We start from the raw sequence: 242,500 nt of genomic DNA on the forward strand, positions 1-242,500 counted from the left end.
AAAACTGCCAAAATGGCGCTCAACCAAAGACACGCTGAGGAGCTTCATCGACCCTTCCTTCCTTTCCTCAGTCTTTCCTTTGGTCTCTTGAGGTCTCCCTAATTTGTTGGAATTGAGATGTTTCTGGGGTTGGTGAAAGATTCTGGTTGGTAACCCGGTGGGTAGTAGATGATGTCTGGTCGGTGCTGGATTTCACTTTCCTTCCTTTTCTTTGATCCTTCCTCAGGTCTCCTGGCAACCTCACGACTCACGGATTCTGAAGTATTCGGTTCAGGTGAACGGTATGGGATTTTTAATAGGTTTTAGGTGGATTAATGAGTACACACTCACATGCACGCACACATGCACACACACACACCCGCACATGCACAAACTCACGCACAAACAAAAAAAAGAAAAAGAGGAAAAAAAGAAAAAAAAGAGCGAGTGCAATGATGATGACATGTCGAATCGGTAAGATTACCAAACTAAAAAAAAATTTTAAAAAAGAAGAAAAGACACGCTTAGGACCGCCCCCTCATTTGAATAACAGAACGTCTGCAGCATGAAATAAATAAATGTCAGAGCAGAGCGTTTTTATTGATTGATTGATTTTTTTTTTGTATTTTTTTTTGTTTGTATTTACTTTTTTATTTATTTATTTAGGGATAAGGAAAGGGAAAAGTTCAAATAAATCATTGATCCCGAATTAATATGACACGAGGCCCATTGTGAGTGTTTGAAAAGCTCTGCTGACAATTTACTTGCATGGGAAGAACAAATGCAATAAATCGGCGGCAAAAGCCAATTTTCAAATGCCGTCAATCACAATTTGATGGTTTGATTTCAAAGACTGCGACATCAATTAATCATTTCAAAGAACACTATGTGCGTCTATAAGACTGATTGAAATGTTTTTTCTTTCAACACCTGGGCCATTTTTATTTATTTATTATGAAATCGGCCCGACAGCCATCATTTTCACGTGACACAGCTCAGTGATTAAATCGCAACCCAGCTGTCTAACTCGCAGCATGAACGAAAGAGCCTCTGAAAGTGTTCCATTTGGTTCGACATTAGAAATAACATTGATCGAGTTTTACTTTGTCAAGCCAAATTGCAAAAAAAAAAAAAAAAAGAAGTCTCGGTTGAAATGCATTGAATTAATAGTGCGGCTGAGGAGAATGAATTTGAAGTTCAGCCCATCAGATTCCATAGAAGTGAAAAATCAGCTGCAGGTGTGAATGCTTTTAAATCCAGGTTCAAACGGTGCTCCTTTCCAAACTTATGATGAAGGTGTTTCAAAGCATTTCAAAATAAATAAATCATGTATGTTCTTTTAGGAATTTGAACTGGCAGCCATTTTGATTGAAGCGCTCCTGTCTGTTTTACTGGATTTGGACTGATTTTGCAAGGCCCACAGAATATTGTGTTCTATTGCTATAAAAACATGGAACCTACCAAAAGAAAGATTACAGTCTCTTCTTTCAGCAGAAAATTATTTTTTTTTTTGTATCTGTTTCCGTTTTGCAGCAATTAGCATTAGAATATAGCTAGGTTTCATCATTATTCACAAATCTGTTGAAAACACTGGCAAAAAGAGCTTGTTGCAACATGGCCCTGGTTGATCTCTTATACTCTGCTGCCACCTGCTGGCCGTTTTTTTAGCAATAACTACCATTGCTTTAAGCGACCTCTTCATGTCGGAAGCTGTATTAAAGCCTTCTGTACGCTCTAGTTTTTGGCAATATTTAAAATAGAGCGTTTTTATACATTTTTGGGAGCAAATGAGTTAATGGTGATGGAGGATAAAGTTGTTTAACTAAACTACTAACTTCCAAGATTGGACACCTTTCCATGTCTCTCCACCCCGGCTTGACCACTTTGATTTTCCTATTTGCCTATTGCACTTGAAACGCTACAAATGCAAATTCAGTCCTCTGATGTCGCGTGTACGCTTCCCTCGCTGCCTACCTTTGGGCACAGGTACACTTTGTGAGCGTTAAGATCTCAATCCTCTTAGCGGAGCCGAACGTACTTGCCGAGTAACGCTGTGTGACGCGTGCGGGTGCGAGCGCAGGAAACTGATCCTCTTAGCGGCCTGGACTTGGCTCGCCCTCAGGAAAGTGTCACCTGAGTTGGTCAACCTGAGAAGCGTGATTGTCTTGTAATCTTCTTCCCACAGCAGCCCAAATTCCCGCCCGCGCGAGCTGAGCCGATCGGGACCGGCGCATAACTGCCGTCTTTCCTCGGTGTGTTGCTCAGTGTGCCGTACCTGGGCTGCAGGCGCTTCAACACGAGGTGCCGGAGCGCCTCTTGGACCAATTAGAGGCAGCCTCCGCCGGGTAGGACTCAGACCTCCTGTTGAGATCTGCCAGGCAGCCCAAACAAAACTGCACAGGCTTCGCCGCAAACACATTATTAAAGCAAGTCAAAGTCGAACCTCTTTGTCTCCTTTTTGCCGCCACATGCGGCTGCCGTGAAGAAAAGCCTGCAGCTTGGGAACATTTCGAGTTGCCCTTCGTGCCAAATGTAACAAAACACGCCCGTCTTCATGCCATCAATTTATTATAAGAATTGTGCCTGACATCTATTACAGCAAAGCATGTCTGCTTATGAAGACAATATGTGGCATTTAATATCTTTCAGTCCTATTTATCTTGAGGGACAGGTTGCCATTACTTAGAAGAAGAAGACTGTAATTATAGTGGGGGGGGGGGCAGGCGATAATTTAAAAAAAAATCATAATGAACTCCTTCAAAACCAAAAACGTATAAATATGTTTTTTAATACTTTGTCCTGCACTCCCAAAAACCTTTTCTATACATTTTTTAAAGATGTTTTGATTTATTTATGCTAGAGCACACAGAAGGCTTTGATTCAGCTCCCGACAAGAAGAGGTCGCTTAAAGCAATGGTAGTTTTTACAAAAACGGCCAGCAGGTGGCAGCAGAATATAAGAGATCAGCCAGGGCCATGTTGCAACAAGCTCTTTTTGCCAGTGTTTTCAACAGGTTTGCGAATAATGACAAAACTTAGCTATATTCTAATGCTAATTGCTGCAAAACGGAAACAGATACAAAAATATTTTTTTTCCTGCTGAAAGAAGAGACTCTAATCTTTCTTTTGGTAGGTTCCGTGTTTTTATAGCAATCGGACACAATATTCTGCGGGCCTTGCAAAATCAGTCCAAATCCAGTCAAACAGCCGGGAGCGAAGAAGGTTGCTTCAGTCAAAATGGCTGCTGGGAATTAATGAGTTAATCGCATGACTTCAATAGTTAACTCACGATTAATCACAAATTTTACATCTGTTCTAAATGTACAATAATTTTCATACTCTTGTTAAAATAAAGTGGGAAAATTGTTAAGCCAAAAGAAATATGGCTGCATCTATTATTCATTGATACAGTAATTTCATAGTCATTCATAAAATTCAGTTAAAATTAAAAAGATGTCCTGTACTGTAAAAAACGAGTGTGATTTTGATTTGTGTTGAGGTCATTTTTTTGCCACCAGATGGCATAATTGCATTTGTAAGACGTTGGTGACAGCTCAGTGCAATTTTCTTTTCATATTGTGTATGTGAATACGGCCCCCGCATTCCAGATGTTTATGTATCTTTATTCCATGACTGCACTTTTTGGGGACCGTCTGACATCACGTTTACGACCAAAGCCCACATAAATCTAAATAAGCAAAATAACAGAACATTCATTGATCAAAAAGTCCTCTGGAAAGAAAAACAAAAAAACATGTTGATGAAGTGCAATAATGTGGCTGCAATCGCAACTGCACCGTCAACACCATTTATTTGCCTTGCATAACATGTCAAATGTCGGTTTTCTTCGACGAAGTCGCGACGTTAGCGCTCTGGTGTGAAGAAAGCAACATTTTCGCTGACACTTAAGGCAAACAAATACATCCGTCGACATCTTTCAGCTCCCAGAAACCTCAAATTGTAAAGCGGCTTGCGCCAACGTTGCCGATCAGACTTTGTGTTTCCAAACGAATGATTTACGGCCCAAAATGTGCGACATTGCGGGAACGTAACGGAGCGGATTGCTGACTTTTTAGTGCAAAAGCGCAGAAGAGGAAGACATTCCTTGAAAGGGAGAAGAAAAACTAGAAGGTGAGTTTTGTTGCATTTATAATGTAGCAATTGTCAATAAAGATTTGAGCTAGGATGGATTTGAGAACGTTTCGTGCGGTAGACATGCTAGGTCATAACAGCAATTTGATTTATTCACATTTTGAGATTTAGGTTTGATAAACTGAATGTTGATTGCTTTTTTGAGTGGATAAGATTTACCCAATTTCAGTGGAATACATGAGATACAAATTTTAAGCAAAAATGTAACGCTATGTCCAGAGACGTACTGGGACTGGAGTTCAACCGACCCTGTTGCGCAACAATTTTGGGCTTGGAATTAACCGGCTGTTTGGAAACTCGAAAATATTTCGATGGCCAATAACGCCCCTGGTCATTTCCATCTGGCAGGTGTGGGAAACTGCCGGCACGCGGGAAACCCTTGATTATTTAATTTGAAAACAAATCAACACATTTTTTTGTTCGTTTTACAAACTCCTCAAAAAATCTTCAAAAAACGCTGATATACGTTTTCCATAAGAAAAACGGATAGAAAAAACAAATACCCCAAAATATATATTTTTAAAGAATTTGTTTTGAAAATATATGAAATGTGAATAGTTTTATGTTGTTATGTCATTATGAACCATTAGATGGCAGACATGTCTTGCACTTTTTTTTTTTTCAGATTTGGAATATTATGCGGAACAGATTAAATTTGGAGTGAGTGAAAAATGCACAAAATAAGTTTTTTCACTTGATGTTGGTTTGCTGTTCAGCAGTTTTGTGCCATCCTTGATTGGTCATTTTTATCCAAGGGAGCCCTTTGCACTCCATCTTTTTTTAATTATTTTTTTATTCACAGTATGTGGTTATTTAGTTGTCGTGTTAGGATAGTAAATGTTTAATACATGCATTGAGAAATGGTTTATGGGAAAAAAATATTTTTTTAAGCACATGTATTTTGTCCATATCTAAAATAGCATTTTTTGTCATACATCTGGTTTGGAAGCTCGTAGACCCCCAAAAAGTCCCGATGAACAATTGTAGCCCACTCCAGCATTGATTGCTTTACACTGCATATTGTGTGAGGACTGCTTTTAAAGCCGTCATCATGCAAACCAAAAAAATGACACGTTAAGTTCAACTCTGCCACTTGCATGGCAAAATAAACTGTCTTCACAGCAGGGGAGGGGGAGTGGGTTGGGGGGTGGGGGTGGGGGGGGGGGGGTCAGCGTTTTGCTGAATGAGTTGAAAAGGTAACTGAAACCTTGGGTGGACAGGCTGACAATAAACAAAGCAAAGGTCAGAAGTTGAATCTTACAGACAGCGAAAAGTGCAGAGAGTCGTACGAAAAGTAATCTTAGCCCGAGAAATGTTTTTGCTATTGGTTGAGTGTTTCCTTACACTTTGCTTGTTATTCATCGTGTAGTCTCAACACCTTTTCTGCTTCTGTGGTGGAAATCACACAATGACTGATACTGATTGCTTTATTTTCTCAGTGTGTACCCAACTCGGGCGTTTGTTATTGCAGAACAGGAGGGTATGCTGGACGGAGGGGCTGCGGGGGGGCCGTGCTGCGCCTGCACAATCTGAACATTCCCTTTCTAATAAGTCCAAATCTGGCATGCAGGGAGTCAAGGTGCAGGGGTCCGAACGCTCGGGGTGACGCTTCAACGGGTTCTGCTGTTAGAACAAAAGGGGCCGCTGCACCTCGGACAACCCTGAACATAAAGAAACACAGTGGTGAACCCGTTTGTAAGGTGATACGTTCTTAAATCGAGGTAACATTTCCCATTGGAATGAATGGAAATTCAATTAATCCGTTCCAACCCCGAAACTATTTATGATATACTTTTCCCCCCTAATTTGAAAATAAGTTAATTAAAATAAGTTAATATTTACTTCACTTTTAAGATATACACTAAACAAGCAAGTGCTTATTATGATTTAACCGTTCAAAATGTTTTTCTTTAGATTTTCTACTTTGTATTTATTTTGCTTTTTAACAAAAAACAATCCATCTTTTTTTCCACAAGAAATCGCCTCAAGGGCCGTGTCAAAAGTGATTTTTAGTAGATGCCGCGGGTGCTAAAATTGGGTTGGTGGTCCACAAATGGGCCCCCAGTTTGCAGTCATGCAGCTATGAGAAGACAAACATTGTAGCAACACATGCAGGCAGACAATATAATACCTACAGGTATAAAATATTTACTGCAGCTTAATGGGTCACTTAGGTGTGAAACTTTTATTTAATTTCCATTACGACCCCCCCAGGAATAAAAAAAACATTTCGCCGGCCCCACTCCCACCCCAACTCTCCCCCGAGACTATAAATAGTATCATTTGTTTAAGAAATTGTACACCTCTGTGAACACCTCTGCTTAAAATGGTGTCCTTAAAGCCTACACATAAAAAAAGCAAAAAAAGAGATATATAGATCTACAGCAAAGAACAATTATTATTTTTTTATTTATAGCATTGTATTTAGCATTATTTTTAGTATATGTAACAGAAAAGGTATGAACTTTGCCTGAAGTAAAAATTAAGAAATGAGAGTGCAACTGCAGTGGATGTGCAATTATACTTTATTCTCGTAGGCCTGCGACAAAAAAAGAAAATAAAAGAAAAAAAGAACCTGAATGGCATGCGTATGCATTTCAAGGGCATGCTTTGAGATACGAGTGTTTTGAGTGTGGTCACAAAACGAAATAAACTCGTAAAAAAAGGCATCACTGTCTTTATTGATGTAGAGCCAATCACACGCACAGAGGCAGCGTTTTTTATTTTCATTATTTTTCAAATGAGGTGCAATTATTTTTTTCTCTCATAAACAACAGGTCGCGCGCATCATAAAACGGAAGGCAAGAGGCGGCTCTTGCCTTCCGGAGCGGATGTCCCTCATGTCTGAACCCCCCCCCGTTTACATTATTCATACGAGGGGAGGGAGTGACTTCTTGGCCTTTTCCCCCCCTCCTGTATAAAAACGACAAGTTGGCGTCCAAGAAAATACAGATGGAGACGGCCAGCCGGCTCGCAGTGCCTGCACCGAGAGCCCAGTCCGACCGCGTCCTGCACTCGTGACAATGCCGGCAATCGGCACCAGCAGCGGCACCGGCGGAGGAAGCGGCGGAAGCGGCGGCGGAGGCGGCGGAAGCATGCCCGCGCTCGGCCTGCTTTGCCTGGCGGCCACGCTGGCCGCCTTGGCGCGGGCCGTGGCGGCCGCGGGGCCGGTGGTCCGCTGCGAACCGTGCGACGCGCTGGCGCTGCTGCAGTGCAAGCCGCTGCCGGGCGACTGCGCCGAGCGGCTGCGGGAGCCCGGGTGCGGCTGCTGCGTGACGTGCGCCCTCGGCCCGGGGCAGGCGTGCGGAGTGTACACGGCGCGCTGCGGATCCGGCTTGACCTGCCAGCAGCGGCCGGGCGGGGAGAGCAGACCGTTGCAAGCTCTGCTGGAGGGACGCGGAGCGTGCGCGAGCGCGAGCGCGAGAAGCGCGAGCGCGAGTAAGAAGCTCGGCGCCGTCCTGCAGGTTCCGGCGCAAAAACAAGGTGAGGGCACCCTAAGCGTCTCCCCTTTTTTGGCTGGCATATGATGTGCAAGTTTGTCATTTGGACTCGCTGGCTTCCTGGAACTGTTTTAGGAGAAAATCACGGAAGACGCAGTGAAATGTAGTCCGTGCTGGTTTGTTTTTGCACCTTGAGCAAATAGCGAGTTAAGAGGGGCACGTTTGACGTTGGCGGGAAGGATTCAACAAAATTCCACAGTCGTTATAAAGTTTCAGTGCACGTTTTTATCAATAATTGCTTTAAAGTTTTGTTAAAAATGATATAGATGAGCTTTTGCGGTTGAGTCATGCTCACCACAGATTTATGCAGTCGATAACACTTTCGGTATAACGTAAATATTGGGCAACATTTTGCTTTTCCGAATAAGACCCTTTAGTTTCCTATTGGACAGAACATTGGTGTGTTCTGTACATTCTATTCGCAAGTAATCTTGGTCTTTTAGTATAGTATATATATATATATATATATATAGTATAGGAAGGACTTGTATGCGCGGCGGCCATCTTACGTTGCCACTCGCGAAATAAGCCGAAATACACTGACTTTTCTGCAGCATTTTCCACATTATTTTCCGTCTCTAATGGCGAAAATGCCACAGTATTTAAATATAAGCCTGGCACGTCGTCCTCCAGAAATACACAAGGTAAATAAACATGGCGACATAGCACAAAAAGAAAGCGACTATTTTATGAGTGTGGCGAGTGACATGAATGTAACGTCTTTTATTGACGGTAAAAAGTGAAAAGCGGAACTGACGTCTTTAAACGGGATTTACGGGAGTAACTCACGGCTTATCCCAAATGTTTGACAAGCTGTAAATTTTGAATATTGACTGCATGCAAACGTAACAGAATGCCAATCGTGCATTTGGGCAAAGCGAACGCTAACGCCGTCGCAAACACCTGCAACCACGTGCTGGTTGATATCGTTGTATGGAATGACATCATCCCCAAATGGCCGCAACGGCATTTTTTTCCCATGTTGGTGCAATCTTCCTCCTCGTGCTATTTGGCGTGAATGAAGACGGCGGTGTTGACGGTGGTGCGATGGCACACATGGCGCCAGCGTGTGAATACGCACACTTGTGTGTTTGGGCACTGCTGACGTCAGGAATCCAAAATCTCCGTGTGCTTTTCTTTGCTTTGGTTCTTCGGTTTGGCTTCAGCAAATGTTTCACCCGGCAGCCAAATTGTCACGCAAACGCATCGGGGCACGCATCCAGCAGTTTGCGTTCACACTCGCACAACACACTCAGCTCGGCTGCTGTTCGCCAGCCGACTAAGTGAAAGCAGCCGGAGACGCGTCGGGAGACGAGGACGTCGTGTCGCGCTCTGCAGGCGTGCGAGGCTTCACCGAACGTAGCCTGACTTTGAAACCTTCCTTTGAAACGACTACCTTACCTTGAAACCCCTAACCCTACTCTCAAACCCACATCCTTATTTGAAACCCTACTTTCAAACCCACATCCTTATTTGAAACCCTACTTTCAAACCCACATCCTTATTTGAAACCCTACTTTCAAACCCACATCCTTATTTGAAACCCTACTCTCAAACCCACATCCTTATTTGAAACCCTACTTTCAAACCCACATCCTTATTTGAAACCCTACTTTCAAACCCTCATCCTTATTTGAAACCCTACTTTCAAACCCACATCCTTATTTGAAACCCTACTTTCAAACCCACATCCTTATTTGAAACCCTACTTTCAAACCCACATCCTTATTTGAAACCCTACTTTCAAACCCACATCCTTATTTGAAACCCTACTTTCAAACCCACATCCTTATTTGAAACCCTACTTTCAAACCCACATCCTTATTTGAAACCCTACTTTCAAACCCACATCCTTATTTGAAACCCTACTTTCAAACCCACATCCTTATTTGAAACCCTACTTTCAAACCCACATCCTTATTTGAAACCCTACTTTCAAACCCACATCCTTATTTGAAACCCTACTTTCAAACCCGCATCCTTATTTGAAACCCTACTTTCAAACCCGCATCCTTATTTGAAACCCTACTTTCAAACCCGCACCCTTATTTGAAACCCTACTTTCAAACCCACATCCTTATTTGAAACCCTACTTTCAAACCCACATCCTTATTTGAAACCCTACTTTCAAACCCACATCCTTATTTGAAACCCTACTCTCAAACCCACATCCTTATTTGAAACCCTACTTTCAAACCCACATCCTTATTTGAAACCCTACTCTCAAACCCACATCCTTATTTGAAACCCTACTTTCAAACCCACATCCTTATTTGAAACCCTACTTTCAAACCCACATCCTTATTTGAAACCCTACTTTCAAACCCACATCCTTATTTGAAACCCTACTTTCAAACCCACATCCTTATTTGAAACCCTACTTTCAAACCCACATCCTTATTTGAAACCCTACTCTCAAACCCACATCCTTATTTGAAACCCTACTTTCAAACCCACATCCTTATTTGAAACCCTACTTTCAAACCCACATCCTTATTTGAAACCCTACTTTCAAACCCTCATCCTTATTTGAAACCCTACTTTCAAACCCACATCCTTATTTGAAACCCTACTTTCAAACCCACATCCTTATTTGAAACCCTACTTTCAAACCCACATCCTTATTTGAAACCCTACTTTCAAACCCACATCCTTATTTGAAACCCTACTTTCAAACCCACATCCTTATTTGAAACCCTACTTTCAAACCCACATCCTTATTTGAAACCCTACTTTCAAACCCACATCCTTATTTGAAACCCTACTTTCAAACCCACATCCTTATTTGAAACCCTACTTTCAAACCCGCATCCTTATTTGAAACCCTACTTTCAAACCCGCATCCTTATTTGAAACCCTACTTTCAAACCCGCATCCTTATTTGAAACCCTACTTTCAAACCCGCACCCTTATTTGAAACCCTACTTTCAAACCCACATCCTTATTTGAAACCCTACTTTCAAACCCACATCCTTATTTGAAACCCTACTTTCAAACCCACATCCTTATTTGAAACCCTACTCTCAAACCCACATCCTTATTTGAAACCCTACTTTCAAACCCACATCCTTATTTGAAACCCTACTCTCAAACCCACATCCTTATTTGAAACCCTACTTTCAAACCCACATCCTTATTTGAAACCCTACTTTCAAACCCACATCCTTATTTGAAACCCTACTTTCAAACCCACATCCTTATTTGAAACCCTACTTTCAAACCCACATCCTTATTTGAAACCCTACTTTCAAACCCACATCCTTATTTGAAACCCTACTCTCAAACCCACATCCTTATTTGAAACCCTACTTTCAAACCCACATCCTTATTTGAAACCCTACTTTCAAACCCACATCCTTATTTGAAACCCTACTCTCAAACCCACATCCTTATTTGAAACCCTACTTTCAAACCCACATCCTTATTTGAAACCCTACTCTCAAACCCACATCCTTATTTGAAACCCTACTTTCAAACCCACATCCTTATTTGAAACCCTACTCTCAAACCCACATCCTTATTTGAAACCCTACTTTCAAACCCACATCCTTATTTGAAACCCTACTTTCAAACCCACATCCTTATTTGAAACCCTACTCTCAAACCCACATCCTTATTTGAAACCCTACTTTCAAACCCACATCCTTATTTGAAACCCTACTTTCAAACCCACATCCTTATTTGAAACCCTACTCTCAAACCCACATCCTTATTTGAAACCCTACTTTCAAACCCACATCCTTATTTGAAACCCTACTTTCAAACCCACATCCTTATTTGAAACCCTACTTTCAAACCCACATCCTTATTTGAAACCCTACTCTCAAACCCACATCCTTATTTGAAACCCTACTTTCAAACCCACATCCTTATTTGAAACCCTACTTTCAAACCCTCATCCTTATTTGAAACCCTACTTTCAAACCCACATCCTTATTTGAAACCCTACTTTCAAACCCACATCCTTATTTGAAACCCTACTTTCAAACCCACATCCTTATTTGAAACCCTACTTTCAAACCCACATCCTTATTTGAAACCCTACTTTCAAACCCACATCCTTATTTGAAACCCTACTTTCAAACCCACATCCTTATTTGAAACCCTACTTTCAAACCCACATCCTTATTTGAAACCCTACTTTCAAACCCACATCCTTATTTGAAACCCTACTTTCAAACCCACATCCTTATTTGAAACCCTACTTTCAAACCCACATCCTTATTTGAAACCCTACTTTCAAACCCGCATCCTTATTTGAAACCCTACTTTCAAACCCGCATCCTTATTTGAAACCCTACTTTCAAACCCGCACCCTTATTTGAAACCCTACTTTCAAACCCACATCCTTATTTGAAACCCTACTTTCAAACCCACATCCTTATTTGAAACCCTACTTTCAAACCCACATCCTTATTTGAAACCCTACTCTCAAACCCACATCCTTATTTGAAACCCTACTTTCAAACCCACATCCTTATTTGAAACCCTACTCTCAAACCCACATCCTTATTTGAAACCCTACTTTCAAACCCACATCCTTATTTGAAACCCTACTTTCAAACCCACATCCTTATTTGAAACCCTACTTTCAAACCCACATCCTTATTTGAAACCCTACTTTCAAACCCACATCCTTATTTGAAACCCTACTTTCAAACCCACATCCTTATTTGAAACCCTACTCTCAAACCCACATCCTTATTTGAAACCCTACTTTCAAACCCACATCCTTATTTGAAACCCTACTTTCAAACCCACATCCTTATTTGAAACCCTACTCTCAAACCCACATCCTTATTTGAAACCCTACTTTCAAACCCACATCCTTATTTGAAACCCTACTCTCAAACCCACATCCTTATTTGAAACCCTACTTTCAAACCCACATCCTTATTTGAAACCCTACTCTCAAACCCACATCCTTATTTGAAACCCTACTTTCAAACCCACATCCTTATTTGAAACCCTACTTTCAAACCCACATCCTTATTTGAAACCCTACTCTCAAACCCACATCCTTATTTGAAACCCTACTTTCAAACCCACATCCTTATTTGAAACCCTACTTTCAAACCCACATCCTTATTTGAAACCCTACTCTCAAACCCACATCCTTATTTGAAACCCTACTTTCAAACCCACATCCTTATTTGAAACCCTACTTTCAAACCCACATCCTTATTTGAAACCCTACTTTCAAACCCACATCCTTATTTGAAACCCTACTTTCAAACCCACATCCTTATTTGAAACCCTACTTTCAAACCCACATCCTTATTTGAAACCCTACTTTCAAACCCACATCCTTATTTGAAACCCTACTTTCAAACCCACATCCTTATTTGAAACCCTACTTTCAAACCCTAATTGGAAAGGGTTAGCGTCCACCGCCACTGCGTTGACGAGGAGGAGGATAATGAGAGGCGCCCTCGATGGTCAAATTGTAAGTGGCACCAAATGTTTTCCATTGCTATCAGTCCCAAACTTTTTTTTCCCCCACAGCCGTCGTCAATCCCGACCGCAGTTTGGGCTGTTTACAAACGCGCCATGACATGAACAGATGGAAGCCGAATGTCTTCCGTTTCCCTTCAAATCATAGCAAAGCATTGTTTGCATTTGTTGCTGTTAACATTGCGGAGCATCTCGAAGGTGTCGTCTCGTCTTGTTGACGGCGATGTCGTCGCACGTTGGCGCGTCTTGTGTTGTTGTTGACGTCCTGCGTTGTTTTTCTGCGTTGTGGGCAGCCTGGCAGATGGCGGCGCTCCGCCGCATCATAAGTTGATCAGGTGGTCAGACAGGAATGGCGGCCGCCAGCCCGCCAGGCCGCCGCCCCGCCGGACCGCCAGGCCGCACCAGCTTCACCTCTTACTTGCTCCTCTGCCACAATTACCACACTAACGACACACTCTGCTTTGAGTTGATGGTTCGAAAATTGCGCATGTGCGTTCCCATCGTTGCTCTGCATCTGCAGACGCTTGGTAAGAACCTCCAAACGGGATGTGTCCAACCCGGTTGGATATGGTACGAATTTCAATTGCATTTTATTTGGATGAATAGGGCTTGCTTCATTTGACCTTTTTTTTTTTTCAATCAGATGACGTCAGCCATACTTTGAGTTGAATCAACATCCTTCTTTGGATTTAACAGATATTTCATGTTGTCTACATGTTTTTACATGTTGTTCAACAAAACCCAAACAATGCCAACAGAACTAAAAGTCACATAAAACTCACTTAGCACCCAAAATAAGGAGAATTTAAAAAAAAGATTTTCTTTGTTTTCCCATGATTTTCAAAGAAATATATTAATAAATATAATAATCATATTATTATTATTAGTGTTATTGCTATTATTATTATTATTATTATTATTATTATTATTATAGAAATGTTCAGGCTTTACAAAAATTATTTTTTTTTTTTTCCTCAATGACGGCCATCTTTATCCCCCATAAAGAGCGGGATGCCGCGGTATAGTTTAAGTGGTAATTTCACCATGCACCACTAGGTGGCAGACATGATACGGCTTAGTAGCACTTGCGCCAGGTCTTATACCATCCTTGAGTACAACATGAGTTGGCGGAATTATTATTATTTTTGCTGATTTAGAATGACATGCAGGACAAAAATAGTACCCCAACTAATATGCAATAATATTAATTATTATTTTGAGTCAGTGGATTTTTGTGAAAATTGTTCTTGCACTTAACGTTGGTTTGCTGTTCAGCAGTTTTGCGCCGTTTTTGAATGTTAATTGCCAGAGAGAGCCCTTTGCACTAGAATTTTTTTTTCTACCAATCATGCATTGAAAACCTGCTACAGCTGCGCTTATTTGAGCAGTAAGTTCTTAACTTACTATTAATAGTCATATTCAAACACTACATTAAAATATCCATCCCAGCCATTTTGGGGCAGTAGGCGGGATTACACCCTGACCTGGTTGCCAAGCAATAGTTCATCAAATTGATGTATGAATTCTTTTCTCATCTCGCCGTCCTTCTTTCTGGCGTGTCCGTCTCCATTTTGAGGTTTCTTCATGAGGGGGACTTTGTCCTTTCCGCCGTCATCCAAGTGCTGGACTTGACTTGGTTTTCTTGAAAATGTGTTGGAGCGTGATTGCACACTTGCTCGATACGTCAAATAACGACGTCAATTAAAAAGGATCTGCGGTGCCTATTTGCCATTTGAGTCACACCAGAACTGTCCAATCAAAACGGGTCTGTGCGGTCCAGTCGCGGGGTTCAGGCTCACTTGTTAATCACTTGACCTTTGTGACGCTCTCTACAAATTTAGGCTCTTGCGTGGCCTTAAGTGTAATGTAGTCCATGCGCGCTCGCTTGGATTGGTCGAGTCAAATGTCAGTCAGTAGTTGGATTGGGTTTGGGAAACACGGTCATGTGACACAAGCTTCTCTGACGAAACAAAATAGATCATGCAGGTACATATTGGATTCTGACCATATGATAACCGTGGGCAAAAATATTGCGGTATTACAGTATTCAAATGACAGCTCTAAAAGGACGTTTTTATTATTATTATTATTATTATTATAATTATTTTATTTTATTTTTTAAAATTTATATATTTTTTTATATTTGGATAAAACATTTTTTTTCAATTGAACACAATCTATTTCATTAGAAAAATAAATTAATTAATAAATAAATGTTAAAATTCTTCTTTCCCATCATTGATGCTATTTTATTTTTATTTTTATAACAGACTCTTGTTCTTGCCATGTTGTCCTTGGGGCTAAGTAGTACCTGCTGGCACATTTTTTTCTTTTTTGTTTATGACACCGCACATTAATCAACAGAGCGAAAAGGCATCTGTGTCCGCAGAGTGTCTCTTTCGTCTTGCTCCATCCTTCCTCCTCCTCCATGTATAACAAAAAAAAAAAAGCTAATCGGAAGCAATTAACTTTTCCGCTACTCTGCTAGCAGCCAACCATATTGAGCCCTACTTAAAAAAGGTTTAACAAACCGAGATTGACACATGCTAAATAACATTCACGTAAAATTCTGTCCTCGCGTTATTGAGTACAATTCATGAAACCATTTCTGATAAGCCTTTTTTTTTTTTTTTTTTTTTTTTTCCTCATGCAGACCACGGTCGAAATCAGGTGGAGGAAGGCCAGGCCAACAAGACGGCCACAATGAGCGCCTTGCCGCCTTCGTCGACTGTCAGAGGGGGGCAGAGTGCAGGTGTGATGGACGCCAGACCTCCGTTACACAACAAGCTGATCAAGAAAGATCAGGACAGGAAGACTCACAGCTACAAGGTGGAGTCGGTGTCCGAGGGAGCCAATACGGATATGCAGAACTTCTCTGTGGAGAGCAAAAGGGAGACCGAGTATGTAAGTCAAACGCAATGCGCGTCACATCTGGAAAACAATAAATAAATACATGCATACACTGTGTTCCCGCGGTTCACTTTTTGCAGTCTTGCTGATTTTTTGGGTGCAATTTTGCATGCATTTTTTTTTTACAGTAATGTATCTATTTTATAAAATGTATAAAGGTTTGAACATTGAAAGGTGACTATGTGGCAGATTAGCAGAAACAAGATTTTACAAAATCATATAATTTTTGTTTTAATTAAATTTTTGTGCGGCACGGTGGCTGACTGGTTAGCACGTCCGCCTCCCAGTGCAAAGGTTGTGAGATCAAGTCCGGGCTTCGGCCTTCCTGGGTGGAGTTTGCATGTTCTCCCCCGTGCTTGCGTGGGTTTTCTCCGGGTACTCCGGTTTCCTCCCACATTCCAAAAACATGCATGGCAGGTGAATTGGACACTCCAAATTGTCCATAGGTGCGATTGTGAGTGTGGTTGTTGGTCTCTGTGTGCCCTGCGATTGGCTGGCAACCAGTACAGGGTGTACCCCGTCTACTGCCCGAAGCCAGCTGGGATAGGCTCCAGCAACCCCCGCGACCCTTGTGAGGACAAGCGGTACAGAAAATGGATGGATGGATGGATGGATGGATATAATTTTTGTCTCGTTTTTGTTCATGAACTAAAACGTCCAATTTTTATGAAATGAAGTACATTTTCCTCTCGTCTTCATTCGTCGACGAAAATGCAGATTGATTTATCCCACTTATTGTTTATTAATGATGGTTTTAGTCTAGTGAAAAATGTGTGTTGACGAAGTTACTTTTGTTTAGTTTTTTTGTTGACGACATTAACACTACCTCTAATTTAGCAAATGTTGGGCCGTTTTTTTTTTTTTTTTTAACGTGTGCACGATGCTGACCCGCGCGCGCGCCACATTTGTCACGTCTGCGCAGGGCCCGTGCCGACGGGAGATGGAAAGCATCCTGAATAGTCTGAAAATCAGCAACGTGCTCAACCCAAGAGGCTTCCGCATTCCCAACTGCGACAGAAGAGGCTTCTATAAGAAAAGACAGGTGAGGGGAAAACACACCTGCAGACATTACAAACGGACCCGCCGCATGCCCCAACACTTCAACGGAATCCTCACGAATTCGTCCCCACCCACCCACGCGTTGCGCAATCCCCCCTTTTTTTGGGGCCGCTCCGGTTGCCCTGACAGCCACATCAACACTATATTATCGGAATGACTCCAACCATGTATTACTCCAGTCGCTGCAGAACGTCTGACTCATGCCTGACAGGAAATGAGGTCGGTCAGGTGTGCGGTGTGGGAGCGTGTGGGGGGTAGGCGCGTAAGAATGCGGTTTGGGAGCGTGTGTGGCACGGTAGATGTGGCGGCAGCGGAATGCGTGGACGGCGCTCGTTTGATGGCCGAGGAGGTGCGGGCTTCTGTCGGTGAGGCAAAAAACAAATGTGGCGGTTGAGTTTTTCTTGTCTGTGGTATCGGCCCGGGCCACCCAAAGTCAACCCGTTTGAAAGCATCGTGGCCAGAAAACAAGGACGCTAAAACATGTGGACGCAAATTGCAGCATTAAGACCCCGCGCTGCTTCTTTCAACTCAACTGGGAAGAAAATTCTGCCGACATCTGAATTTGTCGAATGGAATCGCGAAAACGTCCGAGAGTCGCGCTTGACTTCCGAGTTGTTGTCATTTACAAATATTTTTCCCATAGAATGAATTTGCTCTTGGCTAAAATGCCACCATCTTAAAAACGTGACGAACCCTACACGTAAGATTCATGTTACATTCAAAAGCCGTTTGGAAGTTCTAGTTTCGGCTCCGTCCTTGTCGTTCCACTTGAACCTGGTTCATTGGCACCAACTCACAAAAACAAAACAAAATGTATTCATGTCCCCAAAAGTGAAACAAAAAGGTAAAAAGGACATGTGGAATCCAAAACACACAAGACTTAAAGGTAGCAAACCCCCCAAAAAAATGGGACTGTAATCACAAATGGCAACTGACAGGAAGAGCTCGAGAATCAATGATTTGTCTAAACCAGAACCGGAGAACTAAATACAAGCAAACAGACGAGCCAATCAGGTACACCTGGACAAGACGAGTGGTTGGAGGGAGCTCATTGGTTAACACGAGGGACCAATCAGGCTGACGAGAACAGACGGAAACACAACGTCATCAGCAAGACTTGAATAAGGCACAAGGAAAAATAACAACCAAATGTAACGTAAACAACGAAAACAGACCACGGCAGAGAAAATGACTGAGACTATGACAAGACCAAAAATGATCAAAATCCATATTTAAAAACAATGGTTGCAAAGTTAAAGAACATTCCTTTTCATTTTCTTGCTTGATGATGCGAAGCCTCGTAAAAATACGTGGACTGAGACGGACGGACGGACGTGAAACTGCTTCATTTGGGGCTCAGCCCGTTTATTCTTCGAGGTTTTGAATCATAAAGCACTCCATTCGCTATATATATATATATATTTATATATATATATATATATATATATATATATTTATATATATATACATATATATATATGTATATATATATAAATATATATATATAAATAATGAATAATAATAATAATAATAATAATAATAATAATAATGAATAATGAAATAATGAAGACAAGTCGAATGATCTTATTTAGGCAGTCTTTAAAATGCTATATATCTATAAAATTTAAGTAGAGGACGTTGCCAAATAAGGAAGTCATTTTTTTCCTTTTCAATATTTCCGTAAACACAATCCCAATCCGAAAAAAGGCCGAGTTGCTATCGTAAAGCGGCAAGATCCAAAGATCAAAAGAAGCCACAACGGACTCACGCATCGTACGAACGCGCTCCCGTCCTTTCCCCAAAGTGCGGTTTCATTCTGCTTTGTACAAACAAGAGTCTTCCTTGTCCTTTTGCTGCTTTCTGTCAACAAATATCCAGCAGGAATGTGTCAGCTCTGGTGCGAGCGTACCCGGGTGCCAACTCTTATCGCCCTTTACTTATTCGGAGGCTTGTTGGGGTGTGTGGTGTTAAATCCGTCCAAAGGGGAATGTGTCTTCACGGTGTGCTGCAGATTTATGACCGGAAACTTGCTGAAAAGGAGACCGTGTGAACCGTCTAGGGTGACAACACTGTGAAAAGAAGATTGCACGGGGGGGGGGGGGGGGGGGGGGGGGGCGAAGGGGGGGATTTCTAGGAAAGGTCTGAGCCGAGAAACAACAACAACAAAAAAAAATACAAGCTCCTAACCTTACACACACGGAGGTGGATTGAAGCCACCGAGAAACATTTCAAACTTTTCAAATGTTTTCTTTTTTAGCTTCCAACGCGCATCGCAAATTGCTTGAATTTACTTCATTGTAGTTTACTTTCCTTTTATTTTTTTGGGCTGGGATTTTCATTGCATGTGAAGCAGCTTAAAAATTAAACACGTTTGATAAACGACAGATTTGACAAATGATTCATTTTGGGTTTTTCTGAGCGGCGCTGACCCGGCAAGGAAAAAAAAAAAGTTTTGTAGGTCGGAGCGGGCGGACGTTGTTGCTCTCCTACTAGTACTCAACTCAACCTTATTTATTGAGCGCTAAAAACAACCGTAGCTGCTTGCAAAGTAAAAATCAAGACAATTGAAACGATAAATTAAAACATCAAGATACAATAAAACACTAAAATAATGCTGAGTCAAAAACCAAAGAATAAAAAGAATTCGACAAAAAAATGCTAATATATATTTCAAATTAAAACCATTTGCGAATGAATTTTTTTGCGGGAGGGAACCTAGCGAACTACAAAGTATGACGTGAGTCAAACATTTAAGACAAAAAACCAGCTCAGATTAAATGAAACATGACAAAAAAGACACGATTTAAACACAAAAGGTACTTACCACTCGTAGAAGTCACAGAAATAATCATATCGCTATGACAACAGGCAAGTGTGGCTGTTGTAAACAAATAGGACTTTTTATACACGGTTGTTGTCGCGCGAACTCAACTCTCGACCGTGCACCCCCCGTGCACATTTCCGGACACGGGCATCTCCCGCAACGCACGCGGTGTGAATTGCAATCCGTGCGGCGGCCGTACGGAAAACGCACCGTGGCCGTTCCGCAGTCAGTGCGAATTGGACGTGAGCCGAACCTTAACCCTTTATAAGAACTAACCTTAATTCCCCATTTTTTCTCTCAAGGCTAACCCTAATTGATCTATTTTTCCCAAACCCAATTTCAAATCAATTTTTTTCTTTTTCTCTAAACGAAGCCTAAACGTTGTCATATATCAAATATCTGTAACGACGCCTTCTATTTTCGCAAATCAGCAAATCAGTGGCTGTGCCTACCCGACCCCTCGGGGTAAGGCCTCAATTTACCGAACCTAACCATAACCCCGTATAATCCTAAACGTGGTCCTTTTTGCCCCCCCCCCCCCCAAATAACTTTTTTGTGTGTTCTTGCTGGAGCCACACTTTTTCACTTTTGGGGAAATGAATACATTTTGTTTTGTTTTTGTGAGTTGGTGCCAATGAACCAGGTTCAAGTGGAACGACAAGGACGGAGCCGAAACTAGAACTTCCAACTTGATTATCGAGTGGTTTGCGTTTTCTACGGATCCTTCTACGGCTTTTGAATGTAACATGAATCTTACGTGTAGGGTTCGTCACGTTTTTAAGATTCATTCTATGGGAAAATATTTGTAAATGACAACAACTCGGAAGTCAAGCGCGACTCTCGGACGTTTTCGCGATTCCATTCGACAAATTCAGATGTCGGCAGAATTTTCTTCTCAGTTGAGTTGAAAGAAGCAGCGCGGGGTCTTAATGCTGCAATTTGCGTCCACATGTTTTAGCGTCCTTGTTTTCTGGCCACGATGCTTTCAAACGGGTTGACTTTGGGTGGCCCGGGCCGATACCACAGACAAGAAAAACTCAACCGCCACATTTGTTTTTTGCCTCACCGACAGAAGCCCAAGTGGAAAAAGTGTCACGCAAACAAGTTGCTGGTCTCGCCGCTTTCAATCCAAGTTTGAAGGAAGTGTCAATGTGTGTCTGGTCTGTGCGTCGCTGGTAATCCGAGTGCCTCGGGGAGACGTCTGAGCTGTGTTAGTCTACCTTGGCGAAAGAACAAGCTATTTTTAGCTGCAGTTAAATGAATTGCTTCAGTATCCCAGTTGAGGCCATGCATAGCCGGCGCTGACCCATTCATTACAACCATCAGTCTCTAACTTCCTCTCTTCCTGTCTGACTCCCACGCACGCACGCACGCACGCACGCACGTTTCTCGCCGCTATTGATTCGAGGGAGCAACCATTGCGCCGATGCGTCTTCTATGCGACCGCCCGTGCATTCTTTTTTTGCTTCCGTCGGTCCGTTTCCATTCTTTGCGCTCACGCGGGCCCTTCCGCCCACCTGGCTTTCCCCCGTTCCTTGTTTGGCCCGGAATCAGGGCTTGTGAATGGGACAACAGTTTGCGCAGCTCTCTGTGTACTCGTTCAGGGTTCGTGTGTGTGTGTGTGTTAAGAGGAGGAGGAGGCGGCGGCTTGAGGATGGCAGCCGGGTGCCTGCGTACCCGTATTCTTCCTTCCCTCTTCCCCCCCGCCGAGTCCTGCCAGGGCCCGACATATTGGACATGACTCAGAGGGAAGTGTCTCTCGGTCTCTCCTTTGGTCTCTTGAGGCCTCCCTGATTTTATGTTTTTTGGATTTGTTGGGGTCTGGATGTTTCTTGGGCTGGGGAGGAGTTCTGGTGGGGGGTGTCTGGTCGGTGCTGGATTTTACCTTCCTTGGTTTTCTTTGGTCCCCTCGGGTCTCCTGGTGTTCGGTTTAGGTGAACGGTATGAGATTTTTTCTATTAGGTTTTCTGGTGAGCTAACAAATACACGCACGCACGCACGCACGCACGCACGCACATACACATACTCACCCACACACACACACACACAAAAAAAAAAAAATATATATATATATATATAAAAAAATAATAATAATAAAAATAAAAGAGCAATGATGATGACATTTCCGAATGAACAATACTGAGCTCTTAAAAGAAAAAAAAAGAAAAAAGAAAAAAAAAAGAAAAAAAAAAAGAGGGAAGTGTGCAAATGTATGTAGCAAAACCGCAATAGCTTTATAATAAGCGGTCAACCTTTTAGGGACCCAGACGGCTATTTTAACTCTGTCTCTCTCACATGCTCGGTTCCGTGCCCAGATTTTTAATTGAGCCTTTTGTTCCCTCTCACTGAGCCATGTTGGCTGTTTGTATGGTGGGCTATCATGTAACATTCATGAGTTGAGCAACCAATACCAACATGTCTAAGAATATAATCTACAAACATTTCAATTTGGTTATTCCGTTATTTAATATTCAGCGGGTCAACATTCAGCGTTGTAACACAAGCAGCTTTATATAGAAGCTAAGTTGAAACGTAACATTTTTTTCCCCAAATATTATTTTCTTCACCGTTTAGAGTAGTACTAAACTTTAGACATAATAAGTAATTCCTGAAACCCAAATCTGTTATGCAGTGGAACACAATCTGTTGTAGGGTCTTTTTTAACCACCACACTTTTAAGCCATTTAGGAAAGCCCGTTTCAATGTATCCTCGCAAGTTTCTTAACGTTAAGCCGTTCGTCCACACGATGACCCGGTTTCGGAGCTTGAAAACGATCACTTTTGAAAGCGGGCTGGAACGTACGCGTCCGTCTGGACGCCATATGCAGGATACTCCTCCAGTGATGACGTAACGGTCGCAGCTCGATGACGACGCATTGTCGCAGATTGATGACGTTTGCGTCAACTGAAATGAGACGAGGCTCTTACGAAAGAGGATGTCACGTCATTGCAACGCGTACGAATCCAATCTCGCGCCGCATATAAAAGTAACCTAGGTCGGATTTGAAAAAAAAATGGAATTGAGCCGTTCAAACTGACATAACAAAAAAAATCTAATACATGCCATATATGATCTGATTTTGGTTGCATTTGCCTGCAGTCTGAACGTCGCCATAAACTCGTATCCCGCTGAGGGGCAAACATTTGCAACGCTTGCGAATGTTGATTTCATGTCAGGGTTCATTCAAGTTCGCTAAATATTCGCGTAGAGTTTTAATGTTCTTTACTTGAGCTTCAGGTGATATTTGAACGGAGAACAATTAGACTGCGAGGCAGATGTGCAGACGCGTTACCTTGTTGCTAAGCTTTCAGTCCCTTTGACACAACCAAGCCTGCAGCTGACCCCGATACGTTTCAAAATGCGCATATTGGTCAAATATCATTTATTGCAACCGGAGGTGTCAAATCCAGACCAAGAAAGTAAAAACCCTGCCGAACCGTTTTGGCTTTAGCTTTTACTAAACCGGCAGGTAAACGCGCTCCAGGGGAGCCAAAGCCAAAGCTTTTACTTTCTGGAAGTGAATTTGACACCTCTGATCGCAAAAACAACACTCGTACACAGAGGACGTCTCTATTCTAACAAATTCACTTGACTCACCAGGTCAGGAATTCGGAGGCACTGCTGAACAAATTGTAAGACTGCTGCAGTGGCAAAAGCACAACAAATTTGACTTCACAGGCATAAACCGTCCAAGAAAGATGAAAAACACCTGATTTCAACACCGACCCAGCTGTCAGAGTGGAAAGATTAAAACGTTTAGAGATTCTGACCTGAAATGTTTACACTGTGACAATTGGGTCAATGTTGACATCATTTGGACCCTAAAGTTGGAAGCTCAACAGGGCGCCACTGGCATTTTCTGTCTTTTTGTCTGTGTATTGATACGTACGTACGTACGTACATGTTGTTGACTGGAGCAGTAATGAAAGGATTGCTGGAGACGACTGCTAATAGTTCACAGATGAAGGAGAGCTCGAGTGGAAATCCGAAGGTAGCCAAGCAACAGGGGGATGCGCGCACACACATACGTACTATACTTCCTCTCCCTTCTGTCTCGCTCTTTGGTTTACACACAAACGCACACGCACTCACACACACACACACACACACACACACACATTGAGTGTCATCATTAACCAAGGCAAAGGAACGCAATGTTGAGCTCCTCTTGTCCGCTGGGTCAGGTCTAAAATAGGAGCTGGCTGCAAAAAGTTGAGTGCACCTAACGAGGTTATAGAGGAAAACGGTTGTGGGTTTGGGGGAAGAAGCCCAAAGGAGAGAGAGAAAGAAGAAGATAGAGTGAAACAAAATCAATGATGTTTGTGGAGGGGAAAGAATGGGGCATGTTGGGTGGCGTACTTGCTCCCAGACGGCTGGAGTCGTTGTTGGTTGGGTATTTTAATAGGCCCGCATCTCTATAAAGATGCCTTTGATCGTTGCGCATGTGGACTGCACCAGAAACAGACACCCGGTCGCACTCTAAAGCCTGACTGTGTGCCGCAGTGTCGCTGCACAGCCACTTCGACAAAAAGTACGATCAAAAAATTGGGACTGAATTGACACCCAAAAAAAGTTGGCATAATAGATACAAAGGAATTTAGGGGTGGTGGGTCTATAGCTGATTAAATGACCAAATGCCTAAAACAGTTTTTAAAAATAAAGAAATATTATGAAAGAAATCATATATACAATAACATGTTGGATTCAGGTTTTTTACTTATGCTGGGATTACAGCAAAATGATTTTCACAGTCGCAGACTAAAAACTGGAAGTCAGAAGGAAGTTTTAGAGATTTACTGGAAGTCACAGCACGCTGCCGTCATTGCGATTGTTTAGTGTAAGGTGGTAATCTCAGCTCTTTTAGATCCGTTTTTTCCTAGTCTTGGCCTTACGGCAATATCAAACATGTCAGTCGGTCTTTGCGGTGTTGTGTGACGCAACCAATTGATGAGCTCTAACAAACCCGGAAACTTTGCAAACAATCACAAGAGCGGCACACATGAAGAAGAAGGTCTTTGAGGAGACCGACTTACAGCTGGAGCGCCTACTGGGTGTTTACGAAATGCCAGACGACAAAGCTCCCGGTCTGGACGGTCTCACAGTCGAATTTTATAAAGCTGATTGATACATTTTTACTCGCAACCTGGTTTGACATCATTAATGAAAGTCTGGCCACTGGTTCACTGCCCCTGTCTTGCATGAGGGATGTCATCACACTCTTGCCCAAAAAAGGGAACTTACACATTTGTGTTTCTCCTCTGCATGGACTACAAGAACCTCTCCAAAAGCTTGGCCATTTCCCAGAGAGTCGCTATGGAGTAAGTCATCCACTGGGATCAGATATTCTGTGTGTTCTGCAGGTCGGTGGTAGGCGATAGCTACACGCTAAGATGTTTTGGAGGTTTCTTGCTCAATGGTTAGAAACACTGGTTTGCTCATATTGGATTATGAAGTCACTTTGACTGTGCTGAACACTGCTTTTGTTGGGAGTCCTTGGCACAGTTTGGGGTCAGTGCCGGTTTCATTGCTAAGATCCAGATGTAGTGCTGAACATCAACAGTCGCTTATGTGCTTCTTTGAGGATGCATAGAGGTTATATGGCAAGGTTGTGCTCTGGAACCTTCAGAAAATCGGTTCTCGTGTTTTGTAGCTTGTTTTTAGCGGGGTTTAGAAATAACAATTTCATCTGCTAACGCTGATGATGCTGTTGACCAGAAAGATGTGAATGCAATAGCAGAAATAATTCAAATGTTTTCGTAGTGTCCCCAGCCACGGCGAATGGGAAAAACGAGTGAAGGAACCTGATGTTGAGGAGGAGCTTGAAGGTTCTCTGCGTTAGTCTTGAAAAGTGGCTTTTAACAAAACTGTATTTTCAGACCAATTAATAACCTGGGGTTGGACGCCGCTGCTATTTGAACTGATTTTAAATTTGAAAGTGTGTTTTTAAGTCAAATCAAGATTTCCCAATCCTGTTAAAGACACACGAACTACCATTTTGACATGAATTGCTCCCATGAATGATTGCTTCTTTGTGTTAGCAGTTTTTTAGCTGTTTTGGGCCTCAGCTGTTCCTAATTTAGGATGGATATTGGCCACGGGGATTATAGTGAGCCAGAGTATAGCCAGGTCCAAATAAATGTGTAATTCTCTGTGTACATCATGTTGAGCTCGTAAAGTTGCCACTCTACAAAACCAGGGTCCCTGTGGGCCATTTTATATTGCCGCCGTGGTGCATATGTGTGTGCTTGAGTTTTATGTGTGCAAAGACAGTATAATACAGTACAGTCGCTACCTTGTACAATATATGACGTGTGTCTTTTTACACAAGTGGAAATTGCAAGGGGCCTAGTGGGATGCCATGTGGCCATCGACTTTTGGGAGGCCCCTGTCTCTTAGCGAGCACTTTCTTGAGATGAAGCACCATTTTGGATTGTGCCAGACAAATATGGTCCGGTTGTTGTGAAGGTAAGTTTTCCGAACAAAAAAAAAAAAAAAAAGGTACTCTAATGTTGTTGGAAATGATGGAAGCCAAACTATTTCTGTTCAATCAAGCGGTGCATGCGTCCTTGCTGTATATACAACTTGTGTGCAACAACATGTTGTTTGTTGACATGTGTTTAGGGGAGTGCATGCACACGCCCTCGTGCACTTTCAGGCCATAATCATTTCCAGATGATTTTGAGTGTCTGCCAGACACCAAGAATAGCATCACTGGTTTCCCTGCAACCCTCCGACTGGCCTTGGCAAATATTTTAGTAACGTCGTGTTTACCTTCACACTTTTTCTCTCTCCTTCTCCCTCAACTGCTTCTCATTCCAAGCCCTCAATTTGAAAAATATGGAAAGAGATTTGCACGCTGCTCATGTCGGTCAAAGGCACCGGGTTGCATACGCGCGCAATGATCTTTACACACACATAATCATCTTTCGCAATCCTACAGCGACATCAGTTCCCCGCATTTATTTGCTCTTGTCTTTGTCTTGAGTCGTACAACGTGGTCAAGTAATTAGTCAGTCAAGCTACATCTATTAGTCTCCCTCTAAATTTTAGCCATTCAGCTAACAATTGTATGTCTATGAAATGATAGCCGTTTTCTCTGCGAACAATGACCTTTTGTCTTATTGGACTTCTACTGCAGCTTCGCCTGCTTGGGTCACAGAGGTGCCGCTAAGTTCTTATTAGAATGAACACATCCGCATCTTAAGGACTGATGTCAGGACCAGGATAAATCTTCACTATGCCTAATCTGTTTTCAAAATATTTCTCCTCATACTTCCTTTCTCTCGAGGCTAAAGTTGGAAGTCGGGGCATGTTGCGTAACGCGTCAAATGTCGAAGTGAGGTAACCACCTGCAGTCCGTCTCACTTCGGGCTCTCCTGCGGTCGTCGATGACACGACTGAGACCGAACTGAACTTTTACCGCAAATCTCTTTGCAGTGCCGTCCATCCAAAGGCAGAAGGCGGGGACACTGCTGGTGCGTGGACAAATACGGACAACCCCTGCCGGGCTATGACGGCGGAGATCGGGATGACAAACTGTGTCACCACCGTGAGAGCCAATGACGGGGGGACAGAACTGACCGGATGGGAAGGAAGGAAGGAGAAAGAAGGAATGAAAGGATAGAAAGAAGGGAAAGGGGGTGGAGCTACTGGCGAAGCCACCTGTCCATCGCAACGACCTGTTCTGTGCTAATGGGCTCCTGTGTTCGTTCTCTAGAAAATGATCAAGCTAAAAGCTAAGAAAACTTGGAATGGCGAGAAATTCATCTGCACTATTTTGCTCGGGAGATGGGAGAGAAATGAGGGAATTTTCCACTCACTTTTTAAAGAACTTCTTTGTGACTGTGACCCCAAAAATGCAGCGCCTCCATTTTCAATGCGCGTGTCCGTCTGTGAATGTGCCACCGGTGAGTCTGTCGGCGCTTGTCTTGAAGTGTCGGAGTTTGTTTTCTCAAAAACGTGTTTGTGTAAATACTAATCAGTACATCGCGAAGCGAAGAGCCCCCCCCCCCCCAAGTCCAGGCCCTTGCACCATTCCACAATACAAAAAAAAAAAACGGTCTCAGGGTCCTTTTCGAGGATGTTGACACGGCAGGGCGTGTTCTTCATGTTTAGCAAGCGTCTTCATCACCGCGTCTCGGTCGTCCCCGTTCATGCCGACTGTAGCAGGGAAAGGAACAGATGCAAACCGTGCAGTTATTGTGCCTTAAACCCGACCTTTACCTGCCTTCCTTCCGTGGTTCAAGCTACCTTTTGAGCATTATGTACATCCCTTCGGTGTATATGTGTCGCATGCACGCAGCAGATATAATTAGCAACCGTTATAACAGGCAAAAAATCGACTTTTTTAAGTCAAACATCGCTTGGTGACGGAAATCAAACTCATTCGCTGCCATTGCTGGCTATAGACGACAAAGGTCCATTTTTACTGGGCTGGCAGTACGTGAGTTAACTGCGTGAGACATTCACAACTTCCGGGGTAACGATTAGACTACAATCGAGCATTAACAGCATTGGTGGCAACAGAAAAAGAAGGGTTCGGCGATTGTCAAAGTAGCCGTGGTGAGAAATCCAGGTCCAGAAAGCTGAAACCCTGCCACAGTTATTTTACCTGCCGGTTGTTAAACGGAGCTCGTTTACCTGCCGGGTCAGTCGAAGCACCTCGAGGTCAAACTGTGGCTTTTTTTTTTTTTTTTACTTTCTGGACCTGGATTTCGCACCCCTGCAAAGGAGATCACAAATTCAATGTTCAGGTTTTATCACGCGCCGCCGGTTCCAAATGGTGTTCGCATGTCACAAGGCAGTTGACGGGATCGGTGTGTCCTCTTCTTGTCTGTGGCGACCACCTGCTCATGTCCGTCCATGATCCTTCCCACCTGTCAGTCCCAGCTCACACGCCTTTCGGTCCTCATCCTGTTTCTGCTCCTTGTCCGTCATACCGATCCCTTGAATGGAAACCCTGCCGTCCACATGGGCTTGGTATCGGTGCCTCAATCCTGCTCTGCATCTTTTGTTCGTTTTTGTTTTTACTCGACTCTTCTCTTCCTGTCAGTGAAAAGTGTAACCTGGTGGGAGGCTTGTTTAACCGTTTGAGCCCCCGGTGTGACCGGGTTGCCCCGCCCCCGGTGTGACCGGGTTGCCCCGCCACCGGTGCCGGCCGCCGCTACGCTACAAGCACAAGCACTTAAAGCACTTTAGCTGCAACCTGTGCAAAAAGAAAATTGGGCCTATTTGCATCGGCGTACTTTTCCTTACAGGTAACGTAAGAGAAATCAGTGTGAAATAATGTACTGTAAGTAATAACCCTGGGTGGGGAGGGGGTATAGAGAAGAAGGAGGGGGGGGGGGGACACCATGGAAGCCGCACCAGGACATCTGACAAAGCAAAGGCCCCTTAGAAAAATTCCATTCATTGCAACTATTTTCATAATTGATTGTTGTTGTGTTTTTGTTTTGCTTCTTTGATCAACGTTTGTGTGATGGCATGCCAACAAATCTGTACAAGGTGGACACGGCACCAAACGCTCCCGCGTTAACACAAGCGGCGGGGGGTCCGAGGGAGGAGGCCCGGGTGGTCTCTGAAGAGCTTCCGTCCCGACGCTGTCGCACTTCCTGCGTTCTGAGACTTGAAAAGCGGACGGGGTGCCGATAACGAATGTTGCCCAGTAGCTCGGTAGCACGATTTTGGGCCGCGCACTTCCTGCGGCGGGCAGCAGCGACTTCCACCAGGCCTGTCGGTGCTACGTCGCGTCCGTTCAAAGACTTGATGTGAGGGGAGGAAAACCAGTACAAGTGTTTAAGCTATTTCCTCCCTAATATTTCAAAGTGTGTCTTTTTATATACATATTATTTCCTGGCCACTTCATGTACAGTTCTTAAAAATATGAATTATTTATCTGAAAAGAATTATAAGCGGATCTATTTTCTCGGGAATATGTCAGTCACTCGCCAATTGCACAGCAAACTCAAAACGGTCCTTTTATTTGGGGGAATATAATCACTACTTGATGTTGTATATTTGTAATATCCAGTATCTCTCTGTTGCTCATTATCTTCACTGCCTTTTACGTCTTGCAACTTTCTCAGAAAGTCACTTCTGCCCAAGCCGCCATCTTGCCTCAAAGCTAGGTTCAGACTTCTCAAAAGTCACGTTTAGATTTGGACCTTTTTGCTCACTGGCCTTGTTGAGGATCTCTCAGTTTTCATGTCGGGTTAATTCTCCAAGTTGATTTTGTATTTGCTTCGGTTCAAGCATTTCTTGGTACTAAACTAGAAACCTGACAGGTATCACATTATCCAAGAACGGAACTGGTTTGCTTTGAAATATAATTTGTATTTAATGTCTGTTTTTTGAATAAAAAGTGAACATATTTTAAGATCCCATTTGTAATGTTTGGTTATTTTAATGCACGTTTGGAACGGATGTGACGTCACATCATTAACTGGGTTTTCCACAAACTTAAAGCGGCAGGATCCCCCGCCGTAAGTAAAACCGGCAAACGGCACAACTCAGTGTGATCTTCCAACCAGCAATCCATCCGATTTTTTTTTCTGAATCCATCCGATTTTTTTCCCCTGAATCCATCCGATTGTTTTTTCTGAATCCATCCGATTTTTTTTCCCTGAATCCATCCGATTTTTTTCAGAATACATCCGATTTTTTTTTTGCTGAATCCATCCGATTTTTCCTGAATCCATCCGATTTTTTTACCCTGAATCGATCCGATTTTTTTTATGATTCCATCCTATTTTTTCCTGAATCCATCCTATTTTTTTCTGAATCCATCCGATTTTTTCCCCCTGAATCCATCCGATTTTTTTTTGATTCCGTCCGATTTTTTTTCTGAATCCATCCGATTTTTTTGTCTGAATCCATCCGATTTTTTTTCCCAGAATCCATCCGATTTTTTTTCCTGAATCCATCCGGATTTTTTTTTCTGAATCCATCCGATTTTCTGTGCGCTTATCCTTTTGGACTAACTTTAAATCCATCCACTTGTCGTACTCGCTGATCGCTCGCGCTAAGCTAATCGGTGTATTTTCGAGTCCTCTCTGGCGTGCAAGCGGCTAAACTTTCTTCGTCTGCCGCTGTGACGACGTGAGACGACCTGAAAAAATGAAATATCCAAAACGAAGGGCATTTGAATTTAATGCTCGATAGACTTCCATCACATCCACTCTACATTCTGTATGTCGCGGCACGTCACGTGAAATGTGTGCGTTTCATGTGACTCCCAATCTGAAAATACTCATTCTGCGTTCGTTTTTAACGGCCAATGACGGCTTGTTATAAAGACATCCATCTGCTTTGCATTCCGCCATGATAGCCCTTTCGTAGAGCAGAAAACATTGCCAGGGGCAGCCAATAGCAATCCACATTTGCCTGTCAAGGACGCTATGTCATGGCTCCGCCTCCTGCAGGCCAAGAAGAAGGCAAAAATGTCAGCTTCCGCGGCATCCCGGAATGATATTATAAGCTTGCGTTGGGATCCAATTGGTCTCGCTAAAGCGTATATATTTGTTCCTTTCGACGACCACAGGTACACACTTTAAATTCTGCAAGCAACAAATCTGCCGCTGTTTCCCGTGAATGCAATCAGGCAGCCCTCAGTCTCGGAATGTGTCAATAAGGATAAAGCAAGGGTTCAATTTGTAAAGAATAAAAATAAATCTCTTGGAGCCAGGCGGGCTGGCAGCGGGCACGAGAGGTTAAAGCTAATTCCTGTGCCCGACCAGGGCAAATAGAGCAGGTCAAAAGGTAGCGCGCGGCTGAATGTCCTTGGCAAACGGTCTAAAGTTAGACGAGGACCTCCACTTGAGATCCCCCCCCGATAACACTACACACAAACACCACCCATATAGAACCTGGGGTTAAGTAATGTTTTTATTAAATATATCACCTTTTTTTTCCTTACATGACATCTCAATTACAAAAGTGAGCGAGCAGTTTATTAGTCTCTTTGGAATCGATATCAACAAAATACTCTCCAACAGCAGCATGTAGATCGGAACGGAGGCGCCACTTGAGAACCGCGTCGCGGTTCAACTGCGGGGACTCCTTCTACGTGGTCATGTGTTCGTAATCGGAGAGGAAGAAGAGCAACATACAAGGTATCGGCGGCGGACACATAAACACACTTGAGAGAGGACACATAAATACTGGAGGTAGGTCAATGTTGAAATACCCGTCTGAGCGGAGGTGCGTTAACCGGACGCCAGCCTTGCCTGTCATGTGATCTGCGCCGCGCGGGGGAACCACGGGAAAGCTTTTCTCAGACTACGGCTTGGAATTGTTCAAATCGGACAGTTTTGCAGTCACTCCAGGGAGCTGACGGTGATTCGCGGCAGGTCAGGAAAGACATTTAAATGGCGGCAATGTAAAAAAAAAAAAAAAAAGAAAAGATTGATAGAAAAACAAAACGACAGCAATAATTGACATTTGGACACTCAGTGCTTTCATTCTTGCTTGGTTTGTCACAAACCAAAAAAACCTCCAGACCACTTCAACGGTACAACGAGCTCAACTCAGCTATGGAGTTAGTCGGGGCCAAGATAAATATATACACATTAAACAGCCATTAAAAAAAAAAAAGAACAACAGTAACACAAAAATGTTATAAATACCAATAATAATAATAATAATACACGACAACAAAACAAATTCAACCCAAATGAAATAAATAGAATGAAAAGTAAATGTATCCATATTAAAATCTCCATTCAGAAAAAACAAAAATAGATTCTTTTCCTCTTCTCTTTGGGACAGACGATCGTTTGAGAGGGAACTGGGGGGGCGTGGGGGGGGGGGGGGGGGGCGACGGCAGTCCCATAATGACAGTGTACCTGATTACAACACCACCAAGGACCAGGTCAATAAATAAACAGCTATCAAAATGGAACATCAGTGGCTTGCTTCTTTTTTCTTTGGGAGATTCGCGTCTCTTTTTACGAGCACTCGGAATCCGCCGCCACATCGCTGGAGCCTAAAATCTTCTTGCCGTTCCAGGAGTTCACGCACCAGCATCGCCCCCGTTGGCCGTCCAGAGACGATTCGCACTGCACAAAAAAAAAAGGCATTTCCATTGAGCCGACATGCAGTTTGCGCTCACGCCGCACTGTGATTGACTTAACGGCTGGGATTCTGTTACATTAACGACAAGCGGGTGTCCAACGCGCGGCCTCGGGCCCAAACTCGGCCCGTCGCATCACCTGCTGTGGCCCACCAAAGCAAACCATCTGCGTCAATTTCCATGATCTTTAACGTTGGGTTTTTTGCAAAATGCTTTTTACAAACTTTTACCTTTGACTTCTGATTTCAAAACAAGTTATCCATCAAATTGTGTGTAATAATGTAATAATGATCCACTATCGGCTGCGCTCTTGTAGCCCTTTTAACGATCAGGAACGAGAAATTTGAAGAATAGAAAACATGGAATTTTAAGGAAATATGCTATATTGGGATATGTAGTTCATTCTTTTTAAATGATCTGTCATTGTTTTTTTTTTTTAAATCAAAATTACGAGCGGTACCTGATCTGGTACTTAGATTGGTATGGTGATTACTTGAGTTGAGTACTCGTACTCATATCGGTCTGAAAAAAGTGGTATCCAATATTCCTAATCATTACATATTCATAACAAATTGATGATTACCAGGTTTGAAATCAGAAGTCAAAGATAGTTTGTTTAAATCTTGCTGACCTTACTGTAAAAAATTATTATTATTTTTTTTTTTAATCCTTGCAAATTCTCAAGGTTATTTATTACACATGGAAATTTGAAGAACCGTTGAAGGTTGACGCAGGATTCGCTTCAACAGGCCACGCAAGAAGCTGCGGCGGACCACCAGTTTGCTTCCTGTGGTGCAGAACGTGCCAATACTTAAGACACCATATTTGGCCGGGTCAAAAAGAAAAACCAATAATAATTAATATAATTAACATTGATAGGCTCCAGCGTGACCCTTGCGAGGACAAGCGGTTAAGAAAATGGATGGATAATTAATATGAATAAAAATCATAACATATTTGTGGTACCAACCTGCTTGGGTTTGTAGAGCCCGTGCTTGTCACAGTTGGGGAGGTAGAACCTGGTCAGTTTGTCTCCTAACTTCTGTTGCGACTTGGCAATCTTCTCCAAGGCTCTTTGCAGCTCGATGTGACAAGGCCCCTGCGCGGGAGCAAGCAGGCGACGAGAGGGTTAAACGAAAGCCTGTCGCCGCCCATGCACTTGTCAAACAGGACGCGGGCTCCCCCTAGCGGCGCCAAACTCATCGTGCCATCTCTCTCGTGAAAAAAAAACTTTTAGCAACATAATTGCAAATGGATCGTGGACCCTTTGACGGCGATATTTGAGAGGAAATCGAGTGCTGAGCTCACCTGCTCGACCAATTTCTTGCGGATGGCGACCACTTTGGCTTTCATGCTCTCCTGGGCGTCGGCGGCCGCTCTCGGGTCGTAGGGCTTACTCTGGCCGGGGAGGTAGTAACTGAAGCCGGGGTCCGAGACCACGGCGACATTTTCCATCTCCGCCTCTTGCTCTCCCTGATCTGGAAGGAAGGACGACGAATGAACGTGATGCGGGATGGATGGAATGCCGGAGAAAAGAAAGAGGAAAAAAAAAAAAAACTCGGATCAGATCGGTTTGATTGAGCGGATAAATTCGATCATGTGGCCGGGAAAAAAAAAAAGGGCCTACCTTGCGTCTGAGGCTCCGCAGTCGGTTTGGGCTCGGAGCTCTGCGTGCACGCGCCTTGTCCCCGGGTGAGAGAGTGCAGCGGCCGGGGGTCCCCGGGTCTGGGGCTGCACCTCAGTCCGGAGCCGCAGGGCGCCGTGTAGATGCCGCACAGCTCGTCCGCCGTCAATGCGCAGGCGGGACAGCATCCGCAGCCGGGCTCCCGCAGGACCTCCGCGCACCCGGGATCCACCGGCGGACACTGGCTCAGCCTCTCCGGGGTGCACGGGGAGCATCGGATCGGCACCGGCTCCGGCACCGGCACCGGCACCGGCGACCCCAGCGTCCCCGTGGCCAGCACGGAGCACACCGCCGCCACCACGACGTGTTTCGCGGAAAATCCACCCCAAAGCATCTTGACGTCTTGACAATTGCAGCAGGATTTAGTGAGAAAATGGGAAAGTAGTATCTTGCCCAGTTGAGGGTTTCGTTTGATTTTGGCAAAAATGTCGAAGTGCCCTCCCTATTTATAGCCGGCTGGCGTATGGTGTGTGTTTGACGCATCGGCGTTATGAATGATTTGAGAAAAGAAGGTGTACTGATAGCCTGCGCTCTGATTGGCCCGTCGACGCTCGGCCCCGCAGCCTCATTTGAATACAACAATCACGTCAATATTGATTTTAGAACAGCCCGTACTTGCACGTATTGTGCACCGGTGACGACACACCGGCGTTTGAAGACACACAATTTGCCCCCCCCCCCCACGCAGGTTGCCACATCACTTCTTTTTTTTTGTGCATTACGCCATTTTTTGGTGCGCCTTTTCATTCATTCATTTCCCTTCATTTATCTTTTGTTTTGATGACCAATTGGAGTTTGCTCACATGCAGCTTGATATGCGGATGTAATGGGTTTGAGTGCACGGGTGACGTGGTTCTTCGGCGCTCGCATGAATGAGCCTCCTTTGTTTGAAACTCCCCCTCATTCATTTTGTGCCTCACAAACTTTTAACGTCCCGTTTGGGAAACTCAATACAGTAATGAGAGAAGATGCGGTTGCGCACGTCTGCACAAAAAAGTGCGTGGGCATTCTGAGAGGACGCACTGGCTCTCATTTGAGATGAGAAAACGTGCATCCGTGCAGGAAGACATTCATCGCAGTAAAAAAAAAAAAAAAAAAAAAAAAAATGGTTGCGTCATTGACGGTCGAGTTGGGACCGCGTTGAGATCGAAATCCGAAATCGTTTGCGCGTGCAGTTGCGAGGTCGCAATTTGGCCTCGAGTCAAGACAAGTCCAGTTGAAACGACCACTTTTTTCTTGTTGAGGTTTATCATAGAAAAGAAGTTGGACCGGGGGCCGGGTGGGCCTGACGTGTCCGCAAACACGTCCCTCGGTCGCCTTGCAAGCTTTTATGGCCTTTCCGCGACTTCCTCCAAGAAACTTCTCATCACAAGCAGCTCGTTTATTTTCATCTCAGTTGTAACGCATCATTGTTTAATAAATAGCAAGCCCCCCCCCCCCCCCCCCATGCAACAGAAGTCGCTGTGTGATTGGCCCACGCAACTGCCTTATAGGATTGCATCATCTGTCAACTGCTGTTAACGTTCCTGCTCACGTGAGCTCACGTTTGGAACCCCCACCCGCCCCCCCCCCCCCGCACCCCCCCGCGGGCTCCATAAAGATGGCAGTGTGCAACGAATCTCGTGTGGAATGGGAGGCATTTCACACACATTGCCACTTGTGAAATGATGGCGGGCCACTGATAACATATAAAAAAACACTGAAACGGAAAATCTGACACTTTATTGCCCAAAACAAACGTGAATGTTTTTCTAGTGTGTTGTTTGTCCTGTTCAATAAAGGTTTGAAAGTGCATCAATCAATTTAGTTCAGAGGTGGCCAATTCATTTCGCAAAGAGTCTGTTGCACCCAATAATGTAAAAAAAAATCCTGAAAAATTTAATAACATTTGCATGGCTTAACGCGATTCAAAATGTAAGAAAATCCCAAAATGTAATAATTCCAACCAATAATGTAATTAAAAAAAAATAATCTTGACTGATATCGTGAAAACATTTATAACTTATTGCAGAAGTCTTTTAAGTAGAGCAGTTCTAAGCAAGTGGGCGGAGCTTACTTTGATGAGCTCGCTGCTGCAGAGCTGGTTTGACATTATAAAAAAATTAAATATGTCAAATAACCCCAACACTGACCTCCATTCATTTACATCAGGCGGTGTCAAAAATACACTTTGGGGGTTGAAATCAACATTTAACATTTTAACGCTGCAATTTATGCTGTGAATGAATATAACAGATTTTCAAGACACATTCATGTAGAATTTTGAATTGAAAATGAACGTCTATATTACATTATGTCGAGTTTTTTCATGCAGTTTTGAGGGGAAAAGGACTCATCACTATTCATTTATATTCTTTTTCTTTAAACTAGCATAGGTCAGAGGTCAGCAGCTGATTTGCCCCCAATTCATTTGAGCAAACGTGTGACTTAAGAAGTGCGTGTGAAAACTCTTCGCATTAATAATTATACCCAAAAAGTAGCTCTCGCTTGTGTTATTTTTATCCGCCATTTTTAAATGTAGTCTTAGTTTTTTATCCTAGTTTGTCAACCTCATCACGTTTTTATTTAGTCCATATTTAGTTGACTATATATTTAGTATTCTAGTCTTTATTTGAGTCTAAAAAACATAATTTTATTCATCTCGTTTTAGTCAACAAAAACTGTCAACGTTTTAGTCAGGACAACATTTTTTTTTTCCCTGTGTTTGTTTTGTCAGGAAATGATGTTGAACATTTCGGATCTTAATCTATTTCACATCAAATGTTCTCTCGTCTTTTTGATGAAAATCAACTTGACACACAATTCCAGTTTATCAACAAGTGGCTACTTTGGCTCCAGGATGCTACGAGCTAGTGAGTTAGCCCGCGTTAGCGGTCACATGACCATCATTGTTGGAACGTTGTCGCCGTTGGATTCACGTTACGTTATAACTGCAACTGACTTTCGCTTTCAACCCATTCCGGGAATCCACTTCCTGTCTGTCCCGCGTTGCACTCGCGAGCTGCAGATTAAAAAAAAAAAAAAAAAAGGGGGCGTGTCACCATGTGTCAAAGTGACAGATGAGCAGAGACAAGATTTGACAAAATCATATCATTTTTGTCTCATCTTCATTCGTCGACGAAATTGCAGACTGATTTAGTCCCAGTTGTTGTTTATTAATGAGAGTTTTAGTCTAGTCTAGTTTTTTAGTGTTGCCAAAAATAATTGACAAACTTTTTTGTTGTTGTTGTAAATGATGACAATGATGAGTACATCTTTTTTTCCCCCTCATTGTTGTCGTGTTTTCACACGCCAAAGTTATGTTCCTTCTTTGATAGATGTGTTACATTCGCGCCAGTGAGTCCTAAGATGAACCGGGATTTAAGAATGAGCCCCCCCCCCCCCCGTATGCTTTGTGTGTGTGTGTGTGTGTGTGTTTATGCGCTGGCGGGAGCTGGAACATAAATTAGATGATGCATGCATACATGCACAGCTTCCTGACCGCAAAAGTTCCCAGCAAGTTTCTGCTTGTCTCGCCGTTTGTCATTCTTGTCTGGCTCGTATAATACGGATTTTTATACAGTAGCTAAAACTTTTTTTTTTTTTTTTTTTTTTTTTTTTTAACAGACTATTATCATCTATTGACTGAGCAACTCTACAATATGCAACCTGTTGAACTTCCTTTTTATTGCTGGCACTATTTGGTAAACATGTTTTCTGTCTGTTTTTTTGCGTGCCGGTCACATTCGGCGCGGTTAGCGAGTTATCTCAGGTCAGGGCCAGACCTCCTTTTTTTCTTCTTCTTTCTTTTTTTTTTTTTTTTGTACGCTGCTGGATGCGAGCCCAACCCAAACCACAAAGCCAAGCCTGCGGCTGCAGGGAGAGCGATGATAGCGTACGAGGTGTTTGCGCCTCTTTCCACATACGACGGCACTTGGCGTTGAGCGTCAAATGTTTACGTTTGTCAAGAGCGGCCGGAAACTGTCACTTGTTGTTTCCGGAGTTTCTCCCATCTATGTACGCAACATTCGATTCCGTTTCGGGGTGATTCCGACTTTGCCCTTTGCCAGAGCGTCAAAAGGGGGCTTGCGATGATGTATGGGCTCAAAAAAGAAAAAGAAAAAAAAAAAGGCTTGTTTGAACTCACACCCACAAAAAGAATGCACACCTGCGCGATTACGACACACGGGCAGCTCTTAAAAATGAACGCATAGAATGTTTTTTTCTTTTCCTTTGTTTTTACGATGTGTTTATTGGAACAAATGTAATTGTTGGGGGCTGATGATGCAACATGATTATGGATTTTCTTGTAAGAAAAAGAAAACAAAATGGCAACACTTGTGTTAGCTTTAGGTTTGCCTGTAAAATACTTTTTTGTTAGGTTACATTAGCATCTACTGAAATTGAAAAGGAATTTGAAGGAGTGCCAGTTGGCGTTTGTGGATCTCACTCTGCTTCATCTATCATTCCTTCCTTCCTTTAGTCTTTCTTCTGGTCTCTTGACGTCTTCCTAATCCAGTTGGAATTGAGATGCGTCAGGGGTTGGTGAAATATTCTGGATTTGTAACTCCATTGGTGGAGGTCGGTGTTGGATCTCACTTTGCTCCATCTTTCCTTCCTTTGGTCCTTCCTCTGGTCTCCTGACAACTTCATGATTTTGGCGAGACTTTGAAGTATACGGTTAAGGGGAAGGGTTTTGGATTTATAACAGGTTTCAGGTGAAAGTCGCCAGCCCCAATATTTTGTCCCACTTTTACACAGATCCCGTCCCGGTGTGCCATTTTTTATTGAACTTTTTTTTAGTCCAGTCAGCAAGCTATTTGTTTGGTTCATGTGTATGTCTATACTATACATCATTAAAACATAAACAATAAAAGTTAAATTCCTTCCTATTTACTTTCACGTTTACGTTTGCCTCATACCAGAACTAGAACGACTTCCTGCTTCTGTGTCTAAGAATCATGGGAAAGGTGAAAGGTACAAACGAGAATGCTTTGTTACGAAGGAATTTGATGCTGACGAATCGTTAAGGAGCGCTCGCAGATATACGTTGCTTATAAGACAAAATTTGTAATCACATTTTTAGCAATAAAATGTACATGCAAAGCTTCTCCCAGATTTATTGGTTCAAGCGTACATCGATGACTGCAGCATTTTCGTCGTGGCGACAGAAAATAGCCTGGAAATCAAGTCAATAAGGGTTTAGGTGCTTTTAGTGAGTGGCAACGTAAAATGGCCGCCGGTGGATTCACATCTCACTGTGAGTCTATCATACAGAAGTCTGTGGGTACAAATGGGCGCATGTTAGTGTAACCTTGTGCCTTTCACACGGCCAATGTGGGATCAATTCGCGCTCAAAAATGTGACGTGAGCAGTCAGAAAAAGTTTGTTTTTTCTTTCTCCTCACAAGATTTTCTTAATCTGGCACAAAATGGAATAAATCATAAATTGATGTCTTAAGGAGTTCCCATCAAATATAGCTCGGGTCAAAACTGGCGCTTCCATTTTCAGCCACATTTTAGAAATTGATGAGCTTGTTAGCGTGTCGCAGGATGTTTAAACGTTTGTGAACGCTACATGTTTGCGAACGTGTGATTGCACACCTTTGTGTGGGAAACCCAGGAAATCAGCGCTCCCATGTGCCAGCGTCCATTGTGTTTTGCTTCCTTCACGCCGTCCTCCTCTGACTGACTTTATGTTTAGCTGCCGTGTTTCCTTTTTTCGCATTGTGCCGCTAATGAGAAGCGGGAGGAAGTTTGAGTGCCAGAAGCTCGCGCTCGGCAAAATCCGCTCCTTTCTCGTGATTGGATTTTGCAACGGCATCAGTACGAGAAATTTCCCAGCCAAATAAGTACATTTCATTTTTGGTGATACATTTCCCAATGCATGTATAGAAGATATACGAAACAAAAACAATAAAATGAAACAACCACATATTGTTGTTGTTGTTGTTTTTTTTGTCAGTGCAAAAGGACGACACAAACTGCATAATGGCAAACCAAGTGCAACAACTCATTTTGTGCACCCCCCCCCCCACAAAAAATGTAAACCCTAAACCACCAAAATCATGTTAAACCACCTGCACCACCATTTAGACCTGCATATTTATTGTAATCGACTCTTTGTCATCAAATTGTGAGACACAAACACGCAAATGAAGATGTGGAGCGTAATGAGTGAACATGTTTCCCAATAATTTGGGTCAAAGAGTTTGTGTGAAAAATGACATGACACATTAAAGGGACAGTTCGTGATCCCTAGCGCCATCTAGCGGTCATTAGAAGCACGCAGGAGCACGCACACTGCTGTGGCTCAGAGAGACCAGATTTCGCAAGCCTACCACCAATTCTTATTTTGCGTGAATTAGCCCGAGCAGCTAACAAGAGCAGCTAGCGGGAGTTAGTCGGAGCCATAGGCTGGAATGGCTAACGAGAGCGGCTCGGGGGAGGAGCTCGTTTCCAAATAAATAAATAAATAAATAAATAAAAGCTGTAAAAGCTTGCGAGAGCAAAACAGAGAGTGACAAGCGACGGGCCCGAATGAGCAGATCCAGGTCCAGAAAGTAAAAACCCTGCCACCGTTTGGCTAGCTAGCTAGCTAGCTAGCTAGCTAGCTCCCCGGCAGGTAAACGAGCGCCATGGGAGCTAGCTGGAGAGCTAGCTCACTATCATCTGAGGCTAAAGCCAAACTGTGGCAGGCTTTTTACTTTCTGGACCTGGATTTGCCACCTCTGCTGAAATCCCGGGAGTTGGTGACGACCACCTGAAAAATGGCAGCTCGAGTAAAGCGAGACAAAAGCCGTGTGATATCATTAGTGATTATGACACCTCCAATTATATATATATTTATATATATGGTACAACATATTTTTTTGCATACTATTGACTGTTGGTTTTTTTAAATGAATGAATCAGTTATTAGTTCACCGCTAGATGGCGCTAACAAAGACAAACACGCAAGATTTGACCTGTGCCATGTTTATCGATGCGGTTCTGTGGCCAGTCCAGTCTGTTTTGTTTTTGAGGATTATTCCGCTTTCGAGGCTTTGAAGTCCTTTTTCCCGCGCGCTTGACAGTTTTTGGATTAGCAGGTCGACTTCCATCTTGGGGGGGGGGGGGGGGGGGGCATTTTGGACGAGGCGAGGCCAAACGCGCAGGAGGACTCAGCTGTGTTCTTACACAACGGCGAGTTCGTTGACCCACTGTGTTGTTGCACTGATACGCTTTTGGGGAAAACAAAACAGAACAGGCAGCGCAGAGAATAACACGCTCGCGCTGGGAAAGTCCTTGATTAGAAAGTTTACAGGAGGAGGATGTTTTGCTCTGCTAATCAAAAAAAAAAAAAAAAAGGAGCGTTTGTGTTGGTGGAAGCTGGTTGGGAAACACTTTTGAAGCGGGTTTGTTTGTGCGGATTTGTTATGTTTTATGTTATGTTCCTCTTCAACGCACTTAATGCTGTCGTGCTGATACAAGAATAACAAAACATGAATATATCATGTTTTTTTTTTTTGCTTTTCTTTCTTTTTATTTTTCTCTGAAATTTTTACTATGAAACATTTAGTAACTTACATTTTGTTTTCACAGAGAAATCCAAAGACGCTTGCAGTACATTAGAGATGGGCCAGTAATGAGCGCAGGCATCCCACCAGGCTGATAACCAGGCCTCCTTTCAAGGTTTCCGTACTCGTGATGCGTCTTGGCCGCAATTTTCGCCACTGTTGTTTTCATTTTTGTTTTATTTGTCAGTCAATTTTTGTTATCGTTTTAGTCTCAATGAATGGCTTCTATTTTAGTTTTAGTTTCATTTTCGTCTGACATTTTTTTTCTATAATGATAAACATTTTTCGTTCGACAAAATTATCATTGAATTACATGTGTATTGTTCTCGCACCGTTTTCTTTTAAAAGGTCAAAGGTCACTACATGCCCTTGTTGTTGACCCCTGATACAGTATATGACACTGAGCAGGAAAAATAGCAACAAGGTACGCGACAAATGCGATTCGGCGAGAACAACTTTGCTTCTGTATCTACTGAACACAACAAATCACAAATGTTTGGACTTTAAAATTTTTACAGGCACATGACCAGCTTCACACCATTGAAGTCAGTTGCACAAACTTTCTGATCGTATGATGTGAAATTATCAAAAGGCCTCCAGGATTTGCTAAGATAAAAGCTACGGACGGCAGCGTTCAAAGACGTAAGCAGCGTTTTCCCTCCCACGCTTGATGTCCAAATTCCAGCAGCATTTCCAGTAAAGGATGTTATGACGCAGGAGGCGCGTTGGGGGAAACTTGCAGCGAGCGAAGGCTGGAAGCAGTAAGACGGTCGTTAACCCCGCGTTCCGCCGCGTCCCACTCAGACTGCCGACGGACGGCCCGCTCGCTCTCCTCCCTCCGCACCCTTTTTTTTCTACAAGCGCGTGAATATTGACTTTGGCACTCCCGCCTTTGATCGGCCCTCTTTCGAGCAAGGTGGGAAGCGCAGACGTCAACACGCGCACAAAACACAGAAGAAATACGTAATCACGTCCGTTCTTGCGCGCGCGCGTGTCTGCGTGCGTGCGTGCGTGCGGGTTTGTGCTCTTGAATTCACCCGTCTTACTTTGTGTGGTCACGCACCCCAAAAGTAACGACCCCATTTTCCAAATGTAAGAAATTAAAAATACTGATATTTGCGCTTGAAACGTAAGAAGTAAAAAGTCACCAGAAAAAAAAAATTCAAGTACAGATATTTGAAAAATAACAAAAACTTAATTACAGTAACGAAAAACAAGTACTTCCCATCTCTGTCCTCAGGTAAGACTACAGATAGAGCTTGGGGGCCCCCTGGCGGCTTGGGGGCCCCAGGCAGACCAGAGTCGTGAAGTTGTCAGGAGACCAGAGGAAGGATCAAAGGAAAGAAAGATGAAACAAAGTGAAGTGAGTTATAAGACCAGAATTGTTCACCAACCCCAGATACATCGAAATTCCAACAGAGACCAGAAGAAAGACAAAAGGAAGGCCAGATGAAAGCCGGCTTGGTTCCTCAAACAAATCTCGTCCACACAGAAGCATTTCAAGACTTGCGTGTGTCCAAAAGAAGACGCTGAGGACGTTTAACGGCTGTAATGCATATGCCAAGTCTGGAGTGGCGCTGTGGAGCAGCCACAGGGAGTAAACGGAAAGCGTAGAAGAAGAATCAGCCAAGAAGACAAACACTTTTTTTTCTAACTTAATGGCAATCTACAGAACAAACTTGGCTTTGCATGTATCGAACCACGAAAAAGACGAACACGGGAGAGGTGACAATGGCGGCCGATTGAAGCACAACACCGTGTTCGTGTGGACGAACGGCCTTAACGTTAAGAAACTTGAAACGGGCTTTTCGTGTGGGCGGGGCCTAAATACACGAACGCCGATTGACAAGATGAGACACACCTGGGCAAGACAAAAGTGGCAGGGGGGGCACTGATTGGTTGACACACGAGGAAGGTCAGGCAAACAGGTGGATTACGTGAAGCTTGACGAGACAAGGGAAGGACACACGGACAACCAAAAACAAAACCGATGACAAAAGACAAACGACAAAGCAAAGCAAATCAAACCACATCATATTCATTTATAACAAACAGTTGAACGATTGCAGGCAAAACTGTCAATTGGTTTTGTTTGTTGACATTCATGCTCGGCTTTCTCTTCTGCTGAATCACAAATGAAATGCAAAAGAGGTGTGTGTGTGTGTGTGTGTGTGTGTGTGTGTGTGTGTGTGTGTGTGTGTGTGTGTGTGTGTGTGTGTGTGTGTGTGTGTGTGTGTGTGTGTGTGTGTGTGTCGGATTTGTCACCAATTGAAAAACACAACCTTAGTGCTTTGGCGTCATGACTGATCTTATGTTGCCATGGCAACCCGTCACTCAGGATGTTCAGCATGCCATTTGCACTTCCACTTTGCGCGCACACACGGGGGGGGGGGGGGGGGGGGTGTTGACAATTCCAACTCAGCTTGACACAAATTCACACAATCATTGTTTGGCTTTCCTCTCTTTTTTCTGGTTTATGTGCGTGTTTGCTTTATGTTGAATTTTATGTACCGTACGTTCATTTCCCGCTCTGTCTATTTGGGTTATAACATAAAAGGAAGGCAAGATAATGTGCGGATTGCAAATGTTGTAATATTTGCTCGACGTACAACAAACTTGAGAGTAGTTAAACCCTGTCTTTTATTTTTACCTTCTTAATTCATATATTTATAAATGTTGTTTTCATTTTAGGCAACAATGGCAGGTCATTTAACTGGCGACCACGAAGCGCGGCGAGTCGAACCGTACTTCCAAGCAGTCGCGGTATGCATTTTTAACATAGCCCAAATGCAACGCTAGGTAAGAAATGTGTTACTTTTTTCATTTTACTATGGTGTTTATTAAATATTGCGCACAAGTAATACACATTTAAAAAAGAAAACTAAAACTAATACCGAAACTAAAACTAAGCATTTTTTTTAAATGACTAAAAACGAATTAAAAAAACAAAACTCAAAATGAAATAAAAACAAAAATCAAATGAAAATTCCAAAACTATATTAACCCTGGTCGCCGGTCCAAAATGTTTGCTTCACATTGTCAGTCCGGCGTTTTCTCTAAGAAAGACAATCCTCAAAAAGGTTCCACAGAAACAGGCTGAAAATCGTAATTTTCAGTCAAACCTTTTCAGCATTCTCAGATTTCCGCTAAACGTTTGAGTTAGCCACTTTCCTTTGGTCATCTGTTAAATTATTTGCAATGATCTTCTGAAAAGAAGTAGAAGAAACAAAAGAAATAAGGCAAACAATAAAGAAGTCGAGCAACTGTACGTTGATCTAAAAATGTTGCGCAAGACCCTTTCTTTGTATTTACTCTCCCGACGGTCCCGTTTTGCAATGCAGACGAATGACGTCACGTCAGGAAAAATGGGTCCGACACGGAAAAGGTTTGCTCCAAAGGTCGGGCTGCTGTTTTCCTCCTCGCTTACGTAACGCCGTCGTTTGTGTTTGCCGGCGGAAGTCGAGGCCCCCCCGTGACGCAACCTCCTCCTGCTTTATTGTCATCTTCACAATAATTCAATATCATCCAAGTGCAAACACGTATACAAAATGTTGTCCGTTTTTTTCCAATTCACATGAAACATCTCAATATTTAAAAGAAGAATCGAGAATATCGTTCTGAAAAAGACCACCATGTACAATAGCGAGAAATACCACAATTGCATCAAGTATGAAAATAACCGTTTGACATGGACGTATTTTACACGACGACCCCAAATGATTGTAGAAAAGTCATCATTTTTACAAACATAAAGCAAGCAATTTGAGTTATCATAAAGCCAGTCAAACATTTTCAGTCTCATAAATCACAACATCGTTCCACTCGTCATGTGTCCAAATCCCTTTTTTTTCCCTCTCTCGCCATTTGAGACGATATAAAAAAAACGCCGCTCAGTAACGGCGGGAAAAAAAAAAAATCCATTCAAGGCATTCAACAAAGAAAATCCACAGTTACTGCAGTCGCGCATTCATTGTGCTACAGCTCAACACAAACGCTTTTGATATGTTTCTAAAAAAATCGGTTGGCACGTTAGAAAACCAACTGAAGGAACCCCTCGCGCGTCATGTGCTGAAATATTGTCAAAACGTTTGTTTGTAGTTTGTACAACCGAGCTTTTTGAAGAAGACGCAGGTCAAGAAAGCACCTTACATTCAAGATGACCGCCACCAGTAGAGCGCATGCATACGATAAGATATTGAGCCCGTGTGCGTGCGTGTGTGCTACTCCACGTGGGTTCGGGTTCGAAGAATGCATGCACAAAATACCAACGGCTCCCGGGTCGTGCGCACGCCGCCGGATTTGAGGACGGCTCGTTGGGTCGCTCCGGCCGAATCAACCAAACTAAGCAGAGGCGGATTTGAAAGAAACTTGGTGTACTTGCTGATAGTCTTGACAAAAACTCTCAATCTTAAATTTGAAAGTCAATCAAAGCAGGGGGTTGGGAGCTACGGCCCCTGAATTTGGACTTTTTCTGTCAAAAGGGGTGTGGCCACCTCCAGTTTGAACCCTAATATCTGGATCTTGACAAAACACATTGTTGGAAAGGGAATTCGGGAATTCGGGCATTCGAGATATGCAATCATCAAATTGATTTTTTTATGAAATGTAATCTCTCCAAAACATAAAAAAAAGCAGACGTATATCATTTTTTTTGTTGAGCAGCAATAAGAAGTCAGTAAAGACCGTGCCACCGTTTGGCTTTACTCCCTCGCGCTAGTTAGCTAGCTCCTGTTGAATTATTAACATTGTTTTTCAGTTTCAATTTATATTTTAGCCGTTTTGGATTTAGTTATAGCTGTGTAGCTCAATGAATAGTATTGTCTATTGTATTCTTATCTGTCTCTCTCGCCTGAGAAGAGAAGGGCAACAAGTTTCTTTTACTTATTATCTAAAAGGGAGTATAGCCTAGTACCGGTCTCAGTCGGTCGAAGAGACAGGCTGATTTATTATTGTTTAAGTCTAATCTGATTTGTATTCCAGGGAACTTCTGCCTTTTTGTGAATGGGAGGAGACTTTTCGTATTCACCCACTTTTCAATAAATAATGATGTGCAGGAGAAGGAGGAACACACAATCTGAACAGAACACGGCTTGGGTGTCTTCATTTTGTGTGATCAGAAGCTTCTGATAATTATAATACCTTTGCAAAGGGACTTCTTCACCAGAATCTCACCATTCAGTTAATTGAACACTAAAGAGTAGAATACAAATATTGTCTACTTTAACACTCCCTAGCAGGTTAACAAACACCCGGGGAGCTAGCCAGCTAGATAGCTAGCACCTGGGGCTAAAGCCAAACAGTGGCATGGTTTTTACTTTCTGGACCTGAATTTGCCAACTTTGAGAAACAACCGCTCGACGCGTCTTCAATAACGAAAGCCACAAGGACTGAACGAAAGCAGGGAAGCAACTGATGAGACAAACGAGAGACACCTGGACAAGTCGCACCTGGCTGAGGTGATTGCATGACACAAGGGACCAGGATGAGCAGCACAGGTGGACATGATCAAACTTGACGAGGCATTGACAAAGGGAACTCAAATCCAAACAAAACGAAACTCAGATCGTGACACCGACTGAAAATATGCACCAATCTTCGAAATTCATCTTCATTATTGAATTCCCATTGCAACAATATCTGTTTTGTGAAGCTTGAGCAGGAGATCCAGAGTTAGATGGCCACGCCCCTTTTTGCAGAAATGCCCAACTTTGATGTTCTGTCATTCCGATTGATCTCAAATTAGAGATTTAGTTTTGGTCAAAATGTTCAGGTTTTTGTATTCTTTGACATGGAACCACCCAATGGTTAGTGTATTAGCATGCTAAGACTCCTCATAAACACCAGATTTATTTTACATATGAAAGCAGATTTTAGAGTGTAAAAATAGTCGATTTATATTAGAACAATAAAATAGGACTCTAATTCCTTTCGTACGACGGCGTATTAGGGCCATACATAAATATATATATTTTTAGAGATTTGTAAATATAGAGATTTTTTAGTAATATTCCCAGAAAAAAAAAACTCGCAAATTTGCCACTTTCTAAAGTGGCAAATTTTATTACTAAAAAATCTCTAGATTTACAAATCTCTAAAAATATATATATTTATGTATAAAAAACTCGAATTGCAAGTTCTAACGTGACAAATTTGCGAGTTTATAAAGTGGCAAATTTGCAAGAAGGCTACGCTACGTGTATTTCTTGCAAGTTTCTGAGTTTTTTTCTTGCAAATCTGCCACTTTACAAATTTGTCACGTTACAAACTTGCAATTCGAGTTTTTTCTCGCAAGTTTGTCACTTTATAAATTCACAAATTTGCTACTTTAGAAAGTAGCAAATTTGTGAGGCAAAACTGGGAAATTTGCGAGTTTCTAAAGTGGCAGATTTAAAACTATGCTATATGTATACGTTTTCTAAGTAAATCTGCCACATTATAAACTCGCAAATTTGTCACGCTATAAACTTGCATTTTTCCGAGTTTTTTTTCTCACAAATTTGCCACTTAATAAACTCGCAAATTTGCCACATTATAAACGCATTTTTTTTCTTGGAATATTCCCTCCTAATACGCCGTCGTACTTTAGGAATGCGTCACACTTACGCGATGGAGAAAAATTGTCTTTCCAAGTCATGCTTCAACTCCACAGAGATATACAGACTTGCGTGGCTAACGACGCACATTCTATTAGCTAAATGGACCGCCAGATGAAAGCAGGATCCGGCCGGCCGGCTACAGCATGCAAAGGTGAATATGTTGTTATTAGTACACAAACCGTTTTATTGCTACACGTTGACAAGGAAGAATCTGGAAGTCAAGCATGACAAGGCAAACAAACAGCAACATGACCGGAATGCAGCAGTGGCTTCATGCACTTATCTGAGCATCTCAGCCCCCCCCCCCCCCCAAAAAAAACAACCCAAGTTGACCTCACGTGCCATCCGAGGTTTACGACGGAGAGGCCTCAAGCGTACGCCGACGCCGACGCCACAATGATTAAAAGGCCATGCCCTGTTGCATTTTGGCAAGTTTATAGCATAATTACACATTTGGCTCCATCGACTTGAAAAGATGTACTGCCGCCTCTCACATATTGTCAGCGATGCGCCGGCAATAAATTTGTCTGCTGTATAATATGGATGACATCTGTAAAAGTCAACGTCAAGTCATTCCAAGCAGCCGACACTAAGGCAATATCACTCATTTGGTTTGGTTCTGTGAAAAAAAAAACGGGTCGGCTAATGCAGTTAAAGGAATTTGCCAGCTCTTGCGACAAAGAGACTCGCGTGCTACACTTTTGACTGTGCATGTTGTTATGCTAATTTTGCTGGATACACTTAAGAGCTTCCACTGAAATCCTTTTTGACCATAGAGCCTTCTGTATCCGGGTCATGACACCCTTGGTGTCAACCAACAAAAACGACTCAAGCGTGGGGGAAGTGGGGGGGGGGGGGGGGTTCCAATCGAGGCTGCCTATGATAAGTCCTGATGCAGGCTCAAGTCCAGACCTCCCGTTGGCCCTACCGACAGGAGCGGTCGTACCTCCTTCTCTGCTTCTCTCTGCTTTGCTGGCTCCGCCCTCATTTTCTTCAACTGTCCCCCCGAGAGATAGCGAACGTCACACAAGTGCCGTGGGGACAGATGGCAGGTATCTCGTGGTGCTGGTGGAGGTTGTTGGTTTAGCCATGCCGGGGCTCGGAGTCCGGACTGTGGCATAGGCGGTCACCGTGGGGGCGGGGCTTAACCTGGTGCACACGTGGCCTTGGCCCACGGTGCTTAGGCGCTGCTCCGTGTTGCGGCGCTGCTGAAGGGATTGAGACAGGCTGCAGTTTTGCCGCCGCTCTTCCAGGAAGTAAGTCAGCATCTGACCTTTGCCCTTTACGCTGACTTGGCCCCGGCAGACGAACTTATAGTGGTTTGCGATGACGCGGTAGACATCTTCTGTCACCTGAAGAAGAAATACAGAAATGTTGAAAGGATTCCTCGGGAAACATTGTCATCATGGATCTGACAGGTACGAACGACCAAGCGAGGTTCCTTTCATGTTTGTATCGTAGCGTCCGTTCAAAAGCAAAAAGTTATCTCAAGGCGCTTTGAGTTTGGAGCGGGTCTCGAACGTCATTCGTCACGCATGAAAGAAAAGTCAACCCTACGTCAGCAAGCATGACGAGCCAAGCAAAAGCTGAAGAATAACCTCAAATAGAACGGACACGTTCCCTTGAAGTATTCCTCACTGCCAAGGGTCCCAGAATATGAAAATTCATGGCTAATAAGCATCCATTTTCTGCAAGACTCCAGGGCTGGATGGTTTCTGCTTGAATTTATTTGAAGGATTCGCGCGCGCGTGTGGTTCTCATTCTCCGCTGACTTCAACCCTATTGAGAATCGTTGACGCGTTTCCAAACCTCTGGAATGCTATTCTGACATCCTGCAAAGTATTCAAGCACAAACTCTCCAAAAAAAGTTCCGTTGATGTAAGAATTTGAAATATGGCGAAAACGCACGATCCTACGTTGAAAGATGTTAAGATGTGTTTTTTGATCGAAATCACCCGTGATTTCTGTAAATATGACAAACAGTAATGACATAAAAAAAAGGACCACGTCAGTTACGGAAACTTTTCACCGATAAGAGACGGAGATTGGAATTGGAATCAACTTGAAAAGTGATGAGCTCAAACGTTGTCCAATTCTTGAGTCAGTTCAGGAACAGGATCAGACGGAATATTTTCAACATGTGACGGGATGAAAATTACGGGAAAACGCCAACAAGTGGTTATCGCGGTACGTGCGGTGTGAGTTTGGGGCGGCGCAGGTGGTATAACGTTTAAAAACAAAAAAGCTGTTGTTTGTAACATTGATTTACAGGAATCGGGATCATCATCGTTTTTGGTATTTAATGAATACTCAAGTATCGGGTACCTGTATTTTCCCTTGTACTCCAGTACTGTCCATTCTGCTCGCTACATTCACCGTGTTTCCCCAAATGTCGTACTGAGGTCGTCTGGCCCCGATGACGCCGGCTACTACGGGGCCCACATTGATTCCTGAGCACACACACAAAAAAAAAACGTGGAACGTGTTGTCGATGTAAGATTTACAGTAAATCACATAAGAATGCAAAAAAACGTAACAGATTGTTCTGGTGGGTTCGACAACAAAACGACGAATTTTCTGGTGAGCTAACAGATACACGCACGCACGCACGCACGCACGCACGCACGCACGCACGCACATACACATACTCACCCACACACACACACACACAAAAAAAAAATATATATATATATATATATATATATATATATATATTAAAAAAATAAATAAAAAAAAGAGCAATGATGATGACATTTCCGAATGAACAATACTGAGCTCTTAATAATATTTTTTTTTTTTTAAAAATTAAAAGAAATAAAAATAAAATAAAAAATAAAAATAAAAGGAAAAAAATAAATAAATAAATAAAAAATAACGACGAATGCTGCATTCGAGGAAGGTGGGAAGTCTGACTTTTCCAACTTCGCGGGGAAAAAAAGGACCCCGATTTCAGCGACCGGTTTAAATCCGACATCACTTGACAATAGCAAAACGTAATTGACGCCATCATAAACACGTTTGTCTGTTTATTTATTCTAACATCAATTTAGCAATTCATAAAAAGTAACTTCACGTAAGCCAACGTGAGTTTGACAAACTGTGTTTGAGAACAATAAACAATTCATTGGAAAACCGCCATCTTTATTGTTTCGCCTCGAACACTTTGAGGTTGGAACTGGGAGAATCCAAGTGGGATCTATCCGACTTCCCGCGTTCCTCGAATGCAGCATTAGTGAGCAAAACCTTCCTGGATGTTTTTAGTTGGTGTAAATAGCACGACCTCATTTGCATATATTTGCGCACGTGGGCGTTCTGACGGGAATTTCCTCTGTAATGAACAGAGAAAAGTGTAGAAGCTCTCGAACAGACCCCTGTGGAACGCCAACATGGCAGTCTAAAAAAAAAAGAGGACTGAACACCATTTTAAAGTGGAGAGGGAAAAAAAAAGAAAACGGTCTCCATGTTTGCTGGCCTTTGGTGTTTGCATGGTCAGGAAATCCAGTCATTTGCAAGAATTGTTCTTTTTTTTTTTTTGCCAAGTCGGTTCACACACACACACACACGAGGTGTCTCTTTTTTTGGAACCGTACAGTCTGGAGACAGGATGACAGTGTGTACACGGTGTGCTGCTGCGCTGCGACTGAACAAGCGCTCCTGTCGCAGGCTCCCTACAGGATACTCAGCACAATGGAACCCACAACCGCAGGTCCCCTCGTGACGAGTTTCCTGGACGGAACCAGCTCTCTCTGATGCATTTCCCAGCAAAGCTACCGGCAATTAGTGTCAAAAAGCGTTCAGTGCAATAGGTCAGCGTTTACGCTGGTGCGTGCGTGTGCGCGTGTGCGTGCGCGTGTGCGTGTGTTTCACTCACCTACTCTAAGGACAAAGTCATTATAAGACTGATAGTTGATTGCGTCCAGGACATCGAACATCTCAATGGCGAAATCTGCTACTGTGCATAGATGTGAAGTGAGGGAATTCTTTGCCTGAAAAACATGAAATGCACAAAGATCAAACACACGCATTCAAAATAACAAGACAGTGTCAGGCGGTTACATTTTTTTTTATCGTAATTAATCGCATGACTTCTATAGTTAACTCATGATTAATCACAAATTTTAAATGTGCAATAAAATGTAAACATTTCTCCCTAAGTTTTCAAACTCTTGTTAACATAAAAGTGGAAAAAAAAGTTACACTAGTAAAAATATGGCTGCATCTTTTGGTTATTAATACAGTAATTGCATAATCATCAAATTGAGTTAAAATTACAAACTGTTAACTGTAAAAAAAACAAAAAAAAAAACAAAAACAGTGTGATATTGATTTGTGTTGAGGTCATTTTCTGCCACTAGATGGCACAATTGCATTTGTAAGACATTGGTGACAGCTCAGTGCATTTTTTTTTCATATTATGAGCTATTGAATCTTTAACATGAAGTCATTTGTGAAATTCTGCACATTTTTAAAATTGTGAAAATACAATTAACCCCAGTCTCCACAAATATATGCATTATTGTGATGCTAAATTTGGATGTGGACGTGTCTGCTGCGTTGCAACTGGAATTCCTCTCAGTACAGGCTTTCCAAGTAAGGAGCGCTCATTAATTAGTGGCGTTAAAAAATGAGTGACAATAAAAAAAACGTAAAATTAATTTAAGATGAACGCACTCATTTTGACAATGCTAAAAATAACACACACAAAAACCTCATACAGCACGACTTGGCTATTAAGATAGCATTAACATCCACGCCCCCCCCCCCCCCCAGCTCAAAAAAACTTGTGTTGTTTGTCGTCTGTGCATTCTTGATGATTGCAGACGGTTCTGATGCCACAGAGGCCAGTAATCCCCCAAAACGGATTTGCGGACCGAAATGTGTGAAAAGTGCTTTTAATACCGTCAACAAAAACGAATGGAAGACTTTCAAGAAAAGTGAAGAGTCTTTTTTTGAGCACCACCAAGTGTGACGATGAAAGAGTCGATTCCGAATGCGTACCTTTGAGCCAGTTGTCGGGACGAGCCCCACAGCAGCCATGTACGTGCTGCCAATAGTCTTGATTTTCTCAATATCCCGGTAACACTCTTTGTCCATCAGCTAAAAAAGACAGACGGGGAAATGATTAGCAGCGCAAAATATAACTCATTCACTGTCAGCCATTTTCACTGAAGCAACCCCCTTCACTCCCGCCTGTTTTACTGGATTTTGACTGAGTTTGCAAGGCCCACAGAATATTGTGTTCTGTTGCTATAAAAACATGGAACCCCCCCCCCAAAAAAAAGATAAGCGTCTTTTCTTTCATCAGGAAAAAAAAAAGGATATTTATCTAATTAGTATTAGAACATAGCTAAGTTTCTTTATTATTCACAAATCTGTTTAAAACAGTGGGGGGGGGAAAGCTTTTTTGCAACATGGCCCTGGTTGATCTCTTATGCTCTGCCGCCAACTGCTGGCCGTTTTTTGCAATAAGGAAACAACTGCTTTAAGCATCCTCTTCAGGTCAGAGGCTGCATCAAAGCCTTCTGTGTGCTCTAGCATAAAAAAAAACCACATAACGTATAAATAACATAAAAATAAGTTTTTGAGACCATGGCAATATTTAAAATAGAACGTTTTTATATGTTTTTGGGAGCACATGAGTTAACGTGAACAAAAGCTTTAAATTGCAACAATAGGACACAGTTGACATCTCTTATTTTCTCTTGTCCCAGAGACTGAAGTTTCTGGCAATGTTTTCAAAAGCATTCAAATGTTATGGTAATTACGTGAGCAGCAGAACACAAAGCGTTCGGGTTGATGGTGTGTGCTTATACCTCTATCTATTCAAAACGGTGTCCCTCAGGGGTCCCGACTGGGTCCCATTTTATTGGCCATTTATTTACATGTTGTAAATTGTTCAGCGTCATCTTTAGCGAGAAGATGTTGCAATGCGCCGCTGTTGTTATTCAGATAAAATCTGAATTTGAATTCAAGGTCAAATCTTGCTTTCACCTCATCAAAGTCAGCAATGATCTCGTTGAGCAGCCTCAGACACTCGACGCCCATGTTGTTTCCATCCAACTCGATGTAGAAGTCATTGAAGTTGGCGATGGAAGCAAACAGGACTCCAACCTGAGCGTAGGACTGGTAGTACAAGTCCTGACGGGGATTCATACAAACGGTTCCAAAATCAGCCATTTTGTGACAGTCGGACATCATTTCAAGTGCGACTCCTCCTTCTGCGTTTTTAATCTATTTTGGGAAATTGTTTGCTGTTTTTACGACTCGATTCCTGTCGAAATGACTCAACAGAATTAGAAGAAAAGTGTGACGGATGTATTTAATCTTGTATTTCTAATCCGTACTCCTCAAATGCGTGAAAAATTATCAACTTTGGCAAAACATGACGTCAATCATTTTTCATTGTTGGAAATATGGGAAAAGATGTCGTAAAGGAAATGCGTCAGAGTTTGCTGACGGCCGAGTGCCGTCCTCCCAAATGTTTCCAAATGTTTTCAAGTCACAGTTGCTGCCATGTGAATACAGTGCACGCTTGAACTTTGACCCAGAGGAACAAGAGGAAGCCCTTTTTTTTTCCTGAAAGGGACACCGCGGTGCGTGCCAGAAACTTCCTTCCTGACTCGCAATCTGAGCCTGAGGAGGGTCCGCCTTTCTCTGATGCAACTTGACAATTTTAATGAATCCCACAAAAAATGAACAACAAAGCTTAATTGTCGGAAGGGGGACGCCATTTTTCATCAGTGCGACCTGAGAGCTACTTCTTGAGTAATAATCATGCAAAAAGCTACCAGTTCGATTTTGGCTGCTTTTCCATTTTTCACTGTCGCTCGCTAATCACTACATTTTGTGAGCATCAAGCGAGCTTTCGCGAGAGCGAGCGGGCGAGGTTTTGACGCGAACCTTTGAGCCTGCCTGAACACGTCTGACGATGCTCACCATGTTCCTGGGGTTGGACATGAGGAAGTGCTGAGCCACATGTGCTGGCAGCAGGTTGAACAGGATCCTCTTGTTGTCCAGTTTCACCTTCTCCATCTCGTCTCGCTCCTCTTCTGCCTGGCCACCAGCAACCGTCACACACACACAACACAAGTGGGGGGGGGGAAATCATGTCTCATTGTAACTGAGCTTTGGTAGTAATTGCGTGTTCTTTTCACTAGGGGGAGGTGAGGAGTTACTTTTCATGTGCACATTGTGATGGACTGAAAATGCAAGTGCAGTCCTTTTCATTTCCCACACAATTGTGAACACGCAGAAATCATTATATAATTAATTGCATTAAGCATTTTTTTTAATGTGTGCATAATAACTTCACATCAATAAATTGAAAACATTTCATCAACTCTTTTATAAGCAGTACTATTCACTTCACCCCTGCAAATGTCAGTGAAAAATTCAAGGGCATTTTTATTTTATTAGTATGTAAAAAAAAAAGAAAAAGAAAAAAAAAGTGGGCATTAAAGTCTAATGAGTATTCACATACGTTTATAACATAAGTGTACTAATACATATCACATATGGCATTTGGTAGATTATTTGAAACATGAACTATATTCCCACTAATCCGGTGATATGTCGTACAACATATTGGCATTACATAAGATACCCTGAAACTTTTCCTACATCGTCATGTTCACCCCCATTTTTTTAATAATAATAATAAATAAATAAAAATATATATATATATAAAATAATAATAATAATTAGAAAAATACTTTATTTTAATTTTATTAATGTATTTATTTAATTTTATAATTATAATAATAATAAAAAAATATTTTATTTTTATTTTTATTTATTTATTTATTTTATTTATTTTTTAATTTAATTTAATTTTACCTTGTGTTGTTTCTAACTGTTGTGACCTTGAGTGTCCAGAAATGCGGCTATAAATAAAATGTTTTATTATTATTATTATTATTACCATTATTATTATTATTACAAAACTAAAATCAAGGTGCGATAAAAAAAAATGTAACGTAATATATCACGATATTTCGAGTTGCTGGCCAGACGTAGTGCACACACCTGAGTTGCCCACAGGTAGTCGAGACGCAGCTTGAGGTCGAGCTGCCTGGAGTGGAGAGCCAGCGCTCCAGAGAAGAGCAAGACAGCCAACACGGGATCGGAACCGCGAGTGTGTAGAAAGCCGGCGCTGAAAGGCAAGAGCAGCAACAATAATATATCATCCATTCATCCCTTTTATAAACCACTTGTCCTCAGGTGTGCCGGCTTACAACCTGGCTACTTAGCTACTTAGCTGATTAGCTAACTGAATCAGCTAATAAAAAATACTTATTTATTTCCAAATCCATACTATGGTCCATCCTAAGAGCATATTCTAGGGCTGTTTTCCCCCCTCCCCCTTTTAGGGTTTCCTTTTTTTCCCCATCTGAGATCTCGAGCACCGTTTTGGGTGAACCGTCAGACTTCCTGTTCTGTCTCCTGTTGGGTCTTTTTTTTTTTTTTTATGTCTCTTGGATGTGTTGTATTTTTATTGTATATGTTTTGCTCCTCGTGGTGCAATGTCAATAAAGCTACCATGATTCCAATAAACAAAGTTTAATATAAAATTGAAACCGTTTTTACATTTTAAAACAGGGAACCGAATTACCGCGGCCTGACAAATGACAAGATGTGTGATGCAGGAAGCTGCGTCATCATTTGTAATACTCTCGCTGTACTTCCACATGTTTCAGATCTATCACATGTCAACAGGTCAGTAATGGTTCTCTTAAATGCTCCTTAAAAGTTAGCTTAAAGGTCTTATTTATGATTGCAGCAGTTGACCATGGAATAACTTCACCAAACTATATTGACGACGGGAAGCGTTATTTATTTATTTTTGTATTTATTTATTTATTTTTGTATTTATTTATTTATTTTCGTATCTATTTATTTTTTGATGTATGTATTTATTTATTTATTTTTCGATTTTTTTTTGTTTAGTTAGTTAGTTATCTATTTATTTATTCTTCAATGTATTTATTTTTCAATTTTTCAATTTTTTAATTAATTGATTTATTTTTCTATGTATTTATTTTTGTATTAATGAATGAATGAATGAATTAATTAATTTATTATCAAACTACAGTATGTTTGATCCACTTTCTAAACCTTCATTGCAATACAATTAGACAAGTACTATTATTTTCAACTGCTGATCCATAGAATGAAAAAGCAAAGAAGGATCATTTGATGACACACGGACGTACATCCACCGTTCTGAAACCGACGGCCAATGGCCGTTTTTTCTTACCCGACAGCGTGACGATAGCCAGTGGTCTCCATGACGACGGTGTAGGTGACAGACAGGAGGAGCAGCAGCAGGATTTTTGGCAGCGAAGACACTCGGAGGTAGGGGACGATGGTGAGCGTCCCGGCCAAGCAGGACAAGAGCGCGTACGCCATGCTCGGACCCGCTCTGTCCGCAGATGTGACGTTCGGGGCTCCGACGCCAAACGCGTCTGCGGGAGAATCCTGCACAGAGTTGTTGCTTCTGACTTGAACCGGACCCCAGGGAATAAATCCGACCTGGAAACATTTTGACAGAGACAACAGCAAAAAAAGTTGAGTTGGTGCCGGAGACTCGAATTGAGCGCGTTTTTTTTTACCGATGCTTCGTTTCAAAACGGAGCCGCGAGCGACTCGTGCGACTCACCATGCAGGCCTGCGTGACGGAATACGAAAGCAGGACCAGGAAGACGCACACGACGGTTCGTATCTGGATGGTCAGGCAGCCCGGTTGGCACTGGCCGGAAAAGAAAGAGAAAGATTCACCGAGTACGACGGAAGAGGATTAAGGCCAGCGAAGAGAAAAAAAGATGTTGGCAGGATGCTGACTTTAAAGCGAGTATTCTCACTTTATTTTCTCAGAATTCGGATTTAGAATTCTGAGATTAAAGTGAGAATCATGCCACTTTTTTTTTTCCGTAGAAAGGAGTTGACAATTCAAAAACCAAAAGTGTTGACGTCTTGTGCTCTATTTTTGCTACGTAGCAATCTATAAGCAGACGTTGTAGCGGGAACTTAATTGAGAGGAATGTCATTATAATGTCATGATTCTAAAATGAGAGTTTAGCCCCCGCTGGAGGCTTCATCAACACAACCAGCTCAGTTTAACGGGATCCAATAAAACAAGATGAATGCTGGGTAGAAAATAACAAATAAAATAAAATCTAGTTATGAGATACTTCATTAAATTTTTTTGACGGAAAATTATTTTCATCAGTAGATGAAAACCTGAGCTGTTCATAATGCAAACGCCTGCAAGCCTCTGGCCAATGGTTTTCAGTCTGGATTCGGGTTCGAATTTCTCGCCGCCCGCCTGCGGATGTGACGTCATGTGCGCTTTTGCGTACGTGAAGAAGGCACAATGCAGTTTCCTTTTTCGCCACAGGTGGCAGTAGCGATTTGAAATTCAATTTCCTGCATTCAGTTTGAACATGATCGAAGGCAATTGGAAATGAGCTGGAATATGCAAATTGGAAGGAAGGAAACGGAATCTTGATCAAAGTTTTGTAAGAATTTCCTACCTGAACACTGCTAAGATGGAGGTACATGACGCAGGCCACATGAAAACAAACACACAACACCAACAGGAGCAAAACCAGCATCCCCCTGTCAGACAAACAGCAACATCCCACTTTTGTCATTAAATCCAGTGCAACATTTCGACGATATGCAAGTATCAAGCAAGAAACGTACTGTGGAATCATTAACAGATAGATGAGGCCAAAAAAGGCCGCCAGGATCAAAGAGACAATCACCGCGCCGATGAAATGGTCGTCGCACGTCTGGTTGTACTGAAAAAAAAAGGACGGAAAGAGAGAAACACACGCCAGGAAGAATTCATTCATCTTTTTCAGATCCGATACAACAAATATGCTCAAAGTATATCAAAGTATTTAAAAACGTATTTATACGTTTTTTGGTTTGAATGAGTTACATGTAGCAGTAAGGAACTTTTCAACCTTAATAAAACATTTTCATAACTCTTCTGATGAAGCATCCTCTTAAAACGAGTTGAACGGTACCTTTGCCATGGCCTGAGGGGGTTTGTATCATTTTTACTGGCGCACAAAAAAAACACAAATATGCTGACTGCTTGATGGCAAACGTCACTTCCCCCTTTACACATTTGAATGTCGACACACACACAAAAAAACTCGCAATGCGCTTGTCCTCATGAGAAATGTGGTCTTCCTTCAGTCGTAACATTACCGCTTATGTCCATACGGGCGGCGACATAATCAACATAAACTGAAAGTTCAGTGTACTTTGATTTAGTCATTTTAATAAGCAGATTTTGTTCTCTTTACTTTGCCAATGTCTCCAGTTGTTTCTGTTAATGCTTGTAGATGTTGCACGTTGAATTGCACTGCCTTGCTAAAGACGGCAATAAGATTTGAAAATGCCAAAATCATCAATCATGTTTGTAACCCCCCAAAAAGGCGTGTTGTGTGTCTCATTTGTTGCGCTGTGGCTTCTACCCACGCACACGCAGGAAGAAGATCACGTGTGCTTCCGAGACGTTCCCAAATCATTATCTGCAACCCCTCCTGAGAGGGTGGGTGGATTACTCAAACACACACACACACACACACACACACACAAAGATGTCACAGGCTACAAGCGTGGGTGCAAGGGAGAAAAAGGAAACAAATTAGCGCGGTGTATGTGGTGAAAAAAAATAGGGAGGGGTCGAGTGGACCTTGGAATGGGGGAAGTACAGTATAAGTTGATTCCAGAGCTGTCAAAATGAATCCATTAATCGACAATTCATCTATTATCACATTAACTATTTTAATAATCGAGGATGGAGCCATTTTTGGAATTGTAAATTGCCCAAATCCTCTGATGTCAACATATCAACAATAATTGTTGGCTGATTTCTGTCGTCCTTGATGAAAGGAGACTGATTATCTTCTGTGTTTCATCAAAATAAGACATTTTCAAACATTTGCTCTGACTTTGGAAAACAATGACCGAGCTGGTAACATAGCACAACATCAACCCCCCCTTTTTTTTAATCACTATACGAATACCAAGTACGAAATAAACACCAAGCACTGGTTATAAGTTATCCCATATTTACTCTTATGAAAATAGATTATAGATAATTGAACTGTTGAACTTTCAGTGCCGAAGAAAAACATTCTTATCTGCACAATGATATCCCTGATGGTTTTAATGTTGCTGCTGTGCCCCCCTCCCCTTTAGAGCAGCAACGACTGTGTAAAAAATTAATAAAAAGAGAGGGCTGGGCAGAATGTGCTTCAGAGCGGAAGCAGATCGTAACTGTGCACATCGCTGTCCGTTCTCCTGGCGAGCAAAAATAATCCAAGTCGCTTGTCTTCCTTCCTTGTCTGTTGTTTATTAAATGTTCTAGGTTGACTAAATCTGACAGTCATCAGGGAGAAAATTGCTTTTGTAATACATTTTAATGTCAAATTCAAATGAATCAGATTAGTTAATTAATCAATTGAATAATCGATTCTAAAAATATTCGATAGTGACAGCACTAGTTGATTCCGTATGCTTGGTAACATTCGTCCAAGTTTTTTTTTTGTGCGTCCTTACCCTGCGCTCCCTGTCTGTGTTGCGAAAGACCAAAGTGACGGAATTGAGATCGGATGTCCTCGATTCAGTCTGGCGGGCTTCGATGAGGCGTCCGATGTAGCGGTTGACTCGTGTCGCCGGCGAGTGCTGGATGGTGGCAGCTGAGAAAGACGTCCGACTCCTTAACTTCTCCGACGCCGTCCTTAAAGCTCGCCGCTGTCACACGACGCACACATGAATGCGATCATTATGTCCATCGATCAAAGGCGGGGCTGGACTGGTACAAAAAAAAAAAAAAACAGCTCTGGCATGTTTGACTTAGGCAGCCCAACTAACATGTAGTTCTGCCACTGATGTTTATTGACATTTATTGATGTTTCAGTTTGTTATCTATATTCGAAATGGATCCCTCTTAATTTGTTGCCCAGTCTTTTGGGGTAAAATGTGGGAAAATAATATGTAAAAAAACGCTGCATCTGCCCCAAAATAAGGCGGGCCCACCGGGCCTCTTCCCTCTATACCAGATGGCCAGTCCAGCCCTGTTTCTCAATCTGATCTTGGAGACTTGAACGTCGTGGAGCAGAAGCGCCTCACCTTGTCATCATCCTCGCAGGTCATGACATTTGAGAAGGGGATCTCGGCCTTGAACATCTTCCTGCAGTGCATGAGCTGCACGAGCAGGTAGCAAACCGTCTTGAACTTCATCCTCTTGGCTGGTTTGATGTCAGACAGAATTAAGCCAGGAAAGATCTGCAAAAGTCAGAGCCAGTTTGAGACGTTCCTAAATCTTAGCCTGCAAAGATTTTGTCCGTTTTACACAAAATGGAAATATATTAGGGGTGTAACAAAAAACGGAAAATCTTTTTGGGATTTAAAAGATGCGTGTGCATCGAAAAGAATCGTTCCACTTTGAAATATATCAAAATATACTTTGCGGCTTTGCGGATTTTTTTAGTGCAATTTTGCAATCTTTTTTATTTTTATTTTTATTATTGCTTGCTTGACTTCCCCAGAATAATAAAATAACATTAAAAAAAAAAAAAACTCCCAAAGCTATAAAACACTAAACAGCCCTTGAGCGCATTTTCCTCATTATAATTTATTCCTCCCTTTTTTAACTGTAACCTTGTTAATAATCATCGATAACATCTGGCACACATAAAGGTCACGCCTTGCTAGCGTTAGCATGCCTTCAAATGTGGCAGAAGAAAATGTAAAGCATAAACGTCGACTCGTCTCATTCATGCAAGCAAACGCGTGGCGGTTTGACTGTAAACGGCGAAGGAGCGATGTTCAAATGCGTGCGTGCGTGCGCGCGTGCGCGTGCGTGCGTGCGTGCGCGTGCGTGCGTGTACTGTGCACATGTTCAGATGATGGCCAGATAGTGTGTGCCAGCTTATCACATGGCCTGCCTCCCCCTCTGCACCAGAGGATTAACTATTACACCACTGACAGATGTGTCACCTATCCAGCTGTGCGCTGGCAAGAAAAAGGATCACGTGTGTGCGCGCGCGAAGCGTACTTTGCGTCTGTGCGACGGCACGATGAAAAAGGTCTCAATGTCGTGCTTCTGAAGGAAGGCGTGTCTCTTGTGGCCAAAGCCGGGTTCCACCTCGTAGTCACCGTTCAGACACTCCAGGGTGGTCCTTGTGATGTGAACCTTACTGAGAAGCGGAAAGACGTTAATCATCGCGAGATTGCCTTCGTTGCCCCAAATCAACATGCATTCCCGCCACAGTCGGTACTGACCCGGGCAGTCCTCCGGCCTCCATCACGTTGGCCAGCGTGACATCGTTGGACCAGACGTCGTACTGCCACTTGCGGAGGCCCAGCACGCCGCACAGCACTCGTCCCGTGTGGAGGCCCACGCGCATGTTCAGGTCCACCTCTGTTGCCTCCACCACGGACCTGTGAGGAGAAGGATTGTGTCGAGACTTGAGAGGGACATTCAAAACGGAATTCAACTTTTGTATTCTGATATTTACGCATTGGTAACCTTTTTGCAGATCACTTTTTGCGGAGCTTAGAATTAATGTTATGAAAGATTTCTTGCGGTTTGCTGGAGTCTACTGTCGCTTAGAATATCGATGGAATGCATTTAGACATCTTGCCAATAAAGTGGACCCTTGCAAGTTGAACACCATCCAACTTGTGATTTATTCAGCTGTCAAATTAATTACACTGGCCAACAGCAAAAAAACCAAAAAATTCGGTGGGGGGGGGGGGTCGGGGGTAACAAAAGTCTAATGTGACCCATGACCTTTGTGAAGATAAGTAAAACAGAAAATGGATGGATGGATGATAGATGGATGGATGGACGGACAGACATATGTATGTATGGACAGATGGATGGATGGATGGATATATCATAATGGATGGATGATAGATGGATGATGGATGGATAGATGGATGGATGGATAGATGGATGGATGGACGGACGGACAGACGTATGTATGTATGGATGGATGATGGATGGATGATGGATGGATGGATAGATGGACAGATGGATGGATGGATGGATGGATATATCATGATGGATGGATTATAGATGGATGGATGGACGGACGGATGGATGGATGGATGGTGGATGGATGAACGGATGGATGGATATATCATGATGGATGGATTATAGATGGATGGATGGACAGACGGATGGATGGATGGATGTATGGATCATGATGGATAGATGATGGATGGATGATGGATGGTGGATGGATGAACGGATGGATGGATGGATATATCATGATGGATGGATTATAGATGGATGGATGGACGGATGGATGGATGTATGGATGTATGGATCATGATGGATGATGGATGGATGGATAGATGGACAGATGGATGGATGGATATATCATGATGGATGGATTATAGATGGATGGATGGACGGACGGATGGATGGATGTATGGATCATGATGGATAGATGATGGATGGATGATGGATGGTGGATGGATGAACGGATGGATGGATGGATATATCATGATGGATGGATTATAGATGGATGGATGGACGGATGGATGGATGTATGGATGTATGGATCATGATGGATGATGGATGGATGGATAGATGGACAGATGGATGGATGGATATATCATGATGGATGGATTATAGATGGATGGATGGACGGACGGATGGATGGATGTATGGATCATGATGGATAGATGATGGATGGATGATGGATGGTGGATGGATGAACGGATGGATGGATGGATATATCATGATGGATGGATTATAGATGGATGGATGGACGGATGGATGGATGTATGGATGTATGGATCATGATGGATGATGGATGGATGGATAGATGGACAGATGGATGGATGGATATATCATGATGGATGGATTATAGATGGATGGATGGACGGACGGATGGATGGATGGATGTATGGATCATGATGGATAGATGATGGATGGATGATGGATGGTGGATGGATGAACGGATGGATCATGATGGATGGATGATGGATGGATGAACGGATGGATCATGATGGATGGATGATAGATGGATGGATGGACGGACGTATGGATGGATGGATGTATGGATCATGATGGATAGATGATGGATGGATGATGATGGATGGATGGACGGACGTATGGATGGATGGATACTGGCTGGATGCAGCAAGAGGGGTAGAAGGTGAGGTGTGTGCGCCACACATGTTTGCGCGACTCACGCTATGGTGTCAATCATGTCAAGGCCCATCTCAACACAGCAGTGGGCGTGGTCAGCCTTGGGTTGGGTCAAACCTGACACGCAGTAATAACAGTCGCCCAGGATCTTTATTCGCCGGCAGTGATTCTCCTATTGACGGAGAAATGACACAAACATTGGCAAGTGCCGGGAACTCAATAACGTCTTAGAAGCTCAAATGTTATCCTCAAGTCACGCATAGAAACATTTATCACGTTGCCAATGGCAGCCTCCTCGGACAGAAACAAACAAAAACGAAATCAGTCAGAACGTGGATACAAAAAATGGCAACTTGAAGTGAAAATGTTCTCATTTCAACAGCTGCAATGGATTCTCACTGTACGTTATGAACTTGAACTCGACTCCAAGCGACATTCAATTTGACAGTTGAGAGACGCAATCAGCATACAAAAGCATCGCGGCTCATGAATATCAGCACGTGCGCTTGTGCAAGTGTGTGTGTGCGTGCGTGCGTGCGTGCGTGTCGTTGAGGCCAACTGTAATTGCTCCAACATGCTCTTGAAGTAGAATCCCACCCACCCATTCCCAGATGGATCAACTGTGACGCAGTGCACATTTTGCACACACGCACAAAGAAGCGACAACATGATAGGGGGGGGGGGGGGGGTGCAAAACAGATGATTGCAAAAACATCAGTTAGAGGAAAAAAAAGTTAGAACAGGAGCAAAAGAACGACAGGATGCAACGTCATCACTTATAAGAGCCGAAAACGCAAGAGAAAAAACAAACAAAGATGGAGGCAAAGATTGTGCCAGACGAACAGGTGGGCATGGGTACGACGAGAGAAAACGGAAAGACATCTTGAAACGCTTCCCAAAATCGAACAATGTTTGAAACGATCTAGCATTTCATCGACCGAGTCAAACGTTCTCTCACGGAACGGCCTGAGTACGAACGAACACGTCGCCACCGCGATGAGCACTGGGAGTTGCAATCAGTCGACCGATGACGCCTCCTCATAATCAATAACGAGGCTGAAAGGTTGGAATTGTTGTTGCCGAGATTACTTCTGCACCGGGAGAATTTCGTCTGCGTGGTCACGCCATCCGCGTCCACTCACGCATTTCGCTGTCTCACTCGTCGTCTGTCTGAATCGCGTGTCATTCAGAAGTCAAGAAAAAAAAGGGTCCGCGTACACTTCCACTCCGTTTTTGCCCTTTTTTCTTGCAAATCGGAAAAACCAATCGTTACCCGTTTTTTTTTCCATTTTGATTTTTGGAACAAAACAAAAAAAAACGAATGATTCACGAATTTCATCCACGCAAACATTCCGCGGCTAATCTCCGCGTTGCTAATCTCCCGCTGTGTCTAAAAAAACCCTTCATTGATCTTTCCACTTGGAACCGAACCCTCCCATTTACTCGGCTGTCTTGACCTTCATCACCCCTTCCTTTATTTCAGTCGGCCCCTCCGGGCTGCTGGATCAATATTTTGCGCGGCATATAAAATGAGCGCCAACATTCAATAATACATTTGGCTTGCATTTTTGTCCAGGCAGAAAAACGGAACTCACCAACGATTTGGAGGAATTTCATCATGCAAACATTTTGACTGTAACACAAATTTGTGTAGTTTACACAGTAAGAACGTGTCATCGGTTCACGGGTCTGGTTAACGATGGGACATTTGACCTTAACACACTTCTTTGTATCAGATTGTGGCCATTTTTTTTTGGGGGGGGGGGGGGTGTCAATGGATGAGAGATTCTGGCTTGTCATTTCCTTTCCGGTCAATCACGGATGTCGGAATTTATTTTTACAAGCTCAACAAGCTGTTCTAGCTTTGCTGTGACAAAAAAAAAATAATAATAATAAAAAAAACGCCCTTCTCAAAGAGTTTCCACATGATTAGAAGTATTTCAACTGTGCAGACCGATTTGGTGCGAACGAACGGCCCACATTAGCGTCACGCCTGCGCCCACATTTATGAAATGACTCAATATGTTTTGGAATAAGCCAACAACTCCAACGAAGTTGTGACATTGTGCAAAACAAACGAAAACATGTCGTTTTTGAATTTGATTCCTGCAACACGCTCCAAAAAGGGCAGATTTGCTCTTACGTCACCTTCGCTTTCATCAACACTCAAAAAGCATTTGGGAAGTGAGGACAGCAAATTTTCAAGCTGTGCAGGTGCAATTCGCTCCCATTCTTGCTTGTTGTACAACTTTAGTTGCTCAACAGCTCCCCGTTGTCCTATTTTGCACGTGTCACACATATTCAATGGGAGACGGGTCTGGACTGCTGGCAAACCAGTTCAGTACTCACACTCAGTTGGCTTGGCATTGTTTTGCTGAGCTAAGCGTGGAAAAAGACGTTTCTTGGATGTCAATCCAAAACCTTTTGTACTTTTCAGCATTGATGATGCGTTCACAGATGTGCAAGTCACTCGCCGCCATTTTCGCTGAAGCAACCCCCTTCGCTCCTGGCTGTTTTACTGGATTTGGACTGATCTTGCAAGGTCCACAGAATATTCTGTTCTATTGCTATAAAAACATAGAACCTACCAAAAGAAAGATTAGAGTCTCTACTTTCATCAGGAAAAAAGTATATTTGTATCTGTTTCCGTTTTGCAGCAATTAGCATTAGCATATAGCTAAGTTTCATCATTATTCACAAACACTGGCAAAAAGAGCTTGTTGCAACATGGCCCTGGCTGAGCTCTTATACTCTGCTGCCACCTGCTGGCCGTTTTTTGTAATAACTACCATTGCTTTAAGCATCCTCTTCATGTCAGAAGCTGTATCAAAACCTTCTGTATGCGCTAGCATTTTAAAAACAACAACAACAACGTATAAATACGTTTTTGAGAGTGCAGGACAAAGTGTTTAAAAAACGCATTTATACGTTTTTGGGTTTGAATGGGTTCATGTAATGCCACCTGAGGGATCGAAGGTTGCGAGCATTCAATGTTGGTTTCCACCACATCCTCCGAATGACTTTTATGATTATATTATGAACCGCAGACGACCATCACCCGAAAATTCCTTGCAATTGTATGTTGAGAAACATCGTTATCAAACTGTTTGCTCATGCGGTTATTCACAAATTGTTGAACATTGTTTCCTTTTTGCGTGCGAACAACTGAGCCTTTTGGGGATTTTCCTTTTATACCCAATCGTGACGATCACCTGTTGCCAATTAACCCGTTCACTTGCGCAACGTTCCGAGCAGGAACCAAATTCAAAAGGAGAGAATATTTGCCACAAAAAAAACCAATACGGCTCATCAATTCAATCAATCTTTCACAGTATTGCGCTGATATCACTGAATTGATTAAGCGATATACTCACTGTCGCAAGTTCATCAAACTTCCCAAAGAGCTCATTGAGCAACTTGACCAATTCCTGCGCGGTGCACTGAGAAGCCAGGCTGGTGAAACCCACGATATCTGCAAACAATATGCTGTCAGGACAAAACGGAAAAAGAAAGGTTCAAATGTCAGATGGAAATATATTTCCTTGTGCTCCACATTTTAAACAAACAAAAAGAGGACATTGAGAAAACAAAAAAACGGTCGAACTGGCAAGACGTGAACGACGTGAGTGAAGCAGAAGTTGATAAGTGAGTGCAGCTCATTGCTCAGCGGCACTAAATCAATTAGAGCGTTCAACGGCAGGCTGCTGGCGACCCGATTGAGTCAACGTGAGGAAGGTGACGAAAGCCACTTAGCCTCAATTCCATTTCCTCAGAGACATCTGGCGACGGCGACAAAACAAGACATCATGGACATGATGGGCTCTTGATGGAGCAGGACTGCCGTCCAAGTTGTTTTTCTTTTTTTTGGACAAGCTGGGATGTTTTGCTACTCGTTGCAAGTTTTTTTTTTTTTTTTTTTACTGACAATACAGTCGGTCAGTGATCCTCAGCAGGCAGATGGACTCGTGAAAATGCTGTTTTTTTAATCTCACAAATCCTTTTTTGCAGAGTTTCACTGATACACGTGTAAACACGCAGAAAATGTCAACACAGACAAAAAAACAACTTAGGGGGCCATCTTGTTCGGATGCCGCATCAACGCCAGAGGTGGCAAATCCAGGTTCAAAAAGTAAAACCCCTGCCACAGATTAGCTTTAGCCCCAGGTGCTAGCTAGCTAGCTCACTAGGTAGCTCTCCGGTTACTCGGTTACCTGCTAGGAAGCTAGCTAGCTAACACAAGGGGCTAGCTAACTAATGCAGTTCCAGAAAGTAAAATCCCTGCCACAGTTTGGCTTTAGCCCCAGGTGCTAGCTAGCTAGCGCACTAGCTAGCTCCCCGGGTACTCTGCTAGGAAGCTAGCTAGCTAACACAAGGGGCTAGCTAACTAATGCAGTTCCAGAAAGTAAAAACCCTGCCACAGTTTGGCTTTAGCCCCAGGTGCTAGCTAGCTAGCTCACTAGCTAGCTCCCCGGGTACTCTGCTAGGAAGCTAGCTAGCTAACACAAGGGGCTAGCTAACTAATGCAGTTCCAGAAAGTAAAAACCCTGCCATAGTTTGGCTTTAGCCCCAGGTGCTAGCTAGCTAGCTCACTAGGTAGCTCCCCGGGTACTCGGTTACCTGCTAGGAAGCTAGCTAGCTAACACAAGGGGCTAGCTAACTAATGCAGTTCCAGAAAGTAAAAACCCTGCCACAGATTAGCTTTAGCCCCAGGTGCTAGCTAGCTAGCTCACTAGGTAGCTCCCCGGGTACTCTGCTAGGAAGCTAGCTAGCTAACACAAGGGGCTAGCTAACTAATGCAGTTCCAGAAAGTAAAATCCCTGCCACAGTTTGGCTTTAGCCCCAGGTGCTAGCTAACTAGCTCCATATCTAGCTCTAATAGTGCTTGTTTACCTGCTAGCACCAGGGGCTATAAAGCCAAACTGTGGCAGGGTTTTTACTTTCTATGACCTGGATTTGCTGCCTCTCTATAAAGATGAGGTCAGATCAGGGAGATACCAGACAGCTGTGATATAAACCAGATTTTTTTTTAAAGCGCTATCCCACGTTTGTAGCAGCTTCCAGGTGGCAGAAACCTCTCTGCACAGCAATGCCAGGGCCAGAGCGTTAGAAGAGCCTCGACTAGGAGCAGAGTTGAAACTGAGCAGACAGGCTGAGAAGAAAAGAAAAAAAAAAAAAGAAGAGCAAAGCCATCGTGGAAAAAAGATGGCCTCTTGACAGGAGTGCTGTTGACATTCTACCTCGGCCTCCACTCCCACATTCAGCAGCTCTCTTATTCTCTTGTTGGGATATAATCAAGGTCAGGCCGAGCTCTCTCTCTCTCTCTCTCTCTCTCTCTCTCTCTCTCTCTCTCTCTCTCTCTCTCTCTCTCTCTCTCTCTCTCTCTCTCTCTCTCTCTCTCTCTCTCTCTCGCACACAATAATACTCCTTTCATTCCAGGCTCAAGTTGCCAATTGAGTAAAGCTGCTGAAATTCACACGCAGGAGACTACAAACAATGACCTCCTTTTAAGACTCATTTTCTCTGTTGCAGTTCAAGAACTGAAACTCGTATCATGGAAATGCAACGGGATCAAATGCATCGCTGAGTACAGAGCAACGAAACTCACTCAGCAGTTGCATTTTGTCCAAGAGAGACATACAAGTAAAACGTTGACCAGTAGAGGGAGACAGAACGGGAAGCCTGACGGGTCTCCAAACAGCGCCACAAATTCTCAACTCCTTAAAGATACATACTTTCCAACTCTGCCAACAGTGCGCCTTTTGGTAAAGTTTTTAATCCATCTGTGTTTCGTCATAGCAGCTAGCTAGCGCTAAGATCACCCGTGAGGGTTCGCAACTGCGGTCCGGTGTCAAAATTGGACCACAAGCCAACATCCAAGTAAAAAACAAAGGTGTTGATACGCTGCTTTCATTTCACCTCATTGACTGATTGCTGACAGTTTCATGTATTGCGGGCTAATAATAATAAATCGTCACCATTTGAAAGTTCCATTTTCGGTTATTTTGCTTTGGTGCAATCTGTGGTAATAAAAGTCAGCTGTGGCAAACACAACACATTTGCTCGGCGGGAAAAACCCGCGTCACTTTCTTATCTTAATTGGTGGCCTTCTATTTTTGACTTTGGTGTCTCGGGAGGCAACGTTGCGACCGAAACACACGCGGTCCCTCGTTCGTTCTGTCCGCGGTTGTCATGGCGGCAAAATACCTGACATTGTCGTGACGTTGAATGTAGATCTTGTGAAAAATCCTCTCGGGGGGCTTCAGAAAGTCCTCCTTCATCTCCATGGCAACATTCCTGGGCAGGAGACTCATTAGCAGACGCTCCTGAGGAGAGACGGACAAATATCGTTTGCGTATTTTCTTCAGCAAAACCAACGACATTCATTCTTTTCATGAAACGAGGAAAAGTGATGTGATGAGAAAAAAAAAAAAAAAGGTCAACATACATATTTACACATTTGATGATCTAATTATGAAGTCATATTATATCTGTTCTGGATAATTATGTGGTCACAGAAGATTAAGTGCGCGGTCAGGGTAACTTCAAGATGGCCAATGCAATTAATTTGGATATTTCAGGATGCAAACCTCAATCGGCTATAAAAGTGGCATGAAAACATATTTTTGTCTTCGCTGTTGATCCTTCACATGTTTCAAAAAGTCCATTCAGTCGTCGCATGTGCGTAAAAGCAACGTTTAGATGAATATCATTTCGAGCCTTTGATACCATTCTGGCCCCGCGTGGAAATTAAATTCATACTTGGCCATGCCATTTGTTTTTAAAAGTCCACTGCAAAAAAGGACAGCAGAAAATGTAAGAAGAAAATATAGTCAAATAAGAAAATTATGACATTATAATAAGCAAAATTATCTGGCAAAAGAACAAGAACATTTGACTTAAATTTACTGTTAAAATTATACTATGCCCATATCAACCACAGTATTTTTAATAATATTGACTTTTTAAAAGCTGTAATAAAGAGAACTATTTTCTTCAAATAAATACGTTTTTTTTTTTACACTTGGATAACTTTGCCTGAGTTAAGATTTCAGCTTTTTGCAGTGAAGCTAAAAAGTGTTTGTTTTTTAGGAAAAATAACATTCGTGTCCACGATGACCGTATGTCAACTTTTGGCCACTTGAACTCATTTTTTGGGGTGAGATAAATTTTCTTGACTTAATGGCAAATTTCGCCATCACTGCATTTGGTATTCCACGACACAAGTTGAACGTCAAGAGATTCATCGCCATGGCAACGACGCACACTCGCTCGGCCAGCTGATGGCGACTGCTTTGCGTTGGAATTGCATCCCTTTTTCAGCAGGTAGACGACCAAAAAAATGTCCAGTCTGATGGCTGATTCTTTTTCTTTCTTTTTTTTTTCTGTGAGCCCGTTCGGGGGCTGCCGGCTCGCTTGCTCGCTTGATGGATCCCGATCGGCTCCGGCTGTGTTTTCTTTCACCCAGATAAACTGTGACCTTTCCTCAAGTGCGGAGGCCATGAAAAGCAATCTGCTTGCGTAATTACCTGTCAGGAGGGGGGAGCCTGTTCCTGCGCGGGAAATATCATCAAGTCACCTCCAAAGCGCGCCATCTATGGCCGCTTGTGCTGGTGCGGAACGTACAGTATGGCAAAATAAATAAATAAATATTCGTTCTCAACGGTTAACGTGGGCGTTTTTTGGACACCTGTCGAGTGGCAACGATGGCAAAAGAGTGTTAAAAGTTGCCCGCTTATCGAAATTGCGTGCAAGCAGGGTGCGGAATTTGCAGAGCGAGTGAGCGCATATGCCACAGTAATTGTTCTTTCCTTAAATAGCTGCTGTCATAGTTACCGCCTTCCTGTAGGAAGGTTGTTAGAATGCGTTTTTAGCGCCGGAAACCTTAAAAAAAAAACTCAGCCGAATGTGTGAGCAAAAAGAATGTTTGCAAGTATGGCTTGATTTGCACCCTCGTCGGCTGCTGCGGTCGGGTTTGTGCGGTTTTTGCACACCTCACCTGTTTCTCGTTCTCGTCCTCCAGTCTCAGTCTCTCCTCGATGCAGTTGCGGGCCTGCAGGAAGACTTTCCTCTGCGTGCGCTCGGTCAGAATGCGCACGAACACGCCCAGCAGGTTGACGGTGCTGAAAAGCACCGCATTGGCCGCCAACTTGGTACAAAAAAAGAGAGCAAGATGAAGGAAACAAAAGATGGATGGCTGCACAGTTGGGAAAAAAAGGGGAGGCTCGTTCTGTTTGTTGGGGTGAAACATACACAAATTGAACCTGCGTGTGCGGCAGGGAGAGGCAAATGGTGGGCCTTCGTTAATTTCCCCACCTCCAATTAAATAAATAAATAAAATAAAAGAAACTTTTATTTTATTTTTTAATTGTCATTGCATTGTTTTTTAAAGTGATGGGGATCATTTTTTTTTAATTTTTTTAAACTGTCATTAAAAAAATTGGGGTGTATTTTTTTTTAAAGGGGGGATTATTTTTTTTTATGTATTTTTTTATTTATTTTTATGTATTTTTTTATTTTTTTTATGTATTTTTTTTATTTTTTTTTATAAAAAAAACATTTTAAAAAAGCGGTGGCAAGGAACATGTTTCCTCTTCTACAGTGGACCACCAAATACTCCCAGCTCAGTACCTGCAAATATGCTTGTTCCCTGATTTTTTTCTCAAATTTTTTTGCAATAATTGAACCATTGTTTTTTATGGAAATGTTGACTGACATTGACTGAATTTTTGGGGTCGACATGGGGTGACTGCATTTCAATGGTCAACCATGTATACACGTTTTTTTCACCCGCAAAAAAGTGCAGTTCCACTGTTAGTTTTAAGTTGTAATAACATGATTCACCACTAGATGGCAAACATTGCTTAGTTGTGCTTGCACCAGGTCTTTACACCTCAATGTGAGTAGGGTTGTTAAAAAAAAAAATTGCGAACTCGGAACGACATGCAGGACAAGCATAGTAACTTAATAATATTAAAATGTTGTGTGAGTTGATTTTTGTGGAAAAATGTCCAAAATAAGTTTTTGCACTCAATGTTGGTCTGCACCGTTCTTGAATGGCCATTTGCACTGGAAATAAAATGAAATAAAAATCACAGGAGGCCTTTTTTTTGTATTGTTCAACCCTTCCTTGTTGAAGCATCCATCTTGTATAATAAATGCATTGAGAAACGTATGAAGAAAAATGAGATCGTATGTCGTCAATATTTAAGCTAACATTTTTGGAAGTGTGTGGTCGTGCAAAAGAACTGATGAAAAATTTGTGGCCCCTTCCGTGCCATACGGGTTCTCAATCTATATCAAAATCAAGTGTACACCAGCTCTATGTTTAAGGGTCGCACCCGATTGTATCCTTTTTTTTCCCCTCTTTTTATTTAAATGAGAGCGTCCACGTTTGCTAGTTGAGATGTCCACGTGTGTGCTTTTTTTCTCGACAAAGTCAGACGTCAAAGGCAACAGATTACAACACGAGGCGGCTTGAAGAACAAGTGGCCTATCGTGAAAGTGCTGGCAGACAAAGAGCATCATCGATTACGGGTCAAAGTCTATTGATTCCGCAGCAGGACACTTGATTTCAAGGAGGAACCCCCTTGTTTAAAAAAAAAAAAAAAAAAAAAAAAGAGGCTCAAAAGCGAACGAGAATACGCTTCCGTCGTTATCCTCGACTGTCGGCCGACAACAAGCGCGTCTTCTTTTAATAGGATGGTTACGAATGCAGCAGGAGCAGGATTGTTGCTGTTGCTGTTGCTGTTGTTATTCCCCAGTTGGGACCGCAAAGCCTCATCTTCTTCGCATTTCATAGATTGAATAAGCCCCCCCTTTTCTTGTGTGCTGGTAATGGCAGGCAATTAGGTGGGTTAACGGATTAACGAGACAATTCTCACAGAGATTTCGAAATGCTGCCATCGAAACAGCGAGCGAGTGCAATTCAAAAGTCATCCAATCCACGCGTCACCAATCGGCAGCGAAAGCTCACCTGAAAGGACGGGAGCGAATCAAGCGCCACAAAAAAAGTGCTTTGTTTTGATTCAATGATGCATTTTAAAACAATTCATAATGCGTAATTATCGATGGATGCGGTTGGACACGACGCAGCAGTGTCAAAATAAAACGATATGCAGGCTTAAATTCTTTGCAGGATTGACTCAATCCGAGTTAGATTTCATCGACACAGGAGTGTGTGAAATCAACACTTACCAGAGTTATTTGAGTGTCAATGCCGAGCTAAACAGTGTTGGAGGGAGAGTTGATTTTCGACCACAGTTGAGTAAACGATCAACACTGCAGAGAGTCATGTTTGCACTCCCAAGTTATTTAACCTGCAGTGTTAAATTGTATCAACACTCCGCAGTGTTAGCCAGTGTTCAATTTTTACTCCGTTTTGAGTTAATTTGATACTAAAATGTTAACACTATGGAAAGAGATACTTTCACACAAATTCTGATAATGACCAAATACCCTTGGACACAGTGTTATATTTAACTCTTTAAGTGTTGAATTAACACTGCCAAATTTGCTGTAAGCCACTTTTGCTGCATACAAATTGCTGTACAAAGTGTTTTGTGAGGTTGTCTCCTCGTGTTTTTTCATTTTTTATTATTATTATTATTTAATTTTTTTTTTGTTACAAACACAAGCCCTAAACTGTTGATAAAACAAACCAACTAGATCTTGGAATGACACGAAGCTACTTCCTGCCTCCTGGCCAGGTGCCTTTGAGCAAGGCACACATGTCATTTAGTTTACATGCATACAGTATTATATTGCCATTTTTAGCTGAAAGTGACTATCTGTATATACTGTAAATGCATTTTCCAAAAGTGTACATCGGAACCAAACACTTTTAAGTCATCATTGTTGCACAAACAGGCTGTTAGGTGTTTTAATTTTTAAGGCATTCTTGAGCGACTGCCCTCTTATAAAATTAGGTTTATGTCTCAAATACAGATAATTGAGATCACATGATTGCATCCTTATAAAAATTGTGTTTCGCTTCAAGAGGTTTGAAATTATGATGATGATATTTCTGAAGCATTTTAGACTGACTTTTACTGGAAACGTAATTAGTAGTTGTTGTTTCCAATGCAGTGTAGGCCTTTTTCTTTTTCTTTCTTTTTTTTTTTTACTGCAGCTCATCTTGGCCAGCAGGTCGCTTTCAATGTGCTAAACTTGATGAAAGGTTTCATTTCAAATGGCCGGATTGCTCATCAAGCACACGCCGAGATACTAAAAGATCCGCATGCATCAACAATTTGTTTTGCACGGGGGACGCTTTCAGCACCGCAAGCCGGACAGCTCCACAAAACGAATACGACTTCATGGACAATTTTGTTTTCTGTCAAATTATCAAGAGCAGCGACAGCAAGCGCTTGCCTAAAATCTGCCTTCCCCATTCACGCCTCGCGGTGGGAGCCTCCCGGGTTACAGCAATTGCACTCGTGCATGCATCGCAGCGTCATGTGGAGCGAATGGCAACGTTGCTTGGGCCACATGCACGTGCAAGCAATTCAAGCGTGCGTGCGTGCGTGCATGCGTGCGGGCTACCTACCGGTCTCCACAGCTCCCGCGTCCTGCCGGTGATGGACGTGGAGATGACAATGAAGTGCGACGTCGCCAGCATGCCGCCGAAGAGCACCGCCAGCAGCGTCCGCACCGGCAGCAGCATGTACGCCACCAGCGTGACCAGCATGAGCTGCCACACGCCTTGCTCGGGCGCGGGGGCGCCCCCCGCCGCCTCGGCCGAGCCCAGGGCCAGCGGGAAGGGGCAGCAGAGCAGCGCGAAGGTGAAGCTGAAGAGCAGCGCCAGCTTGGCCGCCTGCTGCAGCTGCGTCACCTGCAGGTACTTGACGTTGGTGACGATGAAGAGCGAGAGGAAGACCACGCAGTGCACCGGGTTGGAGCCCTTGGAGAGGCTGAGCCGCGGGTTCGACAGCAGCTCCACCAGGGACAGCGACGACGCGGCCACGATCAGCACCGCCAGCGCCTTCAGGGTGGCCGTCTGCTCCAGGTTCAGGTTGTAGTTCTGGAACAGAGCCTCCAGCTCGCGGCTGCCGAACTGGTCCTCGCACGCGATGGCGTCCAGCGGCGCGCCGGCCGGGCAGCGGCCCCCCCTCCTCCGCCGCCGCCGCCGGCGGGTCTTGACGCTTTGGAATGGCATCTCGTCCATGGTGGGGCCATTCACGAAGCGGGGATGGCGCACCGGACGACGCTTCAACTTTATGGCTCGCGCTCGGCTTTCACGATGTGGCCACCCCCGGCGCTACTTCACGGCGCCGTGGGAAAGTGTGAGGCGTGATGGGGGTGGGGGCGGGGGCGCGTGCACGCCCCGTCCACAGGTTGACGAGATTTGGTGTTGTCACAGAACTCAACCTCCCTCTCTCTCTCTCTCTCTCTCGCAGTCTTCCTCCATCTAAAATCCTCATCCTTCACCCTTCCTCCCTCTCGCTCTTCTCCTTCCCTCCATCCTCTCTGTCACATTTCGTTGGATCACATGAGACAAAAAGGGTTAATAATGTGTTTGTATTATATATATATATATATATACACACAAAAGCACTGTCAGAAATGTGTCTAAGTTTGCTTGTGGTGACAATCAAAACACCCTGCAAACGGCCATAACCTCCCAAAATATGACATTCCCATTTCTTTACGCTGCTTACGGAGGACATCATCATCGCTGAGCTTTCCTGTGGACCGACCGGGCTTGGGCATGCAGCGTGCGGTGTTTGGGTGAAGACGGCAGCGCCGGTGATTTCCCCTCAGCGTCTGCAGTCACAGCAGATGTAGTTCCCGGCTAAAAATAGCTGCAGCTGCACCAAGCATGGCAAGAATTTGGTCTTTTCGACGTTTCTTCCCCCCCCCTCGCATGATTTTAGCGTTCTAGTGATGGAAAACTATTTAAAACAACAACCTGACGTCAGGATTAAAAATAGCTTCCTGCCAAATAATAGGGAAAAACGTGATGACGTGTGTCTTGGCGATACGATGAACCGTTGTTATGGTTTAGGGCACGTTTTGTCCAAATTTGCATATTTTATCCACGCATGGTGCACATCTGCCTCGAAGTGTGTGAATGGTACGTGATTTCGTGCTATTCGGTAACAAACAAGCAGTTGGGACGTGGACGGCGTTTTTTTCCCAAACAAAATTTTGCAAATGAGCTTTAGGTGTCGCATTATTGATATGGAATTTAGTTTTGACATATGGCTAAACTCATGTGGGAGAGAGATGTGCACTTTTGCACAACTGTAAGACTTTTGGGCCAAATCATCTTGTAAGTTGAAGAATTTGTGTTTCAAGAAAGGAGCCAAACCAACACAGAAAAACTGGCAATATATGGAATGTTGTACACATTTGCTTCCTTATTCCTGCCTTGTCGCGATTTTAAGCGATTATGAAGTTACATTAAGAAGGATGCAAAATTGCAAACAATTGGATGGAAAGCAATTGACAGGAACGACAACCAAACCAACATCGTTTTGTCAAATGGTTCTTCTTACAGGACGGGAAGTCGGACCTTCATTTAAAAAGATACACGAGGCAACTGGTGACCAGAACAGTTTATGAAACAAAAAGCGCTACAAATGATTTTGTTCAAAAGACCGGCAAGCGTGAAACTCGACCTCGTTTCCAGGACAGACAGCGTCGAGAAGGGAGTCGAACCCCAAACGACGGCAAGGTTGAGGAATGCTGGAGCAGTCGGACGTCATCGAGCTCAGACCGGATGAAAAAAACCAATTTGATGAACGATAAAATTATTCATGCGACTGCGAGTCCGAAGGAAGTTCAACAAGAAACGTGCAGTCCGGACTTGGGTACGACAAGGCAGGATTTCGCAACCATGCAATGGCAACGCAATGGCAACGCAATGGCAACGCAATTAGCGACAACTCATCCAAAGCATATTTTCTGCTTGCAATCATTTGCTGTGACACAGAAAGCGAGCGTGCACACATCGCCCCCCTTTTCTTTCCGTCTCCCGAAGTAAGTGACAGCTGCAGATATTTGGACCATCCTCAACCCAGGATGCCTGACAGTCCCTTATTGCCATGGCAACAGAGGCGGTAAGACGAGCAGTTATGACTGATGTGCCGCTGAGGTGTTTTCCCAATTTAACACAATGGCTCGTTCTCGGTTTTTCCGTTGCGTGACCCCCCCGACTCGTTTCCAGGTGCTTTGAGCTGGTGTGTGTGTCAGACGTGTTTGTATCCGTCTCCGTCGCGGTGCCACGGCCGGCTCACGGTGCCACGGCCGGCTCACGGTGCTCACTGACATTTCGCAAAAATTGAGGCTCTGACATGAAAGTAGGGCTGGCGCTGATGACAGCTTCGGAGGTGACGGCACCGTCACAACTCCCCAACCCGCCCCCTGCCCCCCGTCAACCGGCGCAAAATTTGCAATGTGCCCCCCCCCCAAAAAAAGTGGGATGGGGTTGTAGCTCTTCTCAGCTCCATGATGTCTTTTTGTGTACGTAGAGTGAATTTTGTCAATCTATAATCAACTTTGAAAAAAGATTCACAGCTCCCATGACTGACAAATATTATAGTGGCACTGACGTGCTGGGGCCCATTTTTTTTACAGGGCCCTAAATCCCTGCCTGGCAGAACCCCCCAAATGTGTGTGTGTGCGTGTGTGCGTGCGTAGCGCCTCAATTTGCAGGGCGTGTGGGAGTGTTATTGAGAGATATTTTTAATTCTGTGTGTCAGCTCCTCTCATCTCCCTCAGCAAGAGATGTCGAAGGGAAGCTGAAAACACGTCCGCGGCAACCTCGAATCGTCCCTTTGCACACGCACACACATTCACACAGACATTCCCACAAACACATTCAGCTTCAGAGTGATTTCATTTGGCAACGGTTGCATCTGGGAAAGTTAAAAATAAAACCAGCCACATTGCCCAAGTAGGATTAAAAAAAAAAAAAAATCGTATTATTAATTTCTGCCGAGAGTGCTGATGAGGGAAATTGCACTGGTCTACATTATGTTACCTTGAATGACTGCAATTCTTGAGGACTTCAACATTTCCCTGTCAAGCATCTTTTTGCAAGAATTAATAAAAAAAAAAAGAGCTTTTAATTCTCGTGGCGCCACTAAAACTTCGACATAAGGCAAATTGTATCTTACTCCCTGTGGAGTTGACAAGCTATTGATTTTGTGAACCACTTTTATAAGCGTATGAAGTCACAGCGGACTTTTAAGTAGGATTATTTTCATCCGGATGGAATATATATCGACCAGGATTTCTCTCAGGTGAAAGGCAAATGGCTTTCACGCACACGCAGTCGTCGCGCACCTGTTATCAGCCAGACACCATCTCAGTGAGACAACACAAACATTTCCAATGAAATATATAACAATCATTCTTTGATTTGAAATCGAATTGAACCAAATCGAATCGTACTCCTCCACGTTGAGAGGAACCAGTTGAGGTGGCTGGGGCATCTGGTTCGGATGCCTCCTGGGCGCCTCCCTGGGGAGGTGTTGCGGGCATGTCCTACCGGCAGGAGGCCCCGGGGACGACCCAGGACACGCTGGAGAGACTACGTCTCACGGCTGGCCTGGGAACGCCTTGGGATCCCATCGGAGGAGCTGGCTGAAGTGGCTAGGGAGAGGGAAGTCTGGGCTTCCCTGCTGAAGCTGCTGCCCCCGCGACCCGACCCCGGATAAGCGGAATTGAAGACGGAACGGAACGGTCACCAGTTGAGGAACCAGTTGAGGTGGCTGGGGCATCTGGTTCGGATGCCTCCTGGGCGCCTCTCTGGGGAGGTGTTCCGGGCATGTCCTACCGGCAGGAGGCCCCGGGGACGACCCGGGACACGCTGGAGAGACTACGTCTCACGGGCTGGCTTGGGAACGCCTTGGGATCCCATCGGAGGAGCTGGCTGAAGTGGCTAGGGAGAGGGAAGTCTGGGCTTCCCTGCTGAAGCTGCTGCCCCCGCGACCCGACCCCGGATAAGCGGAATTGAAGACGGAACGGAACGGAACGAATCGTTCCACTTTGAAATATATCAAGATGCGCACCGAATCGTATTTTATTGGAGGGATGCATCTTACAAGGAACCGGCACAAGTTCATTCAAAAGTATGTCAAATAAAATGTGAAAAAGCGATCGCATCGTACCCTCTTGAACTGAGCCACACCATATCGAATTTAATCCCGCTGAGTTGAACCAAATCAAATCGTTGCACTTTCACATTATTGAACCGTTTCACTTTTTATGTTTTCGTTGCTGTTTTGTTTGTTTTTAAATGGGAACATTTGGTGTGTTCATGATGGACGACAATGTCTTTGGGTCTGCTTCTAATGGTGTGACTCATTCCTACTGAACGGGGAGCAGGCAAACCATTTTGCGCCAACAATCACAATGACGCGGTACGGATGTCCGCAACCTTAAATACACATCAGCCAGATTCAGTCGGAGACGATCCGAGAAGTTGCGCGGGTGACCGCGGACCGGGCTGGACTTCACAATCAAACTGGCAAATCAAATATTGAGCAGCGGCTGGGTCCAACTCTGAAGACAAACGTGTGGCGAAAGCTTGGGACATAATCACAAATATTCATCATCACCAAGAGCCGTGCGTGCGTTCGCCGACAGATTAGGGCTCCGCAAAGCAAATATGAAAGCAGCGGCGTGAATCACTGCGCCCGCCGCTGTTTGCAGATCAGAGCTGTTATCTGGCAGAGGCGGAGCTAATGAGGGGACAGCCGAGCGCCACCGCAGAGCCCCCCCGACGCACAAATGCCATTCGAAACATCGATGATTAACGCTGTCACGGTAATTGCTAAGACATGAAATGAGCATCCAATATCGGAGATGAGATGAATGATCTCAAAATTGGTTGGATTTGAGCTCAATTCGAAAAAAAACGGCAGGATGTACGTATGGAAATATTTGGCCAGCTAACGCCGTCCTAGCAACGGGCTAAAAAAGCCTCAGCAGTTGGTCGTAACGTACGAATGGTCGTTTTCAAACTTGACGCTGAACCTGAAAGATGAACTCGCTTAGCACGAGCTAGCATGAGACGAGTAGAAACGGATTTAAAATAGGACCGGAGAAAAAACAATCATCATCCATCATCAAAACATTTTGGTTCTGCCGTTGGCCGGGGCGCGTCGCAGGATCCCGCAGGTGAGAGTAAAATATTTTAAACTGAAAAAGGTTAACCTTTCCGTGTATTGATGGGCCGCGTCAAAGTGTAGGTGTGTTGCACTCCGACACGTTTGAACGGGAGAAGTGAACACGGATTTGTAAATGAGCCGCTGCATACATTTCATAAATGTTACTTTTGAAATGCAAAATGAAGAATAAAGCCCGCCAAATAATGAGGTAAGCCCGCAATAGATGAAGATATGGTCGATGGAAAAAGCAAGTTCAAGTCCTCAAAACATCAAATTCCATAATAGCAAATCACAACAACGCCGCAATGCTGAAACTGAAACAACCAAAATACAAAAAAGGGAGTCAAGCAGCGTTTTTCCTGCTTTTTTCCACTTTTATAAACACACCGACACACAAACGCGCACGCACGCACGCACTCGCAGGTAGAGCAGCTGTTGCCCTCACATCTGATTACGCTATTGACACTTGGCAGGAAGCACAAGTGGAAGCGCGCCTGCTCTCGAGTGTAAAATACACAGCGAAGGCGGCTGCTCCGTCACGTTCAACGATGTGAGCGGTTTACGGCATCGCCGCTTTCCTGCGCAAAACTAAATGGACAGATGCGAGCGGTCGAGCGCCGCCCTTCACAATCAAGACTGTTTCGGTGCAAGATTTTTCATCAGGTGCGTCTGTGTGATACAACTAACTGATCATTTGCATTTCTATAATGAGCTAAATGTTAGCTTCTCCCTTGTTGTGCTAACAAACAGAATCAAATCCATCACAAAGGCAAACGTTCACAAAAGATATCAAGTAACCGCTTCGTACACGCTGGCCATAAATTCATCCATCCATCCATTTTCGTGAACTCGCCAAGTACGTTCGACCTGAGAACGTACGCGAGAACGTTCTTCCTGAGAACGCACGCGAGAACGTTCTTCCTGAGAACGCACGCGAGAACGTTCTTCCTGAGAACGCACGCGAGAACGTTCTTCCTGAGAACGTACGCGAGAACGTTCTTCCTGAGAACGTACGCGAGAACGTTCTACCTGAGAACGTACACGAGAACGTTCTTCCTGAGAACGTACGCGAAAAACGTTCTTCCTGAGAACGTACGCGAGAACGTTCTTCCTGAGAACGCGAGCGGAACAAGCTGTGAGCTTATTGACTCCCCCGCCAACTCTTTGACGTATTTCTACAGCCCAAAATGCATTTTAGGAAATGTTCCCAGCCAAGCCTTCACAGGCATCCAAAGCAATGTTTGCTTGATTTAAGTTCGCTGAGAAGAGCAATATCCGGGTTTTCCATCCATTCTTTTTTTTTTTTTTTTTTTTTTTTTTTTTTTTTTCTTAAGAGCTCAGTATTGTTCATTCGGAAATGTCATCATCATTGCTCTTTTTTTTTCTTTTTTTTAATATATATATATAATTTTTTTTTTTTTTTTTTTGTGTGTGTGTGAGTGAGTATGTGTATGTGCGTGCGTGCGTGCGTGCGTGCGTGCGTGCGTGCGTGCGTGTATTTGTTAGCTCACCAGAAAACCTATTAGAAAAAATCTCATACCGTTCACCTAAACCGAACACCAGGAGACCCGAGGGGACCAAAGAAAACCAAGGAAGGTGAAATCCAGCACCGACCCGACACCCCCCACCAGAACTCCTCCCCAGCCCAAGAAACATCCAGACCCCAACAAATCCAAAAAACATAAAATCAGGGAGGCCTCAAGAGACCAATCCATTTTTCCATCCATTCCATGAGCCCGTCCTGGATCACCGAGCTTCTCACCCCATTTTGAAGAAAGCTCAGACATCCTTTGGAGGAAACTTTTTTCAGACACTTCTGATCTTCTTCTTTTGGTCACGACCCCTAACCTTAGACTATAAGTGAGATGGCATCCCTGGGCCGGAAAAAAAGCAACTATCCACCCTTCTCCAACTGAGGACCCACTGGCGCTGCTTCGGCTCTGAACCACTACAACGAGAGTTAAAGGTGGCGTCAACAGAACCACATTATCTGGGGAGCTTTGGGAGGTTGGGAGAGTCCAACTCTCAAGAATTACTGCTAGCAAGGCGGAGCAAATTCTGACATGTGTCGCACATGGACCAAACAGCATTTGGGTGTCCGAACTGTCCGGCGCACCGTACTTCGAGATCAACCTCTAGACCGGTGCTGCCAAAGTCCGGTCCCCGAGGGCCCGAGTCCTGCACATTTTAAGAGGTTTCCCACATTCAACAAAGATGATTCATATTTAAGCTCATCAGCAAGCTCTGCAGGAGCCTGGTAATTATGCTGATCATTGAATCAGGTGTGTTGGAGTAAAGAAACCTGGGAAAACATGCAGGAGTCAGGCCCTCGAGGACCGGATCTTGACACACGTGCTCTAGACGAAATCCTTGAGGGGCAAAACGAACAGCAAATTCGAACAACGCACTGAGTTTCCGAACGGGTCGGAGTGAACCGGTGCACGCTCGCATCGTATTTCCCAACGCGTACATGGCTAACAATCGAGTCAACAAATAATAATAATAGAGAATAACTCCAGCGTAATCCTTGACCACAATTTTTAACACACAAAAATGCAGCAAAACATTAAAAATAGCAGTTCTGCTTTTCTTCTGGTCTTTGTCAACTCTGTCATAATTTGTCCATATAAAAGCAACCGCATGAAGACTGCTCCCTTGCGCAATATATATATTTTTTTTAACTCTACCCCATGCAGCTGACCAATGCAGATTTCTTACTTTTGATTCTTCAACTGGAGAAACAAGGGGATGAGGAATGAAATCTAAAGACGTAAACAGTGGCACGCAGAGAAGCTTAACGGGGCTATAAATAGAACGATGGAGAAAGCGAGGGAGCAGGCAAGAGAGACACAGAGTGAGAAAGCTTTGCTTACGGTCAGGGATTAGGGCTTCCCTGGAGGATTTTCACTCCAAAAACCTAATCTGGGGTGATTGGGAAGAGCACCAGCTTCAGTCATCTTAATTCTGTTAAACCCTGCCCAGTGTGGATGCGTGTGCGTGTATTTGTGTGTGCGTCTTTATACCCCGATTAAGCATCGAGGTTGAGCTTTGGCTTTGTGTTTGGCTGCTCATAATTGAAAGATACTTACTCCAATGTATACACGACACACTCTCTGACGAGGAATACACACACGCCACTGTGTACCTCATTACTAGCTACAGTGTATATTAAAAGTCTACACACCCCTTTTGAGATTTTTGTTATGGGAAAAATGATACCAAGATAATGATTTGAATTTTTTTTTCCATTTTTAATGTAACCTATAACATCAACAACCCAATTGAAAGGCTTTTCCTTTGAAAGTTTTGCGCCAACATTGACAATTTCCTATTGACAGTAATTCCCTCCACAGTTGCAGCTGAAGAGAAACCCACCCTCAGCATGCCACTGCCACATGATTTGATGTTGGTCTGGCGTGTTTTCTTTTGGTGATGAGAAATGTTGTGTTAATACCTTTAGGATTTATGGCCACAAAGTTCAATCTTGGTTTCATTGGACAAAATCCAACAAAAACGTGAGAGAAAATGTATTACGGTCTGACGAGACCAAGGTTGACTTTTTTGGGGGGACCACAATTCCAAAATGTATGTTTGGTGCCAACGCAACACTGTGGAATAAGTCTAGAAATGATTTGATCTTGGTGTCATTTTTTTTTTTTAATCACAAAAAAATGACATTTGAATAGGCGTGTGTCGACTCTTTAGATCCAAGGTCGATGACTGATCCTGCTACGCTTGTTGTGGGGCAAACGCAACACAGTCAGACTGAGAGGCAAAGGATCACAACGGTTACGACAGCATGGAATTCATATCGTTTCTGCCCCACGAGGAGAGAATGATAAGCTTAATGGCCAGATGTCTTCAATGTATTCTTAATGTACAGTTTTAATAAATGCAATGACAGGATGACTCGATGAGCTCGATGTGGAGGAGTTTGAGAGCATCAAACACCTCTGAATTACTCGGCTTGTTCGGCCCAGACATCTCTCGCCTTCATGAGTACAGTCACTTGAAGAGTGCATACCGTCGCCAAGGTAAGTGAACCTCTGACTCTGGACTCGCGTAGCCCCAAGGCAGGTACTCCGATGCATCAACAAGGATATCCATCAACTTCGCAAATATCACAGTATCATCAGCAAAGTCAAGGACAGCCTCTCTCACGCACTCCACCGGGAAACCTTTTTACAAGGGGAAGGAGTTTGTGTGTGAGTTTTCCTCATCTCCTTCCTCGCCGCGCCAGACAGATGCGGAGTCAGCGTTACTGCGGATGCCGCACCGAACCGCCAGTCAATCTCCCGCTCCGCTCTTCCCTCACTCGTGGACAAGACCCCAATATTAATAAAGTCCTCCACTTGGGCCAGGATCTCATTGCCAATCCGTGCAGGGCTCTTTTCCAGCTGAGGTACAATGGCCTCGGGTTTGTAAGTGCTGATTCTCAAATTTTTCACACTCGGCTGTCAACTGCTCCATTCAGAGTTAAGGATCATCAACTGAAAACACATCACCTGCTAAAAGACGTCATCCTGAGGCCACCGAGACCAATCTACGAACCACATCTTTCAACGGCTCGGCTGCGTCTCGATATTCTGTCCATGAAGGTTCCGGAGAGAATTGGTGACAAAGGGTAGTTTAACGTAGTCCAAACCCCCAAAACAAAACAAATCCCTCTTACTGCCGCCAATACAGACTAAACTCTGACACCGGTTTTACAGACCGACTGGTCCGTATCAAGGTCCAATCTACGAACTACACCATTTCCCCGGGAAAGTATTTATATACCCAAATATACCGCAGTATTTTTGCTCAAGGTGATCCTACCCTCAGAATCTATTGAGACAGCCCTTCAATAAATACGACCACCTAGGCCATTTGTAAAAAGGTGCGACCTCTATCTGCCATGTTAAATTTGCGCAAAAATAAAGCGAGACTCAAACCCGGTCCATCTGGTCGGACGAGGAGTGTTTATCTGACTGAGCTATTTGTCCAGTGATTGTTTTAGTGTTGACGACATGAACCACGTTGTACAACCGTTTCACTGCGCCTTTTTCTAATCTCAACCATTAATAATGTCCCAGGTAAAGACGTCCAATGATTGTTTTAGTGTCGACTCCATGTTTTCTAACGGTCTACAACCTCACTGTGCCGAACCTCAAACTTTAGTGTCCCATGTAAAGATGTAACGTGTACTGTACAAGCTCACTGAAAGCCTCATCCTAACCCCAACCATTAGTCGGCGGATTGACAAACATGTCAACACTAAAAATGAACATTCAGGTCATTACTGGACTGTTAGCTCAGACCAGACGATCCGGGTTAGAGTTTCAGCTTTGCATTTTTTTTGCTTCTTACCATGGCCGATAGAGGACGCGAAACTACAATGCGTGACACTTGGTCGTATTTTGGTGCATATGAAAACGACCAAAATGGTCGTTAGTGTTGTCGGACTTGTTGGAATGTGCAGTAATATCGACCTTGCCTACGCTAAAAGCGCCGCAAATTACAACTAAAGCAAGGACATGCCCTTATAACCTGCTCACAGAACATCTCTACTAGTATTTTGTGACACATGCTCTGAACTAACATTGTACCTGAACCTTGCTTTTCTTTTCTTTTCTTTTCTGTTCTGCCCTTTTGGACTTGGACTGCCCTGGCAATCTGGCCAATACAACTCAGATTGGCATGAAATCATGGCTGAACAGGCGGGAAATTGGCTGCGTTATTTTCGGAGCGCAGTCACGAGGGACCGTCGGACCATCATCTCCTCTCTAATGAGCAGGTGATGGCGGCAATGCTCGGGAGGCAATAAGATGGCGTGTCAAAAACATACGATTGGAGGGAAAGTGATGCTATGATGCGAGAGGACGACCCGAGAAAGAGCAAAGATAAGATGACGGGCCCAAACTGACATGAGAAATCAGAACAGCCTGACATGAAAATAATGGACAGAAAGCCTTTACAAATGTCATGCACAAGCTAATCTCCAACCAAAACAGATCTTATCGTCGAACGCCACACAGAAAACAAGGAAAAGTCTTACATTGATAAGAACATGTTTGTTTTTGTATTCTTTAATTTACGTTTGCAAATACCGTACATGTCTATGAAAATGTCGCAATAAGCACGGCAGTACTTATTCAACTGTAGTACCGGCAGTTTTCATCAGTGCATATGCTGTAACAACATACAACACTCATACAATTTGTCTATAATCTTTACTGGAGGGATTCATACAAAAGCGTCTTAACACTGCCCCCTACTGCCAAATGCTTAACAGGCAAGGGACTCACGTAAAGTATTTGGCCAAAATCCAATAGAAAGTCTATGGGAAACTGGCCAAATACTTTTACTGATAAATACTGTATTTGGTACATCTACATACATATGTACAAACAGAACCAAAAAAAAAAAGTTGGTGTGTAGTGTTTACGTTTTTGACAACCTCTGCACTCAGGAACAAATAATTAATGACGAACTGTACCAAAGTCTTCTTCGTAGTTATCATCCAGCATTGTAGCAGTTGTTTCTGTGTATACATTTCATTGTTTTTCATCTGCATGGGGACTTAATGCAGGGGGCAAGGTCGTCCCACAAGGGCCATGAAAGTGAAACCTAAAAAGTAAAAAAAAAAAAAAAAGTTGTCAAAAGAGTCAAGAACAATAAGTTTGAATCTTAAAAATCTAAAAAGGCGGCGGCAACCCACTTGAAGCGCATTGTGGCCGGTGTGTTTTCCATGTTGAACTCGGCCACGGGTACGCCTCTCGCGGCCACTTGAGGCGCAAACATGGCTGCTGGATACACCACAGACGAAGTGCCAACCTATGTGGTCAACATTTTCATCATACCAATAACAGGATTAGTGTATCTGATATTCTTTATTGTAATACAGATTGATTTATTGCTTGTGTTGACTAAAACATTTTTGCTATTGATGACAAAAAAAAAACCCTCACAATTAGATGACTGTATCTGTCAAAATTGTTCAGCTCTACCAAAAAGGGTATAATTCTTGAACCTTAGCATAGTTTGACAAACATTTGTCCCCAGACAAATGAAAATACAGTACTTGTAAACGCTTTAAAATGTTAGCATAAACTCACTCACCACTAAGCAAAGGTCACAGTTGTCAAGCACTTTCTCTGCTCGAATCAGAGTGTCCGAATCAAGAGCCTCCCCAAACCAAACGACAGCCGGTCTCAGAAGACCCGAACACCCTGCTTGCTCACACCTGAAAAAACATTCACACTCTCACACTCAAGACAAGACAGAAAGCAAACAAACAGACGGCGAGGCTTCCTACCTGGGGAGGTCCTGGACGGGGATCTGAGCATCCTGTGTTTCTGGATCTGGAGCTCTGAGGAAGCAATTTGGTACCAGCGCTTAAGCATCAACAGGACGTCACTTTGTAAAGAACTTTCATACATCAAAGCAAATTTGCTGCCTGTACAAATTCAAGCACTGAGACTGACCAATATTTTCACTAAATTAGAAAATAGAATTACACCACGATTAAGACGTGAATACAAAATGCTGCAAAAGTTGCAAGATAATAGTATTGTCATTTCAAATGATGTTGACAATTTTAGTTTTCATTTTCAAGTGAGCACCGGTGGCAAATCCAGGTCCAGAAAGTAAAAACCCCGCCACCAGTTTGGCTTTAGTCCCAGGTGCTAACTAGTTAGCTAGATAGTTAGCTAGCTCTCCCATGGTGCTCGTTTACCTGCTAGGGAGCTAGCGAGCTAGCATTAATGTCTAAAGCCAAACTGTGGCAGGGATTTTACTTTCTGGACCTGGATTTGCCACCTCTGCAAATGAGACATCTTAATCAGCCTGCTTTCTCCAATGCAGTGCTGTTATGTAAAAGTTAAAAACAATGTCCATCAAAGTTTACAAACTCATTTATTTACCCTCTGCCCTCCAGAGCAGCACAAATGGGGCTGTTGTAATTGGCCGCTTCATGACCACAACTCATGCAACGGGTTTTAAACAGACTTCCTGGATTTAAATAATAGAGAGAGGAGACAAAATAGTGAAAAACGGAAAACGCATGGACAGGTTATTAATGACATCATAGTGGAAGCACAAATGTCAAACAATTTGTAATTCAAGCAAAATGTTTTGTTAAAATGATCTACTAGATTGAAACTATTCTGGTAGGATCACATTCAAAAGTAGAAAAGTTCTTGCTACCTGAAATGTTGCGGAATATCGTGAATTAATCACGTGGCAACTTACAAGATTCTAGCAAGCATTTACTAAAACATTTTCACTAATTGCAGCTTGCTCATTGCTGAAACCTCAGCCAAGCTATACAAAAGCATAAAGTAACAATAGCACTAGCATACCAAACTATGCTAACGAACCGTTTGCTGTTCCACTTATATATTCAGTCCTCAAAGGCAAAAAATCCAATAAGTTGTTAAATGACAGCATTTACCATGAATTTCAAGTATATTTTTTGATCCGGCCCGGCGGTGAAGTTCATCAATGTTCTGAGTGATGACAGTGATTCCACGGCCATGCCTGGCCAGACGCTCCTCACACTGGGCGATGGCCAGGTGAGCAGGATTCGGATTTTTCGTAAGCATGACTTCGCGACGGTAGTGGTAGAACTCCCAAACACGAGACGGGTTTCTGGAGAAGGCCTCAGGAGTGGCAAGGTCCTAAAGAGGCACGGTAGCAAAATTCATCATAACACAAGCGTACCCCTGCTCCGAGCCCCGTAGTGTCGCGCTACAGTCATATAAGCGGTAAAGAAATAATAGATGGATGCATTAAGAGAGCTTAACCACTACATTGTAAAATACAGTAAAAAAAAAAAAAAAAGAAGAAGAAAAAAGATCCATTCTTAGTAGTGTGCCATTATTGTATTTAAAAATCTTACTGTCTTTCATTTTAATTGTATGAATGCTAAAAACATTCTCCCGTTATTCCTATTTTTCTTGCGCCCATTATTTTCACATGCATCTACTTCTACATCATTTATTTGATTCACATCATTCAAATTTTAACATATTCCAAGAATTCCCGCCATGCAGGGTATTATTTTTCTCATAACAAATATTCATCGTTTTCCCAGAATTCATTCATTTCAACCAATAATTCCCCATTCATTCCTATTGGGACATTCAACATTAACAGATTCGTATTGTTTCAATCTGAAATTCTAAATGGTCAGCTCATTCAATTCACCTTGGGAACGATTTTCAACAAGCCAAAAATGTCCACATCCCAAATATATATATATTTACTTATTTTAATTGCACATTTATTCCCATTCCACATGCAACCAATTTTTTTTTCATTCAGCATTCACAAATGTCTAATTACTACAAAATCAGCGACAGTGACCACATCAGACAATGTGTCTGAAACATGTTTTTCCTTGTACATTCCATGCATTGAAATACATCACGCTTTGCAAGCCAAATGATGACGTGCAATAAATTGATAATTCGTATTTTAAGAAATGACGAGAACGCATACCTGAGCTTGCCACTTTCTCCAGTAGCCCCCTGCCCCTCTAAAGGTGGGGACTCCGCTCTCTGCACTCACCCCTGCTCCGGTGAGAATGGCTATATTGGAGGCCTTGGAGAAGATCTCCCTAAATGCTGCCAGGTCTGTGCAAGAAAATGCATTCCCAACAGTGCCAATGAATTCTCATCCGTTCTCTATTTGAAGAGAATGTGAATGTGTGACAGGTGCTCTTACCTGAACTGGGTCTGGTCATACTTTGGCTGTCCCGACGTTTCCTCAGGAGAGCATGAAAGTTTATCAGGCCTCTCGAGGTCAGCTGGCGTACAATCATCGGGTTTCGATGACTAAAGATGAAGTTAAAGCACAGCTTTAATGCCTTTTGTGTGTGCGAAGGCTTGGAGTCATCACATCTTATTTTCACACAATAATTGGGCTTTGTCGCTTTGACTGATGCATATTACTCTCACCAGGCAGCTTATTAGATGCATGATCTTATGAGATTCAGCATTACATTAAACTTTAATAGTTTACAATGACAGTACAATTATGATTGACACATTCAGATATATAAATGTTGTTTATTGCTTGTTTATTATCTCAATGTATACGTTCCACATCACCACCAAATGCCACAACAAAACACATTATGTTAACACCATTCCATTAAGTGTCAATTTCAAATTAATGACAAAGTGATAGAGGTTAAACTGTCTTCAGACCGGCATTGTACGTAAGCACAGGTTGAAGGTAATAAAATATTTCTCCTAACCTCGAACATGCTCATGTAGACTGGTGAACATTATGCTATTACTAGTAGCTAGGCTAGTAGCTGTTTGTTTACTTAAAAAGCAAACTAACACCGTTTCTCACAGTAGCTATGGTTCCAAAGCGACATCTAAATAAAGTAACTGTAACGACGTGTGTACCTACAGTTACACATTTCCAAGTTGGTTTGCAAGCCTGACTGAGTAACTTTAAAGTTCTCCACTACCTGCCAAAATGTGACAATGAAGCCGGCCTCACTTCCGCTTCCGGATGTCAGCCACTTCCGCACGTTTCATTATTTACACTTAATTAAAAGTGTTTACTTTTAAATATAAATAGCTGTATCTTCAAATGACAATCACGATGCAATATAAAACAAGAGAGAGAAAACGATTACATGATGTACAGATAACGATAAAGCGGAAATCATAAAGGATACCTGATAATGAGGAACACATGAAAAATATACCAGCAGAGGGCGCACTCATACCATCCATCCATCCATCCATTTTCTGTACCGCTTGTCCTCACAAGGGTCGCGGGGTTGCTGGAGCCTATCCCAGCTGGCTTCGGGCAGTAGGCGGGGTACACACCCTGAACTGGTTGCCAGCCAATCGCAGGGCACACAGAGACGAACAACCACACTCACAATCGCACCTACGGACAATTTGGAGTGTCCAATTCACCTGCCATGCATGTTTTTGGAATGTGGGAGGAAACCGGAGTACCCGGAGAAAACCCACGCAAGCACGGGGAGAACATGCAAACTCCACCCAGGAAGGCCAAAGCCCGGACTTGATCTCACAACCTTTGCACTGGGAGGCGGGCGTGCTAACCAGTCAGCCACCGTGCCGCCGCGCACTCATACCATCTACTGCAAATTTCTGGCGCAAGCACAGTATTTTTTATTTTACAGTAAATTCCACTGTGGTCACGTCAAAATAGTGAAAATTCAGAACAACTAAATATGTGTAGAGTAGTTTATGGTATGGTATGTACTAGTATTATGTTATTGTGCCCATTACGATAGTGACTCACATACTGTATTTAGCCTATGGCTTTTAAAATAAAATAAGAGGCTGCTTAAACTGCAAACCCTCCCTAATAATGCCGTGTTAATGCTGAAAATCTGAATAAATGTTCCAGTGGCTTGTATATTAAATATTTTGTTGATAGACAAAACCTTTGCCTTGTTTTTGATGAGGATATGTCGCTACTGCATTTTAATGTTGGCCATTAATTATTTTCTGAGGTGGTGAAAGGTTTGAGAACCAGGTACTGTTCTATATGATTATTGCCATCCTCTTGTTTGGAAGCCAATTTCATCCATACGATAGGATACATCACACCTCACCTTAAAGAACAGACAATTTTGACTTTCCAGTGAAGGAAGACGAGCAGGAAGCAGGTGAAGCCCGGCGTCACTTTGCAGAGAGACAGCACAGACCGAAGACTCACAATCCCCCCCCCCCCTCCTCCGCGCCGTCAGCCTTACAATAGCCCGCCCACTCGCGCACTGTCTGTCGGGGTGAGCGCTCGAGTGGCTGCGGCGGCTCCGAGTCTCGTCACGCCGGTCGCCTGTGGACGTCGCCCGGCTGGCCACTGGCAGGCCCTGGACATGGCGGCGGCTCCGGCTCCGGAGCAGCAGGAGGACCGCAGACCGATCCGGAGGGTCCGTTCCAAGAGTGACACGCCTTACATCAATGAAGCGAGGATCTCTTTGCACCTGGAGACAGGTAACATTGAATTAGGCCAGAAGGCAGACCATCTTGTTTTTACACCTACATCCTCTTGGGGACATAGTAAAAACGCGTCCTCGTCGCGAGACAGCCCCGAGACATCCCTTATGACTCTGGGGTTTCATGATGCAGGTTCTGACCGTACCCATGATGCTCCGCTCGCTGCACGTTGGAGGATACGAAGCTCACAGTGACTCATGCACTGTGAGACGAGCGAGGGAAGCTTCCCAAATAGGGTGCTTTGATTTTTAATGCATTCCGGGAGATCAAATCCCGGTTAGGTAATTATCTCAAATAAAAAAAAAAGGACCGCAAACCGCGCGGTGTCGAAAGTGACGCTTCACTGTCGTCACGTGTGAACTGGGAGGAAAAAAGGCATACATGTCAAATGGTGCTAATTTAATGCTGTGCTTGACACAGTGAGTTTTTCTTTGTTGCCATGGCCACGACGATACGCAAAGGCTGTGCAGCTGAAATGTTGTTTTCTTGCTATATATGCATCTCGAAAATTGGGCTCTTGTCAGCTGTTCAGTGTCCTGTGGTGCTGAAACGAAAATATATCAAAGCTACTATCTGGATTTGGCGATCATGATCCTCCACATAATGACGGCTTCTCCCCCTCTTGCGCCACCGCATCAGAGTTGCACTCAACCCTCCCCCAGGAAAAAGAAAAGAAAAAGAAGACAAATCCTAATCACATGGCGCGCTTTGACGACTACTTCATGGCTCCATGCCACCTTTTCTTGCATCTGCATTTATGCTATGTCAGGTGGATACATATAAGCTACCGTATTGTTGTTTTTAGAAACAAATATTGGGAAGGGTACATTTGTAGGTCCTCAACCATGTTCCTCACCAATCACAGTACCACTTCCTGCCAGTAGGCGAGGCTTGATTTGAGTTTGTTAAGCATGGTTGAAGAAAGGGGAGGTGAAAAGTGCTGCCCCTGCTGTTTGCTGAAGCTGAGCACAGGCAAGCTGCAGCTGCATGATTCTCACATGACCAAAATGTACAGAAGATATTCTCCCCCCTTTCATCTGCTTTGGACCTTCCTCCAATTTGCTATGGTCTCATTATATACAGTATTATAATTTTTTTAACCAGTCAAGCCCTCCCCACACCTATTTTATTGTAGATTATGTTTTTAACACACAAAAAAAAAACATCCCACTCTTGTAGTTTAGATCTGATGTGTACAGTTTTTATGTGTAGTCCAAATATTCATAATATAAAGAGGACAAAAATAAACTGACAAACATCTGAATGATTCTCAAGACTTTGGTGAGTTTTCTACACTGATGAGCCAAAAGAAAGAAAAAAAACATCATACCAAGTCAAACATAGTGCTGGTAGTGTGATGGTGTGATAGTGATGTGGGGTCGCTTTGCTCCTTCAGGACCCGGGCGACTTGCTGTGATTGACAGAGCCATCAATTGTGGTCTGTGCCAGAAAATCCTCAGGCAGAACATTCAGCCCTCAGGTTCCATATTTGGAGAATATATGCTCTGCTACAAAAACAAAAAACAAAGTTGTAACGGGTGGTTAGGGTCTTGGGGACCCGTGTTCTCAACCACATCTGATGCAGTTGTTCGCTTTTCTCAACATTTTCTGTGTCACTCTTGAGCTTTGTATACTGTATCCACTCCAAATGTTTTTAGTCTATATGCAAGTCAACGCATTTCTGATGGATGTTCACAGTAACATCATTTTGGACTTTTATTACATGTCTTACTCCATCTTTTGCAGCTTGCTTGAAAGCTTTGATTTGAAAATTTGTTAGTGGACTTACTTTAAGCCTGACCCGTTGTGGTGTATTTTTGGACATATTAGCCGTGTGGGGGGGGGGGGGGGGGGTCGCTTGAATTTTGCAAACATGTACGCTACATGCTAAGAGCTGTTTTATGATGATTGTTCCCATAAGGTCACTGCCTGTATGGAAGCGGACAGAATAGAACCCATGGAGACAGGAAGGAGATGTTGAGAGTGACTCATCGAGAAAGGCCGACTCTCATTCGCACGTTCACGCTCACACAAATGCTGCTGTTATGTCCTTTTGTATTGATCAAACACACGCTGAGGCCACTCCGTGAGGAAAGGGATTCGTTTTGAAGCTCAATGGATGTGAAAGTGTGTGTGTGTGTGTGTGTGTGTGTGTGTGTGTGTGTGTGTGTGTGTGTGTGTGTGTGTGTGTGTGTGTGTGTGTGTGTGTGTGTGTGTGTGTGTGTTGGGGGAGCAGATGAATCCAAATAAAAGAAGTAGGGTACCTTTTGTTTTGTTTTTTGTTGCTTTGTGGCAGAATGTTGGCTGATTTGGTAAGCACATCCGCCTATCAGTTTAGAGGGTCGGTTAAAAAATGGAATCCAGCCTTCCTCAACCTAACTTCCAGTAAAATCAGCAGCATCGAACCACAAAAGGCTGGTTGCTGCCGAGGGGCGGAGCTACTATGGAGCAGACATATTTTCAAGATGTGTTAAGCGAAACAAGACATGAACCGATATCGGCTCGGTCTTGGGAAAACTGATCAACACTTGTGTCCATGTTCTAGGACACCGGTTCTCAACCGCGGTCCTCGAGTACCCCAATCCAGCCTGTTCTCCATGTCTCCCTCAGCCGACACAGCTGAGGATCGTTATCAGGCTTCATGCAGCTTGCTGATTAGCTTATCAATTGAAACACCTGTGTTGGCTGTGGGAGATATGGAAAACGCGCTGGATAGGGCTACTCGAGGGCCGCGGTTGAGAACCAGGGTTCGAGGAGACTAGGAGACCCCGATTGTGTTTGCAGGACGTGTCACATCACACTCCGATGGATCGAAGTACAATTCATTCAAGCCAGGATAACAGAGTTGTTTACAAACCGAGTTGAATATGTGACTCATTTCCCATTCATCTGGTGTATTCACCGAGGGAATGTCGTGTTTTGTTTTTCGAGGGAACGTTTGTTTGGTCACATCAGGGTGCGACACTGGCTGACCGCAAAACTCGGCGGACTAGAGCAGTCCGGAAGGGGAAGTGGGTCAGAGAGTGCAGAGTTGGGGGTTGAATGCTGTTGTTGACTGCGGCTACTGAGCTGGTGAATGAACATTTGTTTTGTAATGAAAGCTTACAAAAGGTTGGCACTGGGTCGCCAAACCTCTTAGCCAATGTGGCTAAAAAGCATTTAAATCTCCGAGCCACACTTCTGTGTATTTGTAGCCACAACATCACGTGTTCGTGCAGCTAAACCTTTAGCCCCTCTTATTGTCACTTTCAAGTAAACCACCGCTACCAAGAAAGCTAGTTATGATCAACCCCGCTACACTTACATATAGTACTCATGGTAATGTAACGGCATAGTAACTGTCAACAACAACATCAGTCTTCTCATCGACCATGGTTTGGAACGCAGCCGACTCACGGCCAATTGAAGCAGCTCTCTCCTTATTACCATTCAAATCAAGGCTGTGGACGCGTACACAGTGTTGACATTGCGAAAACAGACTCGCTGAGGTCCGTACATGAGATCCATCGTGCATTTGTGACATGCAGCCAAGGGGGATGCTATTAAAACAATTTCAAGGTGATAACGATAATAATTCGTTCAGTGATTCAGAGGGATTGTACCACACAGTTGCCATCTGTATGAAATACGATGACAGTCACCACACGGCCGCATACACATTGACCAAATCCACCAAAATCATGTTACACTACCGGCGCCACCACTTAGGACCTACTTTTATACATTTTCGTGTCACCAGATTGGGAGATGCGTGCCGGCTGCTGGAACGCCAAGCGAAGCCCGACATGGTCCCAAACACGGCAGACTAGACTTGCCCCGCAAAGATACTCTACAAAAATTGGGCCCAATGTACGGTATCTAAAAAAACAATCTCGGGTCCTTAAATGGCAAACTGCACGGCAGGTTTACAATGAAAGATCTTTTGTTGGCTGAATAACAGACCGATGCGATCCAAGCAAAGATCGTCTGCTACTTTTTACACAATGAGCCGCAGGTTGATGGTCCACGTTGGTCTGATGACGCAATTTTGTAGAATCGATCCGTCAGGGTAGTGCTGGAATTGACCGGCGAGGACAACATGCACCTCAAAACCAGATTGGTAGAATCGGTCCCTCTGGATGCTCGAGCTTCTGGGTACTACAGACAAAACCGTGCACAGGTCCGTCTACAAATAGCGTCTATATTTAAATGTCGGAACAAATTGAATATAAGCAGTTTTATATCGACTCACCTCCCCTCAAATTGCTACTTTTCTTGTTGAAGACCGTTTTGCTTGTCTCATTCTGTGTTGCAGCTGAAGAAGTCGAACGACTGGTAGCAATGCGCTCGGATTCACTCGTACCTGGCACGCACACCCCCCCAATTAGGCGGCGGAGTAAATTTGCCACCCTGGGCCGCCTCTTTAAACCTTGGAAGTGGAGAAAGAAGAAGAGTGAAAAGTTCAAGCAGACCTCGGCTGGTGAGGACCAAAACACGTTTGCAGTGTGTCACTCTACTTGGTTATCATCATCGTCATTCTATAAGTTAGCACAATGTATTAATTTACAAAGACACGGCGGGCTTTACAGAACAATACGGGATGCATTTTAACAGCATGTACCGTATACGCACGACACACTAAATGCAAGACAATAGATACAGCAACACTATACGTTATGCTTGTTAATGTTTTGTGTTCAAATTTGTTTAAAAAGTTCACTGTATATACAATTTCATGCGCTGTCCGTCCAGCCTGAAATGTTCTCGCGAAGTAACTGAAGAACGAAGCAGAATGAAGATATCAATACACTTAACGATGTGTACTTACGAGTGCGCTATCTTTATCTCTCAGTGCTGGAGAGAAAAATGTCGACGAGGCAGAGCAGAGAGGAGCTGATCAAGAAAGGCGTTCTGAAGGAAGTTTATGAGAAAGGTGGGTCTTCGAATTTCTCGTTGAACGGCAGACATTGTCAGGCCCTTCCTTTACCCTGCCACGTGAATGTGAAGACATTTTAAAAAATAAGCGGTTTCTTTGGTCCCCTCGGGTCTCCTGACGGCGGTGTTCGGTTTAGGTAAACAGTATGGGATTTTTTCTAATAGGTTTTTGGTGAGCTAACAAATACACGCACGCACGCACATAAAAAAAATAAATAAAAATAAAATAAGCGGTTCAGATAATGGATGGATAGAAATATGTACCTGGAATTCTTAAAAGACATAAAAATACGTCTTTGGCATTTAGTGAGATTTATTCATTTCTAACAAGTGATTATAATTCAGGACACATGACATTTAGCTCATATTCCCTTAATGCAATACAAGATACAGTAAGGCCGTCATTTTTTTTCTTTTTCTGTCTCTTATCTGAATCCAAATAAATCCGAGTCTCATTCAATCATTACGTCGTACTCTCGTGCAGACGGTTCATCGTCATCTGTGCGGGAGGAGGAGAAGCTGCAAAATGGCCGTTCTCCGGCGCTTGGGTGCAGCTTGTCACAGTCTGAAGGTACCGAGCCGATGGAAGGAGCGGCTGCAACTGGAGGTAGGCAACATTGAGGCCTCGCGTGCGGTCGGTCCAACTGTCCGTTTATTTTCCGTAGCAATCGTTCTGTAGCTCAAGGTTGTAAACGGTCGCAAAGGACATTTGCCGACAGCATTAATGGTCGCAAACGTTTTTTTGTCGCATCTTTGTGACCTTGGACGAACCCTGATGAAAAACATCAACATTAGCTACCCTCGCCGCTCAGTGTGATCCAAGGCTTAAAGCACAAAGATCATGCAAACTCGGAGTCCAACTTCAAACCCAAGGCCTTGCTAACGAGGACACTTGCTTTATCGACAGGTTTACTCGAGTTTGAGAACCCGGCTGATGGTCCGAGTCAACAGGAGCACCCTCAAAAACGGAACCAGGCTCCCCCAACAAAAAAGCCTTCTGTGTATCCAGGCGATGATACTGGATCGACTTTGCAAAGACCTCCCACGTTACACAAGCAACCTCCCGCACTACCACCCAAACCCTTCACCAGGATAACAAACCACAACACAGGTACGTTCGCCAGGTGAGGTTAGGCCTTTAACAAGCTACATATTCCTTTTGTCTATTGTACAGATGGCACCCCGGTAAAGTTGCCGTGCATGTCGGTGAAGTTATCTCCTCCTCTACCTCCGAAGAAGCTCATGATCTCCGTACCAGCAGGGTGCACGGAACCCTTGCCGCCTTTTCTGGCCTTCCAGAAGTGCTCCGCCCCCGCCGGCGGGCACTCGCTGCAGTACGGAACGCTGCCTGTTGCGCTTCATCCACCCAGCCGAATCATTGAGGAGCTTAACAAGACCCTGGCCCTTACCATGCAGAGGTTCGAGAGGTGAGGATCCAAACCATTTGACTGACGTATTATGGATTCATAGTTGTCTTTCCGTCACATTTCTGCCGTAGATAACAGAATATTGTACAGAAATTTTGTTTCTTTTACTTTACTGACATTTTGAGTCCTGTGATTCCTAAAACAAACGCTACATTAAATTCTTCCATAAAAGCGTACTGTTATCGCACAACTTATAGCAACCATAAGCAAGCACTCGCGACCTCTGCCCTTTCCCACCAGTCACAGTTCTGTGATGCGCGCCGTTCCCGCGGTGATGATGGAATGTGACGACAAGGAAAATCTCCCCAATGAGACGGACTACGAGGATCTACCTGTCATGTATGGGGATGACGATGATGATGATGAAGAAGAAGACGAGGAATTAGAGGAAGAAGAAGAGGATGAGGAGGAGGAAGACGATGATGATGATGATGACGAAGCATTGTTTACAAGTAGGTGTTTGGCGAGGATCTCTCTCCGTCTTAAATAAAAGTTGATGGACGATATTGTCAATGCAGGCACGCTGGCGCTGAAGGTGCTGCGGAAGGACTCGTTAGCCATTAAAATCGGTAACCGTCCATCCAAGAGGGAGCTGGAGGAGAAGAACATTCTGCCGCTGCAGTCCGACCAGGAGAGACTTGAGTCGCGACAACAAACGGCGACCAAGCTCACAAGGTGGAGATGACGCCAGCACTCGTGTACTCACCCACACGCAGTAAAATGCGATTTGCAGCCTAAAAAGAAATCTCAATTTAAGAAGAGCCGTCATTTCACATGATCAATACGCATTTTTGGGAAAATAAAATTTTAGCCTAAATTGTCCGCCATATTGTAGAAGGGTCGATAAAAAATGCAAACATTTTCTCTCCTTTGGTCTCTTGAGGCCTCCCTGATTTTATGTTTTTTGGGATTTGTTGGGGTCTGGATGTTTCTTGGGCTGGGGAGGAGTTCTGGTGGGGGGTGTCAGGTCGGTGCTGGATTTCACCTTCCTTGGTTTTCTTTGGTCCTTCCTCGGGTCTCCTGGTGTTCGGTTTAGGTGAACGGTATGAGATTTTTTCTATTAGGTTTTCTGGTGAGCTAACAAATACACGCACGCACGCACGCACATACACACCCACACACACAAAAAAATAAAATAAAAAATAAATAAATAAATAAAATAAAATAAAAGAGCAATGATGATGACATTTCCGAATGAACAATACTGAACTCTTAGAAAAAAAAATAAAAAATAAAAATAAAATAAAATGCAAACATTTTTCACATTGTATGGGGGGGGGGGAAATAAAATAAGGCACATTTACATTTCAAATGATTATTAATGGAAGACCGAGGTGCATATTATTCACGAGAAATGACGGTACAGCACAATTTAGGCTGAGATGCAAACTGACAGATGATTGTGAATACAATTCCAACAACTGAAGACAAAAATGTAAGGAGCATCTTTTTTTTTCTTTTTCTTTTTTTTTACATATTGCAGTATATCATTTGTACATTTTCATTTGTTCTCTGCAGAATTAGTGTCCGGTTCTTTTAAAACACAGAGCAAAACTGGTGTCATAAACCGCACTCTGCTCCTTATATGAATCGCTAAAAGAAAACCTTTTTCCCCCCCCACCAGACGGTTGAGTCAACGCCCAACCGCTGAAGAACTGGAACAGAGGAATATCCTGAAACGTACGTTACTTTTCATGCTAAAAACAGAACACAAAAGACAAAAAAGCACCTACGAGATCCATCTTTTTTTTTCTTCTTCTCTCCTTTAGCTCGAAACGATCAGGAGGAGCAGGAAGAGAAGAGGGAGATCAAGAGACATTTATCCAAAAAAGTAAGACAGCAGACGACTGACTTTGATCAGCAAACTGATAAGTTCAATTATTCCGACGGAACGAGAAACATGGTTGCAAATGACAGCACCTCGTTTTGTAATCGGGCCATTTTTTAAGAGAAAAAAGACAACTCGAGTTCACTTTGGCTTGAGTCGATTTGGACGTTGTATTAAAGGTAGGTTTGGAAAAGATTTTCATATTTTGTCATAGATAGACTTTCACTTTCAGATGTATTCAGTTATGCTATTATTATGCTGTACCAATTCCTCGATTCCGATTTTAACTTATTAACTGTACAAAAAAAAGTGACCGTTTTAGCTCCTGTTTATTTTATCAAGCAATTAATAAGCTTTGCACTCTGGCAGAATTGCGTTGAACACAATAAGCAGATAATCTGATGGTGGCTAACTACCAAATAGTTGTCATTTCAAAACTTTCATAGGAAATAATGTGAAGTGAATTTGTTTCAGGCCGAAATGCTGAGATCAGCAAACTGTACTGGTGTGATTTTAGTACAATTTTAACATCGGTCATATGCATGAAAAATGATTTTAACCAAGACCCATTGGGTTGTCCCCGCACCCCCAAAAAAAACTACTACACAAAACTAAAATAAAGTGAAATTATGCATTGAAGATGCCAGTTTTTTTTTTTCTTGTATTACTCATGTTGCACCGAGTAGTTTACACTTTTCATCACAAAACCTTCTTTGGTTGCATGATCAAAATCACAGAGGCCAATGAGTTTGTGGGAATTAAGCAGCAAAATCCATCTCAGGAGGCGGCCATTTTGCCACTTGCTGTTGACTGACAATGACATCACAGTGCCCAAGGGCTGAAGCTCGTGAACGTCACGTGACCACACCCACAAAATAGGTGAGCCGTGACAGTCGTTACCTGAGCCCTTAAGCACCGTGATGCCATTTTCAAATCGACAGCAAGGCAAAATGGCCGCCCCCTTTAAAGACGAGAGCTGTTAAATGGAATCCTAAAGAAAAATGTGCCCGTCGGTTCTAGTTTACGTTTGTGGTTCCGTTCTCTAGCTCAGCCAGAGGCCCACAGTGGAAGAGCTGAGAGAAGCAAAGATCCTCATTCGCTTTAGTGACTACGTGGAAGTTGCTGAGGCTCAGGACTACGACAGGAGAGCCGATAAGCCCTGGACCAGACTGACAGCTGCTGACAAGGTTTCTGCACAACGACAACAACTTTACATTTACATGAGAGGACGCTTTATTTATCGGCTTGACTTTTGTTTGTCATTCAGGCTGCCATAAGGAAAGAGCTGAATGAGTTTAAAAGCACAGAGATGGATGTGCACGAGTCCAGTCGTCATCTCACCAGGTATTTGCAGCTTCTTTTTTTCGTTTCGTTTCAGGTACTAACTTAAAACATCAGATGATTAGTGTCGTGTTCAAAGTCAAATCTGATAATACGATTCAATTTTGGAATCGATTTTCGATTCAAAATGATTTGATTGACAATCATTTCTGCTTCAATTTCTAGACGCGCAAAGAATCATCATGATCAACTCCAGTCTGACTCGCTAATGCTAATTAGCGTTCTACTTGAGGAGAACGGCTATTCAAGCTTACTAAACGAGAATCTCGATTCTTATGAGGATCGATTTTTTTTGGCAAAATGTTGGCTTTTTTGAAAAACCTCTTTTGAAGGATCGGACTGACATTTTGTCTGCCACATCCATTAGCGCCTGAAAAAATTGCACGAGATGAAAGTCAAAGAATGTGTCAGGTTATGTTTTAGGTAGACACGCATCATCATTTATGTGACCTGTATTTTAACGAGGGATTACGATCCAATGTCAGTTTACATGACAGTCAAAGTGGAAGATATGTGAACGAGTACATCACAAGGCCTCATTTGTAGGCCTAAATATCTAACTTGATGTTTTTTGTTATCGGATTTGGGCCATTGAAGAACACTTTCCCCCCCCCAAATGACTGATGTATCTTAAGCGTCCAATTTGTTCCGCAGGTTCCATCGGCCCTAACGGAACATTCCTGCACAAGCGAGCGGCAGCCGGACGGCTTTCTGCCTCCCTCGTCTCGTGCTCACGGTCCCAGACGACACACCTGGCAACTTTTCTTTGAATCTCCTTTTCAGTGTAGTTTTTAGACCGAGTCCGATTTTGTATCAACAAACTTTGCACTTTTGTCAAGTCAAATCTGTGCCAATTTTGATGAATTTGAGGGAGACTGGACTTCAAAACGACCAATTCAGTAATGGAACTTTTTACATGTTTTGTTTATATTGAAGTGACATATTTACGTATATCCATCAATGTCCGATTTTCTTCAGGTCACGAAGCTCTTTGCAGCCAGCAACAATTCTGTTCTATTCTGTGTGTGAAAATGTTGAGAATTGTGACAGGGTACGATGACCGTGTTCCATAAACAAGCAGAATGAAATGAATGACGATGTGCAATGAGACTTAACTGGACAATTGTGACCTTTGACCCGATGTCTAATTGGGAATGATGTCGGTGTTTGTTGTTGTGAGAATATTTTCATTGCTTCCAGGCGAGTTCAACATTCGCCCAACACTTGCTTCTCCCAAAAATGAAATGTCTTCAACAGTGCAATAATTTCAGATTGATCTTTATTTATCCGTTTTTGAATTGCATTCAGAAGCTTGTCGAGTTTATTTATAGAACCCTTAAAGGGATACTTGACTCATGGAGTCATGGAAAATTTGTCATGGTGGAAAAATTGGTTTGGAAAGGTATTCATTGTTTATAAAAAAAAATAACAAAGTTATGGCATTAACTATAGACAAAATATCTTCTTACTGTTGCAAATGGATCAAGTATTCCTTGAATCACAAAAGAGTTTTGTTTCCAGTCTTAGAATTGGTGTGTGTGTGTGTGTGTGTGTGCGTGTGTGTGTGTGTGTTGCCAAGCTACTTGCTAGCATGTACAGAATGACATGCCTTGTAAATAACGAAAGTGACGTTTCAAATGTTGTTTTTTGTAACGCAGAACAACTGCATGTATTATTTATTGTGAGTCTTCTACTTTATGATGTATGCGGTTTCTTAAAGAAAGAAATGTCATTTTGCCTGCTCCTCTTAATGTCCCTTTTTAAGCGATTCCTCATTTCTTTACGACGATCCGTATGGCCGTCGTCACCGGCGGAAGTCTGAAGAAAACGGTTGCTGCGGATTTCCTGGCAGTTTACATGGCATGTATGGGGTTGCCACAATATTTGTGCCACAGATCAATCGCTTTGGTGACGATGGCGTCGGTGTTCTCTTGCGGTATCTGCAAGGGAAGCGCAAGGTGAGGCGAGAACGCCGAGGGCGTCGCCGCGGGAGTGAAATGTCGCTCTCGGCGCGCGGCGCGCTTGTTGACTCACTTTGCAGAGAAACTTGACGATGCTCTCTGGTCGGCCGATGCCCAGCAACATAATCTTGTAGCTGAGCAAGATCTCCAAGGCCACAAACACCAGGATCTTGCAGGAGCCACTGACCACCTTGTCCCACACTCTTTTCAACATATCCAGACGTGCCATGTCATTTGTTTATGAGAGGATCCATACGCTTGAATTTCTGCCACCGTGAATGTTAAGTCCGTATTGTACTTCGGTGGAACACAAGTCTTCAGAATGAGGGTCTCCAATTCAACAGCTAGAGTTAGTCAATATAGTGTTGAAGTTGTGCTGTACCGAGTTTTGACACTTTGCGTCTTTTACCAGTTTGACGGTTTTCTTGTTTTTTTCATTACAGCTGTTTTTCACTGCTTTTTCATGGTTGGGATGTCAAAACTTAAATATGCTAAAAGCTTGAATATGAAATATTTTGGTGCCCTAGAGACAGTAGTGTTTTAACTTTACATTTTTTCACGTCAAAAAAATCCGTACTTTAGAACCCCAAAAGTGACATGGAGGGGAAAAAAATGAAACATGAAGAAAACGTCCTCGTTCGGCAGGAGAAACTTTCTCATCCTAACATGAAACATATTTCACTTTTTTATTCCCTCATGTCACTTTGTTGTGTTTGAAAATTATATATATATATTTTTTATTTTCAATGTGAAGTGGTTTAGGTGTCATCTATTATTCCACTGCCTTTTACTAATGCTGTAAGTTTTTACCAAGGTATCAATTCATTACCGGTCTTGAAGTACTTCATGTAAAGTCAAAATGTTTGTATCATGACAATACTATTCAAGCATTGGGCCTTTCCTTTTTTTTTTTTTTTTCTTGCTCATGGGCTCTCACCTCTGTAAGCTGGACTCGGGCAGGCAGCCAGCGAAGCAGCGCCTGAACCAGAGGTTGTAAGGAAGTTGTGCCAAAGCGCCGCTGCCCTTCAAATGGTTGAGGAGGCCGGGCTCCTCCTGATTCAGGTAGTGCTCCAGACTCTTTGGCTGCACAAGCAAAGACGACGCAGAATGGCCGACGGTTATACCACGAGCACATCGGAGATATCGTGTTACCGATTCATTGTGTGTAAAAATGTACACACGGGAACTTAGGCTGAATGCGCACTGCTTGGTTTATGGTGACACACTTTTTGAATTTACGCTTTGAAGTGGTGCCGAATTAAAAAGTGCAACTTTCGTTTACCTGTTGGTTAAAATTAAATTATTTTAAAAAATAATATTTAAAAAAATAAATAAATCTGTGTAGTGAATTGATCCAAGTGATACTTTTAAACTACTAGGGGGGGAAAAATATATATTTTCACAACATTCTAATTTCTTGAGATGCACTTGTATGCTACTTGAAATGTGCATGTCAATAAACCATCAGAATAGAATCGAAGGCAATAAATCCAAATTGGGCATTTGAACCTGCTGCGTAAGTGTCGCCTTTGACAATGCTGTGACACTTACAAGATGCGGAAGCGAGTCTCCAAACTTGGTGTGGAACTGACTGATGAAACTTTTAATGAGCCAGTAGCAGTCGACGGGATCCTCGACAATCTCCTCCATCGCTTGACTGATGGACAGGAAGTCCTCGTTCTCTTTGTCCTGAAAAGCAGATTCGCGCTAAGTATGCACGCGTACAACACTGGAACTAATGGAACCTTCACCCTGTGGATTGTGTTTTGGCAGCAGTATGTTCGCTTGTCCATTTTTCGTGTGAATATGAATTCGATAATAGCAACATCTTACCGGTGGTGAGATTTCCGAGCAACGCGGGAGCATGTGGCTCTCCAGCTGGAACATACGCAAGTACACATGGGCGGAGGGTGTCGAGGACTTGATGTATCTCATCACTTCCAGAGCCTCCATGATGTCTTGGTATTGCTCCTTTCTGTAGTTTCCAACCAGGGGATGAGAGTCGCTATGGGGCGGCAGGATGCCTGAAGAACATACAAGTAGGTTTGAGAAAGAATTCTGATGTGTCAGCAAGAGAAAAAGTCAATATCGTGACGTGCTATGAAGAATGAACGCAAACAGTTTTTTATCATTTACTTGTCAATCACAGGACCAGATAGCATTTGATGGGCAACCCGGGAATACCACCATTTTTCCAAAGCTCAAATTGGTTCCTTGTACTCAAAATCGACATCTTATTTAAATAAAGCTCATGTGCAATCCACAATATTACCATGCGTCTTACCTAACAAAACTTTCCACACATGGACCCTGTACATGGACGGGAGGGGAAAACGTTGACTGAAGGTGCTCAGCTTGTCAAGATCTGTCAGAGACACAAAGTTCCAATAAACTAATTGGATCGCATGATTCTATCTGGTGAGGAAAAAAGACATTTCATTTGCACATTGAATACATAGTGAATGATATTGGAAATGAATTAAGTGCATCATTTTGACCACAAAACTGTCTTTAAATTCTCGGGTTAGTAGGGCTGTCAGTCACTCAGTGTTTTGACAGTTTGTCACTTACCAAGAGGGTTATCCTTCAGTAGTATTTCGAGGGACTTTTTCTCCTCCACTCCTCTAAAGCCAACTTTCTCATAATAAGCTGAGCGAAAGTTTCTCTGTGGGTCGTCCGCCATTATTTCACCTGACCAAAGTAGTCACACAAAAAAGGGAAACGTTAGCCTAATAATCAAGGACCAACACCGAAATTGTTCATGTGTTCAGAATCCAAATCCACGGCATCCTAGTGATGGTCTATTGAAACTTTTGTGAAACACCGGACCATTTGGACGAACTGCTATGAAAATGGGTTCGATTCTTGAAGTTTCAGTGATAGTGCCTTCTCCTGGAGAAAAAGCAAGACTGCACTGGGTTTTAAACATCTTTGCTTGATTGCTTTGAAATCTGACGCACCCAATAAATCAATTAAATAAATGAAACACAAGGCCCAAAACATGCAATTCCCTTTAAGCAGCTTATCAACCCCTGAGGCAAATGCCCAATGCCCACCATACTTGGTAGGGAGGATCATTGTCTAGAAAAGTGGCGTCCAAACTCGGTGCTTCCAATGAACAGGGTCGTTATCAGGCTTATGCAGAGCTTGCGGATGAGTTTAAGGTGCGTTTCAAGAAAGTGAAACGGGAAAAAATATATATATTTGCCGATATGATGAGATCAAAGTTCGACACCTGAGTAACAGGTATCGATGAGTGATACAGCGGCTGAATTTCTCAAAAGCACTACACGCACCGACACGGAGTTTCTTCTACAAACTTGAAACATGCATAGACCCATCACTACTTCAGTGTCAAACTGCCATCACTACGTCGTCCAGATACGCAACCTGACAAGTGTTTGTACTTATTCAATGAAGCTAGTGATCCAAATATTAGCAAAGGGCTCACCTTAGCGCGTTTGGCGCCGTTTCTGGAGTGCTTCGTCCCCTACAGTTGAGACCTCGTTAGTTGCTGTACTTTGGGCATGGCAACAGAAATTGTTACCGTTGCTGGATTTTTACTTCGAGACACATTTCTAACCAAACGATGCGTTGCTTAGCACGTATGCTAAGTGCTAAAGCACTGTCAAACGCTACTTCCATTTACTTCCGGGTACGGCTTTCAAAATAAAACAGTACGTAACAGCACTGCTGAAAGTTGAGATTACAGTCGTGTCGAGAGTGTCGACCACATACAAAAAGTTATTGTGCCTAAATCGTGACATTCCTTCAGATCACTTTTATGTAAGTATTTTGTCATTTGGTTCAATGGATAATTCATAACATCCGGGCATTTGTGTTATTTCCGCAATGCAACGCTTCCCACGGTGAAAACAAACTGTGTAGCCTATATTGTATTGCTTTTGCCTGTGACTAGTATACAACCCATGCAGATTGTTATAGTGGTCAAACGACATTTCACCACATTTTGAAATCATCCTCACAAATGAAATTACAACGATCCAAAGTCCAAGGAAGAGCTTCTTTTCACAGAGGAAGACCGCCATTTTGTCTTGTGACGTAAGCTCGGGAGTCGGAACTGCACATAGGAACACGTAAGAAACATTTATTCGATATTTGGATTTATCCATCTTGACCGTCAAGGGTTGTGTAAGCAAATCATGAGCAAATACTAAGGCTTAGGTAGAAGCTAAGGCTAAAAACAATGGACAGGGATACAGTGGTAAGATTTAATTTGATTTTAAACTGGGAATAAGCTACAAAGACATTCTGGTAAACCTGGTATTGCAGGCTATTGATGAGAACAGAATGAGAAATAACACTTGCTTGGACAGCAGGCATGTGACGCCCAAATAAGTATTTTGTCCACCCATTATATCTCTTCCAAGGCCTTAAAAAGGCATTTTGTGTCCATGTTATATCGATATTGTGGCCATTTTTAAAATCTTTTCTTTTTAATGAAAAACACAATTGATAAAATCTTTAGTGAGAAAGAAGTCCACCTCACTTTCCTCATCCACGGAAAATCATTTCTTCTCTGTACTCAATTATTTGGTGGTATTTTTTTTTTTATATACAAAGTAATATGGGACACTGAACATTCAAGCACCTTTTGTATTGCAATAATATGGGGGGGGGGGGCACCTATGGAAATTGGCTATACCTCATTATAAATATTTGAATCTAAATTGAAGACTTTTATTTACACTGTGGCATTTAGTCCAGCTACCTGTTTTACTGCCACTTCTTCTCTCTCCTCTTCCAACCTCCCCAGATTTGGCATGGTGGTGATGACCGAATCTGAGGCTGTTGCTGTATGAATTCTGCACCGATTAACCAGGACAAGGTCTGTACCGGATCACTTCTCAGGGGACATTGCTGTGGAGGATTCTGCATCAACCGACCGGGCCAGAACCACTTTCCCTAAGGTATCCATCTACCTGCAGCGTTTCATCTTATAAAAAGGACTCTAATGCTTTTAGCTAACATTGTATAGCAACATATTATGCGATAAATGCTGCCCGCTCTGCATCCATGATTAACGCCACGGCAGCACAAACTACAGTAACTTGAAATGCACCTCTACTGTAAAGCACTGGGCACACTCAGGAAATATGATCTATTGAAAAAAATGCTGGAGTGAGAAATTCACTATATATGTAGCTACTAACCAACTTACTGGCCAGTAAGGCAGAATGAACATTAACGCACGGACAGTTGGACACCAATTAATTCACTCGAACAAGGAACCAAAAGGTTAATGTTTTTATTTATAGACTATTACAGAACTTAAAGCTCTAAACTGTAAGAAACAATGATACATAGAAGGTCAAAATCCCCAAAACGTGTACAATCTGGTGTTTGATCAAACTTTGGGCAAAAAATCGTGAAAAAGAAAAACAAATGACAAAAAAATACGCTGTTTTGAGTTGATACCTGCTGTACCTTTTGTTATTTTCAATGAAGATGACAGAAAGAACATCAGTCTACCTAATTTTAGACAGGATGAATGATGACCTCTGCATACGTCTTCCCTCCTCCCTTGGCTCACATGCTAAGCAGAAAAGACTTGCGTTTTCCAAGTACATTACTTTTTTTGTTTTAGTGTCATGATGGTTGGAAATGTTTTCATGTGGATGATTGAGTGTCAGTGTTGCTTGTTTGCGCAGTTTAAAGCTCCGAGTGAAAATGTAGAGGGGGATACTGTATGTTAGCATCTCACACTAGCTAGCCAGCCAATGAGTCAATACCAACCATGAGGATTTCACAACCCTTATTCTACATTAAAATTAAGTAATTGTTGAATGCATGTTTTACTGTTTTTACTGATGAATACTGATTGGTAATTTTGGTAAACACTAAACATCTTATAATGTACTTGCAAGACTGTTAAAATGCAGGGTGCAAACTTTTTGTTTGCACCCTGCACTGCTAATAAATCGCCGTTTAATAATTGTGAGAGTTTAGACTGAATAATTATTCTCAATGAGCAATTCAAACAAATCAACATCAGATTGTGGTTGAACTTCAAGGTACATGCAATTAACCTTGCACCAATCCCAAGACAAAACAAACAGAGTAGCCTAATAAATGCAGAATAAATGCAAACACCGCGTCTTTATGTTCCCAAAGCAAAAAAGCCCCTTTTTCAGACAGCAAACAAAGTAGGACATTGGCGTTCAGAAAGTGGTTGTGGCGCTGCACATTCAGATTTGTGTGTCAATATTAATGCCAGTGTCTCGCGCAGTGGCAAAGGTGTTGTGGGCAGTCTCGGGTGTTAACATGTACACGCTGGTTGTCCTTGTCTGTTATCCATTGATTGCTTGATTGTATTCACAAGTCAACTTCAATCTCCCTATTCCAAACGGGTCCATTACACATAGGACAGTGAGGGCCTGTTTAATACCTTGCTTTTGTCCAATTGGAATTTCCCCCCAGCACTTTCAAAATACGTATCAACTCTTCAGATTTGTTAACAATAAAATAGCAATGATGTTATAGGTGGCAACTCTTTTTGTTGTTGCTAATTTAGGATCTGGTGGAAAGGTTGGTACTGATTGTATGACTGTGATGACTGGTGGACAAGGATGTGGGAGAACCTAAATCCAGACTGTTCCTTCGGGAACTTCGTCGTGAGCCACTTCTAGAGCCTGCGCTGGATCCTGGGGCAGATGAAAAGTTGTAAGGACTGCTTATTCCTCTCGAGGACACGGATGATGCTGGTAGCATTCTAAGCCCAGTGCTCTCCTCAACTAGACAATTGTCTAGAGCCTCCTTATAAGAGATCTTCAGTTTGCTCTTGGGACATGTTAAATTCTTTGTGTGGTGTCTGATGTCTTGGAGTTTCACTGCCGTGCTACCATCAATCCAACCCATTTTCAAAGCATCTGCTGTGGTTCGTCTACAGCCCAGTTCTGGGTCATAAAGTCCTCCTGTCACAAATTGGAACTCCATATACCTCTGGCCTGCCTCATAAGGTAGCCACATTTCCTTAATGGCTTCAGCAGCAGACATTTTCTTGCCAGTTTTTACATCCTCATAGCCAATGAACGCTTTCTGAGCAGGCTTGAGTCTTGCAGCCATTTCATCATTAATTATACCTTGACGGGAAGCTTCTTGGATGCTGAGCCGACGCCCATTTTCCGGATTTACGATTCCTCCTGTGCAAGCTTGTGCCTCCAGCAATCTCTGAGCAGTAATGGTATCAACCAGACCAGTATTTAGAGCTTCCATAATTGATATTTTGTCTAAAGTCTCTGTATCAAATATGGCGCCCACAGGATCCTTTTCACCAACACTTTCAACGGGGGAGGCCAGGGTGAAAGAAACACTGGATATTTGACTTTGGGTGTCAGATGAGCCTTGAGAACCACTGCTGGTTGCAAAGCTTTGCTCTTTAATAGTCGGAGGTCTTGTTGCAGATGTCTTTGTGATGGAAGAAGATTTTGAAATTACTGTTGATGATGATGACACTGAAGTTGGAAATGAAGCCTGTGATGTGGAAGTTAATTTTGGCAATCCATGCTGAGTCTTTTCAGTGATGATATCTGCAAACTCCGTTAGAGTGATGATACGTGAGCGATACTGGTCAACAACTGACTGGTCAATGACTCCTTTTTCAAGCAGTTCATTGATGTGGTACTCTCTACCTGTCTTCCTGTCAATGATAACAAAACGTTTAGAACCATCTGGTTCAGTGATGGTGATCTCTTCCCACTCACACTCCTGCTGAGAAAGCTCCTGGTAGGTGTTAAAGTCAATATAACCTTTATCATACGCTTCACGTATAGACATCTCCTTGTTGGTCTGCGGATCCACAATTTTTACCCTCCTCTTTCTTAAGGTGTTTTTCATAGTTGCCTCTTGTTTTTCCTTGTCAACAATTGGCAAAAGGATTAGGCCAGTCTTCTGATCAGTAATGCAGCGTTTCTTAAGCTCCAGATATGTTACCTTTTCCTCTGTGTTAGGATCAAAGAAATCCTTACTAGCAACATTCTGATTGGTGATCATCGTGTTCATTTCCTCGTCTAAGTATCCTTTGTGGTAGGCCACATCTATATCAAGCCGATGGCTGTGTTCAGGATCGATAATACCACCACTGGCAATCTGGGCCTCTAACAGACGGATGCCATGTCCTTTCGCAACTTGACCCCTCTTGATTGCCTGGAAAAGAGAGATAACATTTTCTGTACCAGGCAGTTTGTAACCTGTCACAGCTCTTTCTGCTGATCTCAGGGTGTCCAGACACTCTGGCCCAAATAGTCCTTTATTATAAGCGTCACCAACAGTGAGGTGAACATTGTTCACTGGATCGACTATAAAACCCGATGCAGCCTGGGCTTCAAGAAGCTCTAGAGCGGTCCCGGGTCGCAATAGTCGATCTTTTTTGGCTTCATAAAATGTCATCACCCTATCATTGGTTTCGTCAATGACTCCTGCTATGCAGGTGGACCTGCCCAAATAGGAACGCAGGCGGTACTCAATGTCCTGACTTGTCAATCTCCCTTTCTTCAATTCATCAATATCAGATGGCTCCAGCAGGTTGGCATCTACTAGATCTATGACAGAGACCTGACTCCGAAGCCCTTGGACAGTTGTTGGTTTTTTAGGTTCTGGGAGAAGTAAAAAACCTGTGCCAATGTCTGCTCTGCATCTTTTCTTCAGGGACATGTAGCTAACTGGCAGGTGGGTGTCTGGATCCAGATAGCATTCAGGATCCTGACTGAGGGCCTTGTATAGGTCTGCACCTATCAGATCTCGATCCATAGCAATGTCTCTAGGGAGGTATACACTGAGTGTAGGGTCCAAAATACCTCCTGCACACTCTTGAGCCTGAAGTATGCGAAGAGCTGTGTCCTTGTCAATCAGTCCCTTTTTCATGGCCTGGCCAGCTGACAAGAGCTTTGACGTATTTGGGTCTCTGTAACCTATGGCAGCAGCTTCAGCAGCAAATAATTTTGATTCATCTTCCTTACAGACTACACCTCTTGCACATGCTTCCTTAACGGTGAATTTCTGATTTGTCTGTGGGTTAATGATGTGTCCTGTGGCTGCCAGAGCTTCAAGTAACAAGTCGGCACTGTCAGGGGAAATAATACTTTGTTTCTTGGCCTGAGTAAAGGACATTTTTTGGAATGATCCAGCTGCAACCCCAGCAATTAAACCAGTCCCTTTGAGGAACACCTGTTTTTCCACAGACACCTCCGGTACAGTTTTCTCTCCAGTAACTAGTTGATTTAATGTCGCTTTGTCCAAGATTCCACAGTCAAACAATTGTTGTGCTGTTACTGTCTTGCGGACACCATCAAATATCAATTTGGAGGGATCACATTTTTCTGAAATTGGTAAAAGTTGCAGACCACTGTGAGATTCTATCTTGCATCTTTGTTTCAAAGCACCATAACTTACATCAAGCTCAGGTTCTGGATTAATGTAGTATGTATGACTCTGATTTAGAGATTTGCGGAGGTCTTCATCTAATAAATTGCGTTTGATCGCTGTGTCTTTTGGGAGGAATACACTGAGATTGGGGTCAAGTATGCCTCCAACACACTCTTGGGCCTGCAGGAAGCGTAAACCAGTTTTCCAATTAAGTATTCCCCTTTTCATTGCCTCATAGACAGACAAAGGTTTTGCCGTACTTGGATCTTTATAGCCAATAGCAGCAGCCTCTGCGACCAATAATTTATCCCTGTCCTTTATATCAACTATTCCTCTGGCGCAAGCCTCGTCCACTGTGAGCTTCTGATAGGTAGTGGGGTCAATTATGTGTCCTGTGGCAGCCTGAGCTTCCAGTAGCAAATCTGCAGTCTCTGGGGATAAGAGGCATTGTTTTTTAGCTTCTGACAAAGAAACTTTTCCCTGATTCCCAGCTTCAACCCCAGCAATCGGTCCAGTACCCTTCAGATAGACAACCTTTTCAGCAGACACCTCAGAGACGGTCTTCTCCCCTTTCACTAACTGGTCGAATGTAGGCTTATCAAGCACTCCGCACTCAAACAACTGCTTCGCTGAGACTGACTTGCGAACCCCATCAAACATCAGTTTTGAAGGATCTTTTCTCCCGATAATTGGCAGAATTATCAAACCAGTGTTGAATTCGGTTTTGCATTTTTTCTTTAAAGCCTCATAGCTGACATCAAATTCAGTATCTGGGTCAAGGTAATACTCTGCATTTCGATTTAGAGCCTCACAAAGACCTTCATCCAAAAGGTTGCGATTCATAGCTATGTCTTTGGGGAAGAACACACTCAGATTAGGATCTATAATACCCCCAGAAAAGTACTGGGCCTGCAACAAGCGTAGCCCAGTTTTCTTATCAATGAGTCCTTTGTTCATGGCTTGAAAGACTGAAAGAGGTTGAGCTGTACTAGGATCCCGATAGCCTAAAGCGGCAGATTCTGCTGCCAAGAGCCGGTCTCGATCTCTTATGTCCACCAGTCCTCTGGTACATGCCTCCTCTACTGTGAATCTCTGATTGGTCCTGGGATCAATAATGTGGCCGGTTGCTGCCTGGGCGTCAAGTAGTAAATCTGCACAATGTGGGGGCATCAGCAACTGTTTTTTGGCTTCTGATAAAGACACAGTCCCCAAAGATCCAACTGCTACACCAGCAATTGGTCCTATCCCCTTTAAAAATACTTTCTTGTCTTCTGACAACTGTGGGACAGTTTTTTGTCCCTTTGTTAATTGGTCAAATGAATGTTTGTCCAAGATCCCACAATCATGCAATTGTTGTGCTGTGACTGGCTTACGAACACCATCAAAAATAAATTTGGAGGGGTCTTTCCGCTCAGTGCCTGGCAACAGTAGCAGACCAGTATGAGCCTCTGTCTTGCATCTTTTCTTCAAATCTCCATAACTGACATCCTGGTCAGTGTCTGGGTCAAGATAACACTTTGGATTCTGGGTCAGAGCATAACCGATGTTTTCATCCAAAATATTACGACTAATAGCCGTGACTTTGGGAAGGAACACACTGAGATTTGGATCCAGTATGCCTCCAACACACTCCTGAGCCTGCAATAAACGCAGTCCAATTTTCTTGTCAATCACTCCCCTTTTCAAGGCCTCGTACACTGAAAGTGGCTTGAGTGCACCGCGATCCTTGTAGCCAATGGCAGCAGCCTGTGCTGCTAAAAGTCTGTCTTGATCTCTTGGGTCTACCACTCCGGCAGCAACTGCCTCCTCTACCGTTAGCTTTTGATTAGTTCTGGGATCAATTATATGGCCTGTGGCTGCCTGGGCATCTAGTAGCAGGTCAACGACATCTGGTGGTAGAAGACGCTCTTTCTTTGCCTCAGTTAAGCTTATTTTACAGGGACATCCAGAAATAAAACTGTCAGACTGTTGGTTTTCAATGATCACCCCTGCTATTGGGCCTGTTCCTTTTAGACTAACTTTTATATCGACAGATGCATCAGGAACACTTTTTTGCCCTCTAATGACCCGGTTAAAAGTTGGCTTATCCAAAACACCACACTCAAGCAATTGGGCTGCTGTAACTGGTTTGCGGACACCATCAAAAATGACAGTGGAGGGATCCAAGGTTTGGGGTTCTCTAGTTTTCTTTAACTCATCCTGCATAGTTTGTCTTACAATAGTCAACTCTGTGAATTCTTTCTCGAGGACTGACAGCTTTCCTTTATATATTTTCTCAAGCTCACTAAGTTCCCTTAGAAGCCTCTCTATCTCCCTTTTCAAACTAGTGTTTTCCCTTTCCAGACGTTCCTTGTCTGCATCATATTGGTTAACAAGACCCTTCTTACTTTCACATTGTTCCTTCCAGTAACTTAAGTCTCTTTTCACCCTCTCATTCTCCTCCTGTGCACGTTGCTTATTTTGAAGCTCAGACTCTAGCGACAACTTAATGCGTCTGAGTTCCTCCTCTAGCCTTTGGAGGTGATCTTTGTCTGTCCCAGACAACTGGAGCTTCAGCAGCAGTGCATCTCTCTCTTTCACAGTGTCGTTGTACTGTGACTGCAGTGATAGCATTGTGGTTGATGTCTGTGGAAAAATAGTGGGATAAACAAAAAGAAAAAGTTGGAAATTAGACAATTCACGCATGTTTAAATATATGAAAAATTAATTTACACACGTGTTAACTAAAAACCTATGAAGGTGACGTAAAGAAAAAAAATCTTGGCCCAAACCCATTTTGCTTTGTTATGCCAAATTGCATTTTACATAATTATTGCAACTCATAAAATCAAATCATGAGATGCTAATTATAACAATTATACTCTGAAGTTTGAATTTCATTCCAACAGAGTTGGTCACACTATAAACAAAGCAAAAGAGAAGTGAGCAAAACATTGTACAAGCTACATCTCTTTGGAAAAGTGGTGTGAGAGAAAACAGTATGGAGAGATCAACTACCATCGGGTACGCTTGAATGACAAGTCATGCAGTTCATTTATACGTACAGATAGACAACTTCCTGATTTCAAAAGTCCGGGTGCTGGGTAGAATAACATTTTAAAAGTTTTTTCTAATTTGGTGCAGTTATTTGTGTTTATAAGGGCCAATTCACAACAAAATTCACCTTAAGGCACTTTTAATTTGGAGCAAGTACTGCTTAACTCATTCACTCCCAGCCATTTTCACTAAAACAATCCCCGTCACTCCGCTGTTTTACTGGATTGTGACTGATTTTGCAAGGCCCACGGAATATTGTGTTCTATTGCTATAAAAACATGAAACATACAAAAAGAAAGTTTAAAGTCTCTTCTTTCATCAAGGTAAAAAAGTATATTTCTATCTGGTTCCGTTTTGCAACAATTAGCATTAGAATATAGCTAACTTTCATCATTATTCACAAATCTATTTAGAATTCTGAGTAATTGAGGGGTTTTTTCAACATGGTCCTGGTTAATTTCCTATGCTCTGCTGCCACCTGCTGGCCGTTTGTGTAATAACTACCATTTCTTCAACCCTTTTTTGCAGTTGAGAGGCTGCATCAAAACCTTCTGTATGCTCTAGCATAAAACAACAACAACATAAAGACGTATAAATGCGTCTTTGGGACACTTAAATCATTTAAAATAGAATGTATTCATACGTTTTTGGGAGCAAATGAGTTAATATGCAATAATTCAGAATTTGATGCCTGCAACACAAACTGCATATAATGTTTTTCCTTGTAGACACCACTCAAACTCTTGGGAAATCAGATGCTTATTGAGAAACAACTAGAGAAGATGATTTTGAGGTTCATGCAAGCAATCAAGGATCTTTCTCTTGGCAGTGGTGACTACTTGATTCATCTGGAAAGATGAGAGAAGTCTGGGATTTGGTTTCAGACTTCCAAGTACCTTAGCAGCCTGAATTTGCACGTTCTCAGTCTCCAGTTTGAGGTTGTCCCTCTCCAAGGAGAGCTCTGAGACAACGTTGTGGTAGTCAAGATTGCTGCGCTCGCTGGCCTGCAACTGCAGCTCCAGGGCAGTAATTTGAGAGGAGACCTCATCATCATGTTCCTCTTTGAATCTCTGAAGTTCTGCTTTATTGTGTCGCGTTGTCCTAAGCTCCTCTTCCAGCCTCAGTCTTTCTTTCGTCAAGGTTTCAGTCATCTCCTTCAGAGTTTGAAGTTCAGAATAGTTCTCGTTTACAGCTTTACTCTTCTCCTCTATAGTTCTATACAGACCCTCATTTCTTTGGTTCACCTCCTTAACTTTTGCTTGCTCCTGTAACAATTGATGTTGCAGGGCTTTTAGCTCGGTGCTCAGTTGTGCTAACTGTTCCACAGAGGTACTGTTTTTTTTCAAGCTTCTTTCCAGTTCCTCCTGCATCATGAGACACTGTTGTTCACCTCTCATTTCTGACACGCTGACTTGCTCTTGGTTCTGACGTAAAGTGGTGACGGTGCAGTAGTATTCTCTCATCGTCACAGCGGTCTTTTCTAACTCGATCTCAATCTGTCTCCTTTTCGACACTTCCTCTTGGTTAGCTTCTCTTAAGTTAGCCAGCTGGATCTCCAGGCCATCTCTTACCGATTGAATGTCCTTCATGCGGCCCTGTAGCCGATTCAGGTTTTCTTCTAGTCTACTTCGATCCCTATTCTCCCTCTCCAGCTCCAAATGCACATTCTGAAGCTCTGCCTCACACTCCCTTAGTTGGGCCACAGCCATAGCTGAACTAGCTACCTTTGCTTGAAGCTCGGCCAAGGTCTGTCCAAGCACACCTTTTCCTTCTTCTGTAGTTTTCCTCCTTCGCACCTCTTCCTCCAGACTGTGGGTGACATAGGCCAACTGCTCAGTCTTCTTCTGTAGCTCTTGTTTAACTTCAGCCAGATCCTCCTTGTACTTATTGTTTTCCTCTTCCCGCTGCTTGATCAAAACCGCAATCTCACTTTCCAGTTCTCTTCTCATGTGCCCGTCTTCTGCGATTACGGAGCGCTGTCGATGGACTTCTTCCTCTGCCCTCTTTTTTAGTTCCTCTGCCTGGCTGACAGACATCATCAGCCTCCTGAGCTCCTCCTCCACAACCCTCCCCTCTATTTGCATCCTGTCGTATTGCAGTTGAAGCTGAGATGTGTCGTCCTCCCTTTGGGCTGAAAGCCTTTGAATTGTGGTGTGACTGACCTGGATCTGGGATTCATAGTCGAGCTTTAAGTTATTGATCTTTGCATTGCATTGACTTCTTACCTTTGAAATCTCCTTCTGGAGTTCTGCCACCTTCGCGGTTTCCTCTCCTAGCTTCCGCTGCAGCTGTTTAATCTCATGCTCTTGATTTGCCATGGTCTTTTCCACTTCCACTTTGGACCAGCTGACACTGTCTAACTCTGTATGCCTCTTTCTAAGGACAGACTCGTACTCCTCTTGTTGTTGGGTGTGGCGCTCCTCTGCCAATTTCCTCTTCCTCTTTTCTTCCTCCAGCAAGTAGTTGAGACGTGTCACCTGATCTTCGAGGTCCGCCAGCTTGTTGTGGGTGTCATCTAGGCTGTCTTTTGCGGCATTGCACTGCAGAGCAGTGGTTCGCTTAATGTCCTCCATTGACAGCAGCTTTTCCTGTGACTGGGATAGCTCGAGTTGATAGCGGGCAACGGCGTCTTCAAGAGACTTATTCTTGCTATCGCGGTCTTCCATAGCCTCCCTCAACATGCGAAGCTCTTCCTCTAACAGCTCGATCCGAGTGCTTCGAATCTGGAACCAAAGCAGAGCCATTCAAGATCACTACAGTTCAAGAATGCAAAAATCTTGTTGCCATTTCAAAATCATGTTATCGTACAACTCCAAATTTCAGTACCTTAAGATCCTCCATGTTTTTGAGAAGCTCTCCTATGAATTTCAAGTAGTCATCAGACAAAGTAAGCAACTCCATGTAACGGGTCTGCAGTTGGGTAGCCTAACAGAAACAGAACTCAGTGATTGCTTAATTGTTTAATATAAATGTTATCACTTATCACATATTAAATTCAAAGATTTAACATTTTGTTTTGATGGCATTGCACAGTTCCACATGGGACTGTCCATTTTACCTCCTGAACAAGATCCATGGATGGCGATCTTAGCATCGTTCTCTTGATAGGGATGTTGAGCAAAGTCTCTAAACCAGACGTGTAACAGCCTAGGTCTGTTTCATGATCCTGTGAAACAATATAACATACATTTAAACATAGATCCACATTGTAACATTGGAAATATGCCACCAGAAACTTCAGTTTGCTTTGAGTCCAACCGGCGATTACTACGACTATTACGGTAGTAGGACTACATTTCCCATGATTTTTAGTCACGGAATATGTAATGAATAATAGTTGCTTATATCCCATCACTAATCTGTGTTGTCAGTGTTGGTTTATGATTACGGGAGTACTGTATCATAGAGGAAAGACATTTGACAAAGCTAATTTGGTCTCATTCACAAAACTTTCAAATGTGTGAGAACACTCCACACAGTCTCGGCTACTTTTAGCACATTTATGTCTCTCATTGTTTATTGCATTTCTGTGATCCTGTAGTTCAAGATAATATTTAATAAATATAATCAATTAATCAGTCAAGTGTTGACCTCCTTACCTTGATGGAAGTCACACAGGCATCATTGTCTTTCTGGACACTTTCTAATGTAACCCTTTTGGCTTTAATTTCTGCATTCAGGGCCTTGATGACATTACAAACGCAAAGATGTCAGAACAAACATGGCACAGGCACCAATCGCAAAATGTTAGAAAGTTGGTCATGAAACCTTCTGATTGTTTATGTGGTCCTTCAGAGATTGAACGTTTTGGATGTTGGTTGCCTGCAGGGTGTCTTGCTTTTTGCGAGTATCATCAATCCAGTCGCTAAGGGAGGAGCTGGACTCCTTGTAGTGCTCCAGTTGAGGCAGGTACTGCTGCAAGTCCTGCAGTCTGAAATGAATCAATTTATTTGAGGCAAACAGTTTGCAATCTTTTTTTCTCAAATGTTATTGATTAAATGTCAACAAGTCAGTGCTGTACCTGGTATCTATCTGTGCTTTTATTCGTCTCCAGCGGTCTGACAGGAGGCCCACCTGCTCAGTGTATTTTGACAGCATCATGTCACACCTGTAGAAGGGCTCATCCACCTGGCCATTCCAGTGGTTTGCCTTGGCAAGTTCTGCCTCCATGGAGGCCAGAACATCACTTTTCCCATCCAACTCGTACTGCATATTCTACACAGAACATGATCAAACTGGTGAGGGGAAATTAAATGTTGTCGTTTTTTTTTTTAACCCAAAAATGTAAGGACTCTGGACCTTAGAGACAAACCCTCCTAGGTTAGCTTAGCGCTAGTATGACAGACACGACATGAGTGGACGACAAAACTTTACAACTTTACCAAAAGCAAGAAAAAAAACCCATCCTGTGTTCTGCCAGCGCACGGCAAGGGGTCCTTGAGGTTAAAGTTATTTTAAACTACAAAGGAAAACCATTCCGTCGGGTGACGCGGCTGCGTCAGCGCATTAGCGGTCTTGGTACGCTCCAAGATGTTTTCAAAGAAAGTGAATATGAGGCTTAGTAAAGCGGGTTGGACAACTTAAGCGCCATGAAAGTGTATTGTTGGATGAGGGCCTGTCACACACTCTCTGTAGCAACTTTTACCTTGACTGTTTGATGGTGTTGAAGTCAAGGACCTTGTTTTGTGCACTGGCACAGAAATGGCCTTTGCTAAAGTGTTCCCACAAAGAGGTTTGTTCAAAGAGGTTTGTCCATCTTTTGCACAGTGGCAGCACTTTATACAGAATATCTCTCAGTAACATACCTTAAGAGTCGTCAAGTAGTCGTTCACATCTCCCGGCAACAGAGAAGTGGTCTCCTTCTCTGTCAATCTCGCCTCATGAACTTTAACTATATCTTCAGCACGTGCCATGCTTTCCAGCAGGTCCCTTAGAGCCTGGAGCCTGGTAACACAAAAAAAGGAGACAATTTGATTTCATTGCATCTACCTGGATATCCTTAGTGGATTACTAACTAAAAACCGCCATACAGTATTGACTTCTTTCTTCATATAGACTTAAACCATGATTTGATATTTTGACATTTTGTATTGTACTGCCATTTTATTTCAAACGATAGTCAGGAGTTGTGCAGTGTCTTACCGAAGGAGATCAATTTCTAAGTTACTCTCCAGACTGCTGAGACGTTGTGTGATGAATTCAAGCTCACTGCGTAGGAATTGAGCTTTATCAGAATCGTTCATGCTCTCCAGCTCTTTCAGAATATTCTCTCTCAGCTTCATGTACTCCTCTTTCATTGCGTTGACATCAAGCTGTGCGCTCTTTAATATTATGAAATCAAAAAAACGGAATCAGTGTGCAGCAATGGTGACAGATAAGAGGCTTTTATTTAGCTGTTTACCTCCAACTGTGTGATTTGGAGGCCACAGTCTTTGGTCCCATCATCGCCCAGGCAGATGTGAACGTGCTGACTCAGCAAGCCCTCAGCTGCCTCCAGCTTCAATCGGAGCGCGTGCAGCTCTGTTAAACTATGAGACGACGTGGCGACCTTCTTTTTCACTGGCTGCGTCTTTACCACTTTCACCACCTCTTTCTTCACTTTTTTCACCTCGATCCTCTGCCGCTGTTCCTCGAGTTTTCGGGCATCTTCATCGGCAGCTGCTGTCATTATAATTAGCGGCTGCGGTACTTGCTGGGTTTCTACATGAAAGAAACAAAAAAAGAAGGGAGAGGAAAGTTTCGAGTTCAAATTAAGTCGAGCCCAATGTGTACGCTACCGGTACTTTCATGTAAGATTTCAATTTCACAATACAGGCAAGCATATAGACATCTCATAATCAACCAATGCCCCCCCATCACATCCGCTTGGGATGAACTACACCAGCGATCAAGAACAAGGCCCTCATGTTAAGCATCATTGATCTTTCGGCTCATAAATTCAAACTAAATCGACCCCCAAAAAAACAAACATTTACAGACCCAAAATGTCAACAAATCCTCTCTCGTTTCTAGTTCCTGTACTTCATCTATGAATTAGCCTGTGGGACTTCCTAACATGACTGTATTACATTTACTAACAGAAAAAGAAGCAAACACATACGAGCCAAATGTGTTTTAACTTTATCTAAACTGTTTTGCAAGCAGTCGTGTCATGATTTGTGTTTTTGTTTTATTTTGGTTTTGATTAGATTTTAGTTTTCCACGTTTTCCCTTTTTTCCATTATTGTGTCCACCTGTTCTCAATCAGCTCCTTCAGCCACGTGTGTCTTGTCCAGGTGTTTGCCATTGTCTCTTCAGTGTGTTTGTATTTTTGGCTCTGTTCATACGGAAGCAAAGCTTCGTTCCTCCAAAGAGTCTTGTACACACAGAAACGTTTCAAGACATGTGTGTGTCCAAAAGAAAATGCTGAGGGCGTTTAACAGCTGTAATGTATATGCCAAGTCTGGAGTGGCGCTGTAGCGCAGCCACAGGGAGTTAACGGAAAACGTAGACGAATAATCAACGAAGAAGACGAACCACTGATCTGAATAGCCGATAGGCCAATACTTTTGAAGCCGTGTGGCCGCCATATTACTCCTCGCAAGACACGTTTCTCGGCATACGATCCTATACATTTACAGTATCGAAATACAGTAGTCTGCTTGCAAAATGGGAGGAGTAAGATGGCGTCCCTGCTGCTTCAACGGATGGCACGGGTGTGTATGGGCTATTGGCTATCCAGTAGTATATACAGATCAGTGAGATGAACACAGTAGTGACAATGGCGGGTGATTCAATTACAACAACATCACGTAAAATATTTTGCTGTAAAAGCTAAGAGGTTGCGCAAAACGACTTTGACACGGCTATCCGCCATTGTTGACAGACTGGCAGTTCGTGCGCAGTCACTGGAGAAGTATCTAGCATATGGTGTACCAAAAGTGATCGGTTTCAAGCTCCGAAACGGCGCCGCCGTGTGGACGAACTGCCCAAACGGTAAGAAACTTGTGCAGATACATTAAAACGGGCTTTTCGTGTGGACAGTGCCTTAGTTCCCTACTTTCTTTCCGTCTTGGTTGGATCGTTGTCACAGTCATGTACCCTTGTCCAGTCATTGTTGTTACTTTGTGTATTGATTTGTATTAGGACTTTGTTGATTTTCTCTTTGAATCTTAGCCCCGTACCCTTGCTGTTTTTTTTGCTAATACATAGTTTTGTTAAATCCAACCTGAACTGCTTCATGACTTCACATTTCCCTGTTATTTGGGTCCTCAACCTGCCATCCATGCCAAACTTGACAATTTTGTTTTGGCCCAAATCTTAAAGTAGCGATGGAAATAATATTGCTTCATCATATGGCATAAATGAAAAACGTTCCGATGAAATTCCTTGAAAGGTCCTTAACGTTGGTATAACAGCTATTTGAATAATGTGTGATTCATCTTTAATATCCTGTGACTTTTTTTTTTTTTTACTTGAGTTTGAGTTGAAAATGGTCTTTACAATAGCTTCGGAGTGTCGTTATTTTCATTTTTATGCATTTGAAACTAGTTTGTGGTATTAGTTGTATGAAGTTGCCTTTTTTTCTACATCTCAGTTACATTTGTGTGCTGTTAACTATACTCAAGATGAAGGGAAAAACACAAAAGCAAGTTTATTTTTCTGTACTCAAATGCACACTGTAGTGACAGTCGTTGCATTATATCATGTTATACTTGGTTGTAAAATACTGCATTTGTAATTAAACGTCAATATTGAAACAAGTCTGCTCAGTAGTCATAAAAAAAACATTTTAGACATTTTAAGAACATACTAAAGTTTACTTTAATTGTCATACATATTAATTAATTTTTGTAACTGTAAGTTCAACTTACGGTAAGCGGGCAACTGCACCAGGAGGGTTCCGTAGTAAGCCTGCGCCCCGTTGAACTGGCTCTCGATGCTCCTCCTGTCAATATCAGTAAACATCTGCGATCCTTGGCAACTCAATTTGAACTCTTCATAATGAGTCTCAAGGCTGTTGATAAGCTGGGAGTACTCCTCGGGACTCATCCTAGAAAGCTAAAAAGAACAATACAACATGAATAATCATGGCTGGCGTGGCCTGAATGAAAAGGTAAAACGTCATTTAAACTGATGTGAAAGGGAGCTTATTCATCACCAACCATGGAGATGGTGAGAGAGTTGATGCGGTTGATATCCAGAAGGCAGTACTGCCAGGCAATAAGACTCTTAACGTTGATGTACAGCTGGTTCCACAAAGACATTATCGACTCGTAGCACTGCTCATTTCTGTCGTGAGGAAAGAAAGAACCGAAATCTGTATTGTTTGGATGTCACTTCCTTTATAATTTAGCTTTCGCCCACAAGAAATGTAGATGCGATAACGATAGCAGCATCAGCTATGATAATAACAGGGATGTGATTTTTCCGCTAATTCGCGGAATTCCGCTTTTTTTTTATCTCCAAAAATAAAATGTTACAATTTTTTAAGTGGTAAAAAATCCGATTTCGTCTCTCGACCTGCATTCCATTTGAGTGTTTCCGTAACTGAAATGAAACGGATCTTGCGATTGGCCGAAGTCTCCGTGTTGACCAATAAACGCGCTTGTTATAAAGGCATAGGCGTATGCCGTTGTTCATTTCTCAGACGTTTTTGCCGGCTGTTTAAAGAAAGATGTCCGCGATCGAACGCAAAGATGCTCCGCGAGTTAAGGAAATTGACAAGATCGTAAAAAAAACAAGTTTCGATGGGACTGGTTAGAGAAGGATATATCTACAAATGTCGGAAAGAAGATTGTGACGAATTTGTTGAGTGACTTTATTCGGAAGATCGATCGTGCCGGGAAAGCGCTTTGCATTTGGTGCCATGATACCGTTGACGATGGTGCGAGAGGTTTCAAAGCTCTTGAAAGTCACGCAAAGAGCAAAAAACACGTGAAAGAACTCCAGTCAAGAACAACAAATTATTCCATCGCTGGAAGTTTCGGTGCCCAAACGAAAACTCCAAAACTTTACGGCCTCCATCCCTTATTGACATCACAATCGGAAGCGGTAATAGAGAGACGTGATCCACCCCAACAACCTGTACCAGTTGCTGATAGAGTCGTGAATTTTGAGGTCGGTGGTAAACTTTTCTAATTAATCGAAATCAAATTTTCGAAAATATTATAACGTAATAAAAATGGCCATAAATATTTAACATGGTTAATCATTGACACAAACTCAAATGAATGCTGCATGTTTGCACTTTTCAGCTTTCAATATGTTGACTGTCTTGATGTCTGCAATTACAGAGATGATCTTAGTCAATCCGAATGCATGATTGTGTTTTTACCAGAACTTGCTGCATGAGGTATTTTATGTTTTTGTTATGCATTATGTATTAAATTAAGAATGATTGATTAAATGATTTATTGCATGGTAAATATATATGATGATATTCTCAGTGATAGTTTTTAAAAGCAAAGGCAGTCCAATGTTTTTGAATGTGACTGATTTTGAGTTGACTAAAACTGCAATTTTATATGGGATAGTTCAATATACATTGAAAATTTATGCTGTTGTTTTGTCTATTTCTTTGTCATCTGAGTGCATTGAAAGTACTTAAAAACACGGAAAACCCATGAGCTCTGGACCGAGCTGAGTGCCCGCGGCCCCCGGACCCCCCCCCGGCTAAATTTTCAGATAATTTCACTTTGGTCAAATCACATCTCTGTAATAATGTCTTTTAAATCGCTTCCACTAAATGGTTTGGTTTTGTTCTCATTTCATCCTTTTTGACTCTTACAATTCTCTATCGACCAATCAGTGGACGGCAGTGTGTCAGTTGGTGGCGCTAATGCACCATTAAGTTGTTTACCAACCGCCAAGAAACAACCAAGAAGAAGAAGAAGAAGTAGCAGCACCGTACTACTACAACCGGTATCCCATGTCGTCTCGATAGTGTGGTACAATTTACATTAGAAATGACCAAAACCCGCTTACTGTCCTGTGCTGCTCGGTGGAAATGGGTCATACGTGTTTCTTCGGGTTAGTATCACTTACTTGGTAGCCAGATTGATGCTGAGTGGATTGGGAGGAGGGAGGATCAAGCACACCGATGGTATGGTCATATCTAACCCCCCCGGCCCTGTAACCTCCCACTTGCTGCGCTGACTGTTGTCCTTCAAGATGGCCTCGTCACCCTTGCAGATCACCTTCTGTGGTATCAACAACAAACGCAAACCGACCGGTTTGAATAACGAAAAATGGCTCTCGTTCCTATTTTACATAAATTAGCGGTATAAAAGCCAAATAGACCAAGATAAATCCTTTGAAAACTTTTTCAACCAATAATGTGACATATAACCTGTTCAAATTAATAATAATAAAAAAAAAACATTTGGGAGAACTGAGGTAATGTTGCAGCTAGCTGTGTATGTGAATGTGTTCAGAATTATTTTAGCACATTTTCTTTTCTGTTTTGTGTCAAAACATTGACCTGGTCCTGTTTGAATTCGCACAGCGCTTTGACAATCACAGGTGGGCTGCTCTTCTCTTCTGGGTTTCTGGATTTCAGTCTGATGATGCTCTTGGACTTGTTCATGAGATGTTGAACTTGACTCTTGTGGTCCCTTAACGTCTCTCTCTCCCTCTTCAGATGAAATGACAAAAATATTTATAATATCATCCAATCCAATCCTTTCGCAAGTATGACGCATACGGTCAATTTCATTTCAAGTATAATTGATTTGTTTGCAGTATTTTGTTACTGTCGTGGTGGTGGGGGGGGGGGGGGGGGGATGTACCTCCAATCCCCCGAGCATCTCCAGCAGGTTTTGCAGCGTAATGTTCTTGTCACAGGTGAACTTTTTCCGAATGGATTCCTGTTGCCCCTGCAGCGTTCTGTACGTCTCATCGGCTTCCTTAAAGAACTTTTAGGGAGACATATTGATGACGTCTTTGATGAGACGGGCTTATCTGACGAAAGTCTGAAGCGTTACCTGGTTGTACGCGGCATTCTCCTTCAGATGCACATGAATGCACTTGGTGATTTGAAGGAGCCAACTCCACTGAGTCTGCAGCGTGTCCCTGTAAGCCTTTGAGAACAAAATTCAGACAGGATATGGAAATGTTGCCGTAGCAAGCAGATGCTAGTTGTTGCGTGGCATGAATGGGGGCCATCGCAAACCTCGATCTTGTCTGAAGCTGGATGTTTATTCTTCAGGAGGGCGTCCACCCGGACCTTCAGCTTGTTCAGATGCTTTTCTTTCTCCTCGAGGGCACTCATCAGTTTCTATCAAGTACACACCGCGTGTTTTGGGGTTAATTGGACGAGTGACGGCACTGCCAAAAATGTGAAGCGATGCATAGAATTGCTCCTAATGACACTTTGCTGCACTTCCTTAAAAGCCCATTTTTGTCATTCCAACGTTCTGTACTCCGCATTATTCTCTTTTGGAGGTATTGTGTCGCAACAATGTATGCGTGTGACGTCGATGCTAACCGAATAGCTTTCTTGCTTCCGGGGGATGTACTGGTCCAGGTTCTTGTCACCCCAATCAAAGATTAACTCTTCTTCTTCCTTGTCGTTGACCCACATGATCTCTTTGGACAGCTCTTGAATGATCTGCTGGAGGTCCCCCAGTTGCTTCGTCCGAGCAAATGACATTTGCTGCGGCGATAGACGCACATTCAATAACAAGACCACCGCCACTTATTTTGCATTTATGGCATTTGTATGACCTGCAGGCTGTCCCACTCCTGGTCCAAAGCGTGAAGATTTCCTTTGTCTCCTTTCTTAACCTGCGGGACGATATTCAAATATTTGTCGAATTTCACAACTTGTACTGAATTTAGAGTGTGGAAGATTTTTTTTTGTTTTTAGACCCACCAGGTCACTCTTGGCTCGGCCCACTTCCGGGCTGTTTTGGATTGAGTTGTGAAACCTCTGGTGGCTGATCAGATTCTTCTCTATGCCGGCGGGATCTTCTCCCCAGTATGTGGTTTCAATCAGACGCTGGAGAAAACAAACAAACAAACAAACATACGGCATACTGTACATGAGAGCAACTCTTATTTTGCAAAAGCCACGTGACCGTGTGAATCTGGACACGAGTTTGCTGTGGGAGTCGGTCGGGTGGCTGTAGCCACCTTTTGCTGTGCAATCCAGGCCACTGCATCATGAAAGCTCCTCCCCGGCTCCTCCCAAGAACCAGAACTTCCTTTGCCGCTCCTCCTCCTCTGCAAAGAGCCACTCATGGCCGAGTGGACGCCCTTCAGCTGATCGTTACAAAGCTCCCAACTATAGATCAGGGGGAGATGGATGCAAATTGGAAAGGTGACATGCAGGGGAATGCTTGCAATTGCTTGAGGTTACTGACAAAAGTCCATATGTGGTCAAATGAGGAGTTTGCAGGGGTTTGTTTATAAGAAACCACTGCAGCTGAGGAAGGACAACTTATCTGAAAGTGTTTAAATTGGTTTGGCGTTGCTGATGATTTATTGGTTTATTGGATATAATTAATACAGTACTCAGCCACTACTCGTCCCAAGCCCAGATTATTTATTTTTTTAATGGGTGGGTTACACCTGGAAGGGCTTGATGGGGACATGCTGAAAGTTGCAACATTATGTTTTATGGAGTACATCAATTTAATTTGTGTAAAAGTGTTACGTTCAAAACGCTTACGTTCTGACGACATTGTCACTCGGCTGTCCCATCTGCCGCAGGTCCATTGCGAAGCCCTTCAGTTGGTCAATTGTGTCCTTCGCCCTCAACATGTAGTGCTCCGCATCAGCCGTATTACCGCCCTGAAATGCACAATTGCAGATTAAATAACAACAAAAACAGGGAAATGCTTGTATGCAGTGCTGTTAAATAAAAAATAACCACAGGAATCTCATAACACACAGAAATAATACAAAACTCTAGAGAAACAGCAGGAGGGAGGAAAAAAAGGAAAAGAACAACACTAATGAGGAGAAATATTTTCAGTCCTCGGCAGGGTTAATTAGTTGTGATCCACGACTTCACCACTAGGTGTCAGTATATCACGCACACTCGTTCTTTACATGCATCTTGGAGGCAGATTTATTTTCTCTGTAAATGTCAAAACAAAGCATCTTAGAATGTACCTACCAATATTTAGATGTTATTTTCTTATCATTTTTCATCTATCTTTTCGGACACAAAATTGTCGACACTAAACTGCACACGACACTGAACTAATTAAACACTAAATAACAGACAAGCATGTTCTTAGGAAGTTGTCGTGTTCACTGACTGTGACTGCAAATCAGTGGATGTTTAACAGCCGCGATATAATTTTGTTCCAAATGAAATGTTTGGCTTGACAAAGTAGGCTTACTCAAATTGTCATGATTGTGACAGTTTTCTAATAAAAAAAAATAATAAAAAAAAAACGTCAAGAAAAAGTGACACGCTGTCCACAAGCATTTTGTGTACTTATGGTGTGGATGCTATTAAGATGGAGCAAAACAAATATTAACTCACAGACTGTAGGGCAAATTCGGCTCTCCGCAGGTCCTCTTGACACTGCGCTTGAAGAGACACGGCCCTCTGATGGATGTCGTTGAGGCCACTGCAAAAATGCAGCACAGCAAAGCAATCGTCATGTTGTTTTGAAAGAAAATTCACCTCAAATTGTTGTTTACAGCTATGACATTTTCACCACCTTGCAGTCAATGAGAATTGTTCGTTTATTGCTGTCCAACTTCATTGTTACATACTGAGAGCTGTGTCTAATATTGTGACTCGGATGTATTATCCCTAAATGAGGTAATTACAGGAAACAGCACTCATTATGATACACAAAAGCTACAAACAAGCAAGCATACACGAAAGGCTCACAATAAGAACCAATTTCTGGAATTTAAACCTTGCTAACATACTGTAATGTTGAGTATTATTGAATGCAACATTTTTTTTATTTTTTTTTTACAACTGCACATCTATTAGATCTCATTACTTGTGCGCTGTTCACAATGTTTCACAGTGTTACACGAATGTGTTGCCAAATGTATATTTGCATGCAGGTGAATGAAAAGGATCGACGCACTTTCAGTTTGAATTACTGAACACTGACTTCTTATTTGCCACCAAGCTAATCACACTTTTAATACATGAAGGTGTCACTGAATGTCCGTGTGCAGTCGATGTACTGGATGCCGTTTACGGTTTAAGATAGATCAGGGGGGTGTCAAACTTATTTTTTCCCACAGGACACTTATAGTTATATTATTGTCACAACGGAACAACGAAACTTCGTTTGGAGCATCTATACTGCAGAGTTGGTAAAGTGCAAAACCCCACAAAATAAATAACTTTTTTATTATAAAAAATATTATAATTATTAATATATTAATATAATTATTTATGTAATAGTTTATATATATATATATATATATATATATATATATATATATATAATCCAATTAATATTTAATTCATATTATTTAATTAATTACAATTCAATTATTTATAATTATTATACTTATGAATTATTATAAAAGTAAATTACTACTTTTGAAATTAGCAAAATATCAATTTTATTATTTATTACACAGATTTAAGCAAAGATCATGGACATTGACACAGGATTTCCTTTTGCGGACCACATCAAATGATGCGGTGGGCTGGATCTGGCCCCCAGGCCGCAAGTTTGACACCTGTGGAATATATTATGCAAATTCACGCGGTTGTTATTACTAAAGTGCAAAAGAAAAAACGGAGTTAGCAGAAGTAGCAAATAAAGCTCAAAATACTGTAATTGGTCGAAAGTGTTTCACTGTTGGACAACTTCCTCTTGTTTTCATTGCAACAAATCCTGAGCAATTAAATGAGACATTTAAAAAGCACTATAAAGTAAGTTGCCAGCAAAAAAAAGTCGTCTAGAGTAGACTTCATTTGTATCAAAATGTGTGAATGTTTGCTGATCCGTTTTCCGGTACAGTTTTGCTTTCTCAACATTTTGCCAACAAAATATTATAGTTGGAGTCAATGGAGTGTTGCAGCGATTTTTCAGGCAAGTTTTAGCAAATTTCAAACGTCAAATAAAAAAATTCCCATCTCCTTTTCCAACCGTACCTAATTGCGCCTCCCGTGCTGGACGTCATTCTTCCTATGGTGTCGACCGCCATCCCCCCTCCAGAAGACTTTGTGTTGTATCCGTCCATGAAGTGGTCGTATCCGTTGCCCCCCTCCTGCACGAACTCGCTGCGGGTGTAGCGGAAGGACCCCCCGCCGGCGGCCGTCGGTTCTCCTCTGCGACTCAAGCTCATGTTGTTCAGCGCGTTGTGAGAATCGTACTGACTCATGGCGGCCAGCTTGCCCAGGTCACAAGATGGGACACCGGAGAGGACTGCACGCCAGTCGCTGCCTCTCCCTCCACCGGCCACGAGCAGACTGCACCCGTGCTCCAGGTGGCTCAGGGTTTTTTTCTTTTTTTTCTTTTTTTTTCTAAGACCACACCTTCTGCCCAACCTGCTGAGCCAAAAATGTTTCTTCCACTCGGCTTCTCTTTCTGCCCCTCCCAAGTCTACCTGGAGCAGAGTGTGCTTTTTTTTTTAAAGCACAAGGTCATGAATGTCAAATTCGCGGCCCGGGGGCTAGATCTGGCCCACCACATCTTTCTATGCGGCCCGTGAAAGCAAATTATGTGCATCGACTCAATTAAAAACTGTCTTCACTTTAAAAAACGTTCATATTTTCCAAGCATTTTTTGTTACCAAGCCCCTTAACAAATATGTCATAACATTTGAACAGTTTTTATTGGCTTCTGATTTCAAAAATTGTTGTTCATCAATTTGTTGTGTATGTTTTTTGGGGTTCACGGTCATAACGGCCCTTCCAATGGAACCGGAACTCCCGACGCAGTCGGCCGCAAAAATGAGTTTGACTCCCAAAATAATAACAAATGGAGAAAATATTTGGCTGAACAGAGGGAAACAAATCTCTCTCAAGCTTCTAATATTTACTTTATTTTTTGCATTTTTTCATTGGTTCTCAACCCCGGTCCTGGAGTACAGCCTGTTTTCCATGTCCCCTTCAGCCAACACAGCTGAGGAACGTTATCAGGGTTCATGCGGAGCTTGCTGATTAGCTGATCCTTTGAAACACCTGTGTTGGCTGAGGGAGACATGGGAAAAAGGCTGGATAGGGGTACTCGAGGAACGGGTTTGAGAACCAATGGTTTAAGTTTTAAAAAAAATTAGCTTTTTGTATTGTAAAATACGAATCTAAAAACAAAGTTTAAAAACGGGTTTAATTAAAAAGTATAAAGGTTCTTCCATTCTGCACTTAGTTGAACACGGCGTAGGCAAGATGGCGGCGCAGTGCAAGCATGTCCATATTTGGCGTTGGTTGCTAAGCGATCAAACAATATGGCTCCTATGTTTTGCAAATCTGGCACGAGGTGTGGCTGAGTTTTGGTATTTTTGCCAGCCTGTGCAAGCAGATGCAACGCAGCGACTCTTAAAAAGGGAATATTGCCGTTGTGGGTGTGAACAGAGGCAACTTCATTTTCCGCCAGCCAAAGCGGCTAAATTAATTTGGCTGGAATTAAATAACATCACTTTCTTAAAATAATTGCCTCTCATTCTTTTTGCAAAAAATATTATTTTTTGCCTAAATCATCTCCTCATGCTGCAAATGGTTCCATTTTTTGTTTCCTGAAAAAATGACTTATTTTAAGAAGGCATCGATAAATATTGTTTGGAACTGCTCCAGATGACGTAAGTGGCACAGTTGTGTTTTTATTTAGTAGTGATGGTTTCTATAATTGAGACACGATATTAGCTTCTGGTGCAATAATGCGCCCATTGTTTTATTTTTTTACAACCTTGCGTTAGCTCATGCGCACAGCACCCGCTTCCCTCCGGCCAGTGGGCGGAGCCCTCATGAAAACAAGTTTGACAAGCAAACATGAACGTGTCTTGGCTTTGGTGCTGCACATGAAGAGGATGCAGATGAGTTCACAAGTTATTTAAATGCATGAAGCGAAATTATACTTATTATTCAGTTTTCAAGCAAACTGCTAATATTTGCGGAATTGGTCAGAAAAATGAAAAAATAGGAGCAGGTAGTTGTGGCGCTTCTTCCCAGGGTGGACCCCACCTCGCTCCCAAGTGTCAGTGGGTTCCGTTTCCCTTGACGCTTACATAACAAAATGGACGGAAGAATGGAGTAAGCGTACCGTGCGGTGCTAAAGCGTTGAAGAAATCGCTCGTTAATTGCACGACTGGCTGTTTAGTTGAAGTAAAGTTCCCCACCCAAGTCTGCTAACATCACCAGCTGTTGAGGAATGTCGCGTGTGTGTGTGTGTGTGCGTGTGCGCGTGATCAGAAGTGATGTCTTGACATGCACTCAAGTTGAGTGTGCTTGAAATTTGTTTTTCAACTTCATGTCTCGCCAACTGACAGAATACATAATTGTTTTAACAACTCACTTTTGTATCTTTTGGGGGACATAACGACGATTCCACGTCACTTCCTGTTTACAGTCGGACCTGCGTTGAGCATGACATTTGTTGTGCTGTGTCCAAACTGCAGCACGGGGGCCATTTGCAACCTTCCATTTTTTTAGCGGCCCACAACGTATACTGTAGCTTTTCAAAATAACATGTCAACTTCATATAGATTTGTATCGCTTTGGTTGCCATTTTGGAGATGGACATAATACAGGGGCGGACATTTTCTAGTGTGTCGCAGGGCTGCTGACCAGCCCAATTTTCACTTACCACCTCTTAACAGAAAACTGTGATGTCGTTTATAAACAATATTTAAATTAATTAATTTCAAAGTAAAGAATTCCAAAAGGATGCTTAAATCCTTCTATTTGACCGTATGCGTCCCTCGGCCTCGTCTCTGCCAACCGCAAAGCGCCTCATAAACACAACAGACGGCCGTAAGATGTTTCTCAGAAAAAAAATTTCCATTAAGTTTTGCCCTGCGGCAGATGACAGACAAGAACTCACTTTTTTGGCTCGTAAGTGAACTCACACAGACGGCAGCATTTGCAAGGCAGCATTCCACTGCAGCGGCGCTTTCTGAAAAATGACACCGTGTGTTGTATTTTGCAGCACCGCCGGCCGGTGATCTGTCCAACCGTAGTAAGTTTGGAACTTGAAGAAGTCTGCAGGAGCATGTTTTTCGTAGTTAACTTGCTGCCGGCAATGTTTGGGCGTGTGTGTTGCAGGTTAGCCACCATTCATTCCTGCATCCGGCAGACAGGATCAGGCTTGAGCGGACCCGTCAATTAATCCACTAGTACTGTTGTTACGTTTACTCGTATGTATGGATAGACCGATTATCGGCCGGGCCAATTATCAGCGCCGATATTTGACATTTCGACAAATATCGTCATTGGCCTTTTTACGAATAAAAGCCGATACCGAAAACCGTAAATTAGCTTATGCATTTGTCACTCATAGAGGGAAGTTTTTATTTATGGATTTATTTACATTTTCACTCAATGATGACACTGGAAATTCCCTACACCTTTTATTTTTTTAAATAAAACAAAAAAAATGAATTAAGAAATTATATTGAAAAAGTGTCAAACAGTACAAAACTTTAGGAAACTATTTACTTGCTTAGTTTTGTTTTTTTTGTTTTTTTTAATTTATCTTAACACGTGCTGATGACCCTGGAAGCTCCCTGTAATTTTGGTTAGAATTTTTAAACAGCTGTCAGTTTTGTCATGTATGTGTTTGAAATTAAAATAAAAAGTAATGATATAAAAATGTTGATGCTAATATTTTTTCTTTTACTGCAAATGAATATCGTCTTGAAATATCGGTCTCTTTGACTACTAATAATCAGTATCGGTATCTGGCTTGAAAAAAAAACATATTGGTCTCTTCACTACTCGCATACATCCCAAACAGTACAAATGACATCAAACTAACTAAATTCGATATTGTGCAGTTAATTGTAACGTGAGCAAAATCAGAATGTGCTGGCATCTTTGCATGGCTAACTGCGATTTGTTTTCTTTCCACAGTCTGACCGAAATCAAGAAAGAAAACAAACGTGACATGACAGTTTGAAATCATCATGTCAGGTCCCACACGCGACTCGACAGCTTCGTGCAAAAGCACACGCCAGGTGAACCTTTTCAGTCGTTTTGCAAAAAAAAGTGCTGTGAAGTGGTGGAAATAATTGCCTTGCTTGTTGAGGGCGCGGCTGCACGTGTGCTTTCAAGAATGAACAATCTCAGGGCAGGAAAAAGCAGCAACGTGCAACAATGGCTGACTTGCATTGGTTCCGCTTGTCCAGAGCAGCGGGACAAGTGGCTCAAGGGCTGTAGTACGCATGCTGGACATCACAGAATGTGGACTCACTAAAGCTCATTTCGATATTGTGAAGAATCGTTGACGTCTGCAAGGTGAACAGAAGCCGAGCAGGTTTTTGTTCCGATGGCGTGGGTGTGACGCTGCAATGCTTTCTGCTCAGTCTGCTGACACATCCGCACAAATCCACTCCATGGGACATATTTTGGTAGACGGGCGGGCGCCCGTGCGCTTAGCGAAAAAAAAAAAAATGGACACAGTTTCATTTTCATGGACGTGATTTCCCCATCCATTATAATAAATTAATAAATAAATCAACTAGACAAAGTTGTCCATAGGTGTGATTGTGAGTATGGTTGTTCGTCTCTGTGTGCCCTGTGATTGGCTGGCAACCAGTTCAGGGTGTACCCCGCCTACTGCCCGAAGCCAGCTGGGATAGGCTCCAGCAACCCCCGCGACCCTTGTGAGGACAAGCGGTACAGAAAATGGATGGATGGATGGAACTAGACAAAGTGCAATTTCTGCATAAATTGCGTGGGAATGCTGAAAGCTGAATGATAATAAAAGCTGAATGCGTATAAAGTAAATCGAAAGATAAGTTACTAATGATCAATTGTAGTTGGATGAATTTTTTTTTTTTTTTTTTTAAAGACAGCTACATTAATGCTAAGGAGCTTCACGCGGGAATCGATCCCGGCGACCTCCTACTGGACAACCACTGCACTGCACTTTAGCAAATGTGCCACTGAGCAGTAGAGAGCTGGTAATGATGATCAGTTTGTATGTTTGGAAGTGGGCGTGTTCAATGTCAGTCCCATTGAAAATGAATGGGGAGAAGTTATTTCACGTTAAATTGTGTGAATACTGTAAGTAAAGTGGAATCGGACCACATATACCCATGATCGTGTGAATTTTGGAATCAAGTTGAAATTTCCACGGTGGAAATCGGAAGAATTATGCGGGAGTTATTGCATGTCAAAAAAAAAGTGAGGAGAATAAAAATCACAATAACACGTGGCAATGCTTTTTAGCATTCCCACAATCAATCAACCAATCAATAAAAATGCTCTTTTGAAAGTTGCAGTCGGCTAACCGTTTTCAAAGTGAATCCTAAATGTAGCCACCGTGTTTGCTGCAGGTGAGCAGGCAGGCATGCTCCAGGTCGCTCGTCCTGTGTCAATGCTGTACCTGTGCGGCAAGGTGACATGGATACGCCTTCTGGGATGTGGAGTCAATGGCCGGCAGAGGGGGGGGGGGGGGGGCTGAAGGGCTGAATACAAAGAGGGTGTTTGAATGATACCCGAGCTCGTCTGGGTCACTGCTCTGAAAGGAACAACAGAAGCTCATGCACGCATTTGTGGTAGGCCGACAAGCGCAGGAATAGATCATCACACAGATTGAGAATCAGAATCATCTTTATTGGCCAAGCGTTTAAATACACACAAGGAATCCTTGTGCAAAAGTAACATTTGTATTTTACTCCTGGTTTGAAATTCATGCGTAACCAATCGAGCGTGCAGAGCAAAACACAGAAATGCTTTGCAACAACAACAACAACAAGCAAAAACAGTTATTGTCAATACTGTAAGAGTGGAACAACTAGAAACATTTTTTATATCAAGTTGCCCAATCAGCAACATGTTTGCTGCTGGAATGCAATCGGCATCAAAGCATTGACGACTTCTATTTGTATCTCACCCTGCCCTTGGAAAATGCAGCGTTTCAAGCAGACGTTGTAATACGTCCTCGTTACAATTTTAAGGCGGGGTCACTTTCTGTTTTAAGCACCAGGAATGCCGGCGCTGCTCGCTGTTATGCGGGCGCGGTCGACGGATGACGCACACGCAGTCGGTCGGAGCTTCTCCATCTTACTTCCGCAGAGGAGGTCAAAGGTGAGAGATGAACGAAAAGTGAGCAAAAGTTGCCCCATTTCCTTCCAAGCAAGTGATCGTTTTGAGAAATGGATGGAAAATGGCCGTTTTTTGCTTTCAAGTCAAGATGTTCAATGCGCTTTTACAATCCAGTTCACTAAAACAATGATTAATGAGACAACCGGTGGTCGACAACTTTTATTGTCACAAGAGAACATTTTAGCCCAAATAAATGACAACAAATCTGTCTGGAGCCGCAAAACATTGCAAGATTGTCTGTTAGTGGCAGTCCAATGTACTGAAGGCCTGAGAGCTAATTAAGTGGCACCTTAACAGAAAAATAGGCGGCATCCAAGTTGCCATTTTCTTTTTTAATTTTTCATATATTTTTAGACGTTTCTACATTTCTGTCAAATTTCTGACATTGTTGGCAATTTTTATGGACATATGGTAATTTTCTGCCTCTTTCCTTTTCCTCCTTTTTAGACATTTGATGGATATTCAAGTCTTTTTCTGCTTTTGTACTATCATTTTTTATACATATATTTTTGGCAATTTTGTGCTTTTCCTCTTCCTTTCTGGACTTTTTATGTTCGATAATAGATAATTAGGTCATGTTTAAACATTCTCATTGCTCTTTTTCTGACGACTTCAAAAGATGGACTGGGACATTTTTTGAATTGAATAATTCATTTAAAGAATATTTTATCAAAAAAAAAATATATGTAAAAAATATTTTGTATTTTTATAGATCCACCATGAGCCATGTGGCTCGAGAGTCGCAGGTTGCAAATGGATGAGCACTCCAGCTCAAAGATGCTTCAGCAAGGCTGTGGGAAAGCCTGGGGTCAAACTCACAGTAACGAAAAGCAATTAAACAAACAAGCAAAAAAGTTTACTTTCAAACACTTTTTGCTTGCAATTTGTTGGATTCACGTGCAACCTGCGCAACATTGTTATTTTGACTGCAGCGCAGGCTCCTCAATATGTCACTGTCACAGTTGGAATCTCAAGGTCACACGCAGAAGGACCAGCTGCAGTCACAGGCACTGCCCATAATACCAGTTTTCAATCCCCCTGCTTGCTAATGTGTCTCTCTTGTGCCATGTGACCTTGTAACGACCCAGCAGAAAATTATTATTATTATTATTATTATTATTTTAATGACGTTTCATTGGTACTGAAAAGTGAAAACGACGCAAGGACGTGCCGTGAATTTTGTGATAATTTGTCGCCCCCGCGCGGCCAAATAGCGTCACATCACCCGTTGAACCCAAGCGCTCTATTGTCTTCTCAAACCTGCTCCAAACCCAAAGTTTAAGAAAAGGTAACAAATAAAAATAAGTAGTAATCCACGGGGACGTTGAAATCCGCAATATAAAATAAATTCCCGCGCTTTTAAACGATAGCGACAAGCCTGCTTGAAGGCTTTTCGGGTAAGAATCTGCACAAAGGAGATCATTGTTGCCTGCAGATGCCCGTCACTGGTGCAATCGCCTTTTGCAGACTATCCAATCGCAGTGCGTAGAGCAATCGGGGAAGGGCGGGTTTAACGCCCCCCCCCCCCCCAACTCAATCACCCCACCCCCTCCTCCTCACCATTTCTGAGACCCTCTTTGGGTTCGTTTCCTATTGACAAAACAGCCACATATTCCTCCGCGTGTCGAAATGTAAGAGACAAAACAAGCTAACCGGCGATGGGATCATTTGGACTTGAAGACCTCCGGCGGGGTCGCGCTTCGGCTCGGACCGAGACCTGTTGTGGCGCACACGGACGAGCTGTGGTCGCAGCAGATGTTTAGATGATATTCTCTTTATTCCGCTCGCACGCACGCAGGCCTGGCCTGGCCCACATCAGCTCCACATGGATGGATCCCACCGTGGGAGGGGGTTGCACATGGAATACAAAGCTCTGCGTGCTGGTTCGAGCAGCTCGGGAAGATTTCCCACATTCTCCTGAAACAATCTCTCCACTCGGACCCCTCACGGACGACATGAGGGCAACTGGAATGGGACTCGATTCATAAACCACACACCCGCTTCTTCTTTTTTTTTGCAACCCCCCCTCCCTTTTTTTTTTTGCAACAACCCCCCCCTCCCTTTTTCTCTCTCTCTCTCTCTCTCTCTCCCCCTCCCTTTCTCTCTCTCTCTAGCTCTCTCTCTCTCTCTCTCCCCCCCCTCTCTCTCCCCCCCCTCTCTCTCTCTATCGCCCCCTCTCTCTCTCTCTCTCCCCCCCTCTCTCTCTCTCGCTCTCTCTCTCTCTCTCCCTCTCTCTGTCCCTCTCTCTCTCTCTCTCTCTCCCCCCTCTCCCCCTCTCCCTCTCCCTCTCCCTCTCTCTCTCTCTCCTTGCTCCGATCAAGATTCCGTGACCCTCTTTGTGTGGGACGAGGCTTAACGCAGGAGGGGGTGGCTTTGCTTGGCCGGCTGTTGCGTCCAGCTGCTCCGCGGGGTCGGACAGCGATGGCAGCCGGTCGTCCGCAGGCACAGGACCGCCCGCCCGAGAACGGCTTCACCCCGCTGGATCAGCCGGCACCCAGGCTGCTGCCGCACATCGACGCCTCGGTTCTGCCGTCGCTCGGGGGGTTCGGGAGGCACCAGAAGCAGCTCGTCGTCCTGACCTGGATACCGGCATTGTTCATAGGCTTCAGCCAGTTCTCGGATTATTTTCTCCTGGCGCAACCCAACGGCACGTGTTTGCAACCTTTGGCCAACGACAGCAAATGGACCGCGGAATCGTACCCGGTAGCCGGCGTCGGTACCGGCGACGCGCCCGCGCTTCAATTCCAAGTCAACGGCACGGGGGATGAAGACGGCGCCGGCAGTGGCGATGCGCTGTGCGCGTGCAAGGAGAGGACGTGGGAGCTCCATACGGGGCTTAGTCAGAATGTGGTTACCAAGGTAACGAGAGCGCGCGACACCATTTAAGGGGCAACACAACATCTTCGCGTCTGTCAACCATTTGCTACATGCCTTCATCGTCAACACAACAGTAGCATCTGGTACAAAAACAGGGCTCACCTACTGACCTCAATTTGAGTGTCGGATGTGTTTGCGACGGACGTTTCGCCTGCTACGTCACAAATGGCATCCGTTTCATTGAATTGGGTTTCATTTTTGAGTTATCGATCGAATGAGCTTGAAATGAAAAGACATCTAAAGCCTCATCAAAGTTGTCGCTAAAGAGAATACCAATGTCGTAAGTTGCGTATTATTAGCTCTTAAAAAAAGAAGAAGGAATATCTGAGAAACTCAATTCAATAAAAATAAAGTCATTTTTTGATGAAGCGGCATCAAAATACCCGAAAGTGTTCTTAGTTTCTTGACACCAAAATGTGTGTTATCATCACCTCCAACATTTTTCTTTCCCGTTTACACGAGAACATTTTGCTATCTTTCATTCTTTTAAATATTTACTTGATGATGATGTTTTGGAAAGCATAAACATTTGAACAGTGCTTTCAGTCAAGATATCTCCAGCGAACTCTCCATTTACTCGAATGGGACTCGTGGGGACGTTGCTATATCATGTTTACGTCATTGTGTAATATAACGCAGTAAATGCTATTAACTGCTCCATCATTAGATGCATCCTAATTAATTCTGTCACTGAATAACTAGAGTGCAGTTGACATCATTTGAATAATTCATTGATTTTTTCTGCCATTATGTCGAGCCACATTGTTTTTCCAGCCTTTTAGTTTCTCACCTTATTTTTCCTCCTGCTTTGCCACATATTGGCTTCTATGTAAACGTCTGTTCAAGACCAACGCTAATTCGGCACGCACACGTGTCCTTGTCTGACTTTCACATGGCGGGAGCTGCTTTGTGTGTTGAGTGACTCGCATGGATTGAAAACAGCGGAAAGCGCACATCGCCGCATTGTGTCCGTGCTGTAAATGCTCAGTGAAGACGCCACTTGGAAATTTGAAACGTGTTCCTCAGATGTTTGCACACTCAAATATGAAAACAGTGAGCGAAAACGTTTCACGAGAGACGAGAGACGACTTCGCTGTCTCAGTGGATCTGACGTGAAAAACCGTTTGAGTTGATTGTCAGTTGTTACGTTGATGCTCGTTGCACTCAAAAGCTGAGAAATGTCTTCTGAGATGTTTCTTGTGTTTGTGTTCGCAGTGGAACTTGGTGTGTGACTCGGCCTGGAAGGTCCATATTGCCAAATTTTCTCTGCTCGTGGGTTCCATATTTGGATACCTCGTGATGGGCATCATGGCCGACTGGTATGTTTCTTTCCTCTCTATTCCTGTTGTTTGTTTTTAATAAATTAGGGCTGCTCCATTATGGAAAAAAATTATCATTTGGTAATGATTGAAATCGTTATCATTCAAACGATTATTTTTTGTTACGAAACAAGAAAATGTTTAAACATTTACAAATATTAAGACAAACACAACATTTTGAAACACTATTATTACCGTATGTAAGTTCCTTTTGGACCAAGCAAGATATTTTAAACTAGTCATTTTAAAACAAAAAAGGTGCAAATGTATACATGTAAACAACTCAAAATGATTATTAATACATTTATTTTGGATTTTGTCATTGGGAAATGTCATCATTGAAATTGTAATTGAATTTCAATAAATTGCGCAGCCCTGTAAGTCATATGGAGCATTCCAGAAACATCGCACATATCGTTGAATAATTGAATAACTTATAGGTAATAACTTTTCTCCGTGGCGGCACAGACACACATTCCCTCTATGGATATTATGCGCGCACGTTCGCGGACACGCTGTCACACGGACACGCACGCACATGCACTTAAGGGACGCCCATGGAAATAAGACGATGGCTTTATTGTGTTTTTATCCCTTTGGCAGCATTTGTGCCGATGTATGTTTTTATTAGGGGTGTCAGGCGAGGAAAGTTTTGATTCATAATTAATCGCATGACTTCAATAGTTTATATCCAATGGAATGTACAATAACGTTTTCATACTCTTATTAACATAAAAGTGGGGGAAAATGTTAGTAATTTTATAAAAATTCATAAAATTGAGTTAAAATTAAAAACGTGTACTGTACTGTGAAAAAGTGAGTCATTTTTCTGCCACTAGATGGCATAATTGCATTTGTAAGACCTTAGTGACGGCTCAGTGCATTTTTCTTTTCATATTAAGAGCTTTCTCACGAAGTAACTTGTGAAATTGTTCACCACAACTTGACCCCAGTCTCCGCAAATATATGCACTTTTATTCTTACATTTATTGCTGCTAAATTTTGACGTGGGCGTGTCTGCTGCGTTGCGACTGGAATTCCCCCAGTACAGGCTTTACAAGTGAGGGGCGCTCATTAATTGCACATTTAAAAAAAAAAATGAGTGTTGTTAATCTGAAAATGAACGCAGTCATTTTGACCCCCCTAGTTTTTATACATGCTATGCGTTTCATCAGGACACAAATTTTCTGTTTAGTTTGTTTTGATGCCATATTTCATTTCCGTGTTATGTTTTCTGACAGCAAAAAAAAGTGTGTTTCAAGACTCTTGATATCGGGACCTGTGTGCAACCCCGAGAGCCAACTGAACTGCCTTGTCGGGACAATAAAGCCTATGCATTGTGTCTTGGATCAGTAGCTATGGAAACCATGTCAAGAAATGGCTCGACTGTAATTCTAATACGACCGACTGAGCAAAAAACGTCCCCCCCTCAAACTAGAGGCCCGCGTCGTCTTGGCCAAACAATGGGCCGATTTGCCTCGTTGACGAGATTAGCGTGATTCTATTCTGGGTTTGTTTTTAACCACTTTTGTCTGCTCTTTGTGTTTCTTCTTCTCTCTGCTTCCAAGGTTCGGTCGCCACCCCGTGTTGATTCTCTCTGTGCTCTTCATGCTGGTGTTTGGTTTGAGTGTTGCCTTCTCTGTAAATGTCACCATGTTCAGCACCTTGCGCTTCTTTGAGGGTTTCTGCTTGGCGGGCCTCGCGCTCTCTCTCTACGTGCTCAGTAAGTACACGCCTGCCTGCCTGCCTGACGTACACCTGCCGGCTTTTGGCTCTGCTCCCTCGCGCCTGTTTTCTATTTCCTCTCTGTCGTCACTGCAGAATGTTTCTGGTTATGAGAAGGAAGAGCAGGAAAAAAAAAAACAGACGCTAAGGTTATTGCAATGTTTTGATTTGGTCATTGGTATATATTTAGAACAGTAACGTGACTTAACAAGAAATCATACATACAGTCAATTATGGATGTTAATCATTTGGATTCAAGTCGTGTGTTTTTCCCTCCACTTGACTTCTGTGCTGGGAAAGAGGAGAGGGGAGGTGTTAGAGTAGACAATATTTGTATTCTACTCTTTTTGTGTTCAATTAACTGAATGGTGAGATTCTGGTGAAGAAGTCCCTTTGCAAAGGTATTATAATTATCAGAAGCTTCTGATGACAAAAACTGACGACACTCAAACCGTGTTCTGGTCAGATTGTGTGTCCTCTTCTTCGGCACATCATTATTTATTGAAAAGTGGGTGAATACGAAACGTCTCCTCCCATCAGCCCACAGTACATTTGTTTACAACTCAGTGAATACAAGAAAATCCCCCCTTCTGTTCCCATAGCTATAAATCAGATTAGAGAAAAACAATAATCAGCCTGTGCCTCCCCTCTTCCGACAGAGACCGGTACTAGACTAAACTCCCTTCAAGATAGCAGTAGAAGAACTTGTTGCCCTTCTTCTCTCATGAAAGTGAGACCGATAAGAATACAATTCTATTCATTGAGCCATACTGAGTTAACATAAATCCAAAACGGCTAAAATATAAATGAAAACTGAAAAACAATGTTAATAACTTAACAGAGGCAAGAGAAGTAAAGCCTCACCGAGATCATTAACAGTACAAGAAACAAGAAAATAACGATGAAATACTTACAATTCTTTTTTTATTTTAGTTTCTCTGATCTGTGCCCAAAGGTGGCAAATCCAAGTCCAGTCTGGAGAGTAAAAACCCTGCCACAGTTTGGCTTTAGCCCCAGGTGCTAGCTAGCTCCTATGGTGTTCCTTTACCCGCTAGGGAGCTAGCTAGCTAGGTAGTATCAGGGGTTAAAGCCAAACTGTGGCAGGGTTTTTACTTTCAGGTGCTAGCTAGCTAGCTCCTTAGCTAACTCCCATGGTGCTCGTGTACCTGCTAGGGAGCTAGCGAGCTAGCATCAGGGTTTAAAGCCAAACTGTGGCAGGGTTTTTACTTTCAGGTGCTAGCTAGCTAGCTCCTTAGCTAACTCCCATGGTGCTCGTGTACCTGCTAGGGAGCTAGCTCGGTAGCATCAGGGGTTAAAGCCAAACTGTGGCAGGGTTTTTACTTTCAGGTGCTAGCTAGCTAGCTCCTTAGCTAACTCCCATGGTGCTCGTGTACCTGCTAGGGAGCTAGCGAGCTAGCATCAGGGTTTAAAGCCAAACTGTGGCAGGGTTTTTACTTTCAGGTGCTAGCTAGCTAGCTCCTTAGCTAACTCCCATGGTGCTCGTGTACCTGCTAGGGAGCTAGCTCGGTAGCATCAGGGGTTAAAGCCAAACTGTGGCAGGGTTTTTACTTTCAGGTGCTAGCTAGCTAGCTCCTTAGCTAACTCCCATGGTGCTCGTGTACCTGCTAGGGAGCTAGCGAGCTAGCATCAGGGTTTAAAGCCAAACTGTGGCAGGGTTTTTACTTTCAGGTGCTAGCTAGCTAGCTCCTTAGCTAACTCCCATGGTGCTCGTGTACCTGCTAGGGAGCTAGCTCGGTAGCATCAGGGGTTAAAGCCAAACTGTGGCAGGGTTTTTACTTTCAGGTGCTAGCTAGCTAGCTCCTTAGCTAACTCCCATGGTGCTCGTGTACCTGCTAGGGAGCTAGCTAGCTAGCATCAGGGCTAAAGCCAAACTGTAGCAGGGTTTTTACTTACTGGACCTGGATTGACACCTCTGTTCGTTTCTCATCTAGTTTTCTGGAGGTTTACTTTTTTGTCAAAGCCAAAATGTGTACCGCCAATCTAGAACATTAGAAGACAAAGGCTTTTTGTTTAAACGGGGTTTTTATAAATTCATAATAGTCGAAAAGGCCGAATTTGCATATTTGCTGTTCAAACGCTTGGGCAGGATGCAAAGTGAGGCGGTCGGCCTCATCTCGAATTGCCATCCCTCATTAAAAAAACAGAAATAGCGCGCAGCAACATCACCTGAAAAATGTCCGCTTCACATTTCCAATATGTTTTCAGACTTTTCATATCGGTACACTCTCCTTCTGGTTAATGTCATCATCACAATATGGTCTTAATTAGAACAAGGTATGTCGTGTGGTTCTCATTGCATGCATGGAAACAGAGAACCTGTTCTGACATTCTTCCTACCGACATCCGAATTCTAAATCTATTTGATCTCTGTCCCCTTTCCAGTTTCACTGAATTCTTCCTTTTAGAACCTCTTTCATTTTATTCGTCGCTTTCTCTCTCCCTCGCGACGGTTTTATTATTAGCACACGCGTTTGTATTTTCTTGAGCTCCACTTGAAAGCTTTCATCATTTGGTCCACCATAAACTCTCAAACGTGCTGACGCTGCGCATATTTGGGTGTGGCAGCCGTTTGGGACGTGTTTATGAGTTGCTAATTGAGGCGCTTGCAGGGCCATCCTGAGGGAGCTGTTAGCATCCTGCGCCTTCCTCCTCATCTTTGTTTTTTCATTTTAATTTGAGGATGTGCTGTTTTGTTTTGTAACCACTAAACTCAGGGACTGTAAAACAGTTGTGTTGATAACAATTGAAAAAAAGAAAAAAAAAGAAGGGGTGGCAAATCCAGGTCTAGAAAGTAAATACTCTGCCACAGTTTGGCTTTAGCCTCTTGTGCTCTTGTGTGTCATCAAGTTCGCTTGTGTCCCCCCCCCCCCCCCCCCAACACACACACAGTCTTGTGTCTTTGTTTTCACCAACTGTTCATTTCAGGAAGCGCCTGGTGAATGAGTGTGTGTTGGGGGAAAGAGATGGTTCATGGGGGATGGGACTCGGGTGAGAGAAACACTTGAGTGGTGAGACCAGGCGGGGGATAGGGGGGGGGGGGGGGGGGGTCAGTTGAGTGAGGCGATACCAGGATGAGGGGAGAGGGCGGGGGGGCACTGAGATAATCAGCACAAGTAAGACCATTCTGCTACTCAGCTAGAACAAAAGGTCTGTGCCATCCTGTGTGCCGTTTGTGTGTGTGTGTGCGTGCGTGTGTGTGTGTGTGTGTGTGTGTGCAGTATCCCAATCGAGCTGGCAGCAGTTGAAACCACCACAGGGAGTTGGGGACTGTTTTTCATTTGTCCAGCTCAGACTTGATGTTTGTTCAGCCATTTTTCCGAAAGACCTCGTGAAACTTGTGCCATGTTTGGAGATTGGTGGTTGTATTTTGTGTTTTTGGTGATCCCAATAAGTTGATATGGAATGGATGGACTTTTATCTAGCTCTTTCTCGAGACGAAACGGGACAGCATGCTATAGCAGCGGGCTAACCAACACCAACAGATAATAATGCAGACGTGTCTTTCTTCGGCGTTCAACATCTCATCCGCAAAGTGTTTCAGCCGCTATAACGTGATAAGGGCACCGTTTCTGTTTTGCAATACGACAAGAGTAAATAAGGGATAACCTATGTACATTTATTCTAACATTGACGGAAATATTTGTATTTAGTTTTCGTTAACGAAATGAACACTATCGTACATGAAGCCCCTGCTCTTGCCCCTCCCACCCTCCTCCTCTTCTCACAAATATGAAGGTCACTTTCATAAAGCGCTTGCCACGTGGTCACACCTTATAAACGCCGTCGTCTTGGATGCAGGAGGTGAGGAAGTGGCTGCTGAGTCAGATGAGCCAACCCTTTTTAGCAAAATGGGATTTGCTAAAAAGCAGGCGTGACCTCAATGGATGAATCAATACCAAAAGTGCCCAATTATTCAGAAAGGACATTCAGGACTGGGTCCACCAGAATACAGTTTTATGATGGTGACCATTGCAGCTAACGCGTAAAGCTTCGAGATATTTTCAGATCATTTCACAGGATTTTTATTCATTCATTTTTTTTCATTTCAGGGGTTGAGCTTTGCTTGCCCGCCTGGCGTTTCTCCATGACCATGGTGGCCAGTTTCCTGATGGTGGCGGGGCAGCTGCTGATGCCCGGCGTGGCCGCGCTGTGCCGCAATTGGCCGGACCGAGATGACTGGCAGCTCCTGCAAATTGTAATCATAAGCCCGTTCGTCTTGATGCTGCCCTACGTCTGGTGAGTCTTGTCGCTTTGGCAAAAGCCTTGACATGACGGCTCTTTGCGCTTCATTTTTATGTGTCGTCTTGCTGCCTGCAGGATTTTCCCCGAATCATTACGCTGGCTGTTGACCACGCAGCACTACAGACGCTCAAAAGATATGATGCTGCGCATTGCAAGAAAGAACCAAGTTGACGTGACAAGTGAACCCAGCAGAGTTCTTTCAGGTGAAACATGTTGCGGACGGACGGGCCCCACCGTCAACATCAGGAGCTCAAACCGAATGTTAGTGATAGGCCCATATTTTTTTGCAGGGCCGATACCGATTATCGGTAGGCAAGGAAGCCGATAGCCGATATTTGGAGCTGATATTCTTTTGCAGTAAAAGAAAAAATATTAGCATCAACATTTAAAAATTTTTTGCACGTTTCTTAAAACAACTTTTCAACCAAAAAGTAAATACTTTTCTATGGTAAAATTTTTTCCAACATTTTAACATAACTGAAAAATTATAAACTTTCACTTCTTTTTGTTTTTAATTTTAACCAAAGCAAAAAGCAGCATCTCTTATAAAGTTAAGTGAAATTTTAAATAAATATATACATAAACATTTCCATGGAATGAACCCAGTTTTAAATTGCTCTAAATCTCTGCGCTTGCGAACAGAGCAAATTTTGGGTTCTCATCAGAGTTCGTCAAATGTTTCAAAAGATGTTCACAAACAGTGAACATTTGTCACGTGTTGTCTTTGTGACAAGAATACCAGTTTGTGACAACTACAAATGGTCTGTGACTATCTTTGCAACCTTTTGCAACGTTTTACGAACCCCGAATAAAATGCAAAATTCACTAAGTTGGCAAACATTCGCCGCTCACAGGAATAACATCTTTTTCGGCCTTTAGATTTGTAAAAATGGCAGATGCCGATATTCCTCAAAATGCGAAATATCGGCACCGAAAAAACGATAATCGATCTATCCCTAATCGAAAGTCTACTTAGCTTTTACTTAGCACTGCACTTAATGTACACTAAAAGTAGAAAAAAAGTCTTATACAATTGAAGCCCATTGATCAACAAGTTGTATTTCTATTTCAAGTCTTTATATGATCGAACCGGGTCCGGTGAGTCGGTGTCAGGGGTTCGGCGGAGGTCAAGACATACACCCGACTCAATTGATTCGCTTGGTCATCATTGGCTGCGGGTGATCACGCTACATTGCTTACCTGTGCTGCAGGGAATTGAATGCGCTCAGTCGTCGACTTGCGGCTGTCGTCATGGCTTCTTTATTTTTCCATTTTTTTATTATTATTATTATTTTTCTAAAAAGAGCTCAGTATTGTTCATTCGGTAATGTCATCATCATTGCTCTTTTATTTATTTTTTATTATTATTATTTTTCTAATCCCTTCATACTAACCACGTCGAGCAAAGAAAGAAAGTGGTCGGATGTGCCATTTGAACGCACATGTATAAAGGAACGTATGGTGTTCCACAGGGTTCGATTCTGGGGCCTGCGCTGTCTTCATTGCATCGAATATTTTTGTAACCGATTAAGAACCAAGTTGACTGTGGAAGGTGTCTGAAGGCGTGTCATGTCTTCGAGCAGAGTTGGAGCAGGAGCTGCACAAGAAGCCCCAGCGCACCTGCATCGTGAAGATGATGAGCACCAGGAACCTGTGGAAGAACATTGTGGTGCTGTGTGTCAACTCGTAAGTCTCTTTTGCTTTTGGTTTTGGTTTTTGCCCTCGCGTCTAACCTGCTCTGTTCGTGGAGTTTAGATAACAAAATCATTCTTAGTGAGAGTGAATTTGTGGTCTCGACTGTGCTTCAAAAGTAAACAAAACAAAAAGATATTTGAGTTTCCAATGTGTTATTGAAGCCTGAGTTGATCTTACCTAACCAAAGGTAAACACGTTTGCATATTCACTAGCAAGTGTTATTGATCCCGCAAGTCGGTCTGACCCGCGTCAACTCCCGAGTCAGGTCTTGCTCCAAATGGCTTCTTTTGTGCAGTTTGACAGGCTACGGGATCCACCACTGCTGCGCCCGCAGCATGATGGACCCCGAGGCGCAGCCCACCGCTTTGTGCCACACAGACTACTACACCATGGCTGGCATCGCCGTGGCGACCTGCGTGGCTCTCTGCCCCATGGTCGGGCTGATGGGTCGACGCGGGGGGCTTCTGACTTTCATGATCATCACGGCTCTTGCGTCACTACTGCAGCTGGGCCTGCTCAATTGTCAGTGAAAAGGGTTTCGTTATTATTACTTACTGAACTTAAAAGGGGAAGTCAAGCCCAAAAATATGTTCTATGTCTAAATATGGTATTCTGGTTAATATTGCGTTAGTGGAATATGAGTTAAGCAGCAAAATCTAGCCGTTTTCATCCATCACAGCTCAGCTTCAGAAATCAAGTGAGCTGTGATTGGCCGTTGCCCGAGCCCTGAGCAGCTGTGACGTCATCTTCAGTCGACAGCAAGTGACAAAATGGCCGCCCCCTGAAATGGATCAAAATGGCTGCATTTTGCTGCAACCAATCACAGGTCTGCTTCAGAAAACAAGTGAGCTGTGATTGGTCGTTGCCTGAGCAACAATGATGTCACCTTCACTCGACAGCAAGTGACAAAATGGCCGGATTTTGCTTCATAACTCATATTCCACAAATTTAATATTAATCAGAATGTTATGTTAAGACGAGTGAGGTCACATATAATATATTATTTTCAAGGAATGTTTAAGGTTGACTTTTGCATTAAATTACTTTCCACAGGTTATAAATAAATAAATAATCAATGAAAGTCCAATTCAGTCTTCTTGATTTTGATGTTCACCTTTTTTTCCGTCTGCCCTCCACACGCCAACCACGAATGCGATCCAGTGATTGGAAAATACAGTCTTCGGTATGACACAGGTACGCCCCCTCACGGTCTGCTTGGATCGCATTTTTCTTCCATGATTTCCCTTCTCTCTTTATCATTATTATTTTTTCCGTGCAGTCCTGCGTGACAGCCTGAAGAGGAAATTCTCCGTGGCCTTCTCCATCATTGGCATGTTCTCTTCTCACGCTGTCAGCACCCTCAGCATTTTCTTTTGTGCTGAAATCACGCCAACCGTCATCAGGTGAGTCTCAATCGATATCCACATCTGATTCTGTGGGAGCCTGCTGTCACTTTTTCACCAAATTATTTTATTATTATAAAAAAAAAAAGCACTCTGGATTTCACTTAACAAAAATGGACTACTTGTTTTGTTTATTTAAAAAAAATAGACAGTCATTCTATCATAATACAACATAAAATTAGTCCCCTTTTTTTTTTAAACCTGACATTAATATAATTAATAATATTATAGCTCAACATTTATAATGTACATTGTTTATAAATATAACAACGACATTTAATAATAATAATAATGCATCAGATTTATATAGCAATTTTCTAGACACTCAAAGACAGAGGAATGGACACATTATTCATGCAATCACACATCTGGTGGGAATTATAACGCCAAACGTATCATATTAAATACAACACATTTTTTAGCCCTTTATTTCATGAGTATCATATTTTTGTTCCCGTTTAAACCCTGACGTATATGTTCTGACACATGCATTGCACGGAAAATCCATTAGAGGGCAGTATCACCCAGCTGATGGCTTTTCCAGCGACCTTGCAAGAGAGCCCGTCTTCGAGCCAGAGGAACAATTTGTGCATTTGTGCATTTGTTGTCGTTGCTCGACGACGGTTGGTACACGTTGGAAACCGTCACGCCCTGCTTACGTAGTGACAAAAAGAGAGAAAGAAGAGACACTTATACTTATTAATTGTGGCAAATCTGATTTTTGGAAACACTAATATGTTTGATATGTCTTTTTAATATTCTATTTTGGAGAGTTATAAATGTACGAATTTAAAGCATTGTGATTGGAAGTAACAAATATGACACAAATCAAAAGTCTTTTGTGGAAGTTTACCCCCCCCCCCCCCCCCCCCACACACACACACACCCCACAGGACCAATTCATATTCTATTTAAAAATAATCACAATTTTCTCTCATACATTTCATGGTTCAGGCTTTATAGGGTTGATAAAGTAAATAAACAAGACATAATAATGCTGTTACGTGAGTTTGATGAGTAACTTGCGCTCAGGATGGACGTGTTTAAAAAAAAAAAAAAATGGTCTTGCCATGGGCGCAGGGGCGGCGGTCTGGGTCTGGTGCTGGCCAGCGCCGGCTTCGGCATGCTGACGGCGCCCATCATGGAGCTCCACAACCAGAAGGGCTACTTCCTGCATCACGTGATCTTCGCCTGCTGCACGCTGCTGTGCATCATCTGCCTGCTGCTGCTGCCCGAGCCGCGGGGGCAGCCGCTGCCCGAGACCCTGGCCGACGGCGAGACCTTCACCCGCCGGACCTTGCTCCATCCGGGCGAGCAGCACCTTCTCCTGGCCAAGAGCGACAGGGACTACTCGCGCGTGCACGACACGCCGCTCCACCTGTCGGCCACCGGCGGCGCCACCGTGGCGGCCGCCACCGCCCTGGCGGCCGTGCCCGCCTCGTACTCCTTGGCGACTGGCGGCGAGGTGATTGGCAACCACGCCGTGGTGGCCAATGGGGTTTGAGCACAACTGCGGCGAGTTGCTCGCCAATTCGCCGCAATTTGAACCACTTTGAAGGCAATTATTGGTTATGAACACAGTTGGCAAATCCAAGTCCAGAAAGTCAAACTGTGGCAGGACCGGAACTGGACCTGAATTTGCCACCTCTGGTTATGAACCAGATGATCTCGTATACAAAGTGAGGGTGGGATGTTGATGAAGATAAATTTGTCATTTGTCGTCAAATTATTACTGTAAAATCCCGTGAATAACATTCAATTTGTCGACGGGTTGGGGGTGCGAATGAAATATTTGGAGAACGCGTCAAGTACGTGTTACAGTGCCGCATTACGTACGAAGCTCACGGACATTTTTCATGCACTGAAACTCTTTTGTCGATGGGGGAGAACGGCGACAAATTGGGGCCCCCCCAAGGAACACAAAACTGCCAAAATTAAAAATGAATAAAAGTGAAAATAAAAACGGATACAAAAAATATCTTTAAAAAAATAAATACTAAAAATAAATGAAATAAATAAACAAAAATATATATATATCCTTAAATAAATAAAAGTACACAAAAAAATGAAATTCAAAAAAGAAATAGAAAAATAAATATATAAAAATAATTACTTGTGCGCCGACTCGCTCACTCGACCATTGAAAGGCAATTCGCAAAGGCCTCGTCGAACCCAAGACGCGCTTAGGACCGCCCCCTCGTTTGAATAATATTTCACCTGACAGAGCGTTTGCAGCACGAAATAAATGCAAGCGTTTTTATTGATAATGAATTCTATACATTTATTTTTTGAATCTGATTCATTTGTATTTATTTTTGACTTTATGTATAAAATAATAATATATATATATCGTTGTTTTTATTTGCATTTATATATATATTTTTGTATTTGATCCCTTTTTATTTTCACTTTTATCCATTCATGTATTTGTTTTTCCTTTTGGCAGTTTTGGTCCTCCATACACGCGGACAATGCGGACAATGGGGCCCTACGCAGCAAATCAGGGACAGCGGGGGGGAAAAAAAAATATTTTTAAGGATGATTTTGTGGGGTGTATTAAACACGGGTTCGTGTTAATCACGGGATTTTACGGTAATTGAAAAATTGCCAAAACATTTGATCTTGTTTGTCAAAAGTGTCGCGCGGTGCGCCGCTGTCGACTCGATCCCGAGTCTTTGCCGGGTCCAAGGAGCCGATGAAGGCAAACGGAGCAGCTATCGGGACGAGTCGCCGTCTTCTAATTGTTCTTTTTTTGCACTACATGTCAAGAGACACAATCAAGCGTCTGAAAGTCATTTCAGACGCGCGGATTGTCTCAACCACTATCGCGGTTTCGCATGAACCCAACCGGCACAAAAGTTGTTCTTTTTCTTATCGCCGGTCCGCGGCGGCACTTTATCCTCCGAGCGGAAGTCAGCGCAGATGCCGATTCTCTTCGAAAGCAAGCATTACGGCGGTTGGTGAAGGTGTATGATGGTTTGCATGACGCGCAACCGGAGACCTTGTTGGCGCACTGCATGTGTAGCTATATTAGAGGCTGCAGGTAATGCTCAAGCGACATGAGAGTTGAACGGACTCTTCGACGAGTCTTATGACGACTCTCAACATTTGCAATGGCTTGATTTGCTTTGGACATTGTGGTCATGCCGCCCAGTTTTTTGTTGCTCGATTTTCCCGCTCCACGCAGTCGCACCTGTGTTCTCCTGTGATGTCATCCTGCTCCTATGATAAACTAGCCAAAAAAAAGCACAACTAGTTATGATTAGAATAAAGCAGATTGGCTTGTCGTTAGGAATACTTAGTACGACGTTCAAACTGTGTTCATGTACCGTTCAATAATGACGATTGACATGACAGTTACGATAGAATAGAAGCACATCACATTGTAACGTTAAAACGTTTTTATCCCACGACTCCAGGCAGAATTGTAGGATCCAACATCTTCCTTGTACTTCTTTAGCACGTCTTGTATTTTCTTTGTTTGCAACAGTTAAACTGAAGGGAAAAAAAACAACAACTCAGCCACTAAAACGGTTTTCTAAGTCTTATTTTTTAATGATGTATTTGTACAAAAAAGCCATAAGGCTTACATGTTTTGATAATAAAATCGCTTAACTTATTGTGTCAATAAAAGAACACTGGATGTTATTGTGCGCTGGATGTCGTTGAAAGAACGCTCTGTGAAAAATCAAAACTTCCCCGGGTGAAGCTCGACCTCCTTTTTGATTCTGTTTTCCACCAGCAGAGCGAGGCTGGAGTTCGTCGTCGGAAGGCTGTAACTAACAAACACTTGCTTCTTCGTCTTCTTTGCTGCAAAAACGAGATCGAAGCATGCAATTCGTAAATAGATGTTGAAATATTCACCACCGTGTGTGCCGACATCAAAGCGGAAACGAAAAAAACTCATTTTGGTCCATCGTCATATGTGACTTGAACTAAAAAAAAAGAGGTCGTCAACAGAAGGATTCTGGTCTGGAATCTCTGGATCGAGCCCTCGACAAAAATCATGCAACATACCGTCATGTCATTTTAGTTTGGAAAAACAAGCATTTTTGGAACAATTAAGTCATGATAATGTTGAATCCAATTCTACATCATTCAGCGATGACTAAATATTTAGGCAGGGCTCCAATTGGTGCCATTTTCCTCCTAAAATGTTCATATACTAATACTCAACCAATAAGTTTGCAGATTTGTTTTTCTTATAATTACTATTCTTAAATCACTTTTGCTGCTGTCATACTTTAGCTTCCCACTTCAGCCTATTAATCAGTAATATAGTGAAAATGGGATGAATATTTACTTCCTGCGCATCTTAAATTTCAGGTTCTTGTTGATTTTTTTTGTTAAGCAGACCTCTTTGATTTTTAATTAAGAACCACTGATCTATAAACTCCAATAGAGTTTTAAGATATTTTTTTCTTTTGCTTCTTTCAGTCCTTTTCATGTGCATTTTTGATATGCCCACAGAAGCCAACCAGTGACGGACATTTCATTTTATGTGACAGGAAAGTTTGGTTTTGAAATTGGAAGATTGTGGTCAGATGTGAAATCCCACAGTATAATTTTCCCATTGTGTGAAACAAAAGAAGAATCCAGCATTACCTAATCTCTGCGCCAAAGAGTTTGGAGCAGTATCTGAAGGGTCCCCCATCACTAACGTGGATAATGGCATTGAGTCCTGGAATCAAAGAAAAAAAGACGCACAGGGTTCAGTTGCACTGAAACATTTTTTTTTTTTACATATCAAAATGTTTTCACTTCAAATGTGCCCATTTCTTTTACGCCTCCCGGATTAACATCTACTTGAGTTTAGGTCTTGATTTATGTATTCATTCATTCCATCTGAATATGCAACGGCTTGAAGAATCCAAAGGTGGACAGTTTGTTTGTGCGGTCACAAAAAAAAGGGACATGTCTTCACAAGGCACGAAGGCCGCATCAGATGACGTCATCATTAACAGCATCGTGATCACTTGCAAGGGGAAAGTCATTTGTCGTGACGAGCCCTTCTTAAGACGTTTGCAAGTGATGCCAAGTCGTTTGTACTTGTCGACGAGAACATCCGCTTTTGGACTCACGTATCTGCTGCTCATTGAAACCGCCAAGTTGGTCAGAAGCGGACTCGAACCGACCCAGAGGAAAAAACCGCCGCTAAGTTTCATGACGTGAAAGTGAACCGTCTGCTCCATCAGTCGCTCCGAAAAGTTGTGAACGGAAATTGGATCCTGCATCTCTCCGTTTTGTGCTTCGCTCGTTTGTGTGCGCGTGGTTGTTTATTGACAAGCAGAAGCGAAGCAGCTTCCGGGTTAGGACGAAAGGAGCAGCCCAAAGCAATCGATGAAAGACGTGCCGATCTCTATGCGTTTCGCATCTGCAGCGTTTGGTTTTGGCAGTTTTCAGGTGCTCCATCGCCATCTACTGGACAACATAAGTACAGGTACAGTAAAACATACTGGTATTATTTTTGTTGAAGCCCTGGGTGGTATTTGTCCCATTTTCTTTTATATATATATATATATATATATATATATATATATATATATATATATATATATATATATATATATATATATATATATATATATATATATATATATATATATATATATATATATATTTATGTGATTGGGTGTGTTATATCAAAGAAAATAATATTTACCAAAAAAACACTCAAAGCAAAAAATAGCAGGTTGTCATAACATGTGGAGGTTCAAAATGGCATCATGCGGTAATTTCTAAATTATTGCAAACCATGTTTCTTTATAAAATGCCCATTTTTGTCCCATTATAAATCATATTTTTTTTTATATACTGTAAACCATTGGGTTGGCACGCATAACAAATTCTGCTCTTATGATGTATTGACTTTTTCAAGGCTCTATGTCCTATGAAATATTCCAATTTGGATTGTTTATATGTATATCGGACAAAGCACTGCTTTTATTCTCCATAGAAGGCATCCAAAAAAAAAAGAACAAATATGTGTAGATAGGTCTGATTTTGAGCAGTTGAAAGTAAAACTATATTCATAATTGACTTGGTTATCACAGAGCCCATTGTGTCCTCAAATGCCACAAACAAATACTGTATAAATTGTAATTGCAAGTTTAACTTTTATGTTATTGACAACGTAATGTAAATAACTATAGTTAATGTGTGATTTATTTAAATCATTGGCCGTCTTTTGCGGTACTGTGTGCATTCTAAGAGCATTTCAAATGCCCTCGATAGAACCTGCGACATCTCGCTTCCCCTCTGAGGTTGTTTCCTGGCACGCATTAGGGAACCACGTGTCAACTTAATCCCCTTCCCCTCACTGGGGGGGTTGCTGTGTGTTTGCTGTCAAAAGGTTGATCCCCGTCCGTTCAGCTGAGCGAAGCATCCATCGAACGACCAACAGCATCCCAAATAGGCGCTGGCTGACGGTCCAATTCCCTTGCCACAAGGACGGGTAAAGGACAAAACCACCACTTCCGTTTCGGTATTTCAAAAAGAGAGGAGATGGTGATGATTGGCAGTCTGACAAAATGAATAAAAATAAAACCCGTGTTGTTTAGTCTGCAGTCTCCTCGGCGAGGAGGGGAGCCAGCCCTGGGAAAAATGAACCGCTACACGATACTCAAACAATTGGGGGACGGCACGTATGGAAGTGTGCTCCTGGGCAAGAGCAACGAGACTGGCGAGCTGGTTGCCATAAAAAGGTGAGTGCAGCTTTGCCGCTTTTTAGGTCAATGTAGGAAGAAATCAAGTGACGTAAGGATCACTTTGAAATGGACGCATTATGGAACATTTACTTTTTTTATTCACTCCCGTGAAACAATTTGCCAGTGAAGGCTGCGCGCAAGGTAAGCAGAGCTGTAGTGAGTCTTGCTGGATACACGGATTCTAGCAGCTGCCTGCCATCGAATCAAAATGATTGGTGATGTTAACACAATTGTGGCGTACTGGCCCAAAAAGTAGATGGAACGGACGAGGGCACGGATTTACGGTGTTTACTCAAGAATGGACTTGCAATCTTATGTTGCCGCAGTTACTGGCAACTTCTGTTTTTTTTTTTTTTTTGCTGAAAACATTGTTATCAGTGTGTGTTTACACGCTTGGATGGAGTCAAAAGCGCCTCTCAAAAGAACATGTAACAAATTAATCCGCAATGTGGCACCGCGCCACAAGGTGGCGCCTCCATGTTTTTGTTGTGCCTATGCAGCGCGTTTTCGTTTTGGCCTTCAACGTATTCGACGCCGTGGACGTGTACGCGTATCGTGGCGCGTGGTAGCGCCGAGAAGCTCACTGTTTTTTGTTTCCTTTTAATACAGTAAGACTGTGGACTTCCAGTTTCTTTGTTACCCTCCATTTTTTTTCTATCCAGCTGCGTCGTCCATGTCTGATCAGCCACCGCGCGTTACAAACTCTGGCAACGTAAGATGGCTGCCCTCTGTTTTCAACCAAGCTTCTGTCAGTTTGATTCATTGTAACATCAAAAATAAACAGCAAGTTCATCATTAAGTTGTAAGATATGACTACAAGCAAAAGCCTGGGAAAGAAAGCCGTTAGAACATTTGAACTGTAATCCATTTGCCAATTACAAAGTACATTGTAAACCAAGAATCCTGAAAATGTTGTCATTTTTTTCAGGATGAAGAGGAAGTTTTATTCTTGGGAAGAGTGTATGAATCTGAGGGAGTTGAAGGTGAGAATCTGATCAAGAATTGTTTCTGACATTGATTTTCATTACCCAGTACTCATTGTGTTGACTATCAATGTATCAAGAGGATTTGTTAATGATGTCTTTTATTTCCCCCGTTACAGTCGTTGAAGAAACTAAACCATCCCAATGTGGTCAAACTGAAAGAGGTCATAAGGGAAAACGATCACCTCTTTTTTGTCTTTGAGTATATGAAAGAAAACCTCTACCAGCTCATGAATGAGAGGTAAAACGTGACTTGGCATCATTTGTTTGCATTTCAATTAAATGTTTGAAAAATGATTTTTCATCTTTGATGCCGCCAGAAACTATGCAATGTTCTCGGAAAACGAGATCAGGAACATGATGTTTCAAGTGTTGTCTGGCTTAGCGTTCATGCATAAACACGGTAAGAAATTATTCTCTACTTTCTTTGGCATTTATTTGTGCAGATCAACTTTGGGGTAGTTGACAAGTTTAGGGTAGAAAGTGAAAAGCAAAATATTTCATCACATCTATTGCTCAAAAACAGTCAGGACTGACGCCAGCTCAGCCAAAACTATTCTAACCCTAATATACATGTATATGTATCTCATTCACTGCCATGGACAAATATATTTGTCACTTGTGTTTTTTTCAACGGGGATGGCTGGGAAAGCATCTGATGCTGCCGCTCCACCGTCAATTTCGAACTTGGAAACAACTTTACTGACACACGGCCACCAGTAGATGGCGCCATTTTCCAAATGAGATCAGCACTGGGAGAAACGGCCGCCTTTTGTGTAACCTATTTTGTTCTACTGCTGATGATAAAAGAAAGGGAAAAAAGCGAGAATTTTGTCCTGGTATCGAATCCTTGAAGACAATTTCCTTTCCTGCGGCTCTTGAAAACGTCCAAATGTCTGTCAGCGACTTCAACGCAACATTTGCTTGCAGGCTATTTCCACCGTGACATGAAACCAGAGAACTTGCTTTGCGTCGGTCCAGAACTGGTCAAGATTGCCGATTTTGGCCTGGCCAGAGAAATCCGCTCGCAGCCGCCGTACACCGATTACGTGTCGACCAGATGGTGAGACCGAAAAAGGACAAATCGTCAAATTGAGAGACAAGATGTCGCGAGCGGATTGTGTGTCGAGCAGGTACCGAGCGCCGGAAATTCTGCTCAAGTTCACCTCGTACAGCTCCCCCATCGACATCTGGGCGGTGGGCTGCGTCATGGCGGAGCTGTACACGCTGCGCCCGCTTTTCCCCGGCAACAGCGAGGTGGACGAGATCTTCAAGATCTGCCAAGTGCTGGGAACTTTGAAGAAGGTGAGCGAGCGCCGTTTTTGCCTCCGCGTCTCCCGAGTCGCCAAATGAAATTCCGAAGTGCGGCTGCTCAACGTTGATTTCATATTTGACTGCTGCCGTTTTTTTGTTGTCATGTGTCCGCCCGCACATCAGGCGGACTGGCCCGAGGGCCACATTTTAGCCTGCTCCATGAACTTCCGCTTCCCGAAATGTGTCCCGACCTGCCTCGGCTCTCTCGTTCCCAACGCCAGCGACGAAGCCGTCGCGCTCATGAAGGACATGCTGCAGTGGGATCCCAAGAAAAGGCCAAATGCTGCTCAGGTACACCAAAAAGGATGATTTGAGGAAAAAAAAAAAAAACTTGCAAGATGGGAATATTTTTCTTGAGGTTATCACAGGTTTTAGAAGGAAAAAAAAAAGTCTGTTTGCATAAATCGTCAAGACAAACGTTTTATGCAACTGTTGGAGGCTCAATTTTCATGTTTTAAAATTGCAATTATTTGAATTATTTTCTTTCTCCTCCTCCGGCCATCCTGCTGATTAATTGCAGATTCAAGACCGGCCGGTTGTGTTTTATTTATTTATATTTGCTATCCAGCAGCGCCGTTTTCTGTCGGGCTGCCGGATGGTAACGGCGTCGCCTCAACCAACACGTCACGCTACGGGATTAGCCGGAAATGATCCCGTTGACGTCAAAGATTGGAAAGAAAACAAAATGTACGCACTGAAATTGTAAAAACATAAAAAACAAAGATATATTGAATAAATGATAAATACACAAAATAATTGCCTGAGATGTGGCAAATGTTGTCAGTTTCGATATCTCACGTGTTCCTATTATCACGAAGACCATTTTTGTGATGTATTGTGATTTGTGAACACGTCTGAACGGCGCCTTTCGTGAGCGCAGCTGAACTGACGCCATCAATCAATTTTTTTGTTTCTTCAAGTATCCTGCTTTTATATCCTTCGGTTTATTTACGTTTTGACAATTTCAGTCCATACATTTTATTTAAATGACATATTTTTTTCCCAACCAGATTTTTTTCCCCATCTAACTTTATTTTAAACGGACATTCTCCGTCCAATCCTGTCGCGTGACGTCATCATTAGGCGAACCCCGACGCAATCTGGGCAGCCCGCGCGCGTCTGTGGCTGATCCGGCATCGTGCCCCGCAACTCCATTTGAGGGCAACCAATATCTTCTCCCCGACATTTTGATGTTCTTTCCAGGCGCTGCGCTATCCCTACTTTTACGTGGGCCAGTCGCTTGGCGTCCCTCTGAAGTACTGCCAGCAGCACAAGTTGCAGTCGAAGAACAGCAAAGGAGTCGCGGAAGAAAAAAAAGTGCCTTGCAAGACGAGCAAATTGCCTCAGGAGGCCAAAAAGGCGCCGGCAGAGGCCCAGAGCAGCAGCCACGCTCTCCGGCAGCCGCTTCATCCCGTCCAAGCGGCCCAGCAGCACGCGGACGCGCCGCCGCCGCAACCGCAGCCGCCGCCGCCGCCGCAAGCTTGTCCCAGCTTGCTTTCATCAGAAGAACAGCAGGAAGCTCTCAGCCTGGTGACCAGCAGGCAGCCATTGGCTGTAGGTCGTAGGTCATAGGTCACTCCTCTTCACCTCACATAGCTCCAAATCAAAACATGACCGTCTCCCTTTTTTTTTTTTTTTTAAATCAAAGCTGACAAAAGCAGGGCCAGGGAACAGCGTGAGCAGAGCGAGGGCGGGACGAAGACGATGGGGTCAGACGTCCATCACGTCCAGCTGGGAAACGGCCGACGACGCCGATGTCGGCGTTTCCATCTCCAAGAAGCCAACCATCAACCCTTCGAGGGACCAAGAAGCCCGCGAGGAGTCCGACGCTTGGTAAGTGCTCATCCGCAAGTATTCGATGAATTCTTTCAGTTCATTAAAAAAAAAAAAAAAAAAAAAAAAATCAAATCAAATCGACCAAAGTTTTCCAGCGCCAAAGACTCCCGTGCCAGTAAAACCAAGAAGCGGCAATGGGCGGGACAACGGTGACTCGGCAATCTTGTCTCCCAAGCAGCACTACCTGCGGCAGTCCAGATACCTGCCAGGTCAGGATGCGCTGTTAAGTCACGGGGGGGGGGGGGGGGGGGGGGGGGGGTTTGGGGGGGGGGTTTGGGGGGGGGGGGGGGGTTTGGGGGGGGGCAGTCCCGATTCAGCAGATGTATGACACAAATTACAAGTGGACCAAACAAGTGCATATGTCTTGTTTTTTTTATCGACCAATTAAAAGTATCTAAAGTGGTGAATGGCGGTATTGTGACCTTAGAACGAGCGTCAACCGCGGCCAATCATGGAGGATAGCGAGCGAGCGAGTGAGCCTGCAAACGGCAACAATCTGCAACTAAGCAACATTGAAACGTGCATTTGCCACACACACAATAAAAGTATTTTCAATATTAAAGTGCTGCTTAAAAGAAAACAAAATGACAAATAATAATTCAAATAGATTTGATTATTATTGATAGATTTAGCATAAGCACATATTTCATTATATATTTATATAGATTATCTTCTGTTTGGAACAACTAACCACTTAAGCCAAATCGTTTCAGGGTTTTTAGATTTTTGGCCTGGATTTTGGATTCTGGATTCTGGAGCTGGACCGGAATCTTGAATCTGCAAATACAGCAATTAATAAGCGTTGATTTTGTTGTTGTTGTTTTGAATCTTATGTTGGTGTTCACTTAAGACAAATTATTTCAGGGTTTTTCGATTCCGGATTCCCAAATGGTTCTTTGATTCATTGAAGAAAAAAAACAACAACTTTTTGATTAGTATTTTGGCCAGCGGCACAGCAAAAGTGACTTCCCTCGAACCTTTTTGTGCTTTTCAGGCATCGACCCAAAAAGAAGATCTTCAACAGGAAACGAGGGAGTCGGCAAAAGCTTGTGGGACATTTTGGGCTTCGCCGAAAGGCAGGAAGTTGAGCTCCCGCTTATTAAAGGTCAGGTCAACAACAAATTATTATTTTTTTTTTTAGCCTTTCGTCAAATGATGTTTGCGTTTCGTATCTTCAACAGACTCCTTCGTATCGAAGGCAAATCTTTCACCTCTTGAGAAGTCCGAAACCAAAGACGGTAAACAGATGAGTCCGCTGGCGCAGATCGGAGGCGCGTCTGCTGGCAAGTCCCGTCAGCACGCGGCAGTTTTTTTTTGTTTGTTATTTGTTTCAGATTGAATGGTCACCCAAAAAAAGTGTCCATTTTTTCCAAACCTTTAGTCGATCTGTCGACGCCTGCTGATCTCAGAATTGACTCCAAAATCAAACTGGCCAAGAATACAATCTTCTCCAATAAAGGTAAATATAAACCAGAATTGAAAAAACGATCGATGTGGAACTTCTGACCGCGAAAGTAACCGCGCTGATCCCCAGATAACCAAATCACGGAGCACGATGACTTCAGAGCTCCTCAAATCACTTGCCCAAGTGGCAGCTTCTCCGGAATCAACACCTTCGCCAGGAACGCAAACATGCCGCCAGTTCACGGCCGCATTGACTGGACTGCCAAATACGGAGGCAACCGCTAGGACAACTCAGCAGTCCGCCGGATCGCGTGCCGAGTACTTGATTGTCTTTTTGTAATCACGAATTCCTCAAACATTTCATTATGGGACAGAAAATCGGAAAGTGACTGATTTCTCTGATCGCGATTGTTGACCGATCGCGACTTGATTTTCACGGAATCGTCCGCGATGACGCCTCCAGAATTCAGCGGAAAGTTTGAGGCGGTTCTTCCAGCAATCATTTGTTGCTTGTGTGGAAGGTCAACCCCCGTTTTGGCGCCAGAAATGCAACTGGAGGGCGCAACCTTCTGTTCACAGCAAATGAAGGAAAAAAAAAAAAAAGATGGATTTGAGAAGTGATCATCACGCGCACGAAATCGACGTCAAGCCGTCGAAGACAAAAAGTGTGCAATGTGCAACTTCGTTTGTCAATTTCTGGACTCTCATACATGCAAAAACGTGCGGCTGGCACATAAATGAACACAACCGTCACATGCACGTGTGTTTTTTTTAAATCTGTAAATAAATGCATCAAATTGTATTTAACAAGCGTCAGTAATATGACGACAAATTCAAACATTAGCGTTCACATGCATTTTCTCCAGAAACGGAACATCTTGTATTTGATTTCCAGCACTTTTTTGTCCTTTTTTCACTGATTCACATTCCAATTCTAAAAATTCACATCATCTGTGCTTGCATTTTTTCTCACTACAAAAATTCACATACAGAAAATGTCACATTTTTGCAGTAATATTCCGAAATGTTCGCCCCCCCCCCACAAATAAATCCCATTTTTTTTTCCTACTATTTTTCTCATTCAAAAAATTCAACATTTTTCAACCAAGCATTTGTTGTTTATTCCCAAATCATTCAGCACATTGAATTCACCTTTGGAACGATTTTCAACATGCCAAGAAATCACACTCATCAACAAAAAAATATATTTTTTCTCCTTTTAACTTCTACATTTTTTCACTGATTCAAACGATCCCAACTTGAAAGTGTTGAGCTCATTCCATATTCTTCAATATTCTTTCACAACATTTGATGCCATTCCAAATAATGAGACCGTTTTTCATTCCGCCTTCCCACGCGATCTCTCCAGAAATTGCATTTTCTCGTTAGCAAATGAATTCAACATCTTCAATAATATCGAGCAAGTCAAAACTTTAGATGACGTTTGATCCTTTCGAGAAGAAACGGTCATTTGTTGAAAGAATCCATATTGATCGCAAAATACAGTTTTGTTCCGCTATATTAAAAATCCTTCTGTCTTTCTTGGAGAAAATCTTCCACCACTTTGTTGAATTCTTCAGGAAACCTCAGATGGAGATTGTGTTTTCCTTCTGGCATCAGATGCAATCTAAAAGGTGGAAAAGGGAACAAACAGAATGACAAGGCGTGTCCAGTCGAAGGCCGCCGCGACCTTCCTGACGTCCGCTCTCACCGTGAGCCCTGAATATGTTGGAGCAGGAAGTCCGGGTGACAGCTGGGCACCACCGGATCCTTCTCTCCGTGAACGATCAGCGTCGGACATCTGATCAGAGGCAGAAGGTCAATGCAGATGTTTCCTAAAACAAAGACGTTCAAAAAGGTGGTTTTTTTTTAAAGGATTTGCGCCGGCGCCGCTCGGCCATTTTCGATTTGAAATCGAAGCTCACCTTCGGGTCTGCGTGCAAACTGCGCGATGCCGTCCACCCAAGCTCGCCACGTTTCGGCAAAGACGTGCGCTCCGTACACCTCCTCCATCGGCGCCCTCATCCGTGCGCTCCATTTGGAAACGTCGCGGACCGCTTTGATGGTCCCGCGCGCCAAACATGGAAGACACAAAAACAATGTCTGGAAATTGGACGAGGAGGGAAAAGGAAGAGCGGCACGTCGCGGGCATTTACACTCGTAAATGTCCAGGTCCTCTTGCGATACGAACGCATTGGATCCCCAGACGAGCAGCTTGTTGATCAACTCGGGGTTCTTGGCCGCGGCAACGAGGGCCGTGATGCCGCCGTCGCTCCAGCCCAGCAGAGAAAACGCGGCAAAGCCCAAAGTCTAAAAATCAAGAAAACCCTCACTGGGAAGTCAATCGAAGGAATCGATGACTTGTTTGCTTTTGCGACTTTTGTGCCCTGCGATTGGCTGGCAACCAGTACAGGGTTGTTCCCCGCCTACTGCCCGAAGCCAGCTGGGATAGGCTCCAGCAACCCCCGCGACCCTTGTGAGGACAAGCGGTACAGAAAATGGATGGATGGACTTTGACATCATTTTCCTTTTGTGGTGTCCCGAAATGTACATCTTAGGAGACACAGCCGTATTTTTAGCACAACTTGCTGTTCTCGAACAAGGCGCATGTTTTTGATGCAAGGAAGAAAAGTTGAAGGTAAAGACTTCCTTCGGCTTCCTGGCAGCTCTGCAACCTACCGTCATAAGATCCACGGCATCCCTGGCGTCCCTTTCAAAGAAGTCGAGAGGGAAGTCTCTGTCTGGAGGTCGCGATTGTCCATAACCACGTGGATCCCAGCCCACCACCGTAAAAAGGTCCCGGTTCAAAGACTTGAGCTGAGGTTGAAAATCCGTCTTTGTACTTCCTGTTGTGTAAAAAAAAAAAAAAAAAGTTTCCAAATTGTTTTTGTTTTACTCTCAATCTGCCCTCTTTGGTTTGTATTGTGCTGAGTAAATGATTTGTACTTCACCTTTCAAAAATATCTCAAATTTCCCCACCAGTTGAGATGTAAAAGTTAAAAGCTGCATTAATGGTGGGAAACGTTTATCTCGGTCTCGTTTTTACACGACAAAAACCTGACATTTGAACCTGAGGCTTTTACTATCCACCATAGCAAATGTTAAACTATCTTGGCTCCACCATAACAATTATGTGTTAGCGTTGAGCATGCGAGTTTGTACCCAAAGCACCCGGAAGCAACAGCACTGCATGTTTCCCGCTGCCAGCCTTCTCGTAGTAAAGTTGGACTCCATTCACGTTTTTCCGGCCACGCGTCAGTGAGGAGCTGCTGGCAAAATAAAACGTGAACAAATGTAAGTAGGCATGAAGCATTCCAAAGGAAAACAGTGCTGCTTGTTTGAAAAGGAGTTGGAACTCGATACTTCAGCTGGTTTCACATAATATTGTACTGTTGATCATTTTACTGTTAGTACTGAACAACATTTGTTGATTTGGGTGAGGGAGAAAGTTATGTGTATCCCAAAAAAGCAAATATTTACAAGAGTTTAACTGAATGACTATGACTATCAAATAACACAATTACTGCGTGAGAGGTGAAGAGTTAACCATAGTAATTATAACATTGTGAATTGAGGTTATTTCTGCAATCATTTTGTTTTCCTTCATATGCTCGAGACACGACGCCATCTAGCGGCCATGACCAATCACGCACGAATCACTTCCTCCTACACGTGACGTCATGACTGTCGAATATATGCAGCGAGCGAGCGAGTGAGCGACTTTTCCTCCTCTTTCTCTCTCGGTCGTCCCACTTCACGCGTCGCTGCGGTTCGAAAAGCCAGAAGAGACGAAATGAAGAGTGGACGTGTTCGTTACCAGTACGACTGCATCCGCGCGGCCATGGCGGCCGTCGTTCTCCTCAGCTTGAGCAGACGTCCTCCACACAGCAACGTCGACATTCGTGCTCGTGCAAACGTCCGGCCGAAGGTCTGATGGTGTAAACATTGAGCTCAAAGTCTCGGTCGGTCGGTCGAGCGGCGACTCTTGTCGCATTTAAAGTCAAAGTACACCAACGGACTCGCTGTCGCCAATTCGCATTTCAAATAACTCACCCGGCTCGGCCCCTCATTCCAATTTAAAGTGAAAGTACACGCCAAGATATTTGTACAGTTCTTTGTCATTCATATAGGAAGAAACGGATTTGTCTCCAGGCTGCCTGCTGTAGGAGTTTTGGCAGAGGTGGCAAATCCAGGTTCAAAAAGTAAAAACCCTGCCACAGTTTGGCTTTAGCCCCAGGTGCTAGCGAGCTCCCGAGCTAGCTAGCGAGCTCCCGAGCTAGCTAGCGAGCTCCCGAGCTAGCTAGCGAGCTCCCGAGCTAGCTAGCGAGCTCCCGAGCTAGCTAGCGAGCTCCCGAGCTAGCTAGCGAGCTCCCGAGCTAGCTAGCGAGCTCCCGAGCTAGCTAGCGAGCTCCCGAGCTAGCTAGCGAGCTCCCGAGCTAGCTAGCGAGCTCCCGAGCTAGCTAGCGAGCTCCCGAGCTAGCTAGCGAGCTCCCAGGTGCTCTGACTGTTACAGGGTTTTTACTTTCTGGACCTGGATTGTCCACATCTGGACTTTTTGGCCTTCCGCTGTGCGGCTCATCAAGAACAGCTTCTGTTTCAAGAAACTTGCCATCCATTGTGATGAACGTCAAGCTTGTGCCAATGAATGGGCAAGCGCTCAAAATAACGATAAGTGAAAGAAAAAGGAAGTGTCTGTGATGAGTTGTGATGTCCCTAAATGTCTCAGTGGCGAACATGTTTGGAGAATTGTCGAGCTCACGTGCGAGGTGTCTTTATTGTAAACGCCTCCGCTGCCTGTCAGCGCGTCTGAGTCGTGCCACCTTGTCAAACCACACACAGGAACGCGACACCACACCGCAAAACAACACGTAAAGATGGTTGCAAATAACGCGGCGGAAGATGAAGCAGCATTTACTGGAAACAAAGTGCCATAATTAGCTCACGTTTCGGCACAACATGGCCGCCGCGAATTGAAATCAGCAGATCTCCACGAACGTGGATCGACTCTTCTGATAAAGCAACTTTGATTGAATATAAGACGAGAAATCTTCTGTCATCACCGCCCACATTTGACATGATTGCTTATTTATTTACATATTGTTCCTCCCAATAATGATTCTGTAAAGTTACTTTGTTTAATTACATCTCAGTCTCGCACAACTTGTGGTCGTGTTTTCGCCACGGAGCAACATTTTCTGGAAATAAATTGATGAACTAACGACAGCAATTCATGGAATTCATGCCCCTTACTTGGAAAGCCTGTACTGGGGGAATTCCAGTCGCAATGGCCACATCAAAATTTAGCAGTAATAAATGTAATAATAATGTATATATTTGCGGAGACTGGGGTCAAGCAGTATTTTCTCATTTTAAAAATGCAGAATTTCACACTTTACTTCATGTTAAAGATGAGATAGCTCGAGAAAAATGGACTGAGCAGTCAACAGTGTCTTACAAATGCAATTATGCCATCTAGTGGCAGAAAAATGCCCAACGCAAATCAATATCACACTTGTTTGTCACAGTACAGTACATCTTTTTAATGTTATCATTTTATGAATTTTTATAAAATTACTGTATCAATGACCATATTTCTATTTGTTTAAAAATGTTCCCACTTTTATGTTAACAAGCATATGAAAACTTAAAAGTCATGCGATTAATTATGCAAAAAAAAATTTAATCACCTGACATCCCTAAATAATAAATTTTATTGATAAGAAATAACTACGTTTGTTTTAAGATGATCAGGACGTGACAAACTAAAAAGTAGAAGAATAGAAATTGTCTCGCGCCAAGCTGTGGTCTGCCCTCGGACCCGCGTCCATCTTTGTGTGTTCGGAATGCGGCCGTCATCTGCCCCATGACGCCCTAAAGGGCTAAATATAAACCCGCGACCGCTCTTTTGGTGACATGAGCTCATCCCGGATCACCGCCGGGGCGCAGACGTGGAAAGCTTTCGATGGTCCCGGAGGTCACGTTGACACCAAGTCGTCATTGGAGTCCTGAACGTGACGGCGCCAACAATCAAGTGGACCTTTCTCGTGTATCTGTGTTGGGATTTCGTGTTGGGATTTCGTGTTGGCAGCGATGGGAAATGGCGTCAATAAGGTCAGTCGGAAGGATTTCCACACGCTGCACAATTTGACGTTTCTTTTTTGTCCGCATTCCTGCAGGTCCTTCCAGATCTGTATCTGGGAAATATCAAAGGTAAGGTTTTCCATATCTTAAAAAAAAAAAGAAGACGATTTTCAATCTGGGTACGACGTTGGCTTTGTTGACGTGACAAACGGCAAACATTATACGACGTGAATTGTGTGTGCGCGTGTCAACGGCAAACGATTTCCTGGTTGCAATTTGAGGACTTTTCAAGAGGCGGAGTCCCGCAGGTGTGTCGGACCTTCAAAAGGTTTGAGCCGCACAAATGTAAAAATAAATAAATAAGGATGTCCTGAAAAAAAAAAACAAATGTCAAATTTCGCTTTGTCAGTTGATGAATTTTGTTTTGTTGGAATACTTGTAAAAAATGAACGAAGGCCTGATGAGCTGCGGCTTCAGCTGACGCATTTTTGCTTGATTTGTTGTCCTGTAAAATTCTCTATTCGACATCTCTAACTGTCTCTAATTTTGCGATCCAATCAATCTGATTTGAAAACGGTGTCAACTAATACATTTGCTAATTTTGCTTGTTTTGATCTCGTATAAAAAAAAGAAAAGAAAAAAAGAACACAAGCCAAATGTAGTCCGCATACAACACATCTCATGTGAGCGTCCGTATGAACTCCCTTTGCTGTGTTCAACACGTTAGCGTAGCGCAGAGGTGGGCATCGAGGGCCGGAGTCCTGCAGTGTTTGGGACGTTTCCCTTCTCCAACACAGCTGACGTATGATCAGACCCTGTTGATTGGAATCAGCTTGTGTTGGAAGCGAGAAACCTGCAAACCCTGCAGGACCCACATTGACCACCGGTGGCGTAGCAGGTGAAGGTTAACCAAAAATGGGGGGGGGTCAAGGGTTAAAGTGGAACATCTGTGCGAGGTTGAAAAAGCTTCGCTTCCTTTCGAAGAGCAACATTTGATTCGAACCGTGAGCCGTTTCTTGCCTCAGGCCAATATAGGAGAGAAAAATATTTACTCGTCGGCGATTTTCAGTTTTGTTTTGTTGCATCCGCAGACGCCGCTGACGAAGATCTGCTGAGGCGGCACAACATCACGCACGTCCTTTCCATCCACGACACGGCTGCGCCCGTCTTGCAGGTGATTGGTCTCCTCTTGTGCCGTTGAGTGGCCCGTCGGAACCTCGTCTGACCCGAACGGGCTCCAGACGCTGCAGAGCACATTTTCAAGGGCCGCCTTGCAGTTCTTGTCTTTCCAAATGTTGGAATTCATCTTGCCAGTTGATCAATCGTGTTGGACGGGGGTTGAGGTCGGGGCACCCGCTGCGGTGGGGTCAAGTTCTTGCGCACCAAACGGATCCGCCGGGTCGAAAGGCTTTCACGCTGAAGCGACTGCTCACGGGAACGGTTTGCTTCCTCGATGCGTGGAAGAAATGCTCAATGAATATCAACCCATGAATTGGAGGTCGGCAGACTCGGGCCAATGAGTGGAACCCTGAGCTCAAAGCAAACACGGTGAAGCGGCATTTTGCTGTTGTGCTGCACACCGATGGAATAATGAGCTGCCGACAGCAGTGAAGTCAGCCCCGAGTGTAAATACTTTCAAATCCAGGTTGAACATGTTTTTACTCATACGTGCCTTTAAGGTCTGTCAAGCATTTTGAAATTAATTTCACCGCACGTTCTTTTTATTTCTTTGCTTTTGAACGTGCCTTTTTGAGTTAGGTTGCTTTTTGGACTCTGCATCGTGTCCTGGAGGATATTTTGTCATCCACCTTCTCTAATTTGGTTCCACAAAGTTTGAAGCCAAAGTCCGAAATAACGAATTAAGATTCAGGACGGGGAAATTGATTGGTTGCCGCAATTATTGCATCAAGAACGTCCCAATATTTGCGTCCATATTGTGCAACTGTAAATGTTGATGTATTATTTTATCCGGACACATCGCGGCGCAAGAATATATTTTCCTGTGACGCATCTTTTTGAGATGCGTGGCACGACGATGACTCGTCTGTTTTCGCAAGGTGGCTCTAAATAAGCAAGTGGTGCGCTCATTTGCATAAAAAAATCTGTTGATAATTTGCCTGACCTTCGTCTGGTGTGATCGCGGGTCCTCAGAGAGGACACTTGACAGTCAATTTGCTACTTTTGCACTGTGCTAGTTTGATTTAAATCGTCATCTTATTTCTTCACGCTGCTTTTAATTTGTCATTCTGAGTGGGCCCTTAATTCATTAAAAAAATAATAATAATAATTTTATGACTGGAATGAGCCGCTACTTTTGGGTTATTTTGTACAAAACAACACCATTTTTTGCAACAAGAAAACAACCCAAACAGCAGGTTGTTGTATATCAGAACAACCCAAATTTGGGTCAAATTTAGCAAAGAAGTAATAACCCAATGTTTGACCAACATTGGGTTATTTTTGACCCGTCAACTTGTAGGTAGGGTGTCCGCTCCCGTTCACACCAAATGACACATTTTGAATCCCCAGTGAGACTTGCTTGTCTCCCACTCCAATTAAACAGTGAAGTCCAAAAGAACCCAAACTGGCTAAAGAAGGGACTGATCCAACTTTTTGAGTCTAAAAGGTTGTGGGTCAAAAACAACAACCAACAAAACAACCCAAAATTCGTTTTTATGTTTGTTTAGTGTTTGTAATAAACAACCCCCCAAATATTTGTTTTGGACAAAATAACCCACAAAATTGGGCTGTTTTGTGTGTTTTTTAACAAAACCTTTTGTTTCAAATGAATAACCCAATGTGTTGGGTTGGCCTCTTTTTGACCCAATTTTTTTTTCTTTTTCCATCCAACAATTTTTTACAGTGTGCATTCACTGTGTCGGGTTATATTTGATAGAAGCATGAATGACTGTAATTGGGAACTTGATGACGATTAGAAAAAGATCATTATTTCTGATGTATGCTGACAAACGATGAGTGCCGTTATGTGTGTGTGTTCATTTGCATGCGCTGTAACGTGCTTGTGAACGTGTCCCAGAGGGTTTCAGGCCTTTTCTTAGTCAATCAGGGACAACAAGGCAGTTTGCGTGTCAACCTCAGCTGCCAGGTGCAAAAAAAAAAAAAACATTCAGGCCCAGATGAGAATTTCATGACCTTTAGTGCACCCGTGCTGATCTGCACGGTCAGAGGGGCAAGGTTCCAGGGGGCTGTCGTTGGTTCGACCTCCCTCCCTCCCTCCCTCGGGAGGAACTTGGTCAATCTTGACAGGTGACCTGGTTTGACGCGTGCACCTTTTCCAGGATACGTCTTTGATTTACTGATAATATTCGCCGCCACTAATTCTCCCATCTCGACGTTTGCCTCCTTTTTAGGACTTGACGTATCTTTGTATCGTTGCGGCCGATCACAGGAAACAAAACCTGTAAGTATGTGAGGACCGCACGGCACATTTTTTGCAGCACAGTTGAAACAAACCATTTTCACGGTGAAAACAAATCGGCGGATTGAAAGGTTGGCAGGATTCCGACGATAATCTCAGAATGCCGACGAAAGTCAGACTGACTTGAAAGTGAGAATTGCGACTTTATTCTGAATTCTGACTTTTCCCCCACAATTCATAGCGCTACGTCACAAAGTCAGAATTCTGAGATTAAAGTCAGAATCTTGCCAACCTTTTTTTTCTCCCTCTTCACTTCCGTACAAATCAAATATATTTGCAATCATGCATCGCTGCATTTTGCTTCACATTATGCGCTCATTCATTTTTTTGTTGTTGCTGCAATTAGTTGACTGAAAAATCTTGTGATGGTTTGCAGGATTCAGTTCTTCAGAGAGAGCATCGGGTTCGTCCACAATTGCAGACTGAAACGAGAAGGTTGTCTCGTCCACTGGTGAGTGTCACGTGGCGGTCGTCTTGACTTTTTACCATCTGTTCCCAAAGTCTGTTTGCAAATGTTTTCAATTGTGCGGGAGCAATATTTCAACATATCGCGCTTGGGTCCGGATTGTAAATGACGCACGGAACCGGTGATGACTGAAGCAGTTCAAGAATTGTGGAAATTGTTTGTCCAACGAATCCGAAGTGTGCGACTTGTGCGACTTGTGAGTCTTGTGAGCGTTGTGTTGCCAGTGTGGCGGGGGTGTCGCGCAGCGCGACCCTGGTCGTGGCCTACATCATGACGGTGACGGGTCGGGGGTGGGTGGAGTCCCTGGCAGCCGTGAGGGCCGCCCGGCCGTGTGCCGCTCCCAACCTGGGCTTCCTGCGACAACTGGACGAGTTTCAGAACACGCAACTCAAAGAAGTAAGAACGGCCACGTCGATGACGCACTCGGGCCAAAAAATAAACCCGATGTGGCTCAAAAATGGATCGGTCCACTCCTTGGGTCGGTTTGTCTTTCGGGTTGTTGTGTACAGAACAACCTATTTTTTTTTGTGGGGCTGTTTAGAACAAACGACTCCATTTTTTATACAAAATGACTTTTTTATTTTGATTTGTCTAGTATAAAACTACCCTTTGGTGGGGGGGGGGGATACAAAATGACCCAATTTTTGGGGTTGTTTTGAACAAAATTACTTAAAAATATATATATATTTTTTGACTTATCTCGTATAAAACATCCTTTTTTGTGGGGGGGGGGGGGTATACAAAATGACCCAATTTTTGGGGGTTGTTTTGTACAAAATTCTTCTTTTTTTTATCTTATGCAGAATTACCCATTTTTTTGGGTTGTTTAGTATAAAATGACCCCAAAATTTTTTTGGGGGGTTGTCTACAAAATTATTTTTATTTTCTTTCTTTATTTTTTATTTTTTATTTTTTATTTTTATGTGTGTGTGTGTGTGTGGGGGGGGGGTGTAATCATGCTAAATGACCCAATTTTTTGTTTATTTGTCTTATATAAACCACGCCCCTTTTTGGAGGGCTGTTTTATACAGAATGACCCAATTTTGGGGGGTTGTCTAGTACAAAACGTCCCAATTTAATTTATTTATTAATTTATTTATTTATTTGTTGGGGGGGGGGGGTTGTCCCTTTTTGGGGGATTATTTAGTACAAAATGACTTTTTTTTTAGGGGTTGTCTACAAAATGACCAGATTTTTTTGTGTTGTGTTGTACAAAACCTCCCAGAACGTTGGTTTAAATACACCCAAGTCGTGGATCGTCCATTTTTGACCCAAAATGGTTTATTTTTCACCCAACAGTTTCAAGTGTACGGTCTGTATGAGATGTGTCCGAATAATTGCAGGACGGGTGTTACAAAAGATCAAATCTCGGTCTACGTGTTGCCGACGTTACTGTCGGGTTCTATTTGTCAGAGGTGCAAGCAATATCCCATTGCAACTCCCGTTTCTTCGCTTCTAGTATCAGACCTGGTGGAAGAACCGATACGGGACGCAGCCGCTCCACTCCACGGATGAGGAAGAAGTGGCAAAACTTTTAATGCGCAAAACTTCTAAAGACGGCGACTTTGCAACTGTCGTCACGCAAACGCTGGTCACAAGTGGCTCCTAAACAAAGTCACGAAAAAGGATCGTGCTTGCAATGTATGGAAACTGCGGGCATGAAGCTTTTTCAACGAGGCTCTCATTTGGGACCCACTCATGAAAAGGAAGAAGAAAAACGCGGGTGGGACCCGAGCAAATCGGATGTTCTCGACATTGACCAAAGGTTTCCATTAAAAAATGAACATGAATTTAAAATGAGATGAGGCATTTTTTTCCTCCACAACATCAGTTATTCGTGACTTGACCTTTTCTCAGCCCCAAATGTCAAAACTGCACACGAGGCCAGTCGAGAAAATATATGCGCCAAGTTTGGAGCATCATTTGCATTTCGTAGTTTACAACTGCGGCTTATATAAACTTTTTTCCACTTGTTGAATGTATTTGATCAGACAATGTGATTTGATATTTTTCTAATAAAAAAAAATCGACTCCAGTTAATAGCATTTTGTACATTTTATTTATAGGTTTGTAGGAATAATAAATACAAATATTTATACTTTGTAGATAGATTGAAAAATACTGGATAGATAGATTTTTGGGGGGTTTACCCCAAAAATCCCCAACCAGCGCATTTCATGCCCCCCCCCCTGCAATAACATGTTCTGCATATCATTTGAAAGCCGCAAAAAAAAAAACCATTTAGTCCATATGCATGTCGTGTCAGTGAGACTAAACCACATCTGCCATCTAGTGGCGAATGGTGATATTGCAACAACTAAAGTCGACCTCTGCATACTAAGATGGTGGCGATGTGATATTCCCTCCAGAGAATTGATGTTCCACAAATGTGAAGCAGCCGCTGGTATGACATGTCCTTTGGGCATTTATTCATATACTACTAGTGTCTTAATTGCCCGTATATACTAGTATGCTCTCTGTCCTCGTGCACTTGCAAGACAATTCAGTGCAAAATAAAGACTTCATTTTTCTAGTGAGGAAAAATGCGCCCTTGCAGTAGTGGTAGTTGTAATAGTAGTATAGCACCCAGCAGTCAAGTGAGTGCACAGTTTTGCCTCACTAGTAGCATGTTGTTCTACTAGTGCACCCTTGCCTCTCTACTAGTGCACAGAAAAGTCATTCAGAAAAAAATTAGAATTCAGTAAAAGTAGATTCGGGTTGCTTTACAAGTGAGGACGCGCACGCGTAGGATACAAAAAAAAGAAAAGTGTAACTGGCAGCATTTGCGTCCGCAGCATCCCTGGCCACGCCCCCTCGGCGCGAGATTTAAGAGGCGTGAAGATGACAGCAACAACTTTGACAACCCTGCACAAACTTTGACGTGCGAGGCGAAACGCGATCGCGCCTGTGAAGCACAAAGCAGGCCAGCAAGACCTGCTCGCTTTGCAGACTCGACATGAACCCCGAAACGGATTACGGACTTCCCGGAAGCGGCGGCAACGGCGGCGGCAACGGCGGCGGCAACGGCAAGTTGCGCCAGTGGCTGATCGAGCAGGTGGATTGTGGGAAATATGCCGGCTTGGTGTGGGAGAACGACGACAAAAGCATCTTCAGGATCCCCTGGAAACACGCCGGCAAGCAGGACTACAACCGCGACGAGGATGCCGCACTTTTCAAGGTAGACGAACCCGAGACGACAATTGGCTTCCTGCATCCGCGCTTTAAAAAAACGAAACGTCTGCCACGCGAACGGTTGACATTGTTTGCAACTGTTTACGTCTTGTCATGTCGACCTTGTGTTTATTTTTGGAAGTTCACGGCTGCCGGGGTACGCCACCACTCATATACAATCTGTAAGGTGAGATTAAAAAAAGATATATACTTAAAAAGTACGTCATGACGAGCAACCCAGAGAACTGTGTGGAAAAACAAACAAACAAACAAACAAACAGTGAATTTAATATGTGAAAAAAAAAAGCATATGACAATGCGGTATATCCAAAACGATAAAAAAATATATATAAAAAAATATATTATACGTTAGGTGATAAAGAATTTCCTGTGGTTAAAAGTTGGCATTTTCAAGTATTTCACTGTCGGGGGTTAAAAATGCGAGAATCTTGAAATGCAGTGGAAGCAGATTTGAATATTTTCCATTTTCAAATGCACATCTGCTGATTCGCAAGAAACCCAAAAAATGTGTCATTGCATCGAGAGATATGATAAATGTTGGAACGATCAATTGTCAACTAAGCAATTCTGATTTTGATTTGAAACGTGTCCAAATCCTCCATGAAAGCGGCCGGATTGTCTTCGTGTTGAATCAAAATGAAACACTTGCTTTTACTTTTGGGGGAAAAAGGATCAACTTTTTTGCCAATTTTCTGACATCGGGACCAAAACAATAACTGAATCTTAACCCATTTTTTTCTATGTGCATTTTCTGCTGTGCCAATTTGCAATATTTTGTCCTGTTTTTGACTTTAGGAATGGAAATGAACACTTTTTTAAAATGTATCCATCGATTCCTCAACGTTCCATTATGATGATCAAAAATAATCGTTACTTGCAACTTGCGGCCATCGAATGCATGCACTGTATTTGTGTACTTTGCATTTATGTTTACTGTTTGATAGCGACGTCACCTTTCTGTTGCTTTTCTTTTGTTGAGTGATTTGAAAAGAGCCACAAATGTTACTTCCGGTAATGATGATGACGACTGAGACAAGCCCGTATGCCGATGATGTACAATTGAGCGATTTGAGTTTTTTTTTTTTTTTTTTCTCCAAACGTTTGTGACTGCAGGCCTGGGCGCTGTTTAAAGGCAAACATCGCGAGGGCGTGGACAAGCCGGACCCGCCCACCTGGAAGACGCGTCTCCGCTGCGCCCTCAACAAGAGCAACGACTTTGAGGAGCTGGTGGAGCGCAGCCAGCTGGACATCTCGGACCCTTACAAAGTCTACCACATCATTCCCGAGGGCGCCAAGAAACGTGAGTTGCACGTCATTCGCCATTCGGGCGATGACGCGAGACGTGCGTGACCTGCGAATATTGAAGTGATGCTTTCCCCCCCTGAACAAGATGGACTTTTTCTTGAAGGTGGCTTGGGGTTCGGTAAATGTCAATGAGGCCTTGTTGTAAAACTGCAGCCACAAACCACCGGTCGCTGCTATGCGGAAGCTCACACCTACGGCAAGGTTCGCGTTCATGTTTCAGTTCGTGAAAAGTGACAAAATAACATAAAAAAAAAAAAGCGAATTGTTTTCACTTGGGATAAAAACATTCCAGTGTTTCGAACCATTTTTTTAAATTTTCTGTTTTGTTGAATATTTTTGTTTTTTCTCTCTCGTTTTTTAAACACTTTTTCTTTCATTAAAACAATTCTGCCCCCCCCCCAAAAAAACTATATATAAAACAAAAACTATATATATTCAGGAAAAAAAATATTTAAAAAAATGTTCAAAAACAACAACAGAAAACGAGTCAAAAATCAGAAATAAATATTGTCAGAAAAACAGGAGGTCTAAAAACAGGAAAAATAAATGTAAAAAAAATACTCAGAAAAAGAGGAACAAATATTCAATAAAACAGAAAATTAAAAAAAGACGTTTTATTTTTCAAGTGGATGCAATACGCTTTCGTAATAACGAAAACTAAAATAGAAAAATGAGCAAAAAACAAAAATGTTACAAACAGAACAAAAAACACACTCAAACAAACTGAAACTATATTTTACGTTTACAAAATTAACTAAAACTAACTATAGTTATGGTAATATACTAAAGCTGTTTAAAAAAAGAAAGAAGAGGAAAATCAACCACCCACAAACTAACAAAAGTCCAAATGAAATAAAAAGTCCGTGTGATGAAAATTCCCAAATAAATCATCCTGAAACAAACCTGTGCGTGCGTGCGTGCGCGTGTCTTCCAGGGCCCCGAGACGAGGACGAGCGCGTGAGTCCGACGACGTGTTCCGCGACTCCATCTTACTCGAACCTTCAAACGTATCAGGTGATCTTCTCTCGTCCGCTGAAGCGCTTTTTTTTTCTTTTCTTTTTTTTTCCCCGCTTTCGCAACTTGCACGCGCTGAAGTGCGTGTGGCGTCTGCTTTTGGAAGATGGCGCCGTACGTGGCCTCTCCCGAATGTGGCTGGAGGGACTTCGTTCAGGATCACGCCGCCTTGGCCGAGCTGCCCTTCGCGCAGTGCCCGTGCCCGCCCCGCAGCCTCGCGTGGCAGGACCCGTCTGCGGATCACGGTACGTTCGGCTCGCCGTCGTTCGCTAAATGAGCGACGGCCTCCCTTCTAATGTCTGCGTGTGTGTGCGCGCGCGTGTGTGTGTGTGCGTGCAGGGTACCAGCTGAGAGCCTCGATTTACTCGTTGGGTCCTGCTGAGTCTCAGACGTCGCCTTTCAGTCTGGACGGCGGCGTCAGACCGGGAGACGCGCTCCGAGGTACGTCGTCGTCAGCATGGCTTCGGAAAGTTCAGAGGTCAAAGCGCGTGACCGCCACTTGCGGTTCGGTTCAGATCGGCATTCGGGATCGAAGGATTCTCGGCCAGGCTGATAAGAGATCAATTAAAAACCGCATGAAGTCTTTGATTTCAATTTTCACTTCTTCAGGTACGCTGGGAACTTCCTGCACTTTTTCTTTTTCTTTCAAATTCAAACCGAAATAAGTTGACGGAAATTTAGGAACACAACTTTAGGGAGCTCATGACTCGCTCAGGTTTTTATACAAATAACAATTTGCTGATGTCTGTGGCAGCTCCCTCAACTTTTTTTTTTTTAAATCGTCAGCAAAGCGTCGATTCTGTATTTGTCTAAAATTAAAAGAAAAACCTTCAACATGTCGCAAATTCATAGAGAGTTTTTAACAAACGTGCTTAAAGACATTGACAAAGCAAAACAGATTTATTTATGTATTTATTTAAAAAAAAGTTATGCCAATATTTTCAGTTTTACAAGGAGGTGGGGGCTGGACCGTCCCGCAAATAGTGAAAATCCGTGTATTGGAATGCATTTGGGGAGGGAATCAATCAATCAATAAATACACTTAAACCCCATAAATTCATCAAAAAAAGATGCTAAACATTCAAAATGTACTTAATAAAAAAAAATTGGGAAAAAAATTGCAAAAAATATGTGTACAACTGACACCCTTCGAAATGTATGGGGGGGGGGTAGTGGGATCAATAAATAAATACACTTAAAATCCATGTATTTAAAAACAATTCTGATAAACATTCAATATGTGTTTTAAAAATAAGAAAATTCAAATTCAAATATTGGGGGGAAAAACATTTGTAATTTGAAATGTATAAATTTAAACCCCAAAAATTCATCAAACAATGGTTAGGGTTTTAGAGGGTTAGGGTTAGGGTTAGGGTTAGGGTTAGGGTTAGGGTTAGGGTTAGGGTTAGGGTTAGGGTTAGGGTTAGGGTTAGGGTTAGGGTTAGGGTTAGGGTTAGGGTTAGGGTTAGGGTTAGGGTTAGGGTTAGGGTTAGGGTTAGGGTTAGGGTTAGGGTTAGGGTTAGGGTTAGGGTTAGGGTTAGGGTTAGGGTTAGGGTTAGGGTTAGGGTTAGGGTTAGGGTTAGGGTTAGGGTTAGGGTTAGGGTTAGGGTTAGGGTTAGGGTTAGGGTTAGGGTTAGGGTTAGGGTTAGGGTTAGGGTTAGGGTTAGGGTTAGGGTTAGGGTTAGGGTTAGGGTTAGGGTTAGGGTTAGGGTTAGGGTTAGGGTTAGGGTTAGGGTTAGGGTTAGGGTTAGGGTTAGGGTTAGGGTTAGGGTTAGGGTTAGGGTTAGGGTTAGGGTTAGGGTTAGGGTTAGGGTTAGGGTTAGGGTTAGGGTTAGGGTTAGGGTTAGGGTTAGGGTTAGGGTTAGGGTTAGGGTTAGGGTTAGGGTTAGGGTTAGGGTTAGGGTTAGGGTTAGGGTTAGGGTTAGGGTTAGGGTTAGGGTTAGGGTTAGGGTTAGGGTTAGGGTTAGGGTTAGGGTTAGGGTTAGGGTTAGGGTTAGGGTTAGGGTTAGGGTTAGGGTTAGGGTTAGGGTTAGGGTTAGGGTTAGGGTTAGGGTTAGGGTTAGGGTTAGGGTTAGGGTTAGGGTTAGGGTTAGGGTTAGGGTTAGGGTTAGGGTTAGGGTTAGGGTTAGGGTTAGGGTTAGGGTTAGGGTTAGGGTTAGGGTTAGGGTTAGGGTTAGGGTTAGGGTTAGGGTTAGGGTTAGGGTTAGGGTTAGGGTTAGGGTTAGGGTTAGGGTTAGGGTTAGGGTTAGGGTTAGGGTTAGGGTTAGGGTTAGGGTTAGGGTTAGGGTTAGGGTTAGGGTTAGGGTTAGGGTTAGGGTTAGGGTTAGGGTTAGGGTTAGGGTTAGGGTTAGGGTTAGGGTTAGGGTTAGGGTTAGGGTTAGGGTTAGGGTTAGGGTTAGGGTTAGGGTTAGGGTTAGGGTTAGGGTTAGGGTTAGGGTTAGGGTTAGGGTTAGGGTTAGGGTTAGGGTTAGGGTTAGGGTTAGGGTTAGGGTTAGGGTTAGGGTTAGGGTTAGGGTTAGGGTTAGGGTTAGGGTTAGGGTTAGGGTTAGGGTTAGGGTTAGGGTTAGGGTTAGGGTTAGGGTTAGGGTTAGGGTTAGGGTTAGGGTTAGGGTTAGGGTTAGGGTTAGGGTTAGGGTTAGGGTTAGGGTTAGGGTTAGGGTTAGGGTTAGGGTTAGGGTTAGGGTTAGGGTTAGGGTTAGGGTTAGGGTTAGGGTTAGGGTTAGGGTTAGGGTTAGGGTTAGGGTTAGGGTTAGGGTTAGGGTTAGGGTTAGGGTTAGGGTTAGGGTTAGGGTTAGGGTTAGGGTTAGGGTTAGGGTTAGGGTTAGGGTTAGGGTTAGGGTTAGGGTTAGGGTTAGGGTTAGGGTTAGGGTTAGGGTTAGGGTTAGGGTTAGGGTTAGGGTTAGGGTTAGGGTTAGGGTTAGGGTTAGGGTTAGGGTTAGGGTTAGGGTTAGGGTTAGGGTTAGGGTTAGGGTTAGGGTTAGGGTTAGGGTTAGGGTTAGGGTTAGGGTTAGGGTTAGGGTTAGGGTTAGGGTTAGGGTTAGGGTTAGGGTTAGGGTTAGGGTTAGGGTTAGGGTTAGGGTTAGGGTTAGGGTTAGGGTTAGGGTTAGGGTTAGGGTTAGGGTTAGGGTTAGGGTTAGGGTTAGGGTTAGGGTTAGGGTTAGGGTTAGGGTTAGGGTTAGGGTTAGGGTTAGGGTTAGGGTTAGGGTTAGGGTTAGGGTTAGGGTTAGGGTTAGGGTTAGGGTTAGGGTTAGGGTTAGGGTTAGGGTTAGGGTTAGGGTTAGGGTTAGGGTTAGGGTTAGGGTTAGGGTTAGGGTTAGGGTTAGGGTTAGGGTTAGGGTTAGGGTTAGGGTTAGGGTTAGGGTTAGGGTTAGGGTTAGGGTTAGGGTTAGGGTTAGGGTTAGGGTTAGGGTTAGGGTTAGGGTTAGGGTTAGGGTTAGGGTTAGGGTTAGGGTTAGGGTTAGGGTTAGGGTTAGGGTTAGGGTTAGGGTTAGGGTTAGGGTTAGGGTTAGGGTTAGGGTTAGGGTGCCCCTTCCGCGACCAGGATAGGAGAATTGATTTCCCCTCCTGGAGCGATAGGGAATCACACGCTCCTTCCGTACTGTGTGGGCTGGCTTCTCCGCCCATAGGGTTAGGGTTAAACTGCAGGTATGTATGGGTCCATCCATCAATTCTCTGCCACTTATCCAGCTCCAAATATTGGTTATGGTCTTATTGACGACTAATAATTGGTATTGGTATCGGCCCTGAAAAACCCCAACATATCAGCATCTCTAATCAAATTCCAGCATAGTTGTGGGATGGAGAAAATGCAATTATTGGAGTGATTTGAATAAAGAAGAGAAGAGTTGCGAATGATGTTGCGATGTCGTCTGCATCCAGATTTGCGTCTGCACGTGTCCGTCTTTTTGCGGGAAAGTCTGGTGAGGGAGGTGACGACCTTCAGCCCCGAAGGTTGCCACATCACTCCGGCCTCCCCGCAGGATGAGCGCTACCTGTGGTCAGGAGGCCGCCACGTCGTGCCGCTGCCGGTGGACGCCTCGTCGGCTCCCGGGCCAGCGGAGGAGCGTCCCGCCGGTCCCCGGGCCTCCCTGGAGGGCGGGGTCCTGTGTTGGATGGCCCCCGACGGACTCTACGCTCAGCGACTGTGCGAGGGAAAAGTGTACTGGCAGACGGGACTCGCCCACTATGGAGACCAACCCAAAAAACTGGAGCGAGAGGTCACCTGTAAACTTCTCCACGCGCAGGATTACCTCACAGGTGAGAGCTCACGGGGATTGCCTCACTGCGCTACTTCTAACGGCCAGCAGGCAGCAGCACTCATCAGAGTACAGTAGTACAAAATGCTAGGGATGGACTGATAATCGGCGCCGATATTGGGCATTTTGACTAATATCGGTGTCGACCTTTTTTCAAAATCTGAAGAAAAGCTAAAACCATTTTAATCTCAGGAAATTATTGATTTAAATTTTCACTTAACGTAATAAGAGATGCTGCTGCCCGGGAACCTTCTGAAGCTTTTGTTTTTGTTTGACATTCAAACAAAGAAAGGTCAAAGTTTAAGATTTCAGTTTTTTGGGGGGAGGGGGGGGGAATCAAACAAAGCTATGGTATTTACTTCTTTAAGTTTCCGTTCTTCTTTTTAAGACGTACCTTGAGAGCTCCCTAAACAAATTTTTTCAGAAATTTAAAATGAAGTCTAAGATAAAAAAAAACGTCTACATTTTGAAAGCAAAAGCAGTGAGGCGAATTCCCCCCAAAAGTGAACGTGGGCAGGTGGCAGGCCCTTTTCCAGGTTGACTTGATGATGATGATGATGATGATGATGAGTCAGTCGCCGTCGAAGGTCCCCGCCCACACGGCAAAAGAGCTCGAGTGTGTTGCGGTCACAACTTTCCGTTCCAGTCAGCCCCAAAGGTCGCACCACAAAGCAACATTTGACATTTGCGTCCTCACAGTTGCCGATTTTGTGATTGTCAGAGATGCAGAATTACGGACTCCATAGTGGACCGCTGACTTCCGGCTTCCAGGTTCTTCTCACGTTTGGAGACGAGCGTCCGGACTCCCGAAGGCCGACGCTCACCGTCCAGGCCAGTAACGCGCCATTCGCACTACTCAAACTTGCATCGGAGAAAAAGTACATTTTGGGCTGATTCCAAATGTTCGATATTAAAAACCACATCAGACTTTGTAATGAAAATCAAGAAGCTCACGACCGTTTTGTTTGCAAAAAAAATGGATGATTACAAAAAAACATGCAATGTGCATTCAAAATATTATGACAATAAATTGTTAATTAGGTGAGAAAAAATGTAGACATTTAATGAGATGAGGACATTAAGAGGATCTGTATGCACAGTAAATCGTTGCTTCTATGTGAAAAACACCATTTTTTTCCTTCTTTTTTTTTTTTTGCTAGGTTTTTGGAATGTCTGCAGTCAGTTTCATCATCCCCCTCAAATTTTTTTAAAATAAATATTTTTTTTTTTCACATAGCAGTGGCGATATGCATATATATGTATATTAGGGTTATGATAGTTTGGAATTTTTCATTGTAATTTTTTATTTTGTTTTGACTTTTTTTTCTTATATGCAGTTACTTTTAGTTTTTAGAGGTTTATTTGTATTTTCTTCTGCCAGGTGGAGCCTTTGTTTGCCAGGCAGCGCTTGTACTACACGCATCCGCCGGGCGGACATTTGTACCGCAGCTACGAGCACGCCAGCCTCACCGAACAAATCGGCCTGGTCGCTGACGACTATCACAGGACCTTGATGCAGCATCACGGCCTGCAGGACTGACCTGAGCTCTCACCTGAGCTCTCACCTGAGCTCTCACCTGAGCTCTCACCTGAGCTCTCACCTGAGCTCTCACCTGAGCTCTCACCTGAGCTGCTTCGCGCGGACTCTCACACCATGAGCATATTCTCAGGATGCACTTTTTTTTCCCCCCCACTTGGAAATGGATGTCATGTACTGTACATTTGTTCATTTAGTATAATCTCAATCAATATTTGGGTTACAACATGGTGGGGTAGTGATTATCATGTCTGCCTCGCAGTCAAGAGGTTCTGGGTTCAAAGCAATCTCAGCCGAGTCGACGTATTGCGTGTTATGTTTTGTTTTGTGATTTACGAGGACAATCGGTGTCAAATTGATGGATATATGAAGTTTTGTATTTTTATAAACGTTCTGTTATATGCACCAAGCTTGTCTATTGATGACAACGTGAACTTTTGATGCACACTGACATTCATGTTGCTCCATCCATGCGATGTTTTGCTTTTCACGTTGACATGCGTCGGTGTAAAAAAATCCGGATAAATTACTTCCTGTAAATAAGCCGATGATTTCAAAAATGTACAGTCACGTAATTATTTTCCATTGTTTTTTTTATTTTTATTGCAAGACATCCAATGGACATTGATCGGTGTGCTAGTTGGACCCGATTCAGTCCACAATAGTTGAATAATATATAAGTGTATATATTTCTCAGTGTAATGCTCAGCTGATCTGAGCAGCAATAAAATGAGCCATCTAAATGTGAGTCTTTGTAAATAAATGGTGTTTGGTTGATTCCATTTCAAGGTTATTTTAGATAACAAAAACTAACGATATAACAAATATTCAAAAAACTATTTTGTTAAGAAAATTAAAAAAAACGAAACATATTTTTTTTAAACAAAAATTAAACTAAAACTCACTAGAATTATAGCAAAAATGTCCTTCGGTTTAGTCTTTGCCAATTAATTTAATACATGAGCCTTTGGGGATCATTCTAAATGTGACTTTAAGTAGATTTATTTTAATATTAACCGGAAAAAGGACGTTTGAAAGTGTGTCACATAGAAGTGACGTCATCTCGCAGCAGCCAATAGAAAAGCGCCTTCAGATGACGTCAGTCCTAGGCGACAATTTGGCGTGCTTGACTTTTGGCTCCAATGGCTTGCCTCACCTACTTTTTCATTAAACTCAGATGAAATGCAACACTTGTTAAGAAATGTTGTTTTTCTTTCATTTTTTTTCAATGGTGTTTTTTTTTTAATATTGCGAAAAGTATACACTTGTTTTTAAAAAACAAACTAATACTGAATCGAACTCAAACTCGGCATTTTTAAAATAGCTAAAACTGAACCATCCTGAAACCTAATTAAAAGTATCTCAATTTAAAAAAACAAAACTCAAAACGAAATCAAAACGTCACTAAAATGACAATTCCAAAACTATAATAATAATAATAACCCTATTGCATTTGAAGTGGAGATCAGGATGGTGTTAACAGTCTGCTGAATCTCTGCCGCATGCTTCGCAGATAGCAAAGAGAAAAAAAAAGGCGTTTGTTCCTTTTGCAACGGCTGCGGTGGGCCACACCCTGCCAGCGCGAGACGACGACATGCCAGATGACTTGGAAGGAAGTGCAGGGCACAGATGAATGGCTGCATTCTGCCTTGCAAGCCAACCGTCAGCACGAAAAGGCTTCAACTGCACGCATTGACAATTGAAAACATTATCACACAAAACACCCGGCATGAGTTCGATCTTGAAATGATGCTATGTGCAATGTTACGTTTTATTTAAGTATTATTTAATCACAACCAAGAACAATTTCCACCCTTTTTTTTTTTACAAATATTTATAGATTATATTTTGTTGTTGGGAAAAGAAAAGATGACAAATCTCAGTTGCATGAGGTTAAAACAAAAAGAAACCTGACAGAATCTTTTTGGGCAATATTTCCAATGATAAAGCATTTTCTTTTTCTATGAAGTGTGAATGTTTCTCATGATTGCACAATACGCAAACGTGTGACCACAAAAATTGTGGATGAAATATGTAACATAGCAATAACCCTTTCATCTGGAAATAAGAGTAAATAAAAAAATAAATCATAAAAAAATAAATAAACGCTGAACAAATCTATCATTCATTTTTCTCAAACAAAACATTTTCCAAATACACAAAAGGCCAATTTCTTTCAAATAATGTTAGTGAGCACGTCTCCTTTGCCCAAATAATCCATGCACCTGACAGGTGTGACATGTGATGCTCATTAGACAGCATGATTATTGCACAGGTGCTATAAAATGTCAGACAATTAACTTCCTGAGTGTCATGTGACCGTGTGGAAATGGAATTATGTGGCAACTAATTATCGGCGCCAAAAGTGCCCAGCATGTAGCTCCGCCCCCTCTATGTGGCAAGTGAAAGCGAGTTTGACAGCCATTTTGTAAGAATGAACAAATCCCCGCTGACTGACGTTATCCAACTTCAGCTCATGAAATGGAGCTTACAGGTGAAATCTTTCATCCCAAAAATCAAAGGCACGGCCGGATGAGTCCAGCGGGGAAGAACTTTGACCTCCGAAATTAACGCCAACAAATGAAATGAGCAAGGAGAGAGACTCAAACACGCGGGTCATATCAATTCAAGTGGAATTCATTCCATTTTTATTCGACAATAATTGCACAATAATGAGCGTCGACGTGACATTTTGCAACGCACAGTGAATCAATGTGCAAATGTCAGTTAGCGACATTAGCATTAGCATGGCGATGATGATGATGAACGGGACCGTCCGACACATTAGCAGGAAATCCGTCTGGTGGTGAAGAAATGACATCGGCGCACATTCCAGCTCAAGCTCGTTAGAGATCAGAAACAAAGAGTGCGGGCGACTCGTTCATCGCTTGAGCGGCAGGACGCAGGCGGGCTTGAAGCAGGTGAGCTGGAGGTGCATGCCGCTCTTGAACGTATTCCACAGTTCTTCCAGCAACCTTGACGCGAGGCACGCACGAGCCAACCATTACGAGCGTCAGACAAAAACGTCATCGGAATGTGCACGAGCGCACTCACTTTTTATCAGATGCGCTGTGCAACGGCGGGAGGGCGTCCAGAGCCATCTGGAAGCTCACACTGTCAACAAACACTCAGAGTGAGGCAAAGTAACAATAAGAATAAGAGTAAGAATAGAAAAGGATTTCTGCTAATTGTGTTGTGTAAAATTCTATTCAATGGAAGAAGAGTTGCTTGGCGACAAATAAGGGGAAACAACTGCCAAAATATTAAAGGAATAAAAACAAGTCAAAATAAAAATGGATATTAAAAAATAATTGAAAAAGCAAATACAAAAAAATATATAGATGGAAATAAAAGCATATATATACATGAATAAAAAAATAAAAAATAAATAACGACTTCCTGTCCGCGGCAGCGTGCGTTGGTCGCACTTACTTGCTCTCGGCATTCAGGTACGCCGCGATGGCATCTCTCAGGGCGCAAAGCTCAAGTCGAGCCTGAAAGAGGTCAAAGGCGACATTTCACTTCTGAGTCGGTCGGGCTCTTGCGATGAGCGCGAGAGCGTGTGATGAAGAATACCTGCAGGGCGCCGTTTTTGCTGAAGGACGGCACGCACTGCATAAGGCGACACAGCTCGTCCGCGACTGTCGCAAGGATTTTGGACACCACGCGAGGAACCAAGTCCTTGGAGATGGTGAACACCTGACAGACGCAACGTTGCGGATGGCAAAAGGAATGAAACGTGTTGAAGGGACACTTGACTCACTGAGACATTTTCAGCAGTTTAAAGTTCATGTTTTGTCTATAATTCATGTTGGAACTTCATTATTTTCCTTGTACAATTAATAACGTTCGAAACAAAATTGTTCCACTTGCTGTCGACTGAAGATGACATCACATGTGCCGAGGAAGTAACGACCAATCACGGCTCACCTGTTTTCTGGGTTTGGTCAGCAAACTGAGCCATGATTGGTCGTTACCTACTTTCTTGACATCATCTTCAGTCGACAGCAAGTGGAAAAATTCGCTTTAAACGTTATTAAGTGTACAAGGAAAATAATGAAGTTCCAACATGAATTATAGACAAAACATGAACTTTTTATTGCTGAAAATGGCTCATCGAGTCAAGTATGACTTTAATGCAAAAACCTCAGCGTGAACTGTGATGATGTTGACCAGAGCTTCTTTTAAGTAACTCCTCACTCCTGAAAAAGAAGGAAAACACGCAATCCTAAATCATGACTGCAAATTGAGGACTAACGACGCCGTCAATGTGTCACAAACGGAACACGCATACTTGCAGATTTGATGATATAAAAAAAATCATTTTCAATATTTTCTCAAAACATGTTTGTGTGTGTTTTTTAGAGGGGGGGATTCTTCCTAATTTCTTTGGGTTTAAAAAAAAACATGAATAGTTGAAAAGTAATTTTAGCACAGCATCCTGAGTCAATCTTTAATGCAAAACCCTTTTTTGTTGTTGTTGTACATATAACATAACATCAGAGGTCCCAGTATTGAACCCTGTGGAACGCCATACTGTATATTCTATCATACACATGAACTCATCTAATGATGGCCAAATCATTTGTGTGTGTCTTGACCTCCACCAAACTGCTGAGTTTAGGATCGACCGAGTGCTGTCACTATTGAATATTTTTAGAATCGATTAATCAAGTAATCAGATTCATTTTAATTTTGCATTCAAATGTATTACAAAAGCACCCCCCCACCCCCATTACGGTTTATTAACCGGTTATTGGTGTTTATTTTGTACTTCATATTCATATAATGATTAACTAAGAAGGTAAAAGTAAAAACAGATGTTTGCAAATGTCTTATTTTGATGACACACAGAAAATAATCAGTGTTCAGGACTACAGAAATCAGCGAACAATGACTGTTGATATCCTGAAATGAGAGGATTTGGACCATTTTCAATTACAAAATGGCTCCAAACGATGACTTGATTATTAAAATAGTTGTCGATTCATTTGATAATCGATTACTTGTCGATTCATTTTGAGAGCTTTAGATCGAACCCAGGTTAAGAACTACTGGCGTAATGCAAAAAAAACCTGTCAAAATATGAATTCGGTTATGTTTTTAACAGGGTGACATTTTTTTTGTAATGAACTAAAAAGGTAAGCGATTTAAAAAATGAAGCCTTTTTTTCCATGTCTAGCATGAACAAACATTAAGTCTCACACTCATGTGCGACAAGTGAAAGTATCACATCCTACAGGTGCGGTTCTGGTATTCCAAAATGTTCCTCTTTCACATCCAGGCCCGCACACACAGGCAAGACCAAAGCAGAACAAGGTTCGACCTCATCGTCATTTCAAAGATGTCACACACATTTCCTTACAAGCTGTGCAAAGGTAAACCACATTTCATCTGAGTATTGCAGCACCAACACACACACACGCACGCACACGCACACGCACACGCACACGCACACGCACAGGCCAAGGTCGTGTGGCTTTTAAGAAGATCAAGTGACTGATCTCGGTGCTTCTTCCCGTCAGCTCTTGGAGTTTACACGACACAAGCAAGCAACGTTTTTTTTTTTTTGTCCTCCTACACGTGCGCCGAGACATTTGTTTATAATACAAAGTGGGTCAACCCAGCTGAGTTTTGGGGGAATTCCTGTGCCGCCGTTGCATAATCGTCGCACGCAAATTCATTCGATTGCGCTTGTACGTACCTGCGGGAGCGGGGCAGTCTCTCCAGTCAAAATATCCGGCGTAGATACCCGGTTCGAGAGATCCCGCGATGGGGTCGGCCCTCCTTTCGATGTACGCGTCAAACAGTTTTTCATCCAGTTCCCGAACAGCCGCGATGCTCACCTGAAAGGTGCCAAACACACAAAAAGCGAAGCGCCACTCGCTCAGGTACGCGGGTGCGACCAGACAAAATCGACACGTCAAATGGACTTGCGTTGACACCGCCACAAAAAAGTCACTCATTAGAAAAAGCAGGGCTGGGCAATAAAACGAATGAAATTGATGAATCGTCGTTTAAAAAAATCGAATCGTTGAAAATTTGCTAAATCGTGAAATTTAATTTGGTCTTCTGGATCAGTAAAAACTGTTTACATATTTATACGCTTTATATGTTTTTTTATGCAAGAACAAACAGAAGCTTCTGACGTGAAGAGGTGGCTTAAAGCAATGGTAGTTATTACAAAAAAACGGCCAGCAGGTGGCAGCAGAGTATAAGAGATCAACCAGGGCCATGTTGCAAAAAGCTCTTTTCCCCACTGCTTTAAACAGAATTGGAAACTCAGCTATATTCTAATGCTAATTGCTTCAAAACGGAAACAAGACTTTTTTTTCCTGATCAAGATAAAAATTGTTGGGCCCGATCGCCCAACCCTAATTCAAAGTCTTAAGACTGACTGACCCGCGTGATCTTGTCAGCGCCCGTCAATCCGTGTTTCTCAAAGTGGTCGGCCAGGTTGAGGAAGGTGTGCCTCTCCAGGTAATGGCAGTTACTGAGGATGATCAGCAAGCGTTGCTCCTACAAAGACAGGAAGGAACATGAAGGGACGCTTCGCATCTCATTTGATGACATCACAGGGTTTGCATGCAACTCACGTCCGACTGAATTTACATACGCACAAATATACATACTTATGCAGTGTGCATATTTATGTGTTTTAAAGCTGGGCCTCCATTACAAATTTTGTATCTGAATTAATCACATGATTTTCATAATTAACTCATGCTAAATTAATCGGACGTTATATTTATTGTAAATGTACAATAAAAAAAGTTGTTCATACTTTTGTTGATTAGCGTAAAAGTGGACAAATATGCTTAGCAAATACAAATGTGGTTTTAGTTCACTGATTTTTCTGCCACTGAGCAGCGTTAGTGTCTCATGTTGGACATTGTTGGCCAGAAGAGTTCATTCTTCTTTTAAAATTCAGAGCAATTGCTATTTAGAAAATGAAGCAACTTGTGGATTTTGTTCATTGTAAATTACAACTAGTTACCAGTCCCCGCAAATACATATATTTTTATCACCATTATTATGGCTAAATTGTGTTATAGTATGTCAAATAAAGCTTGAACAATAATTGTATTGACATTTTGAATGCTGCTGAACATCGTATTTAATTCTTTGTAACGCCATTTAAAGCCTTAATTGCAGCCAATTCCAGCGGACAACTTTTAATGCTTTTTCATAACCCGCGGAAACCCTGCACATATAAATAAATAAATAAGTACATACATATTTGTGAATAAGGTTAAAGGCCAATTAAAAAATATATATAATTACACTCGATTTTCTTCAATGTTTAATGTTGTTCTTACATTCCAAAAGTATTGCTGCAAATTCTTGACAAACACGTCAGTCACTTCGAGAGCTTTCCTTCTGCTCAACGACCATATTTGGGCTGGGGAAACCCCAAGTGCACTGGCCCCGCACACCTTTACCAGAAGCACCGCGGCCTCCTCCTCAACCAGCACTGATGAACATATTTGCAACTTACAGGAAAAGGAGGATGTCTTTTTGCTTGCTTCTTGTCCACAGACAGAAACTAGTTTGATTACATTTTGTGGTTGAAACGATTCCCAAATCAGTCAGGAAGGACCGCAGCGTGTTGACATGCAGTTTCAAAGAATACAAAAGAATAAAAAAACATTACGCTTACAGATGTTGGACTGGAGCACCCCTGCATGTTGTTAAAGCCATGTGGAGAGGACAGATCCATGGGAAAGCTACAACAAAACAGTCGTTGACATCTTCAGTCACTCACGTTGACCGCAATTTCCGATCTATCGTCAGATTGCAAAATGTTTGAAAGTACTTACCGAGATGCAGACACATCTTCATCTCGGTTTGTGCTGAGCTGTTCCAGGCAGCTGATAAAAACCTAACGTGGAGATGGACATTGCGGTCAGGCATGTTAGGAACGACACGCGACCGGACCGGCTCGCTCCACGCGGACGTTGCACGGATGCGAGGCAAGAGCTTTTCATGCACTCGGGTCCGATCGTCTGCCGACGCCTTCGCAGATAATCTTTGAAGAACGTTGAATCCTGGAGCTGAAGATTGCTTAAATGTAAGCCACTTTATGGCTTTATTGTCATTTTGTTTGTAACTTATGATACACATTTATATAACATTTATGCCGCAGCTGTTTTACATGAACGATATTCGTAAACACCAAAATCCGGCTTAAACTTCGGTAATGGTTCATAATGTATGTAGAAGGTCTTCAATTAAAATTTTATTCTTATAAATGAATTTCCATATTAACCTTTTAAAAAAAAGTCATTGCTATTTAAAAAAAAATGTTTTGTTGAATGTTATACTTGATGAGAAGTAATAATAATAACGCATGGGATTCATATAGCGCTTCACAATGGAATGGATACATTATTCATGCACTCACACATTCACACTTCAGAGGCGTGGCTGCCAGTGTGCGCCTACGGCCCCTCCCACCACCACCACCAAACATTCGCACCTTCCATACACTAGCACTGGAGGCAATGTGTGTCAAGTGCCTTGCCCAAGGACACGACGGCACATGACTCGGGGAGAGCGGGGATCCGACAGCCGACCTTCTGGTTTCTCAGCGGCCGTCTCGAACCCGGAGCCGCGGCCGCCAGTCCAGTCAACTGCCACTAATTGGCGTTAAAAAGATTCAACCAGGTTGAAAATCCTCATTTGTTTACGCTGCACCACTTAAATTGAAAGAGTCAACATTAAAGCTTTTCGTGGCTGTTTGATAAATATTTTCATTAGCAAACAAAACGTGAAAGTAGGAAAGCTGTGAAAACGCAGCTCAAACCTCGCCACTCGATTGTAATCCCAATTCAATTCGCACGCCGCTGTACATTTTCATTTCACACCACGCACGCACGCACATACAAGTCAAGTGATGGGGCACGCAAATGGTGGCTGCACCCCTGATGCGGTTTTGCTCAAGGGCACCCCGGCAGTCGTCAGGACGCAGATGTGCATTCTTATCAGATGCTCAGTTGGTCGGACTGCGCTTCAAAATGAAAATGCTGTTTTCCGACCTTTTCGAAAAGATACGTACCTTCATGATGCCCACGCACACGTCCGTGGCTTGGTCTTGAACTTGGTCCAGCTGTAGTATCTGTGAAAACATGCTACATGAATAAAATAGCACTTGCTCTATCTTTTTTTAATTGTGATTATAATTTCAATGGAAAGTTCAAGACGCGGTTTTAATGGTAGTTTTGCGGATCATTATTAAGTACTTGAGTAGATCTAGCACCACTTGAACACTATTTAGGAGGACACCCACACGCGGTATTGTTTAAAAATGGCCACTATGTCGTTTTAACAGCAATGTCTTTTGGACGGAAAGGGTGAAAAGTTCAAGGATGAAAATGATGAAATGGAAGTTGAAGTGCCGTGAAGTCAGTGAGAAAAACAAAAGTCAATGCAGCAAGCATGAATTATGTAACATTGCGAAATATTTCTGCGGCTGATTCCGATCTTACGTTGATCTCGCCTGCTTTGTTCTCCAGAGGTTCTTTGAGTGACTGCAGCATGTGGACCACACGCTGTTCAAACTGGGATGGCTGACCCAATCCGGAACAGAAGACCAAATAGATTCACCGTAAAACACGGACTTGAACTAACTCAACAGGTCGAAAAAGATAAACGATTCATTCATGAAGGAAATATGCGGCATCCTTACCAGTCGAGTGAGGCCTTCGTTATCTACCGCCCAGTCTTCCTTCTCGGCGAGGCTCCTCACATCTGAAATGAGCAATGCATTTTTTTCCCACCAATCTTGAAAATAGGATGAATGCTTTGTTTGTTTGTGGCGGCAACAGCAAGCCAATGTTTTTCATACAAATGTTAAATGGTTCTCAAAAAGCCATCCCTCCATTTTCTATACTGTTTTCAGGTCAAGCTGGAGCGTACGACCAGTTGCAGTTCACACAAATCACTGAGGGAAAAAAAAAAAAAAAATGGAATTTGCATGTCAATCTTATCAACGTAATTCCAGTGGCTTCAATAAAACCACAATGTGATCAAAGACGGGGGAAAAACCCAACAACTCTCAACCAAGATGACTGAAGTCACACGGCAGTTAAGTGAAAGTCAGCCACTTTTCACAAATCGACCGTACTTAACCACAAGTGAAACTCAGCTTTAGCGTCACAAAACTTCCTCTATTATTTTTGGAAGATGTACACAAAGGTTGAGGTCTGGTGTTCATCTTGTATTTCATTACCGCACAATTGGTCCTATTTTCAACGAGCGCACTTTCACATCTCCAGTCCAAAAAGCATTCTACCTGCAACGACATCGCCGTAATACCATTGGACGTAAGGCTGACGTTCATTTTCCTGTTGCAACGCAACTAAGCCCAGTTAGTTTGGAACCTGTTAGAGTAGACAATATTTATATTCTACTCTTTGCGTGTTCAATTAACTGAATGGTGAGATTCTGGTGAAGAAGTCCCTTTGCAAAGGTATCAAAAGCTTTTGATGACAACAATTGAACTCACTCAAACAGTGGTCTGTTCAGATTGTGTGTCCTCTCTACTCCGGCACATCATTATTTATTGAAAAGTGGGTGAATACGAAAAGTCTCCTCCCATCAGCCCACAGTACATTTGTTTACAACTCAGTGAATACAAGAAAATCCCTTTCTCCTCCCTCAGCAAGTTCCCAAAAATACAAATCAGATTAGAGAAAAACAATACATCAGCCTGTGCCTCTCCTCTTCCGACCGACAGAGACCGGTACTAGACTAAACTCCCTTCAAGATAGCAAATGGAAGAAACCCGTTGCCCTTCTTCTGAGAGTGAGACAGATAAGAATACAATTCTATTCATTGAGCCATACTGCTATAACTAAATCCAAAACGGCTAAAATATAAATTAAAACTGAAAAACAATGTTAATAACTTAACAAACCACAGCGGGAAACAAACAAAAGGCACTTAGCGGGAAACAAAGCGCACTAATGGCGGTAGTGTGAAAACTCTTTTCGGATGATGCCAGCCGTCCCTCACCATGTGTGGCGTGCAGCAGCGTCACCATGAGGCAGTGAACTTTCAAGTCCAGCAGCAGATCCTGGATCACCTGCAACAAATCGTTTGGGATCTCCAAGGCGGACAAAGCGTCGTAACAAGCCCTGGAGAAGGAGAAGCAAGCGTCAGAAAACGGAGCTAGAGCAGATGATTGCTTTCGAAGTTGATCCACCTGACGGTGTGAATGATTTGAGTGAGCCAAGCGCCGGGAAGTTCCGTCTTGTTCTCCCAACCTCCATAAAGGCTTCGCTCCCCTTGTGGCAGCGTGGCGGGAAGGAGGGCCCCGCGGACAAGCTTAACCAAGCGATTGGTCACTTCCTCAATCATTTTCTACTCGGACAACATGGGACAGCGTTAACGGGAACTTGAGATTCCAAAGTAAGCCCAAATATTGCAAGGAAGATAGCACGTACTTTAAAGTCATTCTGCCTTTGTCGTGCATTCTTCTTCGATTTTTCCACTTGTCCAGATTTCTCTCCAGTCTGCAGGAAAAAAAACGGTGAGATGAATACAACTCTGGGGATGTCATGATTTCGGTGATTCTTTACCTCACTAAAAAGGCTCCCATTAACATAAGAGATCCAAAGCTTCCAGAAGTTGGGCAGCTGGCCAATCACCACATCGGAAAGCTTTTCCACAAACTGCACCTGCTGGGGGGTTTCAAAGCGCCAATCTGAAAGGGATTTAGAAAACGACCAATCAAAATCATGCATGGCGTCTCTTGTTTAAATGTTGGCCCTGAATTATACGGCAAAAGTTCCTGGAACACAATTCAGAGTGCAAAGTGTTCCCAAATTAAAGTTTTTGTTTTTTTTCAAGGCCAACTCTGGCGACGATACACATTTTTTTCCCCTCATAGTTGAGATCACTGTTATCACTCGGGTCATCGCTCCTATTGGACAACTAGAGACTCCAAAAACAAGCAGCACTTCATTTCCTGTCATGTGCACACCACAAGTCATCAATAAATGCTACAAAATTGTGCGCGCTCATCAGTTTTAGAAAAGCCACAAAAATTGTAGCGTTTCTTCAATTCAATTCAAATTTTTCACATTTATTTCAAAACTTTCAATGTAACAATTCTATAAACTAATTCAACAGCATGTTCTTGTGCTATATATATTTTTCCAGTCATTGTGCTTTTATACATTAAAAAAAATACAGACAGACTGAGATGATTTTATTGAACAATCCAGATTGTTCCACAAACTGACACCTTGAGTTGAAACCCATCGTTCTTTTTGTTTTGTTCCATATTTAGGTTTGGAAAAAAATGTCTGTTCCTCTTAATTTGTATTCACTTTCCCTTTCTTTAAATTTGATTTGTATATTGACTGGTAACATTTCCTGATGGGCTTTATTCATTATTTTAAGGCAGTTTAACTCCATCAATTTATTAACTTTTTTAAGTTTTTGGATTCGTGTGGTCTCTGTATCCACATCCAAAAACGACACAAATAGCACGTTTCTGTAGAAGAAAGATGGGTTCTTTACGTTGGATAACTAATTATATGACATTTACTATTGAATTAATTGTGTGTTACAGAATTTGAGCTTTAGCGTCACAGACACATTTCAGTTGTTTACAAATGGTTTCTGACATTTTGAGAATTGAAAACAAATATGAGAATGCCACATTTCCAAATCCAGACATAATCAGGACTGCACGGCGTATATCCAAGACGAAGAAAGGCCCTCATGACATGTGATGTGATGTGAAACGCGACTGCGGCACTCACTGCTCGGTCTCGTCGTGTGCAGGCTGCCGCCTCTCTTCACAGATGACGCGTGGGCCAGCCTGCCGAGAGCCGACGGACGGCCATCCCCCCCCTCCAGATCCACAGCACAGACTGAAACATACAGCAAGAAAAGGTGAGGGGACAGCAGAAGACAAATGAAGTCAAAGGAACACATACTTCAAATAGCAAACGTCCAAATCAGACATTTTGATTTTTGACATTCCTCCATAATCTCGGAAGGCTTTCACGCTCAACAATCCTCTCTTGATTTTTTTTTCTTCCGATCCAGCTCTTCTAAGAAGATGGCCTGTTCAAAAAGGGCTGTAAGGTCCATGAGATCCACACAAAAGCTCTTTTTCATGTCATCCTTGAAGCCCGAAATCCACCAGATGGCAACAGAGAGCTGTGTTGAGTTGCTAAATAATGTCGGCCCTCAGCAAGTAGCTTGTTTGGAGCACTAGCTTTAAAATACCACAACAGACACCATAAGAATAATAAACAGACAATTTCATACTGGCCTCATTACACTGCCTGACTATAATATGCAAGAAATAAGACGAATGCCAAATCGCTAAAGAGAAGTGCAAATATAACGCTGCGCACACCATTTTGTATAATAGAACAATATACATAACTAGTATAGAGCCTGCATCTCTCATATTCCATAGATCACACGTGAGCTGTAAATGTTTGTCTTATTTTTCTCTCGTTAGAGGGATGAAAGCGTTGTGTTGTTACAGGTGTTCGCTGAGAGGCGCCGACAAGTGCATGCGTGTGCGTGTTGAGGGAAGAGGGTGAGAGAGAGAAAGAGAGACGGTCAAGGTATAAAAAAAAAATAAAAAATACAAGAAGCTCTAAAGAGTGATCGGTTTCATATTACATGAGTGCATGTTCATTTATGCAGAAGGAAATTTGTCTTGTTCAGATGTAGCGCAACTAAGTTAATATCTGAAGTTTTTGCCGTTTGACTTCCAATGTCGCTATTGGAGCAGGCAATCGCAAAGGTGTTAATTCACACCCTTCCCAAGTAGTACTGATTGAGCCTAATCACAACCTCATGTCTCCTTGTCAAGTTCCCAACAGCCTCTAATTATTCGCCGACAAACGTATTTTCCTATGAACTAATTTTCCTGCAAATTGTATTGACATTGGCAGAAGAAGCGCTGTTCAGGAAATCGGAGAACTGCAGCCTATAATTGAATCAGGCACAGTCAGATTGGGTTCACACATACGGAAGCAACTTCAACTGCTATATTCTTTCCACTTACATAAGTTACGGTAGATCATCACAACAACAATGCCTGCTGACAAAAACACGAAGGTTTCATTGTAGGCTGGAAAATATGTAAAGAAGAAGAAGAGGCCAATGTCAAGTGGTGCCTGTCGGTATTGGTAAAGGGGATTCAGTTATGCCAGATAATGGTTGTGTGAGTGTGTGGGGGGGGGGGGGGGGTGAGGGGGAGGCTCAGGCATGCAGTGGATGTGGTTTCCCCAATTTGAAGGTTGCCCGGGTGAGAAGGGAGGGATCTTTCAAGATTTCAAGACTTTTGGCCAAGAGGTGAGCAGGAAAGAGCACAAGCGCGGAATAGCTACCAGCTGGGGAAGATAGTTGCGCGTTCGAAGGAAGGGCAGAAACATTTCTTCCAAAAGGACAATGACAGTCATTTCTTTAACTCATTTGCGTATTGATACGTTTTTTTTTTTGTTTTTTTTTTAAATACTAGAGCATACAGAAGGCTTTGATGCTGCCTCTGACCTGAAGAGGATGGTTAAAGCAATGGTAATTGCAAAAAACGGCCAGCAGGTAGCAGCAGGATATACGAGCTCAACCAGGGCCATGTTGCAAAAAAAGCTCTTTTCCCCACTGTTTTCAACAGATTTGTAAATAATGATGAAACTTAGCTATATTCTAATGCTAATTGCTGTGAAATGGAAACAGATAGAAATATATATTTTTTTCCTGATGAAAGAAGAGACTAATCTTTATCTTGGTAGGTTCCATGTTTTTACAGCAATAGAACACAATATTGTGTGAGCCTTGCAAAATCAGTCAACATCCAGTAAAAACAGCCGGGAGCGAAGGGGCTTGCTTCAGTGAAAATGGCTGCCAGTGAATGAGTTAATTGGAATAAAATAGTCAAGGAGAACTTTGATGAAATCACTTGAGGGTGGAAAAAAATAGGCCACTGACCTGAACAATTCAAACTTTTCTACAACTTACTCCATAAATGCTTTGTTTATGAGAGCGGTAATTAGTTTGTGGTCACGTCATTCAACAGTTTTCAATTTCACACAATAAACAAAATATAAAGGAAAACAGCTTTTCCTCAAAATGTGCTGAGGTAAATGATATAATACTTCTTTTTTTGTAAAAGGTGATTAATGTAGGTTAATTAGGTGCATATTAATTGCAAATCAGCACAAATAAAAATGCCACAGTCTGTATTGAAAATCACACGATTTGAACAGTGAACAGCGTGCTTGGGAATTGCTGCAATGTTTTTGTTATATAAAATTGACATCATGACAAGCAAGACAATATTTACCTGTGGAGAGGCAGCAACCGGAAATCACAATTACTTTCAGTAATAGTGAAGCCACCCACTTATAATTTTGACTTCAATGCTTTGAGTGTCGGGCAGTGACAGTGCAAGTGTGCCGGTAAATGTGTGTGTGTGGCGAATGACCGTTCTTCGTGGATATCTTTAAACGACATTTTTGTGCCGGCTGTTTTGGTTGGGTGTAATTGTTTCAATCCATCTAGAACGCTGAATGCGAATTTGCACGGCCAAGCCCAGGAAACCCAATCCGCTCGCTTTATCTAATTCATACATTCGAGAAGATAATAAATATGCGAGCAGGCAGGCGGGCAGCGGAGGGTGACGACGGAGTAGGGAATGTAGACCAAGGGCGGTCTGTCGGCGGCAGCTGACTTCCCCTAAATTGTGACTCACAGGACATCTACCAGCTGCCTGCTAGGAAATGCTTAACAAAAAAAAAGTTTTTTTTTTTGTTTTTAATGTGAGCTGTTACCTCTCTGACCACCGATAAACTCGTCTCTGCAGTCTTGCATCAGCTGCAGGATCCATTTGTGCTGAGCGTAGATGCACTGCCATGCTGGGTCACCGGGCGCGTGCAGGTCAGACAGGTACCTTTACAAGGAGACCCAAAAAACATGCGTGTCACAACAAGTTCATTTCATTGGCCACATTTCGCTTTCTGTACGATCACTGCAACAGACATGATGTTCTGTCTTATGTTTTTACGCAATTTCATTTAGCTAAATCAACATTAGCAGAAAGAAAGAATTGATCTCTACAGGTTTACATTATCAAACAGAAGCAGGCGTATATATTTTTTTAGTATCAAGGGAATTGCAACAGACAAGACACAAAAGCAAGTAATACATTATATTGGTTCCTGACCAACAATACGGCTAGCCCGCGCTAATCACGGGGACGGGGACCGAGCACGTCCGGAATAGAATAGCAAAAATCTGTGTATAACTGATGGCCAGCATAATTGCAAAAAAAAAAAAGGAAAAAATGTAAACCCCCTAAAATGTTGACTAAGCGGGGATATATCATTAAAAAGCATTTTCCACAAAACAGGTGTTGACTAACAAAACAATATTGAAAAATGGACATTGATCCAATATAGAATTGAAAGAAATGCAACCTATTTATACAATCCTCACATATTAAACAAGAAAAAGCAATAACAAAAAAATACTCATATTGGAGAATAGATGACCAAATAAATCCATCCTCAAATATGCCGCTACTGGATATTGATCATGCTCATTGCATTTTAAGGTTATGCATTAAAAAAAATACAGAGAAGGGCATAATTTAGCAATCTATCAAACATGTTTCCACTTAATCCATGATCCATCCATCAGCACTCCTGACTGGTCCTTCCTTCTGCCAGCAATTAATTTCCCTCTTCTGACGTGACTCATCCTCGGGGCTGCGGCGGCCTGGCTCCTTCTACCGTCGTCATATAACTAAGCCGCACGCTTGTTTCTCATTAGCTCGCATCCACACGCGCACACGTACATCTCCGCCTGTTCCACACGAAGGGGACACGAGCGGAGATGGGGATTGACGCAATGTGGCCCGACACATTGAGATGAAAGTTGCGCTGCAAGTTGCTCTCTGCAATGGAGGCCGCTTTGTCTTAGCAATTGATAAAGTGCGCATGACACATGAGGAAAGAATTCATTCAAATGCATTCTTCCCTTACAATAAACAGGGTTAGGGTTAGGGAGATATTGTATATGAACATCACAAATGATAAAACAGAAGACCTGATATGTTTCTTCTATCACAAATTTTGATCATGATTATTCATGAATGCAAATGAAGACAAGTCAGATGCAGGTCATCATTTTAACAAATGAACAGGAAAACATCCATAGAAGAGAAAAAAACTTCATTCATCTACATTTTAAAGAAAAAAACAGGACCAACCCAGATAGATTGTATATTAAGGTTATGATAATATCCCAAAATATATATCTATTTTTTTAATCAAATAAAAACAGGAGACCTGATATATTTCTTCTGATCGTGTAGCGTTGAGGGAGTCTGCAGCAGTTTTTCCAGAAGTAAACTCCTGAGAGCCCTGATCCTTGTCTCAATCTCTGCATACACTTGAAAGCAGAAAGACAAGAAAATAATATTGATGCCCCCCCCCCCCCCCCCCCCCCCCCTTTTTATTTGCAAGTACACAAATGTGAGAATACAAGTGTACCTTTTTTAAAAACCGGGACCTCCGTATTGCCAAAAAGAGATTTTGCCTTCTCGTAGTCATTTATCACCACATCATAATCTCCCTGTAAACACGGTTAAAAATATTGAACGCAACAGAGGACAGTCATTTGTTTAATACACGTTGTGTATTAAAAGTTGTTGTCGTCCTGACATACGACAGCATGACAATTACTAAAGCATTTTACTGCTTATAATTTAGCTGCACAGACACACAGAAATCGGATGGAAGTCAATTCTGTAGAAATCCATAATGACAATGTTTGCTTCAGTTAAATGATCAGTATACCATGAACGTTATAGGACATCCTCAGCTGACTGTCATGTGTGCCATGTGAGCAAAAAGGCATCGGGTCCCAGGGACACATCGCTCAAGTTTATGGAACTACAGCGTCGGGTATGGTATCAGACATCAGCTTTCAAGTCATCGGCTGTCAGGAAAATCTTGGTCATATTTATGGAATTGCACCTCAGACTTCATCTGGCCTGTCAATGAAATTATACAAACCGTCAGATAAAACTTCCTCACAAAAAAAAAAGGGGAAACTACACGCACGGAAAGTAATTCAGCTGTGCTTCCATTATTCAGTGAACAACAAAGTCCACTTGCTAGCCGACTGACGTCGGTGATGGTTTGTAAGGCCGTTGCGTCATTTTATTTTTGGTTTATTCCGGCTTCATTTCGGTTTACAGTCATTTGCATTTGCAAGGTGCAAAAGTGGCCTGGTGGAATTTGCATGAAGTGAAACACCTCTGAAGTGTCTGAAGTTGTTCAAGGGAGGAAGTTCAAGTCTGGCATGTTTTGTCTGCGGACGTGTGCTCTGATAATCCAAGGAGCAATTTCATAAACCCGATGACTTTGATCCTGACACCTGACGACTTGAAAGGCGATGTCCGATACCTGATTCTGTAATTGAATAAACTTGTAAATAAAACGATTGTTTGTTTGCATTGATCAAGTTCATAAGTATATGAGTTGCTTCAGTAGCGGTAAAGTAGAATGCATACCTTCTGGATATTGCGTTCAATGTTAAGGGGCAGGTTAAAAAGAAACTTGAAACGCTGCAGGACGTTGAGCGCATTGCGTGTGGAGTCCGCTTTGTCTTTCCGACCCAAAACCTCCTGGAAAAGTGTATCTGCCGTGTGACTTGCTCCTATGAACAACACAGTGACAAAGATTGACTTGATGCGAAGATTAGAAAAGAACATTAAAAAAACTAAGATCTGATTAAAAAATAATAATAATCATTGAATTGAAAATATAGTGTGTAGGAAAAAAAAATGCCTACTGTTGAGGATGACTTCCAAGCGTTGGGTCATTGATCCCTCCACTCGTTCAGTACCGTCTGAATCCTGCCTCTGGTGGATAGCTACAACACAATAATTATGTGTTTTTAAAAGTAAAAAATAAAAATAATTTGAAAGGGGAAATAAATCACTCAATCACAAATAACAAAAAAAAGAAAAAAACTGGAGCCCTCCGTGTCAAAGTTCCCATGCAAGCATAGCTTGGACCAAGTGCTAATTGTGTGTGATCAATTCCTCCATTCTCTACGCCTTGATTTCCAACTCAAGGCCCGGGGGCCAGATCCGGCTCGCCACTTCATTTTACGTGGCCCGCGAAAAGAAAATCTTGTGCGTCCAACTTCAATGAATCTTGCTAAAATCTCTACCAACATTTCTAAATATCATATAGCAGAAAAAATAACTGAGATGTTGCAAGCCCCCTTTGACTTCAACAATTTGAAAACTAGATAACCATCAGTTGTGGAAGAGATAAAACATTTTTGGTTTCACAGTCATTGTGGCCCTCTGTGTGGAAACCATAACAACAACTGTTGCCTGTGACAAAAATGAGTTTGACACCGTTCAGGTTCATGGGGCGCAAGAGCGGACCCCGGCTGAGCTCAGGCGAAAAGGAAGACTACACCCTAAACCGGTTGCAGGGCACGCACACACACAGACAAGTTAGACACATTCACATCATCACTGAGGGACAGAACGTGAAAGCACATCTGCCTGCAGCAAAAGTCAGGCAAACGAATCAATTCAACTAACCGCATCTATAAGAAGAAGTTTAACGGTCTTTATGGCTGACATATACAAACTTTTGACTCGGAGAAAATGACTAACTTAAATGTCACAACTACTGTTTGAGAGAAATAACATTTATAAACTAGACAGAGTGCAATTTCTGCAGAAATTGCGTGGGAATGCTGAAAAGCTGAATGCTATTAGTTGAATGCATGTGCTTAAATCATCTCAGTAAAATTATAATCCATTTCCTGGTATGATCGATCAGTTGGTATCGAGCCATCAAACGTACTAAAATGTAGTCCAAGCGGGCTTTTGTTCAAATTGATGGCTAATGTTGTATTTATTTTTAAAAGAGCCACTTGATGCTGAAAGCTAACATGCATTTAATCATTTCAGTGAAATTATAATCCATTTCCTGATGCGATATTCAGTTGGTATACATGTATATCCCACTTAGCATAATGGCCATGGATATATTTGCAATGTACAGTCGTAGGTGGGATTCGAACCTGCAACCTCCTGGTTACTGGACAAAGGCACTTTACCAACTGGCCCACCGAACCGTATCGGACACCTGGCAATGATGGAGACTTTCAATGACTGCCTCATTAAAAATGAATGGTGAATAGTTGATATTTAACGTTAAATTGTGAGAAAACTGTAAGTAATGTGGATTCCGACGACATATACCCCGGGAGGTGTGAATTTTTAGAGCAAGTTGAAATTTGAACGGTGTAAATCTGAAATATTGTTACACGGCAAAAAAAATGGAGAAAAAAAGTGCCTGATATAATAATAATAATAATAAAGGTTAGAAACAACATATATGGGAATGCTGTTTAACAAATAGGAATAACTGGAGGCAAAATTACTTTGGTTGAGGAGGACAAGGGGAAAAGAAATTATCCGATGATTTATATGGCGTGAAGAGGGAATTTGAAAAACGGGAATGAGGGGATCAAACAGAGAAAGCGAGTGAGCGAGTGCTGTGGCTAACCCAGTGAATAAATAAATGGTGTGCAGTCGTGGGCCGCTGGGTGCCGAGAGCTGCATGCCGGGTTTATTGACAAAGGAGAGGAGAGTTGGGGAAGGAGGCCCTCGACATACTTGAGAAGCGATTCAAATATGCAATAAGGAGACGTTTCCAAAAGGAGGTTTAAAGACAGAACCCTCCACTCATTCGTCTTCCCTTCGACTACAATAGCGACCGCGAGCAAAGCTTGGAGACAGCCGAGCGAGAGGGCAGCAAAGAGACGGACGGGGGCAGAGTTCCAAATAAATATAGCAGTCCAGTCTGACAGACGGAAACCCAGAGGCACAGATTGAACTGTTCCAAAAAACAGACCACTCAAGCATAACACTTTTTTTTGGGGGGGGGGGGGATGTTTCGGGCTCTTTTTTGCACTTCTTAAGAAAGAAATAAAAGCACCAAATCAAATAAGAACAAACAAAGGCCAATGTGAATAGCATAACATGAAAGACATATTGTAAAACACATGCTGTTTTTTTGGTAAAACAAATGAAAGCAATTCTGTGAAGAAGCGTGGGCCAAAATCTCTCCATAGAATTGTCTTTTTTTTTTTGCAAATGCTTCATTTCAGTTAGTGCTGCCAAGGGTCACGCAAGCAGTTACAATATTCATAAAGCCAGATTAGAGGGTGACACGGGAGTGGATTTTCACTTCCGTGTCCCATCCCGGACCAGTTCAGAATGACTCCCACTCCTGTACTGATCTTATTTATGAGACCAGCAACATAAAAAAAAAAACAACCATTTATAAAAAAAAATGTATTCCGTCCTACTCGACAATCCTGCTCCCGTCTACTCCCGTGAACTTTTTATCCTGTCCCGCCCCAATTTCATGATTAAAGGTCAAGTATCCTCCCATTTTCCCGGGAATACCGCAGGATTCTTGGGACTCACGGGTTTCCCCCAAAAACGTCAGCCTTGAGGCCAAATAGGTTTGGTATTCCACAAATGTATTGAATAAAGACTAGGCGTGTCAAAATTAGTGAGTTCATTTAAAGCCACTAATTAATGAGCGCCCCTTGGAAAGCCTGTATGGAGAGGAATTCCAGTCACAACGCAGCAGATGCGTCCATGCCAAAAGTCAGGCAGTCATAAATGTAATAATAATGCATATACTTGTGGAATCTGGGGTCAAGTAATATTTTAGCATTTTTAAAAAGTGCAGAATTTCACAAGTTACTTCATGTTAAAGATTAGATAGCTCTTAATATGACAAGAAAAATGCACTGAGCTGTCACCAACATCTTACAGATGCAATTATGCCATCTAGTGGCTGAAAAATGACCTCAACACAAATCAATATCACACTCGTTTTTTTTTTACTTTTTTTTTTTTTTACTCAATTTGATGAATTATTATAAAATTACTGTATTAATGACTAAAAGATGCAGCCACATTTCTATTAATTTAACATTTTTTCCACTTTTATGTTAAGAGTATGAAAACTTTTTTATTGTTCATTTAATTGTACATTTAGAACAGATATAAAATTTGTGATCAGCTGTGAGTTAACTATTGAAGTCATGTGACTAATCACGATTAGAAATTGTAATCGCCTGACAATAAAATATCATATTATAAAAGCGTAACGATAAAAGTTGGTGAGATAAATTCTGAAGCATTTAAGTGTTACAAATACTAAATCTGAAATCAAGATGGTGAACAAATACGGTTCATTTCACTGTATTCTGTTTAGGGAGTTAGTGTGTAAGAAGACGGAAGACACGGGAAGATTTTAAAGACAAACACACAAAGCGAGCGTGTGTGCTTGACATCTTCACAGTCGGCCGACCTTTGACCTGCTGCCAGCTGTGTGTCGTCTGCACGCGTGTCACGAAAGGGCTGATGACGTTCCATCTAACCTAAACATCAGGTCAAGCTGCGGATAACGGCGGTCAGCCACCACTTGAGGAAGAGCTACAACTCCTGCTCGACTTCCTGGAACTATTGAGGACAAAAATGAATCTGCAGAGAAATACAAGCAAAGCCTGCCCGGCTTTCTAAAGCTGGAGATGTTTTGACTCCTGTCGGGCCCTGGGAATGGGGCTTTTTTGGAACACGGGTGCTCTTCTGTTTCCTGCATCGCTTGGAGACTTCCTTTTGACACAACAATGCAAAAACTCAAATTTCAACATTTCATTTCAAGGAGGTGAAGCCTCCATGCAAAGAAGTTGCGCGTTCTTCAAGTCACAATGTCTCCAACCTTCCACCGACCACATGGAGTGAGGGACAATATTTCTTGAATTCAGAATAGGGACGCTCAATGTCATTTTTTTCCAAAGCAATACAAATACCAGTACTCAAGTCGTAACTCGTTCGCTCCCAAAAACGTATAAATATGTTCTATTTTAAATATTGCCATGGTCCCAAAAATGTATTTATACATTTTTTATGTTTTTTATGCTAGAACATACAGATACAGCCTTTGAACTGCAGAGAACGGGTGAAGCAAAGGTAGTCAACCAGGGCCATGTTGCAAAAAGTTTCCCCCCCCACTGTTTTCAACAGATTTGTGAATAATGATGAAACTTAGCTATATTCTAATGCTAATTGCAGCAAAACGGAAACAGATAGAAATATACTTTATTTTCCTGATGAAAGAAGAGATGCTAATCTTTCTTTTAGTAGGTTTCATGTTTTATAGCAATAGAACACAATATTGTGTGGGCCTTGCAAAATCAGTCAAAATTCAGTAAAACAGCTGGGAGCGAAGGGGGTTGCTTCAGTGAAAATGTCTGGAAGTGAATGAGTTAAGTAGTCACCGATAGATACCAATACCAAGTACTGATACCACTAGTACTTTTGATACATAACATTTCCACCCCCAAAAAAATCAATGTCAAAAAATTGTCAAACGATGTAAAAAAAAAATGTTGATGACAATGTGAAAATATATTGTCAAAAGTTAATTCATGACAAATTTACTCTGATGCAATAACAATTGCTAGATTTGGATTCCTTATGTTCTCCCCTCTGAAATTGGACCAGTGGTTGCTGAAAAAAGGTCATTTGAAATTTGGAGGGCACGGCCATTTTCGCGATAAAGTGAAATAAATCAGGCTGCAATATCTCAGAATCCAATCAAGCAGAAATTTGGCTTTTCTTTGCAAACGTAGAGTTCCACTCGTTGGAACGAGCATAAAGTATCAACGGTGGGAAGCATGCTAACTATGTTACGTCACGACAAAGCATGTCGCTTATATATCAGGTGAGGTTGTGCAGGTTGCAGGTCACAAGTTCGTTCTCTTTCCTCCAGTCGTGCCGACTGGACATTTCCCTTTTCGACAGTGGGCACACAGTAGGCACGCTCACTAGGACTGCGTATTGTTCCCGTTGGTCATATTGGGTCTGTTATCAACTTCATCAATCCTAATATTCTGTCTTGCATTGTATTGCAGCACTGTGTTTATTTGGACACAGCCCTTAACTATGAAAACATTGCCTTTCTCCCAAACGGGGCACAAATATACGGAAAGCAATAATAATCGTGACAGAGGTATAAATTGTGAATAGAAAATAGCCCAAGGAAGTAACTGAGCGGCTCGAGCGGAAGAAAAGAGTAAACAATCAAAATGCACAAATGACAAGCAAAGGCTACGTTTACACTATTTGCCCCGGCAGCCGTGGTTAGTCCTCTCTCAGGCCACCGTGGACAAAATGGGATCGTCGTGAGACAACGCGAAGGGGAATGGATAGGAAAACGCGTTCACAATTCCTTTGTGTGCACAACCGCTTCTAAAAGGTCACGTGGCATCTGTGTGGAAAATGACGAGCGATGTCCCAATCACAATGTTATGAGCCCAAGTCTGAGTCATTTGTCTTTAAGTATCTGCTGATACCGAGTCTCGATGTCATACCTCGACAATGCGTTATGAAGAAAATAAAAGTGCATCCAAATGGCCTTAAGGTATTTTTTTTTTGCAAATACCGATATGCCAACATGTTAGCTTTTTATTGGGCTGTAAGTCAGCAGTGCTTCAAGTCAAGTACACAAACAAAATATTTGATTCTGGACTTTAGAATAGTGATAGATTGATTATTGGCCCAGCCGATTATTGGGGGTTCTGATATTTGTCGAAATGCAAAATCTTGGTATCGGCCTTTTTACGAATCTGAAGGCCGATAAAGCTCGTATCTCACCGAGTGGTGAATGCATGCAGACGTTGCACATTTATGGATTTATTTAAATTTCCACTATTTATTTTTTTTAAATGTAAAAAATAAAAATGAGGAATTATGTTGAAATGTTGGTGTTGTGCTTGCACCAAACCTATTTGAACTATCTCAAGTGAGCATAAGCTGTTTTGGATAATGAATGGATGCAATTCAAAGAGTTACGTAGAGTTTGTAAATCCACTGTAAAAACTGAAACACACAAAACTACGGTCAAGGTTGCGACTCGCGTCAGCAACGGAAGAGGAAAAGTTGATGACAAGGACAAGAGACTGCCTCCCGCCGAACACAAGGAGTCTTTTAGAGCAGAGAAGGGTTAACGGTTTGAAAGTATGTAGCGTATAAATGGCGACCCATTTAGAGCGATCCAACTTTACATCAAAATGTCCTAATCGTTCTCACCTGCCAGAGCGTCCTGAGCCTCAAAGAACGTACTGAGTCCTCCTTTCACGTAGGCCAGACTCCCTTCATTCTTCTTGTTGGCCTGCTTCTTCACGTTGATGGCAGCCATCTTTAACTGCTCAAAACTAAGAAACAATAACAAAAAGATCTTGGGTGAGAACTGCAATGTGTTTGACCTGAGGATAAACAATAAGAAGATTACAAATCAAATTCAGCTTGCATTAACACGTCATACAGTTATGCTGGTTTCTGACTGTTCCTAAATATGTCTAATAATAAGGCTGTGCTATTAATAGAAATTCAATTACAATTTCAACAATTACAAAATAAGCATAATCCTAAAAGAAAAAAAAAAGATTAATACTAATTTGGAGTTGTTTGAGTTTTTTCAATTGATACATTTCCACCTTTTTTAAATTTTAAAATAACTTTAATACATTTTGTTTGATCCAAAAGGAACTTGCATAATTATAGTGTTTCAAACTGAATAATTTTTACATTTAGACATTTTCTTGTTTTGTACCAAAAAATAAATGATCAAATTAATTTGGATTTCAATTATTACCAAAATAATCGTGATTAACATTTTCTTCATAATCCAGCAGCTTTATCTAATAATGTCTTTTGTTGCGATTTAAAGAGGGAAAAAAACTTCTGTGAAATGAATTTCTTGCTCCTGAAAACACACCCGACAGGAGTGATTTGCATCAAAAAGCAGAGAATTCCAAAAGTGGTGACTAAAAAAAAAAAAAGGGGGGGGGATACATTTAACACGTACTGCAGCTGAAGCCAGCAAACCCTTGATTTGAAGAAAAAAAAAGGCTGTATTGACACTCGCACAAATGTAGCCGTCTTTTACTTAAAAGTTCATAGACTGTACAACGAAGAAGAGTAGCGGTGTGCATGTGACAGTATACGAGTACATGTCAGTGTCTGGAGTGAGATTTCCTTTGCAGGAAGAAACATTTGGCTAGCAAGTCTCTGTTGTCATACAGGATTGTGGGGTCAGGCGGTGAAGACAGGAAGGCAAGAGCGCCCAAAATAAATCAGCCGCCTCAACATAACCATACTTTTTCTTGTATCTAACATGTTTGACAGGTTATTGACGTGGATTTATTTATCATAGCGATTGAATTCATCAATTGATGTTGCAAATATGATTGTCAACCATTTTGAACATTAAATGTCTCGTCTTTGTAGCGTTGGAAAGGAATTCACATCAAAGTATTCCGTTTTTATCGTCATTTTACACAAAGATCCCAACTTCACTTCGGGATTCTAAGCAATATTTGATAAGACTTGAAATGAAAACATTTCATTCCCAATTTCAGGACGAAATGGCATCAAGCAAGTATCAACATGTGGTATTGACAAGCACTCAAATCCAAGTACTCTTATTAAGGTCAGCGAAGATAAAAATGAATAAATCAATCAATCAATCAATGATCCAATCCTACCTGGAGCCTGCGTGGTTTTCAATGAGATACCAGGTGGCAGAGAAATTCTCACTCGTGAAGTCACCGCTCATCCCAGGAAATGTCATCTCAATGTCTTTCAGCGGGAACTTTCCTCTTTGGAAACAGATCCAAAAATGTGCTTAATAGTAGACGAGCAAAACAGGAAAAAACGTCTCAAAATTGGATTCAATCGTGCATTTTCAAAGTCTTGCATTGGACTGAGCACCAATCACAGGGCATTTGTAAAAAAATAAAATAAAATAAAAATCACCGCCCTCCTTTGTATGTTGAATTGATGTTGAAATTAAAGGAAAAAAATATGCATTTGAAATATTATCTAGATAAGACAAAACGTCTTTAATAGCTGTGGAACTTCTCCTATCGTAACTAACCACATATATTTGTGTTGTCAGCAGGGGGCAGTGTGCTGCCAAAAAAGTCCAGTACTGTACTCAAGTATGGCGTGGGAAGCCAACGGTGTGACGCCTGCTTGCCCCAAGAGCTTCATTAGCCAAGCTTGATCTCAGCTAATGGACCAAAGCGGACACAATCCTATCCAAGCGAGATCGCCACCACCCACTGACGCGCTCGCACTCGCATGCACACGCACGAGGATGCTTGCACACGTAAGTCGGGTCAGAAAAAAGTCAGGACATTCTTGATACGAAAGGTTTTGTGCTGACAAACGCTTGCAAAACATTTTCATTTAAACTCACACCAAGAGTTTCAGTGGTCATTGGTAATAAACAAACAAACACAACAATAAAATAAAAAAAATGAGGGTATAACCAAATCAAACAAAACATCACCTAGACATCTTGACCTGTGGTTCTCAAATATTGCCATCTGCATTTCCTTGTTGGACATGGAAAAAAAAATTAAAAATAAAAGTTGAAAAATCAAAATGTATATTTCAAAATATAAGTACGCAACGCTTATAAAAGAAAGTAAAATAACTGCATGTATGTATACGATGTGGCCCAGTATAAAAAAAAAATCAGATTTGGGGAAGTGCTGAAAAAAAACTAAATTAAACACACCTGTGTTTTGGTGTATCCCGCCTGAGGTGTCCAAACTATGGCCCAGGGGGCATTTGTGGCCCACCATCCACAGCATATACTAAAAATAACACCTGCCAGTCATACATTTGTTTTATACAAGATGTCTAATTTAATCAAAATGATTAATGGAAAACTTACCAAATTAATATAATAATATAATATACAATGGAAGTGTGCAGCATTCTGAACTACACTCAACTGTACTGGAAAATAAATGTCAACAAAACAGAACCAACAGTATTTGTGTTAGTACAGAAGTACATATTAAAAATGTGCCTTCTATTTGCTTAAATTGTGGAAATCAGCACAAACGCAGTCGGCTTAAGGCTTTGATTGACACAAAACGATTCTGTTTTCATTCCACGTGCGGGCGGTCAGCATATTTCAGAAAGCTGCTCATGTGCACAGCTCGTCTCTCTCGTGATGTCAACAACGACTGAACGAGCGGCGCATATTTGGTGCGTTTATGGCAATGCAAGGATGCTGTTATGATGGTCTGCTGACGGTCCTTACTTGCCGATCTCGATGCCCAGAGGATTGTTGGGTCGGAGGGAGAGAGGTGAGATGCCTTTGTTGCGGTCAGTCCTCATGTCGTAGTAGTTGAGCTCATCCACCCACACAGCCGACTGGTCCAAAATACCTGCGAGCACGACCACTTCATTCAAATCAGTCAAACGAGCTGCCGAGTTATTCAGCATTTTTCTTGCAATGAAATTGCCCAGCATGGGAGAGGAGAGGACTATTTCAAACAAACTGATATTTTTGATTGATCAAAAACACCGATACATATGAGTGAGTTAGAAGGTGAACTAAATTGAATTCATGAACTGGCAAGAAATATTTTCCCATCTTTCTTACCAAATTGGTCAAATTGGTAGTGAGCAACATTTACTAAAAAACATTTTATATCTGTTCTAAGTGTACAATAAAATGTACAATAAAGTATGTTTTCATACTCTTGTTAACATAAAAGTGGGGGGAAAATGTTAAACTAAACGAAATATGGCTAAATCTTTTAGTCATTGCTACAGTACATTCATAATAATTCATAAACTTGAGTTAAAATTACAAAGATGTAGTGTACTGTAAAAAAGCAAATGTGATATTGATTTGTGTTGCGGTCATATTTCTGCCACTAGGTGGCATCATTGCATTTGTGAGACGTTGGTAACCGCTCAGTGCATTTTTCTTTTCATATTAAAAGCTAATCTTTAGCATGAAGTAACTTGTGAAATTCTGCACATTTTAAAAATTGTAAAATGCAACTTGACGTATCGTCTCTACAAATAAATGCATTATTATTGAATTTATGACAGCAAAATTTGGACGTGGACGTGTCTGCTGCGTTGCGACTTGAATTCCTCCATTTCAGGATTTCCAAGTAAGGGGCGGTCATTAATCGCGCGTTTAAAAAAATTTGTGCCGTTGAATTACCTGAAAATCAACCCACTAATTTTGACACCCCTAAAAATATGTCATATATTTCTACAGTGGAAGGTGTAACTTTAATCAAGGACAATTTTGGATCCCCCCCCCCCCCTCACCTTTGTTAACCTTGAGACCGCCCAAAAAATGGATGTCTTGAAATGGACTGAAAATCATTCTTGATCACTTTTCCGTCTTTTTCTGCATTCTGGTCACTAATTTAGCTGACGCAAAGCTGAGTCTTTGTCTTACCAATCCTCTCCGGCTTGAGCAGTTTGAACGAAACGGTGGAAGTCCCGAGACCTCCGGACTTGGTCGTGACAATGATCTCTCCCTTGTCATCTTTTGCCGGGCCCACGCGACACACGATCTTGCTGGCTGACATCCACTCGGCCGTCAGCAGGCAGTTGTGACCACAGATTGACAGACCTTCAATCAAACAAAAGGAGAGGGGAAAGGTCAAATGCTTGCAAGACTGACACCGCAGTGAAAACACAAGAAACAAGTCCAAGTGGAATCAACCTGGCAACCGCTACGAAAGCCGAGTTGCGATAGCACACGGCGCTCATGACGTCATTTGTTCATATTTAAGTCATGTGCTTGACTGCAGCACAACGTGTGCAGTCAAGCATCTGGTAAACAAAGTAGCCCATAGAAGTGTGAATAATATGTTCGTGAGTGCGCCATTTCCTGTCCCTGTGCTGTTCTTGAATTGGTCATCATAACCCGTTTTGGGTTTTGATTGGTGCTGAAGAACGATGTCTGCGTCTACGAACATTTTGAAGCACCCGGAAAATTACCGTAAATGCAGACAGATTTTAATTTTGTGATTTTATTGTTTGTTATGTATTGTCTAAAGCAGGGGTGCTCAAGTTGGGTCCTCAAGAGCCCCTTATTCAGTCTGTTTTCCACGTTTCTCTCCACTAACACACCTGATTCATGACCAGGATCGTTATCAGGCTTCTGCAAAGCTTGCTAATTAGCTGATCATTAGATTACTGCAGGAGGGAAACGGGCTGGATAGGGGATCTCGAGGACTACAATCTCAAATAACACTTCATACTGAGGCACTGACTTGCTAATGTACGCACACATGGAGTTGCTCCACATTTCGACTCGGTTTACAAGATTATTATGTTCCTCTTCATCTGACCATTAGCGTGGATTTGAAACATAGAAGGGCCAAAACATGCCTTGTAAAAATTAAACTGCACTAAAAAACTAGCCACCAGAGGGTGCTAGAACTGCACAAAAGGAAATCAACCAGACTTTTTTTTTTTAAACAGATGTGCTGTTTTTAGTATCGTGACATGACGTTGACGATATTGTGGCAGTTTTAATATCGCAAAATCATATTGCAGTTATCGTTACATCCCTAGTCATTAATTGCACGTTAAAAAAAATTTGTGGCATTAAAGGAACTTTAAATTAACACAAAATTAACACACTCATTTTAATTACATTTGGAGCACACAAATTCAAAGACAACGTTACGCAACACATAGACCTTCAAATGAAGTACTTACAGTATATACAGGTCCATATTTTTTCTTTTATAAATAAAACAAACCTGGCGTAAACATCATGCCAAGATAATGTATGTGGATTGTCGTGTGGTCGGAAATACATTACCAATGAGGTCAACTGAGCCTGTTCCCAGGTTTTCCCCACGGATGGTAACTTTGGTCCAAGCCGCACCCTCCTTGGGCGAGATGCCCGTGACGAGCGGGGGTGGACGGGCGCGAGACATGCTGGCCCAGCGCAGGTGGCGACACCGGACTGATCAAAACCTGGACAAAAGACACAATAAGACATAAGAATCATAGTGAGAAGATTTTCAAAGAAACACAATTAGCAATGCAATATACTTCACTTTTTCACACTTGGAAATATATTTTAGCATTTTATGTGCCGGTAATTGTTAGATCTTTTTTTTTGGGCCTTATGAAAGCCATTTACTTTTTACATCAAAATGGGGGGAAACCTTAAACTCAAATAATCCCAAAGTCATAAGATACGACGAATACAATTACAAATAATAATATAATTAAACAATGGCCCCGGCTTCGAATCAATGCAAAATATGCGCTGCAAGAGTTATTTCAAAGACGGTAGAAAGTAGTAAAGTGAAAAGCCAGGAATGGCGGAGCAGAGAGCAGGAGGAGAAAGAATGTCAACTTCATTGCAAAGAATAAATAAACCGGGCCTCAACAATCATTACGCATAAACTCACACAAGACAGTCGAACCTTGGCAGGAGCGCAAATCCATTTATGATGAACCACACATTTTCCTCTAATAAATGAATACCAGCTCACGTAAAGGATGACCAATCCAGACTATCTTGTCACTAATTATGAAAAAAAAAAAAAAGGCATGGCGGCGCTAGTTATATAGCGCATTTCATAAACACGCTAGCTTCACATTGCTAAAAATGCGACCTTCAAAGGCATTTACCAACAAAGGAACTTGAAATGTGCTTTTTTTTTTTTCAAATGACATGTTTACAGCAGGACTGGCGGCAGGTAAACAAAATCCCTTCATTGTAAGAAAGCGATTCTTAAACCTATCCAAGATTTCTCCACACGTGCACAAACAACCGATAGGTCAAATGACAGCTCAGCGAGATAGCGTGAGAGGGGCCTGAACCCTCAACCAGTCATGTGTGGTCTGTCTGTTTGGCAATATGGGGATGCATCCGCAGATGGGTCCAGGAAGTGTGCATATGCACGCTATATCGTGTGTGCGCGTACGTACATACGTGTGTGTGTGTGTGTGTGTATATATACAAGTGTGTGTGCACACGAACATGCATGTGTGTGTGTGTGGTCTGGGTGTGTGGTCTCTGGCATCGGCCGAGGGAGAGCCTGCTGACGGGCGGGATGAGAAAAGAGCCGCTGTGTTTACTTTACTCCAGAGGCTGTGCATGAAAACGGGAACACTGCCCAGACCCTTCGCCATAACACTCGGATCATCGGACACATGCACGCGCGCGCGCACGCCACTCTGACATTCACTATCACATCAATATGCGGCCGTTCAAAACAGCATGGATGCAAATAGGGCTGGGTATCGATTCTAATTTCCTCAATCGATTCGATTTTGACTCCCAAGAGTTCAGTTCGATTGTATTTTTCCCGATTCGATTCGATTCACTTCAATCCGATTCGATTTCAATTTTCCCTCGATTCGATCCACTTCCATTCAATCCGATTCAATTTCCATTTTTCCTGATTCGATTCAATTCACTTCAATTTAATCCGATTTGATTTCCATTTTTTCCAATTCTATTCGATTCACTTCAATTCAATCAGAATCAAATTCCTTTTCCCCCGATTCGATTCACTTCAATTCAATCCGATAATCGATTAATTATGGCCCACCAATTCTTCTTAAATGTCAGGGACATGATAAAAACTCCACAAATATTAAATTCCAAAGTAAATGTTGTGGCGGCAGTAACTGGTCAAATGATTTTGTTTATTAATGAAAGTAACACGTGTTCATGTTATAATCATTTAAGTGTTACACAAACATTGACATCAGCAAGAATGAGATGAAAATATTTTTGATAATCTAATTCAATTACTGTAAATCTAAATTTAAAAGATTCTGAATTGTCTTAAAATGCAATAAGTCAGGTCTTTCATAAATGTAAGAAAATACTTTTAAATTCATGTGAACAGTACATTTGGAGAGAACAGTAAAAAAAAGATGCAGCATGACAAAGTCTTGGTCTTCATTCTTGGTCACCGTCAAACACACACGCATGAAGAATATCAGCGTGGACCACATGTTGATCTTGTGAAAGACGCATTCATACCTCCGTTGATGTTCAAAAGAGATTCACATGTGGCAGTGATTGGCGCGCGTGTGTGTGTGTGTGTGTGTGTGCGCGCGTGTGTGTGTGTGATGGCTTGCGGGGCACAAAGACACCCATTTACACCGATCACTACATTCACACGCTAAAGCCGTTCCATCCTCTCCATCATCACAGATGGGAAGTACAAATACTTCATTACTGTACTTGAGTAATTCATCCCCCAACCAACATGCTGACACGGATCATTGGGATGACTCGATTCAATTCAGATTTTTGGGTCCGTGATTTGAATTCAGAATTGATTTTCCATTCAAAATGATTTGATTGACAATGATTTCGGTTTCAATCTATGGATGTGCCACAAAAAACACAACTGCTATTCTGTAGCTAGCTATAAATTTGATTAAAATTGAATAAAAATAAATACAATTGACTTTAGGACATTTTATATCGGTTCTGAATCATAGTAAAAGATAATCTTGATTCTTATGTCAATCACTTTTTTGGGCACACTTCTACTTTTGAGTAAATGATTTGCCTTGTGGAATTGTGCTTCGAAAAAAGAACTTAAGTTGATCAGATCGTTAATCGTTTACCAGTCATCATTGCCTAAAAAGACAGACAACTTTTTTTTTCTTCTAATGAGAAGAAACTGTAAAACTGTGGCATGAATGCGACACAGTGGGAAATTGAGGTATTCCTAACTTTTGTGCTTGGTGCACCCAAGAAAAAACGCACCAGAGCAAAAAGATTGTCTCGAACCTTGCATAATGTGAAAGTGTTGCATATTTAAGTTACATTCATTAAAGATCATGTTTACGTCAACGTTTTGATGAAAGGGACATCTTATTTTTGTCGAAGTTGATGCAAGATAATGCTGGGGGAAAAAAACGTCCTGAAATGAAATTGTTTTCAAAGCGTGTCCTGTCTGCAAGTAACCGCAGGAGTTTTTCGTGACAAGGAAAAGCAACAAAGTGCTGGCGTGAATCTGGGTCGGGCTCACGACTTGACATCCTGATGTCTGCCCTCCATGTCGGTCATCTCCAAGAATGCCTACGGTCTATTTGTTTGCAAGCCTCCAGTACTTTTCAGCTTACAACGAAGACCCCCAACGAGAAGCCTAAAACAACAAACGGATACGTAATAGGGACCACAAAATGCAGAAATTTGTTTTTGAGGCTTACGAGACTGGCGACAGGCAATTGTGCTCAGTGACATTGCAAAATGAGAAATGTTCAACTTGACTGGACTAAGTGACATTTCTGCAGAAAGCGCGTGGGAATGCTGGAAGCTGCATGCTAATAGCTGAATGCTAATAGCTGCATGCTAATAGCTGAATGCTAATAGCTGAATGCTAATAGCTGAATGCTAATAGCTGCATGCTAATAGCTGCATGCTAATAGCTGCATGCTAATAGCTGAATGCTAATAGCTGCATGCTAATAGCTGAATGCTAATAGCTGCATGCTAATAGCTGAATGCTTATGAAGGACATTGAAAGATCAATTATGTGTAAATTACACATTTTTAATTGTAGTTAAATGAATAAATGTCTAACTCTGAGAAATTATAATCCATTTTCTGATATGATAGTCAGTTCTTATTGAGCCATCGAATGTACTAAAATGACAAATGTAAAGTTGAACATGATGCGTACCGTCTGTAAGCAATGTCATGCAAACATGCGGACTCTTTTGGACTCCAACTTCTTTATTTGCGCTCTTCGGTGACCCGTTACCCAGTGCTCGAGCGCCTCTCTCATTCAGAAGAGGTTCGGCTGGGTGAAGAAATCACGCAGCGAAAAGCAACTACCAGGTGGGGATGACCGTCAAGCGCCGTCAGGGGTGAGAGAAAAGTGCTGCTTTGCAAACAAGGATCAGCCTGACACAGCAATGGCGCTGAGAAAAAAAGAAAAGAAAAAAAAACGCTCCGAAACGCCGACCCACTACATTTATCCAAAACAAACAAGCAGGGCCACCCAAATTTTTCAATTAGAGCCATGGGAGGGAGGCAGGAAACGGGACATGCTCCAACCCTTTCCCCCAACATACACACACTCGATTTAGCATACAAGCGCGCGCGCGCACACACACACAGCTAAGCACGGCTGGACGATTTTTTATTTATTTATTTTTGGGAAGTAATCTTAATCATTTTGATACTGAAATCATGAATAAACTTGATTATTCATTCGTAATGAAACCAAAATTCAACTTTAAATATACAGTAACTTAAAAGAACAATCAGAAAATTAATTAGAAGTACAACTAATATATTAACGTTATATATATATATATATATATATATATATATATATATATATATATATATATATATATATATATACACACACACACACACACAGCTGGTCCTGCGGTTACCCTTAAATAAAAAAATAAAGAGTACAAAGAAGACAGTTGCGATTTAACATGATCAATATAACTTGATGATCACAGATTAGGAAGAATATATGCCTGTCAGTATTGTTATATTTCCTGTGTGTATGTGTTATTACAGTGTGAGAACATTCATGACTTGAAAGTAAATCTCGCAGTAACTTATGATGCTAATATTTGCTAGCTCGTGAAGGTTTTTTTTTTCCCATTGACTGGAAGCAATAAGCCAGCAATTGTTCATTTTTCAGTTCAAAATTTTGAAAGGTGGTGTGCGACGTGGACACAAATGTATATCCCGACACAGGCCACACGATGTGCGTTCGGAGATGCTTACATCATGACTCACCTGTTGTCTGGGTTTGGTCACGTGACGTCCAGGTGACGTCAGCTTTGATCTACAGCTGAAATGTCCGCCTCCTTGGATGTCTGAAAGCGCCGATTATTCTGTTCAATACTTTCAATTCTTTTTTTTTCTTTTTAAATGTTTTCATGTGATGATGACCTCTTATTAAAGGTTAATATTATGTTACTATGTTAAAATAAACGAATCTAAATTCAGCCTTTTTTCTCTGGGTCCTCAATTTAAATAGCCATATCGCCCTTGTTTCTGTGCATTTTGATGAAGAATAATTTGCGGTGTTCATGCAAATGCAATTCAAATTTGGAATTTCTGCAAAACCAGTGGCTGAAACTCGGCCACTCGGGAAATCGTGAGGCAAAACCCCGCACACTTCACGAGTGTGCAGTGAAGTTACAATTCAGTGACCACATACATTCTAAAGTTCATCATACACTCAAGCTCCAGTCAGCACTTTTGTTGTGTTAATATCATGATGCTACCAAATGCATTTTAATTGACTCTCAAATTGAGCACTACATATGCATCAGGTCTAGAACCCCGCTTTGCCCAGATCAAGGCTGTTGTTCGAGAAGATCAGTAAAACCATACACAATGATTTGCCAAAAATAAAATCTTAATTGCCAAACCTTGACGAAATTATGCAGCGGCATCACTATTAGTTATTATAATTATTATTACTTAGTAGTAGTAGTAACGTTTATACTTACATCTATAACGTTGACACTAGAAGTTTTTTGTTTTGTTATTATTATTTAAATATGCTACGATAGTTCAATAACATCCATCCATCCATTCTCTGTACCGCTTGTCCTCAGGGTGGGGACATAAATAATAAAATATTATGAAAGATAATTCACCTCCGTGAAAAGCAAAGGACTTCAATTCATCAATATTAGAACCAGAAAAACACAAAAGACTCCGAAGTGTTGGTCGATGGCTTCAAATTCGAGATAGAAGCGCATCTGCATTGTTGACATTTCTGAATGCTAAATCTACGGTAGCGATTGAACTCGTCTCAACACGGAAGATATATAATTACCTAATAGTGTTTCGTGTCACCTCAATGCGACGTAAAATGTGGTCTGTCGTGCAGCATTCGGATAATGGCATTGTTTTATTTGACATTATACAAGAAACATTTAACTTACTGTGAGGGTCGCTGCCGAGCTGTCGTTTCCTGTTGTCTGGGCTCACTTCCGGATATCCGTTCTTCGGCAAGGCAAAGATTTCAGAATAAAGTTAGCAAATTAAAATACTGTGACTCGGCGTGTCGTACGGTTTATAAATTGCGTGCAGGCAAAGCGGTGACAAGGTCGAGGACAAATAATAATGTGTGTGTGGGGGGGGGAATCTGACGAAGACTGACGGGGATATTTGTAAAATTGCATTTATATTTACATTCATTTTACTTTCATAGTACTACTTCCTCTACAGACAAGATATAAACCGAACGTTTGCATCAGTCGAATAAATTGTAGTAAATAAAGTTGACAGCTAACAAACTGTGCAATAGTAAACAAACTTCTATGAACAAATTACGTAGGCCCTGAAGTGCAAAACAAAAAAACCCTCAACACTGAACTGAAAAAAAAAAACTGAACACTTCAGCAAATCAAACACATTATAAAAAAACACACACAAAAACAAAAAAACAACTGTTCCCACATGTTGATTTTTAAAATATTTTCATCCATTAAGTAAAAAAAATCACAATGCAAATTTTGGTCAGGGTATGATTTATTTTAGGCTGAACTGTATGTGGTCCTTGGTGTAGCTATCTGTGTTGAAATGTGTCGTCTTATCATGTCATTGTGGTTATCTGAGAAGATTTCCATCAATGTATAATTGAAAGGAATCACAAATAAATATTGCAAGCACATTTATCATGTGCACTCCTGCTTTGAGGAGCATGCAGACTGTTGTTTCTCTCACTGAAGATGACATTTGAGTGGAAGCGTTGCCTCTTTCAGCAATTCTCTTTTCACGGTGCATCATTGAGGTATTTCCACATGTTCTGGGAAATGCGCAGCATCATTGCAAATGCAACAGAGACCACCCAGGCACACGAGAACGTTGATACCATTACATTTATCTCACCAAATTGTGCAGGGCAGAGAGAATTTCGATAAGGCAAGGCCCACTCCCCTGGGAAGTCAAAATGTCCAATTAGACAGGCTACACTTACAATTGTGGGCCTAAACTGGAACTCTGGACTTTGTACGGATGTTGATGCTATTCAGATGCTGTTTGTCTACATAAACAACCACTTAAAGCAACGAAGCTTGATGATTTGATCTAAGTCTCAGTGGTGTAGGTCTGACCAGAGATGGCAAATCCAGTTCCAGAAAGTAAAAACCCTGCCACAGTTTGGCTTTAGCCTCAGGTGCTTGCTAGCTAGCTAGCTCCCTAGCAGGTGAAGAATCATCCGGGGGGGGGGGGGGGGGGGGGGCTAGCACCTGAGGCTACTGCCAAACTGTGGCAGGGTTTTTATTTTCTGGACCTGGATTTGCCATCTCTGCTTGGGTATTTGTCCAATATGAAGATGTAATTATAGGATAGCTAGCTAGAGAGCTAGCTAGCTAACTCCCGGGGCTACAGCCAAACTGTGGCAGGGTTTTTATTTTCTGGACCTGGATTTGCCATCTCTGCTTGGGTATTTGTACAATATGAAGATATAATTATAGGATAGCGAGCTCCCAAGCAGGTAAAGAAGCACCCAGGGAGCTAGCTAGAGAGCTAGCTAGCTAACTCCAGGGGCTACAGCCAAACTGTGGCAGGGTTTTTACTTTTTTGACCTGGATTTCCAAGTAAATATCACTATGTTTATTTTCCCTTTATACTTCATTTTTTTGCACCCGAAACAGCTAATCCGATACAAACAGACACACGCGGCCAAGTTCAAATGTTTCTCCTAAAATCTTTCCACAACTGTTGCATTCAGCACCACGAATGGAAACGCATGCCGGTTCTAATAATAGAAGGCGCTTTCTGAACAGGTGTCCGAGGTGTGCGCCTGGTGGACAGCGACGGTGCCTTGATCCTTTCTCTGACCCCCTAACGCTCCGTAATCCACATCCCGTAAGGGCACACGCTGCGTTGGCACCATATTGCTCATCCCTGAAGCCTATTGTTCATTGTTTGTCTTCTCCAGTTTGTTCCCATGGGCCCCCGGCCAGTGAGAGGAAAAGGTCACTGTAAATATTGCACTGAAGTCCTCCCTCCCTCCCATCCAGCTCCTGAAGATGGAACAGGCGACCAGTGGGTGAGCACTTCCTTCCTGCGCGGGGCATTTCGACTACCGCACATCAAACAAGTACGAATCCCTCAATGTCAAAGATCATTGTGGTGAGATCATATGCTGAGTGTTGACATTACAATAACCTGGGCCGGCCTCCGTTCTTTGGGAGTTCTTTTGGGCAACACAATAACTTTCTGCGGTGCAACCAAATTTGGATTAGGATATTTTTACATTAATAGCCCGCTATGTTGGAATCATTCTATATTCATCAAAGTCATACAGATTTCTAAAATAGAATTCTCCGCAACATTTTACAAGACTTATTTGGTTGAATTCTTCATAAATCGTTATTATGACTAGAACTTCTCATGCTACTTGCAAGTGATTTGTGAGTGTTTGTTCCTTATAGCCGAAAACGATTAGATCAGACGCAGCATGCAATAAAGAAAGTAAATCAAATGTTAAAAGACTGTCAAAGTGTAAATAAAGAAACAAACACATTATTTAAAATAAAAAACAAAGGAGAGAAGAACTCATTTCCAGTGTTTGAATTGTGGCAGGAATCTCAAACTAGAGGGGGAAAAAATGTAAAATTGTGCAAGACTGCGTATCCGCATAATCAATTAATAAATATACAAGCTGTGTAATTTTGGTGAGCCGATACTCGCCGGTATTATGACAAGATGGAAGAACCCTGAAGCTGTGAAAAGAGGTGGATGTGAAAGGATTGAAAGGGGCATTTTCCCAAATATGCGGAGGCCTTTACCACCCAGGTTAAGATAACATGTTCTATGGCCTCTCATAACACCATTCCTTTCCCCCTTCAGGCCAGACAACAGGCTAGTGTGTATCAAGAGGCGCGGAGCCTCTTCATTGGGGAGAAACACTCTGGGAAAAGTCTTTCAAAGATCCGCAAGGGTGGCAACACACTTTTCCCACCAAAAAAAAAAGAAAGGAAAAAAATGCTTGGCAAATCCTTGTCAATGTCATATTCAACACACGACTCTTGTACTTCATTTGCTTAGCGCAAAACTGATGTCTTGTGAATTTTTAATTGAAAACATTTCGTAGTTTAGTTAGCCCTTTTTTTTCCTTCTGTCCAAACGATAATCCAAACGACAAATCATATGTATCTGACGGAGGTATATTTATTTATGTATTTAGAGGCCAACAGTTCTCTACCTACCAACCTTTCTTAATAAGGACTTTCTTTCAGTATTGAAACGAACCAGAAGAGGGCGCCCAAGATTGTCATTTGTGAACTTGCGTCCCCACATTGAAAGAGCAAGACCAACATTTAGATACAATATTACAACCTTTATGTCATTGCAACAATGTATTACTTTTTAAAACGGCCTTCCTTTGGAAAGCATGGAAGTGAATTTTCACATATTTCTTTGCTTTGTAAACAAGGGCAGACATTTTAATTATCTTTACATAAATCTTATACTCAGTATGGTGACCTATTTATTAGACACATTTATGTAACGTAAAAAACAACAACACACGCTTAAATAATCCCCAAGGGTGTAACAAAAGATCTTCACAATTGTTTCTAAAACCTTAGGGACGCATGCAGGTATACCTGCATGGCCACGTGTCTTTTAATATGAAACCGGTCCTGATCCCGAAGATAGTCCGAATCATCCGCCCTGAATGAGTTTGAGCTTTTGACCTCAGGACGCCGGGTTGAGGGATCCAGACAAAAAAAGTTGTCATTGATCCCAAGTGCAATTGATTTACTGAATGGCGAATAGCTCTTACGTTGCTCATGTTGTTCATGAGCATTATTTGCATGTTGCACTTTCTGCCTTAACTGATCATAATTGTCTGTTTATGTAATTCGCTCTGGACTGAACATGTTAGCAATCGTGCGGACAAGTAGGACGTTTCCTTTTATTTTGTTGCTTTTAACAGGTTTTTATTTATTTATTTATGTCATGTTATGATGTCATTGCGCGCCTTGTCCATTTTGTGCTCCTGATGCAACACGATCTTGATTCTGAAAATCCAAACTGAAATGAACCAACAATGACCAAACGTTAACTTGCTTCACGGTCTTGTAAAACGGTTAAATAACTGTAAACTGTAAAGACCAGCAATGGGCGAATACTGATACCAGGTCGGCCTGTAGAGTCTTTCCAGTAAGATGCCAGATTGGCATCGGGTTGATCCCAGGCCTTATTTCAAGGTATCAGTACTCGCTGGGTCATTTTACAATCAGTAATTAGAAATCAGAATTTAGAACAATATATATATTTTTTCAACTATTAATTGGGATCGGTGATTGGTGACCCCAACGTGAGATTGTCAGAACCCGACACTTGCCATGCCGTACCAGCCAATGGCGGAGACGCACGGCGTTAAACAGTGAGACTCAGCGAAAGGTGGGCATCGTCACTGACGTGAATCGACGATGAACCGAAGTGTTCACCTCTCAGATATTGACTGAAGATGAGAAGAGAAAGCTCCAAATTTTTTATCAGATCTCGAGATAGATGGTTCGAAAAGGGTGAACGGAACTGCAATTACTTCTTTAGTCTGGAAAAAAAAAAAGAACAAGGAAAATATATAATATTGCATCTCTTAAAATTAATGGTATAATTGATACGGACCAAATCGGGATTTTTACATTTGTGCCTTCTTTTTATGGAAACTTGTATACATAAGTATTTGAATAAACAAAGTGTGACGCATTCTTGAAGATTTCTGACGAATTCACTGCAAATTGTGAGAGTGAGTTTACCTGTTCAGAAATTACACATTCAATGAAACTAAAGAAGTCACCTGGAAATGATGTCCTCGCACTAGAATTTTACATTTTTTGGGGGATTCCGTTCCGTTCCGTCTTCAATTCCGCTTATCCGGGGTCGGGTCGCGGGGGCAGCAGCTTTAGCAGGGAAGCCCAGACTTCCCTCTCCCCAGCCACTTCAGCCAGCTCCTCCGACGGGATCCCAAGGCGTTCCCAAGCCAGCCGTGAGACGTAGTCTCTCCAGCGTGTCCTGGGTCGTCCCCGGGGCCTCCTGCCGGTAGGACATGCCCGGAACACCTCCCCAGGGAGGCGCCCAGGAGGCATCCCAACCAGATGCCCCAGCCACCTCAACTGGTTCCTCTCAACGTGGAGGAGTAGCGGCTCGACGCTGAGTCCCTCCCGAATGACCGAGCTTCTCACCCGTTCTCGAAGGGAGAGCAATTTTTGGGGGATATAATACAAAATATTTTCATTCTTGTGACAAAAAAAGGAAGCACCCACCTCTGGACTGAAGATGTCTAATATCATAATGTGGCTGCTCAAAGTACAAATTTCAGCATTTGGGGGGGGGGGGGGGGTTGGGGGGGTCCATCCATCCATCCACTAATCATGCATCTTTGAACGGACATAATAGGGGACATGTAGTTGCGAATGTATGTTGGCTATATGTTGACACAAATATGTGTGCGTGGGTGCGAGGTAAAGCTGAGCGAGTGTTTATAGTGAAAAGAGTGCAAAAGAAAACAGGAAGCTAAACACAGGCTGTTTCTTTGAAGTAGCGCTGACCGTATGCTATTGCGAACACGCTATTGAACCCGCACAAACGCAACACACAGTCGGCCCCCCCGTCACCGATGTGCTCATCTGAATGATGAATGCACCGTTTTGTCCGACGTTTATCGCATCGTCTTCACGTGCAGCTGATAGATTACACAATTAAAAGACGAGATTTCCTCCGCTGATTAGCTCGTGTGGAATACAGGAAGGAAAAGAGCATAGGAGGCGCTCGATGGCGGGGGGGGGGGGGGGGGGGGGTCACACGCAGGGAGACCTGTCGGATTGTTGGCGGGGAGCGGAGTGAGCAGCAGTGCAAATTGAGGTCAGCTTTAGCCGAGCAGCACTTTAGCTTTGATCCTTGGGCCGAACTGGATGAAAGACATCCTGCTTTTTCCTCACCAAAGCCGAGCGGGCCGAGGGCCTCACTTTGTGACCTGATCCAAAAAATTACATAAAAAAAAAAAGGCCCGATACTGAACAATCTGTCAACTTGAGAAAACATGATCTCGTACTCTCTTTTTACCCATTTGCGTCTTGGCTCAGGATAGATTGTAAGCCCCCCCCCCCCCCCCCCCCCACACACACCCTTTTCGGCTCTCCTAAATTGACTCCCTTTCTTCTGCCACTTTTGAAAATGGCCGACAGGGGCAAGTTCTTTCCTAATGTGAACTTTCCTTCTCCAATTAAAAACCGTGTCAGTCAGCCAAAGCATGAAGTCATCTGTTCACATGCGTCGTTTTTTTCTGCACGTAAAAGCTTCAGACCTCATAAAAAAGTAACTCATTTTAGTGACTCGATTATTATGATGAATGTATATTTGCTGTTAGTTTGTCAAGAAACAGAACGCAAAACTATCAGAAATAAACTCGGCAGAAATGATTTTGGAGGGGTTTGGAAAAAAGGCCTCCGGCATGTGGACCCCCGCATAGTTGCAGTTTGGCAGTTTTGCAGGGGTTTCCCTGCTTTGTGGTTATGCAACAGCACAACATTTTTGAAAGGGACGTGCACAAGACACTTTACTCACCCCGTTTTTGAAACGTAACCATAAACTATAGCCCAGATCTGAAATAACCCCAATTTCAATCCCTTAAATTGGGTGTCAGGGCCAAATGTAAATAACTGCAAAAGCAAGCTAAATAAATGGTTGATCTCTTGTCTCATTTTCATCTATTGATGTCAAACAATGTTGTCAGATTACAGCAAAAAAAAAAAAAAAAAAGATGTGTCCATTGCTGTAATTCAATAAATATAAATAAATATATGAAATAGGTTTGAAAAGTTATGTATTGCAGTTGATGGAAATTCTGGAAGGTCTGTGAGCGGAAGGATTAGATTTCACGCAGATAGCCGTGACACTGATATCGTGCGCACATCGTCATGTCAAAGTGAGTCTGCTTTTCCACTTCTCGCGTGTTGTTCGCCACCTCAGCCCGAGGCCGCTCCACAGGAGGTACGCCCATAGCATTCTTTTCAAGCCATGTCCTATTTATCATTCTCTAAACAATTTAGAGTCTTCAATGAACTTAACACACGTTACTCGGGATGCGGAAAGACGCCCGAGCGCCTGGAAAAGGAAATTGGAAACGATTGATTGGACGTCACACTTTTTAGCCCGAGCGGGACGAACGTCATCATTTGACACGGCAGAGATGACGAAATCCAATTTTGCTCTCCAATGACTCCGTACTACTTATTTCAGATTTTATTTTGCGGCGTCAACAAAGTGCGTGACCTCGAGTTCCCTTTTGTCACGGTGGCTTCAGAAAAGGCGACCGATCATTATGTCCCAGTCACCCGCAAAAGTAAAGTGACACCTTTTGAAAAAAAAAAGCTGTTTGGTGACGATACTTTGGAATTCCCGTGGGACTGCGCTCGAGTATGTAATTCAGTGTTCCTGATACGTTAACACGAATGACGTCCCCGTCCGAGATGTTTTTTTTTATTGATTTATGTAACATTCATGTAAACCGACACCACAGTCAGTCATTTACTCACCAGATGGTGTAAACGAGGACGTTCCCATGAAGGGCGGCCGATGTTGGGAACGTCTCCTGAGAGCGTCTGAATATTGCGTAACTGCCACAACTCGACGACCTGTAAGAAAACATGTTTTCAACGAATACCGATTTCAATGAATAATTCTTCGTAAATGCTCTCAGGCTCCTCCTCCCTCATAAACCGCGGCAAATTTGGACAGGCCAAATGTGTCTTATGTCCTCAGTGATGTTTTAAGATTATGGTGTAGAACACTTTCATCTGAATTTGGCTCAAAGAATTAACAAAAGGTTTACTTTCACAGTATCACTTACAGTATTTCAGATGAAGGACATTCAATCCCATTTACAGTTTTCAAGAAACAGCAATTGATGTTTTCTTCGGAACATTTCAAAGATGACTTAAAAAAAAAAGAGACAATTGTGCAAACCAATTGTTCATTGTGCTGTCTATGATTGTGCGGTTTCTTAAGTATTATAGAGTTTTAAATACTTTTGTATTTACATTCAAATGTACTGCAAAAGTCATTCGAACCTATTGATAAAGTCGTTTGAATGTAAAACGTAGGCTAAATGCTAAAAACATGTTTTTTTTTCCATAATGCCACAGGGTATTGACTTTTGTGGCACTAACCCCGTGGCGTTATGAGAAAAATGTGTTTTTAGCATTTAGCCTAAGTTTGACTAACTTTACGAATACGTTGCCATGGTTTTTGCAATACGTTTGAACGACATAGCCCAGTCATTTTACTTGGAATCTTAATGTGGTTTCCTTACATTGACCCCCACCAGAATTTAACCATCTGAACTTTGAAGGCACGCAAGGCCCGAGGCGAGATGACGGCGTCACTGACAATTCTTCGTCTGTCATTCTGAGATTTTCACACTCCGAAAGCCCGCTGACACACGTGATAACACAAACATGTAACCCCCCCCCCCGATGAACAGTAAGAGCACTTCTCGCGGTTCACCTGCAGGACAGCAGAACCGTGAACTTGTGGGCCTCGTAGATCAGGACACTTTTGTTTGCGCTTCACCTGCAATTGCTTGAGACAAAGTCTGGCAGGTACGGAGGACCAAAACTGCCAAAAGGAAAAATAAATAAATGACTACAAATACAATTAAAAAGTGACAATAAAAATGGATATAAAAAATATATAATTCAAAAATGTAAATACAAAAAAATCTATATAAATGGAAATAAAAAGAAAAATGTATATATATTCCTAAATAAAAAAATCAAAGTAAAAAAAAAATACAAATATAAAACACGAGATTCAAAAAAATAAATGGCGAAAATTTTTTTTTTTATATAAATATAATTAAATATCAATCGATAAATAAAAACGTGCTGCTCTCACATGTATTTATTTCAGTCTACACACGCTTTGTCAGGTCGAAATGTTATTCAAATGAGGGGGCGGTCCTAAGCATGTCTATGCTTCTAATACAAAAACAAGTGTATTTATTTTTACTTTTATTTATTTATTTATTTAGTGGGATATATATTTATATATATATATATATATATAATATTTTTTATTTCCATTTATATTTATTTTTGTATTTAATTTTTGAATTATATTTTTTTATTTTCACTTTTATTGATTGATTGATTGATTTAGCCATTAATTTATTTTTAATTGTGTTGGTCCTCCATAGGCAGGAAAAATACAAACGCTTATATGAAGGGAATCCTTCTGCTCATTATGAGCACAAGAGGGCTGGCTTTTGTTGTTGCTGCTGGAAGAAGGTGCAAGTGTTTATGTTGAATATCATTGCATATGAAAAAGGATAGTTTTGTGCAGATAAACACCTTTCAGTTGTTTTCTCTCTGACACGTGTAATAGAGGCACACAAGCCGGCTGCATTGTGGCGCATGTGACAAACTGCATGCCACTCAAGGAGCCGTCTCCTATTGTTGGAGCTCATAATTCCACGCAAGAAGCATTAACGGGGATGTCTCGCACCCCGATTATGTTCTCTCTCCTGACGCATTCAAAGTGCAGACAGTCAGAGCAAATCAGACCTGCGTCACATTAAACGCGGTTACAGCGACCCTTGCGGGTAATCCTTCCTCGGAATGTTCTCCTCTCGAGACCCAGGTTGGGATTAAAGCGGCGAGTTATCGACGTGTGCAGCGCGTGTTCAAAGAAAGCGCAATTAACATAGAGAGCGACAGCGGCTGCGCTCTTTTGTGAGCGCTCGGATGCTGCTTCTGCGTAAACAAAAAGTCGCAAGGGCGGCGAGCGGGGAAACATCGCCTGAAAACTCCAAAAGGTACGCAACCTCCCATAGATTAAAATGACAAAGGCGGGAAAGTTGCTCGATGATGTCATCCGCTCGCCTAAGTCCTTCTTTACACTTAGAATCGGAAAAAAAGCTATTCAAGTTTTTCGCTTTGCTCAAAGTGACAACGTGCGTCGACGACACAAATCAACTAGGAGCAGACCGATTATCAACCGGCCCGATTATTGCCGCCGATATTCAGCAGTTTGACGAATATCGGCATCGGCCATTTTGAATAGAGGGATGCGATTGTAAAAAGCGTTAACTTCTGGAAACTAATGACTGGGTATTTACATTTGCAGAGATTTTTTTAAATCTGCGCAACAGAGCAAAAAAGCGTCAATAATGACGAGCGCCTTGATTTGTTTAGCGCTGTTGAACTGTCAACCAAGATAACATTTCGCATTATATATCTTTGTGGAGACATTTGTAGTGCACATACACGTGTACAAACACGTATCAAATATATGTTTTGTGTAACCGTTTCCAAAACCAGTTTTCGATGTTTATTACCTGCCAAGGATCAGCCGGATGAAAACAGGATTGGCTAATTGCTTTATTGCTACGCTAACCAGCCGAATTCACAAGCTGTTTGCCAAGTACAAATATCAACACAATGACCCGTGTTTACTTTTGTCATTTTCACAAGAACATGAATGCTGCATCGATTTAGTTATCTGGACTAATAAAGGAAAATGGCAAAGTTAAATCAATAATGACTGAGTGTTGTAAATCTAACCGTGACTGCTCGACGCCGATGTGCTCATAATCAATACGAATGCTGAATCGTGCACTCTATGAATCATATCTCAAACGGATTCATTCAAAACGCTACGGACTTCCTCTGTGGACTTCCTTCTTCCTTCTTCCTCTTATAATTTAAAATGAATGTTGCAAGGTGTGACTGCTGTAAAAATGTGTTCACAATTTCTTTACTTTGGCAGTCGTACAACTTTAGAGTGTTTTGCATTTCGTTACAAACATACAGAATTTTGAATGGTATTTTTCTCTGCATACTTATGTTTTATTGTAGTTTATCCTTAACATATTTCATCTTTTTTTATTTTGATTACTTTACAAAAATCAATTGTTGGTATGAAATATTTCTATTGTGATACATTTTGCAGCCATGTTTGTTGCCCAGCACTCGATTTTGCAATTGAGAGAAAAATCTAATAAAAATCACACGAGCGAATGAAAAACGTCTCTTCTTCCTCAAACCTTCTGTAAATACGCGGCCCAAGGTAAGGAACACCAAAAAAACCATCCAAAGTTTGCTGCTCTGAGTGCGAGCAAGCTTTGGTTTACATTGAAATAAAAGCGGAGGAATGAGAAACGGCTGTTTACGTTCGACATTTCCTCTATTTCCGTCTGCACTCACGGAAAAAAAACTTCATCCAAGCAATTATCAAATGCGATTTTCTATCAAATGAAAAGAAAACAAGATTGGTTTCACTTTTATTTGCATTCAAAATGTGACTTTATTGTGCGTAATGAAGTGCTTTCTACAACAGTCCAGTTTGGACTGAAGTCTTTGTTTAACTTTACGCTAGATTCGGTTGTTTACACTTTGTTTAGGTTTGTATAAGATTTTCCATAATGTTTCCAGTTGGCAGCGTGCTGGCGTGCTGGCGTGCTGGCGTGCTGGCGTGCTGGTCATTAGCACACACTGGAGAAGGGAGCAATTGACAGCGGAGTGCTTCAAGGTATCATCAAGGCATCACATATATATATATATATAAAAAATTTTTTTATTATTATTATTATTTTTTTTTTATGGTCATGCTTGATTTGTTTACTGCTGAGTTTATGTATTTTACGTCAGGTACGCAATCATCTCCTTCCTAATTCCACTGTGGTTCGTAGCATCGTATGTTTTTCTTTGCTGCCGCTGGCACTGTTGTCTTCCTTTGGGCCCATGGCGAAGAAAATGGTCGTGAAAAAAATCCAAATGCACCTCCGGGAGTATTCACGATCTGGCTGGAAATGAGCAGCGCATCGTCTCAACTACTGCAACGCGAGTATTCGGCTTCGCTCGGCTCCGCTCGGCTCCGCTCGGCTCCGCTCGGCTCCGCTCGGCTCCGCTCGGCTCCGCTCGGCTTCGCTCGGCTACCCGTTTTCAAGGTACGTTCGGCTTAGCTTGCTACGCTTGGGTGTTCAAACTCTGAGGCATTTTTTAACTCCGATTTTTTGTTTGCAGTTCGAATTGTCCGAGTTCCGAGATGTTCAAACTCCGAGGTTCCACTGTGTGTATATACACACACGCACACAAGGTAGGCATCCGTAAATGACGAACCTCTGGTATTTTGCATGTGTTTTAAAAATGTAAATTTTTGCCGTACCTCTGATTAGTAAGTACGTGGTGGCATTGTGGCCCCCTCCTGTATTTTAAGTTGCCCCTCCCTGGTCTACGGCATCCTATGATTTCAAGGACTCAATCTGTAAAGACATATCCAACAAAACAAACTAAGAGGAAAACAAAACCCAAAACAATCTGTGTGTTATTGAATGTGTAGTAACGGCAGGGCTGCTACCTTAGAAACAAAACAACGTTGTGCTGTGTTGTGTTGCGCAACGCTAGCAAGGGATCACCTTTTCCAAGATCATCAAACACTTTTCCAAACTAAAAATAGAAGTTGGCTTTATGTCGAAAGCGCGCACGTTGAGCAAACACACCTGAAACCCGCCCAGCGTACACGACCCAACAACCGCAGAGAATGTTTGCGAGACGCTGACATTTCTGACGCCGGCTCGTTCAACTTTGCCGACAATAAGTCAACGGCAAAAACAGCGAGCCGCAGCGTCAGCCTGTTTGATGTTCCTTCTTCTTTTTTTTTTAATCTTTGCCTCAATAGAAGAGAGTCTGAAAAGGCTGAGCGGGGATTTTTAAGAAACACGGTTCGCGGCGGTTATACCCGCCGATAACAATGAGCGTTTTACACCCGGCGGGGAATTCAAAGAAGTTGCGGGGAGAAACACGGAGACAATAAATACTCGGCGGTGAAAGACTTTGACGATCGCTCAATGCCAAATCTCGCCTTTTGTGCCCCGAGCTTTTGATCCCAAACTTCCAGCGACCCTCTTGTTGAGTCTGTTTTGCGCCTGTTGGCGTATACGAAGACGTCGCATTATGCGCAAGCTGCGGAAACAGACTGCGGTTGCTCACAGATTAGTTTATGTAAAACCTCAAAAAAGGTCTCAAAATCCCAAGCGAAAACCTTCCTTTGAACGCGCCACGAGCTAATCTGCACACAGTAGAAGAATTCGGAGACTTTTCTCCTCGTCGAGCTTGCATACAAGTTGTGCCTTTTTAATGTCTCAATATACTGTCGATTTAAAAAAAAAAAATATATATATATATAAAGAAGTTATTTGAAAAGCAACATGAACGTACAAAATGTCTAATACGTTGTGTTGCAAATGTTGTTTACTGAGATATGCAAAGTGAAAGACAAACAACCTTTGAGGGGAGACAAATAAAGACTTTGTGTCGTGGATGTTTACTGTTTGACTTCTAAATAAATTGATACTTTATCTGACGGCGATGATTGGCAAATTGTGTTTTAGAAAGTTTCCTACAACTCGTACCAAATTTGGAGAAGACGGTTCAGCCTACGCGCTCAGATATCAAGATTAGAAAAAAAAGGCCTAACGTTTATTAGAGCTGTCAAAATTCATCAATTCATCGACAAAAAAAACAGGAGGTCATCATTTCCTAATTGATCTCTCAATTTACTTCATAAGAACTCCACATGCATTCAAATCTTAGCATTCAGCTTTCAGCGTTCCCGCGCAAATTTCACCAGAAATTGCGCTTCGTCTCGTTGGATATAAAATTGTCCAAATCCTGTGATTTCAGGCAGCATAGCAACTGATTTTTGTAGTCATTCATGAAAGAATACTTTAAGTGTTTAATCAAAATAAGTCATTTGCCAATATCTGTTTTTAGTTTAGAAAACAATGACTGAATCGGTAACATAGTACAACATCAATCCCCTTTTTTTTAAAAATAAAAACGCTATACGGATACGAACAGAGTTGGCAAATCCACGTCCAGAAAGTAAAAACCCGGCCACATTTCGGCTTTAGCCCCGAGCGTCTGTTTGACTTAAACAGTGTCCCCTCGCTTCTCGCTGGCTTTTCACCGTGTGAGTTTGCAATCGGCCGGTCGCGGCGGCTCCCGGGGTCGTATTGCGCCCACCGGAGGAGAGGGGCGTCGCCTGCTGTGCAACATTTAAGCGGGTGGAAAAAAGACAGAACTGCCGCGTGAGCCACTCTTTCTCCACTTTTTCGCCGGCATCCCGATGGCCGCGCGAAACGCTTTAGCTAATGCTAGCGCTATTGCTATCAACAGTTTTAAACACGGAGACACTCACCGCTCTCTGCGGGCGGCGACGGACTTGAACAGGACGCCAAGTGTGACTTTGCAGTCCGTTCCCGAAGCCGATGAGCCGGTGCCAACAAATGTATTTATTTATTTATTTTTAAACGCTGTTGAATATGTGAATGTGCGGATTTTAAGTGCGTCTGTGCAATCGCGCCGCCGGAAAATGCTCAACCCTCGTTTGGTGTTCAATGTACGTCTGCGGTGTGGGCACATTTAAATTTATATTACGAACCCTGAACCCTCAACTGCGCTTATCCTATGTATGTTTATAAATAAGTTTATCGCACTCATTGGTTATCAAAACTGCAATATGATGACTTTTCTCCCGTGGCGGCCTCGTCGCCGATCATTCAGTTCTTGCCCGCTTGATTCTGCATTTGAGTTCTTCTGCCTCACAACGCGTGGCAAATAAAATACAAGCTATGACCGATGGTCCCGGTATGAGAATGGCTGCAGCTGATTGCGCAATCACAGGATTATGGTCTGCCTTGCGTATGGACTCACACGCGCACGCACAGCGCAGCCAAACATACCTTTTCCATGTACGACCACGCCCACTGCATGCCTCGTCAAAAGAATTCTTTGCAATGAGCAACATTTCGCTATCTTTTGTAATAAACAAACTCACCAACCAAAGCAACCAAACGTCAACCACAGGGAAAAACATCGAAAATTGAAGAAGCTTTTGGGATTCAAGGTGAAACATCTTCAATGAAGAACAGTCCAGTTGCGGATCGATTATTGACTTTGTCTCTCGTCTCGTGTGCCATTCGGGCTTCGATGATCTATAAACATCTCGTGCGTTGACACAAATGTTGCCGATCTTGGGCAGCATCTCGTAATTCTCGTTTTGATGGAAATTTTGCAAAAAACATTTTTCTCTGCCAGCTCTGCACTCTCGTTCCGGCGATCCTTCCGCTGAGGCTCAACTCTTCTAATTGTCCTTTTCGGATATAATGTCCCAAGAATTGAAGTCCTCTAAATGGTCGCGAGCAGTTGATTATCGGTGTTTAGAACCTCCACATTGGGGACGTAATCGAAATCTGCGTATTTGTTGATAAAACCATATCCCCACGGCTTGTATGTTGCTTCGGGTTTCCGCGTTTTGAGTCCAGACTTGGACTCCGTACTGCAGGACCGACCACACAATGAATAGACGGAGTTGTCAAGTGGATTGCCAGCTTTAGATGTAAGAAGATTTTTCTCATCTTCGTGAATGCATCTTTGGCCGTAGCAAATCTTCCTCTGATCTCTTTCTTGTTTCGACCATCTGCTGATATTGCGGTTCCGAAGTAACCAAACCAAGGAAGTTGCTCTGTGATTTTGTTGCCTGAGGTAAAGGATCAATTTGGCGCCTGGTGAAGATTTGGGGACACACATAATCGTTGTCTTCTTTTGTCTTCTGCTTCTGCAGTTTCAAAGACACATTGGGCACCTTCCTGTGACGTAGTTACAAATGCCGTATCGGCTGCGTATCGGCTGCGTATCGGCTGCGTATCGGCTGCCGTATCGGCTGCGTATCGGCTGCGTATCGGCTGCGTATCGGCTGCCGTATCGGCTGCGTATCGGCTGCGTATCGGCTATTGTTTATTTGTGTTCCGTTGACAACAATGCCGTCAGGAATGTCAAGACTTCGGAGAACACGTTCACCTTGGAAATTGAAATTGAAGAAGTCCCTTGTCAAATTCTGACCCATTTGGTTAACATTTGGTTAAGACGGATTCCGCTGCTGTCTGGTTCAGGTAAAGATTTCCGATCATTCTTAGAGCTTATAGCAATAACTTGAGTCGCTAATTGTTCAATTCACTCAATTGTTGACCGCATTCCACCAGGTTTTGAGGTCACAGTGATACAAATCCTTTGTCACAATTAGCATGACATTAACATTTAGCTGATGTTGACCTCAGATGACCTGACGTGTGTGCTTGGTGGTTTAGCAAAAATGTGACAAACAACAATCCAGCGCGACAATATGGAAATGTTGCGACTTCTGCTCACCTCAGCGGCCTTTTGAAGAAAAGAAAAAAAACGCGCTCAATGTTGTGCTGTTGCTTCTGACATAAAGGCTGTTGTTACAGCTTGACCACCCTCGCACCCTCTCACCCCCTCCCCTTCCTTTCTCTGTGGACCCAAAAAGTCAAACCCCCCCGCGGAGTTTCTCATGCTGCGAATAACATGTTTGCACACAAACTCATGCTTGCATGCATGTACGCCGCGTTCTGACGAACGTAAAAAAAGACGGCGAGGAGGCCGGCGATGCCGCGCGACCCCGCCTCCAACAGTTTTTCAGCAGTACTTCGGATGACTTATCTTATCGGCTCATCGGGGGATGGTGGAAAACAAAATAAACACACGCAGCAACTCTAACTCACGCACTTTTGGTATGCGCATCCAGCGAGGTGTGAACCCGTTCCCTTCATCAGGAATCCATTTGTTATTTTAGTTCTGTGCCGGTTCGCGAGGAAATAATGATTTTGCCATGAAATGTGGATCAGTTAGAGATCTGTTTGCTAATTGCCGCGTTCTTATAATACGAATAAACGGGCAAATTCCGACAATATATAAATATAGTAAAACAGGCACTTGGTTGCCCGCGTGACTTTGTTATGTCACGAAATGTGCTCGTGCGGCGTCAGACGAGGGCTCGGAGTTGACAGTCGCGAGGAATGTCAGCCTCTGCACGCCAGCGTTGCGACGTACGTCAGAGGGAGCTGCTGGTGTTGTGCCGTCTCTGTTGCCCTTGACGACGCCGCTCCACAAAGTCCACTTCCTCGCAAGCGCTTGAGTAGGATACGCGGAAACGAGACCGCCGAAAAGTATTGACAAGCCGTCACACTTATGGGAACGAACTTCCAACAACATCTTGTGTTATAAAAAACAAGTTGAATTTTTTGGTCGCAGTGTTGTTGGACAGTATGCGACTAATGAATGTCTCACAGTCAGCGAATTCTTGAAAAAAATTCTTTGTGTCGACTTCATCTCAACGCCTTCCTTCAAGACGCATGCTAAATAAATAAGTGCACAAGAGGCTGTGAAAATCTGCTCATTCTCAAATGCCTCTCGAAGACAAAATGGAGCAAATCGAAAGGGCCAATCGTAACAACGTGTCCAGCCATCGGTTGATCGATACGAAACTACGTGGCCCTGATTTGGACCCTCAGCCCGGAAGTTTTGCGATGGAGCTCTCTTAAAGCGGCCCCAAAACGCATCCTTAAGAGTCACGAGCGGATGCCATCAAATCGCCAGCCAAGATCATCTTCGCTCTAAAATTCAAATGTTGCCCGGTAATGAGTTTCTCTCAAAAACTGCAACTGCTGCAAAGCCATCTTAACCAAAAATCACGACCGCCCAGAACTCACAACTCAAATGGCTTTCCCACGTTCGCCACCGAGAACCGTCCACAACTATCGAGGCGCCATCGATCGTTGCAGTTATCAATGGCGAGCAATGCAAGCGCGGCCTCAAAGCCTGACTTTGCACCGCAGTCCAAGGTGCGAACGAGGACAAACCAGATCTGTCGCGGTTGACTCGATCTATTTGGGTTGGTGTCACAAGCCCAATGACGATCAGAAGTGGTTGGACAATACGATCGCTAAACGCATTTGTACATTCCTCACGATACAAAGAATCGATTCAATTGTGTTCAAAGGCCCGACGGGTCGAACGGAGGAAAACTTCAGGAGTAAACGAGCGGAAGTGGTGACATTTCTGGAACGGGCTCAAAAGGCCAACACCGATAACATCTCGTTATATCTTTTAGTATCGCGGTCTGGCATAGATGGTCTACGTGCAAACATTTATCATGGTCAAGAGGCGTCGAACCCAAGTCCAGAAAGTAAAAATGCTAAATGAGCTGCTTTACCTGCTGGTTGAGTCGAAGCAGCTGTGGCTAAAGCCAAACTCTGGCAGCGTTTTTGTTTTTCTGGACTTGGGTTCGACACCTCTGATCACGGTCAAAATGTAAAACGGACAAACAAAATAAACATTCAAATCTCATAAAACTACAGTTGAACCTCAAAAACATTGCGGTAATAGAAAAGACGACATAAACATTCTTTTATTGTTTTTTTCTTTCTTTTTTTTTTTTTTTACATTTTGTCGTGGTGATTTATGATTGACTTTCACTTTTAGCTGAAATTGTTGTAAGCGGTTCATTGTCCGCGGGCCTATTGCGAGAAAAGTCTGAAATGCAATAATTCTCCGCAAATCAGAGAGTTCTGATGCAATGACATAGTTTCACAAATATGCCGGGTATGCGCCTCAGCCACCCTTTGAAGATCAGGTGTGATCACCTTGGGGGGAGAGTTGAGGTCACTTTAAGGAGCATGCCACTCAAACCTGGGGCTGCCCTTCAGCCGTCCACCGCTTCAGATCGACTGACCATCGAAAGTCGACACCCAAACTGCAGGCCTGCAATCTCTTCCGTATACACGTTAACCTACACGGGATTGTGTGCGTCGATGATCTTAAAGATCAGGTGAATTCCCCAAAAACTTTACTTCAAAAATAATACACAAAAATGCAACGTTTGCACTCTCTTGCAAATTGGATATACTGAAGTGTAGCACTTATCTGCAACTAATCAGCAGAAATGTGAATTCCAGGTTGAGAAAGTATAAACTCGCCAAAGTTTGGCTTTAGCGGCAGGTGCTTGTACTTAACCGGCAGGTAAACGAGGTCCTAACGAGAAGCACCTGTGGCTAAAAGCCAAACTCGGGTTTTCCCGTCCCTGCTAATCAGAACGCAAAACTTTATTCCTGCTGGCCCCAATGAAGAAAAGGATTACGGGCATGACTCCATTTTTTACGTTTCCTCGAGTGGTTGATTTCAATGTTTTTTTTGTTTGTGTTTCGAAACCATTATCAGCCTCTTGTAAACGTGCTTCATCCGAGGCTTCGTGTCATTGTTCGCTTGTCGCCAGGTGGGCATCGTCAAAAAAACGTCAAAATTGCCGATTTAACGGATGTGGCCAGTTTGCAAATTGGATTATTATTTGCTGTAACGAATTCTTCATGAGCAAAATCACTGCTGGGCGGCGGAAGTCCAATCTTCATAACATTGAAAATAGTTTTCATTTGGCATTAAAGTGTCATTTTAAATGACCGGAAACACAGCGAGTCATTAAAACCTCAGCAGCTGGAAGTGTTTCTTTCAAAACAAGACGTGTGTCAAGACCATGGACATATTAATTGAAGACGAACAATCGATAGGTTTAGCATACGGGGAAAAACATGGTTGGCAGGATCCTCACTTTATTCTCAGAATTTGTACTTTAAAGTAAGAATTCTTTTTTTTTTTTTTTTTTATATATATATATCCATATGTAAGATAATATAAGATACACCTTTATTTATCCCACAGTGGAGAAATTCACAGCGTTACCAGCAGCAATACAAATCATCACACATCATATATAT

The 242,500-nt window shown here is 42.6% G+C and overlaps 14 protein-coding genes across 27 annotated transcripts; 6 read left to right on the forward strand and 8 right to left on the reverse strand.

Moving 5' to 3' along the window:
- Nucleotides 1-7,061: 7,061 nt before the first annotated feature.
- LOC147166570 (insulin-like growth factor-binding protein 3) lies at nucleotides 7,062-30,255 on the forward strand. The gene is made up of 4 exons (XM_086088694.1): nucleotides 7,062-7,613; nucleotides 15,738-15,988; nucleotides 16,917-17,036; nucleotides 27,316-30,255. The coding sequence occupies exons 1-4, from the start codon at nucleotides 7,154-7,156 to the stop codon at nucleotides 27,439-27,441; spliced, it is 957 nt and encodes a 318-aa protein (XP_085944820.1). The 5' UTR covers nucleotides 7,062-7,153; the 3' UTR covers nucleotides 27,442-30,255.
- Nucleotides 30,256-31,743: 1,488 nt separating this feature from the next.
- LOC147166571 (insulin-like growth factor-binding protein 1) lies at nucleotides 31,744-35,109 on the reverse strand. Its single transcript, XM_086089413.1, has 4 exons — nucleotides 34,575-35,109; nucleotides 34,256-34,425; nucleotides 33,918-34,046; nucleotides 31,744-32,933 (listed from the first exon to the last, which is right to left on the reverse strand). Exons 1-4 carry the CDS (start codon nucleotides 34,963-34,965, stop codon nucleotides 32,823-32,825), a joined length of 801 nt encoding a protein of 266 aa, XP_085945539.1. The 5' UTR covers nucleotides 34,966-35,109; the 3' UTR covers nucleotides 31,744-32,822.
- Nucleotides 35,110-45,641: 10,532 nt separating this feature from the next.
- On the reverse strand, nucleotides 45,642-85,006 carry LOC147166572 (adenylate cyclase type 1-like). 2 transcript variants are annotated; one of them, XM_086089636.1, is made up of 21 exons: nucleotides 84,944-85,006; nucleotides 76,499-77,418; nucleotides 72,950-73,099; nucleotides 71,158-71,276; nucleotides 68,328-68,439; nucleotides 64,998-65,125; nucleotides 63,072-63,230; nucleotides 62,845-62,986; nucleotides 61,917-62,072; nucleotides 61,344-61,538; nucleotides 59,469-59,566; nucleotides 59,297-59,381; nucleotides 58,423-58,512; nucleotides 58,021-58,295; nucleotides 56,790-56,916; nucleotides 55,701-55,817; nucleotides 54,756-54,902; nucleotides 53,763-53,861; nucleotides 52,636-52,750; nucleotides 51,090-51,214; nucleotides 45,642-50,116 (listed from the first exon to the last, which is right to left on the reverse strand). In XM_086089636.1, the coding sequence occupies exons 2-21, from the start codon at nucleotides 77,114-77,116 to the stop codon at nucleotides 49,787-49,789; spliced, it is 3,387 nt and encodes a 1,128-aa protein (XP_085945762.1). In that variant the 5' UTR covers nucleotides 77,117-77,418; nucleotides 84,944-85,006; the 3' UTR covers nucleotides 45,642-49,786. The 2 variants fall into 2 exon arrangements, with proteins under 2 accessions (XP_085945762.1, XP_085945763.1); XM_086089637.1 differs by lacking the exon at nucleotides 54,756-54,902.
- Nucleotides 85,007-88,122: 3,116 nt separating this feature from the next.
- Nucleotides 88,123-93,754, reverse strand: LOC147166573 (NAD-dependent protein deacylase sirtuin-5A, mitochondrial-like). 4 transcript variants are annotated; one of them, XM_086090182.1, is made up of 9 exons: nucleotides 93,664-93,754; nucleotides 91,779-91,888; nucleotides 91,554-91,687; nucleotides 90,505-90,730; nucleotides 89,975-90,062; nucleotides 89,368-89,421; nucleotides 89,172-89,295; nucleotides 88,771-88,886; nucleotides 88,123-88,679 (listed from the first exon to the last, which is right to left on the reverse strand). In XM_086090182.1, exons 2-9 carry the CDS (start codon nucleotides 91,873-91,875, stop codon nucleotides 88,607-88,609), a joined length of 912 nt encoding a protein of 303 aa, XP_085946308.1. In that variant the 5' UTR covers nucleotides 91,876-91,888; nucleotides 93,664-93,754; the 3' UTR covers nucleotides 88,123-88,606. The 4 variants fall into 4 exon arrangements, with proteins under 4 accessions (XP_085946308.1, XP_085946307.1, XP_085946305.1 ...); XM_086090181.1 differs by lacking the exon at nucleotides 93,664-93,754 and adding an exon at nucleotides 92,314-93,647; XM_086090179.1 differs by lacking the exon at nucleotides 93,664-93,754 and adding an exon at nucleotides 92,536-93,646.
- A 41-nt stretch (nucleotides 93,755-93,795) lies between these two features.
- phactr1 (phosphatase and actin regulator 1) lies at nucleotides 93,796-104,650 on the forward strand. Its single transcript, XM_086088538.1, has 13 exons — nucleotides 93,796-94,045; nucleotides 98,343-98,507; nucleotides 98,880-98,960; nucleotides 99,447-99,569; nucleotides 99,870-100,073; nucleotides 100,137-100,389; nucleotides 100,630-100,841; nucleotides 100,908-101,064; nucleotides 102,014-102,069; nucleotides 102,159-102,220; nucleotides 103,264-103,404; nucleotides 103,485-103,561; nucleotides 104,213-104,650. Exons 1-13 carry the CDS (start codon nucleotides 93,928-93,930, stop codon nucleotides 104,226-104,228), a joined length of 1,665 nt encoding a protein of 554 aa, XP_085944664.1. The 5' UTR covers nucleotides 93,796-93,927; the 3' UTR covers nucleotides 104,229-104,650.
- A 170-nt stretch (nucleotides 104,651-104,820) lies between these two features.
- On the reverse strand, nucleotides 104,821-109,202 carry tbc1d7 (TBC1 domain family, member 7). The gene is made up of 8 exons (XM_086088539.1): nucleotides 108,971-109,202; nucleotides 108,091-108,210; nucleotides 107,804-107,884; nucleotides 107,353-107,543; nucleotides 107,071-107,208; nucleotides 106,457-106,602; nucleotides 105,593-105,722; nucleotides 104,821-105,498 (listed from the first exon to the last, which is right to left on the reverse strand). Exons 2-8 carry the CDS (start codon nucleotides 108,200-108,202, stop codon nucleotides 105,412-105,414), a joined length of 885 nt encoding a protein of 294 aa, XP_085944665.1. The 5' UTR covers nucleotides 108,203-108,210; nucleotides 108,971-109,202; the 3' UTR covers nucleotides 104,821-105,411.
- A 1,570-nt stretch (nucleotides 109,203-110,772) lies between these two features.
- On the reverse strand, nucleotides 110,773-133,343 carry dspb (desmoplakin b). Its single transcript, XM_086089558.1, has 25 exons — nucleotides 133,010-133,343; nucleotides 131,417-131,504; nucleotides 130,592-130,713; nucleotides 130,054-130,204; nucleotides 129,794-129,919; nucleotides 129,646-129,705; nucleotides 129,407-129,574; nucleotides 129,092-129,196; nucleotides 128,904-128,999; nucleotides 128,709-128,834; nucleotides 128,402-128,554; nucleotides 127,966-128,120; nucleotides 126,084-126,210; nucleotides 125,793-125,979; nucleotides 123,341-123,639; nucleotides 123,082-123,260; nucleotides 122,745-122,883; nucleotides 121,961-122,154; nucleotides 121,708-121,870; nucleotides 121,539-121,622; nucleotides 120,998-121,105; nucleotides 120,766-120,864; nucleotides 118,836-120,662; nucleotides 117,042-117,528; nucleotides 110,773-114,857 (listed from the first exon to the last, which is right to left on the reverse strand). The coding sequence occupies exons 1-25, from the start codon at nucleotides 133,237-133,239 to the stop codon at nucleotides 112,051-112,053; spliced, it is 8,280 nt and encodes a 2,759-aa protein (XP_085945684.1). The 5' UTR covers nucleotides 133,240-133,343; the 3' UTR covers nucleotides 110,773-112,050.
- A 7,969-nt stretch (nucleotides 133,344-141,312) lies between these two features.
- On the forward strand, nucleotides 141,313-156,053 carry slc22a23b (solute carrier family 22 member 23b). Its single transcript, XM_086088537.1, has 10 exons — nucleotides 141,313-141,982; nucleotides 143,216-143,319; nucleotides 144,888-145,042; nucleotides 149,115-149,301; nucleotides 149,383-149,510; nucleotides 150,891-150,993; nucleotides 151,298-151,524; nucleotides 152,164-152,196; nucleotides 152,282-152,405; nucleotides 153,486-156,053. Exons 1-10 carry the CDS (start codon nucleotides 141,545-141,547, stop codon nucleotides 153,907-153,909), a joined length of 1,923 nt encoding a protein of 640 aa, XP_085944663.1. The 5' UTR covers nucleotides 141,313-141,544; the 3' UTR covers nucleotides 153,910-156,053.
- Nucleotides 155,935-157,749, reverse strand: psmg4 (proteasome (prosome, macropain) assembly chaperone 4). Its single transcript, XM_086088543.1, has 3 exons — nucleotides 157,487-157,749; nucleotides 157,011-157,086; nucleotides 155,935-156,215 (listed from the first exon to the last, which is right to left on the reverse strand). Exons 1-3 carry the CDS (start codon nucleotides 157,637-157,639, stop codon nucleotides 156,094-156,096), a joined length of 351 nt encoding a protein of 116 aa, XP_085944669.1. The 5' UTR covers nucleotides 157,640-157,749; the 3' UTR covers nucleotides 155,935-156,093.
- On the forward strand, nucleotides 157,385-165,451 carry LOC147166579 (serine/threonine-protein kinase MAK-like). 5 transcript variants are annotated; one of them, XM_086088534.1, is made up of 16 exons: nucleotides 157,385-157,845; nucleotides 158,758-158,889; nucleotides 158,966-159,109; nucleotides 160,041-160,095; nucleotides 160,215-160,336; nucleotides 160,416-160,498; nucleotides 161,026-161,158; nucleotides 161,229-161,400; nucleotides 161,533-161,700; nucleotides 162,613-162,963; nucleotides 163,058-163,242; nucleotides 163,333-163,454; nucleotides 164,240-164,350; nucleotides 164,427-164,483; nucleotides 164,627-164,704; nucleotides 164,780-165,451. In XM_086088534.1, exons 3-16 carry the CDS (start codon nucleotides 159,009-159,011, stop codon nucleotides 164,932-164,934), a joined length of 1,893 nt encoding a protein of 630 aa, XP_085944660.1. In that variant the 5' UTR covers nucleotides 157,385-157,845; nucleotides 158,758-158,889; nucleotides 158,966-159,008; the 3' UTR covers nucleotides 164,935-165,451. The 5 variants fall into 5 exon arrangements, with proteins under 5 accessions (XP_085944660.1, XP_085944657.1, XP_085944659.1 ...); XM_086088531.1 differs by having other exon boundaries at nucleotides 157,386-157,845; nucleotides 164,427-164,528; XM_086088533.1 differs by having other exon boundaries at nucleotides 157,386-157,845; nucleotides 158,758-158,859; nucleotides 164,427-164,528.
- A 298-nt stretch (nucleotides 165,452-165,749) lies between these two features.
- On the reverse strand, nucleotides 165,750-168,844 carry bphl (biphenyl hydrolase like). Of its 2 annotated transcripts, none has more exons than XM_086088540.1 (7): nucleotides 168,467-168,844; nucleotides 167,812-167,918; nucleotides 167,329-167,495; nucleotides 166,806-166,959; nucleotides 166,575-166,706; nucleotides 166,361-166,484; nucleotides 165,750-166,276 (listed from the first exon to the last, which is right to left on the reverse strand). In XM_086088540.1, the coding sequence occupies exons 1-7, from the start codon at nucleotides 168,547-168,549 to the stop codon at nucleotides 166,171-166,173; spliced, it is 873 nt and encodes a 290-aa protein (XP_085944666.1). In that variant the 5' UTR covers nucleotides 168,550-168,844; the 3' UTR covers nucleotides 165,750-166,170. The 2 variants fall into 2 exon arrangements, with proteins under 2 accessions (XP_085944666.1, XP_085944667.1); XM_086088541.1 differs by having other exon boundaries at nucleotides 167,812-167,915; nucleotides 168,467-168,842.
- A 271-nt stretch (nucleotides 168,845-169,115) lies between these two features.
- LOC147166581 (dual specificity protein phosphatase 22-B-like) lies at nucleotides 169,116-176,680 on the forward strand. Its single transcript, XM_086088542.1, has 7 exons — nucleotides 169,116-170,760; nucleotides 170,826-170,859; nucleotides 171,822-171,904; nucleotides 174,102-174,151; nucleotides 174,546-174,620; nucleotides 174,860-175,031; nucleotides 176,095-176,680. The coding sequence occupies exons 1-7, from the start codon at nucleotides 170,740-170,742 to the stop codon at nucleotides 176,242-176,244; spliced, it is 585 nt and encodes a 194-aa protein (XP_085944668.1). The 5' UTR covers nucleotides 169,116-170,739; the 3' UTR covers nucleotides 176,245-176,680.
- A 796-nt stretch (nucleotides 176,681-177,476) lies between these two features.
- LOC147166582 (interferon regulatory factor 4-like) lies at nucleotides 177,477-186,732 on the forward strand. Its single transcript, XM_086089067.1, has 8 exons — nucleotides 177,477-177,813; nucleotides 178,941-179,127; nucleotides 180,067-180,146; nucleotides 180,253-180,391; nucleotides 180,486-180,587; nucleotides 184,026-184,403; nucleotides 185,124-185,233; nucleotides 185,784-186,732. Exons 1-8 carry the CDS (start codon nucleotides 177,592-177,594, stop codon nucleotides 185,940-185,942), a joined length of 1,377 nt encoding a protein of 458 aa, XP_085945193.1. The 5' UTR covers nucleotides 177,477-177,591; the 3' UTR covers nucleotides 185,943-186,732.
- Nucleotides 186,733-188,560: 1,828 nt separating this feature from the next.
- Nucleotides 188,561-222,855, reverse strand: exoc2 (exocyst complex component 2). Of its 5 annotated transcripts, none has more exons than XM_086089868.1 (29): nucleotides 222,795-222,855; nucleotides 221,632-221,711; nucleotides 216,701-216,858; nucleotides 215,321-215,497; nucleotides 214,157-214,283; nucleotides 212,583-212,696; nucleotides 211,126-211,250; nucleotides 204,774-204,854; nucleotides 204,493-204,638; nucleotides 203,468-203,549; nucleotides 203,264-203,366; nucleotides 201,746-201,864; nucleotides 198,713-198,823; nucleotides 197,522-197,646; nucleotides 197,387-197,455; nucleotides 197,146-197,303; nucleotides 196,956-197,077; nucleotides 195,628-195,689; nucleotides 195,428-195,508; nucleotides 194,998-195,057; nucleotides 193,760-193,821; nucleotides 193,600-193,666; nucleotides 192,342-192,458; nucleotides 191,644-191,785; nucleotides 190,086-190,141; nucleotides 189,516-189,638; nucleotides 189,372-189,433; nucleotides 188,994-189,053; nucleotides 188,561-188,914 (listed from the first exon to the last, which is right to left on the reverse strand). In XM_086089868.1, exons 3-29 carry the CDS (start codon nucleotides 216,816-216,818, stop codon nucleotides 188,821-188,823), a joined length of 2,763 nt encoding a protein of 920 aa, XP_085945994.1. In that variant the 5' UTR covers nucleotides 216,819-216,858; nucleotides 221,632-221,711; nucleotides 222,795-222,855; the 3' UTR covers nucleotides 188,561-188,820. The 5 variants fall into 5 exon arrangements, with proteins under 5 accessions (XP_085945994.1, XP_085945997.1, XP_085945996.1 ...); XM_086089871.1 differs by having other exon boundaries at nucleotides 221,620-221,711; nucleotides 222,795-222,833; XM_086089870.1 differs by lacking the exon at nucleotides 222,795-222,855 and adding an exon at nucleotides 222,686-222,788.
- Between the last annotated feature and the right edge of the window lie 19,645 nt (nucleotides 222,856-242,500).

This window comes from Leptonotus elevatus, chromosome 11, assembly GCF_054856555.1.
Source record: "Leptonotus elevatus isolate MCC_2025b chromosome 11, RoL_Lele_1.0, whole genome shotgun sequence".
Classification (NCBI taxonomy): domain Eukaryota; kingdom Metazoa; phylum Chordata; class Actinopteri; order Syngnathiformes; family Syngnathidae; genus Leptonotus; species Leptonotus elevatus.

Coding starts and splice junctions, on each gene's coding strand:
- LOC147166570 (XM_086088694.1), top strand. CDS start 7,154: ATGCCGGCAATCGGCACCAGCAGCGGCACCGGCGGAGGAAGCGGCGGA. Junction 15,989..16,916: donor GCAAAAGGGAGACCGAGTAT/GTAAGTCAAACG, acceptor ACGTCTGCGCAG/GGCCCGTGCCGACGGGAGAT. Junction 17,037..27,315: donor GCTTCTATAAGAAAAGACAG/GTGAGGGGAAAA, acceptor ATCTCTTTGCAG/TGCCGTCCATCCAAAGGCAG.
- LOC147166571 (XM_086089413.1), bottom strand. CDS start 34,965: ATGCTTTGGGGTGGATTTTCCGCGAAACACGTCGTGGTGGCGGCGGTG. Junction 34,426..34,574: donor TGCGGAGCCTCAGACGCAAG/GTAGGCCCTTTT, acceptor CCTTCCTTCCAG/ATCAGGGAGAGCAAGAGGCG. Junction 34,047..34,255: donor GCAAGAAATTGGTCGAGCAG/GTGAGCTCAGCA, acceptor GCTCCCGCGCAG/GGGCCTTGTCACATCGAGCT.
- LOC147166572 (XM_086089636.1), bottom strand. CDS start 77,116: ATGGACGAGATGCCATTCCAAAGCGTCAAGACCCGCCGGCGGCGGCGG. Junction 65,126..68,327: donor AGTTTGATGAACTTGCGACA/GTGAGTATATCG, acceptor CTCCGTCAATAG/GAGAATCACTGCCGGCGAAT. Junction 52,751..53,762: donor TCCCGACAACTGGCTCAAAG/GTACGCATTCGG, acceptor CATGTTTTTCAG/GCAAAGAATTCCCTCACTTC.
- LOC147166573 (XM_086090182.1), bottom strand. CDS start 91,875: ATGATTGTACGCCAGCTGACCTCGAGAGGCCTGATAAACTTTCATGCT. Junction 90,731..91,553: donor GGAGAAAGTGGCAAGCTCAG/GTATGCGTTCTC, acceptor GTGCCTCTTTAG/GACCTTGCCACTCCTGAGGC. Junction 89,296..89,367: donor CCCGTCCAGGACCTCCCCAG/GTAGGAAGCCTC, acceptor ATGTTTTTTCAG/GTGTGAGCAAGCAGGGTGTT.
- phactr1 (XM_086088538.1), top strand. CDS start 93,928: ATGGCGGCGGCTCCGGCTCCGGAGCAGCAGGAGGACCGCAGACCGATC. Junction 100,842..100,907: donor TGACGAAGCATTGTTTACAA/GTAGGTGTTTGG, acceptor TTGTCAATGCAG/GCACGCTGGCGCTGAAGGTG. Junction 102,070..102,158: donor ACAGAGGAATATCCTGAAAC/GTACGTTACTTT, acceptor TCTCTCCTTTAG/CTCGAAACGATCAGGAGGAG.
- tbc1d7 (XM_086088539.1), bottom strand. CDS start 108,202: ATGGCGGACGACCCACAGAGAAACTTTCGCTCAGCTTATTATGAGAAA. Junction 107,544..107,803: donor TGTGTGGAAAGTTTTGTTAG/GTAAGACGCATG, acceptor TATGTTCTTCAG/GCATCCTGCCGCCCCATAGC. Junction 107,209..107,352: donor GCTCGGAAATCTCACCACCG/GTAAGATGTTGC, acceptor TCTGCTTTTCAG/GACAAAGAGAACGAGGACTT.
- dspb (XM_086089558.1), bottom strand. CDS start 133,239: ATGAGTCAGTACGATTCTCACAACGCGCTGAACAACATGAGCTTGAGT. Junction 130,714..131,416: donor CCGAATTTGCCCTACAGTCT/GTGAGTTAATAT, acceptor TGTGCATTTCAG/GGCGGTAATACGGCTGATGC. Junction 129,920..130,053: donor CCTGGATTGCACAGCAAAAG/GTGGCTACAGCC, acceptor TGTTTTCTCCAG/CGTCTGATTGAAACCACATA.
- slc22a23b (XM_086088537.1), top strand. CDS start 141,545: ATGGCAGCCGGTCGTCCGCAGGCACAGGACCGCCCGCCCGAGAACGGC. Junction 152,197..152,281: donor CAGTCTTCGGTATGACACAG/GTACGCCCCCTC, acceptor TTTTCCGTGCAG/TCCTGCGTGACAGCCTGAAG. Junction 152,406..153,485: donor ATCACGCCAACCGTCATCAG/GTGAGTCTCAAT, acceptor CCATGGGCGCAG/GGGCGGCGGTCTGGGTCTGG.
- psmg4 (XM_086088543.1), bottom strand. CDS start 157,639: ATGCAGGATCCAATTTCCGTTCACAACTTTTCGGAGCGACTGATGGAG. Junction 157,087..157,486: donor TTTCAATGAGCAGCAGATAC/GTGAGTCCAAAA, acceptor CTTTGATTCCAG/GACTCAATGCCATTATCCAC. Junction 156,216..157,010: donor CTCTTTGGCGCAGAGATTAG/GTAATGCTGGAT, acceptor TCGTTTTTGCAG/CAAAGAAGACGAAGAAGCAA.
- LOC147166579 (XM_086088531.1), top strand. CDS start 159,009: ATGAACCGCTACACGATACTCAAACAATTGGGGGACGGCACGTATGGA. Junction 160,096..160,214: donor TGAATCTGAGGGAGTTGAAG/GTGAGAATCTGA, acceptor CCCCCGTTACAG/TCGTTGAAGAAACTAAACCA. Junction 163,455..164,239: donor GCAGTCCAGATACCTGCCAG/GTCAGGATGCGC, acceptor TGTGCTTTTCAG/GCATCGACCCAAAAAGAAGA.
- bphl (XM_086088540.1), bottom strand. CDS start 168,549: ATGTCGACGTTGCTGTGTGGAGGACGTCTGCTCAAGCTGAGGAGAACG. Junction 167,496..167,811: donor GTTGCTTCCGGGTGCTTTGG/GTACAAACTCGC, acceptor TTTACACAACAG/GAAGTACAAAGACGGATTTT. Junction 166,707..166,805: donor GGACCTGGACATTTACGAGT/GTAAATGCCCGC, acceptor GGACCATCAAAG/CGGTCCGCGACGTTTCCAAA.
- LOC147166581 (XM_086088542.1), top strand. CDS start 170,740: ATGGGAAATGGCGTCAATAAG. Junction 170,761..170,825: donor TGGGAAATGGCGTCAATAAG/GTCAGTCGGAAG, acceptor GCATTCCTGCAG/GTCCTTCCAGATCTGTATCT. Junction 171,905..174,101: donor CGGCTGCGCCCGTCTTGCAG/GTGATTGGTCTC, acceptor CCTCCTTTTTAG/GACTTGACGTATCTTTGTAT.
- LOC147166582 (XM_086089067.1), top strand. CDS start 177,592: ATGAACCCCGAAACGGATTACGGACTTCCCGGAAGCGGCGGCAACGGC. Junction 180,392..180,485: donor GGACCCGTCTGCGGATCACG/GTACGTTCGGCT, acceptor GTGTGCGTGCAG/GGTACCAGCTGAGAGCCTCG. Junction 180,588..184,025: donor ACCGGGAGACGCGCTCCGAG/GTACGTCGTCGT, acceptor GTCTGCATCCAG/ATTTGCGTCTGCACGTGTCC.
- exoc2 (XM_086089868.1), bottom strand. CDS start 216,818: ATGTCTCGCGCCCGTCCACCCCCGCTCGTCACGGGCATCTCGCCCAAG. Junction 190,142..191,643: donor AGACTGCCCCGCTCCCGCAG/GTACGTACAAGC, acceptor CTTCTTTTTCAG/GAGTGAGGAGTTACTTAAAA. Junction 189,054..189,371: donor TACCTGAATGCCGAGAGCAA/GTAAGTGCGACC, acceptor GTTTGTTGACAG/TGTGAGCTTCCAGATGGCTC.